The sequence below is a fragment of the Colletotrichum acutatum genome (genome assembly GCF_030867785.1).
Source record: "Colletotrichum acutatum strain CBS 112980 chromosome Unknown BDZ83scaffold_39, whole genome shotgun sequence".
Taxonomy (NCBI): domain Eukaryota; kingdom Fungi; phylum Ascomycota; class Sordariomycetes; order Glomerellales; family Glomerellaceae; genus Colletotrichum; species Colletotrichum acutatum.
The window spans coordinates 483-240,153 of record NW_026849033.1 but is presented as its reverse complement, the minus strand read 5'-3'; the positions used below and the strand labels follow the sequence as shown (position 1 = coordinate 240,153).

The 239,671-nt window shown below is 53.6% G+C and overlaps 78 protein-coding genes and 2 non-coding genes across 80 annotated transcripts; 40 read left to right on the top strand and 40 right to left on the bottom strand.

The window, feature by feature from the left end:
- Positions 1-637: 637 nt before the first annotated feature.
- BDZ83DRAFT_776361 (BcABA1, cytochrome P450 monooxygenase) lies at positions 638-2,963 on the bottom strand (the record flags this gene model as incomplete). Its single annotated transcript, XM_060515461.1, has 6 exons — positions 638-1,236; positions 1,317-1,640; positions 1,717-1,947; positions 2,014-2,077; positions 2,143-2,401; positions 2,429-2,963. 6 exons carry the CDS (start codon positions 2,961-2,963, stop codon positions 1,117-1,119), a joined length of 1,533 nt encoding a protein of 510 aa, XP_060365758.1. The 3' UTR covers positions 638-1,116.
- Positions 2,964-4,321: 1,358 nt separating this feature from the next.
- Positions 4,322-7,683, top strand: BDZ83DRAFT_740614 (tubulin/FtsZ family protein). Its single transcript, XM_060513066.1, has 5 exons — positions 4,322-4,687; positions 5,764-5,822; positions 5,897-6,207; positions 6,273-6,776; positions 6,836-7,683. The coding sequence occupies exons 1-5, from the start codon at positions 4,643-4,645 to the stop codon at positions 7,312-7,314; spliced, it is 1,398 nt and encodes a 465-aa protein (XP_060365757.1). The 5' UTR covers positions 4,322-4,642; the 3' UTR covers positions 7,315-7,683.
- Positions 7,684-7,692: 9 nt separating this feature from the next.
- On the bottom strand, positions 7,693-9,903 carry BDZ83DRAFT_618974 (uncharacterized protein). Its single transcript, XM_060508096.1, has 4 exons — positions 9,799-9,903; positions 9,678-9,741; positions 8,518-9,618; positions 7,693-8,453 (listed from the first exon to the last, which is right to left on the bottom strand). The coding sequence occupies exons 1-4, from the start codon at positions 9,807-9,809 to the stop codon at positions 7,926-7,928; spliced, it is 1,704 nt and encodes a 567-aa protein (XP_060365756.1). The 5' UTR covers positions 9,810-9,903; the 3' UTR covers positions 7,693-7,925.
- A 237-nt stretch (positions 9,904-10,140) lies between these two features.
- On the top strand, positions 10,141-12,977 carry BDZ83DRAFT_791859 (Sds3-like-domain-containing protein). Its single transcript, XM_060515741.1, has 4 exons — positions 10,141-11,472; positions 11,528-11,597; positions 11,655-12,138; positions 12,194-12,977. Exons 1-4 carry the CDS (start codon positions 10,548-10,550, stop codon positions 12,626-12,628), a joined length of 1,914 nt encoding a protein of 637 aa, XP_060365755.1. The 5' UTR covers positions 10,141-10,547; the 3' UTR covers positions 12,629-12,977.
- Positions 12,978-13,130: 153 nt separating this feature from the next.
- Positions 13,131-13,523, bottom strand: BDZ83DRAFT_751534 (uncharacterized protein; the record flags this gene model as incomplete). The annotated part of the gene is made up of 3 exons (XM_060514063.1): positions 13,131-13,219; positions 13,313-13,430; positions 13,497-13,523. The coding sequence occupies 3 exons, from the start codon at positions 13,521-13,523 to the stop codon at positions 13,131-13,133; spliced, it is 234 nt and encodes a 77-aa protein (XP_060365754.1).
- Positions 13,524-14,941: 1,418 nt separating this feature from the next.
- BDZ83DRAFT_751533 (mRNA cleavage and polyadenylation specificity factor complex subunit) lies at positions 14,942-17,468 on the top strand (the record flags this gene model as incomplete). The annotated part of the gene is made up of 7 exons (XM_060514062.1): positions 14,942-15,285; positions 15,357-15,522; positions 15,575-15,705; positions 15,769-15,972; positions 16,034-16,388; positions 16,440-17,283; positions 17,338-17,468. 7 exons carry the CDS (start codon positions 14,942-14,944, stop codon positions 17,466-17,468), a joined length of 2,175 nt encoding a protein of 724 aa, XP_060365753.1.
- A 3,715-nt stretch (positions 17,469-21,183) lies between these two features.
- BDZ83DRAFT_719040 (uncharacterized protein) lies at positions 21,184-22,384 on the top strand (the record flags this gene model as incomplete). Its single annotated transcript, XM_060512139.1, is given in 2 exon segments — positions 21,184-21,248; positions 21,262-22,384. The coding sequence occupies 2 exon segments, from the start codon at positions 21,184-21,186 to the stop codon at positions 22,382-22,384; spliced, it is 1,188 nt and encodes a 395-aa protein (XP_060365752.1).
- A 1,742-nt stretch (positions 22,385-24,126) lies between these two features.
- BDZ83DRAFT_287988 (tryptophan synthase beta subunit-like PLP-dependent enzyme) lies at positions 24,127-25,973 on the top strand. Its single transcript, XM_060502173.1, has 3 exons — positions 24,127-24,240; positions 24,352-24,883; positions 24,978-25,973. The coding sequence occupies exons 2-3, from the start codon at positions 24,559-24,561 to the stop codon at positions 25,796-25,798; spliced, it is 1,146 nt and encodes a 381-aa protein (XP_060365751.1). The 5' UTR covers positions 24,127-24,240; positions 24,352-24,558; the 3' UTR covers positions 25,799-25,973.
- A 633-nt stretch (positions 25,974-26,606) lies between these two features.
- BDZ83DRAFT_t131 lies at positions 26,607-26,690 on the top strand. The gene has a single exon. It is a non-coding gene; the product is annotated as a tRNA-Arg (tRNA).
- Positions 26,691-28,318: 1,628 nt separating this feature from the next.
- BDZ83DRAFT_618954 (uncharacterized protein) lies at positions 28,319-30,064 on the bottom strand. Its single transcript, XM_060508095.1, has 3 exons — positions 29,976-30,064; positions 29,522-29,875; positions 28,319-29,355 (listed from the first exon to the last, which is right to left on the bottom strand). Coding segments are annotated over exons 1-3 (930 nt in total). The 5' UTR covers positions 29,978-30,064; the 3' UTR covers positions 28,319-28,781.
- Positions 30,065-31,144: 1,080 nt separating this feature from the next.
- On the bottom strand, positions 31,145-32,721 carry BDZ83DRAFT_576089 (helix-loop-helix DNA-binding domain-containing protein; the record flags this gene model as incomplete). Its single annotated transcript, XM_060504890.1, has 3 exons — positions 31,145-31,503; positions 31,556-32,536; positions 32,607-32,721. The coding sequence occupies 3 exons, from the start codon at positions 32,719-32,721 to the stop codon at positions 31,145-31,147; spliced, it is 1,455 nt and encodes a 484-aa protein (XP_060365749.1).
- A 4,785-nt stretch (positions 32,722-37,506) lies between these two features.
- BDZ83DRAFT_287897 (uncharacterized protein) lies at positions 37,507-38,156 on the top strand. The gene has a single exon (XM_060502172.1). The coding sequence runs from the start codon at positions 37,582-37,584 to the stop codon at positions 38,065-38,067; it is 486 nt and encodes a 161-aa protein (XP_060365748.1). The 5' UTR covers positions 37,507-37,581; the 3' UTR covers positions 38,068-38,156.
- Positions 38,157-40,914: 2,758 nt separating this feature from the next.
- Positions 40,915-41,448, bottom strand: BDZ83DRAFT_287888 (uncharacterized protein). The gene has a single exon (XM_060502171.1). The coding sequence runs from the start codon at positions 41,344-41,346 to the stop codon at positions 41,026-41,028; it is 321 nt and encodes a 106-aa protein (XP_060365747.1). The 5' UTR covers positions 41,347-41,448; the 3' UTR covers positions 40,915-41,025.
- A 3,719-nt stretch (positions 41,449-45,167) lies between these two features.
- On the top strand, positions 45,168-46,118 carry BDZ83DRAFT_651117 (uncharacterized protein; the record flags this gene model as incomplete). The annotated part of the gene is made up of 3 exons (XM_060510431.1): positions 45,168-45,230; positions 45,574-45,670; positions 45,718-46,118. 3 exons carry the CDS (start codon positions 45,168-45,170, stop codon positions 46,116-46,118), a joined length of 561 nt encoding a protein of 186 aa, XP_060365746.1.
- A 4,184-nt stretch (positions 46,119-50,302) lies between these two features.
- Positions 50,303-52,224, top strand: BDZ83DRAFT_576108 (uncharacterized protein; the record flags this gene model as incomplete). Its single annotated transcript, XM_060504892.1, has 4 exons — positions 50,303-51,077; positions 51,257-51,541; positions 51,602-51,922; positions 52,022-52,224. 4 exons carry the CDS (start codon positions 50,303-50,305, stop codon positions 52,222-52,224), a joined length of 1,584 nt encoding a protein of 527 aa, XP_060365745.1.
- Positions 52,225-54,312: 2,088 nt separating this feature from the next.
- On the bottom strand, positions 54,313-56,316 carry BDZ83DRAFT_576027 (tetratricopeptide; the record flags this gene model as incomplete). The annotated part of the gene is made up of 2 exons (XM_060504880.1): positions 54,313-56,079; positions 56,146-56,316. The coding sequence occupies 2 exons, from the start codon at positions 56,314-56,316 to the stop codon at positions 54,313-54,315; spliced, it is 1,938 nt and encodes a 645-aa protein (XP_060365744.1).
- A 379-nt stretch (positions 56,317-56,695) lies between these two features.
- BDZ83DRAFT_618932 (exonuclease) lies at positions 56,696-59,467 on the bottom strand. The gene has a single exon (XM_060508094.1). It carries the CDS (start codon positions 59,213-59,215, stop codon positions 57,092-57,094), a length of 2,124 nt encoding a protein of 707 aa, XP_060365743.1. The 5' UTR covers positions 59,216-59,467; the 3' UTR covers positions 56,696-57,091.
- A 5-nt stretch (positions 59,468-59,472) lies between these two features.
- Positions 59,473-61,124, top strand: BDZ83DRAFT_287590 (uncharacterized protein). The gene is made up of 4 exons (XM_060502170.1): positions 59,473-59,949; positions 60,004-60,090; positions 60,137-60,743; positions 60,811-61,124. The coding sequence occupies exons 1-4, from the start codon at positions 59,771-59,773 to the stop codon at positions 60,829-60,831; spliced, it is 894 nt and encodes a 297-aa protein (XP_060365742.1). The 5' UTR covers positions 59,473-59,770; the 3' UTR covers positions 60,832-61,124.
- A 293-nt stretch (positions 61,125-61,417) lies between these two features.
- Positions 61,418-63,204, bottom strand: BDZ83DRAFT_719034 (MYND finger; the record flags this gene model as incomplete). Its single annotated transcript, XM_060512138.1, has 3 exons — positions 61,418-62,328; positions 62,394-62,577; positions 62,647-63,204. The coding sequence occupies 3 exons, from the start codon at positions 63,202-63,204 to the stop codon at positions 61,418-61,420; spliced, it is 1,653 nt and encodes a 550-aa protein (XP_060365741.1).
- Positions 63,205-63,819: 615 nt separating this feature from the next.
- Positions 63,820-64,432, top strand: BDZ83DRAFT_719033 (anaphase-promoting complex subunit Apc5; the record flags this gene model as incomplete). Its single annotated transcript, XM_060512137.1, has 3 exons — positions 63,820-64,078; positions 64,238-64,305; positions 64,409-64,432. The coding sequence occupies 3 exons, from the start codon at positions 63,820-63,822 to the stop codon at positions 64,430-64,432; spliced, it is 351 nt and encodes a 116-aa protein (XP_060365740.1).
- An 825-nt stretch (positions 64,433-65,257) lies between these two features.
- On the bottom strand, positions 65,258-66,247 carry BDZ83DRAFT_751521 (uncharacterized protein; the record flags this gene model as incomplete). The annotated part of the gene is made up of 1 exon (XM_060514061.1): positions 65,258-66,247. The coding sequence occupies one exon, from the start codon at positions 66,245-66,247 to the stop codon at positions 65,258-65,260; it is 990 nt and encodes a 329-aa protein (XP_060365739.1).
- Positions 66,248-67,550: 1,303 nt separating this feature from the next.
- BDZ83DRAFT_719032 (NADH:ubiquinone oxidoreductase 17.8kD subunit) lies at positions 67,551-68,274 on the bottom strand (the record flags this gene model as incomplete). The annotated part of the gene is made up of 3 exons (XM_060512136.1): positions 67,551-67,692; positions 67,802-68,043; positions 68,140-68,274. The coding sequence occupies 3 exons, from the start codon at positions 68,272-68,274 to the stop codon at positions 67,551-67,553; spliced, it is 519 nt and encodes a 172-aa protein (XP_060365738.1).
- Positions 68,275-68,856: 582 nt separating this feature from the next.
- BDZ83DRAFT_575973 (nucleotide exchange factor SIL1) lies at positions 68,857-70,143 on the top strand (the record flags this gene model as incomplete). The annotated part of the gene is made up of 1 exon (XM_060504873.1): positions 68,857-70,143. The coding sequence occupies one exon, from the start codon at positions 68,857-68,859 to the stop codon at positions 70,141-70,143; it is 1,287 nt and encodes a 428-aa protein (XP_060365737.1).
- A 520-nt stretch (positions 70,144-70,663) lies between these two features.
- On the bottom strand, positions 70,664-71,567 carry BDZ83DRAFT_576121 (40S ribosomal protein S15; the record flags this gene model as incomplete). The annotated part of the gene is made up of 4 exons (XM_060504894.1): positions 70,664-70,733; positions 70,814-71,110; positions 71,299-71,375; positions 71,547-71,567. The coding sequence occupies 4 exons, from the start codon at positions 71,565-71,567 to the stop codon at positions 70,664-70,666; spliced, it is 465 nt and encodes a 154-aa protein (XP_060365736.1).
- Positions 71,568-72,732: 1,165 nt separating this feature from the next.
- Positions 72,733-73,914, bottom strand: BDZ83DRAFT_651106 (NADPH dehydrogenase; the record flags this gene model as incomplete). Its single annotated transcript, XM_060510430.1, has 1 exon — positions 72,733-73,914. One exon carries the CDS (start codon positions 73,912-73,914, stop codon positions 72,733-72,735), a length of 1,182 nt encoding a protein of 393 aa, XP_060365735.1.
- A 2,959-nt stretch (positions 73,915-76,873) lies between these two features.
- Positions 76,874-77,981, bottom strand: BDZ83DRAFT_287301 (peroxisomal membrane protein 24). Its single transcript, XM_060502169.1, has 4 exons — positions 77,840-77,981; positions 77,668-77,783; positions 77,574-77,600; positions 76,874-77,505 (listed from the first exon to the last, which is right to left on the bottom strand). The coding sequence occupies exons 1-4, from the start codon at positions 77,867-77,869 to the stop codon at positions 76,998-77,000; spliced, it is 681 nt and encodes a 226-aa protein (XP_060365734.1). The 5' UTR covers positions 77,870-77,981; the 3' UTR covers positions 76,874-76,997.
- Positions 77,982-78,538: 557 nt separating this feature from the next.
- On the bottom strand, positions 78,539-80,778 carry BDZ83DRAFT_618882 (uncharacterized protein). The gene is made up of 4 exons (XM_060508093.1): positions 80,162-80,778; positions 79,590-80,019; positions 79,042-79,522; positions 78,539-78,983 (listed from the first exon to the last, which is right to left on the bottom strand). The coding sequence occupies exons 1-4, from the start codon at positions 80,416-80,418 to the stop codon at positions 78,940-78,942; spliced, it is 1,212 nt and encodes a 403-aa protein (XP_060365733.1). The 5' UTR covers positions 80,419-80,778; the 3' UTR covers positions 78,539-78,939.
- Positions 80,779-81,097: 319 nt separating this feature from the next.
- BDZ83DRAFT_287243 (uncharacterized protein) lies at positions 81,098-84,295 on the top strand. Its single transcript, XM_060502168.1, has 6 exons — positions 81,098-81,909; positions 81,966-82,150; positions 82,216-83,019; positions 83,077-83,145; positions 83,202-83,232; positions 83,282-84,295. Exons 1-6 carry the CDS (start codon positions 81,340-81,342, stop codon positions 84,251-84,253), a joined length of 2,631 nt encoding a protein of 876 aa, XP_060365732.1. The 5' UTR covers positions 81,098-81,339; the 3' UTR covers positions 84,254-84,295.
- Positions 84,296-85,840: 1,545 nt separating this feature from the next.
- On the top strand, positions 85,841-87,000 carry BDZ83DRAFT_751513 (glycoside hydrolase family 93 protein; the record flags this gene model as incomplete). The annotated part of the gene is made up of 2 exons (XM_060514060.1): positions 85,841-86,541; positions 86,610-87,000. The coding sequence occupies 2 exons, from the start codon at positions 85,841-85,843 to the stop codon at positions 86,998-87,000; spliced, it is 1,092 nt and encodes a 363-aa protein (XP_060365731.1).
- A 1,040-nt stretch (positions 87,001-88,040) lies between these two features.
- Positions 88,041-89,406, top strand: BDZ83DRAFT_618869 (brix domain-containing protein). Its single transcript, XM_060508092.1, has 3 exons — positions 88,041-88,091; positions 88,153-88,209; positions 88,284-89,406. Exons 1-3 carry the CDS (start codon positions 88,078-88,080, stop codon positions 89,170-89,172), a joined length of 960 nt encoding a protein of 319 aa, XP_060365730.1. The 5' UTR covers positions 88,041-88,077; the 3' UTR covers positions 89,173-89,406.
- Positions 89,407-91,214, bottom strand: BDZ83DRAFT_618867 (zinc-binding dehydrogenase). Its single transcript, XM_060508091.1, has 2 exons — positions 89,802-91,214; positions 89,407-89,714 (listed from the first exon to the last, which is right to left on the bottom strand). The coding sequence occupies exons 1-2, from the start codon at positions 90,732-90,734 to the stop codon at positions 89,511-89,513; spliced, it is 1,137 nt and encodes a 378-aa protein (XP_060365729.1). The 5' UTR covers positions 90,735-91,214; the 3' UTR covers positions 89,407-89,510.
- A 1,315-nt stretch (positions 91,215-92,529) lies between these two features.
- BDZ83DRAFT_791836 (uncharacterized protein) lies at positions 92,530-93,148 on the bottom strand (the record flags this gene model as incomplete). The annotated part of the gene is made up of 2 exons (XM_060515740.1): positions 92,609-93,148; positions 92,530-92,541 (listed from the first exon to the last, which is right to left on the bottom strand). The coding sequence occupies exons 1-2, from the start codon at positions 92,855-92,857 to the stop codon at positions 92,530-92,532; spliced, it is 261 nt and encodes an 86-aa protein (XP_060365728.1). The 5' UTR covers positions 92,858-93,148.
- Positions 93,149-96,944: 3,796 nt separating this feature from the next.
- BDZ83DRAFT_576028 (uncharacterized protein) lies at positions 96,945-98,048 on the bottom strand (the record flags this gene model as incomplete). Its single annotated transcript, XM_060504881.1, has 1 exon — positions 96,945-98,048. The coding sequence occupies one exon, from the start codon at positions 98,046-98,048 to the stop codon at positions 96,945-96,947; it is 1,104 nt and encodes a 367-aa protein (XP_060365727.1).
- Positions 98,049-99,641: 1,593 nt separating this feature from the next.
- On the bottom strand, positions 99,642-100,534 carry BDZ83DRAFT_575918 (glutaredoxin; the record flags this gene model as incomplete). The annotated part of the gene is made up of 2 exons (XM_060504868.1): positions 99,642-99,961; positions 100,012-100,534. 2 exons carry the CDS (start codon positions 100,532-100,534, stop codon positions 99,642-99,644), a joined length of 843 nt encoding a protein of 280 aa, XP_060365726.1.
- Positions 100,535-102,331: 1,797 nt separating this feature from the next.
- On the bottom strand, positions 102,332-102,871 carry BDZ83DRAFT_751507 (uncharacterized protein; the record flags this gene model as incomplete). Its single annotated transcript, XM_060514059.1, has 1 exon — positions 102,332-102,871. The coding sequence occupies one exon, from the start codon at positions 102,869-102,871 to the stop codon at positions 102,332-102,334; it is 540 nt and encodes a 179-aa protein (XP_060365725.1).
- Positions 102,872-104,340: 1,469 nt separating this feature from the next.
- Positions 104,341-105,084, top strand: BDZ83DRAFT_576041 (uncharacterized protein; the record flags this gene model as incomplete). Its single annotated transcript, XM_060504884.1, has 1 exon — positions 104,341-105,084. The coding sequence occupies one exon, from the start codon at positions 104,341-104,343 to the stop codon at positions 105,082-105,084; it is 744 nt and encodes a 247-aa protein (XP_060365724.1).
- Positions 105,085-106,788: 1,704 nt separating this feature from the next.
- BDZ83DRAFT_286923 (family 53 glycosyl hydrolase) lies at positions 106,789-108,150 on the bottom strand. Its single transcript, XM_060502167.1, has 2 exons — positions 106,980-108,150; positions 106,789-106,924 (listed from the first exon to the last, which is right to left on the bottom strand). Exons 1-2 carry the CDS (start codon positions 107,930-107,932, stop codon positions 106,825-106,827), a joined length of 1,053 nt encoding a protein of 350 aa, XP_060365723.1. The 5' UTR covers positions 107,933-108,150; the 3' UTR covers positions 106,789-106,824.
- A 2,980-nt stretch (positions 108,151-111,130) lies between these two features.
- Positions 111,131-112,331, top strand: BDZ83DRAFT_286913 (uncharacterized protein). The gene has a single exon (XM_060502166.1). It carries the CDS (start codon positions 111,449-111,451, stop codon positions 112,094-112,096), a length of 648 nt encoding a protein of 215 aa, XP_060365722.1. The 5' UTR covers positions 111,131-111,448; the 3' UTR covers positions 112,097-112,331.
- An 839-nt stretch (positions 112,332-113,170) lies between these two features.
- Positions 113,171-114,701, bottom strand: BDZ83DRAFT_576026 (uncharacterized protein; the record flags this gene model as incomplete). The annotated part of the gene is made up of 2 exons (XM_060504879.1): positions 113,171-114,550; positions 114,633-114,701. 2 exons carry the CDS (start codon positions 114,699-114,701, stop codon positions 113,171-113,173), a joined length of 1,449 nt encoding a protein of 482 aa, XP_060365721.1.
- An 8,351-nt stretch (positions 114,702-123,052) lies between these two features.
- On the top strand, positions 123,053-124,303 carry BDZ83DRAFT_651092 (Cys/Met metabolism PLP-dependent enzyme; the record flags this gene model as incomplete). Its single annotated transcript, XM_060510429.1, has 1 exon — positions 123,053-124,303. One exon carries the CDS (start codon positions 123,053-123,055, stop codon positions 124,301-124,303), a length of 1,251 nt encoding a protein of 416 aa, XP_060365720.1.
- Positions 124,304-124,805: 502 nt separating this feature from the next.
- BDZ83DRAFT_576064 (uncharacterized protein) lies at positions 124,806-126,525 on the bottom strand (the record flags this gene model as incomplete). The annotated part of the gene is made up of 2 exons (XM_060504885.1): positions 124,806-126,208; positions 126,261-126,525. The coding sequence occupies 2 exons, from the start codon at positions 126,523-126,525 to the stop codon at positions 124,806-124,808; spliced, it is 1,668 nt and encodes a 555-aa protein (XP_060365719.1).
- A 703-nt stretch (positions 126,526-127,228) lies between these two features.
- BDZ83DRAFT_575979 (arsenical-resistance protein) lies at positions 127,229-128,552 on the bottom strand (the record flags this gene model as incomplete). Its single annotated transcript, XM_060504874.1, has 4 exons — positions 127,229-127,864; positions 127,925-128,032; positions 128,091-128,233; positions 128,285-128,552. The coding sequence occupies 4 exons, from the start codon at positions 128,550-128,552 to the stop codon at positions 127,229-127,231; spliced, it is 1,155 nt and encodes a 384-aa protein (XP_060365718.1).
- Positions 128,553-129,710: 1,158 nt separating this feature from the next.
- Positions 129,711-130,756, top strand: BDZ83DRAFT_651089 (uncharacterized protein; the record flags this gene model as incomplete). Its single annotated transcript, XM_060510428.1, has 3 exons — positions 129,711-129,794; positions 129,935-130,042; positions 130,169-130,756. 3 exons carry the CDS (start codon positions 129,711-129,713, stop codon positions 130,754-130,756), a joined length of 780 nt encoding a protein of 259 aa, XP_060365717.1.
- Positions 130,757-136,643: 5,887 nt separating this feature from the next.
- BDZ83DRAFT_651088 (uncharacterized protein) lies at positions 136,644-140,742 on the top strand (the record flags this gene model as incomplete). Its single annotated transcript, XM_060510427.1, has 2 exons — positions 136,644-139,399; positions 139,452-140,742. The coding sequence occupies 2 exons, from the start codon at positions 136,644-136,646 to the stop codon at positions 140,740-140,742; spliced, it is 4,047 nt and encodes a 1,348-aa protein (XP_060365716.1).
- A 3,555-nt stretch (positions 140,743-144,297) lies between these two features.
- On the bottom strand, positions 144,298-144,676 carry BDZ83DRAFT_286551 (uncharacterized protein). Its single transcript, XM_060502165.1, has one exon. It carries the CDS (start codon positions 144,539-144,541, stop codon positions 144,350-144,352), a length of 192 nt encoding a protein of 63 aa, XP_060365715.1. The 5' UTR covers positions 144,542-144,676; the 3' UTR covers positions 144,298-144,349.
- Positions 144,677-144,812: 136 nt separating this feature from the next.
- BDZ83DRAFT_751499 (ribosome biogenesis protein nsa-2) lies at positions 144,813-146,045 on the bottom strand (the record flags this gene model as incomplete). Its single annotated transcript, XM_060514058.1, has 7 exons — positions 144,813-144,851; positions 144,973-145,192; positions 145,249-145,266; positions 145,344-145,799; positions 145,864-145,898; positions 145,967-145,972; positions 146,037-146,045. The coding sequence occupies 7 exons, from the start codon at positions 146,043-146,045 to the stop codon at positions 144,813-144,815; spliced, it is 783 nt and encodes a 260-aa protein (XP_060365714.1).
- A 276-nt stretch (positions 146,046-146,321) lies between these two features.
- On the top strand, positions 146,322-147,329 carry BDZ83DRAFT_618791 (ribosomal protein L21-like protein). The gene has a single exon (XM_060508090.1). The coding sequence runs from the start codon at positions 146,480-146,482 to the stop codon at positions 147,107-147,109; it is 630 nt and encodes a 209-aa protein (XP_060365713.1). The 5' UTR covers positions 146,322-146,479; the 3' UTR covers positions 147,110-147,329.
- Positions 147,330-150,503, bottom strand: BDZ83DRAFT_697908 (kinase-like domain-containing protein). The gene is made up of 2 exons (XM_060511389.1): positions 148,406-150,503; positions 147,330-148,356 (listed from the first exon to the last, which is right to left on the bottom strand). The coding sequence occupies exons 1-2, from the start codon at positions 150,191-150,193 to the stop codon at positions 147,553-147,555; spliced, it is 2,592 nt and encodes an 863-aa protein (XP_060365712.1). The 5' UTR covers positions 150,194-150,503; the 3' UTR covers positions 147,330-147,552.
- Positions 150,504-151,092: 589 nt separating this feature from the next.
- On the bottom strand, positions 151,093-151,490 carry BDZ83DRAFT_751496 (60s acidic ribosomal protein-domain-containing protein; the record flags this gene model as incomplete). Its single annotated transcript, XM_060514057.1, has 2 exons — positions 151,093-151,269; positions 151,332-151,490. 2 exons carry the CDS (start codon positions 151,488-151,490, stop codon positions 151,093-151,095), a joined length of 336 nt encoding a protein of 111 aa, XP_060365711.1.
- A 998-nt stretch (positions 151,491-152,488) lies between these two features.
- On the top strand, positions 152,489-153,694 carry BDZ83DRAFT_576072 (uncharacterized protein; the record flags this gene model as incomplete). The annotated part of the gene is made up of 1 exon (XM_060504886.1): positions 152,489-153,694. The coding sequence occupies one exon, from the start codon at positions 152,489-152,491 to the stop codon at positions 153,692-153,694; it is 1,206 nt and encodes a 401-aa protein (XP_060365710.1).
- Positions 153,695-154,883: 1,189 nt separating this feature from the next.
- On the bottom strand, positions 154,884-156,861 carry BDZ83DRAFT_651083 (uncharacterized protein; the record flags this gene model as incomplete). The annotated part of the gene is made up of 2 exons (XM_060510426.1): positions 154,884-155,685; positions 155,735-156,861. The coding sequence occupies 2 exons, from the start codon at positions 156,859-156,861 to the stop codon at positions 154,884-154,886; spliced, it is 1,929 nt and encodes a 642-aa protein (XP_060365709.1).
- A 522-nt stretch (positions 156,862-157,383) lies between these two features.
- BDZ83DRAFT_618784 (RNA polymerase III subunit Rpc25) lies at positions 157,384-158,467 on the top strand. Its single transcript, XM_060508089.1, has 4 exons — positions 157,384-157,628; positions 157,692-157,887; positions 157,949-158,099; positions 158,155-158,467. The coding sequence occupies exons 1-4, from the start codon at positions 157,617-157,619 to the stop codon at positions 158,387-158,389; spliced, it is 594 nt and encodes a 197-aa protein (XP_060365708.1). The 5' UTR covers positions 157,384-157,616; the 3' UTR covers positions 158,390-158,467.
- BDZ83DRAFT_618781 (integral membrane protein DUF106-domain-containing protein) lies at positions 158,468-159,535 on the bottom strand. Its single transcript, XM_060508088.1, has 4 exons — positions 159,402-159,535; positions 158,939-159,333; positions 158,725-158,886; positions 158,468-158,672 (listed from the first exon to the last, which is right to left on the bottom strand). Exons 1-4 carry the CDS (start codon positions 159,446-159,448, stop codon positions 158,488-158,490), a joined length of 789 nt encoding a protein of 262 aa, XP_060365707.1. The 5' UTR covers positions 159,449-159,535; the 3' UTR covers positions 158,468-158,487.
- Positions 159,536-159,547: 12 nt separating this feature from the next.
- Positions 159,548-160,877, top strand: BDZ83DRAFT_740579 (microsomal signal peptidase 25 kDa subunit). The gene is made up of 3 exons (XM_060513065.1): positions 159,548-159,840; positions 159,925-160,208; positions 160,301-160,877. Exons 1-3 carry the CDS (start codon positions 159,804-159,806, stop codon positions 160,625-160,627), a joined length of 648 nt encoding a protein of 215 aa, XP_060365706.1. The 5' UTR covers positions 159,548-159,803; the 3' UTR covers positions 160,628-160,877.
- A 313-nt stretch (positions 160,878-161,190) lies between these two features.
- On the bottom strand, positions 161,191-165,158 carry BDZ83DRAFT_575936 (Dos2-interacting transcription regulator of RNA-Pol-II-domain-containing protein; the record flags this gene model as incomplete). Its single annotated transcript, XM_060504869.1, has 6 exons — positions 161,191-162,258; positions 162,313-164,058; positions 164,113-164,702; positions 164,760-164,822; positions 164,883-165,008; positions 165,071-165,158. 6 exons carry the CDS (start codon positions 165,156-165,158, stop codon positions 161,191-161,193), a joined length of 3,681 nt encoding a protein of 1,226 aa, XP_060365705.1.
- A 1,224-nt stretch (positions 165,159-166,382) lies between these two features.
- On the top strand, positions 166,383-167,596 carry BDZ83DRAFT_576093 (tetrahydrofolate dehydrogenase/cyclohydrolase; the record flags this gene model as incomplete). The annotated part of the gene is made up of 3 exons (XM_060504891.1): positions 166,383-166,588; positions 166,715-167,447; positions 167,504-167,596. 3 exons carry the CDS (start codon positions 166,383-166,385, stop codon positions 167,594-167,596), a joined length of 1,032 nt encoding a protein of 343 aa, XP_060365704.1.
- A 4,642-nt stretch (positions 167,597-172,238) lies between these two features.
- BDZ83DRAFT_751488 (uncharacterized protein) lies at positions 172,239-174,908 on the top strand (the record flags this gene model as incomplete). Its single annotated transcript, XM_060514056.1, has 2 exons — positions 172,239-172,976; positions 173,028-174,908. The coding sequence occupies 2 exons, from the start codon at positions 172,239-172,241 to the stop codon at positions 174,906-174,908; spliced, it is 2,619 nt and encodes an 872-aa protein (XP_060365703.1).
- A 1,511-nt stretch (positions 174,909-176,419) lies between these two features.
- On the top strand, positions 176,420-176,929 carry BDZ83DRAFT_751487 (uncharacterized protein; the record flags this gene model as incomplete). Its single annotated transcript, XM_060514055.1, has 1 exon — positions 176,420-176,929. The coding sequence occupies one exon, from the start codon at positions 176,420-176,422 to the stop codon at positions 176,927-176,929; it is 510 nt and encodes a 169-aa protein (XP_060365702.1).
- Positions 176,930-177,399: 470 nt separating this feature from the next.
- BDZ83DRAFT_618768 (GPN-loop GTPase) lies at positions 177,400-178,636 on the bottom strand. Its single transcript, XM_060508087.1, has one exon. The coding sequence runs from the start codon at positions 178,301-178,303 to the stop codon at positions 177,599-177,601; it is 705 nt and encodes a 234-aa protein (XP_060365701.1). The 5' UTR covers positions 178,304-178,636; the 3' UTR covers positions 177,400-177,598.
- Positions 178,637-180,973: 2,337 nt separating this feature from the next.
- On the top strand, positions 180,974-182,304 carry BDZ83DRAFT_651073 (S-adenosylmethionine synthetase; the record flags this gene model as incomplete). Its single annotated transcript, XM_060510425.1, has 3 exons — positions 180,974-181,051; positions 181,124-181,789; positions 181,843-182,304. 3 exons carry the CDS (start codon positions 180,974-180,976, stop codon positions 182,302-182,304), a joined length of 1,206 nt encoding a protein of 401 aa, XP_060365700.1.
- A 1,194-nt stretch (positions 182,305-183,498) lies between these two features.
- On the top strand, positions 183,499-183,597 carry BDZ83DRAFT_t132. The gene has a single exon. It is a non-coding gene; the product is annotated as a tRNA-Leu (tRNA).
- A 3,939-nt stretch (positions 183,598-187,536) lies between these two features.
- Positions 187,537-189,030, top strand: BDZ83DRAFT_618753 (uncharacterized protein). Its single transcript, XM_060508086.1, has one exon. It carries the CDS (start codon positions 187,969-187,971, stop codon positions 188,668-188,670), a length of 702 nt encoding a protein of 233 aa, XP_060365699.1. The 5' UTR covers positions 187,537-187,968; the 3' UTR covers positions 188,671-189,030.
- Positions 189,031-189,719: 689 nt separating this feature from the next.
- BDZ83DRAFT_651071 (uncharacterized protein) lies at positions 189,720-192,181 on the bottom strand (the record flags this gene model as incomplete). The annotated part of the gene is made up of 4 exons (XM_060510424.1): positions 189,720-190,215; positions 190,654-190,832; positions 191,200-191,860; positions 192,177-192,181. The coding sequence occupies 4 exons, from the start codon at positions 192,179-192,181 to the stop codon at positions 189,720-189,722; spliced, it is 1,341 nt and encodes a 446-aa protein (XP_060365698.1).
- An 887-nt stretch (positions 192,182-193,068) lies between these two features.
- BDZ83DRAFT_576114 (uncharacterized protein) lies at positions 193,069-193,869 on the top strand (the record flags this gene model as incomplete). The annotated part of the gene is made up of 1 exon (XM_060504893.1): positions 193,069-193,869. One exon carries the CDS (start codon positions 193,069-193,071, stop codon positions 193,867-193,869), a length of 801 nt encoding a protein of 266 aa, XP_060365697.1.
- A 522-nt stretch (positions 193,870-194,391) lies between these two features.
- BDZ83DRAFT_651069 (uncharacterized protein) lies at positions 194,392-194,943 on the bottom strand (the record flags this gene model as incomplete). Its single annotated transcript, XM_060510423.1, has 1 exon — positions 194,392-194,943. The coding sequence occupies one exon, from the start codon at positions 194,941-194,943 to the stop codon at positions 194,392-194,394; it is 552 nt and encodes a 183-aa protein (XP_060365696.1).
- A 1,599-nt stretch (positions 194,944-196,542) lies between these two features.
- Positions 196,543-197,958, top strand: BDZ83DRAFT_718998 (phosphatidylinositol-specific phospholipase C; the record flags this gene model as incomplete). Its single annotated transcript, XM_060512135.1, has 1 exon — positions 196,543-197,958. One exon carries the CDS (start codon positions 196,543-196,545, stop codon positions 197,956-197,958), a length of 1,416 nt encoding a protein of 471 aa, XP_060365695.1.
- A 1,964-nt stretch (positions 197,959-199,922) lies between these two features.
- BDZ83DRAFT_718997 (casein kinase II beta 2 subunit) lies at positions 199,923-201,209 on the top strand (the record flags this gene model as incomplete). The annotated part of the gene is made up of 1 exon (XM_060512134.1): positions 199,923-201,209. One exon carries the CDS (start codon positions 199,923-199,925, stop codon positions 201,207-201,209), a length of 1,287 nt encoding a protein of 428 aa, XP_060365694.1.
- A 353-nt stretch (positions 201,210-201,562) lies between these two features.
- Positions 201,563-203,689, bottom strand: BDZ83DRAFT_751479 (uncharacterized protein; the record flags this gene model as incomplete). Its single annotated transcript, XM_060514054.1, has 2 exons — positions 201,563-203,155; positions 203,186-203,689. 2 exons carry the CDS (start codon positions 203,687-203,689, stop codon positions 201,563-201,565), a joined length of 2,097 nt encoding a protein of 698 aa, XP_060365693.1.
- Positions 203,690-204,289: 600 nt separating this feature from the next.
- On the top strand, positions 204,290-205,655 carry BDZ83DRAFT_618722 (MaoC like domain-containing protein). The gene is made up of 3 exons (XM_060508085.1): positions 204,290-204,602; positions 204,663-204,711; positions 204,767-205,655. Exons 1-3 carry the CDS (start codon positions 204,483-204,485, stop codon positions 205,525-205,527), a joined length of 930 nt encoding a protein of 309 aa, XP_060365692.1. The 5' UTR covers positions 204,290-204,482; the 3' UTR covers positions 205,528-205,655.
- Positions 205,656-205,868: 213 nt separating this feature from the next.
- BDZ83DRAFT_718995 (uncharacterized protein) lies at positions 205,869-207,765 on the top strand (the record flags this gene model as incomplete). The annotated part of the gene is made up of 3 exons (XM_060512133.1): positions 205,869-206,040; positions 206,108-206,504; positions 206,568-207,765. The coding sequence occupies 3 exons, from the start codon at positions 205,869-205,871 to the stop codon at positions 207,763-207,765; spliced, it is 1,767 nt and encodes a 588-aa protein (XP_060365691.1).
- A 352-nt stretch (positions 207,766-208,117) lies between these two features.
- On the top strand, positions 208,118-209,506 carry BDZ83DRAFT_575969 (uncharacterized protein; the record flags this gene model as incomplete). The annotated part of the gene is made up of 2 exons (XM_060504872.1): positions 208,118-208,834; positions 208,889-209,506. The coding sequence occupies 2 exons, from the start codon at positions 208,118-208,120 to the stop codon at positions 209,504-209,506; spliced, it is 1,335 nt and encodes a 444-aa protein (XP_060365690.1).
- Positions 209,507-210,711: 1,205 nt separating this feature from the next.
- BDZ83DRAFT_575945 (aldo/keto reductase) lies at positions 210,712-211,701 on the top strand (the record flags this gene model as incomplete). Its single annotated transcript, XM_060504870.1, has 1 exon — positions 210,712-211,701. The coding sequence occupies one exon, from the start codon at positions 210,712-210,714 to the stop codon at positions 211,699-211,701; it is 990 nt and encodes a 329-aa protein (XP_060365689.1).
- Positions 211,702-212,370: 669 nt separating this feature from the next.
- BDZ83DRAFT_575984 (WD domain-containing protein) lies at positions 212,371-214,506 on the bottom strand (the record flags this gene model as incomplete). Its single annotated transcript, XM_060504875.1, has 2 exons — positions 212,371-214,332; positions 214,384-214,506. The coding sequence occupies 2 exons, from the start codon at positions 214,504-214,506 to the stop codon at positions 212,371-212,373; spliced, it is 2,085 nt and encodes a 694-aa protein (XP_060365688.1).
- Positions 214,507-215,357: 851 nt separating this feature from the next.
- Positions 215,358-215,923, top strand: BDZ83DRAFT_751473 (ATP synthase subunit E; the record flags this gene model as incomplete). Its single annotated transcript, XM_060514053.1, has 3 exons — positions 215,358-215,381; positions 215,543-215,732; positions 215,850-215,923. 3 exons carry the CDS (start codon positions 215,358-215,360, stop codon positions 215,921-215,923), a joined length of 288 nt encoding a protein of 95 aa, XP_060365687.1.
- Positions 215,924-216,958: 1,035 nt separating this feature from the next.
- BDZ83DRAFT_576021 (oligosaccharyl transferase STT3 subunit) lies at positions 216,959-219,506 on the top strand (the record flags this gene model as incomplete). Its single annotated transcript, XM_060504877.1, has 5 exons — positions 216,959-217,085; positions 217,226-217,249; positions 217,308-217,982; positions 218,032-219,184; positions 219,236-219,506. 5 exons carry the CDS (start codon positions 216,959-216,961, stop codon positions 219,504-219,506), a joined length of 2,250 nt encoding a protein of 749 aa, XP_060365686.1.
- Positions 219,507-221,298: 1,792 nt separating this feature from the next.
- On the top strand, positions 221,299-223,446 carry BDZ83DRAFT_285801 (uncharacterized protein). The gene is made up of 2 exons (XM_060502164.1): positions 221,299-221,500; positions 221,553-223,446. The coding sequence occupies exons 1-2, from the start codon at positions 221,447-221,449 to the stop codon at positions 223,305-223,307; spliced, it is 1,809 nt and encodes a 602-aa protein (XP_060365685.1). The 5' UTR covers positions 221,299-221,446; the 3' UTR covers positions 223,308-223,446.
- A 1,106-nt stretch (positions 223,447-224,552) lies between these two features.
- On the bottom strand, positions 224,553-226,428 carry BDZ83DRAFT_285752 (uncharacterized protein). The gene is made up of 2 exons (XM_060502163.1): positions 225,781-226,428; positions 224,553-225,688 (listed from the first exon to the last, which is right to left on the bottom strand). Exons 1-2 carry the CDS (start codon positions 226,232-226,234, stop codon positions 224,667-224,669), a joined length of 1,476 nt encoding a protein of 491 aa, XP_060365684.1. The 5' UTR covers positions 226,235-226,428; the 3' UTR covers positions 224,553-224,666.
- A 3,555-nt stretch (positions 226,429-229,983) lies between these two features.
- BDZ83DRAFT_651058 (uncharacterized protein) lies at positions 229,984-233,903 on the bottom strand (the record flags this gene model as incomplete). Its single annotated transcript, XM_060510422.1, has 2 exons — positions 229,984-231,357; positions 231,411-233,903. The coding sequence occupies 2 exons, from the start codon at positions 233,901-233,903 to the stop codon at positions 229,984-229,986; spliced, it is 3,867 nt and encodes a 1,288-aa protein (XP_060365683.1).
- Positions 233,904-235,000: 1,097 nt separating this feature from the next.
- Positions 235,001-236,267, bottom strand: BDZ83DRAFT_618696 (Fcf1-domain-containing protein). Its single transcript, XM_060508084.1, has 2 exons — positions 235,998-236,267; positions 235,001-235,925 (listed from the first exon to the last, which is right to left on the bottom strand). Exons 1-2 carry the CDS (start codon positions 236,173-236,175, stop codon positions 235,186-235,188), a joined length of 918 nt encoding a protein of 305 aa, XP_060365682.1. The 5' UTR covers positions 236,176-236,267; the 3' UTR covers positions 235,001-235,185.
- BDZ83DRAFT_618695 (phosphatase 2C-like domain-containing protein) lies at positions 236,268-238,424 on the bottom strand. Its single transcript, XM_060508083.1, has 3 exons — positions 237,533-238,424; positions 236,790-237,469; positions 236,268-236,733 (listed from the first exon to the last, which is right to left on the bottom strand). Exons 1-3 carry the CDS (start codon positions 238,012-238,014, stop codon positions 236,678-236,680), a joined length of 1,218 nt encoding a protein of 405 aa, XP_060365681.1. The 5' UTR covers positions 238,015-238,424; the 3' UTR covers positions 236,268-236,677.
- Positions 238,425-239,671: the final 1,247 nt, after the last annotated feature.

Genomic DNA, 239,671 nt, shown 5'->3' with positions numbered 1-239,671 from the left:
CATGGGCAATACGGGCGCTAATTGGTTACAGGTATCTGTACTTTTTCGCCGCTCCTCTGTCAGCTTGTTCCCCGCATAGGCGATTTCGTGCTACGCGAAAGACCTGCATCATAACGTGCGCGCGGCGCACGGGAGTGGGCGCTCTGTCAGAACCTTAATGTGCCTCGTTGATGATCCATGCCATGAGTTCATGTTCGTCATTGATGCTAGAGCCTATCTCGGTCATGTGGCACGCCAGATTGGACGATTTTCCTTGATGGGAAAGCAGTTTGAGGCTCTTTTGGACTAATGATTGTCGAAGTCGATGTTTCTGGCCAAAGTCCGAATCTGTGAGCACGTATGTATGCGTTTGCGTGTGGGAGTGCGTCACTCCTTGGTGACACTCACGTAAAAAGAAGATGGAAACAAAACGATAGGAAGGGAGGGAAGATACTGACCATGTAATTCACGCCCCTGCCCAGACTCGAACAGCGCGCCCCTTAGTCAACCCGGACTCTGACTTCATGGGAGTATTTATTTTTCTTTGAACTACTCGACCACTTCGCACACAGCTTGACCTGACCTCGCCGACCTAGACGGGCGCGGCTGTGCTGGTGACAGGAATGGGCTTGAGGGGGGGTATATACTCTTGGGTGGCTGAGGTGAGGTAGATCAAGGAAGGAAGGAGTTAAGGACGTAAAGATCGGAAGGAGCCAATCCTCTACCAGTCACGCGAGCCTGTGTTGTTATTTTGTTGGATCACCCAAATCTTCCATCATCTTGCTGAGACCAGCAATACACACGTATACATACACTCAAGATTTAACAATCCTCCTGCGGTTTGATGGCACAAGCGAGACCGTCCATTGGAAGTAAGATTCAGGCACCATTTCTATCGGTTGGGTACTTTACACCGGAACATCTCGTTATGAAGCCCCGAAGGAACAAACGCAGATGATTCTTTCATTTCCAGAGCCTCGATTCTTGTAGCCAACATCATGAGGCTTACTAACTACATCGAATTATTGCCTCTCAATGTGTTACCTTTTAAGAGAAAGGAAACATCATTACCAAACCGAGTGTCTAAGAAAGGAGCGCGACTCTCATCTGTCAAACGACTGACGCAGCGGTGATTTCTTACTGGATATCCGAGATCGTCACCTTGGTCCACATGTTCTCCTCCACAAAGATGTTGTAACTATACGAATCCCACGGCCTCACCGGGTCCGCAAGCTCAAAATCAAAGTTGCGCATCAGCTAGAACGCAATCGTCAGCATCCACATCCAATGCGTACCTGTTAACAGCCTGGTCAGTAACCTGGTCCTTGTGAACGTACCTCAAAGAAAGCCTTATACAGCTCCATAAACGCCACCGGCTTACCCGCACACATGTACCGCCCGTACCCGAACGCCATCTCCACGTCGCGCTCCATGCCGAGCCTGGCCGCGTCGTCGTCGACCTCGAGAAACCGCTCCGGCCGGAAGAGCTCCGCGTCGGGGCCGAAGAGCAAGGGGGATTTGAGGAGGCCGGGGGCGTTCATGCCGATGGCGGTGCCGCCGGGGATGAACTTGCCGTCGATGGTGTCGCCTTGTGGCGGGACGGTTTTGGGGTAGAGGCCTGTTGCTGGGGCGCGGATGCGGATGCCTTCGTAGATTAGTGCCTGTGAGGTTTTAGTATCGTCGTATACCAAGGTAGGTACTTCAAGTTGGAGGGGGAAAGGGGGGTACAATACGTACGCGTAAGAATGGGATCTTGCTGGCTTGGTCAAAGGTGATTGGCGTCGAGACGCCAGACGCGACAGCGTCTCGGATGACGGCCTTGAATTTTCGGTAGATCCTGGGGTTGCACATGAGATGCAGCATGGTGATGCGGATCACGGAGGCGGTGGTGTCGGAGCCAGCAACAAGGGCGAAGAGGCCTTCGGCTTCGCACTCTTGCTGCGTCATGCCGTTCTTGATCCAGGATCCCTGTGTCGACTTTCATCAGCAAACTTCTCTCAGAGAAAGAAGACTCGTCGATGTAGATGGACGTACCAACATGTCCTTCTGAGGCTTGGAGGTGGACTTGAACCTTTCCCCGACGTACTTCTCGGCGATCCTAATCACCCTGTTAGTTCTAACCCAATGGGATGAATAGCTCCCGTGATGAAAGACGATACTCACCCCATCATCTGCCCAAGCCCAATCGCATCCGTCGTCCTTGGCCCAAGCCACCGCAGAAACAACTTTGAAAACCGAATCGTCCGGATCCACGGTGTATCCAACGTGATCGCAATCAGTGGCCAATTGTCTCTCATCTGCTTGATAAACCCAAATACATCCGCATCAGCCTCCAAGTGTCCAAACGGCTTCCCAAACGCGGCGGTGGTGATTACGTCCATGGTCAGATACGCCGGCAAGACTCCCATGTCCACCAACTTTCCTTTACCTCCTCCATCACCGCCACCACTACGATCCGCACCATAAGCATACCTCTCCCTCAGAAGCCTAACCAAGCCCAAGACCTGCACATCAACACTCGGCTCCAACAAATCCACCTCCCGCCCCGCATACGCCGCCGCCGTCTTGGCCTTCATCCGGTCGTGTTCCCCCTTATCGAGCGTGGTGAATATGGTCTCCTGGTAAGGGTTGAACCGGCTGGAGAAGTACCACGAGTCCTTGCCGTAGTCGCTGCGGACGGCGTTGATGCGGCGGAGGACGGAGGGGTCGTCTGTGAGGAGCTCATTGGGGCCGACGCGGACGAGGCGGGAGCCCGCATGTTGCGTGTTGAGGGTGCGGTAGATTTCTTCTTGGCGGGCGGAGCGGGCGATGAGGAAGAGGGGGAGGTAGGAGAAGGTGGAGAGCGGGGAGTAGGCTGGGATGTGGCGGAGGCGGTGCCATGTTAAGAGGGAGGTGAGGGTGTAGTAGAGGGTTAAGAGGGTGAGGAAGAGGGCGGTATATTGGAGGGGGGAAAGGTCAAGAGATGGGAGGTTTGGGATGGCCATGATGAGCAGTCTGTCTCCTGGCGCTGCTGGGTGTTGAGCTGTTCTTCGTCGGGATTCTGGACTTTCACCACCTGAAAGTCGCGGTGTCGCGAGAGACGAAGGGTATTTTGTATTATTCGCACACTTTGCCGTATCCTTGAAAGTTCACGGAGTTCAGTCGTGATTATCACGCTTATATGGAGATGTCAGCACCACGTCGCACCGCAGTTACCTATGGCGGACCTGGAGACGTCGATCTGCCGGGGTATTTAACATTCGTCGACAAGGTCTGAGATGTGATGGAAATAGCTTTTGTATCATTCGATATCGTATTACGTCGGCCCCGCTACCGGCAGCTTAGCGCCCGTTTTGTGTAGCATTTGATTAGGTGGTGAGAGTTGCATGCATTTTACGGGACGTGCAGTCCTCCAGGAGGGGATACGGCAATGCGGCATGTAAGACCTATGAGATGGCAAGAGCCGAGAATGACCCGATTCAGATGAGCCCCCTTCGTTGAAGATTTGGAGATTATCCTGAAACTGACTACGGTCTCAAAGGGACTTTGGTTGAGAACGATGGATATCACAAGTCTGAACGTGGGCTAATCCAAGCTAAACAGCCGACGGCATCTGATATATGTGCTAGGGTCTGTCGGTATTTTCATTTAAGAAAGGCAATGGCACGTGTCGCACTTGTCACGTTCTCTTTATTCAAAGAGCCAGTCTTGTCCCTCCGGAAAATGGCAAGGGTTGTTTTTACAATTATCAAGCGGTTGCTGGCTCTGGCTTTCTTTCCTTCGATCCGTCTACTTGGTCTTCGTGCGGAGCCAAGGTATGTAGCATGCAATGAGAGAGCACCGGTGGCCCGGGGCCATTCGACAAAATCTAGTTCAGGCTGTACCAGAGAGAATGGTAGGGGTAGTAAGATTTCCCACCTCTCAAGGATGAGTTCGGATGTGATTTGATGCCAACGCCAAAGGCCTAAAGCGTCGTACATGAGGTCCACATTGTTGAACTAGGTGGTTATTCCATCGATCCTAGATGGCTACTACCGAAAGGCACGCGGTCTGGACTAGCTCAGAATCGTTGATAGCTGTGACCGTTCAGGGTGAGGCACGTTGACGTGGCGTTGAGGGAAAAAAGGGCATGCCGCAAAGAATAGGATAAAACAAACCCTTGCAGACCCGAACTTGGTCAAATTTGCCCAGAGTAGTCGTTTGTGAAACCTCGAGTCTCGCCTTTTACCGCGCTCTTGAAAGCAGAATCAAGTACCTTAGGTATGCTGTGCATAAGCGCCTCTAGACCAAGGTACTCGTAACTTGAAGAATATAGCACGGCGAGATGGATCATGTCAATTTGCAGCTAGTTTAAAGCAGTTTTGACACCTAACCCATGAACTATAAGGTAATGTTGCCCTCAGCTGCCTATCCTTACTCGAGGCTAAGTTAGTCTCTACCCTGGAGTGCGCAATTCGGGAACCAACTCGTTCCAACTAGCAGATTTCTTTCTTCTTTGAGTTGTGATATACCTGAATACCCATGAAAATCTATTGATTACTTTGAGCTTCAGTCCTTTGATCCGCCTTGTCGTCTAAAACCGTTGTAGGGCTACCTTGGACAAGGAGAAGTTGTTGACGTCGGACGACAAACGGAAGCGGAGAGTGGGGCCGGATCTGGCTCGGCCCCTCTGAGGATCGCTCGGATGTCACCGACTACGAGGATATGCCTTCGAACGATGTCGGGTCAAGTTGGCTCGTTGTATTGTAGAAAAAGAGTATAGGGTATAGCCGTGCTAGGGTCTCAAAGTTGTTGAACCACAGGCCTTCCCAAAGTACTCTCAGAATTTTTTCCTCATCAAAGGCACTACGAATCTGGCAAGATCTTCGCCTGCGCTGTTCCCGAAAGTCAATGCCTTGGACCCCGGATTCCCCGCACAGGCCATTTGTGTCAAGAGGGAAGAGAAGATGTGGCCGCTGATGAGTGAGCGGTGAGGATACCGAATGCAATTGAAGCCTTAAATATATCTGTTTCTGCCTTGATAGCCAGGTGAAGAAGGAATGAACATTTCCGAGCTTGATATCCTGTCGTACATCGCAGCAGTTGCCGTGTAAAGGACCGGTAAATGGTGATGGCAGGTGGCAGTGTGCGGGTATCTTCATGCACCCCTGAACGTCGTCCAATAGACAAAAAGGAAAAACGCTTGGGCCATGTAGCGGTGAGAGTGTCACCGGTACCTGATTGGCTTGGAGTACCCCCGCAATCATCTTGGTACTGGAGACCCAACACGCCAACAGCTGTTAAAGCACTAAAGCTAGCAGTGAAAGGCAGGCGCTAAGCCCAGTGAAGAAGGGGGGGGGAATACCCTTTGCCTTGAAGCCTATCGCGCCACTGGTCGGCCTGGTTGATTGTGCCCCGCCTTGCCCACAACAAGTGACCCTCCACTCCAAACCTCTGAAAACCATCACCAACACCTTCCTTCCCCCTAGCTCTTCCGAACCTCAACTCTGCGCTGCGCGCGTGAAAATATTCCCTTTTCCCATTCCACTTTGCGTCGCAGCTATTCCCAAGTTTCGTTGAGCCACATTACACAATGAAGGGCGAGGTATGTTCAATGTCATTCATTCTCATTTTATCTTCTCATCTCTACTCCAAATCCTCCATATCACAGCTCCCAACGGGATCGTGGGCTGCTTGCTGGCAGCTCGCTACTCTCCCCCATTTTCCCGTACCGAGGCGACCCCTGAAATCTAGCCTACCTTACCTAGCTGTCCCATCCATCTTGACCTCGGTGTGCGGCCCCAATACTGACGGCGATGTCTCCAGATTCTTCACCTTCATCTCGGTCAGGCCGGTACCCAGCTGGGTAACTCTGCTTGGGAGCTGTACGTTGACCTCCAATCTCGTATCCTCCCAATCCCAACGCGAAATCCGATGGAACTGACCGCCCAACACGCAGCTACCTCCTCGAGCACGGCCTTGGCTCCGATGGTCGTCCTGACCCCAACGCCAAGGATGTCGTCGACGGCGGTTCCTACGAGACCTTCTTCACCGAGACGAGCGGAGGAAAATACGTTCCTCGCTCCCTCTTCGTCGATCTCGACCCCTCTCCCATTGACGAGATCCGAACTGGCGGCTACCGTCAGCTCTTCCACCCTGAGCTGTTGATCAGCGGCAAGGAGGATGCTGCCAACAACTATGCTCGTGGTCACTACACCATCGGCAAGGAGATGGTCGACAATGTCATTGACCGTGTTCGCCGCGTCGCTGGTCCGTACCCCTTTTAACGCCTCTCGACCTGTTGGCCACGTTGAAACTGACAATTCCTTCCCTAGACAACTGCCACTCCCTCCAGGGCTTCCTGATCTTCCACTCCTTTGGTGGTGGTACTGGTTCTGGATTCGGTGCCCTCCTCCTCGAGCGCCTATCCACCGAGTACGGCAAGAAGTCGAAGCTTGAGTTCGCCGTCTACCCCGCCCCCCGTGTCTCGACTGCCGTCGTTGAGCCCTACAACGCCGTCCTGTCTACCCACAGCACCATTGAGAACTCGGACTGCACTTTCCTCGTCGATAACGAGGCTGTCTACGACATCTGCCGCCGCAACCTCGACATTCCCCGGCCCGGTTACGAGCACCTCAACCGCCTGATCGCCCAGGTTGTCTCCTCCATCACCTCCTCCCTCCGTTTCGATGGTGCCCTCAACGTCGATCTCAACGAGTTCCAGACCAACTTGGTCCCTTACCCTCGTATCCACTACCCCTTGATCAGCTACGCTCCCGTCATCTCTGCCAACAAGAGTTCTCACGAGAGCTTCAAGGTCCAGGAGCTCACCTTCCAGTGTATGTCTTCATCGTCTGCCAGCAACGCGTGAATACGAACGAGCGCTAATCCATCACAGGCTTCGAGCCCAACAACCAGATGGTCGTCTGCGACCCCCGCAACGGAAAGTACATGGCTGTTGCCCTTCTGTACCGTGGCGACGTCGTCCCCCGCGACTGCAACGCCGCCATTGCTGCCCTCAAGGCCAAGTCCTCCTTCAACCTGGTCGAGTGGTGCCCCACCGGTTTCAAGCTCGGAATCAACTACCAGAAGCCCATGGCCGTTCCCGCCGCCGCTGGCGACGGTGGTCTCGCCTCTGTCGACCGCTCCGTCTCTATGCTGTCCAACACCACCGCCATCGCCGAGGCCTGGTCGAGACTGGACCACAAGTTCGATCTCATGTACAGCAAGCGCGCCTTCGTCCACTGGTACGTCGGTGAGGGTATGGAGGAGGGTGAGTTCAGCGAGGCCCGTGAGGATCTTGCTGCGCTTGAGAAGGATTACGAGGAGGTTGCTGCCGACTCGTACGAGGGCGAGGAGGACGATGCCGAGTACTAAGCCGACATCGGAGACCGTCCCGTTTTTTTGTTTCGCGGTATATCGGTTGCTGCAACGAACAATGACGAACCCGGCAGCCTTGGACGAAAAACGAATTGCATGAAAAAAAGTTTGTTCTTTTGGCGGCCGTCGGGATGTCGGTTCGGTAGACTTTTGTTCTCGTTCTCGCCGGACGGACATGGACGCACAAGGCACTGGATTGACCCATAACCCAACGAATGGATATTTCGGCGTCAAGCTCGAGTTGATAATAGATGAGACCAAGTCACTTTCTTCTTTCACAAGTATACACGCGGTACCTCTTGACTTGTCTGACGAGAGCCTCTTGGGGGATTGAAAGTAGTCACTTGTAAATCGACGTATTCTTCCAAATGATTTTGCATGATGTGAATTGATGCTATGACTGTAGAGTGTGTCACGAATGTTTGCACCCATGGTAATGCGACCATTGACGGGGAGAGGGGCAACACCCTGCGTTCCGAGAAAAACGTGCTTTGTACAATGCTCATTATTTTGGACGCCTTTTCCCGACGCCTCTATCCGTCTACTTTTGGTATTCCATGCATCTACCTCAATACAAGCAGATCACCCCATCTCCAGCATTTTCAGACTCATTTTTGCTTCTTCTTCCACTCCGCAGCTCTCTTGGCACCACGGCCCGTGGGCTTGCTCTTCTTGACGCCGCCCTTGTTCAAGGGCTTACTCCGCTTGTTGAACTTGAGATCCTTTGGCCTGCCGTCCTTGGCACTGGCGCGACGGCCCTCGAAAATGAAGTCCTCGGGCTTCTTCAACTCGTCCTTGGGGATGGCGCCAGAGCCGTTGCCCGGAGCACGCGGCTTCCTATCCTCGAATTCTCGGCCTCTGCGCTGCTCGCGGCGGGCTCCTTGACGGCCCAGGAGACGGCTGGAGCGGCCGGCGAGAGACTGCTGCTCGGGGGTGATCTTGGCCTTGTACTTTGTGCTGCCGGAGGAGGCGCCGCGGGAGGCGTCTGCTTGGGCGGCTCTGGCCTTGTTGGTGCGCTCCATGGCGAGAGCGGTCTTGTGGGGGGCCTTTGCGCGGGTTACGCGCATGATGCGGGGGAGCATGGGGGGGTATTTCTTGCCGTCTAGGAGAAGGGCTGATTCTACGTGGTTGCCGTCCTGTGGATATTTGGTTAGCAATGTTTCTTCTCTCACTACGTTGCAACGTTTGAGGACAACTTACGTAGAACTGGACGTAGGCGAAGCCCTTGCCCACTCTTGTCTTGGGATCGCGAACGACGCGCACGTTCTCGACCTTGCCAGCGTGCTTGCCAAACGTCCTCCAGAGACCCTCCTCAATGTCGGCCGGCACTTTGGTGCGCTTCTTCTGCACCGTCTCGCCCTCCTCGTTGGTGGCGAGGATGGTCTCGTCGTCGATGAAGCCGAGGTTGCCGACGAAGACGCAGCGGCGGTGGTCCGTCGGCGCGGGGTGAGCGACGCTGTCGACGCGCAGGTGGCGGTCGAGGACGATGGTGCCGTTGAGCTCGGCGCAGACCTTGCGCGCGGCGGCGGGCGTGGAGAAGACGACGTAGGCGTTTGCGGACTTGGTCGTCTCGTTCATGAGGGACTTTGTGATGTAGGCTGCGCGCTTGGGGAGGCCGCCGCCGGAGAAGGCGATGGAGCGGAAGCGGATGGACTCGATCTTTTGCGGGGGCTTGGCGTCCTTGTCGAGGACGCTGGTGAGGTGTCCTTCGAGGGTGCGCTTGGCTGCCTTGTTGTCGACGGCTTCGGAGGCGACGTTGGAGAGGAAGACTGTGCGGTTTGCCTTTTCCAGCTCAGTGTCCTTTGTCTTGGCCTTGCTCTCGGCCGCGACGGATTCGTGGACGGGGACGGCATCATCGTCAGACTCCTCTTCTTCCTCTTCCTCTTCCTCCTCCTCCTCGTTGTCGTCTTCACCTGCGCTCTCGCCCTCGGATGATGTTTCTGAGGCTGCCTCCTCTGCCTCTTCCGCATCCTCGGTCTCTTTCTTGCTGCGCTTCTCAGCATGGATCTCCTTCTCCTCTGCTTCGGCGAGCTTGCTCAGGTATTTGCCCTCGATGTCGTCCTCTACTCTCTTGCGCTTACGCTCCTTCTTTGGCTTAACAGCTGCTTCTGAAACTTCCTCCTCCTCTGACTCGGCGATATCCTCGAGGTCAATCTCTTCATCGCTACCAAGCTCAGACAACTCCTCGTCGTCGGCGTCAGGTAGTTCCTCATCGTCGTCGGAAGCCTCCGGAGCGGCCTTCGCCTTCGGTGGAGGCGCTTCGGAGTACCTTGACTTTTCCGGGGCCTTCACAGGTCCTGACTGAATTTTGTTAAAATTTTCTTGGCATAGTTGATCGACTTTTGCGCAAAAAGACTTACACTGGATGCGAAGAGGGCATCGAGGGTGGGGTCAATGGCCTTGCTCGAGGCCGTAAGTTTTGAACTATTCAGAGCGCAATTAGTCTTTGAAATTGTGCCATGACAATCGGAGTGAGCTCACCTTTTCCCCATTATTGCGACAGATGTATGAGTTGTTGTGTTGAGTATCTATGTTCTGCAACGGGTCTGCCGTAGATGCACCGATCCCCCCCCAGATCGCTGCCGCGACAGAAAAAAAATCAAGCTCTCTGTACCACTTGGCCTGCGCTCCAGTGCGATAAGAGATTTCGGAGGTGGAGTGCGCCGATAAGGAACGGAACAACCGTGGATTGGTGCAAAACGTCAGAAGACCGCTATTTGCCGAGAACAAGTGCCCCGTGCCCGCTGTTATGCCAGCTCTCACCGCTTTCGCTCGTTGCTAAGACTTGGTTCTGCCGACCGATGCTGGTTCCGCTGGGGGGGCCGGAGAAAGGCACAGAGCACAGAGAGAGAGGGAGCAGGTGAGCGCATCTCTCATGGAGCGGCAGGTCACTAACGCTTCTCTCTCATCCCCGAAAACCCACCACAACACCACCACTTTGCGCTCGCCCACCTCTGCATTCGGGACCAGACTGTCACACGCGTTGATGCTTCTCTCGAACTCCCTTCTTCCAAACCTTGATTTTAGCACGCACTCGCTTCCCTCTTCACGACAGCGACCCGCCCGCTCCTCCAACCCACCGTTGTCGCTGCCGCTGGTGCTTGTCCCTCTGCGCCCCGTCTTCGTTCCCACGAAAACTCGTCTACCCGAATTGCACTACTCCACGACGCACCCAATCTCCAAACCGCCCGATTTGATATCCCAAACCGCGGTATTAACTCAATTTTTCAATGGCAGCTACGGCGTCCGCGCCGCCTGCCCTCTCCCCAGGGCAGGCGACGCTCGATCATGACGATAGCAACATCTCCAGCCCGCTGAGCGACGTCGAGGACAAGGACGGCGGTGAATCTCTTGATGGGATGCAGCTCGACCACACTCGGCCAGACCATGACGAGGCGCTCGACTCTGACAGCAATCTGTCAGAGGCAAATGATACCGAAGCAGAGACTGAGCGTCTCTACGACACCCCGCAGGCACAGCGCCACAAGGACGTCGTTGTCAATCAGTTCAACGACGGCCAGGTCTACGAACGGACCCCTAGCAAGCTTCAAAAAACGTTTTCTGTTGACGGCCACGACGATGGCGACGACGACAGTCTTTCCGACCGCGACGACGTGTCAATGACCTCTAGTCACGGTGACTTGGGCTCGCCCACCAAGCCCAAGAAGTCGACCGAGCTCCCAACCACCGAAGACGACCCTGAGAATACCGATAGCAAGAAAAGGAAGCGGTCGCCGGTCGCGGAATCATCCGAGCCAGGCCAGCCCGCCAGGAAGCGCACCGGCTCCGTCGTGCCCCAGGAGCAGGATCAGCACAAGAATGACGTGGAGATGCACGACGATGAGGCCCCATCCACAAACTCACATACTGGTGATCACTCAGCGACCGAGGACAGTGTTTTGGAACTTCCCCACAGCAAGCGCGGCCCTTCGCGCGATGGACACAGCCCGATCAAGGATTCACAAATTACAAAAAAGGTTACCCGCAATGGGAGCAGAAGGAAAGGTCACGCTGCCGAGGCCCACGAGAATGAAGGGCACGATGGTGACGCTCGAGATGACAGTCGCGGTGACGACGACTCGGGCCCCCACGGCGACGACCAGGCTGACCACGAAGGTGACGACGAGGCGGAGGCGACGAGGAATGACGAAGAATGTAGGTGGCTTGCGACCCATCCGTCTTTCGAAGCCTTGCTGACAGAATGCAATAGTTGAAAGAAAACGTGCTGCGGTTGAGGAATGGACCGATCTTGAAGAGAAATTTGTCGTCTTCCGCGAGCGGTGAGTCTTTCCGAGAGGAAGCATTAGCTTTCCCAGCGACTAACGCAGTTTTCGCAGTTTGTACAAGGATCGCCTCGAGCGCCTCGAGCATGAAGAACAGTCATTGCAAGCCGAGCCGCCAACACATCCCGAATACTTAAACATGAAGCAATGTCTGGACGAAAGGCTCGAAAAAAGGCTTCGAAACATTGAAAAAGAATATGAGCTCTCAGTCGAGGCCCTCGAGAGATTGGCAGTGGCGCGCCGCGCCCAGATTTGGAACCAATTCTACCAAGGCTCTCGGGAAAAGCGCTCAAAGATGCTCGAAGATCTCAACAAGGAGTGGTACGAGACCCAGAATGCTAGGCGAAGCGCACACAGCATTCCGGACTACGGCCTCCTCTTCCCGACGAACCCTGCACAGCGCACAAGGAACGCCGTGGCATACAATTCGGAGGTCTCGTTTTTGGCCGGTCTCGCCAAGCATGAGGGCTTCCCCGCGGTGCCGGCCATGAGGGGCGCGAGCGGCTCAGAGATCGAGGACGACCTGGAGCAAATGAAGGTTAGTGAACCGCATGATTCTCTCTTCGAAAAAACACGTTGCTAACCCTTACCAGCGCAACACGAAACCTCGTCAGCGTTCAATAATGCAGCCCATTGAGGATTATCAAGCAGTGGCTTTCGGATCTAACCTCGGCCCCGCCGGGGAACAATTCATCAAAGATACTCCTTGGGCCAACCCGAACCACATTGCGCACAAAATCAGCACAGGACCTGCAGCAGCCGGTGCTCGATTGAGCAGTCCAATGCAGGGAGGTAAAGCAGCAGCAGGCCCGTCGAACCAACAACCGATACCAGTCGTTACGAACGGCCATGTCGTGCCGCAGGCGTCGCCACCGATGAACCGATTTATTTCTGCGTCTCCCGAGATGGTCAGAACAGCCAATGTTTTGACACAGAGTGCTCAGATGAAGCGCGCAGGCAGCCGCACATCAAAAGCTGCAAAAAACACGGCTCCCAAACAAGAGCCAGTGTCGGCGATGGCTAGTTAGGACGGCATCAATGGACGGCCAACGGCGTTTTCGAGGCTTACTGCTCTGTTATGATACCCCACGACGGCTTGGGCAGCTCGCCCCTTTTTCTTTCCTTTAACTAGTTATGCTTGCACTGGCGCGTTGTTGCAACGGGCATGTTCATTTTGGCTGTCCCCATATAGAGAGAGGGTGTCAAAACTTATGGGTGCCTACGAGATGGGAGGAAAGGACAGGTTTTACGGAGCTGCATTTGCATTGAACGGACGGGTCTAATCCTGTAATGAGAGATGCACAGAGTCATTGATTGGGGATTTGTTTTATTTATCTTTGATATTGATGCAACAGGCGCAAAGAGCGAGATGAGTGAGACTCGCAGAAATATACTATACAATACATATGCTCCCACGCATACTGATATACTCCCCGTATTTTGATTTCCAAGGGATTTTGAATCCCATCCCGCGCTTAAACTCGTACACCACATATCTCCATCTGCCGTCCTCTCCTCTCTCCAACGGCCTTAGTTGGACTTTGCTGGCTGCCTCGGGGCATCGGGAACCTTGACATCTTCGAACTCATCTTGACCGACCGCCTTGATGGTGTACCAATCTATTGTTCCAAAAGAAGAATTAGCTACTTTGCTTGGTAGTTCCGCAACGGTGCCTGTCCACGCAAGGGGGGTAAAGATGTTTCGCCACATACACACTGCGCCGACGAAGCACCACAGTCCGGCACCGACGGCGAGGTTCTTTGCGAGGTAGGGCTTGCGCGCTCTAATCAGGGCGGGCCCTTGACGGAGGTTGCGATCGTAATAGGAGGACTTTTGGGGGCTGTCGTTTCCTGCTTGTCAGACCACATGCTCATTCCGGCGGCGGTGGGGGCAGACGGAGAGGGAGTTGACGCACATCGCCATTGTGACCGACAAGTGAGATTGAATTATCGTGAGATCCGGTAATCGAGGGTTCGTGAGGTTGGTTCAGAGCCTTGAGGAAGGGGGAGGGGTTGTCGATCGTGGGTTTGCGCCGCGGATTCGGGAAATTCAATGTTCGGTTCGGGGCCCTTGTCGCAAACGCCGTGGTTCGAACTTCTGGAGGAAATTCCAATAGGCGCGTCCAGCCCGGCATTGATTGCCTCTATGCTGATTGGCATCGATAAGGCGGAGAAAGTGCGGCAGAACTGATAGTGACGTAGAGACTCGCGCGATAAGCTTGGGTGGGCAGGGGTTCTCTGCCAGGTTGTTTTGGGGGGAACAGACACTCCGCCGCCGCCTTTGCAGGAGAGTCGATATACATCTTCACACTTGAGGTACCTGACCCAGTTGAAGAAGAGGTACATTTCATAGCCTGGAAATCTTTGCGTTCATTGCGAAACTATCGTGTTCAACAGCAACACGTATGCTGCAATAGTGTGCTATTTTGATATGCAATGGTATAAGAAAGGAAGAAAAGACAAAACTGCCCCCCCATTGGAAGCACAGAGGCTTGGACTCACGGTACCTGAGTACGGGAAGCTGATTTTGAAGCTGCATCTTTCCACAGTAGCTTTTTGGCCCTGCGACCTCAAGCTCAAAGCTCCAACTGGAATCTAGGTTATCCAGGTGCATTGAAAACATCCTTGATCATTACATCACGGCAGGTGTTTCCGATCTTTCATCACGAATGCCGGTTCTCCATCGTTCAGTTGAAAACGCACCACTACGGTAGAAGGTCTCCTGAATCTGAGCAAGCGATACGGAGTACTGAGTCCAGTATCCGTAGATAAAAGTGACTGAAAGGTAAGGTACCGTGCGTGCCTTCCATGCCCGATGAGGCTCCACAGCTCCCTGAAGGCTCTAGGGCAGCCGATGCGCTAACCCAAAACAGCCAGGAGCCGTCGACACGCCCCGTCATAACCCGCGTCGCTTGTCACGCAGGTCCCTCAACGTCGGCAGGTGCTTGCTGCCTCTTCTTGCACCCGCAGGAAATACATCAGACTTTTGGAAGCAAGGCAAACAGAGGAATCGCATCCACGGGTAGCCGATACGAATCGCCGGGAAATTTTCTCATCGCACATCTCGCTTTCGCCATCCATCTCAACGAATTACACGACTCTTGACGATTGCGACTGTGTGTCTATCGGCGCGTTGGAGAATGGTGATCTGGAAAAGCTTGAGCTCTCCATATCTCGACAAGTCGCGACAGCTGCTGCCCGCGTGATACCCAAGTTGTCTTCCAACCTGCCCGACTTTCGATATCCGACAATACATTTACTCTTCATCGACATTCAAATTATTTCCCTATCTGCCTAAAATCGTTCAGACTTCAAGCGTCTTCGCCATCGCTTGCTGCAATCATGGCGGCTCCCTCCCCGCAGGTGTCTGTGAGCGACCAGATTCGCCAACTAAACGACGCCAGGAAGCTCGTCCTCGGCGACGTTAAGTACTACCCGACGGTCGTCAAAAGCATCCTACCAATCGTCGGTCCCACAGCGGGCGTCGAATTGCGCAGATGGGGCGCCGACTTCCTCGCCGAGGCCTTCGCGACGCCAGCCCTCCCCGGAAGCGAGAAGGAGACGATGCAGCTGTTTGTACTGGACACTCTACAGACGATGGTCGAGACCCCCAACGAGGACGCCCACGTCCTTCGAAGCGCTATTCAGACGGCAGCCAGCATCTATCCCTTTGCGCTGCGATGGATGTACGTGCGCATTTACTTCTTCGGCATACTCGAGCTGCGTTGCGTGCATCGGAGGCTAATTGGATCGGTAGCATCAACAACTCGTACGACACATTTACATGGGAACGAATGGTCGCGATAAAGCAGAGGATTCTTCGCATTTGGGACGATGCCGAATCCACGGTGCGGATATGCTGTATCAAGTTTGCCCAGCGAGTTGTCCTAGCACAATCGGCGGCTAACCCCGCCGAACCGAGAGTACGATGAACCCAAGAGTATCATTTGGTGTTGTTACTGACATGAGGATTAGCGTGGCGATTCCCTCGACATATCACTCGACAAGATCCCGCCAAACCACCAGACGTTGGATGCTAGGACGCTCGACGCCGAAGGCGCTGGTTTGTTGGACAGGATACTGAGCGTACTGCAGGAGAATAGCAGGTAAGGATTGCAAGCGAGAGCAGGAAGGTCCGATAATAGCTAACCGCAGCACCATGATGATAGTGATGTGTTGCTCGTTGATGCTACTTTGAACTGCCTGTCCATTTTGATCCGCAGTCGCCCGGGCACTGCCAACAGGATCCTCAATGCCGTTCTCAACTTCAACCCGTTGAAGCTTGCAAACTCGCCAATGACCCCTAGAACTCGTGTAATGGTCAAATCCATGGAAAAGACTACTCGAATGCTCTTGATACATCTAGCCAAACGGTATATTCTTAGTCCTAGGTGTACCATTCTGTTGCTTTTATCGCTAACCATTGTAACGAAGCGATCCTCACAATCCCATGGCGCAACGAATCCAACAGCACGTGGAGAGAATGATGCGTATGAGACACGAGATCTTTGATGAATCCGGCCGGAAACGTGCCTTCGAGGCACAGCAGCAGCAAGAGGGAATAGAAGCCAAGCGCCAGCGAATGGCGCCTCAAATTGCGACGACACCGCAGGTACAAATCACGCCACTGTCGCCGGGACCTCACAGCCTAGGCGACGTCTTTACTCTTACAGGAAGCGAGGGACTGAAAGCGTTTGACGTGGGCACATTGCCCACAGCTTTGGCTGCGAAGATCAGCATCACCACTCTCCTTCGGACAGACGCCCAGCTGCTCGCAAAAGCTGTCGAGGTATGTATCAGTCGAAACATGCAGGAGGCGGCCTTTGCTAACTCTTCGTAGGGTATCCGAGGACGACTCAATGTGCTAGCCGCCCAACCTCCACCACAAATCGATCCCGAAACCGCCCCTCTTGGCGTAGAAGAGGACGACGATGAATACGAGCCAGATTTCTACGCCGCCGAGGATAACGAGCAGATTCTCAACAAGCTCGATAGTGATCCTGTGACCAAACCAGACGACGGTGATCTCGGTCTGAGGACGTTCAGACTACCACCTCCACCAGCACTTACACCTGAGATGGCACTCAGTGCGGGCCAAGGCTCTGTAATGTCACTTTTCCAGTTCGTCAAGACGTTAGAGGATCCCGCGAAAAAGTCAAAGTCTGGCATCAACCGATTAGCTGCCAGCACCAACGATCGAGAATCTTGGATCGCCATTATCACGCGTTTGGCGAGCCGTTCTTCAGCTGGTTTGGAGGATGGTGTCAAAGACGAGATCACTGGCCGTCTAGCTCTCGGCGACAGTATTCGGGAGTCGTTGTATACCTACGTTCTCGAGGACTTCCGCCGACGTATCGATGTTGCCATCACGTGGCTACATGAGGAATGGTACAATGACCAGCTGCAGAAGAAGCAGGATGAAGGTCAACCTCTGCACTACGAGAAATGGGCTCTGAAGCTGATTGACGGCTTCTCTCAGTACCTCAATGCCCAAGATAAGGTCATTACTCGGTTCTTGGGCGAGATCCCTGAGCTCAGCCCTGCCATCTTATCACGCGTCAAGTTGATGTGCCGGGATCCGTTGGTGGTGCCTCTAGCGTTGACGAGTTTGTTGTACTTGGTCATGATGCGGCCGCCGGCCAAAGACTTGGCTCTGGATACGGTGCAAGATATCTGGACAGAGTGTATGTGCTGCCCTTTTCTGCGCGCGTTATTGATGATACTGACTTTGTACACAGACGAGGACGCGCGACCTTTGGCGGCGAAATACTTGGTTAAGTTCCGGCCGACCTGGCTTGAATCGGCCAAGGCAGCTGCAGAGGCTGGATCAGCACCAGCGACGAACAACACGACGGCCATCACAACATAGGATGACTGTGATCAAGGCCGGTTTCATGCGACCTCATAGACCGTCCCACGACGGCATTGAAGGCGGATAGTTTTGCAAGGATGGATGATATGTTAGTCGCGGAAACCAGAATACCCAAGGAAAACCGGAGCGAAGCGGGCAGCAATTGGTCTTCGGGGCTCTCTGACTTTGAAGAGATGGAGAAAAAGCAGAGAATGCATAAACAGACAAAGGAGAAGCCACGGAAGCAAATCGACGTGGGCTGGGCATGGCATAGGTCTGGCGTTCGATCGGGGGTTCGAAACCACGGAACGTGTACGGATAAACTGTATACATGTAAAATCAAGGGCGTTAAGGCCCCGGAAAAGCAAAGCCTGTTAAACCAGTTGATGTGTTCCTGAGTTGGTGACAGCTGGATGATTTCCTCTTGATCTGCCATTTATACACGAGAAAGTAAGTGCAAGCTGGCTGGCCTAGTCTTCCCGTCCCCCTCCTGGCAAATAATCACAAGTATACCTGTCACGGAACAAGAAAATGTAGAAAAAAAAACATACAACACCAGGTATTCGCTGATCGTCACCGACTCAACTACTAATCTGGCCCTCATCAGCTTGTCTATGGGAGAGCGGACGGGATCCCGAATTCTCTGATGGGTGTGGTCGTATGTGCCTGTATCAGAAAGGCAATTTCATTATATACTGTGGGTTGAGGCGTGTTCTGAGGCCCATACGCATACGACACTCTTGCAGGCCCCGCATGTAGGACGGGCGGGAATGCGGCAGGCAACGAATGAGCTAGAGCTGGCGAAGCTCTCGGACACAGAGTGACGGATTCTCCGGGCGAAGGATGGAAGGCAGGAAGAGGGGCGTGAACGGCCTCGGTCCTCCACGCTGTTCCAGAGGTCTGACGTTAGTGTCGGTCGGTCGGTCGGTCTCGGGTTTCCTGGGGAAGCTTTGGTATGGGGGCCATGGGATTGAAGATCTTTTCTCCGGTGTCTGTCCGGTTTTGCTTGAGATCGGCGCAGTGTGTCATTTTCGTGATGTTGAGGAAGTATATAGATCAAGGAACAGAGGGAAGAGGAGGGGACGGGAGGTGAGACTTTGTAGTATCACGAGCTTCGAGGTACGGTTAGCGGCTTCATGAGTCCAACCTAGGTAGGATTTTTGGTATTTCCTCGAGTGTGTCTACTGTTTCGGAGAGCGATGTCGAAGTGAAGTTGGCTTGAGTACTAAGTATGCGTTTGTGTTTGTGTGTATGTGTGTGTGTGTGGTCGTTCTCGCATGTAAGCTGCCGCGAGAAAGCCAATTGGCCCGAGGTGTGTACTAATTATAAAGCGACGGCCATGGACGAGGCCGAACACGCGACGAAGTCCTCTTGCTGAGTTGAGATGGTGTCTGTCGTCTTCCTTGTGTTCTTTCCGCTGCATGCTCAAGCAGTCTTTCAGACCAAGTGTGGCGGGGGGGGGTAGTTTCAAGATGGGATGGGAGGTATGGGAGAAGGATAAGGTTGATAAGCCTTGCATGTAAGTAATGGGTTCCTTGAATGGTGCCGGGGAAAAGGGGGCATAGTAACGATCGATTCAGGAGATAGGGGAGGGGAGGAAATGGTATATATGCACTTTGAAGCTCTCGGGACTCAATCGCTGTTGACTAGGATAGGGGTGTCTTTTTCTTCTTTGACGAGGTGGAAGTGACAGTGAGATGCGGCTCAGATCTGCGCTGGGATTAAAGAGCTCTCAAGCTGGGGACGGGATGAGACGGATGCTGGTAACGAAGGGGGTTGGAGGATGGGGTTGTTAGCAGCTGGGTGTGCATCTTTACGGTATCTTCTTTGAGATTATTCTTGGTATCATTAGGGAACAGAAGGAAAGGAGAGACTCTGCTAGGTAGAGTTTATTCAAGGAGGCTGGCGCATTACATATACAAAGTGATTATACAGGTTCATATGCTAAGTGTGTGGTGTTTCGTGTGGCCATGTAAGGCTGTCCGAAAGGAAAGGGGGGCTATTCCCGGAATCAGAGTTGAAGGGAAATTCAATGTTATGCGCATTTGTATCATGGACATGTCGCTTTTCGCTCTAAGGCGCGCCGTTACCCCTTACCTGGTGACTTAAGGGGGCTATTGGTTTACGTACATGGGTAAGTAGACATATCCGAAGGCACATAAAAGAGAGCAGCACAGTAGGGGGGCCGTGCTTGAGCCCTTCCCATGCAACCTTTTCCTGCAGAGGCTGAGTGACGCAGCAGGCGGGTTGCTGGGGAACAGGGTGCTCTCCTGCTTTTTAGTGGGGGTTTCGGCTGGTTAGTCAGGGCGGATGAGTGGTCACGTCAAGGTTGTCATGTCGGTCTGCCGGTGGCCCCCGTTTGCTGTGATTTGTTCGCTGCCCGGTGTGTTGTGCGTAATGCCTCGATGCGGTGTGTTCTGCTGTGGTGGTGTGCTTTGCCTTATGGTTGCATGTCCCGTTGTCAGTGTTGATGTTTTGTTCATGTGCCTGGCCAAGGTAAGGAAGTTATTTGACATTGTGTTGAATAAAAGGCAGGAAAAGCAAAGCAGAACAACCGAATCCCAGCAGTGCACAAGACATAGCGGATACCCTTGGACGAATTGATCAAATATTGCGTACAACTTAAGGCCGACCCAGGAATTACCAAATGCCCGCTCTGATCTGCCTTATGCTTGTCTCGGCGGCCGTTCTTGCTTAGTTTTCATCTGGGCCTTTCCCTTCTCGCTCGACCCTCCTTTCCCACCTCCTGTCAGAGGAAGATTGCCCGCTATTTGACTGACGTAGGACCAGGTAATACAATACCTTACCTGACCTTACGGATAGCTCTGGATCCTCCAGCCTTTTGTCACTCAAGGCCGAGATTCCCGTCCCATCTTTTTCCCGTATTTTCTGCCTCTCTCTCTCTTCCTTGCATAGCCCTCGCCGCATGGGCTTCGCGTGCTTCTTCCCACTTGTAATTGACCACCACATCCACCACGCTTGACCCGGACATCCGCCCATTCCAGGCAGTGCGTGTGTCTGTCTGTCTCTCGTTTACGGATATCGAGCTCAGTCTCTTCTTCCCCCAGGAAAACCACCGAACCCGCGCATCCAATCCCACGTCAGCCGCCTGTCCGACATCAGACGGGCCGCCGTTTTCGACCGCAACCAAAATCAACCAACGCCCAATCCCAAAAAGACGAACGCGCGCGCCCCCAACTTTCTGCTGCAACCACCCACCACGCCTGCACTAAACACTAAACAGTCTGCAAACTACCAGACTGTCGACCAGCCTACCTGGGCCACCACCGTCAACAACTCCCAAGACGACGACAACGACTGAAATAATATGAGCCAGAGACATGCCTAGTCGACTGCAAAAGCCCAATAAACACGACAAGCAACGACTCCCATCCAACCCTCCCCAGGTACCGGTACCCGACTTTGAGATTCCTCCACAAGACTTTGCTCTCGGTAAGGGTCCCCGTCCTTGTGCACTCTTTGCTTGAAACCTTGCCCCGATCCACAACTCGCCCACTCCACGCCCTCTTCTGCCTCTAGCCTCTCCCGACAACCTATACCTTTCAGGAGTTTGGCACTGGCGCTATACCGCTCCGCTGCCGTTCCTGGAACTCACGGAAAGGCGACCGTCGTGCTGACCTTGAACCTCCTCAAGACCTCCACACGTCTACCTCAACAACCTTCGCCAAAACGTCTTCCTCCCCGACGACAACCACGACGACGCCCTCGCTAAATGGTCCCTCGAGCAGTCGACGCACACTCGCTCCCCCTACCACCACCACCTACTTCTCTCGTAACGTACGAACAGTAGCTTGAACACGCGCATCGACGGAACCCATCAGTCGACGCCGAGCCCTTCCCCTTCTCCCCGAGGCGCCCCTAAGATGGTCCAGACCATCCGAACAGTACCCAGCTTCGAAGCCGCGAGCGACACCAGCTCCGACGCACACTCACACACTTCCGCATTCTCCAGTTCCGTAAACAGCAACGCCAGCGCAGTCAGCATGGCATCGAATCACCAAGAAAGGACGCCAGGCGTCAAATTAAAACACGACTGGCCTCACGCCAGCAATGACAACACCATCAAAGTAGACTCGGCAAGGAGGGAAGAGACGCCGCCCGTGGACGATGAAAATGCTGCCCCCGTGCCCGAAGGGCAAGGCCCAGGCTGGGACTCAACCATTGGCAAGGCGGGTCTGGGAAAGACGGGACGAGTCATCAACAAGCTCGTCAGCGATAATGAAGCCCTCAAGCGTGACATCCAGATCGAACGATTACGAGCCGAGGAGGCCAAACAGGCCGCCAAGCTGGTAGAGGACAAGATGGAGCGCATCATCAGCGACTACGAGAGCCGCCTCCTCGAAGCGAGCGTCACCAAGACGCTCCTCAGCCGTAAAGAGCGCCAAGTCGAGACCCTCCACGCCAATGTGGAACTAGAAAAGAAGCGCACGGCGGACGCCAAAGAAAAAGAGCTCTTGTGGCGCGACGAGATGGAAAAGATGCGCGCCAGCACGACGAAGCAGGTCGAGGACGCAAACACCCACGCCGCGCTGATGGAGGGCCGGTACAACGCCATCAGCTCCCACTGGAAGGACCAGGGCGACGAGGTGCAGCGCGCGCACCTGAAGCTGCGGTCCGAGATCGCGGGCGTCGCCGAGGAGCGGCGGCGCGACGACGAAAAGATTGCGGCGCTGCGGGACCTGTGCGACCAGCAGGACGGCAACATCAAGGAGCTGAGGCGGCAAAAGGAGGAGATCCAGAACAAGTTTGACGAGTACAAGGCGCAGCAGGAGTTTTTGCTCAAGGATATTAAGGCCAGCGTCGCCGGGCGGGATGCCGAGCAGGAGAGGTTGCTCGAGGAGACGAGGTCGACGTTGGCAAAGCTGAAGTGGGCACTCAATGTGAAAGAAAACGTCAAGGACCTGCTGCAATGATTTACTACCGTTGCGTTCAGCTCGTATGAAAGAGGGGGTCTCCTGAAGCCACTCCCTCTTGCCAACGGCTTCTCACCACCACAATCCGACCTCGCCGACCCAATCATGCAGGAAAAGCCTACTACACCCGGCAAGCCACCACTAAAACCATAACCTTTACTATCAAATCCGCGACAGGCCTTGTCGCCGGCCCGTTTTGCTGCACTCGGACATTTCACCCATACACCGCACGTCAACGCGAAACGACACAAAATAAACACATGCCGCGACAAACCACACGGTCAAGAAGAAACCCGTGCAGGGTAAAACATACAAGGACTTATCAAAAAAGGGTGACGCCCTGAGCCTCGAGCCTCGAATTTGGATTTTTCTCTGACCTTCTCCTCTCTTCTGATTATTCACTTCTCCACGACCGACCACAGTCGAAATCTTACGTACCCAAATCGGGATTCAATGATAGAGCCATGGTCTAAAAGTACCTGGCAGAATCAAGAAAGGGGGTTTTCTGGATACAGAAGTTGGGTTTCTCACTACGTTTTTTCTCAAGCATAACCTATGGAAAAGGGGACAGGATCCAACACTCAGGTGAGGGGCATCTGGAAGGGAAAACCTAGCAATCAGTCCTCATGCCTCGACTTTTTTTCTTTTTTTTTTTTCCGTTCGAGAGAGCAATGGCAAATCAAAAGACCAAGATGCGAAACTAGGGAATCTGGGAGTTTTGGCGTTGAAGCTACGGCATGGGGTATTCGGGTCGCATTCGTGGGGGTATTCGGGAAGATGCTGAAGAAGATGCTTCACTCTCCCCACCTCCCTCCGGTTGATGTCTATAAACAGCTCCTTCGCCTTGTGAGGTGGGCTAGCCATGAGTCTTGATCACATCTCGGGCCAGAAAGAGGAAAAGACAATAGACTTTTTTTTTGTTTTGATTTTCAGTATTCCCAGTGATGCCCAGGTGCTTGCTTCACGTCGGAAAGGCCCCCTGCCTCTCATCACGAACCACGACTGAAAGCCATATTACTTGTGCCTACTAACAACCCTCCCCCTCCCTTTCATCATGTTTTGCTGGGAGAACATGTCGACGATGACGGGTCGTGATGATTCTAATGTCTGCACCTCCCTTCATCAGCACGCCGACACGCTTCATAGAGTCTTCCAAACGTTATGTAGGGCTAAGGTAGCTGTTGCTAGTCTTCCTCTCTGTACGTGGGAACAACATTGCTTGAGAGGTTGACTTGCAAAGTTCCTGGTCATGTCTTCAAACGGATGTGACTGAATCGGCTTCAAAAGTCAGTTGATTGTACACTGGTGCGACATGGAAGTATTACGTACGGCTGTTTTGACTGTACGGTTTGGCTATTTTCATTGTATACCACAACCATCAGCCGGCAGGCGCTCACGTAAATAAGCACTTTCAAGGCCATATTATACCTAATTAAGTTTGCCTAACTAGTTGTTTAGAACTATGAAGATCTTGATATGCGGTCGACAACCACAAGAATCATCAATTATACACATTATGGCGGCGCAAGTCAATCACAGCATAGTATGATTATGTAAGCACCTGCCGGCCGTTGGCAGTACCACATAGCTAAGATAGACGGTTCAAAGTCTCTCCTGGAGATGGTTGAAATTTGTTGGCTGGAGAATAGCCCGTTCTACGGTGCTCAACATGATCGATCAAGGAAAGTTCATAGCCTCGGAAGTCAGACCCGATGCTGAAGCTCGGCCATAACCTCTTGCATATGATGTTAGACTGCTCGCTGATGGTCTGAAGCGAACGAGTCAAATCATTAGAAGTCCAAGTTCCTCGACCTCGGAGGCATTGTCAAGTTCACCGAGCGCGTTTCGGCGCTGTTGTAAGTCTTGCCGAGAGTCCCACTTCCAACCAAGACGTAAACGCCGCGAGAACGACGTTGACGCCGGGTTCCTTGCCCGAAGCAGCTTGATGACTTTGAATCGAATCGTAGTATAACAGTTGTTGACATTTTGCCATCATGTAGTTCCGAAAGCCACGGCGACTTTGAAGAGGATGTCACTCAAATAGCACCGCTGCTCAACTCCGCGCATCTTGATACCGTTCCAAGTCAGACTCAAGCCCACACAAGAGCTGGATCAAATACCTATCTCATCCCATCATAAAGGAGATAATTCCATCTCAGACCGCTGTCATAGTCATGGCCAGCCTCTCAACCTGTCCTCCCCTGACCAGAGACTCGGTCATCCAGGCGTGCCAACTCATCAGGCCATACGTTCATCTGACTCCCGTATTGACGAACAAGACACTGAGCCGAATGGCGTCAACACCAAGAGACTCTGCCGCGATCGGCGACCGCACACCAGCGAGACCCATCCTCAGGCTTTGGTTCAAATGCGAAAACATGCAACGCACCGGCGCCTTCAAAGCTCGCGGGGCCTTCCACGCCATAAAGAGACTCCAACAGGAGCCCGGATGGCTCGAGAGCGGCGGCAAGGAGAAGGGGGTTGTAGGGTACAGCGCAGGTAAGAAGTCGCCACGCTTGGTCTCACTCTCTCTCTCTGCTCTCCCTGCCTCTACTGATCCCACTGACGACGACAACCTGGTCCATATCTCCAGGTAACCACGCCCAGGCCCTCGCCCTAGCGGCTGCAGAAGACGGCATCACGTCTCGCACCGTCATGCCCACCACGACGCGACCGAACAAAATCGCAGCGACGAAAGGCTACGGCGCCATCGTCGTCTTGTCGGGGCCGGGATTCTCTGGCCGCGAGGCCGTCGCGGCCGAGATTGTCGCCGAGACGGGCGCCAGGCTGGTGCCGCCTCACGATCACCCGGACGTCATCCTCGGTCAGGCGACGGCGGGACTCGAGTTCCAGGAGCAAGTCTCGGAGCAGCAGAAGCAGGAGAAGAACTCCATCGGAGAAGGAGGAAGGGGAAGAAGGAGAGGAATAGGTCTCGACGCCATCATCGCGCCCTGCAGCGGCGGCGGTCTCCTCTCCGGTACAGCCCTCAGCTGCGAAGGCACCGGCATCAAAGTCTTTGGCGCCGAGCCCGAGTTCGAGGGCGCCGACGACGGGCGGAGGGGGTTCTACTCGGGCGCGAGGATCACCGCCCACCCCCAAACTCCCAACGGGGTGGCAGACGGCCTCGCGGGGACCGTCAGCGCCACGCCGTGGGGCCTGATCTACGATCGGGGCCTGGTGAGCGGCATGTACGCCGTCACCGAGGAGGAGATCCTCGCGGCGACGCGGCTCCTCCTGGAGAGGCTGAAGATGTGGGTCGAGCCGAGCGCGGCGGTGCCGTTGGCCGTCGCGCTGTTCAACGAGGAGTTTCGGGCCATGGTGGAACGGGAGGGTGGTAAGGAGGGGTGGGATCTGGGGCTTGTTGTTAGTGGTGGGAATGTTGATGTTGATGGGATGGTGAAGCTCTTCTCGTAAGGCGGGAGACACTTGGGAGAGGGGGAGGTGAAAAGACGATGAAGGTGGTTGGCAGCGTGTGGAAAAAGTCACGTGTGACGTTCATTGAAATACAAGGATGGACAGTACATGAAGTGTCATTCCCCTTTTGCCTGTCTTCTTCTTCCCCGGCGCGAGAGCATCAGCGGACTTGTCAGGGCCACTGACTGGAGCTTTGCCACATCCAAACTATGGAGAGATGGGACGCCGCAAGTACACTGAGGAGAAGACGGGACCTGTGAGTAAAGATGAGCACCATGACGCCGACTTGTTGGCAGTAAGTCACCGAGATCAGCTTGATCTTGCCCAAGTATTATGAGTATAGATCATGTCAAGAACTCTTTTCATCATATGTAGTTGCCTGTGTCCAAAGACGAGTTAATCTAAACGACGGGACTTTCGTAGGGATCATCTCTCTTCTTTGAGAAGCTTGATATGCTTTTTCATAATCTAGATTTCGGGCTACAAGATACTGTTTTATTCTTCTCTTGTTTCCATGGTCCGGAGCAAAGATTGCGCCGCGAAATCCCCCATCGGTGGATGGCGATGTTCGGGAATTTAAGATTTCGAAATCACAAGAGATACTAAATCTTCGATTTCAATAATTATTGTGATCAGGTTGTCAAGTATACAAATGCAACCCCGACATTTCTCCCCAGAAAGGCATTGCGTTGGTGAAGTCAAGCTCCATCCAACATCACGATCTCAAGGATTTTGGCCTCATCCTTGATAAGTCAGCTTCCGGCCGCAGACTCCCGAGCAAGCAAGCTCGGATCCTCTACAGGACATCGGCCGGTTGGCCCAATGGCAAGGCGTCTGACTACGATTCAAATCAGTTATCAGGAGATTCTGGGTTCGACCCCCAGGCTGGTCAATTCTTTTGTCCTGAATTGCAGAATTTTCCTTGATTGGGATTTTTTTTTTTTTGGCGCCGGTGCGTTGGTGGGAAAACGCATATCGGAGTGGGCTCGCCGGGCCTCTGGCCAACCAGAATCATCTGTCGCGACGAATTTGGAAGAAATTCTAAACGGTGTGTTGAATTTTTTTTGGAGAAAGGTATCCATTTCGTACGGATAGTTTGGACCGGGGGTAATCGGGACCGGCGGGTTCTTCACCGTTTTCCCACCGGCGTCAGAAGGGTATCAATCCCTTCGTCTACATGGATGGCGCCAGGGCGCAAAAAGACTTCCACGCGTTGATAGCTTGTCGCGGTCAAAGTTTCTCTCGAATACGTGTATTCTCGACGGGTACATAGTATAAACTACAGACGAGGTATTCGCTACTTTTTCAACGGCGATGCCGTGATGTTGTCTGATCACGCCCCCCTTTTCCTATTTGAGAACCTTTCTAGAAGGGGGCGGACGGACCTTCTATGCTATCAAGGAGAAACATTGCGGGGAGAGAGAAGGGTGGTAAGGTCCTAGGGCCCAGTGGAAGGGGGGTGGGAAAGGGGAGTGAATGTGCGAAAGGGCTGAAAGTCAGGAACGGGTACGGATATCAATCAGTAGGATCGTGACAAGGAAGGGTGGGCGCGGGTATTCCGTTCATTCATTCATTCTTCTCTTAAATTCTCGCGAGAAAAGAAAACTGACTCGGTCGGGGGTGGAGAACAACAGGAACCGGGGCCGGGGACCGGGGGCGTGTGTTTGCTTTCCCTTGCGGGCCTTGCGGGTCTTTGCGGCCGGAGGAAGCAGAAAGATCGTCCTTCTCAGACCTGACCCTTCAGGAGCGGGAGACCGGGGCAAGGGGAGGGGGAGAACAGTTCAGTTCGCAGGGCGGGCCATGTGTTGCGAGAATGGCTAAATAGATTGCTATTTTCGCCTTGACCGATGGCCATCCAGGAACACAGAGTCAAGAAGAATCTCAGGAGACAAGAAGCTTTGACCAGCGCTACAACAGTCCGTCATCTGCCATGCCCATCAGAGAGAGTTTTCTCCTTGGGGGCCCCCCGTGTAAACTCATGCCGAAGGAAGAACAGGGCCGCCCATGGGGTGATGGACTTGATGGATCATCGTGGACAGAGGCCATCCACGAGAAGCATGTCGGGAAACGAGCAAGGTCATGGAGAGAAAAAGATACAGCCTCTCCGTAAGAACGGGGAGGGAAAAAAAAGGGCGGTGACTTTTTTTCCTCTCTTGGCCGGGTGCCGGGATCCAACATACATCTCAGGAGTCACAGCTGCCCGTCTGATCCGTAACCAGCCGGTCCTCAAGGACACGAGAATGCTCCGGGCCCCGAATGGAAGGCCGGTGCTTTTTTCCTCGCTTCCTGTTCTGTTCTGCCCGGGGCTCCCATGCCGAACGTTTCCGTCGGCCCTTCGTCCCGATATCCCGTGCTGCCCGTACGGAGTGTAAGGTAGGCAGACTGCCTTCCATTACCAAGGTGGAATGGACATGGGCGATTAGATGGCGAGTTCAAACACGCATCAACCAGTCTCGAGATAACGCAAATTAGTAGACGTGAGTCGAAGACAACTCGAGCAAGGTGGTTTGGAGCAAGTAATCATTGAAGTAGAGATATTACATTTTTTATACATGAAAATATGCCATGTATGCCCAAAGATAAGCCCATGCTAACCGCAGGCCTTCTTTTTCTAGAGTTCGTATGATACAAATGCCCTTGTTCGGCTTTCAAGTAATTGATCGTTGCGTAAGGAGATGTGTCTCATCTCTTCTCCAAACACTTTTCCCTCCTCCTTTCCACCCAAGATCTTTTTTCCCCTCGAAACAGGCATAGGAGGCTTCCTCTTCATCCATCCCTGACGCTTTTTCCCGCTAGGAAAAGACATACAAAAAAGCAGAAAATTACGACACATCAGAAGATCTCGTACAAAAGGCCGTCGAAAAGCCTTTAGCCACCAGAATAAAAAGGTATCGACGCCTTCTTGTACTCACCAGAAGGATCCTCGTCGATATCTTTTGTTCATCTTGCCAGCTGACACACCTAATACCCTCAAAAAGGTAATTTAGGCATTCCAGTTGTTCTGCTGCTCACCAGCCTCGGGCTTCGTCTCCTTCTGCGCCTCCTCGGCCTGGGCGTGCTCGCTCTCGACACGCTCCTCAACCTCCTTCGACGAGTCCCTGTCGCTGCGGCGACGAGGGGTGGAACCGGGGGCGTACCCGGTAGCCAGCTTGCGGCCGTGAATCTCAGTCTGGCTGAGGACCTCCATGGCCGCCGTCGCCGCCTCGACGGAGTGGAAGTCGGCGTGGGCGAAACCGCGCGGCCAGCCCGTCGCGCGGTCCACGGCGACGCGGACGTCCTTGACGCCCTCGAGGTTGGCAAAGAGGTCGTTCATGTCCTTGTCCGAGGCCTCGAAGGAGATGTTGCCGACGTAGACGGTCGCTGTGGGAGGGCCGTCGTAGACGCTCTTTCTTGTAGTTCTGTTGTCGTTGTTTCTTCCGCCCCTTTCCCTGGCGGGTCTGCTTGCGTTTGCGTCGCGAGACTTGGCGACGATGCGGCGACCGTGCCAGAAGGTTCCGTCGACGTTCTCGGCAGCCTCCTTCACGGACTCGGGGGTCTTGAAGTAGACAAAGCAGTAGCTAAAAGAGAGAAGATCCATAGGTTAGCTCCTGATCGACTGAGAGGGAGGGTGTTCAGATTTGTCTCCTCCCATTCTGCCAGAATGGAAGCCAGAACCATCAGAAAGGAATGAGGAAGACATGGAGCCGGAAGCTACATTGAGGGATCCAGGGTATTGAGACATGCCTCTTCTTAGGAGGCATCGAAACGCCAACAACCTCGCCATACTTGGAGAAAGCTTCGCTCAGCTCCTCGGGCTTAACATCGAAAGAGTAGTTTTGCACAAAGAGGACGTTGTCGCTGGGCTCCTGTCTCCGGCCCCTCTGCTCGGTACGGCGGGTAGCTCCTTCAGCATCGCCATCTTCACGGAACGCAATGGAGCGAGAGAATGCTCTCGGCGCCGCGGCGGAGAAGGATCTGGAGGCGGCAGCGGCGTTCAGGGCACGCAGAGCAAAGGAGACGGTCTGGAACTTGGGCGCAGCGGCGGCGGTGACCGAGCTGGTGAAGGCGGCGCGAGTGGCCGTGCGACGGATGGACTGCCTGACGTAGGAGGAAAGTTTTCAATTAGCTTTGTTCAATCATATCATGGGATCGCTGCCAAGTACAACATTGCCGAAACAATCTGCAGCAGAGTACCTACATATTGAAGTAATGTAATGGGAGAGTAGTAGACGGATTGATGGCGTAAGAGGTAGAGACGGAAAAGGTGAAGGGCGAGATGATGTGGTGTGCAGATTGAGATTTCCATGGGCGAACGAGAAATTTTGGGATGACCGTGTCGAGGGTCGCGGCGACAAGATGCGCTAGCCTTGTTTGGACATAGCGTATTTCGGCCGAGTACCTTATCTTATCCACTTGGAGTCCAGCCAACCTTAGCCATGTGGCGCACCAAGCCTCAATGTTAACGCACGTCAACCTTAACTCTTCGTCTTTCTATCTTCATTCAGACAATAAGTCGGTCCAAGTTTTATAACATTGCAAAAGAATTGATATTCTCAGTTATCCCTCATCCCGCCTGGGAGGAGATTGTGATTGGTAGCTTCCATAGCCACTCGCTTCCAGGGAGAGGCCTAGGCTCGTCTCTGGGAGAGCAATTTAAAACGCTGGTTTCCCTTCGGTATCTCCCGCCTTACCAAATAGGAGGGGGATGATCCATAATCTCCATCAGTCATTGAACCTGCCACAGATTTTCCCTATATAATTTTTTTTCTTCCCGGAGTACAGCAATGGACCATACAGCATGCATACTAGATGCTCGCATCGTCGTCCCATTGACCAACGCGTATGTATATACACCTGGCTCTCCGTACCGTTCCCGCCTCGGCCTTCTTGAGCCTTGCCCACCCATCCCCAAAACAGATGAAACATAGGACGCCGTCTTGCTTTTTTTATCTACTGACCAAGGACGAGGGTATATTGTCGTCCCCCGGGATCAGTATTGAACTGGAGGAGCCGATCTCAGCGGAACCTGTGAGCCATTGACACACTCAGGTATCGATACATTCGACACGAAAAGAAATAAACAAACAGCCCGCCAAATGGCATCGTGGAGCATAACGCGTTCCAGCAAAGGCACAGAACTGTAATAGAACACGCAGACCTGCATGCGAGGCCACGAACATGTGGTTGGGTATAGGTAGGTTGATCCTGCGGACTCTTTGCCCATCAGGTTGTTGCAGGCGCGGCTTGTTGAACCACGACGAGCGTGTGCGGTGGCGAGTGCTTGGGGCACGCCGCTTGAACGCATAATATGGTCATGTACATGATGACGGTTGATTCTCCCTTGCCTCTTCAGACTTTGATACGGACTCAGTATCTCTCGGGACGATAGCCGTTAACTCTGGGAGCCTCGTATTGGACACCCGTCATTGAGTCGGGGTTGGGCATGTTGCCGTTGAGCCCTCGAATTGGCGGCAACTCACGGCGGGCCGCGTAAGGATCCGCCTGATACCCTACCGCTTGAGGGGGAGGGACTTGAGACTGAGGCGGCGCCTGGCCTGTGGGGGATTGTTGTAGCCTCGTGTTGTGCAGCTCATTCTGGAGACGCTGAATGTCTACACGCAGGTTGTGGTTGTCTTGTCGGAGTCCGTCGTTTTCCTGAGCCAACGTTGTGTTTTGCGACTGCACCATGCGCATGACGTCTGCCATTCGTTGATGCTCAGAAATAGCTATTCCAGATCAGTGTCTGCTCAAGAAACGATACGGTTGCATGTGACTAACCTTTGGTGAGAATTTCCCACTTTGATGCTTTTGAACCTCTCTCCTGTGGCATCAAGTCGCGCAGTTGGTCAAACAATTCCTTCATCTCTGTCCTCCTCTTGCGTTCCGCCAACTTGTGACTTTTCCGCAGCTCAGGCGTGCGGCTGTATGGCTGTGAGCCGGTCCGCGAGGCTGCGTCGTCGTCGCGCAAATCCCCAATTTGCTTGTGCTGCAGCGAGTGGTGATGAACCGGAGGGAAATCGGAAGAGGTGCTTGATAGACGGTTGTTGAAGTCGGCGGGCTCGTCCAAACGTCGTTGGCCAGGCGGTAGTCTCGATTCCGTAGTGAACTGGCTGCTAGCTATGGACTCGGCGATACTACTACGCCTTGAGTCCAAGTATTGCTCATGGTGGCTGATTCGTTGTATCTCTTCCTCTGGGAAAGCCCATGCCTGACCCTTGGTAGGCTCCGCAGCTCGGGCGATGTTGCTTGTTGCGGGGCCTGTGATGGCCGGTGCGGTCCGGATGATCTTTGGGTGCTCGGGGTTTCTGTCGCTGCTGGGTTGGTAACCATTGGAGATGCGGTGCACGGAAAGATTGTCCAAACCAGGGCGGGGGTTGCGCTGCTGGTTGAGAGTGTTCTGAATCGAGGTAGTCGACTGGTTGTGACTAGCGTATGGCGAGTTCCCGCCCAATCTCATGTCGTGAAAACCCTGATTTATCCGGCTATCTACACTCTCTCTTCGGGATCCAGGCCCCATGATGTCGTGAACCACTCCAGAATCCAGGGATGTCGGGCGTTCGAATCGACGCGGGTCAGCACTGCCGGGGGTCGTTGGCGACACCATGGCGGCGACGCTCATGTTGCTCTGCCCAGGCGACACCAGCTGAGGGATCATGTTAGCCGTGACAGGCGAAGGTGTCTTGTCTGCCAGCGAAGATTGGTAACCCGATCCCGTGGGGCTGAGGGCATGGTGCACCACGCCTGATGCCGCAGAGTTATCTATTGGGAGAAAAAGGGTTAGTTGCGCCCCCTCCAACGCGAGCGTTTCTAGCTTTTGTGTCCAACGTACGCTTGCTTGAGGCATCTGTACTAGAATAATAAGCCGAGTCGCGGTTTTCGTCGGGGTTTAGTACTCCTGCTAATCCCGCAGGAAGCTTCTGTGAAGCTGGTCGCTGTCCGTCCATGTTGTATTTCGACGGATATCTGAGACAATCAGGTATGGTGGCAAGTGAAGCGGAACCGATAGTCGTCGTGATTTACTTGGATCGAATTCGGTGGTCGAAATGGAGGTCAAGTAAAGGAGTGGCAGGAGCGAGGCGAAGCGAAGCGAGGCACAGGCAAGCAGGTGATGGAGGAGACAGAGCCCAGTGTGTAGCGAAAACGTGGCGAACAATTAGATTGTCCGGGGTTGAATTGCGCTGGACATGCGAAAGCAGCAGCCTCTCTGTAGGCGTCTGAAAGCGCAGGCTGCTCGAATGGTGGGATTGTTTGGATAACGAACGAAAGGTGTTGGTGAGAAGGGGAAAAAAGGCGCGATGAGGGTGGGATGGAGAAGGTTGAATAAGGACGAGGCCGAGGAGCAAGGAGGGGAGGTCTAGTAAACTCGAAGGTCGGCCGGCGTACGGTAAGGTAGAGAGAGGTAGAGGCGAGTGGAGGAGAGAGATGGCTCAAAGCAGGCAGTTTCAAGATTGGGAGAACGGGAGCTGGGGGTGGAGGGGATAAGATGGAATTGAGCAGGCGGGAGCGCTAGGTAGGTAGGGTGGTGGGTGGGTGACTTGTTGGCCTGAGCAGACGAGCAGAAGGAGACTCAACCCGGAAGAAAGAAAGCTGGGATCCAGACTGCAAGAGAGAGAAAAATAAAAGAGAGGCAGCGACAGGCGGCGGCCTTGGAACCGGGGTGGGAAGAGAGGAGGAGAAGAGAGGATGCACAGGACAGGACAGGACAGGATAGGACAAGCCCGGGACAGGGCAAGACAAGACAGGGTTACTGGGTACAGGGGAGGGGGGAGTGAAGCTAAATCAAAGTCTCTCTCGCTCCTCTTTCTGTCTCTCTGTCTCTGTTTCGGTGTGTACACTGTCTCCCGTTTCCTTCTCTCTCTTCTCCCCTCAAGCTCTCTCCTTCGCTCTCTCTCTCTCTCTCTTTTTCTTCACCCCAGTCCCTTTCCCAGTCAGTCTTTCACATTCATAGACTTGAGCAAAATGCTGCTGCTGCTGCTGCTACTACTAGACAGAGAGAGAACGGCACTACTTAAACTTCGCTACAACCATCTATCCGGTGTTCAGTACCTACGCACGAAGCGAGGTACATTATACAGTACGGAGCACCAGTTAGATGGCTAGGTACCTTTTTGTCCCTGTGTCCGTGTCTGTATTTCTGCCCAGCCGCGGTAAAAACCAACACATGAGCACCCCTCCTCTATCCGCCCAGGAGGAAAAAATAGACATCGAAATAAAAGACAGAGAAGAAAGGTGGGTAGGTACTGAATCATTTGCGGCTTGCCCTGGCGCCCATATGGCTCTGACATTGTTAACATGAAAGCCGCCGTCGTCTCCAACTTCGCGTTGCTGCTTCATCTACTGTGTCGAGAGTTCCTCATGGTAGGTACGGATAGGTACTTACTCCTGCATCTTTGCCTTTCTCTTTCTGCATCTACGGCCTGCCCGCCCTGAAAATAAGGTATGCCAACGTATTATAGCGCTACTCTGAGCGGGCAGAGCCACCTGGAATAAGGTGCAAGTAACCCGATCGAGTGCATGTACCCATGCCTTGTGCGGCGTGCCAGTCGATTTCGCTGGCTGCTACCCAGATAGCTCACGCCTCCGAGGTCGACCCAGAGCATCGCATGGAGGGGGGTCTGGCGTCCGTGTTGAGGCAGACGAGAAAAGTACTTTGCACGCAGGTATAAAAGACTCTATTGTCTCTGAGCGTGCCTGGGGGGTGTCACCCCATCTCTCCCACAGCCATGCCGGACGGCGCCATCGTCGACGACGTGGCGGCACAGCCGAACCCTGCTCGGGGGTTTTTGGGCACGCATTGGCGCTGTTCACGTTTCTTATTTCCCGGACTCGGCGGTAGCGAGTACTTGGGATGTCTGTCCAGCCCCAAGGCAGCCATCCCTGTCCCTGCACCGACATGACAAGCCATATGGCCTTGCCATCATGTCTCCATACACACGCCGTACACCGCACGCCCTCGTGGATATGCCATACCACGCTGGGAAGCTCGAGGGGGGGACGTCTCCGATGGAAGTGGGGTCGCGGCCCTCACATGCATCGAGCATCTGTTTGTCGTGTGGCATCCTGGAGAAGGTTTTTGCTAACAGCTCTATGTGGTGTGCGTGTGCGTATGCATCCGCGTACCTTTGTCGTCCAAGTGTAAGTAGCTGGACAGAAGCCTCCCGTCTGTTCAACTGCTCGATGGTTTAGTGGACTCTCTGGGGCAGCATACAGGGCTCTGTGTCTCCGTACCTTACTCTGCCCCTTTCAATTCGTGCCCAGCAATTTTAGAGTCTTGTTGCGTTGCTGCTCGCCGTTATGAAAATCTTTGGCGGTGGCATTCTTCTCCCTTCTAGCACGCTCAAAGCGGACAATAGAGCTGCTCATTGTAAGGATGAATGCTGCATTGAGTACAGCAGAATGACAGCGCCAGCCGCAATGGTCATATTTTCCAATGTGCGCATCCGTACTTGACCGTGTGACCTTATCGGTAAATGGTTGAAATGACGATGGTGCTCCGAAGAAACAACAGTGCCAGGGCCGCACCATGCCATGCCGTCGATGCCATGCCTAGCCAGATCAGGCCGGTGTGTTGGTCAGGTCAGGTCGTCCGTCCCAAAGACGGGTCTCGGGCAGCACAAAATAGTCATTCGCAGGAAAGGAGAGCCCAACAGCAAAAGGAATGGAGAATGATGGCGGATCTGATGACGGGCCCGCTATTTCCATGTTTCGTCTCACAATGATCGAGACCAAATGCCACCCAGTCAGTTCGGGGCTTGCGAACTGGCGGGGGCCAGAAGAAACTTGAGAGGCTCGGCGGGCCTTGTCTGCGAGACTGCAAAAAAGACCCATCAAGAAGGGGGAAAGAAAGTGCACGAGGCCGGACCGATCGTACTGGCATTCCAACACAGCGCATCAACGCCATCACCGTCATCTAGGCCTCGTTCTTGCGCTTCGGACTCGGAATCCGGTCCGGTCCCTGTACCAGGCTTCAATATTGGGGTTGTTCGCAGCCATACCATGATCGCCAGTGCCAGGACAGGTATCTGTAGGCCATGCCGTGTCGTACCGTCGTCGAAGAACCTTGGCAGCCCGGTTGAGGAACTTGGGGTGCCATTCTAGGCACAGCGGTCAAGGGGTCGGCCGAGAATTCCAGCGGTATCAACAATGACCGAGGCCTGATGCTGCTCTATATGTGACGACTTTAACTCAACATGGTGTTAATTTTCTGTCGAGTGGTTCTTTGCAGCAATGTGTAATAATTGATGAGCAGTTGCGGTCCCCACGTTTGCTTGTCCTTGGTGCCTGAGCCGTTGTGAAATGCAGGTATGTATACATGGGCACAATGGCCTGCTACTGACAGTAGTGTATTGCGCTCCGTCATGGTATTGGTGCAATGGCCATTCCGTGCAGGCATGCGTGTCTAGCAGTTGAGATGCTGAATGCCTACTTCATCGTGAAATACGGATACAGGCAGCACCGACGCCGATGAGGTTTGAAAATCTTTTGGCCAGGGTCCCCTCATCACCAAACCCCTATCCTGAATGAAGGGATTTAGGCTGGATAGTCGTAGGAGAACTGGGCCACCAGCCAACAGGACTTGCCCCCGGTCCCGGGGACGAGACGGAAGAGGATGGCGTTTCTTGTCCTCCCGGTTGGACGGCGGCCAGAGTGGCAGAGCCAGCGTCAAATTTAAAGACGGTCCAGTGGCCAGGCCAAGGTGTAATTCCTCAAAACTCAAGCCTCAAGTCGGTGGCCGTACTCCGTATTCCGTTGTACATCTGTAAAAGAAGAGATAACAGCAACGGACTGCCCTTTGCTGGCAGGCACGGTAAGGCAGGTGGTGGTGAAGGTGGGCACCATCAGCAGGGCTCGACATGGCATGGCTACCGCGTGCGGAGCTGGTAGCGGCCATAGCATATCCAGACGGGCCTTGTTGCTCGTGGTTGCTTGCCTCGTGCGTACCGGGCTGGAAACAAGCTGGAAGCGGCACCGTTTGCGACGGGCGATGGGCGAAGGGCAATGCGGGATGTGCACGTCCATTCGTGGATGGCGGATCCATCCCGCCATGTCAATATTCCAGGCGACTGGGTTTGAGCCGATCGGTTCCATGTGCATTCCATGCGGTACAGCGCCTGGAAGGATGCCGTACCACCACCGACAAAGGTTCCCGACCTAGGACTAGTCAGCCAAGTGCGGTGGATAGACGTAAGCAGAGCACACCTCCGTCGGCCAGTCCAAGTATGAAAACGATGGGCCGGGGGAGAAATCGTTCTTGGTCAGATCCAGCCGAAATCAGGCCCGTGAAGAAGCGGCACGAGAGGGAGGCAAGGAGGGACCCGGATCTTTGGAGCAAGAACCCTGAAATCCGTGTCTCGGTGCCATGTTATTCGTCTTTTTTGGTTTTGCCGAACCATGGTACAGCAACATGTGGTGATGCAAGGTAGACGGTGATGGTGTCGGATACTGGGCACCAACGTGGCAATCACCATCCGTAGGCAGCTTGGCAGGTCAGATAGGATTGCATCGTTTGTCCTTGCTCGGGGACTGTAGTGTAGGAAAAAAGGCTGCTCCACCAAAGCCCGTCGCGAGCAATGTTGGTACGGCCTGTACGGTACATAATTTGTGACTGGATGATAGGTATGTGGGATTGTAACACAACGGTTTAGCGATTTTGGTGTTTTTTACCCATCTCCTTTTTGGGCGATATGTGTGTGTGTGTGTGTGTGTGTGTGTGTGCATGTGAGAAAATAGGGTACTGGCTCTAAGGTAGGGGGATGCAGCACCGTTTGTTCAAGATCAAGCAAGAATGCTCCCGTCGTTAGCCCATGGAGCCTTCCCGGGCAACTATGCGTACTTTCCCCTTCCTTCAAGGTCTCTTCGCACTTTCCGTCAGGACTCAGACATCTGCATCTGAGCCTGTAAGGGCACAATACCTGCAGATCAACAGCAAGGTACACACTATCTTAGGAAAGGGGTTGGTAGTAGTCAAGGTAGGAGTGAAGTTGAACGAGAGATCCATAGCCGGTGGAGGTACTCCGTATCACGGTATGTTGGAATCCACCAAAAGTCCTTTAGTGTTGGCATCTTCGCCCGTCATGCTATGCAAGATAACAAGATACCCTACGTTTGATTCAGTATTTCCGAATCACTCGACACGTCTTGCGAGGAACTCGTACATTGGCCGAGTGTCTTTTCGCCAGCTCACATGTACAGTGTTTGAGTGTATACGTTTTCGCAAAAGCACAGATAGGTCTGGGAACCGGACTCTTAGTCCTGTTCCCTTCCCGCAGCCAGTGACAGATGAGGGCTAGACTGTCGAGTACTCTTGAAAGTTGAGACACTGGGCCACTACCGTCGCTGAGTTTTCTTTCTCTGAGCTGTACATATCAACAGGCCGTGTCCCGGAACTGGTCATGTCCGCGCCTCGGTGGCTGGGTCTAGTGTAGAGGCGGCTGCGATGGGATAGTGGAAGAGGCGTGGTCCGGTGTATGTTGGAAGATGGCGCTTGGCTCCAGGTACCGTACCGACTAGGGAGCCTCGTGCCGAGTGGGGGAAACTGGTTTATTTTTTCCTTCCGTCTCTTTTTTTATTCCTCGCTTTCTTTTCTCTCCCTCGCCAAGGCACAATGTGGTCCGCTTGGTAGAACTGGTCGACTATGTTAGCCCAACTGGAGAAACGGCGGTCGTCTTCACGTCAATGTAGTCTCAAGTCTGGTGACTTAATTCACAGCGCCAAGAGCGACACAGTCCGTCTTGTTTACGCCTGATGGAAAAAGATGTCTGAGGTCCCTCAAGTAAGGGGATCTCGAGGCTCGGAGGGCCGAATGCAGTATTTTAAGCTGTGTGTGTGTGTGTGTGAAATTCTGGCTGATTAGAGCGGTTCGTTGATGAGAGCGCCCATCACAAGGCCAAAAGTACGTACCGGTGATACGAAGCGCAAGGCGAACGACGTGGACAATAGTGGGTTCGGCAGGCACGGAGGGAGAGTGTGTGTGTGTGGGTGTGGGGATGGCTGGAGGCTTCAGCTTGCTGCTTCAAGCTTGTGAGCGTGAGCTTCCCCAACACTGAGCAGTGTCTGGTCAAGGCCCATCACACTGCTCCCTTAGTCAGCCTCGCAAATCGAGAGCACGCACCTCCTCTAGCTCCAGGTCTTGCAAGGTATCCGTACGGAGAACCGTCACGCCTTGCCCCGTCAAGGGTGTCAAGGTAAAAGTGACATGTGGCTGACCTGCTGCACAGCCTTCCTCTCTCTCCCCAAATCTTATGTAATGAGATACGCTAGCCAACCGGCAGCAAACCTCCCTTTTCCGCTATCCATCGTGGGGCGTGCCATCGCTCCTCCTCTGGATCCCATGTGCGATATCCCGATGACCACGTGCATTTTGTGCTGAATAAGTACGGATACGTTTCTGGCAGGGTACCCGTACAGAATAGATACTCTGCACATGCAGCGCTAATCATGCCTTGGTCATATTCGTCCACGAGCCAAAGTGCCTAGTAATTGGGCAGTAGTTGTCTACTGAGATCTATCCGCACCTGTAAGTGTTCTGACCACTTCTGAGGTATCCGCACTTGACGTTGAATTTCCTGCCGTCATCTCCCCACACCTAAGGTAGGTTGTTGACAGCACAAGGAAGTACCCGTTCCTACCTTACCTCACAGGCTCGCTCCTTCTCGCAAACGTCAAGGTTCACCCATCCTCACCAAAGCCGCCCAACCTTACCGTGCGGACACATCCTACCTCATGCTCCGCTGCAACACCATCTTTGCACTTTATCTGACGGTCAGGCACCCTTCTCGCCCTCCCCAGTCCCTGTCAGTTTCCATTGTGGCATCAGCGCCACTTTCCACAGCTCATTATCCTGGCGTCTACGAATACACACCGAGTATCTGTACTCCGTGTTCCGCATTGCAATTGTGTACACAGGCACCCAAGCTTGAAGCAACGCAGCCCGGATGAGAGTTCCCCCTCTTCATTGCCGCAATCCCTCCCGCCCGGAGGCTTGTCGTCGATCATTACTTCTTCGCCTTCTTTGCAGCCGCACCACACGCCCATGACACGGTAATCAACACATTTCCATTAGACACTATTTGACGTCTTGTTCTGGAATCGGACACGGCCCTGTCTCGTCCTCGCCCCAAGAGCCCAAAGCCGCCTATCCAACACCAATCGGCCAATACCTATCCATCATCACACGGCATTTGTTTGCCCGCCCGATTGGCCTACAAGGACTTGCGAATAGAGCCAGCCACATTGTTGAGTCTTCAGTTAGCCAAGTCGCCGGGCCCGCCAGTAACCCTTTCTTTTCTTCCCGCGCTGCCCTTCGAGGCTCCGATACCTTGACTCAGACAATCGCCGCGAGAGAAGAAATGAAATGATCGACACTATTTGCCAAAATAATGAAAGAGCTCGGGGCTTGCCTGTTCGTTGACGAACCCTATCTCGGTATTCCCGTTCGGATTACATGGTTCAAAGTCTTGGAGTTCCACCAAGACCAATTGCCTACACGAATCTAGTTGGCAGTACGTTTGTCGGCAAAAGACGCTCGGTCTGGAAGGGAACTACCTTGTGCTGGCTAGAGGGAACCTTGTCTCCAGCTCCTTGCTCAGCCAGCCTTGCCAGAATTTTGGGATCAATCACGAACCACGATCGAGTGCAACACTGCAGCGGCCAGCCAATGCTCTGGTGGCCCGAGTTTTACGATACTTTACGTCGGAACCCCCACATTGTAACCAGCAAGAGCCTTGTGGGATACTTTCGGCAAAAGAATCGTTCAATAACCACGGCACCACGGCTAATGGTCAGCGCTTGTCACAGCTACGCCGATCTCACATTGTCGTTCTTCCTTTTGAAACTCACGCCGGACCAACGTTCAAGGGATTGCGGACTGACGACTGCTTTTTTGCCCATGTGGCAAGTTACGAGCATAATTGATAGCATCTTATGCAGTCACGTAACCGATGCAACTAGTTCAATTCCGCTCGGCGACACGCCTTGGGGAGAACAACTCCACAGAGCAAGACATCTCCCAACTGAAAGGTCATAGTAATTACGGTGCGATGGAGTCTCCGTAATGGTCTTGCAACGGGACGTCTTTCCGGACACAGGGATAATTACCACTCAACCAACTACCCTTTCCCAGGCGGCGGCCGTCCCTTACGAAATACCATGTCTTGACTGACTCAAATGCATCACCCATTTGCGGCTCCAAATATGCTTGAGATTACATTTACATTGACTTGTAGGTAATACCGATCACTGGATTCACTTCAAGGGACAAGTAAATAACGTAAGGAACAGATGAGGAATCGCAACACTCCGCTCAAGCTGATTTTTCGATCATCTCCGCAGCCTTTCGACCTTTTACTACAGGGATCGCGTCTGCTCAGCACCGTCAAAGGCCCGGCCACACACCAAGACTCAAGGCCATATTTTTGGGCGCATCCAACCCAATTTTGTTCCCACACAGAACAGAACGCATCGACATTTGAGTCAAGTCCCCAGAGGAACATCCACTGTTCTAGGAGGAGCACTCCATAAGAGAGAGATTCAAAAGACCACCACACAACAGACCAGCAAGCAAGCGTCATGACTTCACATCGCACAGCTCATGTGCAGGGCGCCAGGCTCTCAGCGATGTTAGAAAATCCGCCAAGAACCTCGCAGCTTCGGTCTGTTGCTATACGGATGCTGGAACTGCTCGCTCTGTTTATTCCGAATACCTACGGAGTACTACATAAACGCCGCACAGTACCTAGCTCGCGCTTCAAAAGACCCCAATCTGCATTGCAGGATGACCCTTGTAACCCGCCCTCTCCAGGATGCGGCAGCTTGCACATCATCATTAAACGCAAAAGAGTGGGTTTCTGTTAGTCGTCCCACGTGGAGGTTCGATGAAGGGAATCCGGCGGCGCCATGTCTAGGCGTGCATATCTTTCAACCTAGATGGGAAAAGAATGAGGCAAGCAAGACAAGTTAGCCGCTAGAGACAAGACAGTTGAAGCTGGTCCAATGGAGTTCGTCTGCCAATGCAGTCTTGGGTGTGTACGAGGCACTTCGCGTTCGCTCATCTATCGACACACCATCAGTTCGCACAACACAGCGGCCTTGCGAGCTCTGGTATCTGTACTCCGTACTCAGACGCAGTGTGAACCACACGTTCTCTCGAGGACGAGGGGTGCGGGGCAGGGCCTCAGGGTTGGTGGGAAAAGGCTCCCTGCGTTGCCTTTCCGCCCGTGTGACGGCCCATCGGTTCCTCAGATACGTGTGCCACGTTTCTTCCACCTGCCAGTGTAGGATCTCCGCTGGCGTTCGCTCTGAGCGAGCCCATTGGGTGGTTCATCAACTCCCGGGGTACAACCCACCGGCGAGACCATCATACGTCCACACAAATGCAACACACTGCACCAAGCTTGCAAGCATCCAGTCTCGGTACAATGTCGATTGTTAGCATGCTTGCCTCTTCAATAGCAGCAAAGCAAGAATGTACTCTCAGGTCGCAAACGAGGCCACATCTATAATCCCAGAGTCGGAAAGAGGGCTGCCGTTACAGAGGGCTCCAAGAAATCTGCATGGGGGCAGTTGCCAAACATTTCTGATGCTGCAGACTTTGACCGAGTCTTGTCAGGTAGTTATCTAAAATCCCCTTACTCCGTACAACCTGAGGCTCGTCTAGGCACTCCGCGGTTTCTCATTGACTCGCAAACAACAGAGACGAACCACCATATTCGCATCGGTCTGCCAGTGTCGTGTTTGCTGCATTAGCGAGACGCACCATACTGTTATAACAAAGGGTCACTGGCGCGATTTCATCTCTTGCTATTACCACTGATTTTCGTCGCTTCCCCAGAGAAACGAGGACGACAATCCCCCGCACTCCGAAAGCCATCCATTCGCCGCCTCCACACACCGTTTGAGTCCGGATATATTTGTGTACAGTTACACAGTAGCTTCTCACACTCCATTCCAGGACGGTAGGGGGCTCTCCGCCTTCTGCTAAACCGCAAAGCAGACTGGGCCCAGTGCAGCGACTCAGTGAGTCGTAGGTGCCGCCTCGCGTCAGGGTCGCCCCTGGAAGGGATCGGACGGGTAATGCGAAGCCTTGTTCAAGCAATCTATCTGCACTGTATTTCGCCGACACAGAGCCGTCCCTGGACCCCTGTGCCTCGCAAGACAGGATCACTGTGTCGGTCAAGGTCCGTTTTCGTCCAGATGGGATCGTTGCAGCGGAGACAACTACCGATTGAGAAGATCGTCATACCTTACTAAAAGCACCATGCTTCGACTTTCGCTACAATCCAGAGAAGTTTTGCTTCGGAATAGGAAACTTTGCTCTTGAGGTTTCATGAGTCCAGCCAGACAGTCTGAGGGTCCTCGAGTCCTCTTACATGTCAACCAGTATTCGTACTGCTGATTTAACGTTGGGGAACAAAAAGGCAACATGTTCTGTGCCCTACGCAGGATTGAGACAGCCATTCTTGGGCATGCGGCTTGTCTCGCACTGACATTTGCAGACCAGAAAATCCGAGCAGGGGAGAGACCACAACAACAATAATAAACAACAATGACGCAGCTGGCATTCAGGCAAATTCGGTCGAATAATCATACCATCTCCGTCAGAAGCAGCATACCAGTGAGCCCAACAACGCTCAAAGACTATCTACGGGAGTCTCTGTGAGCAAGCAAGACGGGTTACTTCGCTTCCCGGCCGGGGCCTGATACGATTATTCAGATCAAGTGCATCTTAGTCACGTTTTGACGGCGTATTTGTAAACCAGTATGGCGTCAATTGCTTGACGAGATCGACATCTGTGCCACTGCAAATGAAAGACGTTCACACGCCTACGATCTGACGCCGCGGCGCACTGGCGCTGCTTGTGTCATCCTCGTCACAATTCGTTCGGCTGTGAATGCTCGTTCCTACGAATGTCGAGGTTCAGCTGCCCTGGTGGCTTCCTGTATTCAGTCGAGTCGTCCTTCCCTTGAAGGTATGATTCGAGCTCGCCGATCAACGGCGAGTCATTGTATGGACACTCCCAGCTATGCCATCAGCTCGTAGCCTCGCACGAGACCCACGATGAGGGGCTGCAGGTTCGATAGTAATCTTCAGTTGTCTCGAATAGGCCAGCCGCAATGCATTTTTCGAGGAGCACCTCGCTAGTGCCAGCGACCCTCGTCCAGTACGTAGTATACAGAAGAGCAATGAAAGCGCAACGTATGCCATGCACCTCGCCACTTCGAGGGCATCGATAGCTCTGCGATGCACTGCAGTCTCATAACGCTACCACCTCCTCGAGCTCCTCTTGGGTGTTGATCGAGTTCCGGCTATTGGACGTCATCATATTACCAGTATCCCTTGCTTGTTCCCCCTCGCATTACCGTCAATTCTTCCTACAATAGTCTTTGATCGCGCGGCAGCTTGAGAAATACCTCTTGTTGGCTCACATACTTCGACTCCTTTCAGCAGGCTACTGCAACATCACTGACTTTCTCAGCTCACGTTCACTGGCTTGGGTTCCGCACTGACTTGACTAAACGGGGTCGCCATTGAATACATCTGGCAAACCTAGTACCAATCTACACCGTCTTGGCGGAACAACTTTCCTAGCCAACAACAGTTGACACTTGGTGAATCAGACGCAGTGCTCACCTGTTCGTCCGCGGAGCCATCAGGTTGACGGGACAAAAATCCAAAGGCCAAACCTGGCGCTTCTAGTCGAACAAAGTCTGAGCGACCCTCAACGGCTTCTCATTCACGCCCGATGTAGAATCACCTCAGCTAGACTTTGCCCCGGAACAGGGGCCCGAGTGCAAAGACGCAGGAGGTCACGTTGTGAGTGAGGGCCGGCCAGTGATCTGGTATGGTCGAAGCCGACACACGAATACCATTCTTGCGAGTTACCTGTGAATTGTACTCGACCTCTGTGTCAGATCGGTATATCTAGGCATATGTCGCATCCGAATTTGACGATTGATCACCGGGCGCATAGCTCCAACAGGAGAACTAATTCACATATGGTTCGATTTCTGATCTCTTACATTCCTCGAAGTCACTTCATATGACCCACGGCCACAGCTACACATGATCCCACATCGCCAAGTAGGACGTTTCCTAGCCGAAAGCTGCCAGTCTATGCCAACAAACGTGTGTGAAACAGAGAAACTCGGGCTTTTTTCCGCCACATGTACGGAACAGCTGTTGTGACTAGGCACGGTCGTACTGCGAAAGTTCAGATGACGACTTCATGTACCGATACATGATGCATTTCTCTCCATCTAAGCTTCAAGCTTTCACCCCATACAACGTACTATCCCTGAGCGATTCTCAGACGGCACCTGCACGGTGGCTCGGTCTGCTCAAAGTTGGTTTGAGTGATGGCCGGGGCTCTATTCTTCCCTCAAGTATCCTCGAATGTCCCATCCTACAGGCAAATTGAGCCCCGGTCCCACAGCAAAGAAACTATCGATCGAGAGGGTAAGAAAAGCACAAATTGATTGCTCGTGAAGGCGCCGTACACGCCGTCAACGGCTTTTAGCTCTTGCGGCTATCGGACGATGTCTCACACACAGTCAAAAACAGCAACGATGGACAAACGGTCAGAACATGGCGTGATGCTTAACTCTTACTTCCACGCGAACCAGGCATGCGGACCTCGTTTGTATTTCATTTGAGAACGTAATCCTATCCTATTCCTGGGTTCGATCCGATGAAGTATTCGCTGGAGATAGCAACCACCAGAGGGGGCCTGTTGAATTGCTCAGCTTGGAGGGAAGTGGTCGCAACTTTGTGGTTGTCTGGGCCTGATGATCTACACCAGGAAAGTTTGTACCCTTGCTGGCACAGAGCAGCAAATGATCCTGGCGCCCATTTGATGGTGGGGCTCTCTGGTGGTAGCCGCCATTACGGATACGCAAGTAGGTGCTGCGTCGGCGGCTGGCCATGACGAAACAGGGATAACCAGGACAGCGAAACAAGTCTATTCCGGCCTTCGACTCGTGTTATCTGAAGGAGCTTCCTCTTGCTGATTCGCCGTGGATTCGGCGACCGGGAATACAGCTGTCTCAAGGAGCTGCATGGTGCAATATTCTGGGCAGAAAGAAGCAGGTGATGGGGGGCCAAGAGCTTCATCCCCGCAAAGCATCTTCCGAAGCAAGCAGTCCACGAGATCTAGATCCCTACGAGCTAGGAAGAAGTACGGGCAGATACGAGTTCGACTTTCGTTCATCGAGCGTCGATGCAGGTATCTGTATCTTTCACACTGATGAATCCGCCAAGGCCCTTTCCCCAGGCACCCAGGCTGTCGTTGTTGAGCGTTGTCTCTTACAATCAGGTCCGGCACGGTGCGGGTACGAGATCTACTAGTCGTAGGTCGCAGCTATCACTTAGACTCGAGGGCCACACCCAAGCGAGGTCCTTTCTTTTCGCCTTGCAGCTTCCTTGACACGAGACTGTCTCTACGCTTTGACCGAGAGATCTTGTTTTTTTCCCGATCTGTCAACGACACCGTCTGGGTCGGCTTGGCCCTAATAGGCAAGGATGGGACAAGGCAGAATGATGTATCATTCAACTCTACGCGTCTGCTCAAGGAAAACGATGGACGACGCAACAGGGTGTCTCTCGACTGTTTGGTTTTTTGGGGGGAAAGGCGTGTGTGTACATCTCAATATGCACTGGACCGCCACAACTCACATATTGGCAGAGGTGTCTGAGACATTGCAAGCTGTGCAACGAAAACCTGTTTGCGGCGGTTGCTCTCTACCTCGTGGCGTGGTGTGCGTCCGCCGGCTGCCCGCATCAAACAGTCTAAATTTCGCGTCCCAGTTGGCGCCCTCCCCCGGCCCTCCTTTCACCGGTAGGTAACGAGGGAGGTTTTCTCGTGGAGGGTCTTTCCCACCCACACCATCGGTACCCAGACAAATGTTTCCCGAGAGGTTCACTCGATGGGTTGGTCATGGGTACCGGCATGGATTTCGGGGCGTGGATCGGGTACTGGGGCCAATCTCGAAGGGCCGGCCACGGCCCAGAGAGAGGTTCGGCTGCCGCGGTGCCACGACAATGGGGGTTCAAACGAGTCCAGATGGCACAAGGACCCCCCGACGGGATCCTTTCATTTGCTCTGTAGCGGCATTTGTGCGACCATGCACGATCCAGAGGCACGCGAGGGCGGGAGATTGGCGATCAGTAAACCAGCAAATCCTCAAGATCCAGGAAGCAGGAAGAAAGAAGAAAGAAGAAAGCGGTATGCCATGCTCCCCCCCTTTGAAGCAATCGGCCTGTGCAACAGCGCGATGGGGAGGGGAGCCAGCCACCGGGGACCAGAAAGTGGCCACCCCATCCTTCTCCGTCCGAGGGTCCGTTCTCGACTTTCCCCGCCTTACCGCCCGCGTCCGGGCACTCGGTCCGGGCCCGCGAGGGCAAGCCTCAGCCGATAATCGTCATTTTAAACTACCTGGCCTTGCTGTCACGGACGATTCACACGATAGCATGGCGTGTTGATGGGAAAATATTTGAAGATTTCTCTCCCTCAGAATACACAATCGGAATTGTTTTCGGGCGACACGGGAATACAGAGAGGCTGAGAAGGATGGCGCCCCGAACAATGGGTGATTGCAATAAATCCGCTTTGTTCTTGTTGCAATAAATCATGCGAGATTCAAGTTGGAGGTAGTGGCTTACCGTTGGCTTACCCGACTCAGAGGCAAGGGGGCCCTGCAGACGATTTGTTCACTCTTCCCCTTTCCCACCCATCGTCATTCTCACTCTTACGTCCCGGCTTGTGTCTGTTGCACAACGCTACGCAGCTCCCCTTTGGTCGTTTTGTGTCCCAACCACCCGGGGAGAGAAGAAAGACGTAGAGAGTAGGTATGTCGAGCTCTCTGTCTGTCTCTCTCCCTCTCTCTCTCTCGCGCGCGCTTTTGCACACCGTTTTGTTGGCTTGCCCACCCCATCCAACACGGCGCCACGGGTGTCCGCCCCCCCTTTCTCAATCTTCAATGTACGGCTACCTACCTGCTTAAGTCAAGGTAGGAGTACTCAGGTATGGGCGGGGTTGCACCTTTGGGCGGCAGCTAAGGTAGTGTAGCGTCTATGCATCTTTTTTCTTACCATCTTCATCCATCCTTCGAGCCTGGACCCCCTCCCTATCCTCCGTCGTTTGATGGAGTACTCCGAGGAGACGAAATCTCAAAAAGTACGGCAGGTCCCGTTGCGCCGCATGCGGGAACCGAACTCCTCCTCCTCCATCCTCGTTCGCGCTGTCTGTTTGGGGAAACACATCTACGGATAGTTGGATCCGAGAGTAGTTGGTGGTTGGAAGGGCGGGTCGGCCAAGCCCAAGCGCGAAGGAAAGGTTAGGAAAGGTACGGATAAGCGTGGGTTTTAAAGCGAGATGGTGGCTTGAGGCTTATTTTCTTTCTTAGATCTGACAGGATCTGGTTGCGCTCGCGCGGAGCAGCTCTCCTGCGAGCGCGCGGACTAACTCGATTTTAGGGTTTTGGTCTTCCCCTTGAAATGTAAGATCATCAGAGGGGAAAAGGGGGTTGTGTATAGGGTGATGTGGTAGTGTAGGGCGCGGGTGACGGAGAATAGAGAAGGACGGCGCGCAACGCCTCAAACGACGGGGGGAAGCAAACAGGTTCCTTGGTGAGGATTGCCCTGCTGTTACAACAAAGTCGAAAAAAGAGCGGTGCTAATAATGGGTTGTTTTTTCGAACGGGTTGGAGAGATTTACGCCTCCGAAGTTTTGTTCTCGCGATTGGAATCGGCGCTGGTGAGGCGTGTAACCATCCAGACTGACGCTGAGGTTATCCGGTGATGGAGGGGAGGTCGGGACCCGGCGGTTTGGCTCACGGGTGAGGAAGGACTCAACTTTCACGGTGAGCCCGTGGTGAGGGAGGGGGGGGGGGCTTGTTCTCTTTCCCCTCAACGGTGCGGTCAATTGAGTGAGTGAGTGAGAGCTAAACGTGGTCTAGAGGTCTCGATGCAGTGAGCTGCTCCGGGTTCTGGAGTGTTGATCATGGTGATCTTTTGGGAAAAGGTGTCGGCGGCTGTCGGTCTGGAAGTCCATTGTATAGCGGTGGCCGGGGAGGAGGGGGCTGGATCTCACGTACGACCTGAAAACAGTACTTGGTGGTTCGGATCGTGAGAGGAGGCAAGAACTCCCGGGCCGCGAGACGTCATCTTGGCTTCCATTGTTTGGACCATGCTCTGCATACCCATTCTGCTTTTTGTTGTATATGTGTGTGTGTGTGTGTGTGCGTGTTTCCCGCGCGGGGAAGGATCTCGTGGCTAAAGAAGGAAAGGGGATGATGGCGGCCAGGCGTGGCACGTGGAGGATAATGTCTCTGTTGCAAGCAGACAGGATGACGAGGATCCTTTTGGACGATAACGGAAATCCATCGCAGCTTGACCTGCGGCTGAGAAGGCTCTAGTATTGCCTGGAACGGGTACCCCCCCCCCTCTTTCAACGAAAACGGGCAGCGGGGATGTGCTCCGTACGGCCCGTGGTGAGTTGTGCGAATCGCTTGATGCTGGTGACTCACTGAGAGGCGAAGGTCCGGCCCTATTCTTTTTTTTTTTCTGAACCCGCATTCGATGAACGTGATGGCTTTTACTCTCCCTCATATGACTTTATCACACCACGAACTTTCGAGCGGACGCCATGAGGTTATCCAGAAAGGTACCGACTTCCGCAAACGGATGACTTTGAGGGGAGAGTTGGGGTCAGAGGAGTCGAGACCGAGCTGCTGGGACGGAGGTGGCGCGCTGGATCATTAACGGCATGACGGGCGAGAAAAGTGATGCATTCCATTCGCCTATGATTGTTGGACCATGTGGCATCATGGAGATGAAGCGAGGGCACGAACTGTGAGATAGGTGTAATAGAGTGGTAATGGGACGCCGTAGACACGGAGCCGGTAATGGACAGCGGAGTTTCGGGAAAGCTTCACTGCGGAGTTTCGGATTGGTTGGGCGCGAATTGACCGTCTGACGGCCGTGGTGTGGGGCCGCAGCTGGCGGACTTTTGTGCTTACGCGGAGCGGAGTTTGACGCCTGCTCCGCAACTTCATCCCACATTCCCACCGGCTCGAACGGGGGTTCGAACAACCATCCGCTTCCTTCCGAGAAACCTGGGAGTCTTGCAGAGAGTACTCCAGACTGTAACTGCATCAGCGGACGCAACCCAACCCCCACGAGGATCAAACCGCGTAAGCTGACTGCCTTGAATCCTTTTCTGAAAGGCACGGGAAACACAGAGAGAGGGAGATACGATAGAGGATTTCGAATCGTGATATCGCACATTTCCACTCTTACCACTTTTTTCCTTCTTCCCTCCGTCTCTTTTCCCCATGGTCAATCGGATCCAGCTGGCCGTGCCGACCCATCTATTATCCGCTGCCGTCACTGCTCCTGTCTCTTCCCCTTCTCTCCACAGTCTAGGACCCGACGCTGCCGCAGAAGCAGCAGCAACAGCAGAAGCAGTAGCTGGTCATCAGACCCAGCCATCACAACCGCAACAGCAGCAACAGAACAGAAAAAGGAAAGAAATGTCCGCCGAAGGCCTGAAAGCGATGAGTGATCTGGCGGACGCGGCGGACAAGTCCCGCCAGAAGAGCTGCAACGCCTGCGTACGGAGCAAGCGCCGCTGCGACAAGCGGACCCCGCGCTGCACCCGCTGTAACGAAAAGAACTTTTCGTGCGTGTACCAGAATCTGCCGCCCGCCTCTGCCAGTGGAAGAGGTAATAGCGGTGGTGGTAGTGGTAGTGTTGGTGTTGGAAGCCTCGGCGGCCGGGGCGACTCCTCTTCCTCCGCCGGGGGTATGATCAGTAACCCAGACGACACCCTCCAGGCCATGGACATTGAGGAGGACTGCGGCAACATCGACGATGACCTTCCTCCCTTTGACTTTAACACACTCACTGATCATCATCTCCAACATCAACAACATCATCACCAACCTCAACCCCAGCAGCAGCCCACGCCCGTGTCGTCGTCATCCTACCTCGACGGCGGTCTCCCGACAATAGTGATGACGGAGGACATCCACAACGGCATCGGCAGCGGCAACAACAGCGGGAGCAACATCGACAACGCCACGTCGGTGCCGCCCACGTCGTCGCTGAACCTCGACTTGAATGCCGCCAACGCGCCCTTTGACTTCAACTCGGTCATGGATTTCCTGAACGCGGACCCGACAGCCGGCGGTGAGCTTCAGCTTTGGGAGACGCCCTTGACGCCCATCGTGCAGAAGACCATACTGCCTGAGATTAACCAGCTGAGTCCGTGTGACTGGGATAATGAGATGGGGGAAGCATGCGTAAGTTTATGAATCTCTCCTCATGTGTTGTGGTTCTTATATCTCCTATAACCTCACTGCTCTTCATATATCTATCTCCCTTGGCTCGTTCTTTCGTGCTAGTTTTCTGTCAGAGCCACATTTCTCTTTTCTTTTCTCTCCTCGTCACCAACCCCACCCTGCGGGATGAAATACTCACGCCAGCCTCACAGGGCGGCTTTCAACCATGGCAAATCCACGAACCAAACTCCCGCATCGGCCACCTCGTCAGCATCGTCAAGAACATGCACGTCGTCTTCGCCCAGACCAAGCAGACCCCCTTCCTTCACCGGCACCTCTACCGCGGCGTCCGCGAGACGCCCAGGCCCCTGATGGCGGCCTACACCGCCATCTCGGCGTACGCGGGCATGACGGAGTCCAATAAGGACTGGGCAATCCGCGCCGTCTGCGAGGGCGCCAACGAGATCCTCAAGGGCGGTGCTGGCGCTGGTGCTGGCAACGCCAAGGACTCAACAACAACATCGACATCAACAACGACAGCAGCAGCAGGGAGCAACATCACGGGACACGAGAAGCTCGCAAGGGCACAGGCCCTATTCCTGATCCAAACGGTGCGGTGCTTCGACGGCGACATAGCGCTGCGCGCGCAGGCGGAGCGGGACATGGGCGTCCTCGAGAAGTGGTTAAAGGACCTCGAGGGGTTGAGGGACAACTTTGACGAGGTGCATCTTCTAGACGACGGCGCGTTGCGCGGGAGACCGCCGCGGTCCTGGGAGGTGTGGATCTTTAACGAGTGCGTGAGGCGGACTGTGTTGATGGGGTATGTCTTTACAAGCATGTATCAGATGCTCAAGAGTGCTGGTGATTTTGGTAAGGCTTCTATTCTTTTTCTTTATGACCGCCCACCCCATTGCCTCTTTTTTCCCTCTCTTTTCTCTTGCGCTGCAGTTAATGCTGACTCTTCTTTAGATCCCGACCTGGCACCTTGGCTCATCCCGCACCGCTGGACCTTCTCGAAGCACCTCTGGGACGCTCAGTCTTCGCCGACCTTCTTCACTGCGTGGCGCGAGAAGCCCATGTTCCTAGTCAACAGCTTCTTCGTGCAAGGCGTCGCCAAGATAATGCGGCCGGCGGATGTGGACGATTTTGCGAGGATGTTCCTCACCATGTGAGTATTGTCCCTATTCCATTCCGGTGTCTTTCTTGTGGAGAAGGTTATGAGATTGTGATGGGAGGCTAATCCGCTCGGCGACGACAGGACTGTTGGTGTTGAGGAGATGAAGCATTTCATGCTCGAGGTGTAAGACGTGCTAGGTTACTTGAAGGGTGTTTGGTTAGGTTTGGAAGCGTACGGTACTGTCTCTAGGCTCTGCGTCCTTATTTGTATGACGGAGGAGATGCTGGGTGGGCTTTGCTGCGCAGGTTATCTGGGTGATATAGGAGTTTATGGGGACTTGGTATAGCGATTTCTTTGCCGATGTTTAGCACATTCTCAGGGGTCATTCTCATTATCAGTCTTGGAAGACCCAAACGCTCACTGTTTTCACGTTCAACGGACCAAGTCAGAACCCCACACGTTGAAAGGTTATTCGACGAACTAATGATCACTACTCCAACTGATTGAAACGTATTTACCCATGTCCAGCATCATCATTGCAATAGGTCAGTAGCCACGGGACTGGGCGGGTAAAATAAGTATATAGAGCTGAATCGTCAGCAGCTCTCAGCGGCTACATCAGAGTCAAGCCCTAAGTATTGGTCTCATGATCAAAACGGAAGAGAGGCAGAGGCACTTGTTCAGTCAGACATATTGCGGGACCCCTCAAAGATTTAGCCGGAATCTAATCCTAGTCAGGGCAACTTGAACATACTAGGTTCACTATCATGGTCTTCAGATATGGTCCCTCTCTTTCGATAGTGAACATACATCAGGAATTCAAAGGCACAGTCCAAGGCATATATAGTGAGCTCCATGGTACGCTAAGTAAACTTGGCTAGAAAGCGGAAAGACAGACAAAAAGGTTCATGGCTATGAACAAGGCTGATCGTAGCAAGGCAAAATAAGGATGAATACTGCTCTGGAAGCTTTTGTTGCTACCCTTGCAGAACAGCGTATGATGCTACATGATGGTGTTTATCAAGTCAGGGAGGAGACCCAACAGCCATGTTGGGTTTTCAAAGACTATCAAGACGTAAGTTTGCCCATAATCAGGGGGGAACGTGTAGGACAAGCGAAGTAGAGAGACTGATGGGAATCACGAGGACTCTTCTTTTTTATTGGGGGAAAAAAGCAGAAAGCAACATCGCGTGTGTGAATAACGTTCATTGTGTAGTGCAGGCAAGTGCCGATGTCAGGTAGCATCTCTCATCTGGTATCTCGCAAATATATTCACCGTCCACGTTCAACCCAGTTACCAAAATCAACATGAACAGAGCCAAGAATATATTAAGACGAGCCAAACTTGCGAGATAGTTTGTTTGAAGAATATCATCATCAACACAATCATCACTCAGCATCCAACTCCAATACAACCAATCCCAATCCAACACATCACCCAGCATAACCACATCTCAGAAGTCTCCTTCAGCAGCTTTCTCGCAACTACAAAATCTACACCAGAACATCCCTCTCTCGAGTCCAAAACCCAAACATGTCAGGCAAGAAGACAACCCCCATCTACTACCACGATCCCACGAACCCCCCCTGGCAGGATCCAGCCAAGTGCAAAGGCACCCTGAGCCATGGAGGCACCAAGGCCAATAATTGGGGAGGCGCTTCTGGGGATATTAGCGGCGGAGGCGGCAGCAGCAGTAATAGTGGCGGCGGTGGTGGTGGCAGCAGCAACAACAGCGGCGGCGGGACCAAGAAGTGACGCATAGGAGCCCAGTTCTTTAGGATGACCAGCCTGTCGAGGTCGAGGTCAAGGCCACGGTGATCAAGAAAAGGGAGGACTGGAAGGCTGGAGTAGTAGTCGCATTGGCAGTAGTCCCAGGATACCCCCTTAGTTAGAATCGATCTTTTTACGAGTACTTTGCGTTGAAACATCGCTGGCGATGTGATTTGGTCAAATTCACAGTGTGATGAGAAACCCCACAATCCATGCAAAGACATAATGTTACAGCCAGATGGATGTTCTCGTGAAAGGCGTCGTCTCATTCATTCTTTCCACCCGCTATAATGCTACATCCCAGTCCTCGAGGCAGCCTCTTTTTCTTGGTCCGTTTGATCAGATCACCATGTAGCCAAATCCAGAAACGCTCTAGAAGTCGAACTCGCCCCTGAAGATCTCGGGATCTACGCCCGCAACGGTCTTCTCGGCCAGATCCCGGCGACCCATCTGGGTAAACACTCTCCTCAGGGTATCGTACAGGGTCGTGCTCCTGTTCTGCGCCGTCATGCGGTCAATCTGCTCGTCGAGCTGCGCCGTATTGGCGCCGCCCCTGGAGCCCTCGCCGCCGCCCAGAATCTCATACGCCATGTTGCGGCCGCTCTTCTCAATGGCCTTATGCATGTTAAGCGCGGCGAGGAAGTGCGAAGCCGCCTCGGCGTGGCACCCGATGTTGATGCAGCTCACACCCAGGTTGTAACGCGCGCGGACAAAGTTGGGGTGGATGCTCAGCGCCTTCTCGTACGCCGCGATGGCCTCCTCGGAGCGGCCCGAGTTGGCGAGGGTGGCGCCCAGGCGGTTCCAGAGCAGGTGCAGCTGTTCCTGCTGGTTCGAAGCCCCGAGTTCCGAGGAGTGGAGGGCGGCAGTGAAGCAGTCGACGGCCTTATCGTACTCCTCGGCGCCGTAGAAGAGAACGCCCAGGCCGACCTGGACGTCGGGGTCCATGTGTTCGCCGTCCGGGCTGAGCTGTGCTGCCTTGATGAACAGCCCGGTAACCTTGTCATGCAGTTGCTGCCGGTCAGTGAAGCCCATCTCCGCCATGGGATGCAAGTCAGTCGGTGCGATAATTTGCGGATATTTGACGGAAAGCCACCGCTCCAGTGTGCGGTAAGCGGTGCTGTCGTAGCCCTCGTTGGTGTACGATACAGCCAGGCCCATGAGGGCAGCGAGGTTGTTGGGATCTTGCTTGAGAGCTTGCTCAAGCGCACGAATAGCCGCCGTCTCCTTCTCGTTTTGCGCCTGCGCCGAGCCAAGGTACACCCACGCCTCGGTATGCTGCGGGTTTTGCTGGACTGCAGCTTCGAACGCGAGAGCCGCTAGTGAAAGGTTTCCTCCCTCGCGCATAATGCGGACACCCTCTTCGAATGCGTTCTTCTCCTCGCTAAAGAAGTTGTCCTCTTCAAAGAGATAGTTCTCGATGACGGGATCGCCGAGCCTGCCCCAGTCGCCGTTCATGCCGGTGAAATCTGGGCCCCAGTCCTCGCTGTCGAATTTGTCGAAAGTCGAATCGTCGACCATGCCTCTTGCTGCAGCAGTTTCAGCCTGGATTCCTTTCCATATTGATTCGAAGTCGCCAAAACCTGTCTCACTCTGCATTGCCCTGTCCATTTCGTCCAGTTCAGGCTCCGCAGCCTTGGCCTCCTGCTCCTCCTTCTCCTGCAACTCCATCTGGGCGAACTGTTCCTCCCACTGGTTGTCATCAAGCTCTACTAGCTTTCCCTTGCCCTTGGCGTCCTCGTGTTGTTGTTGCATCGGTTGCTGGTACATGGGCTGAAACGTGGGTTGGCCCATCATGCTGTTGTATCCCATTCCCATGCCCATACCCATTCCCATACCCATCCCCATGCCCATTCTCGGCTGTTGAGCCATTTGGCCAGGCATGGGACTTGCTCTCGCCGATGAGGGCTGCTGGTTCATCTGTCTGAAGCGCGCGAAATCTTCGGGGCTGAATTGGGTTCCGGGGGGTTGTTGGAATGCCGACTCCATGGCAGCTTGGTTCTGGAAGTCACCCGCCCACGTCGGTGATGTTGAGTTTGCGCGGAGGTGAACTCCCTGATTCGCATCGATTCGGACAGCGCCATTTTGCATGGGAAGCTCCTGCTGGAGACCTGGGGCTTTGTTAAGGAAACCGTTCATCATCTGTAAGGACCGGTTAGCTCAAAGGTGTCCGCGACTTTGGAAGTCCGCTGTATGCTGTATGCGTACCTCATCCTGCGGGGTGCTTGCGCCGGCGCTTCGGAAGCCACCGGCGAGCGCATTAGGGCCTCGTTGCACCAATCTATCTCTCTGAAGAGTCTTGTCATCTTGGACATGCTTCTGAAATTGGCTGAGGGGGTTGCCGGAGGTCGAGCATTCTGCGCCACCCATAAATGACATTGTGAAGGGTAGGAAGCCGGACTTCTCGATTCGATATTGTGGCAACCGTAATAGAAATGTATGTAGAGAAGGTAACCCTAGAACTGTGGGAAAGGTCAGTTTCTGGAGAGCTCGGGTAAATGTTGGCTGGGCTTGAGTTGGAAGACAGGTGGGATGTGACTGGTTTGTAATTCAGCCAACCTCGAGCGGCTGCGTCTCCGAGAAGATACCGAGGCAGGCCGGCGGGGAGGCTTAGGCGCGGCACACGGTTGATATCTTTCTCCGCAGCCGGAGGCGGGGTAGCCAATCAGGTTATCAAAGGCGAGAGAAAACGACAGTGGGGTGAGCGCTGACCCCAGTTCGTTTGGAGCTCTGGACTCCGAACCGCGCATGTGAGTGGCGCATGGGCGTACAAGCAACATGTCACTGCTGGGCTTCAACATCTGTATGTTCCTCTTTAGGCAATTTAATCCGACAACCGCGATGTAGATAGCCGGCCTTCAACAACAATATCATCAGCTGTATCAGCTGGACCGCGATGGCTTCTCTTTTCTTTGAGTTCACTGTCTCCTTACCTTCGCATTCTTCACCAAATATCGAGGCAACATTTTCTCCCAGCTGCCCGTAGTTTTCTATGTCATAACCTAGGCTATGGGTATCATGTACGAATGTGCATCCGTGAGTCCTCCGTCTGTGGACTGTTTCCCATCCTCCAGATAGATCTACAAAATGCCGTATAAAAGTTCTCCTTTCGCAAGAGACGCAGTAGCTCTATGATCATAAGCCCTCCTGGTGACTATTTCACCCCAATGAAACCGATACTCTGACGAGCCTTGATGACGGCGCGCCGGAGAGCCTGCTCCTCCTCATCCGTCCATTTGACTGAAAGTTGATCCCATTTCTTTCCGGGGGTGTTATACTCTCTTTTCCACTGCGTGTGTATGGCCTGGAGCCTGCTCATCTCGCGAGGATCCCCAGAGCCAGTATATACGATGAAAGCCGTGCAGGGCGGAAGGCTGTCGTGAATAGCTTGAAGAGAGACTGTCAGACGGGCCAAGCACTGCTCAAGAGGTGATCCGCCGAGCTTTCCGTCGAATTGAGTCTTGTCCAGAGGAGGAGGACCTCCGTCACTGCTGGCACTCTCGACCCGATTCTTGTTCCACCACCCTTGCAGCGCCTCAAGCTCTCGCATCCGACCCCAAACGAAGTCGACACCACCGCCGGGAATTTCCAGTCCATCAGGATCTCCCTTCACAGCACGGATGACACCGTTGACAACGTCCGCATCGGACTTGCAGCCTATTTGATAGGTTGCTCCAGCACCGGGGCCCTTGGACGGTTCGCCCCAATCTACAGCAGCGCTTGTCTTTCCGGTAACCAATCCGCCTGCATCTCCGCCCTGTGCCTTGTACGCAGTTCCGGCTCTTGCTAGCCGCCGGAACAAGTTCTCACCTTGAGAATCGGATGCACCCCACAACTTGCCCTTTTCGCACTTTTGTCTGACGAGATCGAGACAGGCGCGGGAGTCTTCGATTGGATTGTGTCCATTGGCACCACCCTTTTGAATTTCGCGATTGACATACTTCTGAGTAAGCCACTTCAGTGACGCCTTTAGAGGCGGACCTCTAGGGTGGGGGTAGATTAATGAGGTATCGACAATGAAAGGGTGTGAGAATCGCAGGGCCTTCAAGTCAGACTCAAGCGAGTGTCCAATCAGGATGGTCCGTGGAGTGACGAGCTCAACCAACTTCTGTTGGATATCCTTCAATGTGGTCGTGACTGGCTTCAGCATCTCCTCCGTGATGCCGGAAAATCGGGTGACGTAGTCGATAATGGGCTTTTCTGGCTTCACCAGTTCGTCCATGATGAGCTCTCCTGACCAAGAGATGACGCTGATGCGGGTAAGAGAGTATTCGCTCTCTCCTGTCATGCACATCTCGCAATCCAAAGCGAGACATTCTCGACCAGCGGTCACGCTGCCGCTTTCTACCTCCGCCTCAGGCACCTCGCCGTCTTCAAGCTTGTCAACTTTGGAGATTGCCCATCCTTCGGGAACCTTGAAGGTCGCCTTCCTCTCCTCGTTCTCGATGAGTGCTGGGTGGATGAGATGGCCAGCGGTCTCGAGCTCTTCGAGTGATGCCAGGAACTCGGTAATACGAGTTCGCTCATTCTTCCATCCTGAGGGCTCTCTCGCCGGTTTCGGGCCCTTCCTGTCGTCCTTGTTCTTAGGCATCGGTGCCGTCAAAAACGTTCCCATGGGCGAGTGGAGCTTCATGTACTTGTCGTCACCAGGCGCCTTGACAGGCCACAAGTGGGGAAACATTTTGGCAAATCCCTGGAGCGCAACCGGCAGCTGGTCTGCAGCAAGAGCTCGTGGGTAGTAATCGTCAGGCGTCGTTTCCGTCCGGTCCTGGTTCCTAGCTGGGCCAGATGTGTAGTTGTCGAAATTCACACCTTCCTTGAACATGGCTTCCTCCAACCCAGGCACCATCAACACAACAATCTTTCTGAAGTTCGGTCGGTGAGAAACAGAAACCCAGTTCGGGCCCGTTCCATCGGCGAATATGTACAGGACAAGGTCGCGAAGCATAGCGAGGTTGATTTTTGAAAACAGCTTTGCACTCGTGGAGAAGGTAATTGCGGGATAGTTGTTGGAGCCCTCGCGGGGGACCTTCTTGCGTTTTTTGCTGGATCGCTCGACTTTGGTCCATCCTTCGTCATCATCGTCAGGAGCACTTCTCTTCAAGCTGCCACTACTTTGAGTATTTGAGGAACTCTCCCGAGAACTATTCTCGCCGTTCCCTGTCTCGGCTTCGGCAGTCGTTTCGTGGGTCTGAGAGGTCGTTCCGGGGACAACATCGGAGGCGACAATGGTACCCTCTCCGCCTTCGTCGCGATTTCTACGGCGCTTCCCCATCATGTCTCTCGTGCAATTGCTGCCGGAGGTAATTGGGAGAGGTTCAAAGGGTCCAGTGGCGGTAGATCGAATTGCGCCGCGGTGGGTAGTTGAGGCGTATTTGTAGGTGTATTGAGGTTAATTTTCAAATGGAAGCTCAGAAAAAAAGTTCCCAGACATAAAGCACAAATGCGACCGTTGATTCCCATTGTTAGGTGGTTTTGCGGGGCGAGCCAATCGGCTGGGTGCAAGATAAGATAAGCGTCAACGGTCAGGGACCCCGGCCTTGAGCTCCTTCCCAGTCGACAGGGACTGAAACGAGACAGGCAAGAGCAGGCAAGTTAATACCTAGCAACCTGGAAGGTTGTCTGTCGCATTCAGTATCACCTACCTACCTTACCTTGCCATGAGGTACCCTGCGTCCTTCACCGTGTGCCAATGGGAAGAAGCCTTCCCTACCTTATTCGTCACCCATCATACAATTTCTGAGCCAACGGCTACCAATCACATACCCTCGGCGTCACAGAGCCTCAAGTTCACAGATCCGTGCCATCGCAGATTAGTTGAGCATTCTCCGAAATGGAAATCATCCAGTGCAAGTGCGCAAGCTGTCAAGCAAGATTGGCAACTTTCTTCAATCTGTGGACTCAGGTTGGGAAATCTTATTTCAGTCCGACGATTGAGGCGCAAGGCATTACTCAGATGATCGCCAAGGAACCCACGAGGATTGGTGAAGCAGGTTACCTCGTTGCCGGGTGGTAAGGAACTCTTCACCTTTCCTTCTTGTGAACTAGTAGACTGATCTCTTGCAGCGAGCTTCAAGATGTCGCCTGCGCCACTTGTGGTAATATAATCGGTCTCAAGTGTCTAAGCAGCCCAGTTAACCATGTGCTTCACGAGTGAGTCACCTTGTGACTCGACTGTGCCCCTACTTACCCAAAATAGCTCGCAAATACTTCTCAGACAGGCCTCTATTGTTTCTCTGAAGAAGAATGGCACTCCGGTGGAGCTCTATGTGCGCCGCAAATTGAAGCTTCGGGATGACTCTCGCCCCGGGTCATATTCGGCGAACAATCATTTGAATTCTGATTCTCGTCAAGGCTTCGGAAGCGGGCATGGGTCGCCCAACTCCGAACACATCGACTTCTCTCGTTTGCGAGTAGATGTTGATGCGCAGCGGGAGAGCATTGAGAGAATAGATGCTGCCGGTTTCCAAGTGGTGTCCCAACTCAACAGCGCTGTTTCGCGCATCGAAAAGGAGATGGCAAAGCTCAACTCGACCATGGACCAGCTTCAGAGTGACCTCGACCTCCACAAAGCTGACTTGAAGTCTGTCAAGACTGAAGTATTTAGTAGAGAATACTCGACACAAAACAGTCCCGAGCTGTCTCGATTGGAGAGCCAGGTTCGGACCGCAAACACGGCCATCTCTGAGATAAAAAAGCTCTTCGAGGAAGTCAAAAGGGAGAATTATGAGCTCCGAAACGATCTACAAACATCGCGAAAAGATCACAAATGGCTCAAAAGCTTCACCCTAGGTCTACAATCGCATGTGGCAAGCACATATCACACCATACAAAACACCCTCGACATGAGCACTGACAACGCCAAGGAAACAGCCAGTCTACAAATCGAATTGAGCCAGCTGAGACAGATCATGGACCAGGGCCGCAAAAAGAAACTCGACCTGTCAAAGCAGCAGATACCCTCGCGGGAACTGGATATTTTGGTCAGCAACATCACCAAGATTGGAGCTCGGGCAAATCAAGTGGAACCATTACAGATGGAATTTGATCTCTTCAAAAGCAGGTTACAGCGCCTGGAGGCGAGTGCAGGGCGTCCTTCTCAACCTTGCGAGGAATTGCAAATCGCCCCAAGTCAGCAATCCGAGAGCGCGGGCACATCTGGCATTTCGGACGACATCGATCCAGTGTCAAACAGCTTATATGAGGAAGCACCCGTCAAGTTTTTTAGCGAAGCCAGGCCTGCCTCGCCCAAAGTTCTACAGCCTACGAGCCGCAAACGAAAGGCACCAGCAGAGAAAACGGCCGGAGCTGGAGCAGAGAACAAAAGCCCAAGACTCACCAGATCGGGTGCCATCGATGAAAGGAGCATCAAGAAACCGAGGGCTTCTTTGCCCGCAGACAGCAGATTTTGACACTCCTATAGGCAGCTCATCAATAAACAAAGGATGTTTGTGTTCAATTTTGATCTCGTTCAAGGGTATCAATAAGCGGATAAATCGCGGTCCTCGCCCAAGTCCACCTCCAACACAGCTTTTCCAAGCTCAGACAACGCCTTGAGCGGCTCTACCAGAGCATATCGGAAGAATTGATCCATTCCCTTTGGATCCATGATCCAGGCGTTGATCAGGCTGTTCTCCCTGTCTCTGCCCGGAAGGCTCTCAATTTCAGCAACCATCCATCTGAACATGATACCGTCCCAGTCGACCGTTGGCGTCCGATCCTTGTACGAATTAATCAAGGACAAAACCATCTGGCACATTGACACCTGGTCGAGATCCGCCAATACTCTGACGCCGGCGGCAGAGAACTTTTTCTTCGCAGCCATGTCCCTCGCCAGCTTCACCAGCTTTTCCGGCTCAGGCGCTGTTTGAGATAGCTCGGTGGCAATGGCAGAGAGACCTCTTATTCTCTCTACGTGGAAGGGGATGGGATGCTTGTACGGTTCGACCTCATAGGCCGTCAGGCAGGCGATGGCCAAGGCGCACTCGTGATTGCCTAGAGTTTTCCCAAAATAGACTGCCGCCTCGTCCACGAGCTGAGCAAAGGGCTCAATGGCCCATCGGCCATTCGTGGGAAACCACGAGGCCGACTTGTACGCCTTCCTCAGCCACTTGTGCTTCGCTGCGGGTTCCATATTGCGGAGTTGCACAGGAAACATTTCTAGAAGCTTTTGGACTTCAATGGCTTGCCGCAATCCATCTTTGTCGGCCACCTGGGGGTGTTTGAATCTCTCGATATCAGGTGTTACACTCAGCTCATTCAGCCTAGCAACTCTCGGATCTTTCTGGGCGATTTGATACTCGTCCAGGTCTTCGATACACTTGAAGCACTTGCAATCAAAGTAATATGATCTCAGGTTTTCATGTCTTTTGCTCTTTGGCTGTGTTTCGTCTGTAATCGCTTAGCTGATGTCCTTTTATGAGATAGTCCTGAAGGCGACTTTCACGACAACTTACCGATGTAAGATATCTCGACCTCATCCCCGGGCTCGATGAAAGCCATTGCGCGGAGTGAGGCTAACCTGCCATCAAACTGGACCATGGCATTGGGGCTGCATGAGTGATTCATCATGGCAAGTGTTGTGTCCAAGTAAACGCCATCAGTCTCATCCTCTGACACACTAAAAGCATTCGTTTGAAGCTGTATAGCACCATTAGCATACACAGGATATACTCGGCTTGGAGGAGTAAATCGTAGGACACCACGCACCTTGCACAGAACCTGAAAGGCACTCTCCAGCAGGTCAGTCGAATTTTCATCGCCACCCAGACACATCACAACACCACGCGCCTGAAGCTGCAACTTCACCATCTCTATGCCCTGCCACGATTCGACATTGCCCTCTAGCTCCTCAAACTTCTCCATCACCTTGGGCCGGAGCATGACCTGCGCCGCTGCCCGGACCGGCGTCGGCACCCAGTTCGGCTGGTCCGCTGGCTTAGTCTTGTGAAGCCTCTGAATCGCCTTGCACTCGACCTTGTGGACCACGGACCAGTTGGCTCGCTGACACGCCGGTCCGCAGTAGGCCACCGTCTTACATCCCGTGCAGGCGCGGAGCTTCTCCGTGGCTGGGACGTCTTCCTGCTGCTGGTTGAGGCACTGGTTGCAATATTCTAGCGCGCGTGGGCCCGGCGGGAGCACGACGGCCGGGTTGTTGAACCGGGCCATGATGTCTCCCGGCTCAAAGCGGCGTGTTGCATGGATGGAACGACCCTTGGCGCCACCTTTTTCGCCGCGTACCTCTATACCACTGCTTAATTCCGTCATGGTTAAAGCTGTTATCTCTTGGTCGTTCTGGAAGATGTCAGAACTATCATAAAAAAATCTACTGAGAAACCTCTTCAATATGTTGCCCAATCCCTTGGCTAGGGACACAAGGTAAGAGTGATAGATATCTGTATGCGCCACACTTGCATGTGGCTAATGCAAGGTACAACAGGGGGATAATCAAGGATCGACAGCCGTGGAAAAAAGCTGGAGAAGCTCACCGACTTTCTCTGCTTTGGGGGTCGGGTGTGTGTGGGAGCGCGGCAGTCGTGGCAGTGCAGCTTTGTGTGCTTGTTCAACTGGGCTACCGCGACTGTTCAGATGGAACTTCACCGAAAGCTCCCAGGGCCCCACCATCACCGCCCAAGCACGGACCTCCCTTCCTCCCACCTTTCAACCCCGCCTCGTCCCTACTCCATCCCACCAACTCCCGCCTTTCTGTTCACGGCCTTTTTCCTCAGCCTCACACGAGCATACACACATCTCGACCTCACAACACCCAACTCATCCTCCTACCCCAGGTTCCTTCTTAAGTCCCATACGAAACGCGTCAAATCGCCTTAACAACCCTTCCCTAACGCATTGACGTTTCGCGCGCGCGCAAAGCTCTTTCTCATGACTACCATCGAAAACCTCAAGACCATCGACCCCTTCGCGGACGCGGACGAGGGCGACGCGGACAAGCAGAAGAAGGGCCAGGACTATATCCACATCCGTATCCAGCAGCGCAATGGCCGCAAGACCCTCACCACCATCCAGGGCCTGCCCAAGCGCTTCGACCAGAAGAAGATTCTCAAGGTCATAAAGAAGAAGTTTGCCTGCAACGGCACCATTGTGGAGGACCAGGATCTCGGCGAGGTTCTGCAGCTTCAGGGTACGTTACACTTCAGCGATGGGCTTCGTTCGCGTTGTCTTGCTTCCCTTGGGCAGAAGTCCCCCGGTTCGACCGAGGGCCGCTAAAGCGAGCTCCGAGCATGCAAATACACGGCCACCTATGCACGCAACAAGCGAAGCTGACACTCGTGACGCACAGGTGACCAGCGCAAGGCTATTCACGACTTCCTCATCGACAAGCAGGAGGGTCTCGAGATGGACTCCAAGGTACGTCAGATCACTACCCCCCAATGTCTATGTTGAGACGCCCACGTTCCAACTCCCCCGCGTAAACCCAAGCAAGACATGGCTAACCCCGATTCCCCCATAGCTCGTCAAAGTCCACGGCTTCTAAGGGAGCCGTTACTGCCAGGAGGCGCAATCTCCCCCTCGCAACCGAGCGGATCCCGGTGACATAATCTCCGGAAGAGAAGGGGGATTCGAGTACCGTTTGGTCCCCCCCCAAAACTCTTAGATCCATCTTATGAATGCTTTTAGGAGGGGAAAACAAAAGCTTCGTGGAGATGCTCTAGCCTCCGATGAGCTTCAGAAGCTTTGGATGGGGTGGGGCTATTCCGAAAAGGTCGATTCCAACTCAGACGGGGAGAAAGGATAGCCACCGAGAGGATCTTAAAGGTGCCTGCGGGAGATGAACTACGACACGGTTCAGCTGCGCATATTTACAGCGAGAACATGTCGTGCCGCGCTGTGAAACTGGCAAAGGGATTTTTTTGGGCACAACGGTTTTGGTGGGTCTGAGAGCTTTTTTACAGCATCCGCTTTCTTGTTGTGGCTCATTCGCCGTCCTGTGATGATGGCACTGATGAGAAACACGGCTTGCGAAAGGTTATGAGCATCATGCCCAGTAATGAACACGTTAACTGAACTATTGTTATTCTCGGGTGACCAACTGCATGTACTTCAAGGGTCGCGTCAGTGCACGTTGCGTGATTGGTTTTCGTTATCTATGGACGTAATAGACCTTTTCGTACCATCATCCTGGCTCTGGTGTATTCATCACTGTTCAAACAAATAACGTATCCTTGAATCACGCAAAAAGTGGAATTCCAGTACCTCGTAAACATGTTTATCGAGACTACACTCGCCGACCTCCATGTTCTAAGTTTCGTCTGCCATAAGTGCCCACACGTCATTCCCATCCCGGACTGGGATTAGGAATCTAATCTGCCAACTCCTGATGTTCGCTGGTTGCCGGCTCGCTGTCACCTGCATGTTTGACACCGGGTTGGTTGTCCTCAATTTGTTCGCCTTCAGCTTGTTTATCCTTGTTGTGGCCGGCGTCACGCTTGTCTTTGATTCCAAATTTCTTCCTCAAGACCAGTTTGAATCTAGCTTTGCGGCCTAGCTTCTTGTTTTGGGCCATATCGTTCGCTCCGTCGTTGCTGGCAACATTCTCAACATGTTCTGCATCACCACCGCTGTCAGACTTGGCGACCTTTTCTTGCTGCTGATTACCAGTAGACGGGGTGGCCGGATTCATCCTGAGAGGATCATGAGGTCTTGGTCCTGCAGACCCCGGAGCCGGTAGCGCCAAGGCTGCTCGAAAGGAAAGGGGACTATCTCCGGATCCAGAGTAGAGATTTGGGGCTCCTTCCTGGCCCTGTGCCCTGACCTGCCACTCTTCTCTAGGCCTGCTGGGGCCTTCACCGTTGTCGAGTTCCATGTCAATGGCTTTGCCCTTGCCCTTGTTTCGCTTTGGGATCTCGAGGTTTTCTTGTCCTTCCTCATCTTTCTCACTGTCCTTGCTTTTCTCGTCATCGCCGTCCTCGCCATCCTCGCAACCGTCGGCTTGCACGTGTCTTTCTTCATCAACGGCTCCGCAATTAGCGGCACTACCAATGGTGGAAAAGAACGGGAAGGCTGCGGGGTTAAGCCGCAAGGCTGCGGCTGGTGGTGGAACAGAGCACAGCGTGCAGAGACACATGAACGACGGACGACACATCCGAATTTCCTCGCCCATGGCGATGTCCCTTGTGGCTCTGAAAACGGAGATGGTGTCATTGTAGTATCCGGTGAACCGGGCGTTTCCGTTCGGGTCTCCAAAAGGGAGGAGCTCGTTAGGGTCGAGAGGTATGAGATGGTTTCCGAATACCATGAATCCAATGGTGTTCATGAACTCGCAAAGTATAGAATGGTGCATAGCGTTCATTATGTGTCGCGACATAGGAACTTCCTCCAGCCGTGGGCAGAAGTCCCTGTAGAGTCCCTTGATTGCGTTGGCAGCGGGTATCGTCAATCCCTCCTAGAAATTGGAGAGCCGGTCATCTTCTGGTTGGAAATTGGTCACCCTGAACATGGCCGGGCCCTGGAAGATGGCTGCCCCGATTGGGTAATTTCTCATTGCTATCCTCGGGCCTTCTATGAAGGTGAGCATGTGAGGCATGGGTAGCAGCGACATTGTGATGGCGATGACGTAAAGTTTGTGTTGCGTGCAGTGGGTTGTGGATGAAGTAGTTAAGTAGTAGACGAGTAGTATGATTGGTTGATCAAGCAGAAGAATGGGCGAATAACGAAGAAAGCCTTGGGAATAATGCGAGTTGTGATGAAAGACGAAGTCTGTCGAACGAGAAGATACGAGAGAAAGGCAGCAAAAGAGGAAGAGCTCAAGAAGGGAAGCAGAGTAAATTGTGGTGGAAGGAGGACAGCAGTGCCAGGAAGCTCCGGAAGAGAAGGGAAGTGCACGAAAGCCTACCTTACTTTTTAAGCGACCTAGATGCCAGGTACGGGATGCGGTCACTTCTCTTTGGTACACCTTATCAGATACCTAAGAACGACTCGCGGCAGGAAGCTGCTAGCTAGAGTTGGGTGCGATGATTGGGCACTTGAGATAGTTGCTAAGATAGTTGCTATATCGGAAGGAACTTCACTACCTCCCCTTTTCAACGGAACGAAATTGGGGTTTGGAATAAGATGGCACCATATGGTAGCCTTGAGTAGCACGGCATCGCTGGTCTTATCTGCACTCCTATGTAGGGAAGTCAGAACCTGGGATTGCCATATCTCGTCAATGTACTTTAGATAGCTTACCTGCTCGTTGTGACGATGGTCATTGTCTGAATTCATCCAGTATGGAAAGAAAGTCGGCGAAGGACGCGTTATCTGTGATAGCAGAGTGACGAAGACTCGGATAGAATAGATATTCAGAGCTCGCTATGCAGACCAGGCAGGTCCGTGGCCCAGATGCTGTGCGGGCTCCCAATGGCAGGCAGTAGACGGGATAGCTAAGCTTATCTTTGAAAAGGGCATGGGCATCCAAGATATTCGGAAATCCAATAGCCGTGACCAGAGCGTCATGCAAGATCAAGCAAGTGAAGCTGAGGCATTCATCCTGATCTTTGTCGGTTGCTTTCCACAGCGTACTGGAGGATGGTCAACTGGTAACAAAAGAACTGGAAATTTTGATTCAACTTCTAGTTGATCTATGTAACGGTATCATACACCACACCCCACTCTCATTCCTGCTTCTGCGCGGCAAGCTTCTTGGCTTTCCGCTCCTCCTCATCGAGGTGCTGCTTCTTGTAGTGGGCAATCACGTGGTCCAGGTTGGTCTGGGAGCCGGCAATAACGTTGCGGGCGGCGAAATTGGACACGGCCCTGCGTATCAATTGTCAGCTTCTATTCTTCTCTCTTTCCGTAACGTGGAGTCAAGACGCCTTCCGTATGGCAAGGGATACTCGGGTTGGGGGGGAGGGTGGAGGCGTACTCGGGGAATCTGAGGTCGACATCGCGGTTGGCAGGGGTGGAGAAGAAGAGCAGTCTGTCGAAACCGGCCTGCTCAACGGCCTTTGTGTGCAGCGCGTTTCTCTCCTTCCATGTCTCCTGCCAGTGCCACGCCTCGTGGATCTTCTGGGTGAGGTAAGGAGGCTCGCCTTCCTTGCCGGGTGCGGTGATCTTGTAGACAGCGTATGCGGACGGGATAATGGCGACGACGGCCCAGAAGAAGTTCTATCGAGTCTCAAGTAAGCCAATTGAGTTCATAGAAGTGCTAACAGCATAGCGACGGCCAATTGACCGCAAAGGAGGGGTTATTCGCAGACGTACGCCAATGGGCTCCTCGACGGTGTGGGCGTGGTGGTGGCCGTGGTCACCTCCGGAGGCGTAGGTTCTCGATTGGCGCAGGCCAGTCAGCCGTGACTGACGCGCGATGCAGACAGCCCGCGTTCGAATGGCCTGCATCGTGTATGACGTTTCGGAAACGGGGTGTCAATTGACGATGGGAGTTCGGTTGCTGGGAGTGCGTCTCTCGAAGAGGGAGCTTCGGCGTGGTGGAGGTTGATCCAAGGAGCCGGAGGAGCGTCACTTTTCGTAGATTAGCGCTAGCGCGTACAAGCGCGGCCAGCCGCGGCTGTCAAGCCAATCATCGGTTGCCGAATTCAAATAAGTGAAATCGCCTCTTAATGGGGCTTTTGCAGACAACTTGGCCAGACGGACGACTTCGACGCATTTCTATTTCGTGATGGTTACCTGTCCTTTTTCATTGTTGACTCATTTTTAATCTCGCGGTTGTGTATAAAGGCGTGCATCTCTTCAACCAATTCTCATTGCATCAAATTGCATCCTCAGACCGAGTCAAGATTTAAGTTACTTGAGGTCCACCTTGCACACAATCTCTTACAGCAACACAGCGCTTTTAGCTGGTCTTACACATGAGATAAGATCGTACCTGTTCACCCGGCCAGGTTCATCAATATCATCAACATCAACACCTCTGCAACGACCAACATACAAAGGTCAAATTCCTTATTTAAACTGGCCAAAATGGCGTCAAGGAGAGCAACCCGCACGTCTCTTCTCCCGTTCACGATTTTCATGGTCGTTCTCGGCCTCCTCTTTTTCGCATCATCAGCCGCCGCCTCATCACCGTCAGCACCCTCACCATCAGCCGAAGTAGAGCTCATCTGCCACACCGACAACCCATCAGAATGTTATCCTAAAATCTTTCAACCCACAGAAGAGTTCCAGTTAGTTCACGATGATCAAGAATTGCCACACGGACTCCACGTACGCTTAAACATCAACACGGGCAAAAAGGAGGCCAAAATCAATGACCCAACCGAGAAGCACCCGGAACTCGAGGGCCTGCCCGTCGACCGCTCCATTGTGGTCGTGGACTCGGACGAGTCGGCACCCGCGGAGGCGCAGATTCCCAAGGACGCGCCGAAGTACGAACCCGTCGGCGTGGTGAAGCAACCCAAGCAGGAGTCGGGCGAGTTCTACACGAGCCTCGAGTACGTCAAAAAGGGGCCCCACGGAAGCGACCTCCCCATGGACGAGGCTCTCGAATTCCTCGAGGACATTTCTCACGACATTTACTACGGCCTCAAAATCACAGAGACCTTTGACACCGTCAAGTCTCTCTTCTGCCTCATGATCGACCCCAAGACACCCGCGCCGTCCGAGGGCGCGGTGCCCCGCGACCAGCAGGCCGCCGCCATCATCTCCGGCGCTCTCCAGAATAACCCCACCGCTCTCGAGGAGGTGACCAAAGTCTGGCCCCAGCTGATGGACTCATCCTGCCGCTCCCTTCACAAGGCGCCGCAGCTCAAGATCCGGGACGGCTTCTACGCCTCGTTCGTGCGCTCTTCACCCGAGAACGGCGGCGGCGACGCCGCGGACCACGACGTCCTCCGCGCAGCGAACAAGGCCAAGGCGCAAGTCGCCGCCATCAAAGGCCTCATCAAGAGCCCCACCATCCGGGACGACTTCATCGCCAACAAGGGCATGGACCGGCTCCTCGAGGTCCTGGCGCCCAAGGACGCGCAATGGGAGACTGCGCAGCGTAAGGCCGGCCAGCTCGTGCTGGACAGCTTCCTCGATGAGAACATGGGCGCCGACGTGGGCGTCTGGCCCCTGTTCAAAGCGTCCGAGGCGGACAGGTCCAAGAGGATTGCCGACCGCGTGAGCGACGAGAACTGGAAGGTTGCGGTGAAGGCGGTTATGGAGAAGAACAAGGGTGATTCGAGCCACTGGAGCCGGGATCTGTATGAGAGGCTTGACGCGCATGAGAAGGCGCAGTTGAAGTTGATTGGAAAGGATGAGTTGTGATGAGAGTGATGAGAAAGGATGCATAGATCATGACATAGATATACCCAGGTGCTTTTCAGTGTCGTTGTGACAGATGCTCGCTGTCCATGTTGGTGTCCTTTGCAGCGTCGTACAAGTGATGGGCCTCGAAGTACTCCATAAGGTACCTCGACTTGGCCAGTGAGATTTTGGTGGGTCTAACCGATGACATTCTGAAGTGAGAAACCAGGGCTCTCAATCAGTTCGAAACTGGCCACTTTATCCAAGATTGCCGTTGCATCGAAAAACAAAACTGATAGTCGCCAAACGTCACAGCAAGGTAGAGGTGGAAGAGTGAAATGTACTTTTGGTATCTCTTCGTTGAATTCATTCCCATTTTGAGGCTCAAACTTTTTAGCGGACAACGATGTTGTATTGAACTATCATCGCCCAAACAACATGATAGCGGCCTTGCCTTGCTACCAAAACCATTTCCCGTTTCGCCTTGATGCCCGTTTGAATGCAAGAACCTCCCATAGACAGCCCACAACCATACTCTCCCTTACTTCAGGGGGATGAAACGAGAAGAGTGCGTGGCACCGATACCGGGTCTTCCGTGCTTGACGGGGCGGCTGGTAGACTGTTAGCGTTTGTTTCGAGGCACATTGCTGCGTCGAGGCAGCATAATCGGCAAGGGGCGGGGGGCACATACTAAGAGATGGAGAATTCAGCAAGGTAGTGACCAACCATCTCGGGCTTGATCTCGACGGTGTTGAACTCCTTGCCGGAGTAGATGCCAATGACGGAGCCGATCATCTCGGGGACGACAATCATGTCACGGAGGTGGGTCTTGACGAGGTCGGGCTTCTCATTGGGCTTGGCCTCCTGCTTGGCCTTGCGGAGCTTCTTGATCAAGCCCATGGGGCGGCGCTTGAGACCGCGGTTGATGCGCCGGCGGGCACGGGCGTGGACGACATCGCGGAGCTGCTCAGAGTCGAGGTCAAGGAGACTATGGGGCGAGAAGACATGTTAGCTTGGACTGTTCCCCTCATGTGGTGCGATTGATTCTCGGTTTCTTCGGATCGTAGAGGTAGGTGGAGAGAGGGAGAATGGTGATGAAATCATCGTGGTCTTCGTCGATCGTGGGGTGCGACGTGTGATTGATGGTGGTGGGATGTGGGATATGGGCAAACGTACGCCTCGAGGTCGATTCCGCGGTACTGGAACTTGCGGAACGCTCTTCTCTTCTTGAGCTCGGCAGCCTCCTCGGCGTTCTGTATGCGTCCATCCAGTCAGCCAAAAACTGTTCTGTTCCAAGATGTGTAGCCTACGCCACCACGCAACAAGTTCCTCCCCCATTTTTTCCTTGTCGCGGGCGCGTCCATTCCAAATTGCTTTCTTCTTTTTTCCATCGCTCAGGGACACAGGAGGAGATTCGCACGTACGTATTCGGGGTCGTCAGCCATCTTTGCGGGTTGTGAGTTGCCAGGGAATTCGCTTTCGATGCGGTCTATCGAAGGCGAATAAGCTGAATTGCCGGTGGTGTCGAAGTTTTGGAAAGGGTGCTGGGGCTGCAGTCGCTTGGAGGTTTCGCTTCTCTGCGAATCAATCGCCCCACTCGCACTTTTTGGTAGGGTTCGGTTGCCCTCCTACCGCGTCATGTGATCTTTTTGGTTGAAATTCGCTTGGTGAAGGCGGGTGGGCGCACGGGCCTAAGGTCTCCCGTTCTTCTTCCGGCCGCCGACCGGACTTTTTGCTCCACATAGACACCGATTTCGTCCTTGCCAGCTCCTCTTTTGCCGTTGAGACTGTTCCGTGCTCTACCAATGCACGATGGCATCCGGCCCTGTATGCATGAGATAACTGCGATATCATCTTTGATGACTAATGACCCGACACAGCACCCATTTCTTTGGCGTTGGCGGTCAAGCTTACATTGTCACAATGGGATTAGATCTAGCAGTACCTTACTTACCTTACGCGTCCGTAAGAATATGGTCAGTATGGGCAGTCTGCGGGTCCCTTCTGAATCGATGCATCGGGCGAGCTACAAATCACCTAACACAGATCACCGACAACTTACAGTAGCACGCCACAAGAAAGCACGAGCGCCTCATCAGTTTTGACGGTCATCATGATGAAGTTGTCTAATTATTCATAGACCTAGCCTCGGGAACCATGGTTCTACGGCATTCACGTCTTGTAAGACGACCCTGTTTATGCATATCTCGTAGTGAATGTTGGGAAATACTAAACCCAATCTGGACCGAGCCATGGCATCCTCAAGTGGCTGTTAGGCCAGGTCGGCAATATGGCGAGATTCTCTGCTATCAAGCCATGACGTGAATGCTAGGCAACATTACGCAGGAACCAAGATGTAAGTCAAACAAATCATCACCGGACCCTTGAAGTGTTTAAAACAGACTGGTACCCTCGGGCATTGTTCTCCGTCACATGCAGCATGCATAAAAGTAGACAAAAAGAAAGTTGTGTTCATGTATATCTATATCGACCCTCATAGATCTTTTATCATGCCAAATCCAAAAACTCCAATGCTATGCATGTAAATGCCCATATCCCCTATACCATTCCCAGACCCCGTCCGTTCAGCACCTTTGAGTAACAAAAAACTTAGGCGGAGCCGTTGACACCGTTGACCTTCTTGTACTCCTCGCTGAACTCGTACGTGTTGTAGCCATCGTTGCTCTTCTTCTTGTAGAAAGTAGTGCGGTCGTAGGGGGTGAAGGCGACGTTGTTCTTGACACGGAAGACGAGGTCCGGGTTGGAGATGAAGTAGCGGCCGAAAGCAACGGCGACGTCCCACTTGGCGTAGCGCTCGTCGACGGCCCAGCGGGCGCTGTCGCCGAGGTAGCCGCCCGCGACGACGACGGGGGAGATGTTGTCCCACTCCTCGAGGATGAAGTCGAGCGTCTGGGGCTTGGCCTCGTCAAAGGGCTGGACGTCGTCCGTGACCTGGCGGGGCACGATGCCCAAGTTGACGGGGTTGCCGACGGCCTCGACGAGGGAGAGGTAGGCGAGCTTGTGGCCGGCCTTCTTGATCTCGCGGACAATGTAGGCCGTCTGCTCCCAGGTGTCCGGACTGGTGGAGTATGACTCCTGGAAGGTGGCAAAGGGGCTCAGGCGCAGGGCGACGCGCTCGGCGCCGACCTCCTCGACGACGGCCTTGACGATCTCGAGGAGGAAGCGGGCGCGGTTCTCGACGGAGCCGCCCCACTTGTCGGTGCGCTTGTTGGCCGAGTCGCGGGTGAACTGGTCGACGAGGTAGCCGTGGGCGCCGTGGATCTCGACGCCGTCACCGCCGGCGGCGATGACGTTGCGGGCGGCGACGCGCCAGTTGTTGATCTTTTCCCAAATCTCCTCCTCGGTCAGGGCGTCGGGCTTGCAGGGGCGGCCGGTCATCTGAACGTCGGAGGAGGAGCAGTACTTGAAGCCGCGGCCCCGGACGAACTCGGGGTCGGCGGCGCGACCGAGGGACCAGAGCTGCTGGAAGACATAGCTGCCCTTGGCGTGGATGGCGTCAAAGACGTTCTTCCAGGCGGCGATCTGGGCCGGGGTGGAGAAGTCGGGGAGGTCGAGGTCACCGACGTCGGCAGGGGAGACGGCGGTGGCCTCGGTGATGATAAGGGTGCCCGGGGTCGAGGCGCGGTCGGCGTAGTACTGAGAGACGAGGTCGAGGGGGACGGAGTCGTCGTCGGCGCGGTAGCGGGTGAGGGGGGCCATGACGACGCGGTGGCCGAGTTCCATCTTACCGGCCTTGAGAGGCTGGAAGAGCTTGGTGTTCTCGGCGGCCATTGTGAATGTTTGGAGGGGTAAGTCTCGAAAGTCGAAAGGGGGTATCTAGAAATGCAGTTGAAATGGAAGTAGAGAGATGAGATTTACTGTAGATTAGAGAGATGTAAGAAGATGTTTGCGTGTGTTGATGTTGTTCTTCACTTGAAAAGAGGGAGATCTTGAGAGTATTTGTATGTCCCAAAGACTTGGTGTAAGTCCACAACGGACGGCATCGTCGTGGAATCATCTGGAGAGTCCCACCAGGAACATGAGCAGTCCTCGGCACTCGCCCCCACAGCTAGATCTTCCCGCAATGAGTTTGTTGATCCATTGGGCGAAAAGACTTTTCCCGTGGCCCTGGAAGGCTTAGAAATGACCTCCCCTCCGTCGTACACGGCGACAACTCGGCGAGCGGGTCCGACGCCTTGCCGTCCATTTCTCAGCGAGCCACCAGATCCGCTCACTCTCCGAGCGGTGAAACCGAAGCCGGGTTATGGTGCTCGTGCCTTGCGCTGCCCCATGATGTGAAGGGATAGGGGTGATATGGGTTGGGTAAATGACCACTCCAAAGGTAGTCTGAATAATCCCAGGTACTCTGTAGGGCGCTACACGCGGTGTTCCTGGGCAAAAAGGAAAAGTTCTCGAATGTATCGAAACCCCTTGGACGAGGTCTCCCAACTAGTGTAGAAAGAACTGCGGCTCCGCAACGGAATGGGTCCGTGTGGGCAAAAAGACGATGACAGACGATAACCTAGAAGGCAACGAATCATGAAGGCGAATTGGGCCCGATATTGCCAAAAGCGGGTTGAGCGTCCGAGCTCTCTTCGAGGCTTGGGTGGGCAGCCACGTCGGCAGACGAAGTTTTTCAAGGCTCTGCTTAGAAATCGTATAGTACGATGAACGGCAGAGGGGGCCAGAGACTGCGAGGCAACGAAGACGGGGCGCGTGGGTGCCGGTGGGGTCGCGTTTGACAGCTTGTGACTTTTTCAACTTGTTGCCGCGCAGCGAGGGGGTTTAAAATGGTAGGAGGCGCAGAGAGCTTGGTGACGTCCCGGTGGTGATCAGTACCTTAGCTAACACTCAATCTTGCTCAGTGTCCAATTGTGAAGCCTGAATGTAGCCTTGCCGGCCTCCATTCCAAGTCTCTGAGGCGTTGACACAAGTCCAAGAACCAGGAACAGAGCTATACAACCTTAAACTCGTCGGGAAGTTCTGACGTGCTGAGAAATGCCACGAGGTTGCGGCGAACGGCCCGGCGATTCAGATACCTGCCCCACACACCATCATCCTGCCGCACTACCGGACCTCGGGATTTTGCCGGGAACAAATAACAGTAAGGCCAAGCTTCATCAAGAGCCCGCGGCGACTTGGCTGAGAGTGGGATGAAGCCTGTTCGAGTTGTACTTTGCTAGGCGAAGCTCGAGGGTCTAGATCAGGTAATCTCAAAGCCGTGGCTGGATCGGAATGCCATGGCAATTGCTGCCTTAGTACGTAAAATGGAGACGTCTACCGTGGGCAGATGATTGATAATCCCGTCGTGAGAGAACTTTTTCTTGCAACTGCAGTCTGCCAGTCCGAGGTCTGGGATGATGGACGGGATCTTGGTTGTCGGCGATTAGCTTCAGTGGCGTTTATTAACTCCTAAGATTTCCCTCAGCCACACGCCACACCGTTTGCGATGGAGCCCACTTGGAACTTCATCCCTGCACTTGACATTCTGCAGCAGACAGGGGTACAATAAGGGAATCTCACGATGGCTTCAATTCCGAGCTCAACGTCCACCGGTCCCTATAGCGACATCACGCTACTCCAGCTAACTACGAGCCACAATCAAACCTGAGTAAACGACGCACGAATATCCGGTACCTATGCATAGACGAACATCACCTCCAGCCCACTGATATCAATCTTGAGATCACATGCCATGATCCTCACTCCCATTCCGCCCTCTGAGGTGTCCCTTCGCACCAAAATCCCCTGTCTCTTCACTCTCCTCGCCATCAACGCCTATCTATGCAACAGCCCACGACAGCCCTACACCAAACAACCCACCCGTCTGTCCCCAGGCGCCGAAACCTTCCTTCACGGCAAGCATCAAACGCAACAGCGGGGCTCTCCTTCTCTCCTCCTGTCCCGACGCCATAACAAAGGTAAGGTAAGGGGCAGTCTATGCGGGTCCCAAGGTCGAATCCACTTCTCCGCCGTCCGACTTCTGGCCCACGGGAGTCTGTCCAAATGAGGTAGAGAAACACACCCAAATTCTCGCCATTCTACTGCAGTAAGGTCGATAATTCCACATCGCACTTCCGTGCTATTGAAGATGACCTTTTTCAGCGCGGTGATCCATGTCGAGGGCAAAATAAGAATACCATGTCATCCCACGCAGAGACTAAGATCCTATCAAAATCTGTCTGAGTCCGGCATCGAAAAGCTTTCCCGAAAATCTAAGAAAAAAAAGAGTTCACCACCGGTATTGCTACATCTCTTGGTGCTCATGCTGGGATTCGAACTCGGGAACTCTCGTATGCGCTAAGCCTGTCGTCGAGTAAGGCTGGTTGGCGATTTTTTGATTGTTGACCATGGACCACTCCACCACCCAGCCCAGTTTGTCTAGACCCCCCGACCTAGAGGGGCGCCTGCTTTTGCTGGTGGCGGAAATGGAATTGAGGGGAGTTATATACCTTTAGCCTCATGTCCTTGATGATGTGCGGAGAGGTATGGATCAGTTGGGTTCGGTCTGGCCGTTTTCCATTGATGAATACACGTAGTCTCGAGGTGCATAGCTGGACTTCCAAATCCGCGTTGGGTGTGATATACCCATGTTCGAGCAAGTGGCAGCAAACATGACCAGATCAGCCCTAGATGATAGATGATAAAAGCTGAATCGTACTTGTATATGAGCGATAGATCGGTCTATAATGCCATGTCACGAAGCTGTCAAGATCCCACCAGAGTTCTCCGTAAGATGTATCTCATCATCCGTTCACCATATCCAATGTCAACAAAAGCCAGACCCGAAAACAGCTCGCCACCAACGCCAAATCGTCTGATAGTACACGCCGTCCAACCCACCAGAAACTCCCAATGAGAAAGCACCGGTCCATCTATTTGTTATGCCAGATAAAGTTCCTCAGCGAGTCCCACTCGCTGCTCTGCTGGTAAATATACGTCATGCTGCTGCGCAAACTAGGCTGCAGCTCCTGCGGCTGCCAGCGGAACAGGTACATGACCATGGCCCAACTCGTGCTCGCGAAGACGGGCCACGCGTAGTAGCTAATCTTGGCCGAGACGTCGTCGCGGCTGACGACGGGCAGGCCCTTGCCGGGGGCCACGGCGAGGCGGGCGAGCGCCAGGACGACGCGCGCAAAGACGTAGATGACAATCTGCTGGTTCACGCTCGATATCTTGCCGCTGCGCGGGGAGCGCCCGCCAAAGACGATGTAGCCGCCCAGCAGGCCGGCGAAGAAGGAGTCGTAGGGCCCTTCCTTGCCCGGGCTGGGGCCGTAGTTTTTGAGGAGGTACATTGTGAGCTTGTAGATTGTCGCAAACTTTGCGAGGTTGCGGGCGTGTGTTCGGGTCGCGCGGAAGACGAGGCCTGCTTTTTGGCGGAGTCTATTTGAAGGGTTTGCTATGTTAGCCGGGAGGTACTTTCGCGGGGGCAGAGGAGGGTGGTCACGTACGTTCCCGAACGGAAGAGGAATATCATGCTGTAGAGGGCCTGAAGTTAGCATTTTGACTCGACCATGAGAGCGGATTGAAGGTTGCACTACATACACAAGGGCATGAGGAAAGCGGACTTTTGCGCCGTAGACGGCTCCATTGCGGGCGCCTTTGACGACGGCGAGGATGTCGTGGTACTTGGGGTCGAGGACGATGCGCTCGATTGCGGCCTGTACATGCGCGTCAGTTCACGCACCTTTGTTCTCGTTCACATAGCTAGCTCTACCTTGAGGCCGTCGAGGGCGGCGAGCGACATGTTGGCAAAGGTCGTTATCTGGGTGTTGCCTCTATGTGTGGGCGGTCGCAGTGCCTAGCCTCGGCAATTCGTACTCTCCGTAAGTAGACGACGGAATGCGACGACGAGGGTCGCTCTCGATTGAACAAAGCTTCCACTCAGCGCATAGAGGTCGCGATCGTTTTGAAAAGGCAGTAAATGAGCGACAAGTACAGAGTACGTCTACGGGGGAGAATACTAGGAGGGTTCGGACCGGAGGTAATGGGGAACGGAGGTGTGTGAAGTTGAGACGGACAAGTTGTGGTCGGGAGTCGTTTGGTGGTGGTGGTTGTCGATGGGCGGTGGATGACCTTTGCGGCAAGGAGTGGTGGACGGTACCCGTACCTCGGCCCCAGGACCTGTCTGGTCCCACGGTTAGAGGTGAAATCTGGCTGGGTTCGGCTCTGGGCGAGTCACGCTGGAGACGGCCTGTTCCCAACCCCCGGTTCCCCCACATGCCCCAATGACGCAGGGCCGGCGCGCCGCTAAGCCTTCCAGGGATTCGCCCGTCTGGGGAAAACGTCGTGGTGTTTGGGGGGTTTTGGCATGTGATGGCGGATGCCAATTGTGACAGGACAACTTTGCCATTCAACTCTTGGTAATTACAAGCATTTGAACAATTGATCGAATCCTTTAATTCATGATAATTCATGCAGAGAATAAACAAGCCCTAACTGAAGATCATATTCGAGTGAAACGGGTGTAGAATTGATGATAAGTAGGGACAATTGTAAGAGTCAGTTAATGTCTTGGGCCTCCCACGTGTGAATGAATTCCATGTGAATCCCACTTGGCGCCAGTACCGCTGTAGCGGCATGAGCATTCCTTGGACCCCCATTTCTTCACATGTGCTTAAGACTTGCAGCACCAATAGTACTCGTCTCTTCTCATCTCAATCCCAACTCACAGCGCAACGGTAAAGAGTTTAGAGACATGAGATTTTGAAGGAGGTAAAGCTGCGGCATCTCACTATGACAGACTACTAGTTTGTATAGACATGAACTCCACAGTCAACATTCATGCCAGAGACGGCATCGAATCTCAATTCACCCTCAGATCTTGGGCTCGCAGACTGCAATAAACGGCGATGTTACACCTAAGTCAGTTAGCCACACAATTCACACATCCAAACGCAGAGGCAGAACGGCACTCACCACCAAAGAACAATCTCCCCGTCTTGGCGTCGTGCACAACCGTAGTAGACCCAGGCAACACCTCCCCAAGCCCGTCCTCAATGATCTTCTCCCACACGTAGACACCCTCCCCCTCCTTGCGGATGCGCACCGCAGCGCTCTTGGGCCTTGCGTTCAGCGGGTCCTTGGCCGCCTGCAGTATCTCGATGCCCCGCGGGAAGATGGCGGCGTAGACGTCGCCTTTGCCATCCACCGACAGGTTGTCGATGGCGTAGGGCACGGGAATGTCGGCTACTTTCTTCAGTCCGTTACCGTTGTTGCCTGAGAGCGCTTCAAACACCTGCACGCCGCCCGCCATGGAGCTCGGGACGTAGATGAGGCCGTCGAGGCCGCGGACGAGGCCGTTGGGCATGCGGTGACGTTCGGAGACGCGCTTGCATCCCTTCGAGGCAGAGCAGAATGATACGTCGCCGTCGCCCATCAAGGGGCCGATGAAGAATTGCTACAAGTTACGGTGCATCAGCTGAACCTATTTCTATCTTGATCAATACATATGCTTTGTCGCTTACCAGCCCGACCTTGTGAGGTCCGTTGGCATTCGTAAAGTAAAACTCCTCGCTAGACAATGCAGCGACATTATTCGGCGTCGAGATGTTGGCGCTGGCAAACGTGCGGACGTGCTTCATCCCCATCGCCTTAGGGCCTGTTTCGAAGACCTCAATCGTCGAGTTGGCGCCCACGCTCTTCTGGTCCAGGAGAGTGCCAGTGACAGGGTCGACAGAAGGGCCGTTGTTGACCACGAGGATCTCGACCCTGTCGCCCTTTGGTGCGTCAATGCCCGTTATCCCTACGAGCTGGAGCAGCCCGTCGCCGACGGTGCCTGTGAACCCAGGCGTCTCGAGAACGCGGTACTCAAATGCATCGCTCTTGGGGCTGTCAATGTCCAGCGCGATAACGGCGTCCCGCGTGGAGCGGCCCGAGGCGTTCATGTGCTGTGCGCTAGACGCCGGAGCGGGGTGAGGTTAGTTTGCCTTCCCGGATCACACACTCCGGCCCGGGAACGGGAGCGGGGTGCGGGGCGATGATACGGGACGGGTGCGGACATGGGAGGGGGATGCTCAGAGAAAACAAAAACACGTACTTTGGTAGCCATTGCTGACGGGAGAGAGGATCGGAACAGGCGAGAAAGAGCTGGCGCGTGGCCTCAGACAACCACATGTCCTCGCATGCCTGCAGTCTTGGGTCCTCGATGCGGCGACATGAGTAGGGGAAGTCGGACAGAGGCTGGAATTCTTTGCCGATTCCCAGGCCCAGCCAGATGGGGTCCTTGAGCACGAGCTGCAAGGCCACGCCGAGGATCACGGTGAAGATGATGCTCGTTTGGAGAATAAAGCCCATTGTGAACCGATGAAATATGAGCTCCGAACAATGTTTTCGGAATTGAAAAACGACAGACGATATCTTGGCGAAGGTTTGTTCCAGCTTAATAGTTACGGGAAATGTTGGGAATAAAACATGGCAGGTAGGGATCCCTCATTAAGCGAATTCAACGCATGAGGTCAGATCCTTCGGGCACTACCGCTTCGTGATCCACCGTGAAGAAGTAAGCTCGCTAGGGCTTGTCAGAAATAAGGTAGTTCGGGATGCCGAGACCCGTTCGTTTGCTTGGAAAGGTCGAGTCGAGGCTCTGATTTCCCAATCGTAAACGATATACCTGGTTCGGCATGGGACTTTGGTTGTTGGCACAACTTGGAACTGTGCCTTAAGGTGAATGACGACAGTCGCCCCGACTAACAGTGGGCCGACCGTACGTCTCCTCCGTGTCCGTTGGGTCAGTGCATCGCCGAAGCGCACTATGTCTCCGAGGAGTCTCCGTGGACCTTGAACTCCGGCCTTACCTTCCAACCGGCCGAAGCCACATCGGAGGGTTGCTTTAGACCATTCCTGCTTATCTCACCTCGCCTTTGATTCGTCGCCATACTTCTGTCTTCGACGAGTAATAGAGGAAAGAGGCGTGGAGTGCCGCCGTGCTTCTCTCCTCCACCTCATCTTAGGCTGCATGCCCCCTGCCAGCTCATGCTAAGCCTCCCGCCTTGTAGTCTCATTTGGAGGAAGAGAAATCACATCTCTTCTTTCTGGCTGAAAATCTTGACCGCAATTCTCTCCTTGTTTTCTTACTCTATCTCTATCACTCTCGGGTCTCCTTCCTCTCTTGTCATTGCAGTTCCCATCATTGGTCGTCTAATCTGTTCTACCTGCAGCCTCTTCTAGAAGCATCGTGGTAATGGTGCAGCCTGCTTATGGCAGGCTGAACATCCAATGGGGTGGTCAGCGCCGCGTCACACGACAAAATCATATTGGCTCGAGGGCTCAAGTGAGGCTGAAATATTGATTCTGGGAGCGCTGCCTGGCACCTCGAAGATGTTCATTCTTCTGTTCAGGGCGACAAGCCATGCTTATTATATCAGATTTCCCTCGTGTCGTCTCGATGTCGGTTGCTCTCCAACATTCACCACGGATATTCAGTGGACTGGTACGATCTGCTTCGATCTGCTTCAAGCGATGCATCGCTTTTTCAGCTTGTTTTTACTGTTTGCGACTGTAGTCCGAGCAGAAAAAGATATCGAGGGGGTCACCAAGCCGTCGGATGTCTTTTGGCAGCTCGCCAACTTGAATGAGAGTGCTCCCGAGAAACTGGGTAATGTCTACCTCGGCGGTCAGAATTATACATGGTGCTGCCTCAGGGCCGTTGAAGAAGGGTTGAGAATCGACAATGGCACACTGATCATCTACAACGGTACGGTTACCAATATTAGCGCGTTGACAACCGGTGATCTTCGGAGCGCAGCCAATCGAAGTCAGTTCCCATGTGATGCCAAGTATAACGATGTAAGATCTACCATGGCCCCAATTTCCGAGTCTGCTGAAGCTCATCTGGAATGTAGGCGCATCTTGGTGGTGCACCTGAAGTGCGAGTCCAATATGAATGGTTCATCGACCACTGTCCTGGCTGGTCTCTCAGCGACAAGTCTAACTTGAACGCCTGGCTTCACTCCCTCTCGGGTTTCTTGGTACCAGCAGTTGTTTTCTGCTTATCAGTGCCCAGGCGTCGCAAGCTTCATGTTCCTCGGTACGCTGGTCTAGCGAGCCCCTTTCTCATTCTACTTGTGTTGAATTGCTCTGATTTTGTATTAGCCACTTATTCACAGCGGACATCGGCGGCATCAAAAGCATCATCCCAGCAATTCTCGGTGCTATCATAGCAGGCTTGATCGTCACAGTCGACACAATTATATGGCTCTCCATCTGCTTCGCCTTCGCCGGGCCCATGATTCTCAGTGGTCTCTACGAGGCGTTTCTGGACAATCGAGTTCTAGAGTTTCTCAAAAATAGGATCTACGCCAGCCACTTGACCTTGGACATGCGATGTCGCTGTCTCATGCTGGTACTTATTGGAAACCTAGATCTCGCTCTAGGCCCCGAGGGTTTCTCTGCTTCCTCAACTGTTGTTAGGCGTGGATCACCGCAGAGATCAGATGAAGAGGCCGGGGGGCGCGGTGCAGATAGTGCTCCTGACGACAGGCCACCTCCGTCAGGCTCCAGTGATGCACCGTCCATGGGCACAGAGTTGAGGAGACGGGGCAGTGGACGGAGCAGTAGACCGAGCGCATCTGTTCCACAGATTAATGCGGATGATACCCAAGCAGCGCGAGGAGTTACACGTCAATCCACAAACGACTTGGTGGCATCTCCTTGGCGCCACATGGAGAACTTACTCTATGATCTACGACTTTATGACGATGACGATCTTTCCAGGCAGCGTTCTCCTCGGCAGCGGGCAAAGCGATTCATGACACCTGGGCAACGAGAATACACCATTCAAAAGCCACGGCCAAGTTCACAAGAGACCGACCATAACATTATCAAGACCAAAACGCGATTACGCACAATGTTGCATTGCCAGTATTCATTCGGGTCTATTGTTGGAGCACCGGTAATGTCGGTTACACTCAATGATTCAAAAGTGAGATTTCTTCGCTTTACTGACGATTTCAGATTTTTCCTCGGAGGCTTCATCTTCTCATTCCTAACTAGTCTTGACGAACTGGGCGATGAAAATATCGCGTAGGCCAACTCTTCAAGTCCGTTTGGGGGTTGAGGAAACTGACAGAATCCCATAGAGAATCCATTGCCTTCGGATCATGGTACATGGTCGGTGTCACCAATTTCTGTTTATAAAACCTTACTAACAAGAAAGTAGATTATTCCCCATATTGCCATTATCTCTGGTCTACTCCTCGCGGGCAACAACCCGAATATTCTCGAAGGAGTTCTTGCGACAGAGCGCGAAAAAGAGAAACCGGAAGATCCGTATCCAGTCTTCGGCTTCTTGCCCTTTGACCTTGTTTATCCAAGTTGCTACAAGGTCGCATGGCAGTGGCAACGTGGCCATACAAAAAAGTTGTGGATTGAGCAGCTCCTTTCAGTGTACAGCACAACTACCGACGTCGAATTCCCAGGTCACCGAGGAATCGATGGGGACATGAAGTATCTTAGGTCTAAAACCACTTTATCGCTCCTCGACTGGTTTGTTTTACTCTTTCTCACCTTGCTCCTCGTCGGCATCCCATACTTGTTCGCATTCATGCTGGCATACTTCACGCCGCAAATTGGGCTGTCCTGTCGCTCCCTGACGTTCCTGGTTTACTTCGGCCTTCAGCTTGCACAGGTCGGTTTATGGCTCTGGGCTTATGTCGGACCTCCTAGTAATGGCGAAGCCGCTACCCGCACCGGAAATACTGGAAACACCACCAGGCCAATGAACCTCTTCAGGAAAGGAGGGTGGCTCGATGAACGAGGCTTCTATGATCCGTCTAGAGCCCCATGGCATGGAAACACAAGTTCTCGAAACAGGTTCAAGCTTTTCTGGGCCTATATCAAAGACCCAGTGTCAGCTCGACACAAATACTGGTTTCTGTCATGGTACTTGTTGTACTACTCGTTGCAATTCACATTCGGACTGTGCGCAGTGTTCGTTAGCCTAGGGGGAACCTTGATGCAAATCATGGGTGTGTACCGCACCAACATGTGCTTCATCAACGCACATCGTTGGCTGGAGCCGAAAGAAAGACGGCCACCAGTAGTACTATCGGTAAACAGCCGGGAGATGATCAAGTCTGCTACTAGTAAGGATCTACCTGTTGGAAGTTTTGATATTATCGGGAGAGCATAGCTAACGCTTGTCAGCGTACTGGGAGCCGGTCGCCATCGCCGCGATAGCGTTCATGGCAGTTGTTAGCTTCGTCGGCTGGTGGTATCAGAGACGTATGCGCGACGTATTTGGAGAGCGTGCGTCAATTTTCATGTGACAACGTTTTCCGCGGATCTGAGGTTTGGCTAACAAAGTCACAGTGGTCAAGGTGATTGACGATAAAGAGTTCGAACGCGACAAACGGCGTGAACCTGATGGAACAGCTGCAACGAGTAATGGAAATGCTGGTAATGGACAGTAAGGCTGATTATACCAAAAGGGGTCAACATTGATCAGGACGTGAGGACGTGTGATTGCCATGCCCTCGTCAGGACGTAATTACCTTCACAGTATTCTGATGTTTGAAAAAGCCGAAAGCCAACTTGTGAGTTGTTATTCGCCGCAGGGACTTCATCGGTAATATCCGAGGCGATGGACGACGCTGGCTCTCGAGCATTGAGCGTGGAACTCGAAAGGAGTGCCATGCTGGTACTCTACATGGAAGTCCGGTTCCAATGGGGTTTCTTGCCAAGGAGGTTGTCGACGCGGAGGGCAGGCCCGTTGCTCACAGCAAGCCATGTCATAGTCGTTACCAGCCCTGTATTCGTGCAATCAACGTTACATGTCTCGATACCTAAGCACCACTCGGTCCGTAAACCTTCGTCGATGTTTCTATGCGACATCCTTCGGAATGATTCTGGTGAAACTTAGGCCTTGCAATACCTCGATTGCTCGTCATGGTCGACCGCGCACGGAGATGATACGTTGCTTCCTTAGGTCTCATCTCCTAGAGGCGGCCCGTCCTGTCACGGCCCGCGTGCAAGTGGTGACTTCAGAGACTAGATGTTACTTTGTTGGCACATACTCGAAAATCGGAGTACCACTTCCTGTAGATGCAAGCACACGGCGAGCACGGGAACAACCGCCGCTAGATACCCTCCGAGACGAAATACTCATAGAGGCACCGCGGAAGTCGGAGTGGTGAACGTTAGGCACCAGCGATTGAATTGTGGTACCCAGACAAGGATTCGAGCGCAACCAACCAGCCAGCATATCCAATGTCAGCTCGCATTTTCTGGGGCCCCTGGCATCTCACCTGTGCTGTGGAGTCTCAAGAGCCGCAAGAGGGAATCAATATTTCTGACAGGATGAACAGGATGGTTTATTGGACAAGCTCTACGAACACACCGCTTTCCGCAGGGGAAGCCGGGGTCATTGTATGGGCGAAGGATTCAAGCACAGGAACTCAGTCCAGTGCGAATCTCCACAGCGTGGATGCAATTGATCCTTCAATGGTATCTGTAGAGACATCTGGCAAGCTTCTGCTTCCTGGGTAGGCAGCAAAATTGAGATGACTGGGGAGAGAGAAAGAAATCATCCTTGATCAAGTCAGCTCGTGGAGTTGGCATGATGCCACAAAATGCTTGGTACCGTTTCCGACATGCCGCGCTTACAAGACGCGATGGAAATAGAAATACATAAAGAGCCCATCATGAGACGCGTCAACTCGTTTTGATGTATCGCCACCCATAGGTCGACAAAGAAACCCCCCCAAGATTACAATCAATAATGTTCAACCTCGCAAAGACCTTCACCGCAGGCCTAGCCCTCGTAGGTCTGGCCACCAGCACGCCGGTATCCCTCGACAAGCGCCTGCCAGGCCGCGTCGTCCGCGCCGGCGACCCCGTCGTCATCGACCCGACCGGCAACTACATCCGCGTAAGCTTTATGAACGACGGCAGCCTCATCGGCGGCTACGCGGCGAAAGAGGGCACGACCAGCATCCTCCGCGTCGTCCGCTCCACCGACGGCGCGCAGTCCTGGCAGCGCATCGGCGAGGTCTTCCGCGGCGAGAGAGCGACGCACGATATCGACAACGCCATGCCGATCCAGCTGCCGAGCGGCCGCATCCTGTACGCCTACCGGAACCACGACCGCACGGGCGCCGACTGGCACTACACGTACTTCCGCATCTCCGTGTCGTACTCGGACGACGGCGGCGCGACGTTCAAGTACCTGTCCACCGTTGAGGAGCATGTGCCCAACGGCGTCAACGGGCTGTGGGAGCCGTACCTGCGTCTGGCGAGGGATGGCACGCTGCAGTGTTACTACTCGGCTGAGAATTCGGCCGATGACCAGGATAACTTTATGAAATATTCCAAGGACGGCGGTCAGACTTGGTCGGCCTGGGTTCCCGTCTCTGGCGGTGATCGTCTGTCCCGTGACGGTATGGTCGGTGTTGCGCCTATCGGCAACGAAGGAGACTTGATGTAAGTTGAATCGTAATTAAGCTTCCATACCCACCCGGAGAAAGAAACTGACAACGAGCCCTTCACAGCGCCGTGTTCGAACACACCAGGGAAGGTAGGTTCAATGTCGACTACGTCCTCTCCCACGACGATGGATACACCTGGGGCGAGCGTGGCAGCCTCTACACGGCGCGCAACGGCCGCATGTCGGGCGCGCCGCAGGTGTACAACGTATGGGGCACGCTCGTCGCCAGCTTCATGACCAACGAGGACGTTGAGGGTGCCGACGGCTACAACTTTGGTGAGATGAAGGTCATCACCAGCGTCGACCATGGTAAGACATGGAGCGGCAGTGTCGTGACGGGGCCCGCGCAGGCCCATTGGCCTGGACTTTTCAACAGGGATCCGACACATTTCCTGGCGCTGTACTCAAGAGAGGGTGTCGGCGCTGTTAGTCAGTTGTATGAGTTGGTGAACTAGGCATAGGGGTCGTTGAAGAATCGGCCAAACTGTTGCCTATCAATGTTTGGGGTTGTGTATAAATAGTTCACCGTTGGAGTAATATGATAATGACTTGGATGAAATTGTTTGAATGTTGCTCGTGTCGAGCACACTCTGTGCATGATGTCAAATCATCTTTAGAAGGTAAAGCTGAAGTTCAGCGACGACCTTGGCCAGGTTGTTCTCCATAGAAAGGGTACGGATGTCCTCCGTCCACAGCAGAAAATACACGGGTGGTAAAAGAATTGACATAGCTGCCCGAGGGAACGGATTGAGCTTGAGCTGCGCCGGGTTGAGATGGGCCAGGCAGTTGGTCAACTGCATTTGGTGCTGCCTGTGATAATTTGTCTGCCGGGAGTTGGGAGCTCGTATGTGTCTCCGTGGCTCGCGTAGAATTAGGAGCCTTCACTGCTCCTGTTTTCTTTTGTGGATTCCTTTTCTTCTTTGCGAGTTTCCTCTTCCTCTTCTTCAGGGACTTGCCATTCTCGTCCACAGCGTCTTCGTCGACAACCTTCCGCTTGTGCCCGCGCGTCTCTGGAAGATCCGGGTTATTGTGGGCGCGTACGGTCGCACCCGTACGGGTCCTTCAGAAGCTCGCAACCTGTTCGCTCGCTGATATCAAAAAACTCGTTAAGATCCTTCCTCTTGAACTTATAGCCCTGAGCAGTGAGAAAGGTATAAGCTCCCCGAAATCGTGCCTTTTTGAGCGTATCGCGCTCTTTGTGGCCCATGATGATGGATTTATAAATGAGCTGGACTGTCGATGTACGATGGGCGCGTGTTGCAGGATATTATAAACCGGCAGTGTATTTTGATGACGTTGGGGTGATGAGGGACGCCAGAGCTCAGCTCAAGCATGGCAGGTGCAGACAGCTGGCAATCGTAGATCCAGGCCCCTTCAATGCCGCGGGGTGATAAGATAAGATTTTGCATCCTGGCGATAACGATAAGCAATTTTTTTGATGGCGGCTTCAACTTTACCGCAGAATTGAGATCAGTTCGCATCCCAGCCATTTGCATCAAACCCGACGGACGACAAATTCGACCACCGGCACAATGCTTCGTCAAATGTGAGTCGCGACAACGGCAAAAGGCAGCCATGTCGACAAGGAGCTAATGAATGCCCAACAGAAAACCCCGTAATGCTCGCTCCAAGCGTGCGCTCGAGAAGCGCGAGCCCAAGGCCCAGTACGTTCCCCCGATCTCGACAAATGAGTTTCACCATGATCGCAAGCTAATCCAGCAACCCTTCTCTCAAACAGAGAAAACCCCAAGACGGCGCTGTTCCTTCGCGGAAGCTCATGCTCGCAAGTGACACAAGATGCCATCAACGAGCTCTACCAGATGCGCCAGCCGCTCGCCAAGCGCTTCGTAAAGAAGAACGACATCCACCCCTTTGACAACGCCGACTCGCTCGAGTTCTTCTCGGAAAAGAACGACGCCTCCATCCTCGTCTTTGGCCACACCTCCAAGAAGCGGCCCCACGCCCTCACCCTCGTCCGCACCTTCAGCTACAAGGTCTTTGACATGCTCGAGCTCTACCTCGACCCGGACACCTTCCGCACCCTCGCCCAGTTCAAGGGCAAAAAGGTCCCCATCGGCCTCAAGCCCATGCTCACCTTCGCCGGCACCGCCTGGGACAGCCCCATCGCCAACGAGTACACCCACGCAAAATCCTTCTTCGCCGACTTCTTCCGCGGCGAGCCCACGGACAAGATCGACGTCGAGGGCCTGCAGTGGATCGTCTCCATCACGGCCGACGAGCCCACCGACGACGCCGCCAAGCCCGCCATCCGCCTCCGCGCCTACACCATCACCACCAAGCGCAGCGGCTCCAAGGTGCCCCGCGTCGAGGTCAACGAGATTGGGCCCCGGATGGACTTCCGCGTCGGCCGCATGCGCGAGCCCGAGGAGGGCATGCTCAAGGAGGCCATGAAGAAGCCCCGCGGCACCGAGGAGCGCACCAAGAAGAATATCACCACGGACGCCATGGGTGACAAGATGGGTCGCGTGCACGTCGGCCGCCAGGACTTGGGCGAGCTGCAGACGCGCAAGATGAAGGGTCTGAAGCGCAGCAGGGACGTGGCGAGCGAGGACGAGGGGGAGAAGGGTGATGCGGAGGAGAAGCCCAAGAAGGGTCGCAAGGAGTAAAGTGGTTGGTGTGACAAAAGAATGTGGCGACGATTATGAGAAAGAGAGAGTGTGTGTATTGCGGAGGAAACTTGATATACATATCCGGGTGAGAGAAGAGACGACGCAGCGGAGGATCGACCACTCATCGGCGTTTTGTTTTTGGTCAGGAGGCATCCCACGGTTGGAGTTTTGAGCTTCTTTCAGCAGATGGTCGGCAGATTACAAAAGCAGGAACAAAGTCACAAAAAGCATTTAAAGACCTCTATTCTTTCTACTATCGACATTCTTCTTCTCTCCCCGGCATTGGCCAACTAGGTGACGTTCGTACCTGTAGGATATCAACTAACGTAACCACCTCACAGCTTCAGATCCAGATCCGAAACCCTCCAGACCAGACGCTCACCGCTAGGATCCCTCTTCCTCAGCAACTCAATAGCTTCTTGCGCTCTTTCCAGCATGGTGGCGCCCTCGACAATCTTCTGCTTGTTGGGCTTGATGATACCCTGCTCCAAGAGCGTCGGCACAATCTCTCTCTGCATCTTTTCCTTGAAGAACTCATTCTGTACAACCAGGACGTCAGCTTTTTCTCTCATCGTGACAGCATACTCACTCGATTGAGAAACGAAAGAAATCCAAAAAAAACTCACCGCCAGGTAAAAATGCGTCCTCACTCCCCGAAGCTCAACACCATCAGCCCACTCCCCAACCAACACATCCCCCACCTCCATCTCATACACAGGCTCAACCTCCTCCGTCGCATCCCTCACAATAACAGGCAACATGACGGCGACTTTCGTCCCCTTACCCGCAATCTTCGTCAACGGCCTCAACGTGCCCTCGACGGACCCGATGCAATCCAACACAAACGGCACCACCCCCTCCCCAACAGCCCCCAGAATCTTCTCCACGACGTCGGCGTCCCGGTAACTAAACGTCGCCCGCGCGCCCATCTCCTTCAGCTGCGCGTGGTGCTTCTCGCTCGCCACGGCCAGGACGTTACGGTACCCCCAGTGCCGCAGCACCTGCACAGCATACACGCCGACGCTACTCGCCGCGCCCCAGACGAGCACGGCGTCGTCCCTCGCGCGCGGGGCCCATCCCTCCCCCTCAGCTGGCCGCGGCCACGGCAGCTCTACTCCCAGATCCGCCGTCACGGCGTGAAACACGGTAATCAGATTCGTCGGCACCGTCGCCGCCTCCTGCGGCGTGACGTTCGCGGGCAGCTTGGAGACCAAATACGCCGGCACCGTCGCGAAATCCTGATGCGCGCGCTCGCTGAAGTGGTGGAACGCAAACGTAAAGATCTTGTCCCCCGGTTTCAGTCTGTCGGCGTCCTCTGGGTCCTGGTCGGGGCCTACGGCTACCACTGTGCCCGCTGCACCGCCGCCCATGACTTCTGGGTGGTTGCAGAGGAGGCCGCCGTCGGCGCGGTGGAGGTCGAGGGGGCTGGAGGCCGTCCATTCGTTGAGGATGAGGATTTGGCCTGGTCCGGGGGGTTGTGTCTCGCGGTCGAGGAGGATGAGGGGCGCGCGTTTGGCGGGTGTGGCGACGGCCTTGTGGGTTTTTGGGATGGTTGCCATTTTCTAACTCTTTCTCTCTTGACGTTTGGATTATGAGATAGTTGTGTGTGTATCAGGGAAGATTCAATCTGCTTCGCGTACAAGCGAGTCTGATGATGGCTTAAGAAGATTGTCTTCACTATAAACGACACCAACACCCTTGAAGTTGAGAGATTCTCGTGCCATTTTTGTACTCGTCCTTATCCCCACTAACAACTCCCAACGAAAAGCAATTGTCAAACCAACAAAAGCTCAGCATTGCGTTTTCAAGCAACAATCACCACGGACACGGGATGCTGAATAAGCTTGGCGCAAGGGAGTTTCGGCCCCGGTTCGTAGTTGATGTCGTGATTTCTAAGCCAGATGACTGGAGAAGGGATGAGCTGTGTGCCCCCGCTTTCCTCCAATCCGCTGCTCTTCGTCTGATCCAGTCCCTACTTTTCTGACCCAAAAATGAGAAATTGCTTCTGGAATGGGAAGACCATTTCCCCCCCCCCCCCCAGAAACTTTGGGTTTCTTGCTGGTGATGCGTGTAACTGAACCATTACCACATGAGAGCATGTTACGTCACGGTGGCAGTTGTCGAATGCAATGTTCTACTTCGAGCAAGGCAAGGTTATTTCGTCGTGCCCAAATCGATTTTTTCTGAAACCTTGGATCTCCGGGAATGCATGGAAACACAATGGGAATTGCTTCTTCGAGATAGCTAGAGTGGGCTTGATTGATCATACCGGAGCCGTGTAGGGACAAATCCGGCCTAAATCCTTGACTGGGGGCAACGGAACTGCCGCCAAACGGGTCCGGAGCCCGGTCTTTGCCCCCGACCAGTCCCACTTAACCCGGTACTCGCTCAGTCTGCTCCGGTCGGCAAAAAACGGGGAACGGCCTACCTTTCCATTCATATCGTGTCGACTCGCCTGGCTGGGCAGCTGATACTTTGAGCGCGCGCTCGCGCGCCTAGTCAGTCTGATGTTGAGACGCCGAGTCGAGTCGCGCCTCTGACTACTAGGATATCCGGACTTGGCTTAGACAGGCGGTCGATAAGGTACCTTAGGCTGGTAACTGCCAAAATTGTCCAGTTTTCACGTGAAAGGATAGTAAGCTGAAGATGGAGGGAATTCGTGGTATTGTTCTATCAAGGTTCGTGCCCCATCTAGGACCCGTGACATCTCTTCAAGTCCATCCAAAAACTCCTCTGAATCGTTAGAAAAGATAAAACTGAGTGTAGGTGTCGACCCAATCCTTGGAGCGTGGCAGCCCGTAAGACGATGGCTTGCTCCCCGTGTTCCCGCCAACCCGCCGTCGTTATCCTATCCCCAGCCAGGCGCGAGAGCCATTGGCGCCCCCTCCATCTCCCATTTTGAGCGGGAACAAAGGCAACCTCCTCATGCTCCCCGCCTCTCCTCAGCTGGGCTCGCAAAAGCCATCTCTCCTCGCGGCACCTCCCATCGTCCCCCAAGGTCCGTCTCTGTCGACACCTTATCGCCCAGCGACAGCTTGCGAAAAGGGAGGGAAGAAACACAGAGAGACGTGACCTTTGTTTGTGTTTCTTATCCTTCTCGCGAGCCGTTGTAGAAATTGTAAAGGAAATGTTGATAAAATTCGTTCAGACCCAAGGAAAAAGCCCATCAGGGTCTCCCCACACGGGGGGAACCGTGTGGGGAGACCTATGAAGATTCTATCCAAACTCCGTTGCGCCATTTGGTATATCCGTTCATGGCATCCATAAAAAATAAAAAATAAAAAGTCGCTTTATCCGTAACAGTCAAATTCGTCTGTTATTTGTTCGAGATCAAATCGCACGTCCGCTTATCGCTTATCGCTCATCCTAGACCAATATAATGCGCTGAGCATGTTTCTTTTTTATTTTAGATGCGCGAGGGCTGGTTGAGGACGTTGAAGCCCATGGGACCGACGGGCACCGTCCTCTTGGTCTCGATGCCGTGCTCGAGGTCGTAGCGGTAGGTGGGCGGGTTTCCGACCTCGCGGAGGGCCTTCTTGACTCTTGATCGGAGGGAGCGGCGTTCCTTGACGGCGGGTGCTGCTGCTGTCGCGGCGGGGTCCTTTTCGAAGGATTCCTTTTCAAAGGAGCAGATGGTTGAGGTCTCGGAGAAGGTGGAGGGTGCGTATGTTGCTTTGGCCATTGTTGCGGTTTGGGGGGTTTTGAATGGTGGTTGTGTAGTAATTCGTGTAGTAATTCGTAATTTTGGCGGTGATGTTGTTATCGAGAGTTGAGTGAGGGGCTGTGGTTGCGAATGTGGTGATGGATAACTACTTGTAGTTTTGCTTTTGATGATAGCGTTTGATTGATGGAGGATTGGTAGAAAAGGCTGATTGATTGCTGACGCAGGCCAAGATCAACAAGTGGTAAGTTGGGCGTGGCATGCTCTATATAACTATGTTTTCCAAAACGAAGCGATGCACCGCCTCCAATGCCATGGCACGCAATGTCACTGTATCCTGCATCCATCCTGTACCTAGTGTACACTACTAACCCCAAGCACCTAAGGTAGGTAACAAAGTATCCTTTTTCGTAGGACTCATCTATTCCAAGCAAAAGCCGGCGGCGTGGTTTGGGGGCCCCCCAAAAACGGGCGCAAAAACCTGAACAAGCATCTTCCCCCCCCTTTCCTCGTCCCAACCCAAGCCATCCCATCCCATTGCACACACACACGCACGCACACATGCGCAACTTGCACACGCAGTACACGCATCCTCCAAAGATTCCGTCACTGGGAGAATAAACCCCCCCCTCCCCCTCCCCTGGTCCTAGCCCAAGGCATCCGACCAGGCCCCCGGAACAGATCAAGGTCGGGTATCCACACCATTGCGTAGCTTCCACACGTCCTTGGTCCATGGAGGATGCTGGTGCGGCGGTCCCAGTCCCGCCCATAACCAACAATTGGGCTTGCGTGGGCGTGTGACGGGAAGCTTATTGAGCTTAACCTCTTTCGCCCCGTCCCTCACGCCGTCCTATTCACATACATAGTTGCAGTAACAAGTCCTTGACACAACTAAACCCCAAGAGGTAAGTAAGACTACCCAAAGGGATTCCTGTACAGGCAAGACATTACGCCGGTTCGCGTCAGTTTTGTCAATGCGTCAAACTGCCCCCTCAACTCTCTATGCATACAATGACCAGCACTAGCGATAGCCTCGAAGCTTACTCTCTCCCTGCGTGAGCACGACGCTGTAAGTAATGGCTTGCCAGTTGCCTACCACTCTGGCAGTGTCACTCGAAATCTCCTTATTCCGACCGATAGACTTCGGCCATGAGTCACTTGGCGCAAGGCTCAACCCTGACGATGCGTCCGCCTACATCCGGACTTTGCTACTTCGCCATCCTTCTCTCACTCTCGTACGGATCGCAAGGCGTGCCTCGCTGCTTGCAAAGTCCTTTACGGAACCCTTACGGGCGGCAGGGCGGCAATCGAAAATCCAATTCAATGCAAGCAAAGAGCAAAGGAGAAAATCTCAATCCATCCCATCCTCGCCAAAACTGACAAGCTGCGATGAAAAGTTTCTTCTTGTTCTAATTATTGCGAAACCAATGCCACTTTGGCATCTTGGCGAACCCTCCGTTCAACTCAGCCCCAAGCCACCGGCGACGCACTATCTTGACCCCATTGACTGAGGCTTTCCTCTCGCATTTTCCTCGTGGAAATTCACCCATGGTCATCGTGGACGACTCTATTTCGCTTTCGCACCAGGCTTGCACTGCAATTGCTGTGGATACCAAATAGATTCATCAACTCATACCACATTAGACTCACAGTGACTACTAACGCAACGCAATCACCTTACGACGTCAATGCCATACCTAATTAACTTGCTTGGAAATACGCATACATTCAGACATTGAGATCTCCCCCCCCCCCCCGGTCCCGTGGTAGCGGGTTCCACGGACCACGTAAGGCAGGGTAGTAGGAACGGATACAGCAGATCAACGGCCAACGCGGCCGTTCGGTTCCCGGCACCGCTACCGCCAGAAAAATAAGCGTCAGATTATCCCCGCTCCCCTGCCTCCGGGGCTACGCAAACCAACAGGCACCAACAACACCACGGCAACTCTAGCGTAGGAATCTTCCGCCATAGGACAAATAGGACTCGTAACGCTGTAAGACGGCGAGATAGATCACCGGTCCGCTGTGAATACCTACCTACCTACCTACCTCCTCAGTTATACGTGGTAGACAGTCTGATACTTCTCATCACAGTGAGGAAAGGAACCTGAGATCTCGCCGCCGGTGATATTTTCCTGCGTCGTGAGTCACTCCCCCCAACGCGCCCGCCATGGTTACAAAAAGACAACAACACAAAACAACAGAAATCTGGCGTTTACTCTACCCTGTTTAGGAATGATTTCTCCACTGCGCGGTACCAGTTGTAAGACCCCGTTTCTTCCCTGGTGATGGATACCCACGAGAGTTACCTCGACTTTTTTTTCGGCGAGCCAGGAGCGTCCGAACGATGAATTGATTTGATCAGCAGTACTACGGGCGAAAACCGTGACGTTTACCTGTACGAATACCTCCACTGCCGGCCAGTACCACGGAACTGATACCCCCAAGAGGGGGGGGGGGGCAGATCAGCCCTAATGCGGAACGCTGCATTACTGCGAAAGGGACTTTGGGGCTCCGGTGACTCCTCGCCTGGCAGGCTTACCACTCACCACACCCGGTTTCTCACATCATGTCACAGCCTACCTTACCGTCCGGGCACAGGCAGATACCTACTCCACCAAATGTAGGCTGTGAGAAAAGTCCTGCATTCCACGCGTCCAACCCGCGGAGTCCAAAGTAATCACTCCGTCCTCCATCCCAGCAAAGTCAGCAAAGCCAGCAAAGGCAGCAAAAAATCCCCTCCAACGAATAAAACTTCTCGCTCGAGACGGATGAACAAACGTGTCCTGAGCCCCGATACGAACTTCCTACGCACCGGGTGGGGCCCCTCCGAATTCTCTCCCAAGATTGACCACCCATGTCGGTAGTCATCCACTTGAAGCAGTCGTCGTCACATACGCGGCTCTGTTAAGAATCCTCATCTTAACACGCCCTGAGAAAAAAAAGCTTGTCTTCCCACGAGATCTCTCCGAGGTCTCTTGGCAGGCCAAGGCCCCTTCCTACCAGCTTGGCTTGGCTTTCCCGGCCGAGGCCGTCTTACCCTGCATTGGGGTCTGCCTACGGGAATGGAAACCCTCGTGCCTCCTCCGTAACGACGTACCATGTAGACGGTACACCGCAAGGTACCATCGAGCCAGGCTGCCATTGAGCTTCGACGTCGGGATATAGCCGACCGGGGCGGCTCATTCTCAGGCTTCCGTGACTTCTACCTACCTAGCACCTGGGTCCTCCATCCAAGATACCTCGTGACTTCGCTACGCTTGACGACTTTCCAAGTGACGGACTAAATGACATTCATGACCAGAGACGGGACCGAGAACGGAATGTTCGACCTTGTGAATGTGTGTGCGTGTCGAGTTCCGCAATCCGAGCAGACCACCTAACCCACAGGCTACAGAAACCAGCCAGGGGATCATTCGAGCTGTCACAGCCTCTCGCCCTAGAAAATATCACCGGTACATCTTCCACGAGGACGTGGCAGCGTCTCGAGCCCACGACAGAAGCAGACATTCTCTGGTTTGACTGTACGACCGCTCCATTCCAAGCATCGAGATTCTTGGTACTGCAAGGACACACAGAGTTGTGAACTTACCCCCTTTCCATGTCTACGTTTCTAGTATACACCCATGCCGTCAGAAGATGATTGATCATAGGAAACAGTAAGCAACACCAGGCTTCCGTTGAGTGATGTACTTTCTCATCATTCCCTCGAGCTCTTTGTAGACGGTGGGTGGGTTGTCAATCACTCGGCATAACACCCAAACACCACAAGAGTTTGGAAGAGTCGATGAGAATAAAACCCAGAATGAGGAAGAAGGGTGCCGGGATAGGGGTTCAGTGGGATACTCGAGTATGATGGGCCATGGCCGTTAGATTCAATGCCCCTTTTCGTGATTCACTACCGTCCGAGGGAGCTTGGCCATCGAACCTCGCTCCACCTACTTGCTCTTCTCTCTTCAAGTTTCGTGCCTGCAATATGTTCTATACATAATGAAGGAACAAGGAGGTATAGAGACAGGTGAATTAGGTCCAGCCATCTTCGGAGCAAACTCCGGTAGGGTCATCATGCATTCATAAGTATCCAATGTATCCTATCCCAGGAAAACCATCACGACATCTGCTCCTCAACCCCGCCACCGGTAACACCAATATTCTGCTCAACCTCTTCCCCAGTAGGTTTCTCTCTCCCAGCCTCAGGCTCGACCTCCTCCTCTTCGCCCTCCTTCACCGGACGCCACACATCCCCCCTCAACAACGTACACGCAGCATCCAACATATCCCGGTGCTCGCACCCCATCTTCTCGCAAAACGTAGACGCGACACTCATCGTGAGACCGGGAAGCACACTAGGATCCCCGGCCTCCCACCGCCGCATCTCGTCAAAGGTATCATCCAGAAGCAACCTCGCGTGGTGCCGCCCGTCCTCGTCGACCCCGCCCTCGCCCGCTGCGACCTTGCTATACAAGAAAAAGACGCCGTGGCGGATCGTGTTCTCCGCCATACACACACCCATCTCGATAATCTCCGGCCGACTCAGCCCGTTCGTCGTGGGTGCCCTGTACCTCCGATACCCCTGACTAGCGAGGTGTGCGAGAACTACTATGCCCGCGAGGTCTTGCGTAGAGAGATCATTGCGGACGTGGGAGATTTGACGCAACCGCACATCCTGGCGGTTAGACTCGTGGACTTCCCTCAAAGCCAGGTGCCAGCCGTCGGGCGGCGGCGCGTCGTGGAGTATAATCTCCTGATGGATCAGAGACTTGACGCAGGGGTCTCGTCGGGGAACAACATCGTCTCTGTACCGTATCGAGTGCGTCTCCAAGTCCGCAATCGCCGAGCACTGCCAGAGGGCCCTCTTGAGGTTGGCGCGGATGGTGTCCGCCTTGTTCGCGTCCTGGAGCCCGTACTCTTCCCAAAAGGCGAGGTATGCGCCGTGGATGATCTCCTCGATGCGCCGGTGCCGCGTCTCCAGCTCTCGGATGGTATCAAAGGTATCTTTTGGCAGCACCTCCCGCTCGCGTGTGTCGGAGGCGAGGATGTGGTTGCGTGGTGGGCAGGGGTAGCGGGCGGTGTTGACTCTTGTTACCGTGTGCTGGTAGCTATCCAGCAGGGCCCGGTTGGTCCTGCAGGTTGCTCGGAGGTCTTGTATCTGGGCAAAGTCTGCGTGCTCTGCTACGAGGAGGAGAAGGTGGCCGGGTAAGAGTGAAGACATTGTATCCAAGGTTTAGATGGTAGTTGGGTAGTTTAGGTGAATGTTGGAGTAGAGGTTGTACAAGACGCAGTTGGATGGACAAGGAGGTTTCAAATCAACCTCTATCGGCCTGTAGTTGCCCTCTGAGATGTGTGGTTTTGAGGGGAGGTAGCAAGAAGTGAGCCAGTGTCGCTCTTGAATCTTCTGATTCCTTCGTTGCTCCTGCTGCCCCTATGCCGTGCTGTCAACCTCGTCTGTTTTGGTATTCAGAATCGCACCAGGGTAATGTGAATAGTAGATATTTGAGAATAAATGGAATAAATTGAAGTGAAGTGATTCGAAATGCAATAATCTGTAAGATTCGAGTTCGTGATGCGGTGATGTGTGTATGAGGTATGCCAGTCGCGTATAAGTAGGCAGGGGTCAGAGCGTTCTGAATCACTCTACTCCTTGGAAATTGAGATTCAGATGAGATAGTTGACAAAAGCAGTGATTCACTATTCACAGCAAATCGTCCAAAAGATTTCAATCTGAAATTTGGGTAGTTGAGATGAGATATGGAAAAGAGATTAAGCAACAGAGATATAGCATCGCAAGTGTAAGCCAAGTGCGCACCCGGCTGTCCTTCAACGACGTCGCGACCGGCCATCCAGGTTCTCACTTGACGACACAGGCCGCACTCCGCCCCAGATTTCGTCCATGTCCCAAAAAATGGTGTCAGCGATCATCAAAGAGGGCAATTCAGTCTTAGTGCGGCATTTTGATTCCACGGAATGGACCCAGTCTAGAGAAAGGTACTGTGTAACCCGGTTGGTCTGGCCAAGCTATATGAGGCGCATCGTGACAGTTGCGCAAGGAGGGGCACAGCTAGCCCCTCTCTTCCGACCACAATCCAACCCTGCCCCTCAATGACGGTTCTTGATAGGAACGGCAAGTCTGGACTCAAAGAAGACAATTGGCTTGAAGGAGTCCCGAGGAACGAAAATAACAGCACCGTCATCCTTATACCTTAAACGGCCTTTGTCGATAGACGGATGCCTAATCAAACTCGAAGCGGGAAAAGAATTAACTAGGAAGTCGGCCCTGACCCGCGACCTTACAGAAGAGAAGCTGGCCGATATGGCTTCCATGTAGGCTCGTGATCTTATGATAATTATGTGCACAGGAGGAGCAACATCTTGGCGGCCTATTGCTAAATGAATCATGGTCTGTGAGCATACAAGAACAGGACACAAGCTGACAGCGATCCATTCGCATGTATATACAACCGCACAAGAAGGCGATGCCAGGTTACCAGTGTCGCCCTAGCATCTTTAACCACACTACTCATACACGTCCCTCATCATTACGGAACCTGCGCAGTCGTCTGCGACGCGCTTCGTCCAATCTTCAGGATCTGGCGAGAGCCCATATCGTTGCCTTGTGTCCCCGCCGCAGAGAGCGCACGAGTTTAACCGATCCCCAACGCCAAAATATGCAATGTCCAGTACTGGGATACCCACCACCAGTCCGAACTCCCGTGGTTCCCTAATGTCCGCTTCGCCTCGCCCACGATGATGCCACATGGTGGAAGTCGAGCAAATATAGAAATAAAAGTTGGATGACTCAAGAGAGCTAGTTGTTCTTCTGGCTGTTGGCAGACCGTTCCTTCATCTCCACCTTCTTCTGCCCAAGGTCAATGATCCTGGGCACCAACTTCTTCTGGCTGTCAAGCTCGATGATATCGTCGCCTCCACCTATGCTCACACTATTTACCAAGATGTTGGGAACTGTCTTCCGGCCAGTCTTCTCGCCGAGGAAGGCCTGCAGCTGAGGACCAAGAGGATGCTTATCCAGTTCGACAACGTATGGTGTAGGTTCGATCGAGTACTTTTCGAGCAATAATGCCTTGGCCTTCTTCGAGTACGGGCAGTAAGACTTGGAAAAGATGATGACTTGGTCTGGTTAGCTGGCGTTCGTTCCACGAGTCTTGACGTCAACATACCTGGTGACTTCTTCAAGATGGTGTTCAACTCAACCTCGACAGCATGTTCCTCATCGCTCTCGTCCTTCTTCTCCTCCTCGTCACTTTCGATAACTTCTTTACCGTTGGCCGTCTTTTCCTTCTTCTTTTGTCCAGCGGCAGAGTTGCCCTTTCCGACGACATCGCTAGGCGCATCAGGCTTCAGTGGTGATTTCTTGTTGGCAAGTTCCTTGGCCTTGTCTTCGGCGGCCTTCAGGCGTCCTTGCATATCCTTGGCAAGCTTCTCGTCGTCGGCGTCAACGTCGCCATCGGCATCTTTGTCAACAGGCACGTGGCCAGCTGCCTTGGGCTTATTCCCTTCCAGCACCGCTTGGCCCGGCGGTTGTTTATGTTTCAACCCATTGACTGTCTTGTGGTAGAAATCTTGAATGGTCCGCTCGTCTTTGACTTCGTTCGCTCGCAGGGAAGATGTGTAGAACAAGACGAAAACGACACCAATCAACACACCCACAAGGAGGGTGCGCAACTGCCTTTGCGAAGGCATCTCGAAGATTTCGTGTCGCGAAACAGTCGACTCTTGCAAGAGTGTTTGAATGCGACGCGGGAAGCAGATTCGAGAAGTTGGTATTGAGAGTCGCAAACACGTTAATGCCGAGTGGCAGGATGGTACAACAGGCGGTGCGTCCCTCGTAAGGCTTTGTCGGTGAATGCCACGGTGGCAAGGAGTCGACAGCGGTGGGATCAAAATCGAGGAATGGCTATCGATGTGAGGCTCCCTTTTATGTAACGATGCAGAAGCCCAAGCGTATCGGAGCTTCCCCAGCAATTGGGCGCTTTGAACAGGGCGTTTCGAAGCAGGCGAGCGATGGGAGGATGGGCTAGAGGAAGTTCCCCAATAACGGCGCAGGGAGTGTGAAAACTCGTTGGTGATCGCAAGCAAAGGTATAGTGCTAGTCAATTTTCGGGTGTCGAAAAAGGGGTGCGTGGTTGTAGGCGTCGCGTGCGCTATCGTGAAGTCGAGAAGTGTCAAAAGGGGATGAAGGAGATGGTAGGTGAGCTACCTTATGGAGGTAGGTAGGTAGGAGTGGGATCGACAATTTGGCTCCCGTGACTAACCACTGCAAGTGCGCTGGCAGGATGGCAGGTTGGGCAGACGGGGCAAGTAGATGGTACACGATGCCCGAAGGCTGAAGCATGTAAGAGCCAGGTCGACAATACCTGGGAAATGCTGCTTTGCTGGCGATTTCTCATCCTGGGGGAAGAGCTGAGGTGCGTCAATCCCCGAAGCCAAACCGCGACGGAAAATACCCGGGCCACTTGAGCGCGCCAAGATTAAAGTACCTAGAACCCCGTATCTGCACATCACTATCGGAGAGCCAGCTTTGGTGGAGGTCCGGCTTTATGCACCAATCAGTTGGTCCGGGATATACCGTCTTGATCGATAAACAAGACTGTACATTACACGTCCAAATGCAGCTATTGAACAGTGTACTTCTATTCATCTACACGGCCCGGGTGATCGTCACCCTGATGGATCGTGGGCCCGTTCTCCGTGCGCAAAGGAAACATGACGGGACGGCTTGACTCGATTCGAAACAAAAACACATCTCATCTTTTCCTCGCCGGAGCCTCAGTGTACAAATCATAGTGACAGGTTGTCAATCGTCAATCTACTCAATTATTCCGCGACCGCCTCAAGACGATAAATCTACCAAGTGCCAAGTACTCCGAGGTCATCAGCATGCCGTCATAACGAAAGGGAGGCATCTCGAACCGCCAACGTTTCTTTAGCCGCTTCAGACTGAGAACCTGCTGGCGAGACGATTCTTGTCTCCGAGAAAATTGAGCAGCCCGCTATTACGGTGTTACTCGATGCTAACAGGGATACGGAAGCGCTGCTGACACAGTTTCACCAACAGACTGCCCACGATTACCAGCTTTCCCTGCAACAAATGGAGAACTTCATCCCCATATCTGACGCAATCACCGACAATCGCATTTCAGTATCCAATTCTTCTCAGACATTTCCAGCAGGTTTTTCGCGTCCACCAACGATCAACATCAAGCAAGGCACCTCGAAGATAAAGACAAGCGTCCACTGTAGCATAGGCATACAAAAGTGGTATATTCTGCATTCTAAAAATATCGCCAGCCCTATCATCGTGCCATCGTCGCGTCCCACCGATCCTGCGGCGAGTTTGGTTCTTCATCTCGTCATACCGCGCATAAACACCATACTAGGTAGCTTAGTCAACAGCCGCCAGGGCCAGGACCATGTGTCGAAAATCCGACTCATGCCAAATCTAAATACAAGCATTCGAAATCAGGCTTCCTCTCTTGCTCAAATCTCGCGCTGAAATCTGTTATGCTTGACAACAGCGTGAGCACGCAGCAACCGCATCGCAGAGTCGGCATGCCGGCTGTCGACAATATCCGCGACCGACCTCACGCGGTTTTGCCCTCGACCCATCGCCGCCAGCTTAGCCCGGTCAGGCAACGTTTGTTGCTCGCGGACTGAATGTGTCCTCATCACGCGTAGTTGTTGTGAGTCGTCGGAGTCTGAGTCGACTTGATCTGATGCATCATCGTGCTTTGAAGGAGGCGTCAGGGTCGACTCAACATAGGGCGACGGTGCTGATGGCTTGTCCGTGGCAATGAGGTTTTGAAATAGTGGTACGATGTCTCTAAAGGTCTTCATCGTTTCGGTTTCGGGCTCGACTGGCTCGACTTTCTTGTTTAACTTTGCGTGCTGATGGCTCAAGTGAGCGTGCGTTGCGGCGCGTTCTCTGTGGCGCTGGAGGTGAGAGTGAATCGACGATGGTGCGGCCTGTGCTTGCGAAGAGAGAAGCAGCAGAATTCCAAAGAGGGCAGTGGGCTGCATTATCGTAGGCGGGTACGAGTGGCGTTTTTAAATTCTGGGCTCGATCTCGAGGTGGCTGGCTGGCTGGGCTTGAGAGAATTCCAGAGATGAGGTTGGTAGACTTTCGTTCCCTTTGCCGTGTTTTGTAAATTTTGGTTGTCTTGAGGTCTAGAACGAAGCTGGCTGGAAGGGCGCGACGGTTTATATTTCAGGCTCAACGGTTTCCACCATTAGACAAATGACGCAGAAAAAAACACCACAAACGTCATCTAACGGTGTCCAAAGTTGGAACAATCACGCCAGCGTCAAACGATACAAACCCGCCTTCGATCGGAATGCGGCCCTCCTCCGTCTCGGTGTATGCCTCCCACCTAGGTCAGAACGATTCAGACCCTGTGATGCTTCAAGCCTGGTGTAACCTGTAAGCCGTGGGGCGCGAGAGCCCCCTTCCAGGGTCTGTCTGAGTCAGCCATCCAACCCCTTCCTTCACAACAACCACAGCTGTCATTAATGACCTCTTCAAAATGCCTGGAACCCCCAGAGCCAAGAAAATCGTGCAGCACCAGTGCTTCATTCAGTCTTAGGGATTGCCATACCGACTTTTCCATAGGATGCGGAGACTTCGATCGTCAGGCTATGCCCAAAATTTTGTGTACGAGTCTGGTTCAAGGGTTGTTCACAGCAGACGATTGTCGCGTCCATCAAACGACACATCATATCTAGATGAATCAGGGAAAAGCTTCATGAATTTTTCAATTTCACCATGAAGAAACAAATTATTTGCTGCTTGCCAGCTTACTTCGCTTCTCTTGAGTTGGTTTTGTCTGCCTAAGGGTAATAAAAGGCAAAAAGGGCACAGCAGAAGAGGGGAAAAGTGTCATCTGCAGCGATTAGATAAGAAACTTGCCTATTCAGGCCATCACCTCAACGCTGACTGGGCACGCTCGAATTCCCTCACCCCCTCGCCTGTCAACAAAGCCTTGCCCTCCTTCTCCTACTCCTCGCGCCCTTTCGTTTCACTTCTGCCTTCCATCTTCTTCCTCCTGTTACCCATCCTTCCTTCCTTCTTTTTAGGAAGTTTTCACTTTTTTCTGACTCTGTTTGCCCAGGCTCAGGGTCCTTCCGAGACATCTCCTCTCTTTCAGGCCGATGTAAGTCACTTTCTCCTGCCTCCCAGCCCCCCGCAGACATCCCACTTACACACTTTTGCCAACCCAGACGGTAGACCTGCCACCCCCTTCCCACCCCCTCTCTACACAAAGACATACAACCCTCACCACCCTCTGGAATTCTTGAACAGAGGCACACCGCCGAGACTTGTCAACCGTCAGCAATCTTTTCAGGTCTGGACCCTTTATCGTTGATCACCCGGGACGCAAACCACCCGGTCTCTCCACCTACGCACGACCGAAACGGGTCACAACCGTCGAGAAAAGGGAAAAGCCGAACCAACACGAACGAGTCAACAAGAAACCTCAAATAACACCACAATGTCTCACTCCACCGGCAAAGAAGACCCTTCCATCTTCCCCCTCACCGGCGGCTGCGCATGCGGCAACATCCGATACTCCCTCAATGCCCCGCCCATGGTCGTCCACTGCTGCCACTGCACCTCCTGTCAGCGTGAGACCGGCACTGCCTTCGCCCTCAACGCCGTCGTCGAGGGAGACGAGGTGACCCTCCTACCGAGCAAGGCCTCTTCGTCCGCCTCACCGCTGCAGCCGCTGGCGTCGTTCCCGGAGTCTGCCTTTGATGATTGGACTCCTAGGCAGCAGCAGCGGCAATCCAGGCCCGCCGACAATGTCCACGGGACGAGCGAGAATAGGGACAAGGGCGATGATGATACTGGCGATGCCGGCAAACGCCGCGTCGAGGCGGATATCCCTTCACCCGTGATTCTCCCCGTCCCCGCCGACTCGGGCGCCCCTCAGCACATTGCTCGCTGCCCCATCTGTCTTACGCCCATCTGGAGCAACTACGACGGCACAGGGCCGCTTATGAAGTTCCTACGCGTCGGCACCCTCGACTCGCCTGCTCCGCTGGGCGGTCCGGATGTCTACATCTTTATGCGCAGTAAGCTGCCGTTCGTCGAGGTTGCCGACGACGGTAAGCCCCGCTTCGATGAGTTCTATCCTACCAAGGAAGGCGTTTGGGGTCCCCAAGGTCTTGCGCGCCGGGAGAAGCTGCTTGTTCGGATTCAAGAGTGGCGGAAGGAGAACGGGCTGGATGGATAAGAATGGCGGTCAAAGGCGAGCGATAATTGAGAAATGGCATGTTTTGCTTGATTAGTGCTGGAATCTAGTCTTGTCTCTTGGTTCAATCCCTGCTTCTTCTTCCATGCCATATGTTTCTTCTTTCTGTATTCCAGTCCTCTTTGCTAGAGAGGGGTGACCGGCCGTATGGATCTCAAGGCCAACGCTAGGCCTGCTCTAGCCTCTAGAGGTCAACCAGTTTTCTTGCTACCTTGATCAGATTAGTTCTCACCACCAGGAGGGAGGTGATCGGCGATTTAACGTTGACACAAGCATACAAGGCAATTGGATCTAAGGGAGTAATATGAAACGTTATCATACAGCTTTAGGACTGACCAGTTCCCTGGGTCGTCTAGACAGCTTTTCGCTTGCGGTCCAGGCCTGGGAATGTCTTAGTTTACTGCCAAGGCCGAAGCAGAACCGCAGACCCCAGGCCCAGACTCCCTTTCAAGGGTTCAAATTCTACGGCTCTGGGTATCAGATGACCGTACTCCCTTAGAGATGTGCTGTTGTTGATTTATGCCCGAGTTCTGTGATGAAATCTTTGGGGGTGACTGGGACTTTGCGCAAATTCCTTTGGCGAGGAGGATAAGGTCTGGAGGATCGGTGGTCGAACCTTGCACTGTTCTCGGGAGTAGCCGTTCATAAGACATTCCTATCAGTATACAGGAATAGCTGAAGGTTATTGGGGTTGTTGAAATGCAAATGGGGGACCTCGTGGTTGAGAGCTCCGGGTGAGGAGTGAATAGGAAGGTAAGCTCAGAAGCTCGGACGAGTCAGGATTCCACTGCGAATTTACCAAATCTTGCCATCGACCCATGACATAGTCGGGCCTCTACTATATACCCAAGCTCAACCTACCTACCGTTTGTAGTCTTGACAGTGTTGATTCCCGTTTCCGAATCGGCGGGAGAGGTGTGTCTTCATCTGCTAAAGTTGACAAAACCTCGGTCATCACATAATTTTTGGGATATCAGGATCGTTAGCTTGATACACTAGTAAGTATCCATGGATATATGAAAAACGAGAACCTCCTCGCTTCGTCATAAGAAAAAGAGCAGGGCAGGTGACGCCGATGAAGGGCAGATGGCGCTGACCGTAGCTTCCTCCCCATGAAAGCATGACTACACGGGGCAGTCAGTCGCAAACTTTCATCCGATCACGTCCGCCCCCCACCCAGAGCAGCCAGATCCACCTGCCAATGTCGCAGCTCCAAACGATGTTTTTGAGATAGAAACATATTTATTAGACTTATCTTCTATCACGGTGTCCAGACGCAAAAGTACCATGCGAGATTCATAAGAGCAGACAATGCCTTGAAATGATCATCTTTGGTACCCAGATACCCCTTACCATTTGGAGGTGACTTAATAAGCGGTATGAGATAAGTCCATGTAGTCTTGGTTTATAACATACCTGACCTTAATGAACCGTCCAAAGGGATTTGCGTATTGAGCCAGAATGAGTGAGATGCAGTCGGCCATCATGCTTGAACTGATAAAGATTGCTTATATACCGCCAGGGCTCATGCTTCATCTGGCTCAACTATGTACGAACAACGCTAAATATATGTACGTGCTGCAAGTAAACGATATTTACGCAGTCTCCATCTCGAAGAAAAGGCTCTCCGACGACCATGAGACGAGCTGATGTCAACATAAACAATCCTCCGCCACATACTACCCCTGGGTATCCCGTCATCAATTGTGGAAAGACGCCCTCTTAGATACTCTTGAAGGTATCCAAGCTAGACAGGGCGGTACCCGGGTACGCGAACAGGGTGTTGGAGGGGCAGCTAGAGCCGAGGGCCTGGTTGTTCATCCTGTTGTTTGTTAGTAGGTGTCATAAAAACTAAACCTGAATTAATGGAATCTCACCATGCGGGCTCCCAGTAGTAGAGGCCCTTTCCGTTGCTGACACCGGCAACGACCTCGGCAACCTTTTTCAGGAACGTGGTCTGGCCGGCAGCGGAGAAGGGGATGCTCTTGAGATCGCTAGGGAAGGCGTACGCGGGGCTGGGGCAGCTCGTGGGCCAGTTGGTCTCGGCGACGACAATCTCCTTGCCCCATTTGGAGGCCAAGTTGGACAAGCTGGACTTGAGCGCCGCGAGGGTGGCGCCGGATCCGTAAAAGGGGTAGTAGGAGACGCCCATCATGTCAAAGTCGGTGGTCTTGAGCACGTTTTGGGCAAAGAGGCTGGTGTACCAGTTGGCCTGGAGGTTCGAGTCCCAGCCGTTGTCGAGGTGGATCATGATCTTGGGCTTGGGGCTCAGGGTCGAGTCCTTGATGCCGTAGGCGGCCGAGTTGAGGAGCTTGGCGACGTTGTACCAGTTGGACGTCTTGCCCGTGTTGAAGAGCAGACCCGCGCGGATCTCGTTTCCGATGGAGATGATTGCGGGCGGAACGCCGGCCTTTTGGAAGGCGTTGCTGACGTCCATGGTATAGTTGTAGAGCCTCCAGCTGAGGTTCTCGATATCAGAGGGCCATCCTGACGGGATGGCCTGCTTGGTCGGGTCGGCCCAGGTGTCGCTGAAATGCAGGGTGAGGTAGACGGAGAGGCCGGCCGCCTTTGCGCGCTTGGCGAGGGCGAGGTTGTAGTCGAGGTTGTAGTCACCGTTGGACGGGTTCACCCAGACGCGCTGGCGGACCGAGTTGACGCCGGCGTTCTTGAAGATGGTCTCGAGAGCTTGGGAGGTGCCGGCACTGCTCTTGTACTTGATGCCGGCCTTCTCCTCGATGGTCGTCGAGGACCAGTCGACACCCTTGTAGGTCAGGGCGGCGTTGGCCGTGGAGAGGGCGAGGAGGAAGACGGAGGCGAGGGAGGCGAGCATGTTGGGCGACGACGATCGATCGACGATGACGATGGGTTATTATCGGAACTCTCTGCTCAAAGAGAATGGAAAGAAAGGGAGACAGGAAAGGTCCCTCTCAGAGTGAAGAAGAAAACAGGCAAAGAACGAGTAAAGATTCCCTCTCTTTCTTTCCTCCTTCGTGAAATTCCTGCTCCCAAGCGTTGTATATACACCTTCCTCCACCTCTTCCTGCTTGGTGCCCCCTTTCCGGAGCATCAGCTAGACAGACCCGTCCCGTCCCTTCGTCTAATTGACGGGATCCTACGAACCCATCTCTTGGAAATCCCCGCTTCAATAGTCACCGGAAGCAAATACTCACCAGCAATCAGCAGACGACACCAGACGAAATGTAACCCTGGTATAGCCTCCCCCGGTCACAACGCCCGTCAAACAAGACAAAGAGGAGCCGACAGGCATGCGTCTGCTTCATCCATATTGCCCAGTCCATACTCTGTACTACACTACAGCTTTCGGCTACGGCAGAGAAGGGACGAACCGCTTCTGTTTGCTTACCAAACACTGCCAAAGCCAACTGCCAGCCCGGCCAGCCACAGCCTACAAGAAGCAACCAACCCGGCTTTTGACTAGACTATACTCGATTTACTCGTCCTTCCCAGTTGGCTGTGGAGAGTTTGACGTTTCATCGCGCAACTCCTTGGTCAGGGAAGAATTGGCGACTCCTCCAATCATGGCCAATTTTCCCCACCCTTTTTTGCCCATTCTGTCAACTTGGCTCAACTTGGCGAACCTTTTGTGAGGTTTGGCCCCCCCCTTTCGTTTGCTGCTGGGACTCTGGGAGGGCAGCAAGCGAGCTGCGCCCCTCAACTCTCTGGCGTAGCGGGCACTCAGGTGATCCAGCCGCCTGTTGTCAACCGGAACCCTCTCTCTTCGGCGTCAATAAGCCCGCTCTTTTCAATCAAAGTGCCGTCTGCCACTCCGGAAAGTCGTCAGCGTAAGTGCGGGTCGTAGGAGAAGGCCCGAGCTGGCCAAAGGAGTGGCTTGCGTACCCGAGATGACAGGTTGAACAGGTTCATCCCTGGTCTGTTTCAGTTTCCGAGATCGCCCTTTGAAAGATGAGAGAGAAAAAGGAAGAGAACGAAACATTGTGTTCGGAAGCCGTTGGCGCGAGCTTCTCTCACACGTGGTACTTTTCCCAAGGTTAGAGCCGATGTAATCCGGCTAGAACGGAAGACCTTCTTTATTTTGGTTTTTTCGTGCTGACATTTTGACAGGGGGGATGTTGAAATAAGCTTGGTCCGGAGCCATGATCCGAACACCTGCAACTTATCCCCGAGCGCAGCTTTAGCGAATGTCTATCCTCATGTCCGACTTATCAAATTCTCCGGGCTTATCGAGAACGCGGAGAAGGGCAGTTGTCTGCGTCATGATTCATTTATTGTCGAAAAACACAATCAATCGGAATATGATGGAATATCCATACCTACAATCACTTCAACCCAAATTCAACGCAGCTCTGAAGTTCAATTGCATTGTTGGAGCGAGAAGTGAGCTATAGTCGGAATACCATCCGAGTTGAGATGACAGCCGTCGGCGCTAACTTGTTCTTTGACCAAGCTGGGGTGGTGCAACACCGTCACGAGGGCAGCAATTTCTCACCCAATACGGAGTAGACAACATTACCCCGGGAAACGGAACTCGGCTCGCTTCGTCGCTGCAGCCCATCCCGCACCATGTGTCACTGTGTGTGTTTGTGACCTCGCTGCCTTCTTTTTTGAATATTTGCCGTGGATCGTGATGTCGGCAGGTCAGCTACGTGCAGCAATAGCGGGCAGCCGCAAAAAATCAGATTAGCAGTGGCCCGTGGGGCTCCAACGATGGGATGCGCGCCAATGATGCATCGTCAAGTTGCCCCAGAGGAAAACCACTAGCCCCGGATTCCGGCTCTTTTCGAGAATAGATTCGTGGAACATCATGATCCTTGGGCGGCTGGCTGGCTGTCACTTTCTTAAAGTTTTTGTGTCTTTACCCCACGATTGTTACCCCACTGGATGATGTCTGCTTTCTCTCTCTCGACCTGCCGTTCGCCGAAGATGCGGGATGATGTCGGCATTGAGACTGGTTTGCTTGTGACAACTGATTCCATGGAAGCTTCTCGATGCCCGTGCTAGTTGCTGTTGAGGGCACTAGGTCAACAGACGGACCTGGCCTGGTGAGCTGGCAACTGCCAAGGTAGTCTTCTACGGGCATTGGATTTCTTCCGAGTACCATCTCGTCTATATGGTAGCTCTAGGGGAAAGGCGCCGGGTAAACAAATAGGCGACCTTCCCAATGCGACCAGCCTCCGGATCTCGCCTTCTCAGTATGAGAAGAAGAGTCGGAATGCTGAGGCGTCAAATGAGCGAGGGACAACTCTGCCTTGGCATACTCGATCGAGACACTCACTGCCGGCGGGATCTTGGGTTACTGGGAGGGGTTAAGGCCAAGACTTGGAAATCCTTTCAAGAAGAACCGATACCCCAGACTGGGCTTGACCTCACCAAGCTCGCTGTTGACAAACCTGACGTTGACTGTAAGCTTTCACAGCGGTAGCAAATAACTTCGCAAGCTGTGAGGAATGCTGCTGAACTATCAAAGCCTCTTGACCAAAGTTTCCATGCGCGGGGCCACTCAAGAAAACGAACAGGACAGTCAGACGGGATTGCTTACATCTGGCTGAATGCTGGTCAACACCCCGGATAATACATCCTTACCCGAACACAGAATGCGAGTCGTCCACTGATAATCCCAAACAGTCCACTGATAGCCTGCTCTCTTGTTGTTCCATCTCTATCCACGTGGTCACACTCAAGTCTACGAACAGAAGCCTCAAGTCGGACGTTACTCAGTCCCATGGCTAATCCGTTCATCGAATCCTTACACCACGACCATCCTGACTGCCGGGTCCAAAGCATGAACCGCCCACTCAACTGGCGTCTCAAGGATGCACGTCTCTTGATCACGGTTTTTCAAATACATGTAGCTATGCCAGTTCACGAACAGGACACTCAAATCGGATTTACTCTACAAAAGTAACCATGACTGGACTGGGCTGGCCTAGCTGTTCATCGATTCTCTTATATAAGGCCATCCCTAACCGCCGGGAAATCCAAAGTACGAGGCGTCCAGTGACGTCCCAAGCTTGAGTGAACTTTAAAACCAAGACAATAAACGTTGGAACCTTTGCCGAGCGAACATCGCTATTTAATACAAATCCAGCCCGGGGCTCTGGGTCCTACTCACGACCAACTGCCAAAGGTAATTTTCTGTTTCCCGTCGTAACAAGACCAAAGTACCGTCCGGCACTTCAGTTTACACACCTGACGGGAGTAACAAGTCGCAGGGACGGGTTCAATATTCTTGACTATGTGAAATACTCCAACAGACGAGCTCGGCATAGAAACTTCTTCATTCCCGAAACGTGTAACCCATAGCTACCGCCATGCGCCTTAAGTCAAGCCCAGCCACGGCAGATCTGCGTTTCTTCCCGCAGGTCATATGATCCATCCCACTCTGTGCCGAAGGATCGCGGAGCCCAACTTAACCGCCGACTCCGATAACCCGATGGCCCCCATTGCCCGCTGGAACGCTTGGCCGCTCGCTAACTCCCACTGCCGCATACAACCATCCACCGCCCCGGGGTTACCCCCATATATGCTTCATTCGCCACACCGAAACCCCCGTCCTCCGGTCCCCCGAGTCAAGCAATGCCGGAGGCGTCGTCATCTCCACTCACCTACGCGGAGAGGAACCTCCTGTGTTCTGGCTCCCAACTCCCACCCCCCTAAGCCTCTCTCCCTCTCCGCCTCTCCTGCGGCGCTCCGCGGCCCCGAAAACAAGTCAACGTTCCTGAGCCCCATTTTCCCGCTCTTCCTTCCCGGTCGGGCGTATGGAAGCGGGGAGGCTTCCCCGATGATTCCCTTCTTATCCAAAAACGGACAGTATACTATTTATACACACTCTCCAGAGTTCAGGTTGGAAGACTACTTTCAACCCGTGCCTGTCATATGTCAAGCACCTGTCAGCCATACCGATTTTCTTCTCCCAACTTTCCCTCTGTTCGGCCTCCCACATGCTTCTGCTTTGCTCCTTCCCAGAGTGGTGTACACCGAAAAGCCCTCATCTCAACTCCCAACGAGAGTCTAGACCTCGCTTCTACTAGAATCCTAGGGAACCTCGGCAACAGACACCCGACAGACAGGGCACAACGGTCGAGAGAAGCCTAGAGGGGCAAGAAACACAGATCGGCCAGATCTACCGTAACCAAAAAGCTAAGATGGAACAGCCCCTAAGAAAAAGAAAAGACGGATCATGGTTCAGTAAGCCCCAATACCAGCGGTAAGACCTGCCTTGAGGACACTCTACTGGAAGAGCTTGCGGGAAAGGAGAGACACACAGAGAGAGAGAGAGAGAGAGAGAGAGAAAGAGAGAGAGAGACAACCTTGGAAAGGTGCGGCACAGGACCGGCCGGCCGGCAGACGTCAATCACATGGCGCGCATGAACGTCGACTAGGCCGCCCCTCGGCATCGCCAAAAAGAGTGTGTGTCGGGAAAACTCGTCCGAACTGAGCAAACAACACCACCTAGCTACCGGTAAGCAGCTGTCAAATCTTGTATGCGAGCAGATGGCATGTTTAGCAAGGCAAGCACATGGCCGGGACAATCCAACGTCTGTTCGTCTCTTTTCAGGGATGGTCCCTCGTCACAGGGAAAACTTGTCCGGCCTTGTTTTCGTTTTTCAACAAATCAAATCCGTGATGTCATCAACTTCATATGCTAGAAATGTGTCAAAAATATGCTCTGCCTGAGCTGTCCTGGCCGTAGAACCCCGCTATCAGCCGTTATATGATATCCGAAAAAAACACCGTACCCATCCATTCCCGCGAAAATGCTTGACCACAATCCCTCATAAAATCCTGACCCATATGTGTGTGATGATGATAGATCCCCATCTCGTCATTTCCTCTGAACGGCCTGTGATCTGCAAGGAGACAAGTAAAGTCGAAACAAAAGTGACCCGTTCATGCGTAATGCCTTCCGTCCAGAGGTTACCCACCCGCAGCCTTGCCACATGAAACTCCTAATATCCGTGACTCCTGCCATTCCAGTCTTATGTGCACTTCTCATGCCGTCACGATCGGTCAATCTAAGCATTCGCCAATCTGGAGTTTGCGTGATCCCATACATCGAATGTGTCTGCGTAATAGCCAGCTGTTGCGCTTACACTGCGTTCGCCGGGACCGTGATGCCCGTCACCGGGATTTGCTGTGCTTTTTGAAAAACACCAGTCAGAATCTCGATGTGGTTCACAAAGGACTCGGCAGTCATGTTGTGGCCCTTTTCTGCCTTGCTTTCCTCGGTAACCCAGTCTGAACCCCAGACTTCTGGTGGAATGATGGTGTTCTTGTAGAGTGCAATCCGCACAGGCCACTCAAGGTGCTCCCACCAGGGGCTTGTGGCTTCAAACTGGGAGACAATGCCCATGACTTCTCTCCGAGCAACACCATCTAGCCACCACACTGCTGACTCGAATCCTTTCAGCAGCGCGAAGAAGCAAGCAAGAATCGTCAGAGCGCGAGGTCGACGCTCTTCTAGCAATTCAATGAAGCGCTTTGACACCGTGGCGGGAAAAGCGAGGGCGGCGCCGCGATGAGGCAATTTGTGTGCCCAGTTGAGAACGGCGATAGCATGCTGGTACGATTGCCTGGTTGACATGGCCATAAGAGTGTCTTCGGTTTGAAGCTCCTCGTCCAAGTTGTCGAGCAACTTTCCAAAGAAAGAGGTGGGCGAGGTCGCATCGAGATCCAGCTGGAGGACGGGTTGAGAGTCGATGATGGGAATGACAACGCCGCTATTGCGAATCCAAGGCCAAGATGTTGCCACGACCGTTTTGACACCCTGGAAAGCGTGAAACCAAGAAAGTGGTAGAGAATAGGCACTTGAAGGGTCGCTCGGGTCGGCTTCGTCGCGGATAAAGATTCGTGTAGCTGTTGACTGGAAAGCAATCAGAGCTGCTGTGAGGAAGAGAGACTCGGCGTTGGCCTCAGTAATGCCGTTTTGCAAAGTTGTGCAATATGCCGCTAGCGAAGATGCCATGTACGAATGAGATGCTCTGATGAGTGCCCTGTCGTCTGGATTGAAAGAGCGCAGGTGTAATGCAGCCACGGCAAGCATAGCATCCGCCAGGTAGGTGGCACCGCCGAAGGCCAGCCTCGGAACCGTGTTTGTCCAAATATCCTGCGTGGCGGGTGTGTTCACCACTAGCGTACGGGAAGTCATGGAAGTGAATTGGTGCATCAACCGTAACTCGAGAAGTCGATTATTGGGTGTCGTCGTAGCAGATACGGCAGCAGTAGAAGGAGTGGTGTAGAGCGGTGAGCAGTTCATGGCAGGTGGTGAGCCAGAAAAAGAGGGCGTCTTTGCCCGGTGTGCAGATGGGGACGGCGCTGTGGACGAGGCTCTGTCAATGGGAGACTGTGACGATTGGGTATTCGAGGGTGTGAGGGCGGTGAGGAGTTCGTCGAACATCTCGGGGTTCTCGAAGTCACACGGCACGCCGTGCTTGAGACAGTTGCCGCACCTTGGGTGGACTTCATCGCACTATCAGGGTGCCAATGTCAGTCAACAGAGGCATACTTTGTAAAGGCGACCGGAAGCGAAGTATGTAGAGGGGCGACGGTACCTTGATCTTGCGCGACTTGCAACGCTTGCAGCCGGCTCTCGACTTTTTGTGTGATCTCCTCGGAGGCATATTGGCGACAGTTGATGTTGATGATCAGATGCCAAAGCAGTGATCAGGTCGGCGGGGTCCCACTCTATAAGGTGAGCGTGGGTTGGTCTTCACGTGTTGTCAACGGGGGGTCAATGTTGACGTCGACGTCTGTGTCTCGTGGGGGCTCAAATATGGTAGGCCGAGGAGCATGACAGAAAGGCAATCTTGTTGACGTGATGCAGCTGTTGAAGAAAGCTGGGGGCGGTGTAAGTCTTTAAGGTGTTGACAGCCGCCAAGGGCAGTTGGTTGAATGAGGCAGATGGGAAGGAAGAAAAGAAAAGAAGTGAATGATGGTGTCGAAGTTTCGGGGTAGACTGGCTAAGTTGTAGTTGTGGAGATTGACGATTCGGGGTTCGAGGGACCGGGGGCCCAGGGATGTGCGTGTTGCGTTTGCGCTGTTGTGGGCCCAAGTGCTGGTCCTTTCTCTTTATGGGACCGTCAACTCCGTACGGATAACCAAGAATCAACAAGACAACAAGACCAGAAAGGGAATCCGTATCGTAAAAGCAAGAGCACAACTTGTTATGAGGAGGCAGAGGACGGACCAAACCCAAAGCTTGGACCAAAGTACCGGCAGTGCTGGATGCAAATCCCTTTTGTGAGGTTTAAGCAATGGAGGCAAACGAGAGAAGGAGGCTACCTAGTAGGCAGGGTTTTGGTTGAAGCAAGGAAGAAGAATTAAGGTAAGGTTGGGAGAAGTCGAGTTGAACGCCGGGCGGGTTGTAACTTCCAGGTTGTTGCAGTCAAGGTGACGGACGAGGTGTGTCACTATCGGCGTCGGGGGAGGACGGGGGTCGGAGAACGGTGTCAAAGTCACAAGTTTTGATTCTTTCTTTCTTGTCTGAAGAATGAAAAGACGTTTTCTCCCCTTTCTATTTAGCGTTGAACGGTTATGTTGTGGTTGCCCGCTGATTGCTATGCTGTCGTAGGGCAGAATGGAAGGAGAAGGAGGCGCAGGGGGGGGGGAGTGGCCCGGATGGGGAGCAGGGAGCAGGTGCGGGCAGCAGCAGCAGCAGCAGCAGCAGAGTCACTGACATTTGCGGCCGTGGGCCATGGACTGCGGGCTGCGGGCTGTGCAGCCTGCCCTCCACACTGACCGAATCGAGTTGCGGCGAATTGTCAACTCAGACCCCACAGTAATACCAGAGGTACCTCTTAACCTTGTTGCCGAACGGATAGGCAGGTACAAGTCCGTCTCTCCTTACCGCCGTACAATTGGCAAGTACCTCACTTCCTTTCGGGTAAAATTCCAGCTACGCATGAGACTTTCCATCTGTCACCGTCATGCTCCGCCACGCCATGGTCTACGCTGACATGATCCACACCTCACCCTTACACTACCACAATCCGCAAGAATACACAGTCCGACAATGAGACCAAAATCCGCGGAGCCGACGACATCAACAAGGGAAACGGAATTACGGTAGCCAACATGCATAGCTGCAGTCTGTAGAGAGCATACGGATGTGCTACGAACCTAGAGGATGTAGCCACCAGGGCTAATGCAACTTTCCTCACCCCTGTAGCTCCACAAGTACTTTCATAAGGCGGCTCGGCTCTTCATGGGGAATTCTTGCTACGGACAACAGTACCTACGAATTCAGCGTTGAGAATATCCCAAAGCACACCCATTTGGGATATCAACCGTCCAGTTGAGTCCATCGTGTCATCTACCTTGAACTGCCTGGCATGTGCGCTCGCTCACGCTCAGCATTCATAACCTGTCCCGTGCCTACACCTCCTGAAGACTACGCTTGGAATAAGGTACGAGGTACGGAGTACGAACCCGACACGTCAACTTCATCGGACCCGGTCCCCGTCCGCTGTGGCCAACACACCGACCAGCTGGGCAGCAGCAGCAGCAATAGCAAGGTAGCAAGACCGGACAGGGCAGGGTTCAGAGTCTAAACGTCACAGCCAAATATTCCGTGGCTTTTGCAACGACCACGACGGGTACCGTTTCCCACTGACTGAGCAAAAACTGCGCCGTGCGTTCTTTTCCCTACAAGAAAGTTCCTTTCCATGTAGGATAGCGGACAGTGGAGGAATTACAGTCCGCGGTGTCCCCGCTTGGGCGTTTCGCTTCTTGACGGAGGAGTAGAGACGACACGGCCGAGAAGCTGCGAGATTGGTCGGCATGACCCCACGACGAGACAACCTCCCACACGGAGCGGGCGGGTGAGCGGGCGGATCGGAGGAGAGCGCCTGCGGGCTTACGCCAGTTGCCTCTGTCAAACAGAAACCCTCACTTCTTGTCGTTCTCGTTGTCGCCTCTGGCTGCCGGAAGACTAATGGTAGGGTAGGGTGAGATGTCAAATCATCCCTCAGCCCTGCTCTCGGTGCCAGCACCAACGTCGCCTGGTAACCTTTTCAAAACACTTTCTGCCTCCGACTCCTGTTTTCCTTCGGCACCTTTGCCGGCGGGATAGGAAAATCCAAAATCTGAAGTTACCTCCAACATGAGTCGGGGGCAAGGGATGACGAGCCTGCATGGTCCGGGCGAAATGCAGAACACAGAGATTGCCCGACGGTGAAGCCCAGCAGACAGACCAAACGTCAGACGAACGAGATTGATGAACCCGACTCCGCGTTGTTCATCCTCGTGGAAAACCCGCCGAACCCCGTCCGTTGGAACTTTGCAGCCTTTTTTTTTTTTTGCTTCTCTTTAACAGCTTAAGCATTACGCACAGCTCACGAGACATGCACCGCATCAACGCGTCAACTGGCTATCAAGTGTTGCAAAGGATATGTCGGTAGATGAACATTGTCGACGCGCTGGTTCCCATATACAGTCGTTGCATCGCCACGAGCTCTTGTTTCCAAGGTGTGGCGCCCGTTGAACTTGGCAAAGCCATATTTAATTGGGCAGAACGTTCCGTCAATAATCGTCAACCAATATGATCTGCGATCTACAAGTGTGTGGAAACCTAGAATAGGACGGGATGTGGTGTCCTCCAAGGTTGAATGGCGGCGACCATGGTCGAATCAAAGAGCTCCGAGAGCTCGCCGGTGTGGTGTGCGCGCAGGAACCCTATGCCGGCCATTGGGTCGGAGTCCAGGCCATCCGAGGGGTGTGACGGGACGGAAAGGGGGCTGACGTAGATCTGAAGGAGGCTTGGACACCTCTTTTCCTCGCCGTTGATTAAGCCGCACATGCAAGGCTCGTGTCGATTGAAACAATCCTGGGGTATTGCATGGAGCTGGCGTGGGGAGGGAACCAAGAGCAGTTTGGGTGATGCGGCCGGCATCTGGCACGTGAGGCAAGTCGTGATACGCAAACCTACGGAGCATGCAGCAACACTAACCGCCGGCCGCCGGACAGGAGGCATGGAGGGTTTCTAGAAGAAGCCTCCTATCCATCAAAGATGAAGAAGAGCCAAGCCTTTCATGGTTGATGTCGCACATGGGTTTGCCCACAGACATTGCTTGGGAGAACCCCGGACTGGCGGGGACGCTACCGACTTTCCCCCGCGGCTTGTCCGCTGTTCTGACCACCGGATGGAACGTTGACAAGGCGCTTGACAAGAATGGTGCAATTCTAGGTTGGAGGGATCGACAGCGTCCGGGGCCGCGGATGGCATTGATTCATCGGAGACGGATTCCAGGCCGAAGAGCCAACAACGATGGTCCGGCCAGCTCAGCCCGTTGTTGACTGACACGAGCATGGACAATGGGTTTGCAATCAGCAATGCAACGGCTATCCTGCAGGGTTGAGTGGGTTTGGGAGCTGGTGTTCTTTTCGGGCCTAGTGCCATTGCCGCTTCAAGTCTGTCTCACCCTGGAGAACACTCGATTGAAGTGAGCAAAATATCGGGTGAAATGTACTTGCTCCAAGGTAACTAACGTCAAGTTGACTCTCACGAGACTTACATATTGCAAGTTTTGACCGTTTTCTATGTGCATTAGTCGAATGCGCCGGAAAAGAAGCGAGGGCCTCGGCCAAATGTAGCGCATTGAGCTGAAAGCAGCCCTTCATAACATCCAGACCAGTCAACTGGCGCTGTAATCAGCAAACTCACAAGTCGCATCTACAGGTTCGCCCTCTGGTTTACGAATTGGAAACGTGGTTAACACTCATTCGAAAAAAGGGCTGCAGCGTGTAGCTGAGACGGCTCCTGACAGAAGCCTCTGAGCAACTACCAACCTTATACGCTCTTGGCATTATTCAATACGTGAACTGCAGCGTACAGATCTGTAGCCATAAGCTCGGTTGGTTATCGATCTCGATTAGTCGGTAGAATAACGAGTCGTGGATGATTACGGACTATACCTCGGCCCCTTCACCCACCATTTCACTTGCGACATCGGCCTCTTCGGGCCCATGCAAAGTGTGCCATGCAGGCTATGATACGGCTTTTCACATCGGACTTATCCGAAGCCTACTCCCTCTCTACTAGCTTGCTGCTGACGGAATATGCCCCACATTCGATGCTGGCCAAGCTGAGTAGTCAATCCCGGAGAAATGGAAACAATATTTGGACGACACGCGATTTGGTCAATAGTATCGCGACCTTTTGGGGCGATCCTCCCAAGCAAGTCCCAAGTCACTCGTGAGAGGGGTACCTCTGAGGGAGAATATCACTCAAAATCCCTCTACTAATCTCGATTTGTATCCAACGGAAAATTGTGCAGCCTTCTCTGCGAGCGGCTCCCGATGTGTCATTGAGGATTGTTTCCCAAGGTATATATAAGGGTGTCGATGTGGGTATTGTTTGGATGGACAGCGCATAGCAAGGCTGCGGACCTTTCGTTTGAAAGCGGCAATCGGTTATTCGGACTTAGCATCTCGATTAACAAGTCGTTCTCAATTGCTCCCCAACTTTGGTCCTTTACCTGGTACTTACGCCGTCTGCGCCTCTGATATATAGAGAACAGATGGAACGCAGTCCTGCCGTCCGAGAATCCGTTCGTCTCGGCCGATGGTCCATCAAGAGAGCTGAGTCCGCCAAGACGGCACGGCATTACCGCAATGATCGGCGATAGGCGGAAGGGCGCGGACGGCCGGTTCTGTATGACTGTAATCCGTACTGTGCAGTCATGTGAGATACGTTCGTTCTGCGGCATGCCAGTTTTGAGAAGAGTTGACTTTTTCCCTTGACATGCAAGGACGCCCAAGCCAGAGAGCAGGGTGGACCCGGTACCAAAAAAAGCAACACTTCCCAAAGGAGAAAAGGGCCGTGATCGCTGCGTAGCGCCTGTGCTGTGGGTGCAGAGCTTCGAACAAGGTTTCGAGACAACGTTTTAGTGACAGACTTATTTTCTTCGTGGGCGTAGGGCTGGCCGACTATGTTGCGTAGTCCGAGCGAGAATAGAGGGCGGCACAGACGATAGGATGACTGGGATTCTTTTCTCTAACGCGAGTCGCTCGTAAAAAGGTCAAGTGTCGTAACGTACCCTCGCGCGGCTAGGTAAGTAAGTTGGTATGGTATCCGTAGGTTAGTGGTGGTGTTTGAGACAGCCTAGATGGGCAAAAAGCTCCTACCAGCTCTACAAAAGCAACGTAGGTTGTGTGTGAGACCCGGGCAGATCAATTTGTCGGAAAGAATGGGATCTACAGGGCGAACACACACCTTAATGTGACCTCTCCGGGCCCTGCCTATTGGCAATTTTCACGCAGGATTGATTATGCTGGATAAACGACCAAGGAACATGGTCGCAATAGACTGACAGTCTGGCAGACGGGGAAGAAACAGCTGGAAGACCCCATACGCGAAAGACTTTCCAAATTGGGTCGAGCTGTACCCATGGTCTCGTGGCCCTGTTTTGTTGACAACGTGTTGTCGATGCCCTGAGGGGGGCGTTGAAGTTTCGTTTTTTTTTTTTTTTTTTTTTTTGGCTGCGACCCAGATGTAACATGTGAAAACGCTCACAAGCACCCCTCAAATCCATGGATGGAAGCCATTTCCCTTGAACTGTCCCAATGGCATGGGTAAGCTTAGGCGATTCCCTCCTCCCTCCCTCCCTACCTCCCTGGGCACCCGCGCCCGCCGGCTATTTGTCACTTTTTCCAGTCAGAGGATTTGAGAAGAAGAAGAAGAAACCCCCAAGCCTGTCAAACGGAAGGGGGGGATAGAATAGGTTCGGCCGCTGCCCGTTTTACGCGCTTACGACACTTGCATTGTTTTGGTGTGTGGCAGGGAATGGTCAGTACATTGACAGTTTTTCTAAGGTAGACATGAAAGCTTGAGGTGGTGCGGTGCAGCAAAAGCTAAGTGTAAGAGGCAGGGAGTTGGGGTGAAGAGACGGCTGTCTGGGAGCCAGAGGGGTGGTGATGGTGTGGTGGACTATCTACCATACGATCTAGAACCTTACCAAGTGGGTGACAAAACAGAATACCAGTTAACAAATGATTACAATACTTGCCTACGACCTGTTTATCATTACTAGCGATATTATTCTTTTTTCTTATTCTTTTTATCTATATTTCTACTTTTACTTATATCTTTTGTATATTCACTACCTAGGGAATACTCTTTAGAAAGCACAGAGATAAGAGCAGTAGGGAAAGAGCTAGGGTTCATAGAGCCGGCAAACGACTATGTCACCCACTTGCTTACCTATCCGCACAATACAGTGCTGCAGTAAGATGAGGTGGTGTGTGATTGTCCGCCAGAGAAACCTTGAGCTTCGCTTTCTGAGGTGGCACAGTGGTTGTTGGAGGTCGAGATAGGATATTGTAAGCGGTCGCATTAGTCAGGAGAATGGAAAGAAAGCGAGGAGGAAGGTGGATTAGGAAGCCTGTACATAGGGCCGAAGCTGGCCGCCGCTTGTGCCGAGCCGGATTTCTTGTACCCCACCTTTCCGCAGTTCTCCCGGCCGCTCTGCTCTGTTAGGTCCCCGTTCGGTCTTGAAGTTCTTCCCCGGGACTGGCCAATCTCTGGTGCGCAACGATACCACATGCAGCTTGCAGCTTTCTTCCACCTCACCTTGCCTTATCTCTCAAGGTACAACAAAAATTCCTATGCAAGAATTCGATATGTCAGCAATGCGGACCTGCGGAGCCAAGACCCCGAAAAAAATACCTTGTTACGGAATTGTGTGCCGCAACGGTTGACACTTGCCTCAAGGTGCCCATGCCACGGTGCGTGCTACTAAGGTGCTGTCAGCAAAGGCAGCTTACCGATACAATACCAGCGAAGGCAGGTAGTATTGCCTTGGTCGGCGAAAAGGGAAGAAAAAACAGACAGCGACAGGGGGCAAACTCTACATTGTGCATCATTGGGATTAGTGATGACGGAAGCCCATCGAACCACGTTTGCTCATCAAATTATCAGCTCCAGCTCTTTCTCAGGCTTTCAGCCCGCGCCCTGTTCAATCGCGTCAGCTTCTAGCACGAGGCGGTGTGTGCTTGGGGAATCTTTTGACATGTTTGAAATCGAAGGCGTCATCCAGGGGGAAACCAAGATATAAAATGTGATTTCGTATGAACCTCTGCCCTTCTGAGCTCTATTACCTGACCTTACCTTGCCTTACACTACTTTAGCCCCTCCACACACGTATCTTGGACCTTCCCGATCACTCCGATCACTCCGATCAAAACCCTGGGGAATCCCTCGAGCACCTCATCACCTGCCTACAAGAGCTCAGTGCCTTGCATAGCTCCGGATTGCGCCATTCTCAACATCCACGCAAAGTTGCAACCCGTGCGAATAATTGGGAGTCATTGGACCAGCTTGTCTTTCCCTGCTCGCAGACCGCCAGTCTCCGCCAAACAAACCCCCGTACCTCAACGTGCCCCTCCAAGACAAGGGCGCAAAGTAAACAAAACCAGAGGTTGACGATAATCAGAAATAACAACCACCGAAAACGTCTCTCTCAGCCAGACTAGACACCCCAGCTACCACCCCCAACCACCAAAATCAGCCCATTGACTCACCAAAACTAGACCGTCTTGGTCAGCAGGCGCGCGATTGCGTGATTGATTCCTACTTGCCAATTCGGAGCTTGGGGCATCCCCGACCACAAAGTACAAGCACCGTCGTCTTTTTTCGGTCACCGGAGTGTAGCGGGGCAATTTCCACCTTAAACATCCTACCGAGACTCGAGCTACTTTTTTTTACTCTTCATAACGTAACAAACTACAAGAAAAAACGACCCCGCGACTCGACTCGGTTACCGTCGACTTTATTTCGCACAAACCCCGAGACGTAGCCCGAATTCTTTTTCTCTCGAGCCTACTTTTTTTCTTCTTCATCCTTTCTTTCTGCATTTTCTAGATACCCTCGACTCTTCATCCTTTCTTCCCACTTCAGAAGAGAGTCGCAATCCATTACCCCGCCAAACTTCTTCTTATCACGAACAACGACCCCTCCATCGCAAGCTTCGCAACCATGACCGTCCCTGTCGCCGAGCACCCCATCGAGACCCCTCCGCGGGCGCCCTCGCCCGTTCACAACTTCGGCACCCTCGCCGTCCACGCCGGCTCCCCCCACGACCCCGTCACCGGCGCCGTCATCGAGCCAATCTCCCTCTCCACGACGTTCGCGCAGACGAGCGTCGGCAAGCCCGTCGGCGTCTACGAGTATTCGCGCTCCAGCAACCCCAACCGCGACAACTTTGAGCAGGCCGTCGCCGCCCTCGAGCACGCAAAATACGCCCTCGCCTTCTCCTCCGGCTCCGCCACCACCGCCGTCGTCCTCCAGTCCCTCGCCGCCGGCTCCCACGTCATCTCCGTCTCGGACGTCTACGGCGGCACCCACCGCTACTTCACCCAGGTCGCCAAAGCCCACGGCGTAAAAGTCACCTTCACCCCGGAGATCGAGGTCGACATCTCGGCCCACATCACCCCGGCCACCAAGCTCGTCTGGATCGAGAGCCCCTCCAACCCGACCCTCCGCCTCGTCGACGTCCGCGCCGTCGTCACACAGGCCCACCAGCACGGCATCATGGTCGTCGTCGACAACACCTTCCTCTCCCCCTACGTCCAGAACCCCCTCGACCTCGGCGCCGACATCGTCGTCCACTCCGTCACAAAGTACATCAACGGCCACTCGGACGTCGTCATGGGCGTCGCGGCCTTCAACTCCCCGGACCTCAAACAGCGCCTCGGCTTCCTCCAAAACGCAATCGGCGCCGTCCCCTCCGCGTTCGACTGCTGGCTCGCCCACCGCGGCCTCAAGACGCTCCACCTCCGCGCCCGCGAGGCCTCCACAAACGCCACCGCCGTCGCCACCGCGCTCGAGGCCTCGGACAACGTCATCGCCGTAAACTACCCCGGTCTCGACTCCCACCCGCACCGCGCTATCGCAAAGAAGCAGCACCGCAACGGCATGGGCGGCGGCATGCTCTCCTTCCGCATCAAGGGCGGCCACGCCGCCGCCGAGCGCTTCTGCCAGCTCACCCGCATCTTCACCCTCGCCGAGTCCCTCGGCGGCGTCGAGTCCCTCGTCGAGGTGCCCAGCAGCATGACCCACGCCGGTATCCCCAAGGACCAGCGCGAGGCCGTCGGCGTCTTTGACGACCTCGTCCGCATCAGCTGCGGTGTCGAGGACGCCGAGGACCTGCGCCGCGATGTCCTGCAGGCCCTCGACAAGGCCGTTGCCGAGCAGAAGAACGGCTCCAACGGCGTCAACGGTCACTAGACTAGAGAGAGAGAGTAGAGAGAGTGAGGCGCATTTCATGACATTTTGGATGGAACTTTATTCTACGGAAAGGAATTTAGAATTCAATTCGCCTATTTTCAAAGGAGGGTGGCTGCATTCGATTTGGGAATTATTTTACGAGCTAGAGACGGACAGGAGTCGTCAGTCGACTGCCGCTAGCATCATGATCAAACACCATCATCATATATAAAGGAGGGTTTTAAAAAGGGAGCATTAGGCATAGTAAGCAATTGAAAATTTCTAGAATAGGGCAAAGGGGGTATAATGAAGAAGAAGAATGGTAGCACACACTCTACCAAAGAAATCATTGACCAGCTTGCCATCGCTGCTATTAAGAAGCACATTTCGTGTCGTTCAACCGCTTGACCGCGACCAACCCATCCATGTCTTTGAAGCCTCCCAAAAATCCGTGTGATGTTGACAACGTCGTACAAAGCTACTACGTAGCCCAACCCATCTACAGCGTCTCGTGGAATCCCCTTCACTCCTCCGCAAAGTTCAGATTCAGAAGATTATCTGCCAGGTTTCCACCGCCACCGCCGCCATTCTCGCCATCACCGGCTCCGCCTTCGCCCCCTTCCCCTTGGCCGGCATGTTCATTGCGCTGCCGTTGGATCTCATTCATGCCCTGACAAGCAGTCTCGGCAATGTAGTGAAGTTCTTCGAGGGTGCCGCTGTTGCAGTTGGGAAAAACGCCGTCGATGCTGCGTTGCCAACCGCTCGTGGAGTTCCGCACCGCCGTCTGGTAGGCATTCACGTCGTACTCTGTGACCCGCAACGCGCGCGTTCTAGGCCGCATCTGAGTGAGGAGGTAGTCGTTGGAGGCCAAAGCCGGCAGGTAGGACACGGGTGAGCCGTCCGACTGCGGCGGCTGGTAGTAGCCCAGTGCCACTTCGACGAAGCGCTGCGCGATGGAGCGGCCGAGTCCGCAGGGGTCAATGAAATCGAAATCGGGGGACGAGGGTGCGGGTGACGGCGGTAGATCGTCACGGGTGTAGAGGTCGTAGCCGAGGAACGAAGCACGGCACGTCTGGAGCTTCGGGCACGACTCACGGATGATCATGGCCATCCAGTCATCGTGGAGACCAGGCCTCTGGTTTGGAAGACCGATCCACAGGATTTCCTTTGAGTCTTCGTTGAGGTTATGCCCCTGTTCCGCTTTCAGGTAGACTTCATTGAGGTACAGCTCGCGTAGGGTCTGGCCGAAGTTGCGTGCGGCGCATCGAAGGACATCTGGTGTAATTTCGACGCGCTTCAGTTCGAGGGCCGTCAGGCATGGAAGCGTGATCGGTGGAGAGGGAAGCGCGCGCGCTCTCCATTCGTCTATCGTCATGTTCCAGGCTTTTGTTTGCTTGAGGCCCCTGGGTGGACGGTCGTCGTCGGTGCCGGACAGACAAAGGGTCTGTAGAACTTCAGCATTGTGGACAAGATCCCACAGGCAAGTACCGTAAAAGGCCACGCGTGGAGGGTCGACCTCATGACGACGGAAAGATATTACTAGGTGCTCGAGTTGGAGGATGGCGCGCATGATGGCAAGAACATCAGAAGGGTTGGTCCAGAGGTCGACAATAGCTTGGTCAGACACGTTCTCCAGCACAAGAGTTTTGAGTGAAAGAGAGTCCTCCGGGCGGCGGGAGAAGGCGGAGAAGGTATTCGCGAGGATCATTGTTGCAGCATTACAGCGATGGCCGACAAGCTGGAAGGGGAGGTTCAGGCGTAACGAGGAAACGAACTGGCAGTTGAAGAGTATTGATTCGAGGGTATGACGGTAGTCCAGCGTTGTGAAGGAAGCAGGCGACATGCAGTACTGGCGTTGCAGTGTCTGGACGAAGTGCTTCATCGAGGGTATTCGATCGAAGATGGTTGACAGGAACTCTACTTCCACTGTTGATGAATCAGCAATAATTCGTAAACGCGGGACCGCTTTCCAGCTTACACTCATCGCGCAATACCATTAAGTCAATGTACATTGACTTGCAGTGGTATCCAATTGTCTGAAGAGAATCGATATCCGGCTGCCGCCGCCGGCTGTTCTTGCTGAGACGGCTGAATTCGAGGGCGATTGTCCTCAATGCGAAGGGCTTGAGGAAGCGGTCGAAGGCCCTGCATACAAGACGCAGGTCCAGGATGTGATTTCGAGGTGACAAAGCGACGCATTGCCGGAGGATCGCATCTATCAGCTCGCGGGGAAGCGACTCCATTGCGGGATCGTGGGAGAGAAGCTCCGGCAAGGCGTGGAAATAGTTCTCGGGGGTCTCCTGGGGGTCCAATGCGCGATACGGAGCCCCGCTGCTTTGGCTCTGCCGGGAAGTTGATAATGAGAAATGCAGGACGGGGGTCGCAGACTACCCGAGTCTCGTTGCGGAGGCGGATCGTTCGAATCGGTCGTGAAGTGATGGTTGATGAGGGTCGGATTGGGAGATTGTAGGTTATCTAGATGAGCGTTGACATTCAAATTGGCGGTCGGAACCCGGACGGATCCTGTCCAAGGTGGAACAAGAAGCGGACGGTGACAGGGAGCTTGGGGCACCCGAGGTGTCACTTCAGGCAGTTGCAGCGCAACGTGCGCTAAGGCCGACAAGGGTTCAGTCACTAGGGTCCCCGCATCTTTACCTTATCATTCCAAGTTCAGTGGACGTCTCGCAACACCATGGACCTGATACTTTCGAAAACCTTGGGAATTCGACTTGAATGTTGAGTTATTAAAGCGGTGATATCCACTTGCTTCTGAAAGATCATCATGGACGGCACCCGTTTTTCCTCAAAATTGAGCATCGGTAGTTCAGGTCCTTCGGCACGGCATCAACCGCACACTTTCGTGCTACCTTAGCTCCTACATGCTTTTAGACCCCATGACACCGGCATGTGCTTTTGTCTCATTGCGCCGTTGGCGAAAGCTCCGGCTTAGTCCTCCCAGTTGTGCCGCTTAGCAAACCACTTGATGAAGTAGACCAGTCCAAGGAGCACCGGCACCTCGATGAGCGGCCCGACGGTTGTGGCAAGCGCTTCGTCCGATTCAGGCCCGTACGCCGCGACCGCTATCGCGATGGCCAGCTCAAAGTTGTTGCTGGCCGCCGTAAAGGCCTGGGTGCATGCGAGGCCGTAGCGGAATCCCATTCTGCGGGCGGCAAGCAAGGTTGCCGAGAAGATGACGGAGAAGTAGACCACGAGCGGCGCTGCCACTCGCACAACGGAGACAATTTGGTGGACGACTTGGGAACCCTGAGAGGCGAAGAGGACGATAATAGTATACAAAAGACCGATGAGTGACCAGGGGGCCAGAAAAGGTATGATCTTGTTGTTGTACGTGTCGACCCCAAAAGTGTAGACCAGTGACAGCCGCGTGAGGATGGCCGCGCCAAGGGGAATGCCAAGAAAGATGCCAACTGCTGAGGCAACGGTGGAGTACGAGATGGATGAGATGCTATGGTCTTGACCGATTACTCGAATGAAGAGCAGGGCCACAGGGGCGAAGAGGACGATTTGCAGAAAAGAGTTGACTGCCACGAGAATCGCGCAATAATTCCCATCTCCTCTTGCCTACACTCAACACTGTCAGCATACCTTGGGCGTGTAAGTCATCACGCATGAGGTTCCTACCAGGCTTGTCCAAATCAGCACCATGGCGATACACCTCGCGACTCCAACAAGAATCAACCCGTTTCTGAGACCCTGCTTGTCCGGTAGGAACGCCCACGATAAAGCAAGCTAACATAACCGTTTTAGCAAGCAATCTGGAATTACTTTGGGAGGATAGAAGGCTTACCATAAAGAGCGGTGCCACTATCCAGTTGAGTATAATGCTGAAGCCGAGCTGGATCCAAATCTCTCTTGTACGGAAGATGGCATGGAGTTTCTCGTATTGAACCTTGCACAATATGGGGTACATCATCACCAACAGACCAACGGCTAGAGTCTATCAGCATATATTGTTGAAGATTTGGTCAAGTCAGAGCTTACCTATCGGCACAGAGACACCAGCAAACTTGCCCTGTTGGAGCGCTGGTCCAGCATTGGGGACAAAGTTTCCGAGAAGAATGCCAATCAACATGGCGAGAAAGATCCAGAGGGCTAGAAATCGATCCAGAATACCGAGAGATTTGAATACTGAAGGGTCTTGACCATGCTTGGATTCGATAGACTGTTGCTGCTCGACATCTCGATTTGTACCGTGATCACTGGGTTTCTCAACCTGCTCTCCATCCGTCTTCACTCCTAGTTCCCGCATATTGTTGGGGGAGGTACTAGACATTACTTTGAATAAGAATCAAATATAGAGAAAATTCAAAACATAGATTTGGTGACAACTTTTTTTGTATTTCAATCTTTTGAGGTAGTCAATTTTGGAATTCTTGAAGCCTTCTTCTATAAGAGCTACTGAGAATAGGATGAGGCGGACACCTCAGTCTGGGGGGTTCTCTACTAAAGGTGAGTCTTTCCATCCTGACCAATCAGAGAAGAGGGGTGACATTTCATTGAAGAAAACACCGCACCGACTGATTTTCCCGCTTGAGGAGACGTCGCGCGGTCATTCAGCTTGCAGCGAAAAGGTCTCACCCAATCACTGCGCCATCTGAGTTTTTGGTCTGAAGCCGGACTCGCAACTATTCCAGGCCAAGACTTGATTAGTTCCGGTGCCTAGAGGTGCCGAAATTCTTTAGACCCCAAAGACGGTGATAGTTGGCACAGGCGATCGTGCAAAGTTTGCAAAAAAACGCTTCCCATTTACTTGCTTGCTTGCATTCATCATTGAATAGTTGCTCGATGATCAGCTACTGCTATCGGCTCTTGCTTTGGACCCAAACGTGAATTCATGACCCTTTTGGTATAAATTCGGAAGAGATCGTGGGGCGTTGAACTTTGCGTCTAGCAGAGCGAGAGCTTGTGTATCTCCTGATTGCCAGAGATCCGCGACTACTCCTTGGATGTGAGAGACAGGAAACGGAATACTTTCTCGTTTTCAAGATTGCGATATAAGATGTCGACTTATTCAGAAGTCAGCGCTGTGTTGTTCTGTTAGCTCCAAGTTTTCATCTGATTGACTTTGGCATGCACACGGGCCGGAATCTTCAGCCCCAGCCTCATTCATGCGTCATATCGATTAGTTGACAAAATACTGAAGCTCTGTAGGCAATAGTTCACTGTACATTTGAAACCATTGGACCCCTTAATTTGGGCATACAAACAACTCGCCCGCAAGGAGTTCCTTCATAGCCTGCAAAATATGGAAAGAACAGATACTGCGCCTCAGTTCTTCCTCTCGAAGTACGGAGGGGATATCCTTGGGGTGCTGACCATATGAATGACTTAGGACGAAAAGTAACCAGACCTTCACACGCACTTGACCAGGTCGTATAATTGCAACTATTAGCAATGGAGAAATTACATGGCCGTCCAGCTTACCTTATATGTTGACCCTCGCTGTGGAGGCTGTGCTTTTGTGAGGCTGTTCAACTCGGGCAAGAAGTTGGTACATGAAGTAGCTACTTAGTCAGGTTGATCCAAGCCACCACCAACGACCGTTGAGAGTAAGTGACTGATCTCACGATCTCAGCTGAGTTACTAACTCATGTCTCCCCGCGATCGTCAACAAACTAATTTCCCCCGCAGGTTTTCTCATGCATTCCTCAATCGGACACGGCGACGGAGCCGGCGGAGGCTTGGGGTATCCCAGCTCCGACAGGAGGCAGGTGCACCGGCCAACGTCGCAACTTCCAGGTTGGAACGCGTCCGTGGATTTAAGGCGGGGCGGCTTTAGGTGTCGGGCCGAGAAACCTCCCGAGCTTGCTGTGCCCTTCATCCCGTGCCCACCTGCTTTCATCCTCATGATAAAATTTTCTGCAGCCTCCCAAATCGACTGCACCTTCGTCCTTCACTCACAACCTCATCACCCGTCACCCGACCTCCAAGACCGGTGCTGAGACCTCAATCCACCTCAAATTTTCTGCATTGTTTGCACTGGACGGTTGGTCCGACGAAGTGACGTGGGCTGTGGGACATGATTCCATTATTCGCAACGTCGTCATTCTCATATCAGCAAAGCGCCAACCTCAGCGAGATGACGAGCGGTGTCCTCTCCAAATGATGATGGGCATCCTCGATATCCTCTTGCGGCGCGCTCTTGCATCCTTTACCGCAACCCAGGCGTTTCTACCGCTTCGAAACCTCGGGAACCATCAGACCAAGCATCCCACCATCATTTGTCGCGCCCCCATGCCGCATTGGTGTCGTTTCGGATTGATCTTCCCCACGAGGAGCGCAGTCTTGGGTCGCATTTCAGACGCGCGTGCTCAATCGGCGCTTCGCAAGTGCGAGGCGTTTACAACGTGTCAATCTTCGAATATCGGAAAACGTCTCGCAGAGCGCGACAAAAACCTGCTAACCAACTCACCAGCTTTCGTGATATCCGTCCTTTTTGGACACAGGCATTAGTGTGTACAGCAATGGGCTTCTCTCTGTGCCATTCTTGCTGAAGGAAATTTTCATCGTGCCAAGATCAAACTCTGCCCTTCTATTACCAAGCACCTACGTCGCTCTTTATTCGATAGCTCTGGTGCATGAAGTAAGGGCAACATCTCGCCAAATTATGACTGAATACTTTGTTCGCTCAAAAAGTGGACTTAGCGCATCCGAAATACCATATTGGGTCGCGACCTTTCCAGCGGACGACCGATTGCCAAGTTCTCAGTGGAAATGTCTCGAATCCGTTCGGACGAGCCTCAAATGAAGCCGATTGTGGACTCCACATCAATCTACCCGGCCCCAGTTCTGCTGCCCGGACTGCCCGGCTCACCGCCAACATGAAGTCAAGGCGATGCGAGCAGCGAGCAAGGGATTTGATACCGCCCGCCCGCGTATCGGCCACATTGCAGGCTTGCGCTACGAGAATGCGACCAGTCGTGACGGCAGAGATTTCAGCTTACATGTCCTGGCGGCCATGATCTGATGGTGAGCGTGTCTGCCGGTGGAGACAGTCGCTCAGGGGAACGCTATGCCTAATTCGCTTGGCTGCTAATATTGAAGCTGATGACAGATCCAGAGATACGGCTCCTTGGGCCTTGGCCGCAAGGCTAAGTGCAAGTTCCTTCCAAGTTCCTAACTTCCTCCTGTTGAGGCGGAGCTCAGCTTGAGGATGACTGCCTGCAAAGTAGCGCCATCCGGGTCCTGAGCCTCGCTCACGGACGCTGTTTAATCTCTTCGAGTCGTGGCACCTTTCTTCTTCTTTGATTCTTCCGACTTTCTTTTTTACCCCGAAGTCGCGCTCTCAAGTGTGCCACCTGCCGATGCCTAGCAGAAGAAATTTGGCTCTGATTCTTCCAGCGAAAACCAAACAGTGATCGTTGATGGGGCAGATTGGCAGACTGGGCAGGCGCCTTCATTCTTGGGGCATATCATCTACCTAGGACCCTGCCTGAAAGGACGCCCAAGGAAGATCGGAGGATTCGGAGAACAAGACGGACCCCTCCTGGCAGCCCTGAAAGCTGGCAGGGCAAGGCACACGAGTCCCCTTCCCTGGACGATGATGGCATAAGCCGCGTTGGGATACAGGTGGGAAGGTTATTGGCGAGCTAACGTTCCCACTCCCGGACAGGGGGCAAGGCAACGAGGCATGGCAATTCGAGCAAAGCCAGGAATTGCGATGTGCGATGCTTGACAGCTGACAAGCGGAAACACATTGGATGATGCCCTGGTGGCAGTCGCACAACGAATCTAGGCACTCTAATACGGCGTAGATCGATGCATACCGACGAAGCAAGCACGCAAGCCACCGGCATATGACGATGGCACAAGCCAGTACTTCAGCATTATGAGCCGAGACAGCTTTCATTCTCCCCGACTATCGTTCATATGTGGAGGGAGAACAAAGTTTTTGTCTTTTTGTGCCTTGGGGTACGGGATATCCTCCCGCGAATTCCAACGGCGACGGCCCTGCACAGCTGAAAGGACAATGGGAACACCGGGAATTGCTGGCCCCTGCGTACCGGTAACGCGCGCCTGGCTACTCGAATATGGGCCGCCAAACAGCTACGACTCCTCAGATGGGAATAATGTGGCGCGTTGGCAAACGCCAGAAGCGGAACTTTGAGTCGAACGGGGCGTACAATTTCATTACCGCCGTTACCCTCGATGCTCGAGGCGCTTTCACTAGTGGGAATGCACAAAGTGTAAATTGGTCGGAGGCGCGGGAACAAGATCAAACCCGGATCGGACATCTTGTCAGGCGACTCTAACACACTTGTCAATTGCTTGCCCATCCGTCCTGGCTTGAAAGTTGGAACTGCCGCTTTTTACTGCGTTTCTTCCTGTCTGCAGCCTGCAGGGCCCTTCCATCTGGCTGCAGATGCGCACATGCAGCAGCAGCAGCAGCAGCGCTTCAATGTCGGCCGAATTACAGCAGGATGGCACCGTGGGCTGGAGAAAGGAGCCCCCCACGCACGCCATGCGTCCAACCCGAAATGTGTTGCGAGTCGTGATACTTGCGGCGTTCTTGTCCAGCGTCCACGGTACCCTGCCGAGTGCCGATGAAGCGAAGCGGGTCAAGCAACGGTCGACTCGTTTGATCTCCCTCAGGTGTTGGCGCCTCCTAGGCTCCCTCGCCTTGCTGTGCGCTGAGCCAGGAGGCCCCAGGACAAGGCCAGGCGAGAATCGCCCGAACACTTTTGTTGGAACTTGGCGGCCTGAGAGAGACGGGGGAAGTGAAATTCGACTTGACGGTCGAGCGTTTGCAGGTGTCAGCTATCATGCAGCAGAAAGCGCGACTCGCATCACGCCCGTCCGTTCGACACGTTCGTTCAGAATGTTCAGTGCGTCCCGAATGGATTACTAACTCAGGGGCTTTTGCCAATGGCCAATGTCAATTTTGAGAGTTGGACAGCAGCTGCTAGCGTTGCGCCCTGTACACTAAAACGCCGTACCGCCCTCGCGAAGGCTAGCAAGAACAGAACAAAAACCGAAGAAAACGCTGGACGAATCCCCTCCCGATCGGTGAGACACCGCTGAGAGCTCAGTGAAGAGCCGATGGGACCGGCCGCCGAAGCGTGAACGCTTTAGTCTTAGCCAGGGGCTTCTCTGAAGGGGGTGGAAAAGGTAGAACAAGCTTGAAAGACAAGCCATCCGTCCCGCGGGTAGATCCCCCTCTCCCCCTCTAAAACTTCAAAGACGACTGACGTGGTGTAGTGGGAGGATTGAGCGCGCACTGGTCTCAGACTCAGGTCAGATCGGTCCCTCGAGTTCGTCGCGAAGAGGGATGGGATTAGGGACGTTTGAGAAAGAGTAAGAGCGCGTCTCCTACTGATACTTAATAGGGTCTAGAGACTTGGAGGTGCGGTATCATGTTTAAGGTACGTGCTGGTTGGAATGTGCACAATGACTAGTGGTTCGTTTGAACAGCTGGGCACATGTGCTGATGAACAAAAGTCGGAACAATGGAGGGCGTTTGAGTACGAGTTGGTACGAGTACGGGAACACTGTGATCAGAGGCACACAATGAACAGCTTCTCTCTCTCCCCCGCCCGCTCCTTGCAGGCATCTCGTGTCTCGCTCGGTCAGCAGAGCTGCCGTGGGCCAAGGCAGGTTTTCTTGTCTTTTTCTAGTTGTCTCTGATTTTCCTGGGACGGCACTGGTAGAAAGGGGAGGGAAAAGGCGGGTACCCTCGTTCGTATTAATCCCCGCTGGCGCTGGCGTTGCGGCGATCATCCACCCCGTCAAACCCATCCGTGGACCATGGAATCCATGATCCAACGCGCCAAAAGAGAGGAGCCCACCCCTCGTCACCCCGTTTAGCTTCGATCCATCCTGTTATCCGTACCGTAGTCCGTAGAGATACGGGAAGCGAGGAGGTTGGGATTTCGTTGGCACATGTACAGGTACATTGATGAACACCTTTACTTTTTTTTTTTTGTAAGGTATTTTGGCGACGGAAGTGTTGCACGGCCGCACATCTCACACGCGTTCAAACATTTCGCGCGGGAAGAGGGAAAAAAAAAAAAAAAAAAGGGAGTGAATTGCATTAGTCCGTTTTTTGTCTTATTCTCCCACATCAGACCGGACGGGAGGCGACCTAACGTTTATTTCTCCTGAATTTTTTTAACGTGCCGCTGTGCTGCCGAGCTGCTTTAGGCAGGGTGCGGCGTCTGTGTGTACCTCAGGGAGGGCGGCGCCGCGGCGGGAAAGCTGAACGTCTCAATTCTTAGGATCTTTGTACATGAGGCGGACCAACCTGATGGATTTGAACGAAATTGAATCTGACATTGGCCGCCCGTACCTTCTTGTGTGTATTAGAATCTGGTGGCTTAGCGGGATATTCTTCGTCTTCGACTGCTTCTTCCGATCAAATAGGTAATAGAGGCAGACTTCACCATGATCTAGGACGAATGAGAATAAGAGCAAGAGACTTATCGAACAAGAGCAGTGCCAAGACGAGGGAGGTACAGTACATGGCACTTCTTCTGCCATGTCATGTACGGTGATGTACCTTTAGTCCGTACCCTCACCTCACTTTCCCAGGGACTACTGCGTAAGGTACGTTGTATGTGGCATAGTGGGAGTAATATTACTACTCCAGTTGCTAATACCTGATTCCCACTGACGTATTATGTGCGCTCCTGGTTTCTATTATTACTGCTACTCGCTACTTGTGACTTGCTAAGGTACCTACTTGCTGCATCTCTGCGTCTGCGTCTCCTCCGTCCGTGGCCGCTGCCCCCGTACCCCCGTACCTCCCCCGTCCGTCGTGTTCCCGTCTCCCGATTGTTCGATCCGTCCCTGCAATATTCTCTCTCGCTCTTTCTGCCTTGGACCTTGAAGCTTTCCCTTGTGTGCCTATCCTTCCTTCCAAAGATCTTTCTGACATCTCGTCATCCCTTTCGCTCGCTACCGTACCGTAGGCAAACGAACGACTCTTACCAATCCACTCTCGCTACCTTGTCTGCTGTCACTCTGTCTACCAGGCTGTCAGCTTTCTCTCGTTATTTCTTGTCATTTGCCTCATCCTCATGAGACATTGGATATCGGCCGATCCATCGAGTCCAAGACCCTCTTGCACAATTCTTTCTCCTTCCCTACTCCAAGGCTCCAACAAGCTTCCTTGTCTCGCCCGGTGACCGGAAAGGCGTTTAATTTGCATCATCTTAGCATCTACCGTCTTTTCTCTCCTGTCGCATCAGAACAGCAGCGCGCGTTCCCTGGCGACACAGAAAAAAAGGTGGAGGCCATCATAATATTCCCAGCTCCGCTATTTATCGCCCTCTTTCACTTTGAAACGTTCCCGCTCCAGTCTTGGACAGGGAACCCTTCACCCCGACCGTCACCTCCCGCTGCGGCTACACCAACTTTCAGATTTCCCAGTCCTGCTCGCTGCTCAGACACCCTCGCTCGACCTTGGGATTTCTCCGTGTACACTACTCCGTACATTACACAGTACTCCGTACACAGCAGCCTCCTCTTTTTGCGTTGTCCTTGCGTCAACAGTTGATCCCCGACGAAGCTGCCGCTGGATTGGACCTTGCAACGAACCAGGAAAGCAAAAACCCAGACAACCCGCACAACCACCACCACATCCACCACCAACAACAAGACCTAGACCCAGACAGACCTAGATCAAGGTTTATACCTGAGAAGGGACGCAAGAGAAGCAGCTGGTCGCCTCGCCTCACCACCAGTCGTTCGTTCCTTTTTCGCTCGTTTTACGGCTCCGCCTCGATTGTTCTTTCTTGTCTCGAGAACCTGAACGGTTTATTCCTACGGACCCCGAACGGATACTATTCATATCTCATTATCCACACCCTGGATCGCCCACCCTCAACCAACGAACCCTCCCGTCCATTTGCCGCCTTGTATCTTTTCTCCCTCCCTCTGCCGGCCCAGAGCATACCTTACCATACCGATCGCCGACAAACCCAAATCCAAAGAAACACCTTTCCTTGCCTGTACACACCCCAGGTTTTTTTGTCATGTCCAATTGAGGGGGAATTCCTTGACTTGACCTTAACCACACCTTATCTCACAAGGCCGCCTTACTACATACCTTAACTTGGGAGACAGCAGACGTCGTGCCACCGTGACACACCGAGCATTCCGGCCCTTCTCCCTTACCCAACCCAAATCGACCCTCGTACATTGCATTCCTAGTCGCAACTGCATGCTCTAGGTCACTGTTGCCCGCGCGATCGCAAATAACAGCCCACCAGAGCTCGGCACGGGCACCGACACTTGCACCTGCTGCTCTGTCTCTGTCTCTGTACTTGTGTGTACTGGCAGAGGAATCCTCTCTAATTGTGTTGGTGCGACTTGCCATGAGATGAAAGGCCCAACGCTGACGATGGCTCCGGCCGTTGTCCAACCAGTGAATGGTTCTTACCTACACCGATCCCATACCTCCGACGACCGTAACAACGCCTCAGCAGCGTCTACAACATCAACAACAATAGCACCCGCACAACAGAAAGGCTCGAGCGTGCAGGGACGAGCTGCATTCGAGCTTCCCTCTTTTGACACCCTTCCCGAATTCAACACCAACCTCTACCTCGACGGCAAGTCCAAGGAAGCTACTGCTCAAGAGCAGGCGGCCGCAGCCGCAGCCGCCGCGGCACGACCAGACCCAGCCATGTTGTTGAAACCTCCAAAAGAGGAGGACAAGGAGAACACGAGAGATGGAAAACAGAAGGAGAAGGACAAAGATGCCGAGAAGCTGCAGAAGAGGGGGAGGAGGGCTTCGTTGATGGAGCGACGTAAATCTTGGCTACCAACATCTAGATCACCGTCAAAGTTCAAGGAGCCGCCGGTGCCCGAACGACCCGCCATGCCCGAAAGACCCAGCACTCATGCCGGAGACCACGTGAGTGCTGCATCTTCTGCTGCGACGTCTGCCGCCCCCGTAGCACCGACACCGCCGACGCGACCTCTCGAGCCAGAACGCCCCAGGACGGTCTCGGAGAGTTTTGCTACCTTTGCGAAGAAGTCATGGATGTCCACATCCCGTTCCCCGTCCCCGAAGCGAAATCCAGACCCTCCAGCTCCACCGTCTTCTCGCCCTTCCCGAAGCAGGGCCCCGAGTAACGAGAACATCAAGGGTGTGGACTCGACCCGCAAGAGGCCGGTATCTATGCTAGTCGACACAGAGACTGCCGCTTCAAAGAGTGTCGAATCATTAAAGCCTGCACGCACCCTGAACCGAACCAGCACCTTCTTGACAAAGATCAAGCAGCGACCGAAAAGCATGCTCATTACCCTGGGATCAAACACCGAAATCGATACGAATGCTTTGCCCCCATCTTCACTGAGCTTGCCTCCGCCCAAACCCGCTGTTGAAAACGATCAGCCCAGCAAGAAGACCAAAAACAGCAGCAACAACAACAATAGTAATAGTAATAAGATCAAAAAGCCCGAGTCGAAACCAGCTTCGTTCGCCGAATCCCAAACAACAGCAACGGACGAGTCTCTGATGAGCGAAATGTCGGTCAACAAGGACACCATCTGGTCCGTTTTCAGGTCGCTCGACACCGAGAGTGGAAGCTTCGCCACCAAAACCATGGCCCAGCGCATGCACTCCGTGCGTGTAACCTTGTTGCCATTTTTGCGAACCTATATGAACCATATCACCAACAAGGGACTCATTCTGGAAGATGTTGAGCGGAGGGCGATTGTGCTGAACAAGTGGTGGACTGGTTTGCTGGATATGCTGGACGGTCAGGGCCAGCAGCTCCCTGGCGTGGACCGGCCGGTTCTACTGGAGGCTTTGACGATGCTGATGATGCGACCAGAATGGCGACAAACCACGACGTACTTCATGTCGTTGGTGGATCGCTCACCAAACGAACGCGTCCGACCGCGATCGGGGACCCAGTCCACAGCAGACTCATCACAGGCTTCGAGCCAAGCTTTCCTCGCCGAATCCGCCGAGCACAATGTGCGAACCATGTTTGTTAGCAACCTCATGAAGCAGATGCAAATCGTGGTGGAAAAGATGTCGCTCCGGCACGCACCTCTCAGTCTCGTCAATTGGTGCGGTAAGGCATGCGCGTACGCGTTCTTTTTCTGCCCGTCCGTCGCTGAGATCCTCGTCCGATTGTGGGATTTGCGACCTGAGCTCATTCGAAGGACGGCTGACGAGTTTGGACTGCCCAAAAAGAATGGTGGCGAGAGCGAGGACATCATGGCCCTGTTCCCACCTAACGTGGGCGTATTGGGCTGGCAATCGCAAAAGACCATTAGCGCTCGCTTCAAGGAACGAGTGAAACTTTCCGTCATGGCGGCGAGGATTCCTTGGTTCAGCCCTTGGGTGACGCGATGGCGTGGCGGTGATACTGACTTGTTCTTCATCTTTTGCAAGTATTACCACATCTTGTCTGAGGAGTTCATGCCCGAAGGCCTCCCCCTGCTTGAGAAGGCGCGATCGCCAGGATTTATACTGGTACAGGCGCAGGTTCTTGCGTGTATTGAGTCCACGATCCACCGCCAGGCCGAAGTCGATGCGATATACAACCCGCCTATGCCAACAGACTCGTTTTACGGCGCCGATGCCGCAGCGACCGCGATGACCATCCCAGGAAACTTGTTGAAGAACATGGCCGAGAATCGCCTCATTGTGTTGTTGAAGGATATTCTGGGCGAATCACTTCCAGTCATTGCTGCCGCAAGACGAACCTTTGCCGAAGCCTTCCTGTCTGTGACTCGTGCTGCGACCCGCCGCGTGTCCGCTTTTGACCACAGCGCCGTGTTCACGCTCTGTGATTTCTTGGAAGAGGCATTGGTGGCTTACGACCAGCTCGACGATCTCGAGAACCCGAATATCGCCAAGAGTATCGACTGGTCTTTTTGGCTTAATGTCTGCAGAAAGATGCTCATCTCCGACAACGCTATGACGGAAGTCCGGCTCCTGTCCTTTATCTTCTCGACCTGGGAAGCAGTCACGGCAAACCCCGAACGGAAGAAGGCATTGTGTCTGGACTGGCTGCTTTCCGAGGAAACGTTTGACACCTACTTCAACCACTGGTGCCCGATGGTGCGCGGCTACTACATGCGCCTGCTCTGCTGGCGTATCTGTCGTGACGGCGGCAGCGCGAACGAGGTTGACGCGTGAGTTGTGCCATACCCCCCGCATGTCAATTAGACTTACTGACGTTCACAGTGAAATCTTCCTTGTTGCCGCAGCGAGACTGAAGACTGTCTGGGCCCACTACCTCTTCCTCCGCAACGCCGCCGATGCCGCAGGGAGGCTTCCGCCCTCGACATCGCCATGCCTGCCCACGCCGGGCAAGAAATTCATGATCATCCGTACGGAAGTGAACATCCCGCAGCCAGGCTATTTCAACCAGCCCTTCGACTCGTTCTCTAAGATTGTCAATGGCGAGGGAGTCATGTCATCAACGCCAGCAACAGAAACCAAGGAGGTTGCCAAGCCTGACAACAGCAAGAAGCGTTGGTCTTTGCTTGGCAAGGTGCTGTCTTTGGGTGGCAACGGTTCAGATAGCGAGGACAATGAGTCTTCGCGCAAGGAAGCGACACCGTCCAAGTCCGCCACTCTCTCCAAACGTCGTCAAGGAGGCCCGCCTCTGCCTCCCAAGATTTCCACGTCATCAGCCTCAGCTGTCACGACGTCGTCCGACGGCAGCTCGCCAGGCGCCTCGCCGATCTTCATGGAGCAGAAATTCGTCTTCAAGTTCACGCTGACCTGGCAGCCTCCTGCCGTCGCCCAGCCTCGCGATCGTATCCTTACTCGCCCGCGCCTCCCCGCCCCGGCGCAGGCCTGGGTCACTTCTCGTTCGAGGAGTGGCAGCACCCCTCCTCCGCCTGCTGCTGGTCTTCCCGACCCCACACGGTGTGTCTCTGGCTCCAAGAAGAAGGGCCTTGTCGATGAAGCCAGGAACGCCAGTCCTCTCGCCTCCCCCACCCTCGAGCGCAAGTCTTCGGTCACCGCGGTGTCGTCATCCTCTCTCGTGCGCAGGCTCAGCAACAAGTTCGACTTTGAGAACAACCCGAACGTTGAGCTGATGACCTTCGATTTTGAAAGTGCAGAGAAGTCATCTGCTTCATCCGTGTCTTCCGACTCATCAACGGCCTCGTCGCCTACCGAGAGCAAGGCCGAGGAGGAGGCACAGCAGCCGTCGGAGCCTGTAGCTCAACCCCCGCAATCCAAGGCCATGGCCCAGGCTCATGCTGTGCTCCAGGCTCAGCAACGGCCTCATCTGTCCAAGTCTGGAAGCCGTAGGACCGGCCCCGAGCCACTTACGCAACCCCTTCGCCCGACGGGCATTTACGTCAAGCGCGCCGTTTACGCCGGTCGCGCTTTGGCCGAGTGGAGCATCGTCGTTGCCGAATGCAACGGCTTCGTCGATCGCAGACGGGATGAGGGCGTTCTTGGCCTCAGCGATGTGGAAGTCCCGATGCTCACAGTCGAAGGCTTCAGAAAGCTCGGCTAAATATATTTAGTCTACTATATCCGCCATGCTTGCTCTCAACACTCGAATGCATTCATACACAAAAATTGCGTATCTCTTTCACGGCAACGAAAGTTACGATATGGAACCGGAGAAGAATACTGAACGGTTTTCTCTCCGCATGACAGCAATAACAGCAACATCAAAAAGTACGGCGTTGACTAGCTCGTCCCTCGCAACCTCACGAGGCGGGCTTATCATTTCATTCATGGCGGAATCCCTTGCATCGCCACAGCATTATACGAATCCGTCCAAGCCGACGGTTGCTTTCCCCAAAGCTCTTGAACGAGCCCTCCTTTTCGTCTCTGTTTCGGTGCTCGTGTTCATGTCTTCGCAGCCCCAGAGCAATTTCCGAACTTTTCTCTCCCAAGCTCAGGTGGCTTTTGCTCTTCTTCACCGTCAGTATTGTTCGAACCACCACATCATCAAAGTAATGATAGTTTAAATCTCTTCCTTTCTTACTCGTCGTCACTTTTTCTTGTTTCAAGGCGTTTTCTGGGGTCAAACTGGAAAGAGCGGATAACCAAACTCCCTCTCAATTCGGGATCTTCAAGGGATGTGTGTGAGGAATCAGGGCTTGCAACTGTTTTTCGTTTCGAGACTTGTCAAGGGAGCTTCTGCCCCCCCTTGAGAACTTTGTCTCCTTGACTTTTTTCTTTTCTTTTTACGTTCGTCACAAACCGGGGAACACGGGACGGATTGTTTCATTTTTCTAACTGTTCGGGTCGCATTACACACACATGCCAATCTTTGTTGCTTTGTTGGATTCCGAGGAAAGGGATCGAGAGGAAGACAGGTATTGAAGGATATATCCCAAACAAATCAAAGTCCAATGAGACACAACATTCTGAATCAATATTGAGCAACCTGCCCGTGCCATACATGTTTGTGATTGATGATTCCGATATTGGTAATGGTCCCGGTTGAAGCACGTTTTAGCTACTTCATTACGCAAAGGTAAGAACGCGTTTCGGTTGGAGAACTCGGACCTGTACGAGTCTGGTTTTTTTTTTTTTTGGACCAGAATTCTTACCGTGAAGTACATCAAGGGGCCCGGGGTTCTGGTATAAAAGAATTCGGGGATATTTATCTTGATGATTGGAGGTCCTTGGTATGCAAAAGATAACTTTATACTGATGGTCTGTACTATATAGCTTGCATTCGCAAAGCCCTCCTTTCTTTGAGATGAAAACGGGCCTTTAATGGGCCAAGTCGATGCTTCAGTGGCTGGCGTGGGTATACTGCCACGGTTTTCTGTAGGAGTCAGGGTGAAAGCTGGCCTCTTTACTCGGGTCGCGTTTTGTTGAATAGAAATATGCGTTGGCGCGGCAGAGTAGATGAACCCCAGCGTTGTGTCCGCCAATGTCTTTCGATGCCGTTCTCGCTAGTGCTTTGAAGTATCCTAGCACGCTGGTCTTCTCCCCCTCAATGCCCTGGTTTACGGCCCAGTAGTCTATAAAAGGCCGACTTCCCAGCGCGTCAGACCTCGGATATGACAAGGCGACATGGGGCTTCCCGCGTGAAGCCTACATGACACCCATTCTTCCCTGAGGTAGTCGTACTGCTGTCGACTGAGTATATCTCATACCCATAATCTCTCCGATCTTTATAGAGCAGTCAAGGCGGAGGTTTAAAGTTGACAAAAGGCATCGTCCTGCCTTGGCAGGTGGGTATTCTGTGAGGAATACTTTGATAGAGGCGTGGACGGAGTAGTTAGAGCTGTTTTGGTTGTACTTTGTAGTGTGCAGCTTTGTTGATTCGAGGGTATAGATGGATACAGAGTTCTTCGTACGTCAGCTTCAAGCAAGGGGCTTTAGCAATGAACTCAGTCTAAATTTAACCCGAGAGGATGGATATCTAGGCATATCGCTTAGGTATGAAACAAATGTACGTCCCTTACATGACACATATAGAAATCAATTCAGCTATGATACATTAGCAAGATCATACAGCATAATCTGACGCGTAACTCAACTAAATCTCTTTCCTCAGAGCTGCGCGATCTTTCTCTCGTGCCGAGAACGGTGACCGCCAGGGATTCCGCTACCTTATTTCTATAGATCAACGACGTATGCGTCACAAGGAAACACAGAAACAGCTCCAGGGATATGTTTGGAGGCCATTCCGCTCATTCACCAGAAAGTATCAGTGCGTGGCAAGGCTCTCTGATGTCACCTCGACCAAAGGCCGAGGTGCCTCAGCGTAAAACGAGAGGCGGATGGGTGTTCCGCTGTAGGGCGTTGCGCATTCTGTGCCGGCGGAGCATGAAAATTATCACGAGTGTCTCATCATAAGACAACTTGTCTACGATGCTGCTGGTTTCGTCAAAAGAGTAAATCATCTATCCAAGACCGCTCTCTCAGTCAAAATCGATAGACGGATGAACATCCATCTGACTGCCGGCGAAGAAAAGTGTGAGGACAAGAATCTCGAAGGATCTGAGTCCTCTCATGGTGTGGAGGAACTGACCTGGCCCTGGCACCTGTATACCTCTATCGATACGTTCCGTACTCAACTTATTTCTGGACGACCTGTTTCTGTAGATAGAGCGTTGCCAATCTCTGGTTCAGTGTTTGCAAGCCGTCACGTTATCGATATCTCTTTCCTGTTCTTGTGGGTGTTTTAATTTGTATCTTTCGCAGTCGCACATGATGCCCGACTCGTGACGGCGCCATTGTACAGGGCGTCCAGCTATCTCGCGTGTTCGCCTTAACGGGCAGAATTTCATGATTCATGACAATGGTTTGCTTGCAGTTGGAAAGTAACGAGGCGGAGAGGTTGAACACCGCTGGCTTGCCTTGAACCGGATCGAAGTGCGAGGGCGATATGCCCCTTTTCGCGAGAGCTTCCATTCACACAAGCAGCTAGCCACTCGAATCTCGCAAATATTCGTTTACATCGCATGAGATAAAAGGTGAAGTGATTACAGGCTCATGGAAATGCCACAGCAATCACTGCCGTTCATTTAGTGAGTTATCACGCGCAACTAAAATCCACCCTCGAAAGGGCCCATCGGATGCCTGCCTGATGAATACTCGCAGGACTCGAAAGACATCACCTGTGCTTATTCCAGCAGTGAGAGGAAGGGGAACAGTCATAGGCAACGAAAGTTGAAGAGGAAGGCATGAGCACCGCCTGAAGTGTATATGGCCTAGCGGTGGATGGTTGCATGCCTGGTTTCGGCAAGCGAACGCGAGTTCGAATTTGGTGGTCCTACATAATGCCACAGGCAGCTCATGTTTGTTTTCGTTTTGCTTTTCTTGCTTGCTGCTCTCCCTAGGCATTTGGTTTCGAACTCGAGTGAATGAGAATATTGAAAATGCCCCGGGCTTACGAATGTGGTGCGTGAACGGATCTTGGCTAGGTGGTTGTCTTGCTATGTGTTCAATCCCGCAGCCCGCTTCCTACACAGTCGCAGGCGATTTGGCTCAGGCAGTAAGTGTGATTAGATTCCTCCATCGTCGGCATATCTCGTTTATACTCTAGACAAGAAATCCCCGTTACTACCCGTTTCCTCGACTGTGGGCCTTCACAAACGAGACCTTGTATAGAAGAACTTCTATGATCCGGCTCTATCGGATGCAAGATCTCATCCTTGGGAGGAATCGTGCCTGATTGGGCTCAAGCCTTGGAGGGCCAATCCTATTGGGGCCGGGGAGAGTGAAATCCAGATACTAAGCTGGCTGGCCGTGGGTAACGAAGGAACGGGATAAAAAAGTGCTCTCATTGCAAGCATTGCAAGCAGCGCATACCTTGCAGTCACCATCGTCACCCAAGTCATCCTTTGCCTGCCAGTTTACAAATGGGAATCTTGTTTCATCTACCTAGGTTGGAATTTTTTCATATTGTCACTCACGGGCATCCACCCATTCCCCCCTTACACGAGGTGACAGAACGCCTTAACGCCAGCTGGGACTTGATTACCCTAAATACCACCACCTCCGAGACTTTTCCGCTCCACGTTTCAGTAGAGGCACGGCATTCCGGCTGTGACCCAGTGCCATTATGCGACACCACTTGCGCGATAGCCTTGATTTTCTTCCTCTTTCCATCTAGACGAGCAAGACCGCATTGACGCAGCCATCGTTCTCCTGAGGGACACAGCGCGATTAGCTTCTCATATTACAAAGTTGACACTGAGCTCGTGGAAGCAGCCAAAAGAAGCAGCCAAAATAGCAAAATAGCCGCGCTTTTCGATGGAATTTCACTTACCGGTGAATTTGTCACCTGCGCGTATCTACCCCAGACCACTTTGCCACTCGCTGTCGTAAGGCCCATGTCCGATACGTTGACTTCCAACACAGTTCCCTTCGTGAGCACACCCAGATTCGTGTAAAGAGGGTTCTGAGGGTTCTTCTTGACTCCCAAAATTGGCAGCTTTACGGTTACGTTGAGTTCCGGGTGGCACACGTGCGCGTGCTTATAACGCAGACTAGAGATCATTGTCAGTAAAAAGGAGGAGAAGACAGAGCGCTTCCGGTCACATACCCCATAGGACGGATGAATCTGATATTGGAAAAGCACCTCGTTAGCAGAGATCCTCAAGATGCCAAATTGGCGCCAAAGGCGTAGGAATTAGTTACCGTTCGTGCTTGGGGTCTCTCCGGGTGAAGTTGGGTCCGACAAAAGTTGGCTTCGTAATCATACGCTTCCAGGACTTTTGGTGCGTCTTCTTTCCGGTGGAGATGACCTTGAACATCTCCTCCTCAGAGATACCCTTCACCTTGGGCAAGGGAACTTGGAAACGGGCAGCCTTTTCGGCACGCTTATTCTTGATCTGAGAAGAAATGGCCTTGGCGTTGCTCGGGTTGTTTCGGTCGAGCAGGTATGCGGGCATGGGCTCGGAGGGCTCCTTCTCGTCATTGGTCTTGACGTTGCGCTCCTCGTGGGCCTTGATCTGCTTGCGCATTTGGATCTTCTCGTTGTGGCGCTTCTTTGCGTGAAGCTTGGCGCGGAGACCGCGCAGGTTCTGCGCATCCTTGGACGCCTTGTGGCCCTCACGAGCCTCCTTCTTGCGGGCCTTCTCCTCGTGATCGAGTCTGAGAAAAGTCGAATGTCAGCCCTCCCCTCGTCAATATCCCTGAGTGTATTCAAGATTCTAACCTCCGACCATGAAGCTTGCGCCATCTCTCCATATACTTGATTTTCTTTGTTAGCACGAACCGAGATTGGGAGACGGAGAGGCCCTTCGGAGGGCATATCGTACCTCGTTCTGTTCGCGAATTTGTCAGTACCATGCATGAGAATAGAGAGCCGCGCGGGGAGAAGCTACTCACCTGAGGCATCTTGAATGATTTGCGCCCGTAGGGATTGCAATGTTACAAGATGGGGTTGCTGATCTGGACGAAGTTTGGTCGTTCGTCGTGTTGAAGTCAGCGAAGCTCCTCAGGGTCGTCGTCCGTCGAAGTGGCGGGTAGCCCAAAAAAAAAATCCCATATCGATAGCGATGTGGGGTCCGACCCCAAATTTCAAGGTCCAGACGGGCAGGCGCCAATAACCCTGCTTGCATCAGCGGAGCAACACATTTTCCGAACACCCCAAGGAACTGCACTCCAGGTCTATCCGAACTTTTTTGAAGCTTCGTGTTGGCCGGGTTCCAGTCGCGCAGAAAGCTAAAGTCGACGAACGTGAGACCAACAATTGGACCGACAAACGAGGTCCAACTGTCTCTCTCTGTCCAACGACAACCACCAATTTCAAGAACCACATTCATCAAAAGATGAGTCGCACATTGCTGCGCTCCGTCCTGGAGCTCAGGACACCCATCACGCGCCTCCCGCCGACCTTCCTCCTCCCGATCCATGCCCGCCGCTTCAACTCCACGGCACCCATCATCGAGCCCGCCGCAGCCGCACAAGATGCGTCTCCCGTCGCCGCGCAAACCTCTTCAATAGCAAAACAGGCCGCCCAGAGCGCCACCCAGACGTCGACGCCGTCCGCAACGACCCCGATCTCCGAATCCGTGCAGGCGGCGCTGCCCTTCCTAGCGGCCCAGCCCAACCACTACATCACCTTCCACATCCACGGACGCCCGTACCTCGTTCAGCCTGGCGACAGTGTCCGTCTGCCCTTCAAGATGCCCGGCGTCGTGCCCGGCGACGTCCTGCGCCTCAACCGTGCCTCGGTCATCGGTAGCAGAGATTACACCCTCAAGGGCTCACCCTTCATCGACGAGCGGGTATATGAGTGCCGTGCCGTAGTGACGGGCACGGAGAGCGAGCCGATGAGAATGAAGGAGAAGACGAAGAGGAGGCAGAGGAAAGTGAAGACGGTCAAGAGCAAGCACCGGTACACGATTCTGACGGTTAGCGAGCTGAAGATCAATGCGCCCGAGGAAATTGAGGCTTGAGGGAGGCAGGATTGGGGGGGTGTGCAAGCTTGTTCGAGTATGAATCAGGAATAGTAGGCCATGGATGGTATGATTCCATGTCCTTGTATCGTTCCCCACCGGGGCTGTACCAATAGACAAATAAATACATTCACGTCATGTAGAATTGGGGACTTTCATGGTCGCCGAAAATGTTGAAGCCAAGAGGCTTTGGTACAATTGATAAGACGCATTATCTATGTCCGCGTCTCCAGAAAAAAGGTGCCCGATCATGGGGGAAGGCCGAAGCCTAGGGAATCAATATTGAAAACAGTGGCGGAGAAGAAAACGGCTGCACGAAGCAGTTGAACAAGAAGTAAAACAAACAGCCCAAGAAACTCCGAGCTATGGATATTCCGATGATCATTAAACCCAAGTAATGTCTCCATGACGCCTAATCCAACAACAATGCTCATACGCTTTCATCACCTGCTCGGATTCGTTGCTTTTTTGACACTGGTCCAGTAAGCCGACGGCCACACAGACATGGCCTCCGCATCTGTCGGCATGCGTTCTCGACACCTCGAGACAACGCTCTGAATGATTCTACCAAGGAGCTCTTCGTCAATGGGAAGTGCCTTTTCGCTCATCTCATTGGGGTATAGGAAAGGATCGGTCTCGTGAAGGAGCTCTTCACATGAAGGTCGCATGTCGACGTCACGGTTGAGACACCGCCTCAAAGTTCGCAACAGAGAAGGAGGTACCGGAACTCCGCCCATGGCCCTGGACGGGAATTCGATATCGTGGTCCCAGTTGATGATGGCTTGGCACTTTGCCATTTGATTGCTGATGTGGCCAAAGGGAGGCATTCCGTAGACCAGTTGGTACAGAATGCACCCGAGAGACCAGACATCGCTCGGCTTTCCAACTTTCATCAGCTTGGGTCGTCCAGGAACTCGGCCGCCCCGAGGCGCGTTGGAATCTAGGAGCGACTCGGGCGACATGTAATTCGGTGTGCCAACTTGCGTTTCGCGGTGAACGTTGACAGTCTCATCTGTTCGAATTGCATTGGCAATACCGAAATCGATGAGTTTCAAGCGACCCTTGACAAGAACGAAATTGGCTGGTTTGAGGTCGGAGTGCACAATTTCGGACTGGTGTACCGATTGCAGGCACTCCAACATTTCTTTCCAGTAGAAGCGGACCAAGACAGAATCAAATTTAGGCGATTCGGGATTTTGGCGACTTCTGAGCAGGGTGTGGAGATCCAATTCGCCCATTTCCATAAGCTGGGAACGGGTTAGCGATGCCATCACGATCTAACATAGGGTGACTTACTAAAGTGAGCATTTTCTTTTCACTGTTCATCTCGTAGTCGAAGAGGTTGATGACTCGTTCATTGCCTCTCAGCTTGCCCAGTAGGTCGATTTCGCCCTTGTAGCCCCGGACAGTCAACTCGTCCGCATTCTCCAGCGATACTCTTTTCAGTGCAAACATTGCCCCGTTTTCGGCAGTGACACGGTAGACCTTAGCGCTACCGCCTCGACCCAGACAGTCAAGTCTTGTGTAGGACTTTCCGTTGACACGAAGAATATTTCGCCTTTGCTTGCCCTGAGTAGTTGTCGCCGCGCCTGCGGATGTAGTGGCAGCATCAAGAACAGACATCTTAGGCGGAGGCGGAGGAGCGGCACGGCGCGGAGTGTTGTTGGCCAGGGAAGCCAGAGGCTTGCGCTCGGGAGATGCCACGGGTCTCTGTTGAGCAGCCTCGGGGTTGATAGAGCGCCTGACTACTTTTTCCATGACCATTTCGGCAGGCTTGACGGCGGTAGGCCTCGTGCTTCGAAGTATAGAAACCGGCTCATTCTCCTGATCGTGGGAGGAGGGAACTTGAGGGCGCGGCGCAGGCAACTTGTAATGAATCTCTTCTGGCTCGCCTCTTTCCTGGGGAGAATGGCGCGCAGAAGAAGGGGCCGGTGGTTCAGCATACGACGCAGGCCTGCGAAACGTTGCTCTGGAAGGATCGCTCAAGGCGACCGGACTGCCTGATGACATTTGTCTGCCGTTGCCATAGAAGGATGATGCCATCTCATTCTCCATGTCTGCGCCGTGTCCGTCGTGATACTGGTTTGAGATCAGAGCCTCGCCATCGCCGTCGCCATTAGCCTCCGCCTCTTCCTCACTCTGCCTTCTGCGCCCACGTCGAGCGGGCCCGCTCAAGAAGCTTCCGGGAATCTTGCCGACTCGCTTGACGCGCATTGAGCCCTGGAGTGCGAGATTGTCCTCAGCCTTGGTGTTTCTACCAGCATTGGAGGCTTGTCGGGATACACTACCGGGATTAATGCCGGCGGCGTGGCGTGCTACTGTGAATGGCTCCTCCGGGTGGTCCTGTTCCATGTGGGAATCTGAACGCCTAGAGTGACTGGATGAGTTGGTGAGGCGACTTTTATTGCCAGACGAGCCAGCAGCAATCCGGACGACGCGGATACCTTGGGCTGGTGTGTTGACATCCTGGGGCGGTTCAATTCTCTCATCCGAGGATTGGTTTCGGCTCTCTGGCCGACTTCTAGATTGGGGACGTTGATTGGTTGATCGGGACAGCGAGGTAGACCTCCTCTTGGCGGGACGCATCTGGCCAAGGCTTTTGGGCGTATTGCTGAGTCTCACAACTCTTTTCCGCACAGGGCTATTCTCTCTGCTCTGTAGTGGCGATGTGGGCTTTGTCGACCTTGTATCGTACGCTTGGGCACTTCCCGATCGAAGGGACCGTCTCTCCTCCGTTGCAGAGCTCGTAGACGCGGCGAGATTACTGACGCGGCGACGTGTTCTAGGCGGTGAAGCTGCTCGTTGCGGTCCAGGGCCGCTGCCATCGTTGAGAAGTGCCTTGGTGAGGGCACTGAGCTTCATAGGCACGGGTATCTCGTCATCGGAGCTATCGTGCATGGCGTACTGCTGAGAGTCTGCCTTTTTTGAGAGCGCGGGTGCAGCGGCGGTCGCAGGAACAGGGTTGGATTCGCTCCGATTGAGATGCGGACGAGAGGGCAGCCTCCTGAGGCCTTGTCGTACGGACGGTTTTCGTGAAAGGCCGGTTCCGGCGGTTCCCAGCGGCGTGGGAGATGCTGTCGACATTTCGAGCTGGTGGGATAGTTTGTTGTTCCAATTTTGCGCAACGGGGGGCTGGGAACAAGTGGCGCGAATCTCCACGTCTCGACGGTCAAGCAGCTTCCGCCGGGAAAAAGCGATTGATTTTGGCGACTGAACACTATTTTACGTGTCAAATGTGCCCATGATCCGAAAGATTGCAAATGGAGGAGAAATTAGTTTATGCGGCGCGTCACTAGCATCTTGTATGTCGGAGGGATGCGTCGATTCCTTGTCAATTGAGGAAGTTCCCAGTATTTGGGGCTAGCAGGGGTTGGCCAATGAGAAATCACGACCGGGGGATGTTGTTGTCGGAGCAACGATGGGCTGAACAGCAAAGCGTAAGGCGGCACATTCTCCGTTGGGCACATGGAATTAGAGCTTGGAACTAGTTGCTGAGTCTTGCCTGAGGCCACATTCAGTTTCTAGTGCCTGCAGCCTACCTACCTTCCATCCTTGAGTTGGTGCAATCCTCGTGCAAGGTATCTTTTCGCTTAAGTTATACCGAGCGTGACCAGTTCCAGCTTTTGGTCTCGAGCTTTCGAAAATGGGATGCGGCCGACCAACGTGCATTTTGTCGCGAATATATTGCCCCACATGAAGCAGAATTCGACATTCCTTACTATATGTCGAGAGCGCCAATATTCTGGGCCAAAGTCGACGTGCACTTACTAGTCAACCAGGAAAGGAGCACACGATGCATCATTTGGGGCAGCGTTATTCAAAGAACCAGCGAGCTTTTTATTTGACCGAACCTAGCAGGTGTTCCTACACAAACGTGTGCCGAAGCCCAACCCAAGAGAGATTTCCCCATGTCAATGACTTGTGAAAACGTCGGCCGATTGCTGCGTATATTCTTCGATGAGGCGAGGGCGTGAGAGGGGTATTTAGTCGAAGAGACCGAATCCCATGTCCTCGTCGGACTCCTCCTTCTCCTCCTCCTTCTCCTCCTTGGGGGCGTCCTCAGCGGCACCACCGGCAGCAGCACCGCCGGAAGCAGCGGCGGCACCACCAGCGCCACCAGAGGGAACGGAGGCAAGCTTGCTGGAGCCCTCAGCAATGAGCTGTACACCGCGTTAGCATCCATATCCTTTGCGCCTATCACAATACCAAAGTAGTAACGAACCTCGTTGATGTCCTTGCCCTCGAGCTCGGAGATGAGCTTGTTCAGGCGCTCGTCATCAGCCTCGATACCGACGGACTCAAGGACGGCCTTGACATCCTTGGCAGAGGGGGAGGTGTTGCCACCGAGGCCGAGAAGAAGGAAAGCGGCGAGGTGCTTCATCTTGAATGATTTTCTGCGAGAAACGATTGTTAGAAAAGAGGGATCGTTAATTTTTTTTTTGCGCCAACGTCGAAAGTATGAAGGACAATTGACGACGAGAGGGATATCATGCGCAGAGAAGAAGGGGATAAAACTCACTGTTTGTCGTAAAGAACACGAGAGGTCAATCAATTTAACCGCGAAGTTGGGCGGAGACTGAATCTTCGAGTCTTGGGAGATTTTCGCGTGATTGTTGAGATTCGGATGGTTGTCGGAAATGGAACTTTTTTTTCGTTTTGTGAGCCAGAGGGTGCGGGACCCTACCTTAGGGCGGGGAGGGCGGTTGGTGGCTGGGGTAGCCGACCGAAAAGTGTACAAGCCACACCTTGCATCCTCCAGCCACACTCAAGACCCCCTACGTCTGCTCGGCCCGTGAACCACTGACAGCCTTCTGAATTCCACCACCAGAAGTCAGAGCACCAAGGGCCTAGTGGAGCCCGCTCCACCGGAATCGGAGCCACTTCAGCTTCCGGATAGGCTAACGGATGGATTGGATCCAAGGTACCTAGGTGGACGGTACTGGAAGTACAGTACCAGTGATTCCACCCCCCCAGGCCAACATATATAAACTTGCCGACTCCAACGCCACTTCCTTTTGTTCCCTACACCCAACTTTCGATTTTAACGACCGTCGGGTGTTTGTGCTGTGCGCTTCGCGACCGCCTTCTTAATTTTCGCGAATTTTCCTCATTTTTTCTCTACCATTTCTCGTCTCCCAGACCCAACGGACACGCCCGCGTGTTCAGTCTTTTGAGAGGGGGCCGCTGGAGCGCAGAAACTTGAGTTCTCGTACTTTCCACACTGATGACTCAAGCGTCCGCCTGATGCATCCTGACGGCCGCTGCAAGCAACATAGACACTTGCTTGACGACATTTGGCTTTAGCAGTCCGTCGCCATGCCTGTAAGTGCTCTGGAGATGCGACAACACGTTTTAGCGACTACCGTGGCAGGGCTGACGATGGGTGGTTCACAGATTGGAGATCTCCTCGCCCAAATAAGTGGCGATAAGTCACAGAGCACATCACCAGCTCCATCGAGGCCACCCCTTCCGCCCTCGAAACGGAAAGCCGACGACGACCTCCGCAGCACCGTCTCGAACAAGCTTCCGCGAACAAGTACAAACGGTGCCAGCTCGTCTGCACCCCCCAGATCTGCAGATGCTCAGAGACCCGCACGGCCTGCGGAGAAGTCTTCGGCAACAACCACTGGCTATCGAGGCAGCGCCGGACGACCATCCGATCGATCCACGTCTGCGCCTAGGCCTGTCGGAAATGGCACGACATCCGCAAAGTCCAGCTCTGCCGGTGCCAGGCCGGTGAATGGCTCGGGCACATCTAGGGTGACATCGACACTGCCTAGTCGACCTTCTCCGTCAGCTCCTGTCGCGGCACCGAAAGGTGCACCGCCAAAGAAGGGATCCTTTGCCGAGATTATGGCGCGTGCTCAACAGGCTCAGACCAAGCTAGGCCAAGTCGGCAAGATCCAGCACAAGCCGGTGGAAAAGGTGTTTACCAAGAAAGAGCGGGAGGAGATGAAGAAGGATTATAAGAAGGACAGCAAGGGCGCAGCGAGGCCAGCGTCGAAATTCCAGGGTACCTCAAGACCGTCTTCGGCTCCGCCTTCGCGTAACGGGGTCAGTGCAATCGGATCAAGCGCCAGCCGCAACGGAACCGCCGACAGAGCGAGAGACCCCAGGGCCGGCGTAAAGGCACGCGCAGCTGCTGCCGAGGAAGAGCAGCAGAAGAAGCTCAAGAAAGCCGCCGTCGCCACTACAGGATATACGGGCACCGCCCGTCCGAAACCCGGAGCTACCTCGGCAAAGAAAAAGCCGGCACCAGGAGGCGCCCTCCTCAACTCCCGCCCCGCCCCGCGGTACGGCGGCTCCGCGAAACGTTCACGTTACGACGAGGAAGAGGAGGAGGAATTCGACGACTTTATCGAGTACGACGAAGACGAGGAGGACGATCGCGGTCCCCGGTACCACTACGACTCTGACGGGTCTTCAGACATGGAGGCTGGCATGGATGACGTGTGGGATGAGGAAGCGGCGGCTGAGCGTGCGGCCCGCCGTGAGGATATCGAACAGGAGCGGCTCGAGAAGCGTCTCAAGGCCGAAAAGGAGGAGCGCAAGCGTAGATTCTACGAAGAGCAGCGACGACGCTAGGTTTTTCTTTCCGTCACCATCACCACCCCCATTTCTCCCATCATCTTTTACCAACAGGGGGTTTGGATCTGGCACTTCTGAGGTATTTGCACCGGTACAGGCGCGGCTCAGCATCACATTAGCGAAGGCGTTCATTTTAAACTTCAAGTTTGTTTTGTCATTATCATTATGGGATATTACTACACTCCACAGCCAGTTTCTTTTGGCTTTACTTCGTAAATCATCACATAGGGAACAGGTAGATACGTGCCACGGCTCAATGATACCTCGGCCACCATCGAGTACTAGCCTAATGACATTATGTCTGTATTTGTTGACTGGCCAAACTTGAAATCTTTGCCTCAACATGGCTGCCAAATTCCGTTTTGTAACCCAGGAGAAGCGAGGCTTCGCAAGTCCATAAACAAGAGCTTTCAGGACACAATCACGTAATATTTTCATGGAATCACCACCAACCGAGGTTTCCAAGACGTAAGATTTATTCTTTTTGACTAAATTCAATTTGCACCAAGACACCAAAATAGGAACCTGTTGGAGTTTTCCCGTTCTATAAGCCCGATGCAAAGCCCTCCTTGAGGTATCAGATACAGCCGAACCGGGGCTGTAGTCAGTCCTAAACTCCTCTGAAAGTTCCGTAGCGAACAACTCAAAGCCATTTCACGGAGCTACTCAGCCCCTTCCTCAAGCCGGAAACTCCGACAGTTCTAAACTCATAAGACTGGTAAATAGAAGCTGCGCCACGCCGTCCTGTCTGCGTTCTCGTCCCCATTTGAGAAATTAACGATCTTACACGCGATCTGGGATCGCAACTTTGCAGATGAAGCCCTGGGGGTAACCGACGCAACCAAAGAAACCGAGATGTCAAAGCCGAAGTCGTCTGTGTGGTGAAAGTCAAGGAAACAGGGGCTGGCATAAAATTGGTGATGTAATCCTAACCATGCTCTTTCCATACCCGACTTCTTTCATGTGGCTTAAAATTCGATCAGATATGAAACGCAAACATCGCTGCTAGTGAGAATCGCTGCATCAGGACGACTTCTCCGCCTTAGCGAGAGACCTGTTACATGATTCGAGGTCGCCGTACTCAGGCAGACCACTCAAAAACGAACCGGAGCACCCTTCAAGAGGAAGCAGTGCAAAGTTGGAGGCTGTGAATGAAACTCCGGGTTTGGCCGTTGATGGTAGCCATCTATGGGAGATCTTCCGACTTGAGACCTGAGTTCCCATATCCACTCAAGTTCCAGCCTTTGTATCGAACCGTAGATCCACCTGCAGAAGGAGGCGGTTTGTGGGGAGGAAGCCCGTGATGCTTCATAGGCGGCGCTGGGAGAGAAGCAGGTGCAGCAGGGAGACTGCTGGGGTGCTGGCGGGACTGAGATTGGGAGGTCTGGGACCCATTGTGCCCGCTGGTACCGTTGGGCTGATCTTCAGGCTTCATCAAGCCTTTCTCCCGCAGATATTGAATTGATTGAAGAACAGTAAGGTCCTCTTGGTCCTTGTCGTTCAAGATCAAGCGCTGCTGGATGGTGAGATGGCCATTGTTCATCTCTCTCTCCTTCATGGCTGCCTCCCTAACAGCAGGATCATGTACGAAGCGGCACTTGCCCTTCTTGCCGCAAGTACCTCCCGTAGAGTAGTACTTGCAATGCTTTGAGATATCTGCTTTTTTTGCAGGAGGGGGTGGAGGGGGGGCCGGCTGAACACGACTTGACGCGACTTCTGGCTCATCGTCTTCAGACTTGATGTCAATGGAGGGGCTGTCTCTCATCTCATCGCCTTCGTCTTGCTGTTCACGCTTGCGCTTGATAGACGATTCAACCTTTTCCAGTTGTCTTCTGAGCTTGCTGGCGAGGTTCTCCTCCTTCTCCAGGCTAGAATGGATCTTATTGCCACTTCCTTGCGTGGTCTCGACAGACTTCTTAGCCTTGACACGCGCAGCGGTGGGGAAGCGCTTCTTCCGCTCGGCAATGTATGAAGCGACATCAGTCACCCTATGAGACGGTTAGATAGAGCAAAGTCTGACATCGCCATCTGACTTACTGCAGTGCATCTGCTCCAATTAACTTGCGAAGCGTCTCCTCTTCCATCTCATCGTCTTCCGACTCCGAGTCTTGGCCAGGTGTAAGACCAAGGGTGTTAGTCTTACGCTTCTTCTTCTTACCCGAGGCAGCATTGTCGTGCTTGTCATGCTTGTGGTGGAATCCTCCGTCTTGTCGGTTGTTATGATTGTGATTGTGGTTGTTGTTGCCCTGTTGGCGATGACGACCCCTGTCGTTGCCATGGAACGAACCACGGCCACGTGGGTTGCCGCCACGGTGACCACCACGACCTCGACCGGCCTGTCCATCATGTTTGTAGTACGGCTCCTGTGGAGGAATCGCTGCTTGAGGTGCCGGAGGAGGGGCATGGTACGGATATTGAGGTGGAGCTTGGTATTGGACGGATTGTGCGCGCGGATCGGCATACGGCTGACCATATCCATTATTCGCTTGATGGTGAACTCCATCACCACCGTAGGCTACTGGTGCAGGCGTGGCCATGTTAGGACCTCGGGAGCCGCCTCGATCGTTTCCGTAGCCGCCGCGGCCGCGACCAGCGCCGTAGGGACCTTGGGCATGAGGGTCGTGTCCAGCCCAAGGCTGGCCAGCGGTATATGGTGCAGGAGCGGGATACGGCTGGCCGTAGGGTTGCTGCTGTGGTTGTTGCGGCTGCTGTGGACCGTAGGCTGGCTGGTGAGGTGGCGGCTGAGGGTGTTGTGGGTGTTGAGGATGAGCGTATACCTGGGGAGCGTAGTTTGGATGGTAGTTGGAAGTCGACAGAGGTGTAGGAGCGTGAGCGCCATGCTGGGCGGCGCCATGTGCGTGGTCTTGATGCCACTGCTGTTGAGGTGGATAGTTGTTGCCAGCAGGTTGTTGCTGCTGGGCGGGATATCCTGGGCTATGTTGAGGATATGGCTGCTGACGGGGATATTCGTACTGAGGCTGATGGGCTGGAGGGTACTCTGGGCGACCATTTGTTGGGTAACCAGCACGCCCGCCACGGGCAGCATGAGCACCTCCGCCTCGCGAGTGCTGTTGATAAGCGCCGCCGTGGTGCCCATATCCAGGATGGCTAGCCTGGGCAGCCGGAGGCGGAGGTGGTGGGGGACCGTAGCTGTAGCCCGACATGTTGGCTCGAGGACGACGACGCGTTTTTCCTTTCTTCGCAGTCGATTTGTGAAAGAACGTTTGGGGTTCTGGGCTAAGGGAAGGAAACGCAGCGTTCGAGGGCAACGTCCTTGACGCTTTGTGGACCGATCTTTGTTTGAAAGGGTAGCAGGAGTGGTTAAAATTCGATCAACGTAGCAAAAAGCAGTATTGCCCTTCAAAAGTAATGTGTTCTATGCAGTGAGCGCCAGTTGAAGAAAAGAAGAAAGGCGGCCGACCTGTAATGATTGAGAAGATGAAGGAAGGGAAGCGAAAGGCTCGAGGATGGAAGAAACGGCTGGACGCAGTTTCCCTGACCTGACGCGAAGGTGAGGCAAGTGCGTGGAGCCCCTAGGACTTGAGCTTTCGGAGTCGCCCTGCAATCATTTCGGGTCCCGCAATAACAGTTCCAGCGGGTTGCGACAGAGGCCCGCCGCCTGGACAGACCTCGAGCTACTAAAGCGTGGTGGGCCACAGGGGTACACATGCGCCTGCAACCGCTAAGGCTAAACTCAACGTAGAGGGCGGTAAGAGTCAATCTGCTTCCCAAGACCAAAGCGCCCCGCGATTTTGCCGATTTTGCGATCTCACTGAATTTCCTTGAACCGCGATTCAAAAGACCCAAACACGACCTTTCAGAGGCGTTGAGGGGACGGACGATGATACGAGATCAGTAGTATCTTTACCCGGGATTCTTCTGGCTCATAATCCGCCGTCTCGAAGACAGAGCGATCAACATGTTCATCCTAGTAAGACTCGAAAACTCACAAATTTTACCTGAGTGTGTCACTAACACAAAGGACCCAATCAAGACCAAGATTGCGGATCTGGTCGAAATCGCACCAGAAGACTTCCGCAAGAAGAGCAAAGCCGCCATTGAGGACAACATCAATGCAAAGTACGCCAACAAGGTCATACAGAAGATTGGACTTTGCATCTGCTTGTACGATCTGTTATGGACCTCTGAGGGCCTCATCGGTCATGGCACAGGCCTCGTCAACGTCAATGGTATGAACTCAGGTCCATCAGACTTTTTTTCTTGAGGGTCTCTGACTAACGATTGCGACAGTGGAATTCAGACTCATCGTCTTCAGACCCTTCAAGGGCGAAGTCATGATTGGAAGAATCAGGAGTTCGACGCCGGCCGGCATCAACCTGAGAACCGACTTCTTTGATGATATCTTCATCCCCTTTGATGAGCTTCCCGAGGGTGCCGAATTGTACGTGAAGCCAGACCTATCTTGCGACCTTGATGCGTCACTAACACGACTATAGTAACCACTCAGAACAGCTTTGGATCTGGAACATTGAGGACGACAGACTCTTCTACGATAATCACGAAATGGTCAGGTTCCAGGTCATCGATGAAGAGTGGCACGATCAGACGCCCGCAGGACCAAGCCAGGGCGAAGAGGCTGCTCCGCCAAAGCCGCCTTACAAGGTGAAGGGCACCATGGCTATGGAGGGTCTCGGCGTGTGCCTCTGGTGGGACGGACAGGGCGGCGAATAGCCTTCAGATGGCTCCTGGAATCTCACAAGCGTTACTCAGACATTGAAGGGCACCGAGGCGTACGGATGGGCGCGAATTTTGTGTATTGTTCTACAATTCTATGACTTGATACCCGCAAGCAGTCTTGACTCCACATCGTCCAAAACAGAGTAGTGGTCGACAACGGCAATGTTCTCAGCCTCGCCCTTGAACTGCTTGTCAGGGTCGACACCGGGTCCAAACATTTGAGGGGCACCAGCGGCACCTCCCATCTGTCCCATTTGCTGAGCCATCTGGCTGGCAGCTTCTTGATGTCAGTACGCTGAAGGGGCAGAGCTGGACAGTTTCAGGCTTACCATTGTCGCTTCCCAAGATGAAGACGAAGACAGACTGCAGACCAAAGATACAGAGGAAGTACCAAGAGATACTGGACATCCAGCGGGGATCCATGTCCTTCGTCGCCACACCCGCCTGAAGCATACTCTTGAACTTGATGGTGATAGGGAAGGGCAGTTTCACTAAGACAGTCAGCAGCCGCACAAAGGTTGATGTTGATCATGTACAACATACTAATGACGTATCCGCTGAAGAAGGCGTTGATCCAGCTCATGATCAGCGTGTTGGGGATAATCATGGCCATGTTGTTCTTCATCATGCCCATCATTCCGTCCATCGCGCCAGGGTCGGTAAGCGGATTCGCGGGCGGCTGGCCCTTCTGGTCCGGGTTCTTCAAGTACGCGCCGGACTCGTACGCCGCGACGAGTGCGTCGCGACGGGCCTCAAAGGACTTCTTGGACAGGACGTGGTGGTTGGTGCGGACCGTGACGCCGTGCATCAGGCTGCGCTGTTCCTTGAGCGCGGGCTTGTCGAGCTTCTTGGGCGCGGTGGCGAGCAGGACCGTGGCGTAGTGTCGCAGGATGCCGGTCAAGACCATGACCACCGTGATCGGGAACAGGATCCAGTAACTGTCGGGTTTGTCAAGTCAGCATACGCGGTTGCAACTGGGAATGGGGCAAGTCGGAATTTTGCGTACAGGAGCTGGGGATCCCGATGGATCGTCTGCACCGGAACTTGGGCCATTTTGGCTTGTATGTGACGATTAGAGCCGGGCAATGGTGAATTAGAGACGGTAACGGCGCTCGTCGTTGCGATGCAGCCAGGTGGTTGAGAGCTCCGCCTGCATCAGTGTAATCTGGTGGAGTTGGATGTCAGTGGGAGCTACCTCGGGCGCTTGTTTCGCCGAGCTTCCGAAAGACCACCTTCCACTTTCACCTTTGCCCACGGACGGGACTTCGCACAAGGGTCCAAGCTGTCCTAGCTCCGAAAGCCAGGCTGGAGGTTACAAGCCAAACCATCACAACTCCACGCCCGCCCGCCTCACGCATAGCTGTCAAATATACTCGAAAGAAGGATTCCGAGAACTGCAGTCGATAAAATGTCTTCCGAAAAAATTACGGTCCATAATCTGGCCGGTATGCAATTTCCTTTACTCTCCCCTGGCCCTGCGCTAGGCGTACTAGCTATTGCATCACACTAACACAAGCTCTCTCCCCCAGATCTGAAGAACACCTCGGACGATGCTCTCCCCAACTACCTTAACTCTCTCAAATTCACCCAATCCCACGCGCTCACCGACGTCCGCCTCGCACTCGGCTACTCAGCATTTCTGATCGCGGGCGCATGTTTCCTCTGGGATTACAAGCTCGGCTTCGACAGCACAAAGTACTACACAGCCGCCGCCGTGGTCCTCTACTCGATCCTCAACGGCGCTCTTACGCTATGGATCTGGTTGAAGGAGGCAGGCACTGTGTATGAGGGCACATCACCCTCAGGTGAGAAGGTAAGGCCACTTTACTTTTCTTCTTGCGCTCCCAACAGCTGCATGCGTTTCTGAGATATGGACAAATTTGACTTACACGCGCCGGGGAACAGGTCAACATCGCGACATCGACAAAGAAGAACGTACCGACATACAACATGAAAATCACCCTAACCTCGAAGAACGGCGAAAAGAAAGTCATCAACCTCTCACAACCCTTCAAACAGTGGTTCGACTCGCAAGGCCGCTTCGTCGCGGTCCCCTTCCAGGAGATCCTCGCCACCAATATCCCCGCCGTCGGCAAGCTCGATCCCAAGCGCGTCACGTCCGCTTCCCAGGGATACTCGACCGAAGTCCTCGACGCGCTGTACGCGGAGAGCACGGCGACGGGGAGCGGCGCGGAGGCGGCCAAGGGTGGCAGCAAGAGACGCAAGGCGTAGTCAGGGTCGGACCGGAGGTGATGTGGACTTCCTGTCGCATGGGGCTTGCCAATAAACTTTTTGTGTAAATTACGGATAATTGGAACCGTCAAAAGCATGGAGTCTGCGTTTCTGCTTGGTATATTGCTTCAAAGTGCTACAGTTGCACATCTATGTCTCGGTGCTAATCATCATTATTCGTTCCATCCCTTGGCCGGCTTATGCTCTGGACAGCATTTATGCGTAGCAAACAAGTGTCTCTAGTCAAATCATTGCAATGCCCTGTGTGATTCTCATCTCATTCAAATGGATGCTGGTCGTCTAATACTGATGATCCATTGGACCTCCAAACGCCTCGCCATGCCACCAACCCTCACCATCATGCAAGTCCACCAAATACCTCGTCTCCCACTCTCTGTTCCAACATGTGGGTCGCCGCCCCCATATACCAACAAACCATCACTTTCGTGTCTCGACCAAAGCCAATTCAAACTTGACTGAGCCATGCCAAAAGTGCAAAGTCATCACCTTTTGTTCAACTCGTTCTTTCGAGACTACTTCAATCTCTGGAAACTCAACATACTTCAGTTAACCTCATCCCAAGCCTTACGAGACTTGAGAGCAGCCTCCCTGACCATTCGTGACTCGTCACCAGAGGCCTGAGCCAACAAGCGCTTGGCCTGCGACGCCGAGTCGAGGAGATGGCGATGCTCAAAGTTGGGCGGCAGTTGTCCAATGAGACGAACGACCAGGGCCCGGCATTGCGCCTCCTGGAATCCGGAGCGGTCAAATGGCATGTAATTCTCCGGCATCCAGGTGTTGTCTTCGCCGGCTTGCGTCGTATTTTTCCTAAAGATTGACAGGGAGGCATCGATGACGCTCTTGAGGAAGGGCTGCATGCGTCTCGGCGAGTTCTCCGTGACGGCCACCAAGATCTGAAGACCGGCTGCCACGTCTGCGCTAGCCGGCAGGTTGCGGATCGCGCAGAGAATGATTCGGATGAGATCCTCCGTGTCGTCCTCGTAGTGCGCGTATGTGATGTGCCTGACTGCTCTCAAGACTGCAATGCTGTAGTTTGCGGCTACCAGCATATCATCCTTGCTGTTCGAGCCAGCAGGCCAAGCCTTGGGCAGCATGGGCTTGACCAGCTCGTAGTAGGCCCTCTGTACCCAGAGCTTCTTAAGCTGACCGTAAAACTGAGGCTTTGCGAAGTCCAGGTCACTGAAGATGAAATCCATGTTGCGAGCAAGCGTGTGGCCAATCTTCTTGTTGCCAGGACCTTGAGTGATAGCCGTGAGAACGTTCTTAAGAGCGTTCCCAGTGTAGCGTCGGAGAATGCCGACTACAATCGCGTATACAGGCCTTGTCAGCGATGCTCTGAGGTCGTTGGGGCTGTTTCCAGCCACCACATTCTCTTCGTGGTCGAGGTAGCCAGTGATTTGCTCCAGCTGATCAGACAGTCTCTCTTCGCTGACAACGAAGTTCATTTGATATTCCATAATTTGGACGATATCGTTCAAATTCTCAACCTTGTATTTGTTGGCGATGACAGACAGAATGGCCGAGACGACATGGCGGCACTTTGGCGAGTCTGAGTGGTCTCTGGTGAGAAGGCCAGCAATCAAGATCTGGTGTGCGGTTCCTCTTTCAACCTAGAACAGAGTGTTAGCAAAGCTTCCATGGCTTTAATCCGACGCTTGACTTACCAAACGCTCGACTGTAGTTGGATGGAAAGCTTGAATAATGCCCAAGGAGAGGATGACAGTACGGCCGTGGCTGAAACCACTGATGGGGAACTGGGGGGGATCTCTCATGTTGTAAGGAGTTTGCGGAAGACCCATGGTCCTCAGCATGGCCGCTCGCAGCTCACTGTTGTTCCAGCTGTGGGTCTCATTAGGATTGGGATGGTGATACTGATCGGTTCCACGGAAGAGTGTCACGACTTCCTCGTTCAGAAGCAGGTTGGTCTGCTGGTATTCGCTCATGTGCTGGATGGTGAATACCGCAATATCTGAGAGACGTTGCAAGTAGGCATCCTCTTCATTCTTTTCCTCCGGATCCTTCTTGCCAAAATCGTCGCTCAAGGCAAGTGAAAGCTCGGAATTGTCGGCATAACTGATGATCTTGGTGGCCCGTCTGTAGAGCTGCCGTGTGACATACAGATTGATCAAGGCGAAGTCGCCTTGAAGATTGTCAACTTCATTGCTCTCGTCCATCGCCTGCATTGAGATGATCTGGTCGTCAGGGAGGCATGGCAGATTAGGGAAACGGTTCGCCACGTAGCTAACCCAGTTGTAGTCGAATCGCGTGTCGCTGAAGTTGTTTTTGACGGGCAGGTAGATGAGTTCTTTGGCTCCTTCCTTGAACTGAATCATGGCCGAGAATATGTAAGTAGCAATGACCGACCAGATCTTCGGGTCAGCTTTGGCGTCCTGCATCTTGTAGAGATTAACCAGCAGCGCTTGCATGAAGTATGTGTAGAGTCTGAGCTTCTCAGAGCGAGGAGATTCGGAGCAAAAGATGTAGGTCAATCTGGCGAGGTTGTGCTTGAGAACATTGCGCATACTGTCCAAGTTATTGGCCGAAGGGGAAGCACTGTACGCGTCACAAACTCGAAAGCATGTGTCGATGAGCACGGGTTGCGCCGGCGGGTGTGCCATCGTAGCCTTTTGTAAAGCAATGGCAGCCTCGTCGGATGTCTTGAGTTGGTTTCTGTCCTTCGCTAGTTCGCCAGGTGCTTGAAGCGCAAGAGTTGCTAGGTTGTCGCAAATTTCATTCAGTGTTTCTTCCGGGAGCATTGGCTGGTTTGACTGTCCGGTTTGAGCTGCTCTCTGACATACCATCAACCCCAGGCCTTTGGTTGCCTGTTGACCGATGGTGATATCTTCGGGTTGCGCAGTATCTTGTAGAGCTTTTTGGAAAAGAGGCAGGTACGTCTGCTTGTAGATGGGGGCAAGTAGCGGCTCGGTGGATTTGAAGGCCTCAGCGTCCTCGACACTCAGCTCCACGTCTCCTCCAATTAGGGCTAACCGTAACTCGAGTAGAGAATTTAGCAAAATCAGGAGATTCTTCGTGTGGTCAGGTGACTTTGTATGGCGGAGGTTCTCCTTGATATGGGTCACAGACGGGGAGATCATGAGTGCAAAGGCAGCTGGCTTTGCGCTGTGGATGGAGATCAGAAGCTTTCCTGAGGCTGCCGTGTAGATCGGGTTTGACAGGTCCTCCAAGCAGTCTCTCTGAACAGTCAGGGCAAAATCCCTGAGCTCGTCTCCGGTAAGTCTTTTGGCGACTGTTCGGATGACTTCCAAGGTGGCATTGATGGTGTCCTCGATCTCCCCATTGCGGACTTCATACTTGAGACTGTCCCAAATCTTGTTGGTAAAGGGGGTGACTCCTTGCTGAACATGTTCATAGCCGCTGAGACATGCGGTCATGGTCTTGAGAATGTCAACCTACAGCAGTGTCAGCACAGGTATTATTGATATAGTCCAAGGAAGGACACAAACCTTGACGTTGACACTAACACTGTCCGGCTGGTCTAGCCTGCTAAGGAGGTATGGAATGGCCTTGTCAGCAACACGATGATGTGCCGAAAAGCAAGCCCTCAAGGCTAACTTCAGATCATCCGCAGTGATTCCCGACGGATGTTGTGACGTCCTCAACGATATGGGGAAGTAAGCTGAAAAGATACTGAAAATCTCATCCACGACTTCCGGTGCGGGGGAGTAGTCTGAAAGAAAGACTTTCAGAATCTTGAACCAAGTCATCAGACACTTAGGGTCTCGCTCATTGCGACATAGTTGCAAAAGATCCGTGATGAAGCCCGAGGTTGTGCCGTGTTGGTACTGCAAGTCGTTTGCTACATCCGGGTTGGTGATAAGATGGTCCAGAAGTTCATATACTGTTGCACGGGTTTCTGCGACCTGGGACTTGAAATCATCACCAAGGCTGCACACACTCTGGATAATGTCGTTTCCCTTTTGTGGCTGGAAAGTCTTCATGCCAGCAGTTCGATTCAGAGCCTCGGCAGCGGGCATAATGCCAGCCTTGTGGTCGACCTTGAACATGCTTCCAAAGAAAGCCACCAGGAGGTTGGCTGAAAATGCGGTGTTAGCAAGGGGCCTTTGAGTACACAGGCCTCGACCTTACTCACTTTGATCGGCTTTGAGGAATGCAGAATCCAGATGCTCAAGAGTCCCTGCCAGAAAACTCAAAGCTAAAGAAGGGGCAATAGTCAGTAATCATCTCTATTCCAACACAGCATTTGACCTTATACCTTTGGACCGTGCAATGACATCACCATCGCCGTCATCCTGATCTTCATTTGCGCTAGGCATCCAAGGTCTGATAGATTCTACCCATCTTGCAACTGGATTGCTAGGTCTCGGTGCTGACTGGATCTCTGGGTTCATGTCAGTTGTTTGCATGGTTGGTGAAAGGATATGGATGGCTTCATATGCATACCCGAAGCTGCCTCCTTTGTGATTGCTGTTTGTCTCTCAGTATCGTCACTGAGCACGAACTCGAGTGCGAGTTTCCGAAAATCGGCCATGATAGTCGTGAATTGCGATGAAATCAAAAACGTCTAATGGTAGTTGCGATTGCCCAATGTATGTTACTTTATCGAATTCCACTCTGGGAAATGCGAAGATGGTGTAGATGTCGAGCTGTGGTCGTCTAGGTGTAATCGGAAATGCGTTGCGGTAAGAAGTTGTGAGATACTCCGTCGTTCCTTCTCATGTGGTTCCAAAGCCAACCCCGCGCCTGCTCAAAGTGCGTCCCGAAAGTGTGAAAGAAAGGCAAGGCGTTCTCCTCTCATGCAGATTGCCTGTCTAGATATCCAATGTCGTGAAGGTGGTGATCGTTTTAGGTTGGGTGAAATTGGTGGTTCGGCGAATAGTCCGTTGGGTATTTGTCAGTTGCCGATACTGGGCTTCATACCACCGAAAGCCGGTGATGAGTTGTGAGATAATTACTCAGGCTTGCTGGGCTGTTGGTGGGGGATGTCTCAATTGAGAAGGCGGTATAGCTCTTATCGCTCTTATCGCGGTATGGAGGAACCAATTTCCGGTGAAAGCACCTTTTCCAGCTTAGCGTTAATGTGTGACTTATCTGTGCTTGTTCACCAACTCAAGATATTTGTGGTCTCTAATCGTGAAATGGCTTGATTTAAAGAAAACGTTTAAACTTGGGACTATTCTTGAGCTGTTTAGTCGCTGCGATCTGCTCTCTATCAATGCTTTCAGCCTGAAGAAGAATTGCGACAGATAGGAACGGAAGTGGACTAGTCCTAATTGGGTAAGAGGGTATGGAGGGGTAACACAGATGGGACTGCGCAAGGGCCGCGGGGTCCTGTTCCAGCAAACGGAGGGAAAAAAAAATTTGGACGTCGAAGTCGGAGCGTGCCCCTCCAAAAGACTCAGGGCCATTCAGCTTCACTTGATTAACCTTTCTTCACTTTCACTGCCTCAATATCGCGTCAAAAGCCGGATCTCAAACTCTGATCGACTGCCACTCCTGTAACCGCCGAAGTATTGGTCATTGTTTGCCAGTCAGTTTTCCCTTCTTCGCTCTCGATATATCTTACAACGCGGCATCGCGGGGTCGGAGGTGGTGGGGCTTTTCCAAGTACTAATTCGGGGATAGAAGCCGACGGGCAACTCACTCCAACCACATATGTGAGTGACGGTTCTTATCAGCCGAGACTGAGAGACCCGACTAACAATGCTGTAAAGCCGCGTGTATCAAACTGGAGTCTGTCTCCCTTTCATAAAAGATGGCCTCCAACGAAGCTGTGCCCAAGACCTGCAAGGTCATTCTGGCCGATACCATCGCCAAGCGTCTCCTGGCTGAGGTTCACGAGACCCTCGCCAAGGTGCAGGGCAACGGCGCCTCCAAGCCCACCCTGGCGGCGTTCCTGGCAAACGACGATCCGGCTGCGTTGCAGTATGCTGAGTGGTCCAAGAAGACCTGCGTCGAAAAGTAGGCGAAAAACAAACCCTCTGTCGCTGCAAAGACAAGTTGTCTTTGCGTGACAAGACGTGCATAAAAACGATCAAAATTAGGTGCAAAAGGTACTGACGAGACGGTGTTCACCCCCCTTTCCAGCGGCTTCGACTTTGACCTGCGCCGTGTCGACAAGGAGCAGCTCGAAGAGAAGATCACCGAGGCCAACGAGGACGACAAGGTCGACGGCATCATTGTCTACTACCCCATCTTCCCCGGCAATCCGCTCCAGGACAAGTACATCCAGGAGACCGTCTCCCTGGCAAAGGACGTCGAGGGCCTCTGCCACCAGCACATCTTCAACATGTACCACAACGTACGCTTCCTGGACCCGCCCCAGAACTTGAGAAAGTCCATCCTCCCCTGCACGCCCCTCGCCGTCGTCAAGATCCTCGAGCACCTCCAGATCTACAACCCCATTCTGGCCTACGGCAACCGCCTATTTGGTAAGACAATCACCGTCATCAATAGGTCCGAGGTCAACGGCCGGCCCCTGGCCGCCCTGCTCGCCAACGACGGCGCCACCGTCTACTCAGTCGACATCACCGGCGTCCAGCTGTTTACCCGCGGCAAGGGCATCAAGCAGATCCGCCACCAGGTCGAGAACAAGGAAGGCTGGGGCCTGGAGCAGGTCCTGCCCCTCAGCGACGTCATCATCGGCGGCGTCCCCAGCGAGAAGTACAAGATCTCGACCGACCTCATTCGCGAGGGTGCTGTATGCATCAACTTCTCCTCCCACCGCAACTTCGACGCGCCCACCGTCAAGGAGAAGGCGGCCATCTACGTCCCGTCAGTTGGCAAGGTCACTATTGCGTGCCTTTTGAGAAACTTGGTGGTAAGTGAACTAGATGAACATGGCGAACTGGAGACCATATGCCTGACTTTTCACAGCGCCTCATCGCCAACCGCCCCACGACTAAGGACAACGGCAATGAAGATGCCTCCACTGCGCAGGCTAGAAGCGAGGCGTTCACTGAGGGCTAAATCAGCGTGCCGCATTGTCCACCAAGAAGATGGGATACAGAAAGGCACATGGGTTGCCGATTAAAAGCATTATGGACTGTTTATACGTGGTCAGCCATACGGGAGGATCACTGGAATTTGCATTGAGGATTGGCGAAAAGATACAGAAAAAGCATAGACTATTGGGTATATATCCGGACATTTAAGATCACAAGATCGAAAAAAAGCAAGACACGCGCGCCTAACCGTGTCACAATTGAGGGAGTTGGGACATGCCATGTCGTCGTTTTACTTCTTTGCACAACATGGTCAAGTCAGACATGATGCCACCATCTTGTGGATATTCATGCTGTTCCCGACAATGCGGCTGTCGTCAGACGCATTGCTGGACGGGGTCTGAGACATAGAAAGGGACCGGGCCCAGGCCCTCGGGAACATCATCTGGGGACATTCCAGCATCCCAAAGATGCGGAGCAGAAGTATCAAGCACGCCACAACAGGCCATACGACGAATGCCTAGACCGTGATGACTTTCTGATCATGATGAAAGGTTGCCGCCGGCGCGGTGGCCGAGTAGGGCTCCCGGCGAATATTCCGTTTGATTGGAAAGGGACATAGCCCTAGGACCCCAAGACCGAACGAGATAGGCGACGAGATCCGGGCGCAACGCCTTGTTGACCGGTGCGTCGGGCAATAGATTTAACATTCGAAGCTATTGACTTATGCCATCGTAAATGAGATTGGGAAAAAGCCATTCATCGACATTCACGAACCTCTTCTCATTAGAGTTACAGACCATGAGCATAGTGTGGAGGATATGTTCGCCGCTTGCCAATGCCAGATTCTTCCGCAGGTTCCCCCGCGCCCGGGATGCCCGTCCCGTCCATGGGAAGGCATGGTCCAGTAGTTTGAGCGTGGCAAGGATGCCGCTGGTTTGAGGTTACGACGGATCGCTGGATTCACCCAAGATTTGCGATGAGATGGTTGGCGTCGAGATTGGTTGGGCGACTAGAGTCAATGCAAACCAGGCGAAAAATTTTTGTTAAATAGACGAGCGCAATATATTTGACCTGTGGTAAGAGGGCGATGCCTGTGTCAAGTTAAAGATGCATGGCGTCACTACCAGCTGTGAAGTCGAGAGACTGGTGGGAGAGACGCGTTGGCGCGCAACAGAGTGGCAGCGGGATTGGGAATGCTGAGGTGCCATTGGTATCCCATCTTCCGAGTCGTTCTCTCCTTCTGGGTCCTATCGGCCTAGGCGCGTTACAGGCAAATTCAGCTCAGGGTGAAATGCAACACAGTGCATCCGACGAATGGCATAGCTGAAGAAAGGCTGGAGGCGTAACCCACTGGTGAATTGTCATAAGGTGGGCGCGCCGAGATCCGTACTCGAGTGAGGAGTGCCAACATTCCAGAAACCGCGAGGAATTTGGCAAGTTTAGGTCGGCTGTTCGATCGCTGATTCAGTACGGAGTGCTGGTGCCCCGCCCGCATCCAACGGTCTGGGAGTTTGCATGGGGGCCATCATAAAAGGCCGCTAGAACTTGGGAGGACGAGGAGGAGCCTCAGGGTCGACTGAGACTGTCCATAGAAATCGGAGGAAAGCTTCAGATCATTACCAAAGTAGGCCAGCAGATGAGGAGTCCGAGACCAATATCTCCACAGCTCCAAGTACATCAGCGAGGTTGTCATGAAGCTTAACCGTGGTGGGATGGGTTCGTCTTAAATGGAGATTCGACGGCCTTCTGCTTGATCAGTAGCGGATTCCCGCGGTTCGTCCACAAATGGAACGAGAGGCGGTCGAGATGTCCTGGGAGGGTAGCCAGGCACGTCAGGGTTCTGCATGCGGAAAGCTGATGAATTGCCGAGATTTGCGTAAACGTCCTAAGACTCCACCACCGTGCGAGTGCGGTTTTCTCTCGAAGGTGCTCGTGCCCGTGCTTGCCCCGTGCCTATGCAAGCCGTTGGACCTACGGAAGAACTTGGAAGGAAGGAAGGAAGGAGGCAGCAGAGAGGTGTACCTGGCACCTGCTTCCTCTCTTCAAATTTGTGTACGGATACTTGGGAATTGGTATGGTACCTTCCCATTGTAACCGAAGGTACCTAAGCACCTAAGGTAGAAGGCGTCGGGGCCGGGACTGTTTCTTTCCTTGACGCAGCTCCGCTTCTCGTGCACCAACTTCCATGCCAAGTCCACTTCCACTTGCTGGCCAATGCTTGGGAGGAACCGGGGGCCCCAGTGTCTTAAGGGTAAGTTCATTCTTCGGGTCCAATCATCCTGGCAGTTTCAACTTTCATGCCAGGCACCGCAGGGCAGCACCTGCAGGAAAGCAACCGCAGAAAAAGAACCACGCTTGTCCCAACAGGGGCTGCAAGTACGCTCAGTTCAGCAACGCCAGGAACACTGCGAGGTGCGAACGACGAATTACATACGAACCCATAGAAGCAGCGCTATTAACGCTTCGCATTGGTGCTTCCGACTGGACAGCCCAGGCCCCAAGGAAGAAGCAAGGTCCTATGGAAGTTTCCGACTGCTAACGCTGCTGGGAATGGAAGAGAAAGGAACGAGACCCGCACACGACCATCGCGACCCCCCATGTGCAGCGATACTGCTCTAGCAAGCCACCGCGGGCTAGGGTCGAAGCGGCCGGTCCAGGGGGGCAGACCAAGTGCGAACCAGCTTGTGAGCTTGCACGAGCATTGGTCTCCTCCTCTGTTGGAGCAAGAGATTTGAAAATTTTACGAACGGAAGGGCTGTTGGACATGGGGAATGCCTGTCCCCTGTCTTAGCTATTTCGCGAATTAAGAGACGCGGGAAGAAGATGATGACTTGACCAGAAGCGAGACATCAGACAATGGGGCCAGACCTGGATACTCTACCTATAACCGCGTGCCTTATACTATGAAGAGAGGGACCGACATAATGAGCATCGGATGCCATGCGACATCTGCATTTGGCGGCCAAGAGAAGCCCCTTTGACGGGCATTGTTCTTCCTGTCAGTGTCACTTGCACGTCTGCGGATGCTAATTATTCTATACGGTTACTTCGTAGACTACAAGCAAACCCACGGGCTTTCCGTACCACGCACTTGGTCCTCACTGCTCAGTCAGCTCGCCGATCAACAAGCCAAGACCGTTCTCGGCAGCTGGCTACTGCAGCGCAAGTGCGAATACATTATTACTTTTCCTTTCCGGCTTGGGTCAGGCTTCGCTCACCCGCACTCGTGCAGCCTGTCATTCCCACACCAATTCGCTTCCAACGAAAAAGATACCTTTACTCGATACCCCGTGCTCTACACCTTTCAGCTGCGGCAAAGTATACTTGTACTCTCTGTGTGTGATACCTCGACATACGCAGCACAATTGGTACAGCAGAGCAAGTACCTTTCATTGGATTGGACGCATCAACTGCCGCTTCAGGTCTCGAGCCCTCCTGCGATCCTGCTCTGTTCGGCGTGTACGGCGCACTGCGTACGGAGTACTCTATACGCATATGTACGCATACTCGATCCCTGGGCCGCTCATCTCCCGCAGCCTGTCATCTTATCTTGCTTGCACAGCCAACGCAGATCAGTGAAGGGGAAACGAACGGCAGCCACGAGGCATTCACCAGGTCCATCTTCCATCCTTCACCTACACTTCCACTCGTTTCGTACGAATACTTGTGCTTTGCTCCTCCTGCGCCTGCTGCACCTCAGCGAGAGACAGGACAAGCACTAGAGCACCCGCTGCATGTCTCACAAACATCGGCACAACCTCATTGGTCGACTTTCTCGATAATTTCAAACATCCTGCGGGGCCCCCATCGCTTTCGCGCCCCAAAACCACCAGCTGCAACCCCTTAAACTTGGAGCCTGTCGCGACACAGCTGTGCATCATCACCCAACACGTTGCAAGAGGAGGAAAAGAAGGGGAAGAAAAGCCGGATTCGCTTACAACGGACGCCGTTTGCTCTTGCATCCCGATTTCTTTCTTCGATCGACGATAGACCGGCATTTCGACTGCCTCGTTCCGGCCACCTACCCCGAACACGGCAGCCTGTTTGCTACCTATGCGCTTGCATACGGCGAACGACGTCTCTATTCCCGCAAACGGACTCCCACTTGCTGCTACGCTTTCTACACTCAGCGCCCGCAAAAGCCACCACGCAATCTCGCATATCTACGGCGGTGCCCCAAGGAAATCGACTCTCAACCACATCTCCGACGTTTCTCGGCCAGCCTGCGCTTTTCCCTCGAACCCCGCCAAAACTTCCGCGACTTGCTTGCAGCTCGTTTAGCTTCATCTGATCTGGTTGCAAACCTGACAACCAGCTCGACCCTGGAAACCAACTCTTAATCCATCCGAATCACGACCGGACGGGCCACGGGCCAAGCAGACGTGGTCAGCGTTTTTGACTTTACCCGAATTTTTGCCTAGATGCCTTCGTCCTGACTGTTGCTTATTGTTTACAAAGAGTGACTGTCCATTCAGGTTCTTGCGCCTCTGAAGGTTTACCGGTTAATTGCAGCTAGCCCCGTTGGGGATCGACTCGCTTTGTGTCGCCAGACTCACGGCCGCTGCAACGACAATCAACGTCTTGCAACTTAGATCATACAACGCGCGGGAGGCTGCACAAACGGTACCTGAGTCGTTTGCAACCAATTTTGGCCATCAAAAACAATGGCAACTCAGACTTTAAACGCCCACGCGGGCCATGCTCACTCGAGCTCCACCTCATCATATCCCCCGCGGCCTGCCTCTCCTACATTGACGAATCCCGACATGATTCTGCCCGACTACGATCGCTCGCCTTCTCCCGACCGATCCCATTCTCCATTGACAATGTGGAAGAATTCGCATGCTGTCGATATGAATATGCAGTTCCAATTCCCTCCGAGCGCCTACATCGCCGGCCCCATCACTCCCACGACACCAATAATCTACGGGAACGGAACTATGCTGTCCGATATTGGTGAAGTTACCGAGGCCGAGAGCACACCGGGTAGGAGATCACGCCCGACTTCGGTGATCTGGTCCAGACCCAACAATCGAAGCGGCGACGATTCACGGCAGCCACAATCACCCACCAAGATGCTTGAGAGCTTGAAGAAACGGGCGGCTCAAGCGACACGTTCGCGCCGGTCTTCCGTAGAGTCCACAAGCACAATCACCACCACTCAAGACCAGAATGCCATGTTCGCCGACTTTGACGATACCGTAAGCGTCGACGACAGCAACTTCCAGGGCGATGACGAAGAGAGTGTGGCAGAGTCATATGTGGAGGATGCATCTGTGCATCAAGCGCATGCCATACATCAACCACCCAGGGAATCTCTCGACGACCCCAATAGGTACTCGACCGCACTCATCAGCCGACGAGCAGAGCAGATTCTGGCGAATGCTAAGCGGAGGCTGACGGTAAGTTCTGGCCCTGGTGAAACAGTAAGGAAGGCAGGCTGACATTTCTAGACCATGGAAGGCAACTTGTCGAGGGCACGAAGCTCTTTGAGCATCTCAACTCCTTCAATGTCTTCATTCGATGAGAACCACTCGACTCCATCTCCCACAATTTTGCGCCCTGCCTCATCAGCAGCCTCGCCAACCTCTATCCACGGGCACGCAAGGATGTTGAGTGATACGTCTCTCAATTACGACACAGGTAACAACGGCGCTGTACCAAGAAGGTCCGCCAGCGCCATGGGGGCGGCTGGGGGCTATCGACAACCGTACTCTGTGCGTAAGAACGTTCATGATGCTACGTTGGAACGCCTAAACTCTGGAGGGGAAAGCCAATCTCGATACAAAGCGGCACAGGAAATAGGCCTAGAACCTCTCGGCGAGGATGAAGTCGCACAAGAGTTCCACTCAGGAAGCGATAGCACTAAGCGTGAAAGCTTGCTGAGCCCGGCACTCAATTCCTCGAGCCGCGATCGGCCATTGGTACGCTCGGCGTCGGTAGCGCAGATGCGCGACTTGAAGGGCCAGGTACAAGACCTGAAAGGCAAGATCTCGTCTCTGAGAGAGCAGGCGCGCGCGGACACAATGCGAAGGCGCAGTCTCCAAAGCTTACGAACGCCAAGCCCGTTTACTCATGCGCAGGTCGATCAGTGGTACGCCAAATCGCAAGAGGAGCAATCGCCACCCTTGACTGCTACGTCGGACAAGAACCCATGGAACGCCGACGCAGTCAGTGTCGATGGGCTGGTCCAAGAGCGGGGGTTCCCATCCGATGTACTAGTCGAACTACAGGAGCCTTCGATCGTGGAAGACAACGAGTCCGTGGCAGACGAGTACGACGCAGCCCAAGAAGCCATCCGACTGGAAGAGAGACAAAAGGCCCTTGACGCTATGGAGGCAAACAAGGGCCAGGATGACGCAGTTGACGATGACGACGACATCTCTGACATGCATACTGAAGATGGCTTCGAAGATAGTGTGCAGGTCCAGGAGGAAGACGGATACGACAGCGAGAGTGGTGACTCCCTTTACCACGATACGGTCCAGACTTTTATGTCCCACGAAGATCGAGAAGACGCTTTCGATTACGAACACTTCTTCCTCCACAGCGCACTAGGCAATCTGAGCCAACAGCGTCGGGGCAGCGTCAGTTCCGAAAGCTCCGTCGAGACGACTCGCGGACCGATGACATCGGATGAGTCAATTCGACCGAGATCGCACCATCGAAGAGGCAGCGGCGACACTACTTCAACCATTGAGTCTTTTGCTACGGCTCGCTCGGGGCGAGGCAGCAGAATCAGTACAAACGACGTGAGCGAGGATTTGAGACATGGCATTCTCACCCCGCCAAGCGTCAGCCCGATCAGTGAGCACACTGAGAGCCCTCCTACTGCCAAGCGGTCAACTATCGGTAGCACCATGGGCGGCGAGGACGTTTTGGAGGAACTGAGAACACGCGCGCGGGCTGGCTCCACGGTCTACCGTCGACCGATGAGCACTCAAGCAACGATGGGTCACCGTCCGTCGACCGCTTCCTTCGACTCAACGGGTACCAACCGGAGCTTCCCGTTGGTGGGCAAGGCACGCGTTAGCGTCGGTGTCCTTACGCCCCAGGGTTCTCCCGAGCTGGAGCTGAAGACGATTTCTGATGCTCTCATGAGTGAAACCGCTAGCATTTGCGACAAAGAGAGTATGCATACACCTGACCAGCTCGCACCCATGGAAGCACTGGCCAAGGAGGACCAAATCCTTGTCGAACGCTTCGTTGCCAGCCTCGGCAGGTGCGTGCTCGCCATGAGCGAGGCTGGCAAGGCGTCTTCGGAGAGTCGTATGTATAGAAGACGCATCGATGCAGCTCGCCGGATCCTGGAGGGCATGGGCGAAACATCATAATGGTTTCATTGTTCTTTTCATTTTTGATGATCTGTTGGACCCGTGGGAGTTTAAACAGTGGTAGGGGCTATGCTGCATGGCGCAGCGACAGCAACAGATCAAGGACACCGATATTGATGTCCAAAACGAATAACTGATAATGTAAAATGAAAAGTGGGAGGCTGCGATTGAGGGGTGGAAACGGAGCTGGGTGGAGGAAGCTTGTTATGTTCCACACAACCCACATCGGTTGACGATTCATTTCCTATTTTGACTTCGATACCCTTCTTGTACGTTTTTACAGCTACGTATCAGCTGTTACTTTTCTCTTCTTGTATCTCGTCTATTCATTTGCACAAGAGCTGCTTACCTTTCCTTTGTTCAAAGGAGACTCGACGTCTCAAGCGTTTCTCGGAGAATACCAGTGCTGGGAACGTGTATTATGTGAAGAGAGAGCTGGACGGTTTCTGATTATCAATCGAGTCTTTGGCCTAGTTCAAGAATACTATGCAATATCCTCCATCACCATGCCTTCTGGGTATCATGATTTCCTGAACACTGACAATAGTAGTGTCATTAAAGAATTGCTCTGCATACCATTTGCGAGGATTTTGGATAGTCTAGACTACTGACTGACCAGTAACCTTATCCCAAAGTCGAAGCTGGACCTTATTACCTAGCATTGGAGCTCGAGCAGGGAAGGAACACAAGACCACGTACTTTCCTGGCTTACATAACATTGTTCCTTTGGCATCGTCTATCGCGATACTTTACGATTCAAATGAGTATTTCCCTTTCTGACTATTGGATGCAGTAAATATTGATACCCTTCAAGTCTTCCAGATTGTCTTTAGAGAGACACTAGCGCCTGATGTCCTTGGTTGTCAAGATGGATGTCAACGTGTCGGTGCTTTCCCCTTCTCACATGCTGGGAGAACGAACGTCGCGAATTAGCGTCGTCCCTCCATCCTTCCCCACTTGGGGGAGAAAAAGCAGCATCGACAACACACCACGACCACTCGAGTGCACACCGCATTTGCTTGTGCTTGTGCCTTGTGCCTCGTGCTTGCTCTGCTTGCGCTCAAGGTTCCAAGGGTCCAACTCCACCTTCCTTCCTGGCCCATTTCCATTCTTTCCTCCACCCGCACAGGACCTTCCGCCAAAAGCTCACCGCAACCGTTTCCTTCTTGTGTTGTTACTGTTGTCGGTTAGGCCCTGTGCTGTCAAGAAAAACAATAACCTCACGAGGAGATTTTTTTTCTACCCTTCTTTTGGGTATATCTGGTGTCGGGCATCAGAAGAGTCACGCTCCTCTACAACAAAAAGTACGCACGCGACCAGACGCAAGAGACGAGTAGCTACACACGAGCAGCGAGAAGAGAAGGCGCCGCAAGACATAGTAGGGAAAAAAGACACGTACCGAGAAACCTCTACAATCGCTCCAATCACTCCGATAACACCAGATTCGAGAGGAAGCCCAAACCCCCGCAAAGAACGCGACAGACGTCAACAAGAAACAACGACCGCCCAAGATGGCCGAACCCTCCATCACAAATTTCCTCCTCCGCTCACTCCTACCCCCCGACGCAGCCGACTTTATCCACAAAAACGCCCTCCACCCGTCTTCGCCCGTCCAACAACTCAAGGGTCACGCCTTAGCCGCCGCCTCCCGTGCCTTCGATGAGCTGTACCCGTACCTCGCGCCCGCCGTCGACGCGACGCTCGACTTTTTACACTCGTCGCCCGAGCTCGTGTCTTTTGCGGTGCTGCTCGCGCTGCTGGCCGCCACGGTGATTGTGTTGAATTGGATCCGGCGCGTGGTTGCGTTTTGGACGGCGCTGGTGCTGCGGCTCGCTTTCTGGGGCGGGGTAGTCGTTGTTGTTGCGGCTGTGTGGCAGAGGGGCGTGTTTGAGACGGCGAGGGACGCTGTTGTTGTGGGCGGGAAAGTTGTCGGGTTTGCGGCTGCCGCGAAGGACGTTTGGGTGAGCGAGTATAGGAGGTATGAGGAGGAGACGAAGGTGCAGGGCAACAAGTACCGGTGAGGAGGGACAGATCTCATGGGGACTCTCTCGACGCGTCGGCAGAACTGTAGAACTAGGACAAGCTTCCTGGTGTCCTCGGGACAAAGGCTCCCGGCATAAACACGACGAGAAGATACTTCGCTAAGCAAGTCAGAAGAAAGGGCCGCTGGAAATTGAATGGTGGGATATACCCCGGGGAAAGGAAGACGCGAATGTTTTTGGAGACGGGGGACACGATTGTACAAGGCATACGCATCAGGACATGATGCGACATTCTAACTGTAGGTCAAGAAACCCCGAGGCCATGAGGACGACCACAGTACCATGGGCGAGGTTCGCAAGACTGGATAAGAATCGTATATCTGAAGACTGAAGACGAGAAGCCCCGTCGCAGCTCTGGATCAAGCAGGAAAATGGTGCACGGGACAGTGACAGACTGAGACACGATGCCAAGGATGTTGCCGGACACGACTATAAATGATTCAATGGATTAAATAAATACCAACGCCAACGCTATGCAATCTTCATCTCCCTACCATTTGCTGTTTTTCGTCAATATGCCATCCATCTTTGAGGAGCCCGGCACAATCACAGCCACGCGAGACCCGTGCATTTCACGAGCACACTGGATAGTGTGAAGGTGACCGCCCCTTGTTCGTATCCATCCCACATCAAGCACCCTCCCGAGCTTTAATCGTCTTGCGGCTCGTCAAACTCCTCGTCCTTGAGCTCCTTTGGCTCCTGCGCCTCGTGGTACTGGATGATATCATCCACATAGCTCAGGATCGCGCCGACGCTGTCCTCGTCCGTGTTATCCAGCTTGAGATAGTTGACCATGCTGAAGCTCTCAATCAGGCCCGCGACGGCGCGGTTGAGCCTCTGGAAGCTCCGGCCGCGCATGACGAGGTCGCGGTCGTGCACTTCGCCGCGGCCGTCGTCGGGCTCGCCGCCCGCGGCGGCGATGGAGATGGGGTCGTCGTCGAGGAGACCCGTGTCGGGTGTGAGAAAGCGCTTGAGGTCCTTTTTGCGGACCTGGTCTTTCACGAGATCCATCTTGGAGAGGACGTTGATGTGGGGGATCTCGAGCATGATCATGGCGGACATGGCGGAGAGTGTGCCAGCGAAGAATTTGGCGCGGTCGACGACGAAGGTGGCTTCGAGGAGGTAGGCGGCGCAGAGGCGGATGTCGAGGCTTCCCGGCTGGGAAAGGAAGCGGGCGAGGGCGGGCAGGATGGGGATGTGGGTGTAGAGCTCGATCTGGCCCGGCATGTCAAAGATGATGAGGTACTCCTCTGTGAGGTTGTCGAGGGCCTCTGTGAGGAAGTCGAGGTTCTCCATGAGGAACTCGAAGCAGTAGATGAGGCCGCCGTTGGGGCCGAGGCCGACCTCTTCCATGGCGTCGTGGAGGGAGATGAGGTCTTTGATATCGAGGTCGGGCGCGTGCTCGAAGGACTCGGCGGCCGGGTCGAGGTTGACGTAGAAGGCGGAGCGGCGGTTGAGGTTCAGGTGGGTGATGAGGGAGGCGCAGAAGGTGGACTGCGGGAGGCGGAGGGGATGTTAGCTTTCGGATGCATTTTTTGAGGCGAGTAGCCCGGCGCTACGGCCGGCGCAACGGGATGAAGAGGAGATTGGACGGCGGTTCTGGATGCCGCACGGAGACCGGGTAACGGGGCGGAAGAAGGGTATTGGCTTTGGGAGTACTGACCTTGCCGGCTCCGGCCGGGCCCATGACCATGACGCCGTACTTGGACATGATGGCGTATGGGAGGGAGGATACGGTGGGCGGTTCGTTTCGTGGGTTGAGACTTGCGGGCAGATATGTAAGGGCAGAGCTAAGCAAGAGGCTACGTGTGTTTCCTCCTGATCGAGTGCCTGAGTCTGGGTATCGTGTGGCAGAGTAGTAGTGGCGGGAGCGTCAGCGGTTCGGGTAGGTGATGGTGGTGGTGGTGGTGGCCTTGGATCGGCAGAGTCACTTGTCGCAGACTTTTTGGGCAGAGGAATGGATGTTTGCCTATGGAAATTTACCCCGCCATGCAGGAACGGGCGCGCGTCAAGGGTCGCGGTTGATCAGCAGCGCCTGTCTTTGCGCGCCACTTTAGGATCGTGGAAGACCCAGAGTGACCGTACCTGAAGGTACCTTATTAGTCAGATATCAAAGAAGCTACAGCTCGGCTCTTTGAATGATGTTACTCCGGAACTGCGATATCAGCGCCGGTGCCGGGGTTGGAGGATGGCAGGCGAAAAGAAAAAAAATTAAAAATTTGCTTCGCGGCGGCGATAGCTTGCGATAAGAGACAACAGGATGCCAGCTCGAATGTAATGCCCCCCCCCCCTTTTCCCATGGACCAATTCTCTCTAACAGTAAGAACAATGACGGGCGGCTTGCTGCGGAATTACGGGCCAATGCCGCTCGCACGTGTAGAGCGCGGGAGGGGCATATTCTCACCAGGCCCGTTAGGGATGTCATACAGCGTAGCTCCTAGGTGGGATTAGCCTGTTTCGGCGGGGGTTTCTCACTTGTCTCCAGAGGTATTGGAGGGGTGGCTTCGCAGTCATGTTCGGAATGCGTGTCCTCGCAGGAGGGATACGCCGAGGGAGTCACTGCTGTGAAGGACACATTCGAATATCCATGAGAAGAATGGAGGATGGGAATGTCGCCGAGAAGTGTGCGCGTGCCGTTGACATTCCGAGCTTTGAACAGGGGGCCGTATTGCCCAGTCTCGAAGAACTCGCGTGTCTTATCCAGGAAGAAAGGGACGCCTCGTGGAATGTCCTTAACTCAACAATGCTTTGATAGGAGAGACAGAACTAGAAGAGTCTCAAAAGAGACAATCGCAAGTCAGCAAAGTTCCCGTTGAGAGTTCCGGCTCCCGTGCTTGACCATAGCAATTGCGCGATGCCGTACTGCTTTTTATGTCCCGTACGTACTTTGCTTACCTACACACAATTGGAGTTACCTTAGTTTGTGAGGCGAGGATAAGGTTCTTAACACCATCGGGCTTGTTCTGGCCTTGACCAAGGAGGAATAAAAGGGCTAGGGGAAAAATGGCAAGGACGAAACAGAAGGAAGCCCGAGCTCCCTCGGGGAACGATCACCGCTGCTCTCGTTGAGGTGCGCATCCTGGTGACTGTGTAAATCCGAGCTTTTACTCCCTTCTAAGGCCAGCAAGCCAGACCGTGGGATGCCCGCTGTCTTGTTGAACCGCAACCCACCAACCAAGAGGTGGCCGTAGCGGTACACGGGGGTGCTGTAATGTGGCCCGAAGAGTGTTTGGTACGGCACGTACGGCGCCTTTTCTGCTAATGGGAGTGTGCCTGACTGACACAGGTCCCAGATATGCTGCGAAGGTGAAGGCGGTCAAGGGAGAGAAGTCGTGAGGATGGCGCAATCTGGAGAATTTTGGACCCTCCCCCTCGACAGGGCTGGTACATAGGGATGGAGGGGTCGACCGGTGAATATACCTTCCCACCACAGTAATTTACTATGCTTGTGTGGGTACCTTCCCTGCCGTCCGGCCCTCGGCCAATGTCTCCCACGAATAGTGCCTCAAATCCGCTTGAGCTTATGGCCAGGCACGGAGCAAAAGGTACATCCAGATACAGAGGAGCAGCAGCAGGAGGAGCAAGAGGAGCAAGTGAGGAGCGAGAATTTCTTCCCAACCGGCCACCATCCCAAGTCCCAAGTCGGGTCCCAGAGTCCCCATCCCCAGGTCGCGCGCTCGTCTTGTGTTTCTTTTAAAACCCGAACGGCCACATCTTCCTCTTCCTCCTCTCGCACTCTTTCCTCCTTCTACATCCACAAACCTCGCCTTCCTCCGTGTCCCTTCTCCATCTCAAAAGGTATGCAATTGACTTCGCGTTGAGCTTCCCTCCCCTCCACGCAGACCCAGAGAAAAGAGGACAAACGGCTGACCCATTGAATCCAGAAGTAGCTTTTACCCGTTGCTGTCTTCATAGCCCCTCGGAACCCCGCGTCGGTATTTTTTCACCGCACCGAGCTCCTCAAAACTTTTTTTCTCTTCACATCTTTTCACAATACACACTTCCCACACACATCTATCTAAGATGTCTGCTACCAACGGTGTCAACGGCAACGGCATTGCCAGCCGCAAGCACTACAATGAGGGCAACTTCCTCTTCACCGTAAGCAAATCCTTTTGGTCGCTAATTGCCGACACCCCTCAGGCCGAACACCCATGCTAACTCCCGAGATAGTCCGAGTCTGTTGGTGAGGGTCACCCCGACAAGATCGCCGATCAGGTCTCCGATGCCATCCTTGACGCCTGCCTGAGAGAGGACCCCCTCTCCAAGGTCGCTTGCGAGACCGCCACCAAGACCGGTATGATCATGGTCTTCGGTGAGATCACCACCAAGGCCAAGCTCGACTACCAGAAGGTTGTCCGTGACGCCGTCAAGGACATCGGCTACGATGACTCCGCCAAGGGTTTCGACTACAAGACCCTCAACCTGCTCGTCGCTATTGAGCAGCAGTCCCCCGATATCGCCCAGGGTCTCCACTACGAGAAGGCCCTCGAGCAGCTCGGTGCCGGTGACCAGGGTATCATGTTCGGATACGCCACCGACGAGACCCCTGAGCTCTTCCCCCTCACCCTTCTCTTCGCCCACAAGCTCAACGCTGCCATGTCCGCTGCCCGCCGTGACGGCACCCTCCCCTGGCTCCGCCCCGACACCAAGACCCAGGTCACCATCGAGTACAAGCACGACAACGGTGCCGTTGTTCCCCTGCGCGTCGACACCATTGTCGTCTCTGCCCAGCACGCTGAGGACATCACCACCGAGCAGCTCCGCAAGGAGATCAAGGAGAAGATCATCAAGAAGGTCATCCCTGAGAAGTACCTTGACGACAAGACCGTCTACCACGTGAGTTCAACTCCATTGCGCTACTCTCTGACTTCTCGACTAACATTTCTCAGATCCAACCCTCTGGCCTCTTCATCATCGGTGGCCCCCAGGGTGACGCCGGTTTGACCGGTCGCAAGATCATTGTCGACACCTACGGTGGCTGGGGTGCTCACGGTGGTGGTGCCTTCTCCGGCAAGGATTTCTCCAAGGTCGATCGTTCCGCTGCCTACGTCGGTCGCTGGATCGCCAAGTCCCTGGTCAACGCCGGCCTTGCCCGCCGTGCCCTTGTCCAGCTCTCATACGCCATTGGTGTCGCCGAGCCCCTTTCCATCTACGTCGACACCTACGGCACCTCCGACAAGACCTCCGATGATCTCGTCAAGATCATCCGCGACAACTTTGACCTCCGCCCCGGTGTCATTGTCCGCGAGCTCAGCCTGGACCGTCCCATCTACCTCCAGACCGCCAAGAACGGTCACTTCGGTACCAACCAGACCTTCACCTGGGAGCAGCCCAAGACTCTCAAGTTCTAAGTCAATTAGTACTGGACCGAGCAGGATTTCTTCAACAAGCTTCCTGCATTGCAACGACCTAGACGTTTATAATAATTTTGATATTCATGCGGACAGGCACTCAAACATGGCGTACGGTTCTCAACGAATCCCGGTTTCCAGCCTTTTCGGGTAAAGGCAGCAACAACAACATCAAGACACGAGGGCGTGGTCTTTTTGGTAGGATCGTTTTTTCATATTATGTCAAACGGTGTTAAAAACAATCGGAACAAGGGAGCGGTGGCGTCTTTCAACAAAGACACAAAGCGGGTTACACAGGAACAAATCCTGAAGCGATTTTTTTCGTTTTCTTTTTTCCAAAGTCACAAAAAGAGCAATGCATTATGAGAAGATACCCTTCGGATTGTTCGAAAGGGGAACAAAGCATCTACAACGGCGTTAACGGGGAAACAAAAGAACTTCAACATCTTTTCTTTCCTGGTTTTCTAGCCGACCATCTCTTGCGCGGTTGAGGGTGGCAGAGGCGAATAGCCGGGGGAGATAGGCCTCAGAGGTTTTTATCTCTGGGCATGGTGGATGATGTGAGCTTGGAGAGGGCTCATGGTTTGTAGATAGGTAGACCATTTGGCTACTGGTAATAGAGACGAGGATCTCACGAACTTGACGTTTTGAGACGTGCAATTGTGAACCAATGATATGGACCAGGAACGGCTAGCACTTCTACCAGCTTCACCGCCTGGATTCCACGACGTGTCTCAGCACGTTCCCTTGCAGTTCTAGAAGGAGCCTAGACTCAACACAGGCAGGCAAATCCCAGACATGTTTCTCAACGGCATGAAGCGGAGCGCACGCCATATGTCGGTCGATAGACTACCACACTGCCCGCCCGCAACTGACTGTCTACATCCTCGGATAAGGAGGGGAAAGTGACTTTGGTCCAGAGACTCAAAGTCAGGCTTTCAGCATGCAAGACGGAAAGTCTAATTCGGAGTATACCTTTTCGACAGAGTTTCCGCCGGTGGGAGTGCCGCCAAATTGACATGTCACAAAAGAACGGGCAAAAAGTTTCGCTGTGTCAAATGCCATGAGAGTCAAACACACAATGTCGTCGCCCTCACGAAGATTGGACCCTTCATATAACCCTTTCTCGTCGGTACTGTCACACATGTCCACCGGGCTCTGTGGAGCAATCCACCGTAGCTGGGCGATCTGTACGGAAGGGTGGCCGAGTTGGTTATGGCGCCAGGTTAAGGTCAGCTTAACATCTGTTTCCTGGTGGGGCAACCCGCGCGAGTTCGAGTCTCGTCCCTTTCAATTTTTGTGTTTTTGGGTTCCTATATCTGTATGAAGATGAGTGGAATTTCATATTTTTATTTCGTGATGGTCTCGTGTGTGCCTTGGATGTACTGAAATCTTGATCAGTGAGAGACTGCTGGGGAGTTTGGCGTGTTTTGTAGCTAGCTATGTCTTCTGAATTTTGACAACGGAGCCACTTCGTCCCAATGACCAAGCGATCCATTTTCAAGTATAGATAACTATGTTATGAAAACTGCTAATGGCTTGTTATCTAAGTTGTCGTTTCTGAGGTAGTTCCATACTCCTTGGGAGGAGTACTTATCCTTTTCCTACACTTACAATTTCAACGAGACAAAGAGATATTAGCCAATATCTCAGTTCAAATGTTTGTGGCCCTCGTCGAGATCCAGCCGCCCTTTTGCGCCTAGGCGTGATATTCTGCGACCAAGTACAAAGACTCAAAATCCTCCTTGTGTCACTTTCCCCAGTATCTTGATAGGCGTACGAGAAATCCCTATTTTAATATCATCTGTCTCCCTTTCCTCCCAACAAACATATCGTATTAGCTAAACCCCCCCACCCAAGGATCTAAATAAAGACTTGAATAGACCCCCACCTCCGGAGACCGTCACACAGAAACTTCGGGCCGCAAACACGGGAACCACGGGAAATGCGGAAAGTCTTCCGATCGATGAATACTTCCTCGGGCCCCGTCGCGGTCCGTGAAGTTCGGGAGCACTGTTCAGTATCAAGATTGCGGCCCGGTGTCTCTTCCTGAAGTTGACGACTCTCCGGGGGGTGTTTGCGTTGCGTAAGGTGCGGTGAGTCTGAAAGAAAAGGGGGTTTTCCAGCTTCACAAAGCGCAAAGAGGCAACTCTGGCAGTCCCATAGTTTCTCTTCATGAGTTCCATTTGGGATTGCCGATGTGGGTAAGTGATCAACCTAAGCAACAATTCAGTTTTCACTTGCGCCGTTGACTGTATGGTAGCGGGCTGCCATCAGCTGACATCTGAAGTATCTGGAGCTCCTGTAGTTACCTCATACGAACACGTTACACAAAAGTTCGCGACAATAGGGCTGAAACAGACTTCGACTTGGCTGGGCGGAATTCTTTCCTTTTACGCTTCCTGTTTGGGACAGTCATATCGACTAAATTTGCAGTACGATGGGATCCCGTGTGTAACCCCAAACCCCAAACCACTCGATCTTGTCTCTCTTGTCGTTTCCTTCTACAATTGACTAGGTGGGCTTGCTCCTGTGAGGTTCGTGACACACACGTAGTAGCATGCGTTGCGATGAGATCTTCATCTAGAGTGAAGCATGGGAAGTGGTTCGAGCAAATGGGGAAACGAGGGTGAGAGAGGGAGAGAGAAAGAGAAGAGAAGGGGCTAGTGGTGGGATGGGGGGATGGGGGGAACGTAGGTTTTGGGCTTGACGTGGGAAGATTAGGCCAAACCATGCCAATGGTAACCAACCAGAGACGAGGGGAACCAGCTCCGTCTCAATGATGATTTGCGTATGCGTTGTACGCTATGAGCCAGACGATTTCTACGGCCGATGCGCATTGGGGAGATGGCCTGTTTGTAGAAAGTTACCTCGAAACATTTTCGGCTTTCACAGTGGATATCCCGAATACCGCAAGCGGATCCGCGCCAGCACATTGAGGTTGCTACTGTTGTTAATGTTGCTTCGTGGGCTAATTAATGTCAATCTACTGTAGTAGCAACCGACATATCTGTGGGTTTGGCGGCTCAGCGGGAGAAAGAAAGGCAACAGCGTCAAGGCGACACTCTTCTCATGAACATGTGCGCTTGTCCGCGATTACAGTAGTAGCCTAGCTCCGCCAAGCAAACCAAGCTGGATCATGTTTGGGAACTTGCCATTGCTTTTTTGGTGGGTTGGTCGGCACTATGCCGAGTAAGTCGAGCGGCATCAGAGATGTGCAGTTGGAACTAGTTCGTGATCGCCACGTTACGTGCAGGTATGTTGGCGTTTCATGAGTCGGCACCTGATGGCTTCTCGTCATGGGACCAGAGCTGTGAAGTGATAACTTGATCACACCGAGCCAAGTGACGAGGCGTATACCGGTCTACGAGAAGCCGGCAAAGATGGGATAATGGACTTAGAATCGGCGATCAGATTTGGGAAGATCAAACGTGGTACGTTGCTTGAAGAGCCCGGTGGCTGGTGGATAACTACGTTGGTTGTTGACCCGGTATAAGTGAGTTCGTGATTGGGTCCGTCAGTCCTTTGAAATCATTCTAGAATATGTATTTAATATCGTGAACGAGCTTGAAGCTAGAGTAGCTTATCGCATGTTAATTTGCGAGAAGTCTAATGAACATGATTGGCATGCAGATGCAGCAGGCATGCTACGTTGTGTCACCACAAGCCAACATGCTCGTGATGGAATGACGAATATCATTCTATGGCGATTTGGCAAACATCTTTCAAACACCGTAGGGATTTGGTCTTCCTTACGGCCGAGTGTAGAAGCGTTGGGAATTGGAATGGATGGCAGCACAGGGTACGATGTGCCACACCCACCCTGCTCTGCTGATTGAAGCGAGCGAACGAAGACAACAGGGACCTGTAAGGCCGGTCTAATTCCGCGCTACCCTGGACAGAAAATTCGGACTCGTCAAAGTTCACTATTTCTGCCATGGCATTGCTTTGCGACTCGCTGCCAGCCTCCTGGAGGACAGGGGATATTGTATCGAGTCGCCTGCCTATCCGTCGACGTGGAAGGTGATTGGCAATGTCAAGGAGCACCGCCAGCCAAGATTCACCTCGAGGAGCTTCATTATTAAAAGATCCCGGCACCATGGAAGACAGCATGCCGAGAGGAATGGTGCAAGCCTCTGAAGCTCTTGTCCAGTATCAGCCGCAGTCGACCAACTTCGCCTTTTGCAAATATCGATGCACGCCGGAATAAGTCACAAGTCGTTCCAACAGCTCATAATCAGATCAGTTCCAACAACGCCAACAATGGCCGGTGCCGGAGTTAGTGGCCTGGCAGGGGCTGTGTGATTTAACGGGATGGGTGAAAGGGGATCTCTTCATCTTGCTCGAGGAAATTCGGGAAGGGCAAAATGCATCGGGGGGAGGGGTGGGAAGAACCGAAGGAGTGGTTCATGGCTGGGAGATCCGAGACTCGATCCAACTGCTTCGGGACGGGTTGCCGCTGGGGTACGACGGGCGGTGCGATCCCTCGGCCGGCAGGTGTGGTTGCGAAGCGAAGGGGCCGAAGGCGTTAGACAATAGCAACGTTGCCCCACACACATCCGAGAACAATGTCAATCGGGGGGCTCCACCGTGCCACCACAATGGGAAGAGGCGTTCCGTAAAGTGGGTCGATGCTCCGTGTGGCCCCTCCGGCTTCCGCACCCCCCCTTAGTCTACGCCCATCAGCAATGCAGCTTTCCGGGGAGAACAATAAACTGGTAACGCCATTCAGCGGTGTGAAGTGTCAAACTTTCCTTTAGTGTTGGCCGGCTTTTCGATGCGCCGGAGACAGGGGAGGGCTGCTCACATTGGCAATTGTCGTAGAGAGGACCGGACATCTTCCGCCTTGCCCTGTTCAGGCATGAGGGCATGTCCCTCGCCATGTGGGCAATTGCTCTCTTGGGGATATATCTGGGTTAATTTTTTCCTTCGATCGGCGTGTTTTTGGCGCAACAAGCATCGTCGGGATCCGCCACATCCTTGTTCTGGCGCCGAATGGTTGGGTCTTGTTTCGCTACCGGTGACCACAAAGGTGTGGTCCGAGCAAGAGAAGCAGGCCTGGGTTAAACGGAGACTTGAGGGCAGCCGGCCCAACTCATCCTACTCTGGGAGCTCAAACAAGCTCACAGTGGATAGTGGTGGTTAGGATCTTGCTTCTGCGCTTACACCGTGTGTCTGTGAAAGAATGTCCAAGGTGGAGCTGGATAGCAAAAAGTGAGAGATGATGGCTCGTTGATGAGTGATGGAACGGGGCCCATTGTGCTTGCCTGGTGTTTTCTTCGGCCTACCCACCAGAACGGGGGAGCCACTGCCCACTTGAACGTTCCGTTCTACCAACTGAACAGGGAAAGCTGACTTTCAATGTTACTTCCCACGTCCGGCGTCTTTCTGTCACATCTCCGCTAAAGAAACCTGGTCTTACCTTGAGTGTGTTGTCATATGCCCAAGGAAGTAGTTATATATCGACTACTACTACTACTACTTCTTCTCATCTCACATACGCATTGCATCTTGTTTCACTTCATATCTTAATTTCGAGAGGAAAGGCGAAAGATAAAACGAGCTAAAGGCGTCTCTGTCAACTTGCCAAAACTCGGGACTTTGACGACACTGCTGCGTGGCCTTACCTCATCACTACTTCTTCTCTACGCATTGCCATAGCCGATGATGGCTTCAGCCACCGAAAGCATCCAGACCCAACAACTCACTCTACTGTCAGGCCTTCATGCTCTGACAATACCCAAGGATAATGGTCCCTGGAGACAGCCTCAGCCTCCAGCATACTCTCCGCAGGCACAACCGATGGTCTTCAGCAGCGTCGCATCCCACTTCGTGAGGCGGGATGTTACAAATGACAGCCAATATAGTCAACGGGCCTCTCGTCTTCCGCAAGATTCGATCTTAGATGTCGACGAGGAAGAGGAAGAAGAAGAGCCATCGCCCATTTCCCTGCGTATCTCAACACGAATCGACGTGGCTAGCGATAGCAACCTCATCGCCCTACCCTATTCGCCTGCAGTACAGGCCAACTCCATTGCGAAAGCGATAGTCGATGCCATTTATGAAAGAGATTGGACAGTCGGGTGTCCCTTGATAGACGAAAATGGGCGGCCAAGACCATTGAAGCTGGAAGTTGATGCAGGCATCACTGTGAGGGGATCGTCAAATGTCATTGGCACGGAAGCAGTCATCACAGAGTTTCTTCGTCGTGGGACGCATACTCAAAAGAAACCACCTCACCGACAACCCCGGAGAGAGCCTACCGATTCCGCGACATCTCCTTCATTGCCGAATCGGAGGAGGCCGGCCTCAGAGCTGGATGCACCTGAGCACCCAGTGTATAAGCGTGCTCGGAGTGAGGAGTGAGTCTTTATCGGTTGGTCTCTGGAGTTTTTTCGAGCGATAATTTATGAACCTCGGTATTCCAGCTCTGGCGGCATTGATAGAACGAGGGAACGCAGAGTCATGCCACGCTGAGGCCGTTGATCGTCAGGGGACCTCAATGGTGCTCGCCATAGTGTCACTATGCGTCGCTGTTTGGTGGAACGGCGGCGCAAAGCTACAAGGATCTCGCAAAACATATGGGACACTAGGATTGAGTAAATATCATAGTGCCGAGGTATGGGCGGGACTAGAGGGAGCCATCTAGATCGATCTAGATGAGGTCGAAAACTCGATCACAGTCAGCTCGCTGTAATGAAAATCCAACGTTTGTACTGAGCCAACTTATATTCACAATTGCAAAATCATCCCTAATGTATTCTTTAGCACATAACTGCTTTCTTCATCTGAATGACAAGGTCTTTTAACTTCCCCGTTGATCTGTGAGATCGGAGTCCCGAGTATCGAGGTTTGAGCAAGCCGGCATGTGATAAAGGTCCAGGGTACCAAAATCTTGACGTCTATCCTCTTCTTTCCTCATCTCCGTACATCCACCACACTTCTTAGACGTTTGCCGTATCCACACCACCTGTTTGCTACGTTTAAGGGGTGGTTGTTCCGACTGTCTGGCACCAGGTCCTAGCGCGCCGGGGGAGCCAAGCCGCGCTCCTTGTCTTCCCCGTCATTTACTCTACATCGTTACACAAACATTACGCATTGCCTGATTTAGGAAATGTGGCCGCGGACGGAGGGTTCAGCGACGCAAGGTCATTGACCCCATAGTTCTACAACACTGCATAAACCTGACTGCAGACTGGCGAGTCAGTAACTGCTAGCAACTGTATGAGTGAGCTCATCCATCTGGGTACCGGCATGATAGGACAGTACATAAGCAATGTCACATTCTGACAATGAATTGCTTCGCCAAAGGTTATTCCCGTGAATTGTTGTATAATTCCAGCCTAACGGCGCAACCCTCGAGAAGAGCATCAACATAGGAGAGTTCCGAATACTGAATTTAGGAACCAATCAAATCAGCCCCGGCTGTTGAGAGAATTACTCAAGTTGAGGTAGCTCTTGGCCTCATGGGCACCCTGCATCAATACCAAGGCAAAGCAATCACTAACCCGGCCACCAGTAACGGTGTACATGAGATCAGGACTCTCGAGTGTCTCGATCCCCTCAACTGGGTCACGAACCAGGAAAAGCTTTGGCGATTGCCCGTCAACATAGTCGCAGACCGCAGGATAGAAAACCTCGCCAAGAGGGTCAACAGCAACAAAGTAGTACTCTTCAGGGCCGGGGCCACCGTAGTAAGAAGCCCACGCGACAACGACACTATCGGTTGGGCCATGCAGCTCAGCTTCGACTCTTAGCCTGGAAACGCCGAGCTTTGCCATGGTAGTGCCATAGTAGTGCATCAATCGCTGAGCTCCGTCGTAGATGAGGGCGTCATTTTGATGAGCCCACAGCTCCGAGCATAGTTCATTGTCTGGTCCGCCGGTGAGGTCTGCGTATAAGTTGCCGTTGCTGCAAGGAATGATAGAGAATATTCGTATCCGTTGGTATCATTGTAGCCCGAAATCGGAAGGGACTCAAGCTCATAAGAAAGGGTAGAGGAGCCCCCCTTGTATTTGTGTGTGATGTCAATAACCGGTTTTCTGGGCTCGGAAGTTTGTCGACGTCTACTATGCCGCTTTGTGAAGTTAGAGGGTAGTCTAATGTTGTCAGCCCAGAGGACCCCGTGAAGTGGTAGGGATAGTAGAGGAAGCAACTCATGGTATGCATTCACGAGTCAGTGGACGATCGCCGGTATCCAACAAATTTATCTCCTTCAAACCCAAGACTCTAATCTGTTACGACAGCTAATTCGCGTGCTGATGCCTGTACAGCCGTCCGTTTCGGTAAATTCGCCCTGGAAGCTGCCCGCCCCAGAATGTCCAATCGAAGCTGCAACTTGAGCAACACCCTTGATGGCCCATTTCAGCTCCCACCAGTAGTTTGCCCTTAGCCGCTGCTTCGACCTCGACGCGTGATTCGACGTTGATACGCGGCCCGATGGTAACAACACCATAAGACAATCCAGGTAAATCCACGTTGATCAAGTCGTTGTAGAACTCCTCCTTGTATGTGATTTGAGCGCATGCCTATCTTCAGAACAAAGTTGATATCCGTCCTGATGTAGACTTCGCCCTTGAGAAATCCGCCAAGAAGAGTCCAGCGGGCTCGACCAGCGATTTTGGCGTTACCAGACGCACCGCATTCGACGCAGAAAATGTTCATTTATCCCGTTAACCGTCTTTTCAGGGTCCTCCTCCTGAGAACCTAGCGCTTTCAGAGGATCGAATCGCCCCACGGAGATTTGACCTGCTTAGTCTTGGGATCGGTGAGCTTTTTTCCGTCGGGGTTCGCGGACGTGGATTCGGGGAGCTACCAAGAGATATCTTTGTTGATGGAACCTCCGGTTGAGAGAAGTTGTTGCGTGGCGTGGTAAATTGCCTCGAGAGGCTTCACGATGACGTCTAGGAAAGACCAGAATGATCGCCCGTGGAGATGCCAGCGTTGTTTCCAGAAGGTGTCCTCTGGATCAATGGCGTACTTGAAATCCTCTAGGATAGATTCCTGGATGAACTGAGGGGCAATCTTCTGAACGAATCTGATACTCTCGGCGCTCAAATCGTTGTACCCTAGGTCATCATCGAGATCCTCGCCGAAGTATTCACCAAGACAGGCTGTTGGAAGTCCGTACTTGGTGTCTACTGGAGCGTCACAGTTGCGTGATGCCTGCAAACTGGAGGAGTTCCCCGCAGAAGAGCTGTTTGATAGTGGGTTGCCAGGAGTTCCGGGCAGACCAGCTGTTACGAGCACAATCGAAGGTGATCTGGTCGTGCTAGGGGGACCTGATCCTTCAAAAGAGGCTGAACCGGCATCAGGTATAGCACTGCCAGATGTGGCGACCGGTGCGGATCCCCAAGTGAATGTTGGTTCAGACGCTGTCGAAGGTTGCGGGTGGTGCCCTCGGGGAATCCAACGACCCCATTCAGTTTCACCAATAGGGATAATATCGTCAGGATGACTGGGAGTTCCGGAGGCCGTTACAATAAGATCTCCTCCGTGAAACTTGAGTGAAGATACGCGGAAGAAACAGCGGTCGCCCTTTTCGTCATCACCGCAACTTTGGCGAAGACGACCAAGATTAGGCCGTCATCAATATTCCAGGTATCCACGGCATTCTGATATCTGTCTTGGCTGCCGAAGGAGATGGACAGATCTGAAGAGTCGTATGTGACGTGTGACAGCACCAACTGAGAATGCCAGAACAAAGAGCTTATTGACTTCCGCACGACTCATCCCAGCGGAGGCTGGGCAAGCCGTTTAAACAGCCGCATTCTTCGTTGCACTAAAACAAGCTTAAATATTAGCTGAATTTGCAGAGTGGGAATGGGAAAGTCCCTTGCCATTCCTGCGAAGATCCAGACGAAATGCCATACCACATTGCAATTCAAAAGCCAGGTCAACATTGGTCATGCTGATGGTGAATACTTCTTGGCGGTTTTTCATTTTGGCTTGACAGCTGTGGTCACCATAAGTGAAATGCGGCTGAGGTCTCAGCCACTTTTCTCACGTTGAGAGTAACGGCTAATTGATATGACACATGTACTTCTCATATCGCCTTACAATGGCGCACACTACAACCCACGTGTAATTCACGCGTTGGGAAAGTCTCAAAACATAGGCTTCAAGTCCAAAGGGACCTTGAGATTGAATTGTCTGGGTGGCGGTCTACCGTCGAGATTCTGAACTATCACATAACCAACACAAAAAAAAAGCACTAATGTCGGTATGCACGTCGGCAGAGAGGCCATAATACTGAAACGGGGTCAATTATGGTGTACTGTTGCGCAAATGGCACGGAAGAAGGAGGAATTAGGTGAACACCATGGATTCCTCCGAAGTGTGTAAGTCGGAATGGCCAGTGGGTTAGATGCGAAGCTTTCCCTTCGTTGTTAGGCGCTCTTGGAAGGTTAGCCAACCCTCAATAACATGACCATAAAATCATGACGAACTTAATGTAGAAAGATCATGTTGATCGGACCGGGGAAGAAAAACGAGGACGGGGGTCTAAATTATCATCAGGATCGCCCCTAGCAGTTGAGGTTACAATAAGACCGCTTATCTAAGACGTACGGCACAGCTCCTTCTTCTCGTCTAGCCCGTTTGCCGTCTTCCCATCCTCGCTTTTCATATTTCTTCTCAAAATACGTTTGGTTCAACTCCTGGAAAGCAAGTACAATTTTATACAATTCCTTCTCATGAACTCAAGAAAGCCGAGTTGAAAACGGGGCAAACTGTTAAGGTCTTTAACCACAACACGAAGACGAGATGCGGACGCTTGACCAAGTCGAGTACTCGGAGGAGGCCACAGTCGCCGCCGTGACCGACTTCTACGCCTTTCTGACCAAAATGTACCTTCCCGAGTCGGCTGTCGTGCACCCGCCGCCAGGAGGGTGGCCAACGTTGGCATCCGATCTACAGGGCCTGGGCAAGTCGGAGGAGGTATTGAGCCTGCTTTCACACCTACCGTACATCCGCCAAGATCTTGACGATAGCGAGATACCAGAAATCGCCCCGGGGGGCCGTTGGATAGACTGGCGCATCTCCGGCACCTGGGTACGCGAGGGCGGCAGCGACATCGACGAGCTTCGCACCATCACCGAAGGCCCCGCCATCACGGAGCACGTGCCCGAGAGCGTCGTCGGACTGACCATGAGCGAGCACCATACCTTCCTGATTGACACGGAGCTTGGCGTCATCTACTGGCCAGAGTGTCCTGGCCGGCTCCGCGATGGGCCCCGGTGCATCGAGGATGACCCGTACGACTACTGCGACGACGAGGAAGACGCCGAGTGGCGTGCCGACGGCGCCGCCTGGTCTGTCGCCGACTTCTTCAAGGTGCTCAAGGCCGAGTACCGCTTTCTGCGCTGGGTGCCGTGGAACGAGTACGAGGTCTTGGATTCGGAGAGCACGATGACGAGAAATCCTGTCCCGGCGCTCCAGGACGCTTACCAGCGCCACGGCTGGCCCAATTCGCAAGAGTATCGAAAGGAGGAGTGCCTTAAGGAGACGAAGGCGATTATGGTTGCGATAGAGCAGGGAGAGGTCGAGGATGAAGGGCGCGCTTGAAATATTCATGCGGACAAGGTGTGCTCGTTTGCGTGCTTGCTGGTCTCATGCTCGTTTGTTAGTCGCGTTCACTATCGTCAAAAGCAACACGCCTATTGACCTAATCACTCCGGTAAAGGAGTAATTGAGTGATTCTCACAAGCTTTAGTTAAGAGGTGTAGTCTGGAGACCGTTATTAAAATGTGTGGAATTTAAAGAGGCGTTAATAATAGCAGCGTTTGCTACTGAGAGAAATTAGGCTGGATACTCGCCTAGAACCTCACTACCTTATATTATATTGGGCCTTATAAGAAGAATAGAAGACGTGAAGAAGCCTTCATGCTTATTATGTATTGATCAGATATTCATTACTTTCGTGTATATGGCTTAATGGCGTGAACAGCCTCTCGATTAAACCCGTCCTTGTCTCTTATTTCCTGACCACCACCTCTTGCCTGGCCTGTCTTCCTCAATTATTTCCTGGCCTCTTCTCTAACTGTGACCCCAGTGTTCTCCTGGTGTTCCAGCAGCGAACAGTTCAGACTAAGCAGACCACCTCTTAGTCTTGGCGGCAGGAGCCGGGCAAGGAGAGGTGTTGTCCGGGTTGAAGATGTCGTCTCCAACCCAGACGGGCCAGACCTCGTTGATGACGGCCCGCGAGGCATTGTTCTTGGCAGCGTAGACGTTGAGGAACATGGTGTCGGTAGCCTTTGTATTGGGCAGACCGTCGGGGCCGAATAGCTGGACAAAGGTGAAGTTGCCCTTGGCGCCGCATACCTTGCCGGTGACGGTGGGTTTGCCCCAGCCGTAGCCTTCCACCTCGTAGTCGGTGATGAAGTCCTCGGTCGAGGACTGAACGTAGAGGCCGGCGTAGGGGGGGTCGGCGCTGTTGAAGAGGAAGGAGAATCTAGCGTAGGGCGTGCCTTCGAGAGAGGTGATTTCGGGGGCGCCGTAGGTGGTGACGTCGCCGTCGGTGTGGTTGTACCAGCCGCCATGATTGTATTGAGGCCAGCTATTGAGCGTTGGAACGTCGGCTGCGGCAGCCGCCGTAGCAGCGACGGCGAGGCCTACGGCGATGGAGGGAAGGTTGATCATTTTGAGGGTAGTTGAGAAGAAGCTGAGGTGTTGAGGAAGGATTATCACGAGGAAGAGTGAAGGGGGCATTAGTCAAGAGCTCACGAGAGGCAAATGATTATTTATACACGAATGCAGACCAACTAGGGACCGAACTCATGAGTCTAGCCATGCATTTCAGCCCTTTGCCCCTCCACGAGGTCTTGGCGAGAATAGGCAGAAGGGCGGGTATTGCAGACTTCATCGTGGTGCCTCAAAGCTCGACCAGGGCCTGCCGCCCGAATCTGATGCCATCATGCCACGAACACGAGCGGGACGGGTGAGACGCCCAAGTTGGGTTTAGCTGTGGAGATTTAAAGCTGAGATCTGATAGTTTCTTACTCCATGATAGTTCAAGGAGTGTATCTCGAGCAGAGGAGTACGGCGTGAGGGAGTTGGAAAGCGAATGGCTCTCTCATCCACCGAGCCGTCGAGCAGAAAGAAAGGACATAACTTGAGGCACAGCAAAGACCAAAGTCCTTTCTGCAATCATGAATGAGGTCGTTGAAGGAGGAAGGTGGGTTTGCTACTGAAGCGAGGTCGCTTACGTCCACGTATACGAAAATTTAGGATTCACTTGGAGGATCTGACTGCTTCAGGGATTAATACGGGCAAAGATATCATAGGCTGCCCTGCCTGCTGCAATCCACCCGGGCACCGGGAGTAAGCCAAAGGACGTGCATTCTGCGGAACCTAAACGCTATTTCCCGTCCGTCCCGTTGGAGGCCAAAATCGTCTCTTGTTTTGACTCGACTAATTCCAAGCATCAGATCTTGATCAACCTAACCTTGGCTGACAAGACGGACAGCAGGCCCCGACCACTTCATCTCTGCCTCCAGGTCTGCCCTTCCTTGTTTCCCACACCATATACCTTACCTTACTTCAGCTACTCTTCGGTCCGAACTGTCGCCGTCAGTCTCCATACGGTCGCGTCCCAGCTAACCCATGGCGTAGGTTGCAGGACAACCAGGAACACCCCAGAGTTCAGCTCTTACACACAACTGGCAGCTCCCAACGGCCCAATAAGCGGCGCCAATTGCAAGAACGGCTTCTGTCTGTCACTGCTGGCGAATCACGTCCAGTTTCAGGACACTAACGGCCAGCTCTACTCCAAACCAGCAGCGCTACGGCGCATCATATTGCGACGTCAATCGCACCAAAGACATCTTTGCTGCTTGCGGTGTTACCGATCCTGAATCATTGTTGTGACTGTGAGGAAGCCCCGGTCTAGCTGAGCTGAACATACTGCGTTCAGTACTCCGTACCTATCCATAGGTACGGTACCTTGTTCGTGCCGACTCGGCCTGCATCCCGCGACGAGACATTCAATCCCACCCAGCCAACCGTTGCAACGCCCTTCCTTGGCCGTAGGTCAGCCCAGCAGCAGCTCCAAAAGAGCCCCATTTTACATGCAAGTAACGGCCCTCCCAAGCCTTCCAAGACGGCTCTGTACCCCGGAACACGCGTACATGAAGCCCGCCGAGGGGCTCTAAACCCCCGTGAAAATCCTCCTCCACGATGGGTAACTGCTTCTCACTTCTTCTCCCCTCCCCCTCCTCCCCCTTGCTCGAGACCGCCGCCATGACGAACATCACTATCCGCAACCTCACGGCCCTGCCAGCCACCCTCAAGCGCGTCGAACGCTTCGAGGGTGAGAGGAAGCGCACCGGAGACTTCCTCGGCAACACCTTTGGTACCATTGGCTCCTTCATGAACGCGACCAACTTCACCACCAAAGAGACCCACGCAAAGGGAGATGCCCACCAGACCGAAGACGTCGATGTTCATGTCGAGCCATTCGCCATCAGCGGCACCGAAATTGGCGCACCAGACATTGGAAACCACGATGTCGTTCGTCTCCAATTCGAAATCGAGGGCCACCGTTATGAGATCGACGCCCCGAGCCCCACCAACCGCTCTTCCGTCATGAAGAAGCTCGACGATGCGCCTCTGGAGCTGACGGCCGTCTACGTGGCCAATGGCGCATTCCTCGCCATCATGTCGTCCGCAAACCTCAATGCCTGGATGCACGAGCTGCGCGACGAATACCCGCTGCCCCTCCTCTCCATTCCCGGCACCCACAACTCGCCGACGTGTTACACGGCGCTGCCCTCCGTCCGCTGCCAAGCCGTCGGCGTCCGCGAGCAGCTCGACAACGGCGTCCGCTTCCTCGACATCAGAGTCTCCGTCTCCCAGGACAACGACGACCTCGCCCTCGTCCACTCCGCCTTCCCCATCTCCCTGACCGGCAACAAGTACTTTGCCGACATGCTCTCCGACATCTACGCCTACCTGGACGCCAACCCCTCCGAGACGGTCCTCATGTCCGTCAAGCGCGAGGGCACAGGCAAGGGCAACGACGAGCAGCTCAGCCGCTACCTCCGCGACCGCTACGTCGGCCGCGACGCCCACCGCTGGTTCATCGAGCCGCGCATCCCGCACCTCGGCGACTGCCGCGGCCGCATCGTGCTCATCCGCCGCTTCGGCCTCGACGAACCCTTACGCGGCGAGCACGACGGCCGCGGCTGGGCCATCGACGCCCAGAACTGGCCCGACAACTGCGAGGACGGCACCGTCGGCGGCGGCCTCATCCGCGTCCAGGACTTTTACGAAATCGACCAGTCGACAAACGTCGAAAAGAAGATCAACTTCTCCCACGGCCAGCTCGAGCGCGCCGCCGAGCAGCTCTTCCACCTCCCCGGCATGCCCGACTTCAACGCCGACGCCCCGCCGCTGCCCTTTTTCGTCAACTTTTTGAGCGCGAGCAACTTCTTCAATGCCACCTGCTGGCCAGAGCGCATCGCCGCCAAAGTGAACCCTGCCGTCATCGAGTACCTCTGCATACGCCACGGCGAGCCGGGCAAAGGCCCGCATCAACTCAACGTCGGCGACGCGGCGACGGGTATCATTGTCACGGATTGGGTTGGCGCGCACGGCGATTGGGATTTGATCAGGTGTATCGTGGGCATGAACGCGCGTCTGCAGCTCAAGCACTAGGTGTGTCTGGGCCGTGGTGTGCGATTGGAGACTGGCGCAAGGGTTGTGGATATCAAGGGAGGCAAGGCATCATTACACGATCAGACAGCGAAGCGACAGAAAAAGATGCTGTGATGAGAATATTGTTTTTTACTATCAAGCCATCAACTATGGAAGGTAGATCAGGTCTCCGCAAAGGGTCCAGGTTCCTAGAAGTTGTCATGTTAGCGAAATGTTTTGCCAAAGAAATTGCAAAACAGAATGTAAAAATGACAGGTCTCGATCAGTTCTCCAAGGTGAATCGGTTTATGTTTTCTCTTTCATGATATTCAGTACTAGAGCTAATAAAAGGTCATCCGTGAGACGGTGGGCATTGCGCTTGCAACAGAAAAAGTACGAAAAAAAATTGTAGACCTACCATTTGGGTATCATAGCAAAACGAAAAATATCAGTACAAGCAAAATACCTATGTCGCGGGTCAGCGACTTGTCAGGCATGTGTGAAGCAAACACCAAGTGAACGGTCTGTGGGCAGTTAGTGATGCTGTCCAAGAGATGTGAGATGTGAGTTTGAAATACCTCAATATCAGAAAGTGTTAATTACGTTCATGTCCAGCAAACACCGAAGTGAGCGCCAGTCAAACAGTGTGAATACTTGATCAACTCATCATAGTAGTATCAAGAGACTGAACACGGTCGCCGTCATGGCAACAGAAGAGGAAAAAAAGTTTACCTGCGTCGAGAACAGTCAGCATTGCCAGCCTCAACCAGATGAACGCAAGCTTTCAAAAGGCCACTCTCCGGCGCAAGAACGCAGAATAGTGACCCGTGAACCCAAGCAAGAATTGGTAACCACGATCAGTTGACGATCGATCTCAACAAGAAGCCCCGAAACCCAACACCACAGAGTTTGTACGCTCCGTTTGTTTCTGGCGAGGGGCATCGAGGTTCGTTTATGTCCGCCCGTTCGTTCAAATCTTCCTCATTGTGGTGTTTGCTTGTGGGGGAAGGAAAGTATTGAGGCTGAACCTGGAAGGTGTATTTACCTATCCGACTGAAGTTAGCTTGGATGCTACCTGGATAGATGCGAGCAAAAAGGTAAGGTTTTGGCTCTAGATCAGACAAGGCTGAAACTATTGCACCGGATTCAACATTATGTATTCTGCATGAGGAATCCCTATGGTGTACGAAGTGTTCATCATATAGAGGCAACGGGGGAAGGGGGGCTGAAGAGACAGAAAAGTGCAAACGAACCTTTTGAAAATAGTGTCAAAAGCAAGAGCTTCACATTTTGAAGCGATTGAAAATTCTGAAGAGAAAATTCTGTTGCGCGTTAGCTTTGGTCCCACAGCTCCATAGACGCGAAGAAGACAGGAAGCTGCGCAAGAATTTGCTCAGTTCTAAGAAAAGTGTCACACCATGGAAATAGGTCTGATTTGGATTGTTCAATGTTGTTTCCAATCATCATGCAAAAAGACAAAAGAAACCAGGTGAACTCTCGTGAGACGAAAAAGATAAAACTTACCAATTGGAAGTATTCCCAATGCCTGCCAGACGCGCGCCAGACTGGCGTTTGCGCAATGACAGGCAGAGGGAGAGTTCTTTGTGATTGACCTTGTTGAGTATGGAAAAGAGAAGTCTGCAGCAGTTGGAAGAGCTTCGTGGAAAATTTAAAGGAAAGAAAAAAAATCCAGAGTGGGGGTCCTACCTCGCGAGAATGCGCTAGCCAATCTGGGACTAGCGGTGCTCCTGTCCATTAGTATGCCTGTGGCGGTGCTTCCGGGAATCTGTGCTGACAACCTCAGGTGGCGAAGTCTATCTTATCGCCTCCCTCCTTATAAGTGCTCCCCGCGATCTCCCGTCCTGCCCCAGGTCTTCCTCCTTTCACAAGGACATAGCTCCAGGCACGGCACTGTTCGACTCGACCTTGACGTCCCTTCAATCGGTCGTGATCTCTTAGGAGTCACTCCAAACAAACCCGCCAAAATGTCTGCCGCGGGGGGTATATGGGCTCCAGCAGCCCTACGCCTCCTCCGCGTGGGCATCACCAGAACGACAAAGATGATACGAACCAAACTCGCAAACGCAACCCGCCCAGCCGTCCAGGGCGAGCTCGCACATATCCCCATCCGCGCGACGCCGACCGGCCGACAGCCCATCCACCCGGCCGCTCTTATCAGACAGAAGCGCGCGGGACGCTGGTACTCGACCCAGAGCATCAACAATACCGTCCGTCGATGGATCTCCACAAGCGGCAACCCCGGCGGCAACAGCGCACGCTTCAGTCGGGCATCGTTCCCGAGCTCAAACACATCCCGCCGCGTGGGCCAGATGACCGGCCGCGCCCCCTTTGCGAGCACACTCCGACCGAACCTCACCGGCGGTGCCATCGCCCGCACCCAGGGTGGCTACAGCGTCGGCGGCGGGGCCCGCTACTTCTCGCACACGCCCGCCGGCTCCGCGCAGGTGATCCAGAACGTCTCCGTCGCGATGCGCGCCTTCTGCCTCTCCGGCCAAAAGGTGCGCTACGACGGCCTCAACGCCCGCGGCGACAAGCGCTACCGCGCCGTCTCGGAGCTTGAGCAGGCCGCCTACGTCAAGACGATGGGGGCCGCCGCCCGCGGGAACCCCGGCTCCTTTGTCGACTTCCACATCAGCCCCACCGTCACGGCCCTCAGCCCCCTGGCTGCCGCCGCCGCTGCGGGTTTCACTTCCGCTAACGCCGAGGCCCCCACCACCACCCTCAACGAGGACGGCTTCCTCGACGTTCTGTCCATTGACTTTGCTCGCGCTCTCAAGGACCTCGCCGTCGTCTTCGCAGACCTAAAGAGGCTTGCTATGTTGGGCGATTTGCCAGTCACGATGGAAAAGAAAAATGTGCTTCGGGTGCGATTCCCTGGAGTTGACGCCGAGACCGTCGAGCGGCTGTGTGATGATGCTGGCGTTCAACGCGGTATTGTGGGTCAAGACGCTGATTTTGAAATCGAGAACGGTGTCCCGATGGCGCTTCAATTTCCATACGCCCCTGACGACGATGTCAAGACCATCACTTCGCCCGGCGGTTCACTGCGGTCGCTTTCCGGCATCGATGTCGACTTGGAAGAGGCGTTCATGGATGAGATGGAAGAGCACTCTTGGATGTCAGACCCAGAGGGATACGAAAGCGTATCGCCCACCCCAAAGACCAGTGAGGACTGCTCTGATGGGTATGAGGGGCTTGAGGGCATATACAGATTCCTGGAGGAGTGTGACCGCAATAAGGGACGTTTTTAATGGGTGGGTCTTCTTTGTGTTTTATCAACGGTTGAAGCCGCAGATTGGTTTCCGGGCGATCTAAGGATCTACATTCTTTGTACAATAACATGGGACTCTGGCCTCACGAAATGGCCGAGAAGTGAAATGAAATTTCCTATATCCACATCAAGGCCGAGCCACTATTCAGTAGTGCATCGTCACACGACGGACGTCATAGGTGATATGTCTTGAATTGCCATCATCTCCTATCGATACACTTAGAAAGCAAACCCCGCAGACCTCCTCAGGCGCATTCTGTTGATATCTAACTCTGTAACGGTGCTTGTTGCGCAGTAATGCGAGCCAATACAATTTACATCTAGAGATTATACTCAGTCCTTGTAATCCAAGCCCACCGCCTTGTACCAGCTCTTCTTCTCTTGCTCGAGCATTGCCTTATCATCCTTGAGCACCTTCTGGAGCTTCTTGGCTCGCTTGGGGCTGCCCAAAAGCGCAGCAAGGTCGCTGCTGGCACGCGCACGTGAAGTTGTAGCCTTGGTAGCGGAACCCGCGCGGTGAGGGCTCACAGGGGCAAGAGGCTCCTTGATTTTTTTGGGCCGTCCTCGCTTCTTCTGCTCCTTCTTGGGAGGGGGCGTCGGGGAGCCCTGATCGAACTTGTGTGGGGTGTCAACTTTGCCAATGGTCAGGGTCACGCTCTTCGCGTCGTCCTCATGAATATTGTTCTGCTTGCGCGATCCAGTAGTGTCAAGAACCCAGACCTGGCCACCCGGAGATTTCGGCGACTTCTCAGGAACGAAGCTAGGCGCAGGATGCTGAACGCTGTGAGGCTTCAAGTTCAAGAAAGGGTTGAAAGGCGTACGGCCAGCTGTGCGAATGAAAGATCCCCGATTGTCCGGAGTGGCTGGAATAGGAATGCGAGTAGGTCCCTTCAACGCTGTGCTGGGGGACGACGTCGCCTTCTGGGGGCCGTCGATGGAGGTCTTGGTATCCTTGATCTTGTCTGGCGTGGCGGACTGTTCATCCTTCTCGGCGATCGAGAGCGACTTGTTTCGCAGCTTCTTTTCCTTCTTTCCCTCAACAACCGTGAGCTCAGCGACCTTTGCATTGTGAATCGGGGTGCCTCGCTCAGTATTGGCCTTGTCTTCCTTGGCGACAACGTTGTCCGAGACTTGTCCCGCCTTCTTGGGTTTCTTGTATTTCTTGGGTACCTCGCCATCCTTGGCGTTCTCACTTCCGGGGCTAGCTTCAGCCACACTCAGTTGCTCGTGTTCATTGACGTCGTTGATGACTGTAATAGCAGGGGCAAACTCTGTATGCTTGGTCTTCTTCTGCTTCTTCTTTTTCTTGTCGTTCTTGGCCTCGCGAGTGAGAACAGGCGTGTCCTTCATGTCGAATACTTCAGGAGTGGGGACGGCCTCAGAACCGTGGCCCTGCTCCTCTTTGCCGATATCAGTAACAGCATGGGAACGAGACTTCTTGTGCTTCTTCTTGTCCTTCTTTCCCTTCACCTCGGCAGACCTTGCAGATGCGTTCTTCTGGCCCTCGGCCTTCTGGTGAATAGGCGAAGCCTCGGCACTATCAGCTTCGTTTCCGTGTTCGACAAGACTAGCTATGGCTGACTTGGACTTGGACTTCTTCTTCGTCTTCTTCAGTCCCTTTGCGACATCAGAACCAGAGCTAGTGTCCTCGGCATGCTCGACGCCATTAACTGTGATACTGTGTGAAATGGCCTTCGGGATGTCATGGTGGTCCTCGGTACTCATCTCAATAGGTGAGATGCTCTTGGGCTTTTTGTGCTTCTTCTTGCGCTTGCTGTCACCGTCATGCTGAGCCTTTTCTCCCTGTAGCTGGGTGTCCTTGTCGAAATGACCGTTCTTCAACTTCTTGGAGGGTTGGGGGGTATCATCGTCGCGCTTTCGCTTCTCCTTCTTCGTACTGCCAATCACCGCGACATCCTTGTCCTTCTAGGACTTGTTGCTGGTGGCGTCCGGCACAAGAGGACTGGCACTCAGATCATTCTCGAGAGCGCTGTGGTAATCGTCATTATCGTCTTCCGAACCCTCAGTGTCCCAGTCAACGGAAGAACTGTCGCCGTCCTTTGATTTGTGCTTGAGTCCCTCGCTCGAGGTGCTGGATTCGTCTCTCAATTTCGACAGAAGGCTTTTGAGTAGGTCGACATCCCTCTCTCTAGCGTCCGAAGGATCCATGTCCAGCATCTTCTGTCTCCCATCCAGGACTTTGGTCTGACGGCGGATGAACTTTTTCTCTTTGGCCTTCTCGCGGAGTGAGAGCTGAAGTAGGAAATTTTCCTGATACTGAGCATCGCTAGACTGACTGGTACTCTCCAATGCCTTCGTCATCTTGCTGTTAATCTGGCCTCTCTTGCGCATCAGGTCGGCAACGGTCTTTTGCAAGATCCTTCGAGTGTCTTTGTCAAAGGGCTCAGCCAAGTCGACATCGCGACCCTTCTGTAGCTGGGCAACTTTCGAGGGCGCCATCGTGACTTCGTGTAAGCCCTCACGAGTAACACGGCGATGAAGTGGGAATGATTTGGGTGATGGTGTAATGGTAGCTCGCTTGACTCGAAATAGTCTGGATGGTGCAAAGTAGAAGTTTTTGCTAGGCCAAGGATGGTGACGCGGAAAGGAAAGGTTGGTGAAAGGACCTACGGGTGAGGGAAGGTGAAGTGAAGGGAGGAGCTCCCTTCTGTTCGGTGAAGGAGGAGCTCCTTCCACCCTGCGAGAGCTCCCATCCCCAGGCAGGTGGTCGGTGTTGACACCTGCCGACCCCCGACGCTAAGCGGCAGCAAAGGGACGCTGCACCTTGAGAAAACCGCAACGGAAGCTTTTTCTAATCTGCCATACGAGGTTTTCCAACAACATGAGCCTTGATAACCCAGATTACTGATACATCGAGAGGAATCATTCGCACTAGCCCCTTCTAGACCCTGTAGTAAAGCGACCCTGATATAGTAGATCCCGAAGTCGAGATCCGGGGTAAAGCCCAAGATGGCGTAACTCCACCCCCACATTTGAACCTCGGCATTGGCGGCCCTGGGTTTCACTGCCACTGGAGCTGCCCTCTCTGTCCGGTTAGCTGGCCGGTTAGCTGACCATCAGCTACGCCGAGGGCAGCTTGGCCATCGCCTGTTAAAACCGTCGTGAATTCCCCAGAGCTCGGCCGAGGTGCAAGTCTGCTCACGTCTCCCCGCCTTTTCTTTTCCAATTGCAATTCAGACTCGCTTTGTATCGCTAGCTGTACATCACACATATTCATACAGAAAACTTCACAATGAGCCGCCCCGGTGTTGGATTCGAGTACCCCCGCCAGCCCGTTTCCTGGGTCAAGCGCGATGTGCTGCTCTTTGCGAACACCATTGGTGCTACCGACGACGAGCTTCACTTTCTCTATGCAAGTTTTCTCCTCTCATCTGACTTTTATGGCTTTTGATTGCTGACCGTTTGCCAACAGGAGCTTCACCCCAACTTCGCCGTCTTCCCTACCTACCCTCTGATTCTCAGTGAGCTCCATCGCCTCAATCGACACTGCGATCAACCCAGCTAACACCGAGCCAGCATTCAAGGGCGACACCCAGGAGGTTGTCGACTTCTACGCCGCCCAGAAGGCCGTCCAGATCCCCAATGTTCCTTCGTTCGATGCCCGCCGCGTCGTCGATGGACAGCGCAAGATTGTGCTTCACAAGACCATCCCCCCCACTTCGGCCGGCAAGAAGTTCGAAGTCCGAACCAAGGTTCTCGGTGTTTACGACAAGGGCCGCCCCGGCTCCGTCGTCGAGACCCAGACCGACCTGGTAGAGCTGCCCAGCAACGAGGTCTACGCCAGCGTCATCACCAGCAGCTTCTACGTTGCCCAGGGCAACTGGGGCGGCCCTAAGGGTCCCGCGACCGAGAACTTCCCTCCCCCGAAGGACAAGAAGCCCGATGCCACCTTCTCCCAGGCTACGAACAAGGAGTCAGCACTCCTCTACCGCCTCAATGGAGATTACAACCCTCTGCACGCGACTCCCGAACCCGGCAAGAAGATGGGCTTCCCCGGAGCTATCATGCACGGACTGTACTCCTGGAACTCGACCGCCCACGGTCTGCTGAAGGCCCTCGGCGGCAGTGACCCTGCCAACATCAAGGAGTACCAGGCGCGCTTCGCCAGCCCCGTCATGCCTGGCGACAAGCTGGTGACGGATGCTTGGAGGACAGGCGATGTCAAGGATGGATGGGAAGAAGTTCGCTTCCAGACCAAGGTCGAGGGCGGAAAGATCGTTCTGAGCAACGGTCGCGCGCTGTTGAAGATTGTGGAGTCTCCCAAGTCAAAGTTGTAAAATAATGGATTTTGGATGAAATTTTGGAACATTACAGTTCAGATTTAAGCACAGCATTCTATAACGTCACAAATTCACTTCAAACACTTTGAAACTCTTTCGCTATCGTGTGGTTGTTGGCATGCTGGTGCTCGTTATTGATGGCCAGTCTGGCACTCACTAACAATTTTAGCCTCCCGGGTCAGCTCCAGCGCAAGAGCTCACTCACTCACTCGAATCTGATGGATCATTCTGCTGCCTGCCCACTACCTCAGAGCTCCGAACCAAGTACACAAAAAAAAAAAAAAATGAGCCCAGCGCTTCAGACATCTCAGCGGTGACGACAATCGCTGGGTTATAAAATGTCGTCAAGTAATTACGTTGGCCAGCGCCTTTCCTACGATAATGCACTTTGCACCGTTCGCTACGTAGGGCCCGTCGCCGGCACATCAGGCAGCTGGCTCGGCGTAGAATGGGACGACACCGGACGCGGGAAACACGACGGCCAGCATAAAGACGTCCGATACTTTTCATGTTAGCTCATTTCACCCTCTCGTGTCGTTGCGCAGATTATTCGAGGGTTCTAATGTGTGCCCGCCAGGTCTTTCAAAAGCCCCCGCCGCCGCTTCATTCGTGCGGCCAACCCGCCGCGCCGATGCCGCGCAGAGCTTCGTCACCGCGTTGCACGGCAAATATGCCTCCGAGGCGGTCGCGAAGCGCGAGGCGGAGATTCAGCAGATTGTCTTTTTTGGTAAGAAACCTGCCGAGGAGGTCGGCTTCGACAAGATCCGCCGGCAGCTCGCGCGCGTCGAGGACTTGACGATTGTGATTCTCGACGGCACGCGCATCCAGTCGGATGTTGTGGACGGGGACAAGAGCATCAAGGAGACGAGTCCCCTCATTTACGAGCTGGATCTCAGCAGAAATCTGTTTGAGGAGTTTGACCAGGTGATCAAGATCTGTCAGGAGCTGGACGCCTTGAGAAATCTGAGACTAAAGTACGTTTTGTGGCTTTTCACCGGACTTTTTTTCTAATCAGCATTGACTGACCTTGTCCTCAGTGGTAACCGCTTCCGAGTCATCGAGACGGTCGAAACGCAGGCCTTTGCAAAGGTCACAGAGCTGGAGCTTGAGGAGACACTGCTAAGTTGGGAAGCCCTCTGCGGTCTCGCTCGCAAATTCCCGTCTCTCGAGACCTGGAGCTGCAGCTTGAACCAATTGACCGTGCTCCCTAATGTCTCGTTCGGATCGCTCGCCGCAACCCTCACGACGTTGGACCTCGAATTCAACGAGTTCACATCATTCTCTGACATCGCGGCTCTGTCATCCCTAGAGTCTCTTCGCAACCTCCACCTCAAGGGCAACAACATCGCCACCATCTCCTCTCCCTCCGGCCCCGTCCCAACATTTTCATCCAGCCTGCAGTACCTAGACATATCCTACAACGCCGTCGCAAGCTGGGCCTTTGTAGATGCCCTCCCCACCTCATTCCCGGGCCTCACGGCTCTGCGCTTCGCCCACAACCCAATTTACGACCGTCCCGACCCAGATGCCGCCGCCGGCGACAACCAGACAAAGTCGACGGACGAGGCACACATGGTGACCATCGGCCGCCTCGCCTCCCTCAAGGCCCTCAACTTCACAGCTATCTCGCTCAAGGACCGCGAGAACGCGGACATGTTTTACCTCTCCCGCATCGCCAGACAGCTCGCCTCCGTGCCCGAGGCCGCCGAGCCCGAGGTCATTGCCCAACACGCCCGCTATCAGGAACTCTGCGACCTCTACGGTGCGCCGGACGTCATCCGCCGCGACGAGATTAACCCTACCTACCTCGAGGCTCGTCTGATTACCGTACACTTCACCCACGTCGCAGCAGCAGCAGCAGCACGTTCAGACGGCGGCAGCCGGGAAGAAGGACAACAAGTGACCCAGACGGCTACGATCCCCAAATCGTGCGACGTCTACGCCGTCAAGGGGATCGCGGGACGGCTGTTTGGCGCGGAGCCCCTGCGACTGCGTTTGGTGTGGGAGACTGGCGAATGGGATCCCGTTGGCGGGTTCGACGACGACGAGAATGCGGATGATAGCAGCGACGAGGAAGACGCTGCTGCCGGGAGAGGCGGTGAGGGCGCTGCTGGAGCGCAGGAGGCGAGGGGAGGTAGATGGGTCAAGAGGGAGGTTGAGCTTAGGGATGGGCCGAGGCAGTTGGGTTTCTGTGTGGATGGGATGGATGTCAATATCCGCGTGGAGGATAGGTGAAACTCTTTGGCGTAGCCCTTAGGTGGTCTCACGGGATAATGCATATAGATTGCGGTTAAACTGGCTATGTTTTGTTTGTAGCGTCTAGGCTGTGTGCCATTACGTCTGTTGCTTCTGTACAAGCGACATGAGCATATAAGCATCCTGCCGTGCAGAAGATTGTAACAAACGGAAGGACGAAGAATGGGACAAGACAGAACTCCTAACAGAAATATGACTTCACAGTCTCGCTTTCCCTCGATCTCAAGCAGCCTTATATTCCCGTTGTTCAAATTGAAACCTGTAATAGGTCCTCAAAATCAGTTCACGGCCAATCATGCCACCCAAAGTCACCAATACCAATATTTTCGACATGGCCGGGGCTCCTGGCACCAATAAGAAGGGCCTATCTCACTCGATTCACAGCCCGCAGGCAAACGATGGCCCTCAGATACGACCGACGCACTTCATCATTCGCGAGGGCAACCCAGCGGCAATCGTACCTGTCATACCAGCCGATCTTCTCCCAGACTATGTGACCATCGTGGGCCTGTCGCGTACGCTGACCATCAAGGACACCACCGGCATGTCGAACCTGGGCACTTTCGCCAAGCCGCAAGGTCACTATCAGCTACGATTCGTGTCCCCGGCGCATGATCGTCCCACCGGAGGAGGTACTGAGAGCTCGGATCCTGGTTGCCATCTCGAACCTCAGGGGCCTGGACCTGACGCTGCAAAGATCGGCCACGGAACTAACAAGCAGCCTCACGTAGCAAAGCGCAGCGGTGTCACTGAATCTTCAAAGTCAGCTGCCTCGCAACCAACTCCCAAAACATTGACCAACGTCCCTCTACTCGCTCCTTCCCCTCCCCCACCCCGGGTCCTCGACTGGGCCGAAGACGACACGGACTCGGTCTCGACAGACAACTTCTCCTCGGCCGAGCTCTCCGCGCCAGACTCCTCGTCAAAATCCTCCTCCGGCTCCAGAGACAAACGAAAACCGCTCCGACGAGCCCCGGTCCCGGCTACGGCCGCCATCAAGGAGAGATCGGATGCCGAGATCGCGGAGCGTATGCTCGAGCTCGGTCGCGTTCAGCAGCAAGCAGTCACTCGCAACCACCGCCATCCTGCCTACGCCCTGAAGACAACGGCATCTCGTAGCAGCGACGGCAGCACCAGCACCGACATTGTCGCCGGAGCCCTAAAGACTGCTCCTCCCAAGCCCACCGCTGGAAAGCAAAAGGTAGTCAGGCCGGACGGCAGCCTCTGCCGACACTGGTGTCAGACGGGCCAGTGCAGTTGGGGCAACGAGTGCCGCTACACGCACCAGATGCCTCTGACGCTCGAGGGGCTCGCGGACGTCAACATGACGGAGCTGCCATCTTGGTGGCGCAAGCAGGCTGGCTTGCCTGCTGAAGGGGCGATTGACCCGCGCATCTTTGCTGTTGCCACCGTGGCGCCCGGTTTGAAGAAGAGCAGCAACCCCTTTCCGCCGGCAGTAGGTGTCGTTCACTCTGCTCTGCCGCCGATGGCTCTTGAGCCGTCACGGAAGGCTGCTAGAGTGAAGCCGGGAAAGGCTGAGAGGAAGATGGCGAGGGAGCTTCGTAGCGTGCAGTTTGGGATCGAGAGGGCGCAGGTGGCAACGTCGTCTCCTATTATTGCTGTTGGCAGTAAGAAGAAACTGAGCTTGGGGCGGGTGCAGAGTCAGACGGTGGGGATTCAGCAGGTTGAGGGGGTTGTTGAGAAGCTTGTTGATATTTGATTCTACCTTTTTGAGTCGACATATCTTAAGTGTGTAATCTTCTTTGATAAACTTGGCTAGGAAGTAGGTAGATTATTGGTGAACGGCCCGGTCAACGCAACTCAATTTGGTATGCTTCTCTTCCGAAATCCAGCTTCGGTAGAGATGAGATACTATCTTGAATGTTAAGCTCCATAGATCATTCGATTCGAGATGACGACTATCGACTGCGCATTTGCTAGAAGCCATTGTCACGCTTGCTTGTAAGCTTGCCAAGTTCTATGTTTGACTTGCCTCAATGTAGAGAAGGCCCAAGGGTACCCGGTGATAGAGATTGGATGCACATCTGGGCTTCCCGATACCTCATTCTTCTTTTCCCAATACGAAGCCGGACTTGCAATATCTCCGTGACGTTGTCATGCACCACCTAATGTGTCATCCCGTCGGCCAAAGTTCGAATCAGCAAGGTGGTTGTACGCCTACCACACGGGAAGGAATATAAGCGTCTGACAGCATGTCGATCGGGTTGGGGGGTTACTTTCAACGGTTCAAGTTGATAATGTAAGCGGCTTAAGTCCATCCCACAGGCTTCCAAGATCGTGGACGCAGCGAATTTCTCACATTCCCGACCGATCGGGAATCGAGGGTTGTGGTAGATGCTAAATCCGTCCACTCGTTCTTAACCCCGTCTAGACTCCAGCGAATGAAAGCGTGCCAAGGCAGTAAGTTGTCCAGTGTACGGTACCTGCGCAAACGACATTACTGCACCCCCACACTGCACTTTGGCAACCTATCTGCCGTGGAAGGAAGTGCTTTGGTGCCATGGTGGGGGTGTAAAGCATTTCGGTCTCCGCGAATTCGTCATTGAAGGTAGGTACCTAAGGTAGGAAGGACTGCTCCGTGAGAGCCGTAAACCCTTCTTCCATCTGCACATGGGGATAGGTAGGATGAAATTCTTAGCTCCCTTCTCCTCTTTTCCGGTAACACTGGTGATATCATCTCGAAGCCCTCAACACCATTATATAAACAATCGAAACCCGCGTCTCCGTCTGGAGTTTAGGTTCACTGGACACCACTCTCGAGTCTCGATATCCACTACATCTCGATAGCTCGATAACAGCACCTATACCCCGCAGCCCAAGTCTCAGGAGTTATTCAGCAACTGGAAGCCGACATCTCCTTTCACACACATTTCTCACAATATAGCCAAAAAGCAACACTCAAACATGCCTAAGCTCAACGGACAAGACGTTGGCCAGATCGGCTACGGCCTCATGGGCCTTACGTGGCGACCCCAGCCCTGCTCAGAGGAGCAGGCCTTCGAGGCCATGCGCACCGCCCTCGCCAATGGCAACAACTTTTGGAACGGCGGAGAATTCTACGGAACGCCAGAGTACAATAGCAGCACCCTCCTAGAGCGCTACTTCACAAAGTACCCCAAGGACGCCGACAAGGTCGTACTGAGCATGAAGGGCGGCCTCATCCTCCCGCAGCTCAAGCCCGACGGCTCACCCGAGAACGTTCGCCGCTCCCTCGACAAGATCCTCTCCCAGCTCGGGGGCAGGAAAAAGGTCGACATTTTCGAGTGCGCGCGGCGGGACAAGAATACGCCCCTCGAGGTCACGTTCGGCGTCATTCAAAAGGAGTACATTGACACGGGCAAAGTTGGCGGCATCACACTCTCCGAGGTCTCGGCGGCCACCATTCACGAAGCCGTCAAGGTAGCCAAGATTATCGGCGTCGAGGTCGAGCTCAGCTTATTCTCGACCGAACCTCTGACCAACGGCGTCGCCGCCGCGTGCGCGCAGTACGGCATCCCCATCATCGCCTACTCCCCCATCGGCCGCGGCATGCTCACGGGCGAGGTCAAGTCGCTCGACGACATTCCCCAGGGCGACATGAGGCGGCACATGCCCCGCTTCCAGCCCGACACGTTCGGCATCAACATCAAGCTCGTCGAGCAGGTCGAGGCGCTGGCCAAGAAGAAGGGCGTCACGCCCGCACAGCTCGCCATCGGCTGGCTCGTTGCGCTCTCCAAGAGGCCCGACGTGCCCGAGATCATTCCCATCCCGGGTGCCACGACGGCGGCGAGGGTCACGGAGAATGCAAAGCTGGTGGAACTTACCGAGGCGGAGATGGCAGAGATTGACGCGACGCTGGCCAAGTTTGAGGTCGCGGGTGGCCGTTACCCCGACGGTGCTCCCGTCAACACCTAAGACATTGAGTGAAGCCGTATATAGATAGCATATCCAAAACGTAGTCAAATCTTTTGTTACAAACGTTAGCTTGATATTTCCCTAAACGTAGCCTGAATGTATTGAATAAAGAAAAGCTTCGAGGAGCGGGCTCAGTGTTGCTAGTAAGGCGAAGATTTTATCCACAGAACGACCCGGAGGTCTTCAGAATTGCAGAATTCTTTTTCGATCATCATTGTGCCGTTGGGTATCAAAAGTGATAAGAAATACCAAGTTGTGACTTACCTTTTGTAGTCCGAAGCTGTCGGCTTTGCAAAATTTTGGTTGTTGGGCTTGGGTGAGATGGATGCAGTGTCGAGAAAAAAGTTCTTGTCTGGGCAAAGACATTTATGTATACGATGACTAAGCAAGCTATCCTCAATTCCTAGGCGGCCAATCGAGATGGTGGATGCTCTCGGTTTCCACTTACTTGACGGATACCTCAAAATGATGGCTATTGTACACTGCCTAGTACAAAATGAGTATCACAACAGATTCGGTCAGTGGACGGTGCGAGGAGTATAGTCTTCAAGTAGTAGATTGATAGGCTCAACAACAACACGGTATCAGGGTATACAGCAACGCGCCTTTTACCAACAAATCGAATATAGTGGCTCTCGCCCCAGAAGGTACACGAAGAGAAGTTGGCTTCTACACCATCGCTCCATTCAAACCGTGAGCCTCAACCCTATTGACCAGCTTCTTCACGTTTGTCCACTCCTCCGCCTTCAGGTCGTCTCTTCCGCCCAGGCCAGAGGCCACCTCGAACACGGTCAAGACTCCGTCGATACCTCCCGTAGCCAGGCGCTTGCCCTCAGAAGGCTCCCACACAACCTTGTTCAAGCTCTTGGCAAGCATCGTTCTACCATCCTTGCGAGAGCTCGGAGATATTCTCGCGACAGGCTCCTCAGTCTCCACTGTGATGTCCCATAGCTCGAGCCAGCCTGCCCCGTCTACCAGAGCGAAAACGCTGGGCTTGATCGGCGACCATTGTGCATCATACACTACGTCTTCTCGCACAAAGTCGATGAGTGGTGAAACCGTCGGCTCAACACCTGCTGTCGACGTCGCCGCGGGTGCGCGAACCTTCCACAGTCTGACGCTCCAGTCGAGAGAAGATGAGAGAACCAGGTCACCGAGGTCCACGGGACCACGAGCAGGATGGAAGTCCACCGACATGACCGGTGCTGTGTGTCCCTTGTAGCTGACACGAGCATCAACTCCAGCCTTTGCGCCAGCTCGGTCGTACCTGTGGCAAGGGAAGATAGTGCCCTCCTCACTGCCAACGAGGAAAAACGTAGGATCCGTTTGGGGAAACGCTAAGGAGGTCGGGCTGATATCGTCCAACTTGTAACCGGGCGGTGCCTTGAGCTCTAGCAGCTCTTGCGGCTGGGCAAAGACGTCCATACTCCAGCCGCAGACCACACCGTCCGTAGAAGTTGAAATGATGTTATTGGCGTTTTGAGTACCCACAATATCGACCGAATAGATGGGATGCGTGTGGCCGTATCCTGTAAGTGGCGTCTTCTGGACAGGTGCCGATTTTGCTCTCATATCCCACAGCAGTACTTGACCGCTGTAAGTGCCACCGATAATGAGGTTCTGGTGGTAAGGGGAGAACTTCGCCGTGAGAACATCAGACTGTGCGTGGAAAACATACTCTGGTCTGTCACGCAGAGCCAAGCTCCAGACTTGGACCAGACCATCCGGCTCGTGTGGTGCAGTCGGGTTTTTGGTGTACGATGCCAGCATTAGCTCTGAATGATGATGTGAGAAGTCGATGCTGCTGATCATGCGTTTCTTAGACCATCTTTCATCGAAGAACTGGGCCACCTCCTTGACTCTCCGCCGACCTTTGCCACCAACGTTGCCGCTATCATCGTCATCATCCTCCACGTCTTGACCCTGGAGGGCGTAATCCGTGAGAATATCGTATTCCTGATCAAGAGCTCTCTCGATCACCTTCGTGGATTTCTCTAAAAATTCAGAAAAGTCGGGGGCGCCAGTAACAGCTTCCAGCTCCTCGGCGGTAAGCTTGCGCATGGGATAATTCGCCTTCGCCGGGGTGTCGCTCGGGATCACACCATCCTTGAGCAGATCCAGCGAGGCCTTGAGCTCCTCTTCCACCTCCTTTCGGATGTCCTGTCGCAGCTCTTCTTCGCGATCCCGCTGCCTTCGGCTCAGCCTCTTGCTGGGCGTCGATGTGATAGGAGGAATGTCTTCGGTGTCGGAGAGCGACTGGGCTCTAGGTCGGGTTGGCGAAGTCCAGGCTTCCGCCGTTTGCACTCCCTTGCTGTATGAGTGCACTTCCTTGACAGGAGATGGAGGGACTTCGTAAATAGTTGTGAGCGGTGCCGTCGTCAGACTCAGCTGCACGGGGGTTGCAACGGGAGCTGGGGCCGGAGTTGGTTGGCCATTGGCGGGGGTTGCGAACTCCGATGTTGCAGTACTCAACTCTCCTGCGCTGAGGACGCTGTTGGGCCGGCTTCCCCTACGGGCCGGTGACGCAGCTCCTCCGGTCGTTGATCCAGGTCGACTTTCTCCCACCAAACTATTGATCAAGGTTTCGATGTCGCGGCGGTTCTCGGCTCGGCCTGGGATAGGGGAGACCAGCTATACAACACATCAGCAGACTGCGTCGGGAAAGGAACCGGTTCATCTCACGTCGCCTGGACTTCCTGCACTTTGCCGGCTTGCTGTTGCTTGAGTCGCACGAAGCTCTCTCTGTCGCTTAAGCTCCGCGAGCTTAGCCTTCTTTGCGAGGATTTCATCTCGTCGCTGTTGCATTTTGTCTTCTCCTTAATCCCATCGCGGGACTGGCCGACTGTGTGGGTGGATTGTCGCGGGGCAGAGGGAAACTGACGTTGCAAAATCAGGTAGGGAGAGTCGAGAGATCGCAGATGAGGCCGAGAGCCGGGTGCAGAAAGGTCAGGTAGAGGCCGCCTTTTTGTTGACGATGTCGGATGCCTGTGACAGTGTTTGGCAACCGCAGCGATGTTCGGTTTGATGGGGATTCCCTTTCCATGCGCGTTGTCCAGTCGCGATTCCAGAGGGACCCCTGTTTGGACTCAGGTACAGCTTCAGCCCAAATGCTGCAGAAAGATACCTCGTTGGCCCCTGCTTTAAAGTTGACCTCCCGGTCCCCATTTGCCTAGTAGCTTGGTGGACATTTCCACCGAGAAGCAACTAACCTTGCAAGGCAAGTGACGCACGTGATTGCGACAGATCGGCAAAGCGTCGGCGAAATTGTATGTATAGTGATGTTCGGTCGCTGAGGTAAGGGATCCCTCAGCGGCAAAGCGGCTGGGTGCAAGCTGCCGGGCAGCCCACCTCAGTCAGCATGGCGACGGGCGCTGGGCGCTGGCAATAGGCGGGCCATTAGCACTGGCGCTGGGATGGTGTTCCCCGTCCGAGCTCCAGACGCCCGGGAGTGACTTGACGGCCAACCAGTGGAAAATCTGCGAGTTTTCCCGAGCATATTTTCAACCTGGAAAACCTCACACCCTGCGTCCCCTAACGTAATTCCCTCGACAGAGCTCCGAAAGGGTCAATTGGCAGCCATTGTCAACCCGCGCACTGTCCTTTCCATCGTTCGCTCCCTCTCGAAAGCAGTCGCGCAATCCAGGCAATTGCCCACAATGTCTTCCTCCTCAGGAGTTAACGTACGTCGTGTCCTTCGCCCTCGTCCGCATCTTGCGGAGCACCCAGCCACCTTGTCTCCCTAAGCCGACCGACGACCCTCCATCGCCACGCCAATCGACCATGAGCATTGAGCTTGCGCTTTCGAGATCATGAACAACGCGGCTGATTGATGGATTTACAGGTGCTGAGATACACGGCCCTCGGCCTGGGCGTGTTCTACGGCTTCACACATCAGCGAACGATCACAGCAAGCCAGAAGGCTGCCGCCGCCACGAAGGAGTACGAGCGCAAGCAGAAGTTGATCGACCAAGCAAAGGCCGAGTTCGCGAAGAAGAGCCAGCCAGTCACGGCGGCAGCTGCTGATGCCGGTGGTGCGTTTCTCCCTCGATAAGACGTGGCCGGCTTTTGGACGTCGCAGTCCTCGCCCGCCACTTCTCGCCCTCGTCGGCGGCTTGCACAGAATTCATGAAAACTGACATCAGCCACAGCCAACGTCGACCCGATGGACCCCAAGTTCGACCTTGAGGCCTACTTCAACAACCTGGTGAAGCAGAACCCGTAGACTGGATAACCGAATGGGGGGAGGGGACGGCTTGCACAACGGATAGACAGGGTCAGGATTGGGGATACGCCTGCTCACGGAGAACACGAAGAGTCCTAACAAGGGACGAATAATCTGGTCTTTCGGCAGCAGTAGGTGCATGGTAGGCACCACGCCCGATGTCACCGCATAGACATTTCCTTACGTCTGTTTACCGGATGTACATGTGTACAATACGCTCAACTAGATGACAATTCCAAGGAACGAGCCATTGGATTCCATCAATTACTTATATTTTTTGCGCATCAACTACGGAATCTCTGAACCTGAGCGGGCTCTCTATGCATTGACAATCGACACATAGGTCCATTGTGGCCTGCAAGACAGTGAAATGCTGCTTTCCCTGATGTGGCTGCAATTGGTTCCAGCAGATGGCTGAAGGTTATTGTAGCTGTGTATTGGCCGACTCAACCATAACATCAAACTCTCACGGCATATCTACGTCGAGGGTGGGCAGTCATTTGGAGGCTTTCGCTCGTGACACAGATTAGATGACTCGTCTGATACACATTTGTGTCTTATGGTATGGCGCGGCAGGGTCATTCATCAAGTTCCAAGATGTCTCCATAGAGTACGTCAACGCTGTAACAATGGACTGAGTATCATTATTGCCCGTTATGCATGATGAGTCTTTCATGATAACATACGGATTATATACGCCATCTACTCTCGAGGCCGGGATCTGGCACTGACCCGGTCACCCGGACGGGACGGGATCCCTTAGCCCGGGACAATCTTTGTCCGAGGCACGTGACTCCACCTTTTCCAGACTTACGCGGAAGCCACGACTTGGCTGCTGTCAACGGGACACACCACTGAACGGATCGGCTCTCCATGGACCGTGCACGCTGCCCCTGCACCACCGATTCAGGTGCATAAGCTCCAAGCTGTCCTTCTCAGATACCTTGCTGTGAGACAGAAGGTTGTCGTCGCCAGCTCCATTTCGCAACCTTCAACCTACACGGCCACTGCCTTTCTACACCAAACGCGGCCACAATGACGGCCCAATCTCTTGGACCCCTCTCCGGAGGCAGCAAAGAGAACACACGAACTGTCCTCAGAGTCACCATCTTGTCTCTGATCGCAGCTGCCGCTGTTGCTAGTCGTCTCTTCTCCGTCATTCGTAAGTGCCCCTCGACACGTTGCCAAGGGTCTCCTTCCTGCCATCACCAACACCAATTGGTGTTTGGATAGATCGGAAAGGAAGGCGCTCATTGCAAAGCTTTTCTCTGCAACGGAAGCACGCTGACTTAACTCTTACAGGCTTCGAGAGTATCATTCACGAATGTTGGTCTCTTCCCGTTCTACGTCCCTTCCTCCGTACCCGAAACTAATCATTCACCAGTCGACCCCTGGTTCAACTTCAGAGCAACCAAGTACCTTGTGGCCAATGGATTCACCAAGTTCTGGGACTGGTTCGATGATCGGACATGGCATCCTCTCGGTCGGGTTACTGGAGGAACTCTTTACCCCGGTCTCATGGTGACCAGCGGCGCCATCTACCACGCACTTCGAGCTCTTACTGTCCCCGTCGATATCCGCAACATCTGCGTTCTTCTGGCGCCAGCTTTCTCCGGCCTTACCGCTTATGCCGCCTACCTTCTTACCAATGAGATGACCACTTCGCCCTCGGCTGGTCTGCTTGCGGCTGCCTTCATGGGCATCTCACCTGGTTACATCTCCCGATCAGTTGCCGGCAGTTACGACAACGAGGCCATCGCCATTTTCCTTCTTGTCTTCACCTTCTACCTGTGGATTAAGGCGTTGAAGCTAGGCTCCATGCTCTGGGGTGCTCTTTGCGCCCTTTTCTACGGCTACATGGTCGCCTCCTGGGGTGGCTACGCCTTCATCACCAACATGCTTCCTCTGCATGCTTTGACCTTGATCCTCATGGGTAGATACAGCGCCCGTCTCTACGTCAGCTACACCACTTGGTACGCTCTGGGTACATTGGCCAGCATGCAGATCCCCTTCGTCGGCTTCCTGCCTGTCAAGACCAGCGAGCACATGCCCGCTCTGGGTGAGTGAGACGTGAGAGCTTTGTACTGATCAGAACTAACATGCGCTAGGTGTCTTTGGCTTCCTCCAGCTCGTTGCCTTCATCGACTATGTTAGAGGTGCTATTCCCAGTCGCCAGTTCCAGACCTTCGTCTACACCTTCCTGGCTGCGACATTCGGTCTTGCGCTTGCTGGCTTAGTGGCCTTGACATCGCTCGGATACATCGCCCCTTGGGGAGGTCGTTTCTACTCTCTCTGGGATACTGGCTACGCCAAGATTCACATCCCGATTATTGCATCAGTCTCTGAGCACCAGCCTACCGCTTGGCCTGCTTTCTTCTTCGACCTGAACATGCTTGTCTGGCTCTTCCCTGCTGGAGTCTACCTTTGCTTCCAGAACCTCCGGGATGAGCACGTTTTCGTCGTCGTCTACGCCCTCTTTGGCACCTACTTTGCCGGTGTCATGGTGCGTTTGATGCTTACTCTCACTCCTATTGTCTGCGTTGCTGCGGCTATGGCGGCATCTCAAATCCTCGACACCTACATGGTCGCAAAGTCCCCCAACCCTGAGGACTACAAGACCGAAGATGCTGTCGAGGGAGCCTCCAAGAAGACGGCCAAGCAGAGCGGACTCAAGTCGACCAGCAAGCCGGTCGTCGGTATCTACACCTTCCTCTCCAAGGCTGTCGTTGTTGGTGGCATGTCCATCTTCCTGCTCCTCTTTGTGCTTCACTGCACTTGGGTCACCTCGAATGCCTACTCTTCGCCCTCTGTCGTCCTTGCCAGCCGACTGCCCGATGGAAGCCAGCACATTATTGATGATTATCGCGAGGCTTACCAGTGGCTCCGTCAGAACACCAAGGAGGACGCCAAGATCATGTCTTGGTGGGACTACGGCTACCAGATTGGTGGCATGGCCGACCGTCCCACTCTCGTCGACAACAACACGTGGAACAACACCCACATTGCCACTGTCGGCAAGGCGATGAGCTCTCGTGAGGAAGTCAGCTACCCCATCATGCGCCAGCACGAGGTTGACTACGTCCTTGTGGTGTTCGGTGGTCTGCTGGGCTACTCCGGTGACGACATCAACAAGTTCTTGTGGATGGTCCGTATTGCGGAGGGTATCTGGCCCGAAGAGGTCCAGGAGCGCAAGTTCTTCACCCCCCGTGGAGAGTACAGAGTCGATGACCAAGCGACCGACACCATGAAGAACAGCTTGATGTAAGACAAAAGATACTCCTCCAGTCTGAGTTCCTACTAACAATCTCATAGGTACAAGATGTCTTACTACAACTACAACTCGCTCTTCCCCGCTGGTCAGGCCCAGGACCGCGTCCGTGGCGTTCGTCTCCCGGATGTCGGCCCCAAGCTTGACACCGTTGAGGAGGCTTTCACCAGTGAGAACTGGATCATTCGCATCTACAAGGTCAAGGACCTTGACAACGTTGGCCGTGACCACCAGGCCGCTGCAGCCTTCGAGAGAGGCCAGAAGAAGAAGAAGGCCATTAAGAAGCGCGGCCCCAGAGTCCTCAGAGTTGACTAAATAACGGGGACAATAAGGCACTCTGAGGATGTTGCCTCTAGAGTGCCTCTCAAATTTCTTTGTATTGGGACAGGGATAGGTGGTTCTAGATTCCACATGTAGACACAAAAAGCACGCCTAGGCGAATGTACACTACTTGATCATGATTCATGTCGCACCCTTGCAGGCTACTGTGACTGCCGATGTCGACGAAGGTACATGACACTTCATATGTCCTGTGTCAGCAGGCTTGTGGTGTGGTAAAGATCTGTGAAGCAACAACAGGCTCATCAGCACACATGAGTTAGATAAGACGAGAACCGCGAATGTATGCATTCCCAAGAGGGCCAATGACCGACTAAGGTGTCTCTGGATATTAGAGGTGATATTGTCTGGATTTTGAGCAACCAGGATAGGTGAGACAGGCACGTTGTGAGTACAGGCTATCTCCATAACTCGAGAGATCTCCATAGTCTTGATCCCCCAACACCCAGTGAGGTGTTTGATGATTCTGAGGATCTTCAGAATATTCCGTTTTCTTCGTAATCCCTTTTCCTGCTGCTACCACGGAAGCAGCGATTCATCAATGTCAACATATTGCGCGTGAAGAAGATCTAGGAAGCGCCTGCGAATATCCCTTGCTTCACCGCCCGCCATGGACTGACTTCGGGATCCTGGAAGAAGTACTCCATAAGTGGAAGGAAATCCCCAGCAGGCACCAGAAGCCACCTCAGTATTTACTGAGGGCATATGGAATGCGAACAGGTACGTACCTCCCATTTTCCTTCAAGCCTTAGGGTATTGCCTGATTTCGATTCCTTCTTTGAGTGGTACCTGAAGGTTTTTTTCCCGGGGAAGGAGCTCCCTTAGCGTTCTTTCCATGGTGTTGCACCTGTGACCTGCCTCACCACAACAACCCTTCTGGATCTGTGGCAGCGATTGCTTTCCTTTGAACCCTCCTCAAACTTCTTCCAACTTGCTTACAGGCGCCCCATCCAGGAAATTGCCGACTCTACTGGAAACCACGGGATACTCTAAGAGCATGACACCTAAGGAGAGGCCTCTGGCCTTGAGGGCTGGAGGAACAGATCCTTCTCGGCATCGTTGTGAGGCATTCCCATCCATGATTGAAGGTTTGATTACCGGAGTACTGATCATTGCAAGCAGCGGCACGCAATGACGCCCCTCGTCTGACTCACCATCAGCCGTTGGACGATCAGCACGAGCGTCAGAGACGACCTGTCGGAGCACCTCCCCGAAGACGCATCAGATCCAGTCGCGCTTCTGGACGTTCCAAGGGACTTTCGCAGTCCAAACCGACCTACTCTGATGTCCACTCGGCCTCGCAACGCTGCCAATCTGTCTGCTTTGATTCGTCGGACGTCGGAACTGCCGTATCCCCCATGTATGCGTGCTCTTCGGCAGCCTTCACCCAGAGCCGCTTCAAGCTCACTCCCGAATCGCATTCGGGTTGCCATGTGGAAGAGACCTTTCTTGCGGAGCCTGCAGAACTTCAGAAAGATGTCGAGACGGAGGCCTCGGATAGAACCATCACTGCAGCCACTTATCAAGAGTCACGACGTGGAAAGCATGCGTCGCATCATCATCGCCAGGATATCAGACGGGACAACAAGCGCGGCAGAAACGAGACATCTCGCGACTAGGCGTCCGAGATCGCAGTTCATATCGACGACAACACCGATGGGTTCTATTGTTTGAGCTGTGGCATTCGCCGATCTGACGAGCAACACAAGATCCGCAAGTTTCGAGCTGGAGACCTGGCTTGGCGCAACTTCTGCAAGCCATGCCACGAGAAGCACCTAACCAGCGGCGATGGCAAGACGGTGAAGGCATATGGTAACTTTTGCTTCGGCTGTGGGTTTGCCCGCTCGTCTCACTTCAACACGGAGAATCCCATCAAGCCCAGCAAAAAGCCGACCAAGAACTTTTGTGCTCATTGCATGAAACGTCTTTCCAAGAGAGCAGTCATTCCGACAGAGACCTTGCTCGGTAGCGTGAGTATTACCATAACTACATCCAACAGCTCTAAACACTAACGATGTCCAGTCTTCTGATGAGAGTGACACGGAATCGGATTTGCACGAGTTTGACGCAGACCAACATGGTGAACAGAACCCAGACCATGCCAGTCGTTTTCGCACCGCGCCCCAGCAAGAGAAGGCAGAGCCGAAGAAAGATGCCACAGACTGTTTTATTGAGTGCAACGAAGCTGGAAACGAGTCGGATGAGCTTTCTCCGTCAGAGTCTGTTCGAAAGCGACTGAGAAAGCGCCGTTCTGCTCGAGCAAACGATGCGGTGCCTCTAAGAGAGGTTCAGCCCAAGTCTCAGTGCTCTAAAACCCGTCATAATGATGATCTTGCGAACAACGTCGTCGCAGCGAGAACTTGCCATAGGGCTCCTTCGGTTGAGGAAGTTCCTGATACTGAGGCGATTTCGCGACCCGAAGACAACAGGTCTGCCGACTCTTGCAGCTCGCCGGCCTCAAACCGTTCCACCTCTCTCAAGGCCGCGCCTGCTACACCAGTTCAAACGATATCACAGGCTGTAGCCAGCGAGGATTTTCTCAATCCCGGCCCGCCCCTGGACTTAGGAACCGGTTCACCTTCCAAGCGAGCAAGATTCAGCGAGCGTGTAGAGGTCCGCACATCTCCGACTTTCTGGCAGCGAGAGCATCCGGAGGGTGATAACCCATATGCGCAGTTCCAATACGAGCAATACAGTGATGATCTCCGGGATGGAAAGAAGGCTGTTCCTCTCAAAGACCCACTGAGAGACCCTGATGGCAGGACTGCAGGAAGGCTCTATGTACCCTTGTGCAGCATCGACGACCATAGCTTCAACTCTTGGAGCAACGAGGGTGCGGCAGGATGGAATGACTTTGCTGCGAGATTCACATCCAATTCGGCCAAGGTCTCTGGCAGCAACCCGCTTCATTCCAGCACTTTGTATACCTTTGGAGGAAACCTGCCGCAGGATTGTTCCACCAGCAATGGTGACCAGCATCGCTTCACCGGAGATCGATCGAATTCAAACAATCGACAAAAGCAGCCGCAAGGCTCCGGCGATTCCTGCTTCGGCCAAGGCAAAGAGAATCAGCCATGCCCGCCTAGTCCTATCGCGCCAACTGGCTGGGGTTCGCTGCATGATTACTTTGATGACAACCACAATTTCGAGAACCATCACGCCTCGGACTGGTCATCCCGCCGTGATGCTCGTCGCACTGAGCGAAACCATGGTCCATGTGCGAATCAAAACCGTTCCTTCCGCAATACGCAAGATCCTTACCACAATTGGGATCACCAGGCAGACGATGCACATAATCATTTCGATTCCTTCAGCGGCTATCCTGACGAGGTCGATTGTTTCGGAAGATTCGGCTTCAATTCATCATATGATTCAAATGACCATGGGCGATACTCTGGAGAGAATGGCTTTCATCACGGCAACTACGGCTCTGCTTCCGCTCATCAGCAATACTACCAGGGCCACCAATCAACTCCACCGAAGGAGAAGCAACATGGCTTTGATTTTGGTGTTTCTGACACCCATGAGAACCTTCACACTCGCTCCTCTTACAACTTCTCTGGTCATATGACTAACCAAGACACGGCGACCAGGAACGGTGCTTCGTGTAGTGCCGAAATCCCGTTGGAGTCATCAACCGCGAGCAACGACGCCCTTCAAGAGCCCAAGCTTCCTCCTATCGGCATTGTCATGGAGATTCCGGATGACATGTCCGACAGTGATGTCCACACCCTTCTCATCCCTGGCTGCGACGACTATGTTCCCATGGCGTACTGAGTCCAGATTGACTGGCAGCTATTTGTCGCCCAGAGCAGCTTTACAACCTATTTTTACTGATTCTTTCATCATGTCTGAACTTCCACGATCGAGAATCGTTTGCGAGCTTGTCACCAGCAAAAAAGCTACAGACGGCATCGCGACTATGCGACGACGGACCGATATTGTCGACCTTACATTCTGCCTGCAAATGGATTTGCAGAATCTTGCTATGGAATACTCCAACTTTTGTTTCGCTTGTCTTTTTTACGTATTTTTCTCCTGCTGGCTACTTACCCTTACGCCATTACCCCTTTTCGACGAACACCGTTAATTTCACCCTCCTTTTCTTGCTCTCTTCTCTTACACCCTTCCGGCATGCTTTCGCCACCACGCGATTTGCTACGAGGCAAGAGAGAAGACGCTTTTGACCATAAATCGTCAGTACGCAAGACTACATCGCCATTCAACGGGATCTCTTTCCGATACAATCGGACGCAACCTAGTGGTTTTACCATAGCCGAAAACCCACAGAGCAGCTTGCAGAGGTTTGGTTTGGGAATACTGTTGATTGGAGAAGCATCCATTCCACTTGGATGATGGTTTTTGCCTTGTGCCTGCGACTTTGGGCAACGTTTCCGTTGAGTTTGGGATTCATTTGGACCATGGTCCCGACTCACTCTGGATGATTGAGCGTTTTCTTAAGTTGTCGTAAAGGAGTGGTTGACCCTGTCTACTCCGGGAGGAAAGAAAATCAAAGACGATTACGAGATTGTCCACTTGTACTTAGTTAGTAACATGACCAGAAATGCGACGAAAATTCCATAAACGGATTGCTTTAGTTTTGCAACACTCCGAAGTGATGAGATGGGTGTTGATGTCGAGGGTCATTCATCCCTCAGGCGAGCCAAAGAGCCTCTTCAAGGAGCGAAAAAGGCCAGAGCTGCAGAGAATAGCACCGTAATCTATCGTTGTGACAGTAGCAAGTTTGGGCCATCTTTACCCCAAGGCAACGCATTCTATTCTCCGTCTGGGGCGATGGGAAGGGCGCCTTCCCCTCAAGACATCAAGATGAAAAAGAACTCTCTGGCGGTTTGTGATGAGAACGCCTCCTGTCTTTCGCCTCTCTGTCTCTTTGCTCTCGAATCTTGACAACGGATATCGACAAGTCTCCTTCGAAAACATTGGCGAGAACGATTAAAACCATAAACGCCAAGGACAGGTCTAGCAAGCTCACAAAGGTTCAAAAGACTCAATCGAATTATTCAACCGAAATAGTATGGAACAGGAAATGACAATACACATGTGGATATATATTGCCGAGTATAGAAACAAAAAGGTATCAGCGACAGTGGGTTCTGATCACATACACACATCTCTCTACGGCTTCCTCCGCGGTCCGGCTTGCTCAATAGCTGCGTCCAACGCCATCTCCTCCTCTTCCAGCCTCCGAATCTCGTCTTCCGTCATGCCGTCTTCAATCAGATGCGAGACGTTGGAATTGACGTTCGGTGTCGACGAGCGGGGACCGCCGGCGCCGCTGCGGGTCATGTCCTCGACTGACCGTGAGGCGGTGGACATGTTTTCTTCTCTATACGGCGCAAAGGGAGGCTGGTGGTGATCCGTGGCGCTGACGGCTGAGGCAGGTGCTGCTGCTGCGGTGGCGGCCGTGGTGGTCTCAAAAGCGTCGTTATGATCGTCTTGATGCAGTTCCCGAGAGAGGTGGTGCTGCTCCTGAGGTTGCGACTGCTGCTGGTGAAGCTGGTGCTGGGAGTGCTGGTGCTGCCCATCATCCGTGTAGGGGGAGTGTGGCGATTCGGTCACGCGGGCGTGAGTCTCCTTGTCGGCGAGGTATTCGTGGGGGTTGTGGCCGGTGCCGTACGCGCCGTCCGAGACATGGTCAGCGCGGCGGCGACGACGGCGGAGGAAGAACCATATCAGGAAGGCGATGAGGGCGAGGCCGAGAACACTCCCGATGACGATGCCGGCGATGGCACCAGGCGCAAGACCTCCGTTGCTGCCGCCACCACCACTACTACTGCCGCTGTCGCTGCTGGAACCGCCGCCGATGGTTGATTGTGATGCATTAGGATTGAGAGAGGCCGTGGAGGAGGCTGCTGCTTGAGTAGTGGATGTTGGTAGCGGTGATGTTGAGTCACTTTCGTCTTCACTGCCGACTCTCTCTACTTCACTGGCACCGCGTTTATCCGCAAGTTTTCCGACTGCCTGGTCATACTCCACAGACGGATAGGGTCCAGTGAAGACGGCAAAAGCCCCGCTGGTCGTCGTGCCTGATTTGGTTTCCGATATCCACTGAAGCTCAATATACATACTGGAGCCTGAGTAGGTTGCCATCTTCTTGGCATCGATCGGCAAGACAAGAGTCTCGTTGCCGAGGGTCACTGTTATTCAATGTCAGTAGCTGAAACTGAGTAAGACTGATGCCAGCGAGTTTGGAAGACAATCCATGAATCTGGGAACGGAGGCAACTCACTTGCGTACGTTTCTTGACGCTTCACAGCGGGAGCTGTCGGTGGTGCGAAACCTGCCGAGCTCCTCCCAGAAATCGGTCCAGGGTTTTCCTGACTTGGAAACGCTTCCATAATGAGCGACTCTGTTTCTTCATTCGGTTTTGCCAACCAAGAGGCCTTGCTGAGCTTGACTCCGCTGGCCAGCTTCCACCCAATAGTTTGAAAAGTGCGGTCCACCGTGATGACGTACGATGTTGATTCGTGTGAACTGAAGGTAGTGGTGTTGAACGTGATTTTCTTCCCTTCCTGGTCTGTGGTTGACCTTGTCGGATCTCCCAAATTGGATGTGAAGTCAATACCACTGGAAGCCTCGCCCTCGAAGGCGACGTTGCCGTTCTCGCCGCCGCTGTTGATGACAATGCGCGCCTTTTCGGATGTGTCATCGCGACTTAGCTGAACAGGCGCTGGATATGACATATTGTAATGTCTCTCGTTCTTCTCGCAGTCTACTTGTATGTTGTGCAGGTGGCGTCGTCACGATGATTGCGTCGCTCGAGTCGGTTGGTGTTATTTGATTTTGATCGTGTTGTATCCTCGAGTCTAATCGTGCTCGTTCTCTACGCAGAAAAGTTCCAAATGTCCAAAACCTTTCCCAGACTGTGATTCCCTCGGTATTCTTCTTGTTGAGGGAAATATCCCGTCACCTCACGAAGAGTGTAAATGAGATGAAGTGCAGCAACAAGTGAAATACAATGCGAGAAACGAAGTAGGCAGGAATGGCAAAAATGAGTGACCAGGCTGGGGGAGAGAGAGGCGGGAAAGTCAGAGAGAAGAAAGCCACCGAGGCGTGTAAGACGGAGAAGAAATGAGACAAGTTGGTAGGACAGAGACACAGAGACACAGAGACAGATGCAATACCAACCTAGAAACCTTGGGGCTGACAAGGATCAACGAGACGGGCGCTTTTTTTCGTTGGTCAGGTCCCGGCCGGTTTGCTGGTGCTGACCGGGGGGTGAGAGGGAAGAAGGAGAAGGGGCTTGGGTTCTTGCGCGCGCGCTTTCGTTACCGAGAGGAAAGGTCTATTGTCAGGGTTCGCGAGCTTTCTTTCGCTTCTTCGCTTCCTTCGCCTTTTGCAGTCTATTAGTCGTTTCCCGATGCAAGTGCAGGTGCAGGGGTTCGGGGGGATGGATCTGCGCTACGCCAACTACAACAAGCCACGCCGCCAAGGCAGCGCCGCCCAAAGAAATGAGGGAGGAAGGATCCGGGGGTGGTCGAAGGTCAGATTGACAATATGAACACCGTTCGCCGCCTGTCCGTTTTTGATGGTTGATGTGCTTGCTATGGTTGGATATTTAGAGTGAGGCGCTGTACATTCCCTCGCGAGGCACCTTTGTTGGTGGTTGAGGCTGAAGTTGGAGTATTTGGTATTAGCAAGACTGTCTACATAGTGTACCTTGGGTAAGGAGGTAAGTAGCAATGACGAAGACGGCCATGAGGTGTAAAGGGTTCTCTCTTCTTCTTCTCCCAACTGCGGTTTGGAGTACATCTTGACAATATCTTGGAAGGAAACGACTGATGCGTGCGTGCCTACCAAGCCGGTGGGTCTGTCCAACAGGCAGCTTGACGCAGGGTTGGGAATCCCAAAGAACCCCCCAAACGTCTCCTTCATCTCTCACCTCTCTTCTCTCCCTTTGGAAGATCAGCCTACGTACTATCCTTCTCGAATGAAAACCCCACCTAAATCCCAGGATCGGCACACTGGATTGGTGAGATGTTACACTGCAGCAACAACAAGTGCTGAGTGCAATCATTAGTCTGCTCCGCCACCAACCAGTCTCGATGGTGACGCCATCCCCAGAACACAAGACGGAGAGGAGCAGTACAGACTGCTTCTGGACAACATGGTCAGTCAATTTCGTCCTTTCCACCAGAAATCAACATGGCTATTGAATCCCAGATTTGAGGTTATCATTGCAAGAGCAGAGGACGGGAGACGAAAAGACACAGAGAATGAGTGAGACAGAGAATGGGAGAGAGGTCGTGCGTGGTAAGGCTGGAGAAAAGCGGGCCACCCTTCCAACGCTAAACCTTGAGGGGAGGGGGGGGGGAGCCACCCAAACCCAGCCCCAGCCCCACCAGTCAGCAAATAAGCACCATCCAATGGAACGCGGCGCAGGCAACACACCAGGGACCTGAGGTGATGCTATTAATTGAAACAAAAGAGAAGAGGCGCCGCCGCCGCCCCCCTGCAGACATGCAGACCAACGTCTCTCTATTCCCAGGCAGCCCAAGTGCCAACCAAAACCTGCCAACCCAAAGACGGACAAGACGGACAACGACCCTTACCGTTTGATGGAAACCCGCCAACGGTCTAGCGCTACCGCACGCTGAGCTGCTAGTGTCGCTGCGGCTGATGTGAGCTTGGCCCAACCCGCATTAGGCCTTGGACGCTCACCGGGGCGATGCCCACCTCTACAGTCGACACCAAATCCTTCTCCCGCTGCCGTTGCCGACGATATGCAGTTTCTCATTATTACCTCTGCTCCATGCCGTGGTCAGGCTCTCATCACTCTCATGCCGGCGGGTGGTGACATGGGACTACGTATGCCGTGGACAATGTCATTAAAACAAAGTAAGCTTCCTCTCCAAGCTTTCTTTCTGCTGTCCGCACTTTAACGGTCTGACCTCCCCTCGCACGGTTACTCGTTGTCAAGCCCCGAGGCTTACTTCAGATGCTGCTCGGTGGATAAAAGCCATCCCATGTTAAAACGAAGAATGTCACCCGGTTTCGAGAACACACTTCATCTGTGTCGAAAGCCCGTGACAAGCACTCGTAGATGAAGAGACGACGACGACGACACAACTCTTTTCCATATGCCATCCCGTGTCACAAAAGTCCAATTCCCCCCTCCCCCCTTCCCCCACCCGCAACATCGCATTGTCCCACACCCTCTTCTCTGCTGCCTGCCGATCCAACCACACCGACCCGGTCTCTGCGGCCTGCCTAACAAATCCCTGTCCCGAAGCTCCCACAGCTCCACCCCGTGCGTGCTGTATGCCAGCAGCGGCGCGTGTTAGCCAACATCCAACGACGACGAAACATGCCATACGCACACCAACACCTCTAGTTCCAACGGGCGCATTGTGGGAGAGAGAGGGAAAAAATGATATCCCACTTCCCGAGTGAGCGTCTCGCCTGGTCAAGGCCATTTTCTTCATATTGTTGGTTTCGTCGGCGCATGTTTGCCATGGCAAGCCCTTGCAATGAGAACAAATCCGGGCGCGTGCGAGACGACGAAGTAATTACGACGAATCCTTCGATTGAGAACACCATTTGAGGGAAAAGGTTTTACATCGGCATAGCAGTTTCTCAGCGATCGAACTAACTCTGTCATTTCTTGTCCCTTTTACTACCCCCTATCCGTCACTCTGGCACCCGTTTCACCCTGGCACATGCAAGCACCTGCCAACAGGACCCCCCCCCCCATGTGTGATACAAAATGTCCAGATAGATTGCCAAAAGAAGCCATCTAGAGTGACCGGGCCAACAGTCGCAAACAAAGAGAAGCCAGTTCGTAATTTTCACAGGATTTACACGCCGTGCCCATCTTTCCATGTCCGGAGACGGGGAAACGGCAAGATGTTTCCACAATGTTCCCTTGCTTCAAGCTCACAGCTTGTGCACAAACTCGGGACCTTTCCCCGTCTCCTGTGATGAACCGCGTTAACACTTCCTTCCCTTGATCCACAAAACAGTGCATCTTGAAAAATCAAAGAGAGATAGCCAAGTCTGTAGACTTTCATCTCTTTGTTTGTATTACTTTGCAACCGTCCTCGCAGACAGTCTGAAATATAATTATATACTCGAACGGGTGCTCTACGGTTGGTTTTGTAGTTAGTTTTTTTCCCCCAAAACGCTACCCAAGAGAGAAGCCCAACAAGCATCCTTCACTTCTCCCCTCTCCCTTCCACCCACAGTCGTACAACAAACACAAATGTGAGTGAGAATTGTTTCTCTGTAAACACACCTTTGCCAGGGAGGGAGGACCAGGGCCTCACCAGCAAACATCTTGCTCAAGCAACAAGATAGAGCCAAGTACTGCAGCACCATTGTACGGAGACAAAGTCCCGATTCGCTTCCAAAAAAATAAAAATAAAACTTGTACGCCACCAAAAGCCATGCCCCATGCTTGCTTGCTCCCCCCACGTCGGGGGCCGGGAACATGTTATGCAAAAGTCATCTGAATCTCCTTCTCTTTACCAAAATCATCATCGTCATCAACGTCCGCCCAGGGGTTCGACGCCCCCATAGTAGGCACCGTCTGCGCCGACTTCATCTCCGGCCGTGACGGCGCAGGGTCGTCCTTGGGCGGCGGCCGCGGCGCCGGCGGCGGATCGTGGAAGGAAGTATCAAACGTCATCTCCACCTCCTCCTCGAGCGGCGACGGCGCCGCGTGGTACGGCGACACGGCCCTCTGCTGCAGCGTAGGCGAGAACGTCTGGCTGCCCTGGAACGTCGGCGTCCTCTCGGGCGTGTAAGAGTAGGAGCCCGTCGTCTCGTACGAGGCCCGGCCCGGCACCGCGTACGCGCTCTTAGTCTCGCGCAGGCTGTCTCGCGGGTTGAGCGATCCGTTTGACGAACTGAGATCGAGTCTCATGGGCGGGAGCGTGGACTTGAGCTCCTTTACTTGGAACTCTGCGGGCTCCTCCTCTTGCGTCGTGGCAGTCTTCTCCTTTGCGACTTCGGCTCTGATGGCCTCGACGTCGAACAGCACACCGTGGTTGTTACCCTCCTTGTCTTCCGTCCTCGGGTTCGGTTTGTTTCCGTCTTTTGCCGAGTCTTCGTAAATCTCCCACTTCTCCTTGTCCGCTTTCTTTCCCCGCCCAAAGATGGAAAATCGGCTCTTCTTCTTCTGCCCCTCCCTCTCGAGCTCCTTGCGAGCCTCCTCGATCTCGTTGATGAGCTCTCGCTGACGCTCCTGATGATTATCGGGGTCGGCATCTTCGATTTCGGTGAATTCGTCGCTCTCCACGAGCCATCCGCACTCTCGGAGGAGACGAGGCATAGCCTTACGGTACTCCATGTGACCTTTGACAAACTCTGTGACATCAAAGTTTTCAATCCACGGCAGATCTTCAATGGGGGCCAGACCAGCCACCTTGCGAGGGCCGCCGCCAGTCAAACGGAAGAGGTAGGCGAGGATCCAGTCGTTGCTGCTGTACCCGTTGACAAATCTTCCTGGCACAACGGTACGGGCTCGGAGGTATTCGTCCTTCTTGATGATGAGAGGAGAACCGAATAAGTAGACGTTCTGAACCAGGCCGTAGGCCCCCTTTCTCGCCAACTCCAAGAGGCAGGAGAAAATGACACGTGAACCGAGTGAATACCCAACCAAGGTGACTGGGCGGGTTCCCAAATTCCTGTCGATCAAAGAGTCCGCCAAAATGAGACCTGCAGACCAGGCTCTGTCTTGTGATACACTCCAAGGGTTATCAATCAGGTATGCCAGCTTTGTCAAGACAACGGGTAATGACAGGGCAGCCATCAGACTGGTTAAGATTGTACTTGCTAGAACTTGTTGCAGACCTTGTGTCAGAGCCTAGGAAAGGTTAGTGAGGATGAAAAAAGGGACTGAAAGGGACTGCAACAAACCTCCGTAGCGAGAATGTTGATCGTGTCACCCATACTCCTCAACATTTCCGGTTCCCAGTAGACAGAGTACAAATCGCCCATGATGGGATCCACGGTGCTGAATGGCAAACGGACGTCGTCAACTTTGCCCGTCATCCATCCGGCCACCGTGACGACGAGATGCACCCTCTTGTTGTTGTGCAGCGGCCGATATTCGAATGTCTTGACGGCTCCTGTCCTCCTGTTTGCCGCTCGGCCACCGATAACGCTACCGGATGCCGCGGCACTGGATGTGATGATGGCAGCTCCGCCGACTCCTCCGAGGAATGTAGATGTACCCGTCACTCCAATGGTCGTGAATCCGGCAGCCAAGCCAGCGCCAATGACAGGAGCGAGGAGACCTGCCGAGAGGCCAATGACCAGACCACCACCCACGGTAGCCAACCCCATCATCATGTAGCGCTTCTTGAGAGCTTGTTTCCTTCGATGCTCCATGTGCTCGTCCTCGTTCCAATTTTCTTGCTCTGCGGCCTGCTGCATCTCCAGCGCGTCCGTCACCTTTTTTTCAAACTTTCTAACATCCAACCAGTCGATTTGAAGACTCTTGCCGACCCGCTCTAAAAGAATTCTTGATCTGCAATCGTACACCGAATCGGCAATCAAAAGAAGAAACAGGTCGCACAGCACCGTCCAACGCAGGTCGATGTCGATTTTATCCGAGGTAACCATTTGGGCTGGTGTCTTGACAGGAGGTAGCTCCTCTCCTTCGTGCGCTTCGTACGGCGGTGGCGCTTCGGCTGCTTTCTCGTTCTGGGAGAGCGCGGGAGAGGGGGGCCCCATACTCCTCGGCGAGGTAACGGAAAGCGAGCTACGGGATTCCCTTGGCGATGTGACGGAGAGAGAGCTGCGCGACTCGTTTTCATCCTCGGCCATGGGGTTCTTGACACGGGCGTTGGCCATCAAAATCGGAGTCAAGTCCGACGGCACCACGCCGTGGTCACTGAGTTGTTCAACCATGATCTGCTCGGCGGAGCTGATGTCCATGTGTGTGTAGAGACGGATCATCATCTTCTGACCCCACATCTTGGTCGCTTCGGCCGACATTGTGACGTCCTTCTTTGCGCTCCTCGTGTGCTCGACACTCTCGGCTTCCTTGACCATGTTGTGAATCTCCAGTCTCGTCAGCCCCACGTAGGCGATTCTCTGTCCTTCCGTCAGCAGGTCCTTGGTCGCCTGCATCTGAGAGACGGCATCGCGGGCCTCGCTATCGTCTTCGCCGATACTCGTGCCATTCACTTCCTTGAAGAGGTATTGGGTATTATCGTCCATGCTGGTGGCCGATTCGGCATCGTCGTCCATAATTACTCGGGTATATCCCTTTCCTGCACCACCAAGTCCGCCGTAGCCGTAGGTCTCGTCAACTTCATCGGCCTTGAACTCCTTTGCGACCAGTCTATTGTCATCGTCATAAATATCGTACGGGGCGAATGCGGGCATCGTTTGCCAGTCACCGTCATCGTTGTCATCGTCCTCCTTCTTGTCGGACGTCAACTGTTGATGGGAGAATTCGGAGACGCCGACATTGCTGGCATTGCTCTGGTCTCTCTTGTGCTGCCCTTGAGGAGAAGGAGGCTCTGCCACCTTGGGCCCGGGTTCGTCTGCCTTGTCGACGAGCTTTGCAGGTGATCTTGGCTGCTGCGGCTCGGGATCGCTGGGCTTGGTTTCTGATGCCGTCTTCTCTGACTCCTTTGGTTCGGTCCTATCGGTTTCACCATTTGTTGTGACACCCTCCTCCTTGCTCTCGCTCTTGGTTGTTGCTGAAGCTTCTGTTGTTGATGGCTTCTCCGTACTGCTCTTGGCGGAGACCGCCTCTTCGGCTTCGACTTTGGTCTCTCCCTCGACTTCCTTAATTGCTGGAACTTCCTGGCCTTTGGCCTTTTCTTCATCCGTTCCGGTTGTCACATTCTTGTCCTTGGCCTCGTCTTTGTCCAAATTTGAAGTTACAGGGGTAGATGGTGTATTCGAGGTCGCTCCGGAGGCAGCGGCCGTAGCCGGCTGCTCGGATTGAGCGTCTTTGAACTCGTCATCGTCGCTTTCCGACTCGCCGCCTTTGCCGTTTACTTCCTTCCTCGCTGAAGCAGCCGTATCGTTGCTTGCGTCTGTTGCATCCTGCCCAGCGTGGAGCGGCTTCGGTTGGGACTCGTTCGGTTCGGATTGATCGTCGGTCGTCTGATCGGTCTCTTGGGGCGGCGGTGACACGTATCGTCTGATGGGTAGGCCGAAATCGTCCACCTCGGGCATGTCGCTCGTCATGGCCGCAGCGGCAGTTTGCTTTTGCGTAGATGCAGGTGCAGTTGCAGTCGCGGTTGCGGTTGCATCTGGTGCACGAGTGCCATTCGGTAGCTGGCCAGCTGCCTCCGTATAGGCAGCGGGAGCGGCGGCGGCGGTGGCTGTAGTCGAAGAGGGGTTGTTGGTGTTGGTGGTTGTGGTGGCAGACTCGTCTGAGCCCGCCATGTTGAGATGTTGTGTATTGCCTGTTAGACAAACATGCGAGCTGTTGTCTCAATGTGCCAGAAAAAGATCCAGGTAAAGAGGCCAAGGCAAGGGTGGGCAGCCTCTTTTTTCCCTTTTGTTTCGGGTATTGGAAAACGAATGGGTCGCGGGCTTATGCCGGGTTGGAGTAAGGTAGGTAGGTATCCGTAGGGGACGACGCGCAATACCTTGAGCCAGTGGAACGAAAGCGAACTAGAGACTCCGTAAAGTGGCTGAGATTAGAATTACTGTGGGATATGTTTTCCAGGCGTGCCGAACGCGCAGTTTCCGTGAGGTAAGGTACTCAGATGTGCTAGGTAACTTTTGAGGAATCGAGCCATGCGCACATCCAACTGGAAGCCAAATTGATGGACCTGGGGCGTCTACGTGTGTTTCCGTGTGTCTGAGTTCTGAGTCCGACAGGGTGCTTCTTTCGCAAAGGGGGCCCGCGGGCTTGAAAGGGATGATGAAGAAAGTCCCGTCGTAAGGTAGGTTGTTGGCGAGTTTGATGGTTGATTTGGTTACTCCATCAGGGGAACAGTAAGCCAAACATCAAATCCCCCCCAATTGCGCCCCTCAGCCCCCCCCAATGACGATCCGCTAGAGTGCCGCGACTGCCATTCCCTGTGGGGACCGAACAAGCCATGCGAATTGGAGAATGTCAGTGCTCACTGAGGTGGCTGTCAGATCGAGGGACATTGGCTCACCGCCCAACACACCACGACAGTGACCGTTTCAGCGGTCGAGAGCTCTGACCTCTGACCAGCCCTGCCGCCCCTCCAAAAGGCATCACACTGAACCTCCCAGTACCTCCTATGGCAAACTGACGACAGTAGGAGGCCTGTGAATCGTAGAAGGGGGGCCCTAGCTGCGATAGTATCGTCATTCGGCTTTCACACACAATATTTTGGTGGTTGTCAATGTGTTGTCGCATCACCTCAGATAAGCCATCCTCCAGGAGGGAACACCACCGAGTTCCCGTCCTACCAGCGTACACTAAGACCTTCAAGCGTAATCCCCCATTATCCCGTAGGTAGCAAATCAAGGGGTCACATTCGAGGTGCCAGCAATTTCAAAAACCATCAGTTCATGAGACGATTCAGAAACACATGTACTCGACGATCCTCCCGTACGGGTGTACCTCGCTATAGCAAGAATTCCCCATTAATTTGGTATCTCTGAGCTTTTGTTGTACCTTCTACATTCCAATCATTTTAATAAGCCCCCACCCGAAAACGCCCTTTTGGTATGCAATATCGAATCCCTACGAGCTTTCCGCTGCCGCTTGCTCTGTCGACGCCTCACCCTGGTTCGCAGCAGGCGTACTCGACGAGTCCGCCGCATCGCCAGCGGCCTGGCCCTTGTTCCGTCTTCTGCGCTTCTTCTTCGCCGGGCCTTCTCCCTCTCCCTCGCCTCCATCCGCCGCGGCCCGCGCTTCCTTTGCTTCCTTGTGCGCCGCGTCGCCGCCGTTCGTGGCCCTCTTCGCCTTCTTGACCGCCAAGGGGTTCGGTCCCTTGCGTCCTCTCTTCTTGTCCTTCTTCTTTTGCTCTTGGGCGCCTGCTCCGGCCTTGCCCTCCTTTCCGCTTTCATCGTCGTCGTCCTCCTCATCCTCCTCGCGCTTCCTCTTCCTCTCAGGCCTGACGAGCCCGTCGCGGAACTTGCTCTTCTCTTCCTTGGTCCTGATCGCCACGCTCTCCGTCGCCATGGGCTCCAGGATCATGACCGATCGCTTGATGTAGATTTGCGGGACACCCGGGATTTCGCGGAGCATGCGGCGCACGTCGCCCGACTGGCTCGCGACGCAGTAGCGGTGCTTGTTAACGAGGTTGCTCTTGGGGTCGACGACGGCCTTCATGCACTCCATCGTGCTCAGAGGTTCGGGGTAGTCCTCGGGCAAGTGGCCGCAGCGTCTTCGCTCCAGCGTCTTTGCAAAGTCGATGATTTTGTTCATGTCGGGCTCGTTCTTGCGTAGGTACAGCTTGCGGATCTCGCATTGTGTAATCACTGTTGTGTCCAAATCGTCAGTCTCGAGGCAACTTCCTCCTGATGTTCATTCATGGCATGCTATATACTCACTTGGCTTGACCTTGCCGTGCAGTGTGCGCTCCAGTCCGGCAAGCAGGTCGTATCTGAAGTTGTGGCAGTCGACCACCATTTCGGCGTCGACTAGACATTGGTACGGTTCGCGGAATCCCCATGTCAATTGGTACTGATTCATCAGCTTGCGATACTGCTTGCTACGTTTTCCGCGCATCGTGAAATAGTAGGTGGCGAGGAAAAAGCCCTTGCCGTCGAACGAGAGGGTGGTTGATCTGGTGAACGCAGCAAGATGGTGGTGGAGGCAGATGTTTGCGTTGAAAGTCGCGAAATTTCTTGCTGGAAAAATTGCGATAAGATAAGAGGTCGGGCCCATGAAGGCCGATCTAACCCCACCATGTCCGGCCACGGCCGTGGCCAACGTCACTCGAGCAAAGGTATCACGGATTTTCTGCGGAAACGAACATCGCAAATGGTTCCCTATGCGAAATTGCTAAATCTGAATAATGGATGTATTCAATCAACGGCAAACTTCCCACTGTCCATAGAGTCCTGAATGTCAAAAGCCAAGAAACGCCAATTACCTCCCAAAAGATGGCCACTGTCATCCCGACTTGCATAGGGCGCATGCCATGGTAATTGCAGCCTGCCCCTGCGGGACCTTTTCCGTAAAAATCTATTTCCCATGATTGCCCTATATCGTGGTATCGCCCTCCTCATCATGCATCCTGTTTTCTCACGAGCGCAGCGACGACGCTAATGTCATCGAGTTTGCCTGTTTCCTCGTCAGCCTCAGTGGAATATCACGGCCTGGCGAAGCCGATAACTTACCTCCAACGCTCGGTAGCCCTTCCTCAATGGCATGTTCCATAAACGGGCTTTCCGCAAATGGATCCGTCGCAATCTTCTTCGCGGCCGCGACCAACTCCTCGGCAGCGAGCTTCATACCTCCGTTGGCGCCGCCCGTCCGGTCGCCCTCGACTCTGTCGCCCCCGCACTCCCCATTCTCCCAGCGCTCTATGCTCTTCTGAATGCTGTCAACAATCTCGTGCTCCCACAGGTTGTCAATGACGCCGTCCGACATGGCGAGGACCACGTCCCCGACCTGAATCTCCACAATGTCCAAGACGGCTTCCGTGTTGGGGGTGTCGGGGCTGTTGGTGCCCAGCTGGCGGGGGCAGTCGAACCAGTGCCACTGCTCCTTGGTCTTGTAGACGACCTTTTCGTGCCTGGGTCGGAGGATCATGACTTGGCAGTCGCCGAGGTTGGTGACGTAGACTTGGGGCACCTTCTCGCTGCCTTGTAGAGTCTTGTAGTGCAGCAGCGCTCCGCTCGCCGTCGTGGTGCCTTGCCAGTCGTTCGGGTCCGAAGTCGCTTTCAGGGTCTGCTCATACGCCGTCTGGAGATAGGCTATCGGATCGGGCTTGTAGACGTCTCCCGCAGCGCGAGGGTTGGTGGCTTCTTGCTGAATAGCTGTCGCCCAGTAATGTAGAATCAAACGAGACCAGAGGCTGTTTTTCCGACATCAATATTGGGACGTCCGATCAACGGAAGGGGGGAATTAAAGCACCTACCCAGCATGGCCCCTCGGGCGTGTTGACCAAGCACCGACACCATCATTCGCACAGATAAAGTTGTCGCTGGCGAACACCGCATCGTCTCCGTTTGTCTGTCCGAGGATGATTTGTCCGTCGACTCTCGCGCGCCGATCGCGGCTTCGGTGATGGGTGCTGAGCGGATCGGAGAAGGAGCCCGACGGAGGGGAGAGGAAGGGCGGCGGGAACGGTCGCGGCGCTCGCTTGGCGAAGAGGGAGACGCCGGTCTCGAAGCGAAACGGTTGTTGCGTCTGTGGTGGTGATTTCTGCTCGGAAGAATTTGCTTGTGACGGCGGCGGCGTTGTTGTTGTTGTTGGTGTCGTCGTCGCCGTCGATAGGCAAGCCGCCCTGCTAGGTCGATATCGCTGCGGCCATGATGCTGGAGATGCGCCCTGAGGCACTCTCGGCGGCCGCGCTTTGGAGGGGGGAATCGCCAACAAGGGCCCGGGTAACCTCCTCATTCCCACGTGTGAGGCAGATCAGGCGCCTTTTGCGATGTTGGATCGCAACGAGACGAAATCGCTGGGCCTGTTGCCGTTATCTTTTGGCGCTGAAAGGGTGCCGCTGGAGTGCTGGGCATGGCTGGGATGGATGGGTGGGTGGCCAGGTGGGCTTCGATGTGTTGGTTGGGGGCTCTCCGAACCGGGGGTTAAATTGGGGCGCTACACGTGCAGGCGCGTTTTGGTCCCAGGCTGGTGCATTGGGCACTGGGCTGCAGAGTCGTAGCTGGGAATTAGGAGCTCTGGGCGGCCTTAGAGGGCTGGCACGACTGGGTAGGTAGGTGCAAAAACTCTGAACTTAGGTAAGCACAGTCAAAACACCCCCCACCTCTCCTTTTTATCACCAAAAAGCCCAACATTTAGGTCAACGCTCTGTAAGTAGAAGCGTTGGTTGAGCCACAACATGCTGTTTCTGTAAAAGTGAGGTTGTCACAACTAGGAGCTCCCCTGTCCCGCATTGACCGCATTTTGGAGAGAGAAAATCCCTTCACTAGCATCACCCTTCACGGTACAAGCAAGTAAGCAAGCAGCAAACAAACAGCAAACAAACAGCAAACAAACTGAAAATTCTGACAGAAAACTCTGAAAAGGAGTGCAGCGTGGCGGGCTCCTGACGGGGCTGATAAGTGGCAATTGATGCAACTGCAGAAATCGTTCCATGTAAAAACCGAGCACGCCGGTATTGGCATATCGTAAGAAAATTTAAGCCGTTCCGCATCTTGACCATTAACAGGATACGGAGTAATACCCCCTTCCCTTTAACCTCATATCACTCTCACTCGTCTCCATCGGCATTTCCGGTCAGAGAGAAACGTGATGCACATCCAGTCCCCTGAACTTTGAAGAGGCAAACTTCCGCCTCGGTACGGTCCACGGATGCAAAAACCTGGAAACAGGCTCTGAGGCTCCTCTGTCAACGACAGATCGACATTTCGGGATCGACAACAGCTTGGCCCGGTTTTGGTGGCCGCCGCTCAGCTGCAGCCTCTGCGGGTGTAACATAGCTAAAATAAACACCATGGCTGGTGGCCTGGAACAGGATGGAAGCATGGCATTGGAGCAATTTGCGTCACACTCGAAGCCTGCTGCATCCATTGAGCATGCTGAAGGCGGAACTTGCCTGCTGAGTTGGAGCAGCCATTCGTTGCGTGAGGGGAACAGGATCTCTCGTAATATATACGAGTAAGTAAGCACGCAGGTTGTGCAGGTTCAAGAAGCTGTGATTCTAGAAGTTTGCAATCATTGCCGATCTTTTCTAACAAATAACCTGCGAACCACACAAATGTCAAGGAAACAAACATACGCGCACAAGAGCAACAACAGTTCGGATTGCCGTCTTCTGACGAACCGTTTGGTCTTTGAAAAGTCCATGCTCTCCGGGCCACCGTCTCCCTACGTTTGTCTAAGACCGTAGAGAGTGAACCACGACGCCTGAGACACCCAGCTGGAGCCATCAGGCCCACGATCAACTATGGACTTCATTTACCATGTCTCGCCCTTGCAAGATATTTGCTCGGTAATCACGCATCCAAGAGTCCAGGCCAGCCTTTCCCATCATCCGCGTATCCCAACTCAGCGCGGTCTGTGAACTTTCGTAGGTCGGTAGGGGTGGCCAGAG

Coding starts and splice junctions, on each gene's coding strand:
- BDZ83DRAFT_618954 (XM_060508095.1), bottom strand. Junction 29,356..29,521: donor TCGATGCCTCCTAAGAAGAG/GCATGTCTCAAT, acceptor TCTCTCTTTTAG/CTACTGCTTTGTCTACTTCA.
- BDZ83DRAFT_618722 (XM_060508085.1), top strand. CDS start 204,483: ATGAGCCGCCCCGGTGTTGGATTCGAGTACCCCCGCCAGCCCGTTTCC. Junction 204,603..204,662: donor ACGAGCTTCACTTTCTCTAT/GCAAGTTTTCTC, acceptor GTTTGCCAACAG/GAGCTTCACCCCAACTTCGC. Junction 204,712..204,766: donor TACCTACCCTCTGATTCTCA/GTGAGCTCCATC, acceptor ACACCGAGCCAG/CATTCAAGGGCGACACCCAG.
- BDZ83DRAFT_287243 (XM_060502168.1), top strand. CDS start 81,340: ATGGGGTGGTCAGCGCCGCGTCACACGACAAAATCATATTGGCTCGAG. Junction 81,910..81,965: donor GTGATGCCAAGTATAACGAT/GTAAGATCTACC, acceptor TCTGGAATGTAG/GCGCATCTTGGTGGTGCACC. Junction 83,233..83,281: donor CCTTCGGATCATGGTACATG/GTCGGTGTCACC, acceptor ACAAGAAAGTAG/ATTATTCCCCATATTGCCAT.
- BDZ83DRAFT_618869 (XM_060508092.1), top strand. Junction 88,210..88,283: donor AAGCGCGAGCCCAAGGCCCA/GTACGTTCCCCC, acceptor TCTCTCAAACAG/AGAAAACCCCAAGACGGCGC.
- BDZ83DRAFT_791859 (XM_060515741.1), top strand. CDS start 10,548: ATGGCAGCTACGGCGTCCGCGCCGCCTGCCCTCTCCCCAGGGCAGGCG. Junction 11,598..11,654: donor TTTGTCGTCTTCCGCGAGCG/GTGAGTCTTTCC, acceptor CAGTTTTCGCAG/TTTGTACAAGGATCGCCTCG. Junction 12,139..12,193: donor ACGACCTGGAGCAAATGAAG/GTTAGTGAACCG, acceptor AACCCTTACCAG/CGCAACACGAAACCTCGTCA.
- BDZ83DRAFT_740614 (XM_060513066.1), top strand. CDS start 4,643: ATGTCACCGACTACGAGGATATGCCTTCGAACGATGTCGGGTCAA. Junction 4,688..5,763: donor TTCGAACGATGTCGGGTCAA/GTTGGCTCGTTG, acceptor CGATGTCTCCAG/ATTCTTCACCTTCATCTCGG. Junction 6,208..6,272: donor CCGTGTTCGCCGCGTCGCTG/GTCCGTACCCCT, acceptor TTCCTTCCCTAG/ACAACTGCCACTCCCTCCAG.
- BDZ83DRAFT_618784 (XM_060508089.1), top strand. Junction 157,888..157,948: donor AGGCCTCGTCAACGTCAATG/GTATGAACTCAG, acceptor CGATTGCGACAG/TGGAATTCAGACTCATCGTC. Junction 158,100..158,154: donor CTTCCCGAGGGTGCCGAATT/GTACGTGAAGCC, acceptor ACACGACTATAG/TAACCACTCAGAACAGCTTT.
- BDZ83DRAFT_618768 (XM_060508087.1), bottom strand. CDS start 178,303: ATGGAAGAGGTCGGCCTCGGCCCCAACGGCGGCCTCATCTACTGCTTC.
- BDZ83DRAFT_287888 (XM_060502171.1), bottom strand. CDS start 41,346: ATGACGCTTGCTTGCTGGTCTGTTGTGTGGTGGTCTTTTGAATCTCTC.
- BDZ83DRAFT_618791 (XM_060508090.1), top strand. CDS start 146,480: ATGAGTCGCACATTGCTGCGCTCCGTCCTGGAGCTCAGGACACCCATC.
- BDZ83DRAFT_618696 (XM_060508084.1), bottom strand. CDS start 236,175: ATGCGCGGAAAACGTAGCAAGCAGTATCGCAAGCTGATGAATCAGTAC. Junction 235,926..235,997: donor GCACGGCAAGGTCAAGCCAA/GTGAGTATATAG, acceptor TGGACACAACAG/TGATTACACAATGCGAGATC.
- BDZ83DRAFT_287988 (XM_060502173.1), top strand. CDS start 24,559: ATGGCCAGCCTCTCAACCTGTCCTCCCCTGACCAGAGACTCGGTCATC. Junction 24,884..24,977: donor GGTTGTAGGGTACAGCGCAG/GTAAGAAGTCGC, acceptor CCATATCTCCAG/GTAACCACGCCCAGGCCCTC.
- BDZ83DRAFT_286923 (XM_060502167.1), bottom strand. CDS start 107,932: ATGCTCGCCTCCCTCGCCTCCGTCTTCCTCCTCGCCCTCTCCACGGCC. Junction 106,925..106,979: donor TACTACTGGGAGCCCGCATG/GTGAGATTCCAT, acceptor AACAAACAACAG/GATGAACAACCAGGCCCTCG.
- BDZ83DRAFT_618781 (XM_060508088.1), bottom strand. CDS start 159,448: ATGGCCCAAGTTCCGGTGCAGACGATCCATCGGGATCCCCAGCTCCT. Junction 159,334..159,401: donor CATCGGGATCCCCAGCTCCT/GTACGCAAAATT, acceptor CAAACCCGACAG/TTACTGGATCCTGTTCCCGA. Junction 158,673..158,724: donor CATCTTGGGAAGCGACAATG/GTAAGCCTGAAA, acceptor GACATCAAGAAG/CTGCCAGCCAGATGGCTCAG.
- BDZ83DRAFT_618867 (XM_060508091.1), bottom strand. CDS start 90,734: ATGGCAACCATCCCAAAAACCCACAAGGCCGTCGCCACACCCGCCAAA. Junction 89,715..89,801: donor GGACGCATTTTTACCTGGCG/GTGAGTTTTTTT, acceptor CTGGTTGTACAG/AATGAGTTCTTCAAGGAAAA.
- BDZ83DRAFT_740579 (XM_060513065.1), top strand. CDS start 159,804: ATGTCTTCCGAAAAAATTACGGTCCATAATCTGGCCG. Junction 159,841..159,924: donor TACGGTCCATAATCTGGCCG/GTATGCAATTTC, acceptor TCTCTCCCCCAG/ATCTGAAGAACACCTCGGAC. Junction 160,209..160,300: donor CATCACCCTCAGGTGAGAAG/GTAAGGCCACTT, acceptor GCCGGGGAACAG/GTCAACATCGCGACATCGAC.
- BDZ83DRAFT_287301 (XM_060502169.1), bottom strand. CDS start 77,869: ATGTCGCTCGCCGCCCTCGACGGCCTCAAG. Junction 77,601..77,667: donor CGCTTTCCTCATGCCCTTGT/GTATGTAGTGCA, acceptor GGCCCTCTACAG/CATGATATTCCTCTTCCGTT. Junction 77,506..77,573: donor TTCCTCTTCCGTTCGGGAAC/GTACGTGACCAC, acceptor CCCTTCAAATAG/ACTCCGCCAAAAAGCAGGCC.
- BDZ83DRAFT_285752 (XM_060502163.1), bottom strand. CDS start 226,234: ATGTCATATCCAGCGCCTGTTCAGCTAAGTCGCGATGACACATCCGAA. Junction 225,689..225,780: donor GCGTCAAGAAACGTACGCAA/GTGAGTTGCCTC, acceptor ATTGAATAACAG/TGACCCTCGGCAACGAGACT.
- BDZ83DRAFT_618974 (XM_060508096.1), bottom strand. Junction 9,619..9,677: donor ATGCCCTCTTCGCATCCAGT/GTAAGTCTTTTT, acceptor AACAAAATTCAG/TCAGGACCTGTGAAGGCCCC. Junction 8,454..8,517: donor TCGCCTACGTCCAGTTCTAC/GTAAGTTGTCCT, acceptor AAATATCCACAG/GACGGCAACCACGTAGAATC.
- BDZ83DRAFT_287590 (XM_060502170.1), top strand. CDS start 59,771: ATGGAAATCATCCAGTGCAAGTGCGCAAGCTGTCAAGCAAGATTGGCA. Junction 59,950..60,003: donor GGTTACCTCGTTGCCGGGTG/GTAAGGAACTCT, acceptor GATCTCTTGCAG/CGAGCTTCAAGATGTCGCCT. Junction 60,091..60,136: donor GTTAACCATGTGCTTCACGA/GTGAGTCACCTT, acceptor TACCCAAAATAG/CTCGCAAATACTTCTCAGAC.
- BDZ83DRAFT_697908 (XM_060511389.1), bottom strand. CDS start 150,193: ATGTCGACAGCATCTCCCACGCCGCTGGGAACCGCCGGAACCGGCCTT. Junction 148,357..148,405: donor AAAAGAAAATGCTCACTTTA/GTAAGTCACCCT, acceptor ACCCGTTCCCAG/CTTATGGAAATGGGCGAATT.
- BDZ83DRAFT_618695 (XM_060508083.1), bottom strand. CDS start 238,014: ATGAGGAGGTTACCCGGGCCCTTGTTGGCGATTCCCCCCTCCAAAGCG. Junction 237,470..237,532: donor CGCCCGAGGGGCCATGCTGG/GTAGGTGCTTTA, acceptor TCGGAAAAACAG/CCTCTGGTCTCGTTTGATTC. Junction 236,734..236,789: donor AGGGCTACCGAGCGTTGGAG/GTAAGTTATCGG, acceptor ACGAGGAAACAG/GCAAACTCGATGACATTAGC.
- BDZ83DRAFT_286913 (XM_060502166.1), top strand. CDS start 111,449: ATGATCCATCCCACTCTGTGCCGAAGGATCGCGGAGCCCAACTTAACC.
- BDZ83DRAFT_287897 (XM_060502172.1), top strand. CDS start 37,582: ATGGAGCCTTCCCGGGCAACTATGCGTACTTTCCCCTTCCTTCAAGGT.
- BDZ83DRAFT_285801 (XM_060502164.1), top strand. CDS start 221,447: ATGAAACGTCTTTCCAAGAGAGCAGTCATTCCGACAGAGACCTTGCTC. Junction 221,501..221,552: donor CAGAGACCTTGCTCGGTAGC/GTGAGTATTACC, acceptor AACGATGTCCAG/TCTTCTGATGAGAGTGACAC.
- BDZ83DRAFT_618932 (XM_060508094.1), bottom strand. CDS start 59,215: ATGATGGGGAAGCGCCGTAGAAATCGCGACGAAGGCGGAGAGGGTACC.
- BDZ83DRAFT_618882 (XM_060508093.1), bottom strand. CDS start 80,418: ATGGGCTTTATTCTCCAAACGAGCATCATCTTCACCGTGATCCTCGGC. Junction 80,020..80,161: donor CGTCAGCAATGGCTACCAAA/GTACGTGTTTTT, acceptor TCCGGCGTCTAG/CGCACAGCACATGAACGCCT. Junction 79,523..79,589: donor GACCTCACAAGGTCGGGCTG/GTAAGCGACAAA, acceptor CGTAACTTGTAG/CAATTCTTCATCGGCCCCTT.
- BDZ83DRAFT_286551 (XM_060502165.1), bottom strand. CDS start 144,541: ATGACTTGGGTGACGATGGTGACTGCAAGGTATGCGCTGCTTGCAATG.
- BDZ83DRAFT_618753 (XM_060508086.1), top strand. CDS start 187,969: ATGATGGCTTCAGCCACCGAAAGCATCCAGACCCAACAACTCACTCTA.